Consider the following 288,358-nt stretch of genomic DNA (forward strand, 5'->3'; position numbering starts at 1 on the left):
GAAAGCAGAAAAGGTGTTCTTTAGGTTACAGACCACCAATTGCATCATCAACTTTGGAACGTACGCAAAAAAAGTCCTACGCAAACAAAAAAATAGTCCCTTTGTCATGCTATTATACAAAATCTAGGAATCATTTTTACATAAATGGAACTTCTGCTGAAAGATAAATTCATTTTGATCATTTTGAGCCCAAATTTGCCTACTTTTGATAGATATAAGTTATTTTTTTGAAATGTAAACAAAGAGTGGCTAAATAAAGAAAATTGAGAATTCCAGTTACTATTTTTAGGGGTGGGTGAGTTCCGAATGACAGTGCTTCACTGCAAGTCTGCTAACCCCTTGTTTCCTCTTGACTGAGATACCCTGATACATGTAGGTTTCAGGTGATATATGGTTATGAGCAGGTTAAAGTTAAGGTAAATATTTGAGAAGCCTTTGAAAATGGTCAATTTAACATAGGGAGCAATGGGAAACTGAATTAGTGGTTTTTAGCCTTAACTGGGAAATTGCACGTGCAGCCTTGACATTAAAAATAACTTGTACCTTCTGAATTAGATTTTTCTTGAAATATCTTATGAAAATGGATCAAGACAAGTGGATTGAAGCTCAAAAAGAAAGACTTTTGGCCAATTCTGAGGCTCAAGGGGCTAAAGGATGCATTTTGTGTAAATTAGGGGGAGGGGGCAGAAGATATTCCACACTAACTGTAACTTTTCCCTGGAAAAGAGATAAAAAGACAATATATACTCATAGATTTGCATTTATGTTGTTTACCAAGAATTTTGAACTACCTAAAAGCATGCAAGTATCACATAGATGTCATAATAGGAGGTGCATTAATGTGGAACATTTGTCCCTTGAGCCGGAGCAGGTCAACAAGGACCGTGAACACTGTCGCGGCCTTGTACCCACTCACTGTGCAAAACATTCTCCATATTATGATTGCATTTTATAGGGTAAAGGTAACATATCACACATTATTTCTGTACAACAAGTCTAAACATGTACTAATTATTTACACTATTTACATCACAGTAAGGGAGGTAACTACATCAGTTAACCACACAGGCATTGTACACTAAGTACTGGGCTTTGCCTTTGGCACTTTTGGGTCAGAAATACCCTTTCTATAATGAACCTGGTAGTTTTTTGTCGCATGTAAGTTATATTTCCTTTGACGTGTTCTAGACCTTAGACATTTTGTGCTCTTTAGCTTTTTATATTGTCTACCATATACTTCAGCTTTCTGATTTTGTTTCAGATGTTTGATAACAGATGACCCATGTGTAAGCTCAACACCAAGTATCTTTGTACGAAGTAAGGTTGAATTACCAAACTTGTGATTACTTAAGTGTACCGCAGTATGTACACGACCTGGGAAGTTTCTACTATGAGTGACTGTTTTAGGATTACACCTCTGCAGACTGCGATTAAACGCTTCACATTTTTGGGTCGAGGTAAGAAAACGTACTAAGTCAAGACTTTTAGGCCCTAAAAGTACATTAATACAATTCTCTACCATGACTTCATCCTCATCATTCATATTTATAACCTCATTGTCAGGCAGAAAAACCTTTTTCCACTTATTAGAGGATAGACCAGCACACACATAAGAATGAATTTGGCATGCCGTACCGCATTCTCCATTATAACATTTTATAATTGCTTTGATAGCGGTTGGCATATGGTGTTTTATTTCAAAAAGTTCACCCTTGTGTGTTTCAAAAGCTTTGTTTAGTTCTGCAACGCAGCGAGTTTTTAAATCCATACTAAAACGGTGCTTAAGGTTTCTCTTATTAGGACCAGTAAACATGGATGGGCTGAATGTATACTTTTGCACAGCTCTTTTGATACCAATTGATAGATGTCTAACATCTTTAAGTACATGTACACTTGTTCTTTGAGCTTTTTCTACACCAGTAGCAGATTTGCTATCACCATCAGTAGTAATATGCCTAACTTGCAATGCATCATTCAACTGAATAGTGCATTTTCTAACATATACAGCCTCATTACCTATTGCATCATCTTCAGCCAAGTTAGCTGAACAGTACCCAGCATGGTCAGGACATGATACTTCAATACCCTTGTTTCGTAACCGAGATGCAACTCTGCATAGCTTATTACCAGTGAACACGCTAATAATTCTCTTAAGCGAGGAATTATTTTCAACTATAGTTTGGACAACTTGCGTACCACCTTGAAATGCAGTCACGTCACTATTATAAATGCGATTATTGAAGCGACCATCTGATTCAACATTCACATAAGTAGGGTTTGAGTGACCAACCATCTCATTTTCAGCTACAATATCTTCCCTTATTTCTTTCATATCACCTTCATTGTACCTAACAATTACAGTTCCAACCCTATTTGCAAGTTTTTGCATGCCAGATAGATTAGGAGGGATAATGTTACAAGTTATGCTTATATCCCTATAGCTCTTGCTTGATATGGGAGTTGTTTGTAACCCTGCCTGTAAAGCCATATTTAGAGTTGCTGCCTTTCTACCTGGCTTAGTAGTATTTACTTCATAATACAGTTTGTAGAACTGGCCTCTAAAACCACATTTGTTACATTTTAATCTCTCTTTCCATGCATAACCCCACTTTTTGGCTGCATTAGAGTCAAAATCTAAGTCACCGTCACAACCATTACTTTCAACTATATGCTCTTTTATTGTAGTATTCCACAGTATGCTTACAAGAGAGGGAATGTAATGTTTATATGTGTGGTTGTCTGGATCAGAGACATTTGGCTCAAGATATTCATCAAGTAACTCAGGACTTTTTGGCCGTGGCCGCAGCAGCATGGGAGTGCAAAGGGACTGGTCAGTGTCATGGATTTCCAGAACATTGTCACTACCTTGACTTACTCTAGATTCATAAACAGTATGAGGTAATCTCATAAGAGGCTCAGGGTCATTTTTGGGCTCATATTTAAGTTTCTTACCCTTATGAATAGGAGTATTTCCTTCCTGATATCCAAATTTTTTACCAATAAGTTTCCGCTTGCGGCTCATTTCCTGCCTTCACTCTTACTAAAACTGCTTTTAAATGAAATTTTTTGGCATGAAATACAAGAACAACTACTCTGTGTATTAAATAACTGCTAATTAAACAGGAAATTTATAATTATTTCAAATTGCAGACCACACCTGGCATCCCCCCCTGTGAAAGCCATAAAATGCCATTTATATGGGTATCTGATTAGAAATCTCTTGGGGGCATGTTATAAGGAATATATTATCTACCTGTGTTTTAAATTATTTAAAAGATAATGAAATTTCATATTTTATCCTTATTTTCAATATTTTTTATCCAAAAAGCATTTAATTTATGCCAAAAACTTAAAATTTTGGAAAAAAATTAGTTAATTTTCAAATTTTAATTAAATTTTACAGAATTTAAATTTTGCTATGGTCAAAAACAAGATGTTAATTACAACTTTAATATATACTGAACAGTCTAAATTGCAAAAAAAGTGAGTAAAAAGCCATTTTCAGTTCAAAAATGGGATGTAATGAACCCTACCACATATGACTATTTTCACTGTAAAATTACTGTTCAGGCCAATATAAGGTACCTTCATATTTTGAGCCATTTTTCGAAAAATCCTTAACGAAAATTTTTAAAACTTGAAATTTCATATCGCAAGTTCCGTACTATGTGGTAGATGCAATAAAAACAAGTTTGAAAGCAGAAAAGGTGTTCTTTAGGTTACAGACCACCAATTGCATCATCAACTTTGGAACGTACGCAAAAAAAGTCCTACGCAAACAAAAAAATAGTCCCTTTGTCATGCTATTATACAAAATCTAGGAATCATTTTTACATAAATGGAACTTCTGCTGAAAGATAAATTCATTTTGATCATTTTGAGCCCAAATTTGCCTACTTTTGATAGATATAAGTTATTTTTTTGAAATGTAAACAAAGAGTGGCTAAATAAAGAAAATTGAGAATTCCAGTTACTATTTTTAGGGGTGGGTGAGTTCCGAATGACAGTGCTTCACTGCAAGTCTGCTAACCCCTTGTTTCCTCTTGACTGAGATACCCTGATACATGTAGGTTTCAGGTGATATATGGTTATGAGCAGGTTAAAGTTAAGGTAAATATTTGAGAAGCCTTTGAAAATGGTCAATTTAACATAGGGAGCAATGGGAAACTGAATTAGTGGTTTTTAGCCTTAACTGGGAAATTGCACGTGCAGCCTTGACATTAAAAATAACTTGTACCTTCTGAATTAGATTTTTCTTGAAATATCTTATGAAAATGGATCAAGACAAGTGGATTGAAGCTCAAAAAGAAAGACTTTTGGCCAATTCTGAGGCTCAAGGGGCTAAAGGATGCATTTTGTGTAAATTAGGGGGAGGGGGCAGAAGATATTCCACACTAACTGTAACTTTTCCCTGGAAAAGAGATAAAAAGACAATATATACTCATAGATTTGCATTTATGTTGTTTACCAAGAATTTTGAACTACCTAAAAGCATGCAAGTATCACATAGATGTCATAATAGGAGGTGCATTAATGTGGAACATTTGTCCCTTGAGCCGGAGCAGGTCAACAAGGACCGTGAACACTGTCGCGGCCTTGTACCCACTCACTGTGCAAAACATTCTCCATATTATGATTGCATTTTATAGGGTAAAGGTAACATATCACACATTATTTCTGTACAACAAGTCTAAACATGTACTAATTATTTACACTATTTACATCACAGTAAGGGAGGTAACTACATCAGTTAACCACACAGGCATTGTACACTAAGTACTGGGCTTTGCCTTTGGCACTTTTGGGTCAGAAATACCCTTTCTATAATGAACCTGGTAGTTTTTTGTCGCATGTAAGTTATATTTCCTTTGACGTGTTCTAGACCTTAGACATTTTGTGCTCTTTAGCTTTTTATATTGTCTACCATATACTTCAGCTTTCTGATTTTGTTTCAGATGTTTGATAACAGATGACCCATGTGTAAGCTCAACACCAAGTATCTTTGTACGAAGTAAGGTTGAATTACCAAACTTGTGATTACTTAAGTGTACCGCAGTATGTACACGACCTGGGAAGTTTCTACTATGAGTGACTGTTTTAGGATTACACCTCTGCAGACTGCGATTAAACGCTTCACATTTTTGGGTCGAGGTAAGAAAACGTACTAAGTCAAGACTTTTAGGCCCTAAAAGTACATTAATACAATTCTCTACCATGACTTCATCCTCATCATTCATATTTATAACCTCATTGTCAGGCAGAAAAACCTTTTTCCACTTATTAGAGGATAGACCAGCACACACATAAGAATGAATTTGGCATGCCGTACCGCATTCTCCATTATAACATTTTATAATTGCTTTGATAGCGGTTGGCATATGGTGTTTTATTTCAAAAAGTTCACCCTTGTGTGTTTCAAAAGCTTTGTTTAGTTCTGCAACGCAGCGAGTTTTTAAATCCATACTAAAACGGTGCTTAAGGTTTCTCTTATTAGGACCAGTAAACATGGATGGGCTGAATGTATACTTTTGCACAGCTCTTTTGATACCAATTGATAGATGTCTAACATCTTTAAGTACATGTACACTTGTTCTTTGAGCTTTTTCTACACCAGTAGCAGATTTGCTATCACCATCAGTAGTAATATGCCTAACTTGCAATGCATCATTCAACTGAATAGTGCATTTTCTAACATATACAGCCTCATTACCTATTGCATCATCTTCAGCCAAGTTAGCTGAACAGTACCCAGCATGGTCAGGACATGATACTTCAATACCCTTGTTTCGTAACCGAGATGCAACTCTGCATAGCTTATTACCAGTGAACACGCTAATAATTCTCTTAAGCGAGGAATTATTTTCAACTATAGTTTGGACAACTTGCGTACCACCTTGAAATGCAGTCACGTCACTATTATAAATGCGATTATTGAAGCGACCATCTGATTCAACATTCACATAAGTAGGGTTTGAGTGACCAACCATCTCATTTTCAGCTACAATATCTTCCCTTATTTCTTTCATATCACCTTCATTGTACCTAACAATTACAGTTCCAACCCTATTTGCAAGTTTTTGCATGCCAGATAGATTAGGAGGGATAATGTTACAAGTTATGCTTATATCCCTATAGCTCTTGCTTGATATGGGAGTTGTTTGTAACCCTGCCTGTAAAGCCATATTTAGAGTTGCTGCCTTTCTACCTGGCTTAGTAGTATTTACTTCATAATACAGTTTGTAGAACTGGCCTCTAAAACCACATTTGTTACATTTTAATCTCTCTTTCCATGCATAACCCCACTTTTTGGCTGCATTAGAGTCAAAATCTAAGTCACCGTCACAACCATTACTTTCAACTATATGCTCTTTTATTGTAGTATTCCACAGTATGCTTACAAGAGAGGGAATGTAATGTTTATATGTGTGGTTGTCTGGATCAGAGACATTTGGCTCAAGATATTCATCAAGTAACTCAGGACTTTTTGGCCGTGGCCGCAGCAGCATGGGAGTGCAAAGGGACTGGTCAGTGTCATGGATTTCCAGAACATTGTCACTACCTTGACTTACTCTAGATTCATAAACAGTATGAGGTAATCTCATAAGAGGCTCAGGGTCATTTTTGGGCTCATATTTAAGTTTCTTACCCTTATGAATAGGAGTATTTCCTTCCTGATATCCAAATTTTTTACCAATAAGTTTCCGCTTGCGGCTCATTTCCTGCCTTCACTCTTACTAAAACTGCTTTTAAATGAAATTTTTTGGCATGAAATACAAGAACAACTACTCTGTGTATTAAATAACTGCTAATTAAACAGGAAATTTATAATTATTTCAAATTGCAGACCACACCTGGCATCCCCCCCTGTGAAAGCCATAAAATGCCATTTATATGGGTATCTGATTAGAAATCTCTTGGGGGCATGTTATAAGGAATATATTATCTACCTGTGTTTTAAATTATTTAAAAGATAATGAAATTTCATATTTTATCCTTATTTTCAATATTTTTTATCCAAAAAGCATTTAATTTATGCCAAAAACTTAAAATTTTGGAAAAAAATTAGTTAATTTTCAAATTTTAATTAAATTTTACAGAATTTAAATTTTGCTATGGTCAAAAACAAGATGTTAATTACAACTTTAATATATACTGAACAGTCTAAATTGCAAAAAAAGTGAGTAAAAAGCCATTTTCAGTTCAAAAATGGGATGTAATGAACCCTACCACATATGACTATTTTCACTGTAAAATTACTGTTCAGGCCAATATAAGGTACCTTCATATTTTGAGCCATTTTTCGAAAAATCCTTAACGAAAATTTTTAAAACTTGAAATTTCATATCGCAAGTTCCGTACTATGTGGTAGATGCAATAAAAACAAGTTTGAAAGCAGAAAAGGTGTTCTTTAGGTTACAGACCACCAATTGCATCATCAACTTTGGAACGTACGCAAAAAAAGTCCTACGCAAACAAAAAAATAGTCCCTTTGTCATGCTATTATACAAAATCTAGGAATCATTTTTACATAAATGGAACTTCTGCTGAAAGATAAATTCATTTTGATCATTTTGAGCCCAAATTTGCCTACTTTTGATAGATATAAGTTATTTTTTTGAAATGTAAACAAAGAGTGGCTAAATAAAGAAAATTGAGAATTCCAGTTACTATTTTTAGGGGTGGGTGAGTTCCGAATGACAGTGCTTCACTGCAAGTCTGCTAACCCCTTGTTTCCTCTTGACTGAGATACCCTGATACATGTAGGTTTCAGGTGATATATGGTTATGAGCAGGTTAAAGTTAAGGTAAATATTTGAGAAGCCTTTGAAAATGGTCAATTTAACATAGGGAGCAATGGGAAACTGAATTAGTGGTTTTTAGCCTTAACTGGGAAATTGCACGTGCAGCCTTGACATTAAAAATAACTTGTACCTTCTGAATTAGATTTTTCTTGAAATATCTTATGAAAATGGATCAAGACAAGTGGATTGAAGCTCAAAAAGAAAGACTTTTGGCCAATTCTGAGGCTCAAGGGGCTAAAGGATGCATTTTGTGTAAATTAGGGGGAGGGGGCAGAAGATATTCCACACTAACTGTAACTTTTCCCTGGAAAAGAGATAAAAAGACAATATATACTCATAGATTTGCATTTATGTTGTTTACCAAGAATTTTGAACTACCTAAAAGCATGCAAGTATCACATAGATGTCATAATAGGAGGTGCATTAATGTGGAACATTTGTCCCTTGAGCCGGAGCAGGTCAACAAGGACCGTGAACACTGTCGCGGCCTTGTACCCACTCACTGTGCAAAACATTCTCCATATTATGATTGCATTTTATAGGGTAAAGGTAACATATCACACATTATTTCTGTACAACAAGTCTAAACATGTACTAATTATTTACACTATTTACATCACAGTAAGGGAGGTAACTACATCAGTTAACCACACAGGCATTGTACACTAAGTACTGGGCTTTGCCTTTGGCACTTTTGGGTCAGAAATACCCTTTCTATAATGAACCTGGTAGTTTTTTGTCGCATGTAAGTTATATTTCCTTTGACGTGTTCTAGACCTTAGACATTTTGTGCTCTTTAGCTTTTTATATTGTCTACCATATACTTCAGCTTTCTGATTTTGTTTCAGATGTTTGATAACAGATGACCCATGTGTAAGCTCAACACCAAGTATCTTTGTACGAAGTAAGGTTGAATTACCAAACTTGTGATTACTTAAGTGTACCGCAGTATGTACACGACCTGGGAAGTTTCTACTATGAGTGACTGTTTTAGGATTACACCTCTGCAGACTGCGATTAAACGCTTCACATTTTTGGGTCGAGGTAAGAAAACGTACTAAGTCAAGACTTTTAGGCCCTAAAAGTACATTAATACAATTCTCTACCATGACTTCATCCTCATCATTCATATTTATAACCTCATTGTCAGGCAGAAAAACCTTTTTCCACTTATTAGAGGATAGACCAGCACACACATAAGAATGAATTTGGCATGCCGTACCGCATTCTCCATTATAACATTTTATAATTGCTTTGATAGCGGTTGGCATATGGTGTTTTATTTCAAAAAGTTCACCCTTGTGTGTTTCAAAAGCTTTGTTTAGTTCTGCAACGCAGCGAGTTTTTAAATCCATACTAAAACGGTGCTTAAGGTTTCTCTTATTAGGACCAGTAAACATGGATGGGCTGAATGTATACTTTTGCACAGCTCTTTTGATACCAATTGATAGATGTCTAACATCTTTAAGTACATGTACACTTGTTCTTTGAGCTTTTTCTACACCAGTAGCAGATTTGCTATCACCATCAGTAGTAATATGCCTAACTTGCAATGCATCATTCAACTGAATAGTGCATTTTCTAACATATACAGCCTCATTACCTATTGCATCATCTTCAGCCAAGTTAGCTGAACAGTACCCAGCATGGTCAGGACATGATACTTCAATACCCTTGTTTCGTAACCGAGATGCAACTCTGCATAGCTTATTACCAGTGAACACGCTAATAATTCTCTTAAGCGAGGAATTATTTTCAACTATAGTTTGGACAACTTGCGTACCACCTTGAAATGCAGTCACGTCACTATTATAAATGCGATTATTGAAGCGACCATCTGATTCAACATTCACATAAGTAGGGTTTGAGTGACCAACCATCTCATTTTCAGCTACAATATCTTCCCTTATTTCTTTCATATCACCTTCATTGTACCTAACAATTACAGTTCCAACCCTATTTGCAAGTTTTTGCATGCCAGATAGATTAGGAGGGATAATGTTACAAGTTATGCTTATATCCCTATAGCTCTTGCTTGATATGGGAGTTGTTTGTAACCCTGCCTGTAAAGCCATATTTAGAGTTGCTGCCTTTCTACCTGGCTTAGTAGTATTTACTTCATAATACAGTTTGTAGAACTGGCCTCTAAAACCACATTTGTTACATTTTAATCTCTCTTTCCATGCATAACCCCACTTTTTGGCTGCATTAGAGTCAAAATCTAAGTCACCGTCACAACCATTACTTTCAACTATATGCTCTTTTATTGTAGTATTCCACAGTATGCTTACAAGAGAGGGAATGTAATGTTTATATGTGTGGTTGTCTGGATCAGAGACATTTGGCTCAAGATATTCATCAAGTAACTCAGGACTTTTTGGCCGTGGCCGCAGCAGCATGGGAGTGCAAAGGGACTGGTCAGTGTCATGGATTTCCAGAACATTGTCACTACCTTGACTTACTCTAGATTCATAAACAGTATGAGGTAATCTCATAAGAGGCTCAGGGTCATTTTTGGGCTCATATTTAAGTTTCTTACCCTTATGAATAGGAGTATTTCCTTCCTGATATCCAAATTTTTTACCAATAAGTTTCCGCTTGCGGCTCATTTCCTGCCTTCACTCTTACTAAAACTGCTTTTAAATGAAATTTTTTGGCATGAAATACAAGAACAACTACTCTGTGTATTAAATAACTGCTAATTAAACAGGAAATTTATAATTATTTCAAATTGCAGACCACACCTGGCATCCCCCCCTGTGAAAGCCATAAAATGCCATTTATATGGGTATCTGATTAGAAATCTCTTGGGGGCATGTTATAAGGAATATATTATCTACCTGTGTTTTAAATTATTTAAAAGATAATGAAATTTCATATTTTATCCTTATTTTCAATATTTTTTATCCAAAAAGCATTTAATTTATGCCAAAAACTTAAAATTTTGGAAAAAAATTAGTTAATTTTCAAATTTTAATTAAATTTTACAGAATTTAAATTTTGCTATGGTCAAAAACAAGATGTTAATTACAACTTTAATATATACTGAACAGTCTAAATTGCAAAAAAAGTGAGTAAAAAGCCATTTTCAGTTCAAAAATGGGATGTAATGAACCCTACCACATATGACTATTTTCACTGTAAAATTACTGTTCAGGCCAATATAAGGTACCTTCATATTTTGAGCCATTTTTCGAAAAATCCTTAACGAAAATTTTTAAAACTTGAAATTTCATATCGCAAGTTCCGTACTATGTGGTAGATGCAATAAAAACAAGTTTGAAAGCAGAAAAGGTGTTCTTTAGGTTACAGACCACCAATTGCATCATCAACTTTGGAACGTACGCAAAAAAAGTCCTACGCAAACAAAAAAATAGTCCCTTTGTCATGCTATTATACAAAATCTAGGAATCATTTTTACATAAATGGAACTTCTGCTGAAAGATAAATTCATTTTGATCATTTTGAGCCCAAATTTGCCTACTTTTGATAGATATAAGTTATTTTTTTGAAATGTAAACAAAGAGTGGCTAAATAAAGAAAATTGAGAATTCCAGTTACTATTTTTAGGGGTGGGTGAGTTCCGAATGACAGTGCTTCACTGCAAGTCTGCTAACCCCTTGTTTCCTCTTGACTGAGATACCCTGATACATGTAGGTTTCAGGTGATATATGGTTATGAGCAGGTTAAAGTTAAGGTAAATATTTGAGAAGCCTTTGAAAATGGTCAATTTAACATAGGGAGCAATGGGAAACTGAATTAGTGGTTTTTAGCCTTAACTGGGAAATTGCACGTGCAGCCTTGACATTAAAAATAACTTGTACCTTCTGAATTAGATTTTTCTTGAAATATCTTATGAAAATGGATCAAGACAAGTGGATTGAAGCTCAAAAAGAAAGACTTTTGGCCAATTCTGAGGCTCAAGGGGCTAAAGGATGCATTTTGTGTAAATTAGGGGGAGGGGGCAGAAGATATTCCACACTAACTGTAACTTTTCCCTGGAAAAGAGATAAAAAGACAATATATACTCATAGATTTGCATTTATGTTGTTTACCAAGAATTTTGAACTACCTAAAAGCATGCAAGTATCACATAGATGTCATAATAGGAGGTGCATTAATGTGGAACATTTGTCCCTTGAGCCGGAGCAGGTCAACAAGGACCGTGAACACTGTCGCGGCCTTGTACCCACTCACTGTGCAAAACATTCTCCATATTATGATTGCATTTTATAGGGTAAAGGTAACATATCACACATTATTTCTGTACAACAAGTCTAAACATGTACTAATTATTTACACTATTTACATCACAGTAAGGGAGGTAACTACATCAGTTAACCACACAGGCATTGTACACTAAGTACTGGGCTTTGCCTTTGGCACTTTTGGGTCAGAAATACCCTTTCTATAATGAACCTGGTAGTTTTTTGTCGCATGTAAGTTATATTTCCTTTGACGTGTTCTAGACCTTAGACATTTTGTGCTCTTTAGCTTTTTATATTGTCTACCATATACTTCAGCTTTCTGATTTTGTTTCAGATGTTTGATAACAGATGACCCATGTGTAAGCTCAACACCAAGTATCTTTGTACGAAGTAAGGTTGAATTACCAAACTTGTGATTACTTAAGTGTACCGCAGTATGTACACGACCTGGGAAGTTTCTACTATGAGTGACTGTTTTAGGATTACACCTCTGCAGACTGCGATTAAACGCTTCACATTTTTGGGTCGAGGTAAGAAAACGTACTAAGTCAAGACTTTTAGGCCCTAAAAGTACATTAATACAATTCTCTACCATGACTTCATCCTCATCATTCATATTTATAACCTCATTGTCAGGCAGAAAAACCTTTTTCCACTTATTAGAGGATAGACCAGCACACACATAAGAATGAATTTGGCATGCCGTACCGCATTCTCCATTATAACATTTTATAATTGCTTTGATAGCGGTTGGCATATGGTGTTTTATTTCAAAAAGTTCACCCTTGTGTGTTTCAAAAGCTTTGTTTAGTTCTGCAACGCAGCGAGTTTTTAAATCCATACTAAAACGGTGCTTAAGGTTTCTCTTATTAGGACCAGTAAACATGGATGGGCTGAATGTATACTTTTGCACAGCTCTTTTGATACCAATTGATAGATGTCTAACATCTTTAAGTACATGTACACTTGTTCTTTGAGCTTTTTCTACACCAGTAGCAGATTTGCTATCACCATCAGTAGTAATATGCCTAACTTGCAATGCATCATTCAACTGAATAGTGCATTTTCTAACATATACAGCCTCATTACCTATTGCATCATCTTCAGCCAAGTTAGCTGAACAGTACCCAGCATGGTCAGGACATGATACTTCAATACCCTTGTTTCGTAACCGAGATGCAACTCTGCATAGCTTATTACCAGTGAACACGCTAATAATTCTCTTAAGCGAGGAATTATTTTCAACTATAGTTTGGACAACTTGCGTACCACCTTGAAATGCAGTCACGTCACTATTATAAATGCGATTATTGAAGCGACCATCTAATTCAACATTCACATAAGTAGGGTTTGAGTGACCAACCATCTCATTTTCAGCTACAATATCTTCCCTTATTTCTTTCATATCACCTTCATTGTACCTAACAATTACAGTTCCAACCCTATTTGCAAGTTTTTGCATGCCAGATAGATTAGGAGGGATAATGTTACAAGTTATGCTTATATCCCTATAGCTCTTGCTTGATATGGGAGTTGTTTGTAACCCTGCCTGTAAAGCCATATTTAGAGTTGCTGCCTTTCTACCTGGCTTAGTAGTATTTACTTCATAATACAGTTTGTAGAACTGGCCTCTAAAACCACATTTGTTACATTTTAATCTCTCTTTCCATGCATAACCCCACTTTTTGGCTGCATTAGAGTCAAAATCTAAGTCACCGTCACAACCATTACTTTCAACTATATGCTCTTTTATTGTAGTATTCCACAGTATGCTTACAAGAGAGGGAATGTAATGTTTATATGTGTGGTTGTCTGGATCAGAGACATTTGGCTCAAGATATTCATCAAGTAACTCAGGACTTTTTGGCCGTGGCCGCAGCAGCATGGGAGTGCAAAGGGACTGGTCAGTGTCATGGATTTCCAGAACATTGTCACTACCTTGACTTACTCTAGATTCATAAACAGTATGAGGTAATCTCATAAGAGGCTCAGGGTCATTTTTGGGCTCATATTTAAGTTTCTTACCCTTATGAATAGGAGTATTTCCTTCCTGATATCCAAATTTTTTACCAATAAGTTTCCGCTTGCGGCTCATTTCCTGCCTTCACTCTTACTAAAACTGCTTTTAAATGAAATTTTTTGGCATGAAATACAAGAACAACTACTCTGTGTATTAAATAACTGCTAATTAAACAGGAAATTTATAATTATTTCAAATTGCAGACCACACCTGGCATCCCCCCCTGTGAAAGCCATAAAATGCCATTTATATGGGTATCTGATTAGAAATCTCTTGGGGGCATGTTATAAGGAATATATTATCTACCTGTGTTTTAAATTATTTAAAAGATAATGAAATTTCATATTTTATCCTTATTTTCAATATTTTTTATCCAAAAAGCATTTAATTTATGCCAAAAACTTAAAATTTTGGAAAAAAATTAGTTAATTTTCAAATTTTAATTAAATTTTACAGAATTTAAATTTTGCTATGGTCAAAAACAAGATGTTAATTACAACTTTAATATATACTGAACAGTCTAAATTGCAAAAAAAGTGAGTAAAAAGCCATTTTCAGTTCAAAAATGGGATGTAATGAACCCTACCACATATGACTATTTTCACTGTAAAATTACTGTTCAGGCCAATATAAGGTACCTTCATATTTTGAGCCATTTTTCGAAAAATCCTTAACGAAAATTTTTAAAACTTGAAATTTCATATCGCAAGTTCCGTACTATGTGGTAGATGCAATAAAAACAAGTTTGAAAGCAGAAAAGGTGTTCTTTAGGTTACAGACCACCAATTGCATCATCAACTTTGGAACGTACGCAAAAAAAGTCCTACGCAAACAAAAAAATAGTCCCTTTGTCATGCTATTATACAAAATCTAGGAATCATTTTTACATAAATGGAACTTCTGCTGAAAGATAAATTCATTTTGATCATTTTGAGCCCAAATTTGCCTACTTTTGATAGATATAAGTTATTTTTTTGAAATGTAAACAAAGAGTGGCTAAATAAAGAAAATTGAGAATTCCAGTTACTATTTTTAGGGGTGGGTGAGTTCCGAATGACAGTGCTTCACTGCAAGTCTGCTAACCCCTTGTTTCCTCTTGACTGAGATACCCTGATACATGTAGGTTTCAGGTGATATATGGTTATGAGCAGGTTAAAGTTAAGGTAAATATTTGAGAAGCCTTTGAAAATGGTCAATTTAACATAGGGAGCAATGGGAAACTGAATTAGTGGTTTTTAGCCTTAACTGGGAAATTGCACGTGCAGCCTTGACATTAAAAATAACTTGTACCTTCTGAATTAGATTTTTCTTGAAATATCTTATGAAAATGGATCAAGACAAGTGGATTGAAGCTCAAAAAGAAAGACTTTTGGCCAATTCTGAGGCTCAAGGGGCTAAAGGATGCATTTTGTGTAAATTAGGGGGAGGGGGCAGAAGATATTCCACACTAACTGTAACTTTTCCCTGGAAAAGAGATAAAAAGACAATATATACTCATAGATTTGCATTTATGTTGTTTACCAAGAATTTTGAACTACCTAAAAGCATGCAAGTATCACATAGATGTCATAATAGGAGGTGCATTAATGTGGAACATTTGTCCCTTGAGCCGGAGCAGGTCAACAAGGACCGTGAACACTGTCGCGGCCTTGTACCCACTCACTGTGCAAAACATTCTCCATATTATGATTGCATTTTATAGGGTAAAGGTAACATATCACACATTATTTCTGTACAACAAGTCTAAACATGTACTAATTATTTACACTATTTACATCACAGTAAGGGAGGTAACTACATCAGTTAACCACACAGGCATTGTACACTAAGTACTGGGCTTTGCCTTTGGCACTTTTGGGTCAGAAATACCCTTTCTATAATGAACCTGGTAGTTTTTTGTCGCATGTAAGTTATATTTCCTTTGACGTGTTCTAGACCTTAGACATTTTGTGCTCTTTAGCTTTTTATATTGTCTACCATATACTTCAGCTTTCTGATTTTGTTTCAGATGTTTGATAACAGATGACCCATGTGTAAGCTCAACACCAAGTATCTTTGTACGAAGTAAGGTTGAATTACCAAACTTGTGATTACTTAAGTGTACCGCAGTATGTACACGACCTGGGAAGTTTCTACTATGAGTGACTGTTTTAGGATTACACCTCTGCAGACTGCGATTAAACGCTTCACATTTTTGGGTCGAGGTAAGAAAACGTACTAAGTCAAGACTTTTAGGCCCTAAAAGTACATTAATACAATTCTCTACCATGACTTCATCCTCATCATTCATATTTATAACCTCATTGTCAGGCAGAAAAACCTTTTTCCACTTATTAGAGGATAGACCAGCACACACATAAGAATGAATTTGGCATGCCGTACCGCATTCTCCATTATAACATTTTATAATTGCTTTGATAGCGGTTGGCATATGGTGTTTTATTTCAAAAAGTTCACCCTTGTGTGTTTCAAAAGCTTTGTTTAGTTCTGCAACGCAGCGAGTTTTTAAATCCATACTAAAACGGTGCTTAAGGTTTCTCTTATTAGGACCAGTAAACATGGATGGGCTGAATGTATACTTTTGCACAGTTCTTTTGATACCAATTGATAGATGTCTAACATCTTTAAGTACATGTACACTTGTTCTTTGAGCTTTTTCTACACCAGTAGCAGATTTGCTATCACCATCAGTAGTAATATGCCTAACTTGCAATGCATCATTCAACTGAATAGTGCATTTTCTAACATATACAGCCTCATTACCTATTGCATCATCTTCAGCCAAGTTAGCTGAACAGTACCCAGCATGGTCAGGACATGATACTTCAATACCCTTGTTTCGTAACCGAGATGCAACTCTGCATAGCTTATTACCAGTGAACACGCTAATAATTCTCTTAAGCGAGGAATTATTTTCAACTATAGTTTGGACAACTTGCGTACCACCTTGAAATGCAGTCACGTCACTATTATAAATGCGATTATTGAAGCGACCATCTGATTCAACATTCACATAAGTAGGGTTTGAGTGACCAACCATCTCATTTTCAGCTACAATATCTTCCCTTATTTCTTTCATATCACCTTCATTGTACCTAACAATTACAGTTCCAACCCTATTTGCAAGTTTTAGCATGCCAGATAGATTAGGAGGGATAATGTTACAAGTTATGCTTATATCCCTATAGCTCTTGCTTGATATGGGAGTTGTTTGTAACCCTGCCTGTAAAGCCATATTTAGAGTTGCTGCCTTTCTACCTGGCTTAGTAGTATTTACTTCATAATACAGTTTGTAGAACTGGCCTCTAAAACCACATTTGTTACATTTTAATCTCTCTTTCCATGCATAACCCCACTTTTTGGCTGCATTAGAGTCAAAATCTAAGTCACCGTCACAACCATTACTTTCAACTATATGCTCTTTTATTGTAGTATTCCACAGTATGCTTACAAGAGAGGGAATGTAATGTTTATATGTGTGGTTGTCTGGATCAGAGACATTTGGCTCAAGATATTCATCAAGTAACTCAGGACTTTTTGGCCGTGGCCGCAGCAGCATGGGAGTGCAAAGGGACTGGTCAGTGTCATGGATTTCCAGAACATTGTCACTACCTTGACTTACTCTAGATTCATAAACAGTATGAGGTAATCTCATAAGAGGCTCAGGGTCATTTTTGGGCTCATATTTAAGTTTCTTACCCTTATGAATAGGAGTATTTCCTTCCTGATATCCAAATTTTTTACCAATAAGTTTCCGCTTGCGGCTCATTTCCTGCCTTCACTCTTACTAAAACTGCTTTTAAATGAAATTTTTTGGCATGAAATACAAGAACAACTACTCTGTGTATTAAATAACTGCTAATTAAACAGGAAATTTATAATTATTTCAAATTGCAGACCACACCTGGCATCCCCCCCTGTGAAAGCCATAAAATGCCATTTATATGGGTATCTGATTAGAAATCTCTTGGGGGCATGTTATAAGGAATATATTATCTACCTGTGTTTTAAATTATTTAAAAGATAATGAAATTTCATATTTTATCCTTATTTTCAATATTTTTTATCCAAAAAGCATTTAATTTATGCCAAAAACTTAAAATTTTGGAAAAAAATTAGTTAATTTTCAAATTTTAATTAAATTTTACAGAATTTAAATTTTGCTATGGTCAAAAACAAGATGTTAATTACAACTTTAATATATACTGAACAGTCTAAATTGCAAAAAAAGTGAGTAAAAAGCCATTTTCAGTTCAAAAATGGGATGTAATGAACCCTACCACATATGACTATTTTCACTGTAAAATTACTGTTCAGGCCAATATAAGGTACCTTCATATTTTGAGCCATTTTTCGAAAAATCCTTAACGAAAATTTTTAAAACTTGAAATTTCATATCGCAAGTTCCGTACTATGTGGTAGATGCAATAAAAACAAGTTTGAAAGCAGAAAAGGTGTTCTTTAGGTTACAGACCACCAATTGCATCATCAACTTTGGAACGTACGCAAAAAAAGTCCTACGCAAACAAAAAAATAGTCCCTTTGTCATGCTATTATACAAAATCTAGGAATCATTTTTACATAAATGGAACTTCTGCTGAAAGATAAATTCATTTTGATCATTTTGAGCCCAAATTTGCCTACTTTTGATAGATATAAGTTATTTTTTTGAAATGTAAACAAAGAGTGGCTAAATAAAGAAAATTGAGAATTCCAGTTACTATTTTTAGGGGTGGGTGAGTTCCGAATGACAGTGCTTCACTGCAAGTCTGCTAACCCCTTGTTTCCTCTTGACTGAGATACCCTGATACATGTAGGTTTCAGGTGATATATGGTTATGAGCAGGTTAAAGTTAAGGTAAATATTTGAGAAGCCTTTGAAAATGGTCAATTTAACATAGGGAGCAATGGGAAACTGAATTAGTGGTTTTTAGCCTTAACTGGGAAATTGCACGTGCAGCCTTGACATTAAAAATAACTTGTACCTTCTGAATTAGATTTTTCTTGAAATATCTTATGAAAATGGATCAAGACAAGTGGATTGAAGCTCAAAAAGAAAGACTTTTGGCCAATTCTGAGGCTCAAGGGGCTAAAGGATGCATTTTGTGTAAATTAGGGGGAGGGGGCAGAAGATATTCCACACTAACTGTAACTTTTCCCTGGAAAAGAGATAAAAAGACAATATATACTCATAGATTTGCATTTATGTTGTTTACCAAGAATTTTGAACTACCTAAAAGCATGCAAGTATCACATAGATGTCATAATAGGAGGTGCATTAATGTGGAACATTTGTCCCTTGAGCCGGAGCAGGTCAACAAGGACCGTGAACACTGTCGCGGCCTTGTACCCACTCACTGTGCAAAACATTCTCCATATTATGATTGCATTTTATAGGGTAAAGGTAACATATCACACATTATTTCTGTACAACAAGTCTAAACATGTACTAATTATTTACACTATTTACATCACAGTAAGGGAGGTAACTACATCAGTTAACCACACAGGCATTGTACACTAAGTACTGGGCTTTGCCTTTGGCACTTTTGGGTCAGAAATACCCTTTCTATAATGAACCTGGTAGTTTTTTGTCGCATGTAAGTTATATTTCCTTTGACGTGTTCTAGACCTTAGACATTTTGTGCTCTTTAGCTTTTTATATTGTCTACCATATACTTCAGCTTTCTGATTTTGTTTCAGATGTTTGATAACAGATGACCCATGTGTAAGCTCAACACCAAGTATCTTTGTACGAAGTAAGGTTGAATTACCAAACTTGTGATTACTTAAGTGTACCGCAGTATGTACACGACCTGGGAAGTTTCTACTATGAGTGACTGTTTTAGGATTACACCTCTGCAGACTGCGATTAAACGCTTCACATTTTTGGGTCGAGGTAAGAAAACGTACTAAGTCAAGACTTTTAGGCCCTAAAAGTACATTAATACAATTCTCTACCATGACTTCATCCTCATCATTCATATTTATAACCTCATTGTCAGGCAGAAAAACCTTTTTCCACTTATTAGAGGATAGACCAGCACACACATAAGAATGAATTTGGCATGCCGTACCGCATTCTCCATTATAACATTTTATAATTGCTTTGATAGCGGTTGGCATATGGTGTTTTATTTCAAAAAGTTCACCCTTGTGTGTTTCAAAAGCTTTGTTTAGTTCTGCAACGCAGCGAGTTTTTAAATCCATACTAAAACGGTGCTTAAGGTTTCTCTTATTAGGACCAGTAAACATGGATGGGCTGAATGTATACTTTTGCACAGCTCTTTTGATACCAATTGATAGATGTCTAACATCTTTAAGTACATGTACACTTGTTCTTTGAGCTTTTTCTACACCAGTAGCAGATTTGCTATCACCATCAGTAGTAATATGCCTAACTTGCAATGCATCATTCAACTGAATAGTGCATTTTCTAACATATACAGCCTCATTACCTATTGCATCATCTTCAGCCAAGTTAGCTGAACAGTACCCAGCATGGTCAGGACATGATACTTCAATACCCTTGTTTCGTAACCGAGATGCAACTCTGCATAGCTTATTACCAGTGAACACGCTAATAATTCTCTTAAGCGAGGAATTATTTTCAACTATAGTTTGGACAACTTGCGTACCACCTTGAAATGCAGTCACGTCACTATTATAAATGCGATTATTGAAGCGACCATCTGATTCAACATTCACATAAGTAGGGTTTGAGTGACCAACCATCTCATTTTCAGCTACAATATCTTCCCTTATTTCTTTCATATCACCTTCATTGTACCTAACAATTACAGTTCCAACCCTATTTGCAAGTTTTTGCATGCCAGATAGATTAGGAGGGATAATGTTACAAGTTATGCTTATATCCCTATAGCTCTTGCTTGATATGGGAGTTGTTTGTAACCCTGCCTGTAAAGCCATATTTAGAGTTGCTGCCTTTCTACCTGGCTTAGTAGTATTTACTTCATAATACAGTTTGTAGAACTGGCCTCTAAAACCACATTTGTTACATTTTAATCTCTCTTTCCATGCATAACCCCACTTTTTGGCTGCATTAGAGTCAAAATCTAAGTCACCGTCACAACCATTACTTTCAACTATATGCTCTTTTATTGTAGTATTCCACAGTATGCTTACAAGAGAGGGAATGTAATGTTTATATGTGTGGTTGTCTGGATCAGAGACATTTGGCTCAAGATATTCATCAAGTAACTCAGGACTTTTTGGCCGTGGCCGCAGCAGCATGGGAGTGCAAAGGGACTGGTCAGTGTCATGGATTTCCAGAACATTGTCACTACCTTGACTTACTCTAGATTCATAAACAGTATGAGGTAATCTCATAAGAGGCTCAGGGTCATTTTTGGGCTCATATTTAAGTTTCTTACCCTTATGAATAGGAGTATTTCCTTCCTGATATCCAAATTTTTTACCAATAAGTTTCCGCTTGCGGCTCATTTCCTGCCTTCACTCTTACTAAAACTGCTTTTAAATGAAATTTTTTGGCATGAAATACAAGAACAACTACTCTGTGTATTAAATAACTGCTAATTAAACAGGAAATTTATAATTATTTCAAATTGCAGACCACACCTGGCATCCCCCCTGTGAAAGCCATAAAATGCCATTTATATGGGTATCTGATTAGAAATCTCTTGGGGGCATGTTATAAGGAATATATTATCTACCTGTGTTTTAAATTATTTAAAAGATAATGAAATTTCATATTTTATCCTTATTTTCAATATTTTTTATCCAAAAAGCATTTAATTTATGCCAAAAACTTAAAATTTTGGAAAAAAATTAGTTAATTTTCAAATTTTAATTAAATTTTACAGAATTTAAATTTTGCTATGGTCAAAAACAAGATGTTAATTACAACTTTAATATATACTGAACAGTCTAAATTGCAAAAAAAGTGAGTAAAAAGCCATTTTCAGTTCAAAAATGGGATGTAATGAACCCTACCACATATGACTATTTTCACTGTAAAATTACTGTTCAGGCCAATATAAGGTACCTTCATATTTTGAGCCATTTTTCGAAAAATCCTTAACGAAAATTTTTAAAACTTGAAATTTCATATCGCAAGTTCCGTACTATGTGGTAGATGCAATAAAAACAAGTTTGAAAGCAGAAAAGGTGTTCTTTAGGTTACAGACCACCAATTGCATCATCAACTTTGGAACGTACGCAAAAAAAGTCCTACGCAAACAAAAAAATAGTCCCTTTGTCATGCTATTATACAAAATCTAGGAATCATTTTTACATAAATGGAACTTCTGCTGAAAGATAAATTCATTTTGATCATTTTGAGCCCAAATTTGCCTACTTTTGATAGATATAAGTTATTTTTTTGAAATGTAAACAAAGAGTGGCTAAATAAAGAAAATTGAGAATTCCAGTTACTATTTTTAGGGGTGGGTGAGTTCCGAATGACAGTGCTTCACTGCAAGTCTGCTAACCCCTTGTTTCCTCTTGACTGAGATACCCTGATACATGTAGGTTTCAGGTGATATATGGTTATGAGCAGGTTAAAGTTAAGGTAAATATTTGAGAAGCCTTTGAAAATGGTCAATTTAACATAGGGAGCAATGGGAAACTGAATTAGTGGTTTTTAGCCTCTACACGGGGTATTCTTTAACTTTTCCGCAACTGATACATCCATTTCCAAGTTCGAATTGGAATCATCATCGGAGGAATCAGTCTCACTTGTCGAATTCTCTACATTTACATTTTCAGCAACGTTGTTCTTTGTCGCAATAAAGTCATCGTATCGTCTCTTATCACGCCTCCGCGTGGCACTAGATTTGTTTCGCTTTGCCTCGTTGTTTCTCCAAATTAAGCTTATTCTCATTTTGCCATTCTGCTCAATGGACGTCCAAGAAAAATCACTATATTGTTCATTTGCAACGTTCAACAAAGCTAGCAAAGTTTTTGGGAGATTATCCATTTCTAATTAACGAAGAAAGTGTATCTCCCATACAGACCCTCAACGGGAATTAAGAGTACAACAAAATTAGTCTAAAAACGCAAATAACACATCAAATTGTCAATCTGACTTACATTCTGTGAAATAAAGTCCTATTGTTACAAAGTTCGGCTGGAAATTCCAATCCAAAAACACAATAACGAGTTATATCCACAATTTATATCAGAAAAGACAAAAAGGCGTCCGACATGATTGGCGTACTCGACTGGTTCCAGGCAGGCGAGCATTCTACCACTGAACCACCGATGCTTGTACTTAGTTAATGGTAAATACGTACTAATAAGCCGGACATGTGGTTACTAGAGGTCTTGAAAATGGTCAAAAATTATTTCTCAAAGGATCCCATGTGTATGAAATATGCACATATTTATCGAAAAATGTTGCAACAAGTTAAGTACACGTTGCCAATGTTCACTGTATGGTTTAGTAACACGAATGTCGAGTGTGACGGTTCATGGCCCGAGGGTGTATTTCAAATCTCGAAACGATAAATGCCTACTACATCTGTTAAAAGCAAATATAATCTAAGCAGGTACGTAAACTGTGGATGTTACGTACATTAAATACATCTAAATACGGACGTTTCATTCATTATGAATTGATTTGATAATGACTTCTATCCAGCTATCAATCGACGTAAAGTCATGTTGGTTAGCTTTAAATACTCTAACTTCAGACGTTACTAGTAAGTCCGATGTGGTCTAGTGGTTAGGATTTCTGGTTTTCACCCAGACGGCCCGGGTTCGATTCCCGGCATCGGAGCTTCAATTTTTGTCGATTTCTATAGCAATCGTCAAAATATCCCTATAGATAACATAGTTGATCTCACTATAAAAAAAAAAACCTAAAAACAAAAGCAATACACGTAATTGTAAGTCTATCAGTGGTATTAATCGCACTATCCACCCGAAATCAGTGTGGAATGAACTCATCTCATTCATCGGATTGTTATAACAGTACAAAGTTAAATCATTGGCGTATAGACCGTTGCTAACTATTTTCAAATTCTTCCGAAATATAACAAGACTGTAGACTTGTATCTTGAAGAAACCTGGTATAAAAATGTCGATCTCTTTAAGAAACCTGACCATGAAAAATATGCGTGTAGAATATATTAACACGTGCAGTTAATCTGACACTGGTAAACGATCTATCTTATTGTTAGAGAACCGCACATGTCTTTCTTTATTCTAATTCTATATGTGTGTTTGTGTGAATACTGCAGGATTAAAAGAAATAGTGCAGTTCATATTATCTTTTTATAGAGACCAACCGTATATACCAAATGATATAAAACAAAATAACACAGAGCGGGTAGTTCAATTTCAATGTTGGATAATAACATCATGAACAATCTGAAGATAACTCAATGTGCCACTACACGTATTGCAAACTAGTAGTAAAAAAGAAATGCATCGGCCGGGAATCGAACCCGGGCCGCCCGCGTGGCAGGCGAGCATTCTACCACTGAACCACCGATGCTTGTACTTAGTTAATGGTAAATACGTACTAATAAGCCGGACATGTGGTTACTAGAGGTCTTGAAAATGGTCAAAAATTATTTCTCAAAGGATCCCATGTGTATGAAATATGCACATACTTATCGAAAAATGTTGCAACAAGTTAAGTACACGTTGCCAATGTTCACTGTATGGTTTAGTAACACGAATGTCGAGTGTGACGGTTCATGGCCCGAGGGTGTATTTCAAATCTCGAAACGATAAATGCCCACTACATCTGTTAAAAGCAAATATAATCTAAGCAGGTACGTAAACTGCGGATGTTACGTACATTAAATACATCTAAATACGGACGTTTCATTCATTATGAATTGATTTGATAATGACTTCTATCCAGCTATCAATCGACGTAAAGTCATGTTGGTTAGCTTTAAATACTCTAACTTCAGACGTTATTAGTAAGTCCGATGTGGTCTAGTGGTTAGGATTTCTGGTTTTCACCCAGACGGCCCGGGTTCGATTCCCGGCATCGGAGCTTCAATTTTTGTCGATTTCTATAGCAATCGTCAAAATATCCCTATAGATAACATATAAAAAAAAAACCTAAAAACAAAAGCAATACACGTAATTGTAAGTCTATCAGTGGTATTAATCGCACTATCCACCCGAAATCAGTGTGGAATGAACTCATCTCATTCATCGGATTGTTATAACAGTACAAAGTTAAATCATTGGCGTATAGACCGTTGCTAACTATTTTCAAATTCTTCCGAAATATAACAAGACTGTAGACTTGTATCTTGAAGAAACCTGGTATAAAAATGTCGATCTCTTTAAGAAACCTGACCATGAAAAATATGCGTGTAGAATATATTAACACGTGCAGTTAATCTGACACTGGTAAACGATCTATCTTATTGTTAGAGAACCGCAGATGTCTTTCTTTGTTTATTCTAATTCTATATGTGTGTTTGTGTGAATACTGCAGGATTAAAAGAAATAGTGCAGTTCATATTATCTTTTTATAGAGACGAACCGTATATACCAAATGATATAAAACAAAATAACACAGAGCGGGTAGTTCAATTTCAATGTTGGATAATAACATCATGAACAATCTGAAGATAACTCAATGTGCCACTACACGTATTGCAAACTAGTAGTAAAAAAGAAATGCATCGGCCGGGAATCGAACCCGGGCCGCCCGCGTGGCAGGCGAGCATTCTACCACTGAACCACCGATGCTTGTACTTAGTTAATGGTAAATACGTACTAATAAGCCGGACATGTGGTTACTAGAGGTCTTGAAAATGGTCAAAAATTATTTCTCAAAGGATCCCATGTGTATGAAATATGCACATACTTATCGAAAAATGTTGCAACAAGTTAAGTACACGTTGCCAATGTTCACTGTATGGTTTAGTAACACGAATGTCGAGTGTGACGGTTCATGGCCCGAGGGTGTATTTCAAATCTCGAAACGATAAATGCCCACTACATCTGTTAAAAGCAAATATAATCTAAGCAGGTACGTAAACTGCGGATGTTACGTACATTAAATACATCTAAATACGGACGTTTCATTCATTATGAATTGATTTGATAATGACTTCTATCCAGCTATCAATCGACGTAAAGTCATGTTGGTTAGCTTTAAATACTCTAACTTCAGACGTTACTAGTAAGTCCGATGTGGTCTAGTGGTTAGGATTTCTGGTTTTCACCCAGACGGCCCGGGTTCGATTCCCGGCATCGGAGCTTCAATTTTTGTCGATTTCTATAGCAATCGTCAAAATATCCCTATAGATAACATATAAAAAAAAAACCTAAAAACAAAAGCAATACACGTAATTGTAAGTCTATCAGTGGTATTAATCGCACTATCCACCCGAAATCAGTGTGGAATGAACTCATCTCATTCATCGGATTGTTATAACAGTACAAAGTTAAATCATTGGCGTATAGACCGTTGCTAACTATTTTCAAATTCTTCCGAAATATAACAAGACTGTAGACTTGTATCTTGAAGAAACCTGGTATAAAAATGTCGATCTCTTTAAGAAACCTGACCATGAAAAATATGCGTGTAGAATATATTAACACGTGCAGTTAATCTGACACTGGTAAACGATCTATCTTATTGTTAGAGAACCGCAGATGTCTTTCTTTGTTTATTCTAATTCTATATGTGTGTTTGTGTGAATACTGCAGGATTAAAAGAAATAGTGCAGTTCATATTATCTTTTTATAGAGACGAACCGTATATACCAAATGATATAAAACAAAATAACACAGAGCGGGTAGTTCAATTTCAATGTTGGATAATAACATCATGAACAATCTGAAGATAACTCAATGTGCCACTACACGTATTGCAAACTAGTAGTAAAAAAGAAATGCATCGGCCGGGAATCGAACCCGGGCCGCCCGCGTGGCAGGCGAGCATTCTACCACTGAACCACCGATGCTTGTACTTAGTTAATGGTAAATACGTACTAATAAGCCGGACATGTGGTTACTAGAGGTCTTGAAAATGGTCAAAAATTATTTCTCAAAGGATCCCATGTGTATGAAATATGCACATACTTATCGAAAAATGTTGCAACAAGTTAAGTACACGTTGCCAATGTTCACTGTATGGTTTAGTAACACGAATGTCGAGTGTGACGGTTCATGGCCCGAGGGTGTATTTCAAATCTCGAAACGATAAATGCCCACTACATCTGTTAAAAGCAAATATAATCTAAGCAGGTACGTAAACTGCGGATGTTACGTACATTAAATACATCTAAATACGGACGTTTCATTCATTATGAATTGATTTGATAATGACTTCTATCCAGCTATCAATCGACGTAAAGTCATGTTGGTTAGCTTTAAATACTCTAACTTCAGACGTTATTAGTAAGTCCGATGTGGTCTAGTGGTTAGGATTTCTGGTTTTCACCCAGACGGCCCGGGTTCGATTCCCGGCATCGGAGCTTCAATTTTTGTCGATTTCTATAGCAATCGTCAAAATATCCCTATAGATAACATATAAAAAAAAAACCTAAAAACAAAAGCAATACACGTAATTGTAAGTCTATCAGTGGTATTAATCGCACTATCCACCCGAAATCAGTGTGGAATGAACTCATCTCATTCATCGGATTGTTATAACAGTACAAAGTTAAATCATTGGCGTATAGACCGTTGCTAACTATTTTCAAATTCTTCCGAAATATAACAAGACTGTAGACTTGTATCTTGAAGAAACCTGGTATAAAAATGTCGATCTCTTTAAGAAACCTGACCATGAAAAATATGCGTGTAGAATATATTAACACGTGCAGTTAATCTGACACTGGTAAACGATCTATCTTATTGTTAGAGAACCGCAGATGTCTTTCTTTGTTTATTCTAATTCTATATGTGTGTTTGTGTGAATACTGCAGGATTAAAAGAAATAGTGCAGTTCATATTATCTTTTTATAGAGACGAACCGTATATACCAAATGATATAAAACAAAATAACACAGAGCGGGTAGTTCAATTTCAATGTTGGATAATAACATCATGAACAATCTGAAGATAACTCAATGTGCCACTACACGTATTGCAAACTAGTAGTAAAAAAGAAATGCATCGGCCGGGAATCGAACCCGGGCCGCCCGCGTGGCAGGCGAGCATTCTACCACTGAACCACCGATGCTTGTACTTAGTTAATGGTAAATACGTACTAATAAGCCGGACATGTGGTTACTAGAGGTCTTGAAAATGGTCAAAAATTATTTCTCAAAGGATCCCATGTGTATGAAATATGCACATACTTATCGAAAAATGTTGCAACAAGTTAAGTACACGTTGCCAATGTTCACTGTATGGTTTAGTAACACGAATGTCGAGTGTGACGGTTCATGGCCCGAGGGTGTATTTCAAATCTCGAAACGATAAATGCCCACTACATCTGTTAAAAGCAAATATAATCTAAGCAGGTACGTAAACTGCGGATGTTACGTACATTAAATACATCTAAATACGGACGTTTCATTCATTATGAATTGATTTGATAATGACTTCTATCCAGCTATCAATCGACGTAAAGTCATGTTGGTTAGCTTTAAATACTCTAACTTCAGACGTTACTAGTAAGTCCGATGTGGTCTAGTGGTTAGGATTTCTGGTTTTCACCCAGACGGCCCGGGTTCGATTCCCGGCATCGGAGCTTCAATTTTTGTCGATTTCTATAGCAATCGTCAAAATATCCCTATAGATAACATAGTTGATCTCACTATAAAAAAAAAAAACCTAAAAACAAAAGCAATACACGTAATTGTAAGTCTATCAGTGGTATTAATCGCACTATCCACCCGAAATCAGTGTGGAATGAACTCATCTCATTCATCGGATTGTTATAACAGTACAAAGTTAAATCATTGGCGTATAGACCGTTGCTAACTATTTTCAAATTCTTCCGAAATATAACAAGACTGTAGACTTGTATCTTGAAGAAACCTGGTATAAAAATGTCGATCTCTTTAAGAAACCTGACCATGAAAAATATGCGTGTAGAATATATTAACACGTGCAGTTAATCTGACACTGGTAAACGATCTATCTTATTGTTAGAGAACCGCAGATGTCTTTCTTTGTTTATTCTAATTCTATATGTGTGTTTGTGTGAATACTGCAGGATTAAAAGAAATAGTGCAGTTCATATTATCTTTTTATAGAGACGAACCGTATATACCAAATGATATAAAACAAAATAACACAGAGCGGGTAGTTCAATTTCAATGTTGGATAATAACATCATGAACAATCTGAAGATAACTCAATGTGCCACTACACGTATTGCAAACTAGTAGTAAAAAAGAAATGCATCGGCCGGGAATCGAACCCGGGCCGCCCGCGTGGCAGGCGAGCATTTTTTTTTTTTTTTTTTTTTTTCATTGTAAAAATAATTTTATTCATTAATATTTACAAGGTTGTGTTGGACCGGACAATACCCGGTTTTACAAATTCAACGAATATATATATATATATGTCTTTTAGATATACTTAATTTTGAATTTAGCCAAAGTTAGCCAATACATGTTAGAAGAAAGGAAGAAATAAAAATAGATAACAATGCTTTCTGCATACAAACACAGTTGTACATGTATCAAGTTGTATTTATATAAACAATATCTACAAGTAATCACAATAATTAGGCAAGAACATTTTCCTTTCATCAATGTTAAAAATCAAAAATGAAACACAAGTGAATCCATTTCTAGTCTTAAGAGTGGATTTCTATTAAGATAATATTTATAAAACTGGTTCATTTTGTTTTTCACTCTATATAAAGCAAAAGCATATTCAATGTATCTCTGAATTGTATATTTGAAAAAACGGACTGTTTCGATATTTTTGTTTTCAAACACTTTCAAATTACGTGATTTATAAATGACAAGTCTAGCTACACAAATCATGTAGTTCAAAAAGTATGTATTTATAAGCTTTGAAGTATTCAAATAACCTAGTAGGATAAGTTGTTCGTAGTCTATAGAGTTCACAATATCTGCAGAACAATTCCTAAACATGTCAAATAATAAATCCTTTAAATAGTTGTGAAGTGGTTTCTGAAATGAACAAGTGACCCACAGATGAGACAAGTCTTCTGTTGATTGATTACAGCACTTACATATCTCATTATCTACAGTACCTATTTTATTTAATTTTTCAAGGGTAAATATAGAGCGATGTATCATGCGATAGTACAAACATCGGCAATCAGGCGTTAACGTTTCTTGATTGACAAGCGAGTATAAGCGTTTAAATTCTAGTTCAGGATAAAACTCCGCCCACTTCTTCTCGGCCGTAGGCTGTTCCCACGATAAAGATAAAATGACTGAATAGAAATTCTTAGTTGTACATGTATTGAAGAAAATTTCTTTGTCATTTTCGTCGATAATTTTGAGTATCGGGGTTTTGTCACCTTGGGGATTATTTACAGTTTTTACGTGTTTGTGCCATTCTAAAGGAATAGAAACGAGAATCTTTTGTAAGGATAACGCTATGTGTTCGGCATTCTCATCTGGATTATGCGATTGGATTATTTCGATTATTGCATTCGGATTTAGAAAACCTGGTACCACTTCATAGGATATGTGCTTTACTAGAAACAAGCCTGCATCTATGAAATTTTGAAAGAGGAGCATTTTATTGTTATACTTAATCTCTGGATTACAAAAAATTGGGATATTATAAATCTGGTCTGGTTCCATTTTGAAGCTGATTTTATGTTTGATTCTGTAGAATGATTCCATCATTTCTTGATAAAATACCGGAAGTTGCTTAAGCTGGCTGTTATTTAAAACCAAATACACAATATTTTCGGCAACATCAAGATTATTGATATTTGTTATGAAATAGCTAAATGCACTTTTCCAAAGAGCAGTGCAATTAGGGTCTAAATATTTATTAAGAAATTTTAATCTAAATGCTTGCATTTTTAAGTAAATATCTGGTATGTTTAAGCCACCATTAGCCTTTGCACCTATAATTGACTGGTATTTAATTAAAGGTGGTTTCCCTTTCCATAAAAAATTTAAAACTGCTGACCGGAGTTCAACTTTAATAATTTCAGGTAGGGGACAAACTGTTAGCGTATAATATAAACGCGACATGATCAAAGTAGAGACGACAGTTGCGCGACCATGGAGGGTTAGCTGACGCTTGTTCCAAAGGGAGAGAATGGACTTAATTGTTTGAATTTTGTCTCTCCAATTAAGATATTCACAAGAAACTTTATCTTTACCAACGTAAATACCTAAAACTTTTGTAACATTTTCACTTCGTTTAAGTTTTAGATTATACAATTCTTGATCCGATAATTTACCGGCTCCGAGACACATAATTTCTGATTTATCTTTATTAATTTTAGCACCTGAAGCCTGACAGTATAAGTCAAGGACCTCAAACACTTCACCTATAGACTCTTTGTCGGAAGTAAATATATTAGTATCATCGGCATGTTGAAAAACTTTACCCTCTTTCTCTGAATTGTGAATTTTAACACCTATAATATTTTTGTTTTTAAATATAGCCTGTCCGAGAGGTTCAGCGGCCAAGACGTACAGGAGAGCAGAAACGGGACAACCCTGCTTAATTGAGTTTCTAATTTTTACGTATTTAGTTTGGAATCCGTTGCATTTAATACTGCCGCTTACGTCATTATAAAAAATTTTTATCCAACGAATAAAATTTGGCCCGAATCCGAATTTTTCCAAAGCAAGATAGAGATATTCGTGATCGACTCGATCGAATGCTTTTTCTTGATCAACCTTAATCAAATACGCTTCTAAGTTGTCCTTCTCAATGACTTCTATAATGTCTCGTATGCTGGATGTTGTATCCGCGATATCGCGACCGGTTACACAACATGTCTGTGTTTCGGAGATGATACTAGGCAGAACGATTTTTAGGCGATTCGACATAACTCTTGCCAGAATTTTGTAATCGACGCAAAGTAATGAAATTGGACGAAAGTTTTTAAGATTATTTTTATCTCCTTTATTTTTGTAAACAAGATTTATCACACCATGGCGCATAGATCTAGAAAGGATTTGTTCATTTTCTATAACTTTGAAAATCTTCATAAAAATTTCACCAAATAAATCGAAAAATTTGCAAAAGAACTCAACTGTTAAACCGCAGGGACCAGGTGACTTATTTTTAGCCATCCCGAATAAGGCCGAACGAATCTCGTCTAGAGTTACCTCAGATTCCAATATTTGCATGTTTTCTTCTGTAATTTTTTCGGAAATATAGTCAAGTATCTCCGCTGCCTTATCCTTATTAATTTCAGTACAAGAGTACAAGTTTTTATAAAATCTGTGGATTTCGTTCAAAATGTCGTCGGTATTTGTGAGTAAGTTACCGTCGGGAGTTTTGAGTTCTTTTATACAGTTATTGTTTTGCCTAAACTTTTCTAATTCAAGAAAATACTTAGAGTTTCGATCGCTTTCGATCGCCCAATGGGCTTTGGACCTGAGAATGGCACCTCTACATATATCATGTTCATACTCTTTAAGTTTCATTTTGGTTTCTTCAAACTTAGTAACATTAAAATTTATATTACTTGCCGCTTGGAGGGACATTTTTTCATATTCACGCTGTAGTTTAAAATATTCTGACTTTTCTGCCTTTCTTTTATTCGTAGCAAAAAGCTTTGAAATTTGCTTAATTTTGAATTTTAAATTATCATACCACACCAGCGGTTCACTATTATATAAGTGACATTTCTTTTCATTTTCGATTAAAGTACGAATTTTTTCAGTGAACATAACGTCTTCTAATAACATGTTGTTGAAAATCCAAAGGCCGGGGCCACGCTCTACATCTACAAAGTCGACACGCATCACGACGGCGGAGTGGTCGCTAAACGTATTGTGTTTGTAATAAACATTTTTGACAAATTGTGACAAAACCCTAGAAATAAAAATGAAATCTATACGGCTTTGGCATAATTTATCACTAATAACTCTGCGCCACGAGTAACAACGGACTGAATGGTTTCTAGCTCTCCAAATATCATAAATATCACGGGTCTCGCATAATTGCACTAAACATTTAAAAGCATTATCTTCTATGTGAACTGACCTTTCTGGGCGGTCGAGTTTAGATAATGAGTTGTTAAAATCTCCGAGTAAAATGGTATTTTCTGACATGGGGATATTTTTTGATATTTTCTCAAAAAAGGCAACCTTTTCTTTCGCGACATTTGGAGCATAACAAGTTATTATATCCAATTCTCTATCGTCAACTTTTAACTTAATATGTAGATACCTGCCGTCAAAACTTTTTACATAAGAAACATTATCTTTTAATCTATTTGAAATTAAAAATCCAACACCTTGCCTATGGGTTTCAGTACATTCGGCATATATTTTGCCATTCCATAATTTACTTAAATTATTTTGAACGGACTCGTCCCAAAAAGTTTCTTGAATAGCAATAATATCAAACTTATTCTCTTCACAATATGTACTAAACAGTTCAAGCATTCTACCACTGAACCACCGATGCTTGTACTTAGTTAATGGTAAATACGTACTAATAAGCCGGACATGTGGTTACTAGAGGTCTTGAAAATGGTCAAAAATTATTTCTCAAAGGATCCCATGTGTATGAAATATGCACATACTTATCGAAAAATGTTGCAACAAGTTAAGTACACGTTGCCAATGTTCACTGTATGGTTTAGTAACACGAATGTCGAGTGTGACGGTTCATGGCCCGAGGGTGTATTTCAAATCTCGAAACGATAAATGCCCACTACATCTGTTAAAAGCAAATATAATCTAAGCAGGTACGTAAACTGCGGATGTTACGTACATTAAATACATCTAAATACGGACGTTTCATTCATTATGAATTGATTTGATAATGACTTCTATCCAGCTATCAATCGACGTAAAGTCATGTTGGTTAGCTTTAAATACTCTAACTTCAGACGTTACTAGTAAGTCCGATGTGGTCTAGTGGTTAGGATTTCTGGTTTTCACCCAGACGGCCCGGGTTCGATTCCCGGCATCGGAGCTTCAATTTTTGTCGATTTCTATAGCAATCGTCAAAAATATCCCTATAGATAACATAGTTGATCTCACTATAAAAAAAAAACCTAAAAACAAAAGCAATACACGTAATTGTAAGTCTATCAGTGGTATTAATCGCACTATCCACCCGAAATCAGTGTGGAATGAACTCATCTCATTCATCGGATTGTTATAACAGTACAAAGTTAAATCATTGGCGTATAGACCGTTGCTAACTATTTTCAAATTCTTCCGAAATATAACAAGACTGTAGACTTGTATCTTGAAGAAACCTGGTATAAAAATGTCGATCTCTTTAAGAAACCTGACCATGAAAAATATGCGTGTAGAATATATTAACACGTGCAGTTAATCTGACACTGGTAAACGATCTATCTTATTGTTAGAGAACCGCAGATGTCTTTCTTTGTTTATTCTAATTCTATATGTGTGTTTGTGTGAATACTGCAGGATTAAAAGAAATAGTGCAGTTCATATTATCTTTTTATAGAGACGAACCGTATATACCAAATGATATAAAACAAAATAACACAGAGCGGGTAGTTCAATTTCAATGTTGGATAATAACATCATGAACAATCTGAAGATAACTCAATGTGCCACTACACGTATTGCAAACTAGTAGTAAAAAAGAAATGCATCGGCCGGGAATCGAACCCGGGCCGCCCGCGTGGCAGGCGAGCATTCTACCACTGAACCACCGATGCTTGTACTTAGTTAATGGTAAATACGTACTAATAAGCCGGACATGTGGTTACTAGAGGTCTTGAAAATGGTCAAAAATTATTTCTCAAAGGATCCCATGTGTATGAAATATGCACATACTTATCGAAAAATGTTGCAACAAGTTAAGTACACGTTGCCAATGTTCACTGTATGGTTTAGTAACACGAATGTCGAGTGTGACGGTTCATGGCCCGAGGGTGTATTTCAAATCTCGAAACGATAAATGCCCACTACATCTGTTAAAAGCAAATATAATCTAAGCAGGTACGTAAACTGCGGATGTTACGTACATTAAATACATCTAAATACGGACGTTTCATTCATTATGAATTGATTTGATAATGACTTCTATCCAGCTATCAATCGACGTAAAGTCATGTTGGTTAGCTTTAAATACTCTAACTTCAGACGTTACTAGTAAGTCCGATGTGGTCTAGTGGTTAGGATTTCTGGTTTTCACCCAGACGGCCCGGGTTCGATTCCCGGCATCGGAGCTTCAATTTTTGTCGATTTCTATAGCAATCGTCAAAATATCCCTATAGATAACATAGTTGATCTCACTATAAAAAAAAAAACCTAAAAACAAAAGCAATACACGTAATTGTAAGTCTATCAGTGGTATTAATCGCACTATCCACCCGAAATCAGTGTGGAATGAACTCATCTCATTCATCGGATTGTTATAACAGTACAAAGTTAAATCATTGGCGTATAGACCGTTGCTAACTATTTTCAAATTCTTCCGAAATATAACAAGACTGTAGACTTGTATCTTGAAGAAACCTGGTATAAAAATGTCGATCTCTTTAAGAAACCTGACCATGAAAAATATGCGTGTAGAATATATTAACACGTGCAGTTAATCTGACACTGGTAAACGATCTATCTTATTGTTAGAGAACCGCACATGTCTTTCTTTGTTTATTCTAATTCTATATGTGTGTTTGTGTGAATACTGCAGGATTAAAAGAAATAGTGCAGTTCATATTATCTTTTTATAGAGACCAACCGTATATACCAAATGATATAAAACAAAATAACACAGAGCGGGTAGTTCAATTTCAATGTTGGATAATAACATCATGAACAATCTGAAGATAACTCAATGTGCCACTACACGTATTGCAAACTAGTAGTAAAAAAGAAATGCATCGGCCGGGAATCGAACCCGGGCCGCCCGCGTGGCAGGCGAGCATTCTACCACTGAACCACCGATGCTTGTACTTAGTTAATGGTAAATACGTACTAATAAGCCGGACATGTGGTTACTAGAGGTCTTGAAAATGGTCAATAATTATTTCTCAAAGGATCCCATGTGTATGAAATATGCACATACTTATCGAAAAATGTTGCAACAAGTTAAGTACACGTTGCCAATGTTCACTGTATGGTTTAGTAACACGAATGTCGAGTGTGACGGTTCATGGCCCGAGGGTGTATTTCAAATCTCGAAACGATAAATGCCCACTACATCTGTTAAAAGCAAATATAATCTAAGCAGGTACGTAAACTGCGGATGTTACGTACATTAAATACATCTAAATACGGACGTTTCATTCATTATGAATTGATTTGATAATGACTTCTATCCAGCTATCAATCGACGTAAAGTCATGTTGGTTAGCTTTAAATACTCTAACTTCAGACGTTACTAGTAAGTCCGATGTGGTCTAGTGGTTAGGATTTCTGGTTTTCACCCAGACGGCCCGGGTTCGATTCCCGGCATCGGAGCTTCAATTTTTGTCGATTTCTATAGCAATCGTCAAAATATCCCTATAGATAACATAGTTGATCTCACTATAAAAAAAAAAACCTAAAAACAAAAGCAATACACGTAATTGTAAGTCTATCAGTGGTATTAATCGCACTATCCACCCGAAATCAGTGTGGAATGAACTCATCTCATTCATCGGATTGTTATAACAGTACAAAGTTAAATCATTGGCGTATAGACCGTTGCTAACTATTTTCAAATTCTTCCGAAATATAACAAGACTGTAGACTTGTATCTTGAAGAAACCTGGTATAAAAATGTCGATCTCTTTAAGAAACCTGACCATGAAAAATATGCGTGTAGAATATATTAACACGTGCAGTTAATCTGACACTGGTAAACGATCTATCTTATTGTTAGAGAACCGCAGATGTCTTTCTTTGTTTATTCTAATTCTATATGTGTGTTTGTGTGAATACTGCAGGATTAAAAGAAATAGTGCAGTTCATATTATCTTTTTATAGAGACGAACCGTATATACCAAATGATATAAAACAAAATAACACAGAGCGGGTAGTTCAATTTCAATGTTGGATAATAACATCATGAACAATCTGAAGATAACTCAATGTGCCACTACACGTATTGCAAACTAGTAGTAAAAAAGAAATGCATCGGCCGGGAATCGAACCCGGGCCGCCCGCGTGGCAGGCGAGCATTTTTTTTTTCATTGTAAAAATATTTTATTTATTAATATTTACAAGGTTGTGTTTAACCGGACAATACCCGGTTTTACAAGTTCAACGAATATATGTATATGTATATATTTAAGCATGACGATATATATGAACGTGTACATAAGTTCATGTCTTTTTGATATACTTAATTTTGTATTTAGCCAAAGTTAGCCAATACATGTTAGAAGAAATGAAGAAATAAAAATAGATAACAATGCTTTCTGCATACAAACACAGTTGTACATGTATCAAGTTGTATTTATATAAACAATGTCTACAACTAATCACAATAATTAGGCAAGAACATTTTCCTTTCACTCATATGTTAAAAATCAAAAATGAAACACAAGTGAATCCATTTCTAGTCGTAAGAGTGGATTTCTATTAAGAAAATATTTATAAAACTGGTTCATTTTGTTTTTCACTCTATATAAAGCAAAAGCATATTCAATGTATCTCTGAATTGTATATTTGAAAAAACGGACTGTTTCGATATTTTTGTTTTCAAACACTTTCAGATTACGTGATTTATAAATGACAAGTCTAGCTACACAAATCATGTAGTTCAAAAAGTATGTATTTATAAGCTTTGAAGTATTCAAATAACCTAGTAGGATAAGTTGTTCGTAGTCTATAGAGTTCACAATATCTGCAGAACAATTCCTAAACATGTCAAATAATAAATCCTTTAAATAGTTGTGAAGTGGTTTCTGAAATGAACAAGTGACCCACAGATGAGACAAGTCTTCTGTTGATTGATTACAGCACTTACATATCTCATTATCTACAGTACCTATTTTATTTAATTTTTCAAAGGTAAATATAGAGCGATGTATCATGCGATAGTACAAACATCGGCAATCAGGCGTTAACGTTTCTTGATTGACAAGCGAGTATAAGCGTGTAAATTCTAGTTCAGGATAAAACTCCGCCCACTTCTTCTCGGCCGTAGGCTGTTCCCACGATAAAGATAAAATGACTGAATAGAAATTCTTAGTTGTACATGTATTGAAGAAAATTTCTTTGTCATTTTCGTCGATAATTTTGAGTATCGGGGTTTTGTCACCTTGGGGATTATTTACAGTTTTTACGTGTTTGTGCCATTCTAAAGGAATCGAAACGAGAATCTTTTGTAAGGATAACGCTATGTGTTCGGCATTCTCATCTGGATTATGCGATTGGATTATTTCGATTATTGCATTCGGATTTAGAAAACCTGGTACCACTTCATAGGATATGTGCTTTACTAGAAACAAGCCTGCATCTATGAAATTTTGAAAGAGGAGCATTTTATTGTTATACTTAATCTCTGGATTACAAAAAATTGGGATATTATAAATCTGGTGTGGTTCTATTTTGAAGCTGATTTTATGTTTGATTCTGTAGAATGATTCCATCATTTCTTGATAAAATACCGGAAGTTGCTTAAGCTGGCTGTTATTTAAAACCAAATGGACAATATTTTCGGCAACATCAAGATTATTGATATTTGTAATGAAATAGCTAAATGCACTCTTCCAAAGAGCAGTGCAATTAGGGTCTAAATATTTTTTAAGAAATTTTAATCTAAATGCTTGCATTTTTAAGTAAATATCTGGTATGTTTAAGCCACCATTAGCCTTTGCACCTACAATTGACTGGTATTTAATTAAAGGTGGTTTCCCTTTCCATAAAAAATTTAAAACTGCTGACCGGAGTTCAACTTTAATAATTTCAGGCAGGGGACAAACTGTTAGCGTATAATATAAACGCGACATGATCAAAGTAGAGACGACAGTTGCGCGACCGTGGAGGGTTAGCTGACGCTTGTTCCAAAGGGAGAGAATGGACTTAATTGTTTGAATTTTGTCTCTCCAATTAAGATATTCACAAGAAACTTTATCTTTACCAACGTAAATACCTAAAACTTTTGTAACATTTTCACTTCGTTTAAGTTTTAGATTATACAATTCTTGATCCGATAATTTACCGGCTCCGAGACACATAATTTCTGATATATCTTTATTAATTTTAGCACCTGAAGCCTGACAGTATAAGTCAAGGACCTCAAACACTTCACCTATAGACTCTTTGTCGGAAGTAAATATATTAGTATCATCGGCATGTTGAAAAACTTTACCCTCTTTCTCTGAATTGTGAATTTTAACACCTACAATATTTTTGTTTTTAAATATAGCCTGTCCGAGAGGTTCAGCGGCCAAGACGTACAGGAGAGCAGAAACGGGACAACCCTGCTTAATTGAGTTTCTAATTTTTACGTATTTAGTTTGGAATCCGTTGCATTTAATACTGCCGCTTACGTCATTATAAAAAATTTTTATCCAACGAATAAAATTTGGCCCGAATCCAAATTTTTCCAAAGCAAGATAGAGATATTCGTGATCGACTCGATCGAATGCTTTTTCTTGATCAACCTTAATCAAATACGCTTCTAAGTTGTCCTTCTCAATGACTTCTATAATGTCTCGTATGCTGGACGTTGTATCCGCGATATCGCGACCGGTTACACAACATGTCTGTGTTTCGGAGATGATACTAGGCAGAACGATTTTTAGGCGATTCGACATAACTCTTGCCAGAATTTTGTAATCGACGCAAAGTAATGAAATTGGACGAAAGTTTTTAAGATTATTTTTATCTCCTTTATTTTTGTAAACAAGATTTATCACACCATGGCGCATAGATCTAGAAAGGATTTGTTCATTTTCTATAACTTTGAAAATCTTCATAAAAATTTCACCAAACAAATCGAAAAATTTGCAAAAGAACTCAACTGTTAAACCGCAGGGACCAGGTGACTTATTTTTAGCCATCCCGAATAAGGCCGAACGAATCTCGTCTAGAGTTACCTCAGATTCCAATATTTGCATGTTTTCTTCTGTAATTTTTTCGGAAATATAGTCAAGTATCTCCGCTGCCTTATCCTTATTAATTTCAGTACAAGAGTACAAGTTTTTATAAAATCTGTGGATTTCGTTCAAAATGTCGTCGGTATTTGTGAGTAAGTTACCGTCGGGAGTTTTGAGTTCTTTTATACAGTTATTGTTTTGCCTAAACTTTTCTAATTCAAGAAAATACTTAGAGTTTCGATCGCTTTCGATCGCCCAATGGGCTTTGGACCTGAGAATGGCACCTCTACATATATCATGTTCATACTCTTTAAGTTTCATTTTGGTTTCTTCAAACTTAGTAACATTAAAATTTATATTACTTGCCGCTTGGAGGGACATTTTTTCATATTCACGCTGTAGTTTAAAATATTCTGACTTTTCTGCCTTTCTTTTATTCGTAGCAAAAAGCTTTGAAATTTGCTTAATTTTGAATTTTAAATTATCATACCACACCAGCGGTTCACTATTATATAAGTGACATTTCTTTTCATTTTCGATTAAAGTACGAATTTTTTCAGTGAACATAACGTCTTCTAATAACATGTTGTTGAAAATCCAAAAGCCGGGGCCACGCTCTACATCTACAAAGTCGACACGCATCACGACGGCGGAGTGGTCGCTAAACGTATTGTGTTTGTAATAAACATTTTTGACAAATTGTGACAAAACCCTAGAAATAAAAATGAAATCTATACGGCTTTGGCATAATTTATCACTAATAACTCTGCGCCACGAGTAACAACGGACTGAATGGTTTCTAGCTCTCCAAATATCATAAATATCACGGGTCTCGCATAATTGTACTAAACATTTAAAAGCATTATCTTCTATGTGAACTGACCTTTCTGGGCGGTCGAGTTTAGATAATGAGTTGTTAAAATCTCCGAGTAAAATGGTATTTTCTGACATGGGGATATTTTTTGATATTTTCTCAAAAAAGGCAACCTTTTCTTTCACGACATTTGGAGCATAACAAGTTATTATATCCAATTCTCTATCGTCAACTTTTAACTTAATATGTAGATACCTGCCGTCAAAACTTTTTACATAAGAAACATTATCTTTTAATCTATTTGAAATTAAAAATCCAACACCTTGCCTATGGGTTTCAGTACATTCGGCATATATTTTGCCATTCCATAATTTACTTAAATTATTTTGAACGGACTCGTCCCAAAAAGTTTCTTGAATAGCAATAATATCAAACTTATTCTCTTCACAATATGTACTAAACAGTTCAAATTTATGCAAATCTCTAAGACCATTGACATTAATTGATACAATATTAACCATCGTAATAAGGAGGAGGGCTACTAAAGGGTTTAGGACGATGAAGGTGGAGTCTTAACAGGAAAGTTTGTGTCTAGGATTTTGTTTCAACTTCTTAATGTCCTCAGCAGTAAGTGAAGGACCTGTTACCATCTTTCTTCTTCGAATATGACCTGACCCCATTTTACAAATTTTCTTAGGGTTTTCACAATCTTCATCAGACTTATCTTTCTCAAGTTCTAGGACAGACTCGGAGTCATTTTGGTCTTTATCATCAGACTTACATGCAAAATCTGTAGTAAAAAGAGGAATACCAGAATCCGAGGCTGTCCCTTGATGCCCGAGAAACCCAGACCCCCCAAATTTATTACAAGTATCAATATTACCAACACTGTCAGTGTCCATATTTGAAACTGGTTCTTTCATAATGTTCTTTAGATTCACACAATTGTCTGTTTCAATATCTGAAATGTCCTCAATGTCAAGTGTATCATCGTCGTCCTGCACATCACCGCTACCAGTGTCGACTGTATCATCATTAGCTGTCATCAATGTTGCCTCCTCTGTATTATCATCCGAGGTAGTATCTCCGCCTTTCGTCTGCCATAGCTCTGCCTCATCAATCTCGGCTTCTGGCCGTGAATGTTCCCCCCAAGGGGTACAGTTACACTTGTGGGGTATTTGTTGCAGGTTTTACACGGTGGCGTGTTACACATCTTTGCTAGGTGACCAGTTCTATAACACTTAAAGCATCGGTTTTCTGGACAGTTGGCGTAGACGTGACCACTTTCATAACACTTCGTGCATACCTTTTTCTGGTTGTCATGTACAACTCGGATATTTTCGAAAGAGTTTATGCCAGTTGAGAACTTCATTGAATATGGTAAGCTCTGTATTTCACCAGGGAATTTGACTACTGCGAAACGTGTACCATCCGCCACCGAGGTGCCAGGGTACATCCTGCGTTTCAGAGAAGTAACAAGTTCTAAGCCTGCATCTGTTAGCTTTTTAGTAATTTCTTCATCAGTTACATAATATGAAACATTCAAAAAACTTACCAGCTTCTCTTTTGAGAAAATGGCATTTGGTTTAAACGTATTGTTCTTGATTTTAAATCCAGTGTCACAGATAAGTTCCAAAGCATCGTAATCCAACAAAGTAATTTCATATCCGTTTCCACTTTTGGGTACACACGCAGCAACTGTTCCTTCTCCGACTGCTTCTTCAACACTTTTAATAACAGCACCGGCTGATACAGATTTATTGTCTCCAACATCAACAAACACAGTAAGTTCTTTCAGGGTTTTTCGACCTCCCCTCCCACCCGACATGGTGGAGGGAGGAAACACAGTTCAGGTTGATAAAAAGCACAAATACTTATTTAATATTACAGCTAAGGTTAATAATCCAATAAAAGAATATCCACATGTGCGGATGACTCGTAAAAACGAGAAAAACTTTTCGATTTTTCACCCAGCTCAGAAAACGTGGCCGTCGTCTCAAACCGGAAACCGGAAGCCTCTCCAATTTTTGTCGATTTCTATAGCAATCGTCAAAATATCCCTATAGATAACATAGTTGATCTCACTATAAAAAAAAAAAAACCTAAAAACAAAAGCAATACACGTAATTGTAAGTCTATCAGTGGTATTAATCGCACTATCCACCCGAAATCAGTGTGGAATGAACTCATCTCATTCATCGGATTGTTATAACAGTACAAAGTTAAATCATTGGCGTATAGACCGTTGCTAACTATTTTCAAATTCTTCCGAAATATAACAAGACTGTAGACTTGTATCTTGAAGAAACCTGGTATAAAAATGTCGATCTCTTTAAGAAACCTGACCATGAAAAATATGCGTGTAGAATATATTAACACGTGCAGTTAATCTGACACTGGTAAACGATCTATCTTATTGTTAGAGAACCGCAGATGTCTTTCTTTGTTTATTCTAATTCTATATGTGTGTTTGTGTGAATACTGCAGGATTAAAAGAAATAGTGCAGTTCATATTATCTTTTTATAGAGACGAACCGTATATACCAAATGATATAAAACAAAATAACACAGAGCGGGTAGTTCAATTTCAATGTTGGATAATAACATCATGAACAATCTGAAGATAACTCAATGTGCCACTACACGTATTGCAAACTAGTAGTAAAAAAGAAATGCATCGGCCGGGAATCGAACCCGGGCCGCCCGCGTGGCAGGCGAGCATTCTACCACTGAACCACCGATGCTTGTACTTAGTTAATGGTAAATACGTACTAATAAGCCGGACATGTGGTTACTAGAGGTCTTGAAAATGGTCAAAAATTATTTCTCAAAGGATCCCATGTGTATGAAATATGCACATACTTATCGAAAAATGTTGCAACAAGTTAAGTACACGTTGCCAATGTTCACTGTATGGTTTAGTAACACGAATGTCGAGTGTGACGGTTCATGGCCCGAGGGTGTATTTCAAATCTCGAAACGATAAATGCCCACTACATCTGTTAAAAGCAAATATAATCTAAGCAGGTACGTAAACTGTGGATGTTACGTACATTAAATACATCTAAATACGGACGTTTCATTCATTATGAATTGATTTGATAATGACTTCTATCCAGCTATCAATCGACGTAAAGTCATGTTGGTTAGCTTTAAATACTCTAACTTCAGACGTTACTAGTAAGTCCGATGTGGTCTAGTGGTTAGGATTTCTGGTTTTCACCCAGACGGCCCGGGTTCGATTCCCGGCATCGGAGCTTCAATTTTTGTCGATTTCTATAGCAATCGTCAAAATATCCCTATAGATAACATAGTTGATCTCACTATAAAAAAAAACCTAAAAACAAAAGCAATACACGTAATTGTAAGTCTATCAGTGGTATTAATCGCACTATCCACCCGAAATCAGTGTGGAATGAACTCATCTCATTCATCGGATTGTTATAACAGTACAAAGTTAAATCATTGGCGTATAGACCGTTGCTAACTATTTTCAAATTCTTCCGAAATATAACAAGACTGTAGACTTGTATCTTGAAGAAACCTGGTATAAAAATGTCGATCTCTTTAAGAAACCTGACCATGAAAAATATGCGTGTAGAATATATTAACACGTGCAGTTAATCTGACACTGGTAAACGATCTATCTTATTGTTAGAGAACCGCAGATGTCTTTCTTTGTTTATTCTAATTCTATATGTGTGTTTGTGTGAATACTGCAGGATTAAAAGAAATAGTGCAGTTCATATTATCTTTTTATAGAGACGAACCGTATATACCAAATGATATAAAACAAAATAACACAGAGCGGGTAGTTCAATTTCAATGTTGGATAATAACATCATGAACAATCTGAAGATAACTCAATGTGCCACTACACGTATTGCAAACTAGTAGTAAAAAAGAAATGCATCGGCCGGGAATCGAACCCGGGCCGCCCGCGTGGCAGGCGAGCATTCTACCACTGAACCACCGATGCTTGTACTTAGTTAATGGTAAATACGTACTAATAAGCCGGACATGTGGTTACTAGAGGTCTTGAAAATGGTCAAAAATTATTTCTCAAAGGATCCCATGTGTATGAAATATGCACATACTTATCGAAAAATGTTGCAACAAGTTAAGTACACGTTGCCAATGTTCACTGTATGGTTTAGTAACACGAATGTCGAGTGTGACGGTTCATGGCCCGAGGGTGTATTTCAAATCTCGAAACGATAAATGCCCACTACATCTGTTAAAAGCAAATATAATCTAAGCAGGTACGTAAACTGTGGATGTTACGTACATTAAATACATCTAAATACGGACGTTTCATTCATTATGAATTGATTTGATAATGACTTCTATCCAGCTATCAATCGACGTAAAGTCATGTTGGTTAGCTTTAAATACTCTAACATCAGACGTTACTAGTAAGTCCGATGTGGTCTAGTGGTTAGGATTTCTGGTTTTCACCCAGACGGCCCGGGTTCGATTCCCGGCATCGGAGCTTCAATTTTTGTCGATTTCTATAGCAATCGTCAAAATATCCCTATAGATAACATAGTTGATCTCACTATAAAAAAAAAAAACCTAAAAACAAAAGCAATACACAATGTGCCACTACACGTATTGCAAACTAGTAGTAAAAAAGAAATGCATCGGCCGGGAATCGAACCCGGGCCGCCCGCGTGGCAGGCGAGCATTTTTTTTTTTCTTTATAAAAGTTTATTCACAGAAATATATTTACATGTAAAAGAATTATTGGGCTAATCTCCCACTAATTCACATATCACAGATAACAATTAATAATATCATGTATGTTAAGTCAATCTTCCATATTATATAATGGCTTGCATACTAAAAGTCAATGACAACATTTTCGTCACAGATACGTAAAACAGGATTTCTTTTCAAGTAGTATTTTTCAAACAATGAAAAGTTCTTCTTTTTATAATACATATAAGCATAATTTACATGTCGCTGAAGTACGGACTTAAAATAATTTTGAATATCTAGTACTTTCTCATCTTTCACAGCTACATTTCTCCTTTTCACAACACAAAATTTTCTAAATGCTAAGACAGTATTAACAAAATAATAGTTACTGTTTTTATCTTTCTCAGTTAATCCAAAATAACATAGAAAATTAAAATCAAGCATATTGACATATCTTGTAGAGCTATTGCACAAAATATTATGTAGGAAATCCTTCAAAAAGTTGTTGAATTTAGTTAAACATCTACATGAAATTATAAGATGTTCCAAATCTTCATGTACATCATAACATACTGGACATAAAGAATCAATAGTAATATGACATCTGAATAATCTCTCCTTCGTAAATAAAACTCTATGGAAAATTTTAAACGATGTTTCAATACAGTCACTAGGTAAAAATGGAAAATTCAAAATATTTTGAACCCTTTGGACATTAAAATCACTAAATACTTCATACCAGTAGCTGACAGCATTTGGCATTATTGTGCTAGTTTCTAAGAGCATACCATAACAAATTTTTGCCGTTCTAGGTAATGTATATTTTTTACCATTATCATTATATACTACATTCAGAACAGGTTTATTATAGTTATATGCATTTTCTCTAACTAAACGTTTTACCTGTTCTGGAATACACTGCTTAATACTCTGAACTACATCAACAATTCTATCAGCAACTAACTCAGGAAACCTTTGAGAGACTATATCCTGTACATATTTGTTCTTCAAAAAACCTTTTTTACATTCAAATGCCAAGTCTTTAATTTTAACTATTCCTGCATCTACAAAGGGTTTAATATACAACATTTTCCCATCATTTACTATCATTGGATTATAAAACAATGGAATATCAAATACATTATTCACATTTATATCAATTTCCATATGAGTACGAATCTTTCCCCAAGCATATAACATACACTTATAAAAATCAGGTAAAATACCTAATTGTCTATTATTAAGATCACAAAATAGAATTTCCATACCAAGATTCATATCTAGAACTTTTGATAAAAAATAAGTGCAAGTATGTTTCCACGCTGCATTATAATCATTATCTAACAATCGACTTAAAAATTTAAGTCTAAAAGCATACATTTTGTGAAATATATCTGGAAAATTTAAACCACCATTCAAAACTCTATTTATTATAACATCATATGCAACCAATGATGGCTTATTATTCCACAAAAAATCTACACACATCTTTTTAATTTCTAAATAGTATTTCTCAGGTATATTGACCACCATTAGAGTATACCATAATTTACTCATCAACAAGGTATTTATAACCGTTACTCTACCCTGTATTGATAAATGTCTCATTTTCCAAAAATTCAATAATTTTGAAATAGATTGCGCTTTGCAATCCCAATTTAAATTATCACAAACAGTTTTGTCTTTGCCAATCCATATACCTAAAAGCTGAAGAACCCCATCACACTCTTTAATATTCCAAGCATCTATTTCTTGTTTCGATATCTTTCCGGTACCCAATGCCAAAATTTCAGATTTATCTTTATTCAATTTTGCCCCAGATGCTTGTTCATACAAATTTAAAACTCCAAAGGCCTCATTTACTGAATTTTTGTCAGACAATATCAATGTTGTATCATCTGCATGTGAAAATATTTTCTCCTCACCAGATGCATTGGGAATTTGTATACCATGAATTCTATCATTCCTTTTAATCATAATACTCAAGGGTTCAGCAACTAACACATATAACAAAGCTGATATAGGACACCCTTGTTTTACAGAGTTCTTTAATTGAAAATACTTGGACAAAAAACCATTGAATTTGACAGTGCTGAAAATGTCAGTATAAAATATCTTTATCCATGAAATGAATTTCTCCCCAAATCCAAATTTCTGCAATACAGAAAATAAGTAGTCATGTCCAACTCTGTCAAATGCCTTTTCCTGATCAAGTTTCAGCAAATAACATTCCAAATCATCCATTTCTACTAATTCTATAATATCTCTGATACTTACTGTAGTATCAGAAATATCTTTACCAATAATACAACAACTCTGATTTGGTGATATAATCTTTGGTAATACAAATTTAAATCTGTTGGCCATTACTCTGGCTAAAATTTTATAATCAACATTTAACAAAGTTATAGGTCTGAAGTTTTTCAGGTCAGACTTGTCACCTCTATTCTTATAAATCAGGTTAATCATTCCATATCTCATAGATCTTGACAAAATTTTATTTTCTCCAATACAGTCATAAATATATTTCAATACCGGTTTCAACTCACTAAAAAAGTATAAATAAAATTCTACAGTAAGCCCATCAGGGCCAGGTGTTTTACCCTTTTTCATGCCTTTTATAGAGGTTTCAATTTCATCACTAGTAATTTCACAATCACAGTTTTCAATATCACAATTTTCAACACTAACGTTAACACAGTCTAACATTTCCTCTATTGCCTCATGATCAGTTTGAACACAAGAAAAGAGTTTCTCATAAAAATTGTGTACAACATCTAACATTTCAGCAGAATCATTGACAACAACACCATCACAATTTTTTAAACTACATATCATATTTCTGTTTTGTCTATGTTTCTCTAAACTTAAGAAATAAGCTGTATTCTTATCACTTTCAATTGAATACTGACATTTTGATCTAATAATAGCACCATTACATTTGTGTTTTTCTAAACTTTCTAATTCATCTTTCAATTCTAAATATTTGACATGATCAATTGATATACCACAAGCTGACTTCACAGACATTTCTTGCAGCTTATTTTGTAACCTAAAATACTCTCTATTTAATTCTTTTTGTTTCTCTTTTCCATATATTTGGCTGACTTTCTTTACTCTATATTTCAAATTATCCCACCAAATAAGTGGATTTGACAAATAAAAATCAGAACCAATTTCATCAAATAAAATTTGTCTAATCTTTTCAACATAAACATCATCATTTAATAAGGTTTCATTAAAAAGCCAAACACCAGGTCCTTTTTCAACTTCAGAGAAATCAAGTTTCATATTTACAATGCTATGATCACTAAAGCATGTGTCGCTATAAAAAATATTTCTTATACATGATTTTAAATTACTAGATACCAAAATATAATCAATCCTACTTTGTGTTAAAAAACCTTGAACTACCTGTTTTCTAGAAAACATTTTGACATTCATATTTCTATTTCTCCATACATCAAATAAACATTTATCATTCATCAAATTAGTTAAACATTTTACAGATTTATCTGCATAAAACGTAGTTTTTCCACTTCTATCTAAAGGACAGAACGCAGTATTGAAATCTCCTACAACTATAATATAATCATCTCCATATATTTTGTCTTTACAATCATTAAAAAAAGTACATTTATCACTGATACTATTAGGAGCATACACATTGATTATATCAACATTTTTACCTTCAACTTTACCTTGAATATGCAATAATCTTCCACATATACTATCACAAACTTTAAAAACATTTCTCAATCTTTTACTTAAAAGAATAGCCACACCTTTTCTATTACAATTACTATTACTAGCAAAAATATCACCACCCCATACACTATTGTCATTCTGTATAATTTTATATAAATCATCATTCCAGAATGTTTCTTGTAAACATACAACATCATATTTCTTTTCATTACACAGTGCAAAAATACACTCTCTTTTATTTTTGTCACAAAGACCATTACAATTAAGGCTTATAAAATTAAAAGAAGCCATCGCAAAACAAAAATGTAAAATAGCAAACATATAACACTCCATTGTTCCTTATTTCAATTTTTTATGTATATTCGATAACCTTGCTGCTTTCAGATTAGGCTTTATATTAATCTTACTACGCCTCTTGACACCCAAGGCATTTTTTTTCTTAGCTACAAGAGTAAAATCATTTTCACTTGCCCCTTGACTACTATCAGTCATCAGGAAAGTATCCATTTCAAAGTCGTCTAAAGTGTCACATGAACTCTGACTGACTTCCCCCTGACTGTTAATTTGTTCTAGAGGGGAGACAGAAGCTTCTATATTCAAAATAGAACCTATTTTACAATCATTTTCTGAAACATTTTCTTTTGGCATAACACATTTACTTTTAGATTTAACATAATCAACATTGTTAACATTAAGTTCAATATCAACATTACTTTCTTCTTTATCTGTCTTGTTTCTTTCTTGGTCACCATAAACCATACTATCATCTTGTCCAACTTCCCCAGACACTTCATCATCACCATCTACCATCTCAGCTTCATCATCATTGACCAAAACGGCACCATTCACATCACCATTACCATCACCCTCATCACTGCAATGGCTAGCAACGACACTTGAAATAACATCTAAATCAATATTCTCATCATCTTCAGTGATATGACTAGCAACGCCATTATCACTACAAGCCGAAGACTGACCACCACGCTCAACAGTGTAATGATTCGCAACATCATTCTTTCCGCTATCACTGACATCATTTACATCATCAAGATGAGCATTAACAGTTATATTACTCTCACCATTGGTATGGTCATCATCCATTATTCTGCTACATGGCCATACATCGTCATCTCGTGTAAATGTTCCTTGGAATTCAGCAAAAGAATTGTCTACGTGTGTTTTCTTTAGAGTACTACACTTACAGCTAACCTTCTTATGCAAACACTTAGAGCACTTATTCTTAAAGCATTTCTTCCTGACATGACCTTGCTCTCCACATTCAAAACATTTGAATTCAGGACAGTCCTTATACATGTGGTCAGGACTAAAGCAACCATTACAGACTTTTACCTGGTGATTATGAATCACGCGGTAATATGCAGTCTCTTTCTCATTGACTGAAAACTTCATTGAATATGGGATTGACTTCATATTCGGGGGAAGTTTGGCTTTGAAAATTCTTGTTCCATCATAAATATTGTTCTTTGATTTCATCTTATGCTTCTTAATAACAGAAACAATTTCAACACCAATTTTATTAAATCTATCCACAATTTCCTCATCAGTCACATACATACTCAAATTAAGTATCGAAACTAATCTAAAGCTAGATTGCAATTCACTCACTTTGCATCTTTTTCCATCCACAGTCAGATCACCGAGTACTGGTTCCATCATCTGCCTTTCTCGAAACACAATTTCATAGCCGTAACCAGTTTTTGGCACACATGCAATTACACTTCCTATACCACATTTCGATTCAATGTCATCTATCAACAAATCAGGCTCTAGTTTTCCAAAACCCTCCAGAGCACAAGCAATTAACACAGTTTTCTCCTTAGAAAATTTGCTATCATAATTAGCCGACTTTCCATTGGACCTGTCTGGTCCACTTCCGTCAAAGTTAGCCATTGGTTTTTAGTAAGATCTCCAAATAGTAATCAAACACACCCTTCCTCCCCCTTTTTCCTGCACCGAAATTGCAGGAAAAGGGGCAAACAAACAATTGTTTCTAAGCAAACTGTGGTCACATTCAATCAATAATTAATTAGCAATCTTCAGAAAATGTTTATGAACACAGATAAGGCGATGAACTCACCAAACAATGAAAAATCTCCGGACGACACAATGTTTACATTTCACATATGGTACATCCAAAAACCAGTCTCAAACCAGTCTAGACCGTTGCTAACTATTTTCAAATTCTTCCGAAATATAACAAGACTGTAGACTTGTATCTTGAAGAAACCTGGTATAAAAATGTCGATCTCTTTAAGAAACCTGACCATGAAAAATATGCGTGTAGAATATATTAACACGTGCAGTTAATCTGACACTGGTAAACGATCTATCTTATTGTTAGAGAACCGCAGATGTCTTTCTTTGTTTATTCTAATTCTATATGTGTGTTTGTGTGAATACTGCAGGATTAAAAGAAATAGTGCAGTTCATATTATCTTTTTATAGAGACGAACCGTATATACCAAATGATATAAAACAAAATAACACAGAGCGGGTAGTTCAATTTCAATGTTGGATAATAACATCATGAACAATCTGAAGATAACTCAATGTGCCACTACACGTATTGCAAACTAGTAGTAAAAAAGAAATGCATCGGCCGGGAATCGAACCCGGGCCGCCCGCGTGGCAGGCGAGCATTCTACCACTGAACCACCGATGCTTGTACTTAGTTAATGGTAAATACGTACTAATAAGCCGGACATGTGGTTACTAGAGGTCTTGAAAATGGTCAAAAATTATTTCTCAAAGGATCCCATGTGTATGAAATATGCACATACTTATCGAAAAATGTTGCAACAAGTTAAGTACACGTTGCCAATGTTCACTGTATGGTTTAGTAACACGAATGTCGAGTGTGACGGTTCATGGCCCGAGGGTGTATTTCAAATCTCGAAACGATAAATGCCCACTACATCTGTTAAAAGCAAATATAATCTAAGCAGGTACGTAAACTGTGGATGTTACGTACATTAAATACATCTAAATACGGACGTTTCATTCATTATGAATTGATTTGATAATGACTTCTATCCAGCTATCAATCGACGTAAAGTCATGTTGGTTAGCTTTAAATACTCTAACTTCAGACGTTATTAGTAAGTCCGATGTGGTCTAGTGGTTAGGATTTCTGGTTTTCACCCAGACGGCCCGGGTTCGATTCCCGGCATCGGAGCTTCAATTTTTGTCGATTTCTATAGCAATCGTCAAAAATATCCCTATAGATAACATAGTTGATCTCACTATAAAAAAAAAACCTAAAAACAAAAGCAATACACGTAATTGTAAGTCTATCAGTGGTATTAATCGCACTATCCACCCGAAATCAGTGTGGAATGAACTCATCTCATTCATCGGATTGTTATAACAGTACAAAGTTAAATCATTGGCGTATAGACCGTTGCTAACTATTTTCAAATTCTTCCGAAATATAACAAGACTGTAGACTTGTATCTTGAAGAAACCTGGTATAAAAATGTCGATCTCTTTAAGAAACCTGACCATGAAAAATATGCGTGTAGAATATATTAACACGTGCAGTTAATCTGACACTGGTAAACGATCTATCTTATTGTTAGAGAACCGCAGATGTCTTTCTTTGTTTATTCTAATTCTATATGTGTGTTTGTGTGAATACTGCAGGATTAAAAGAAATAGTGCAGTTCATATTATCTTTTTATAGAGACGAACCGTATATACCAAATGATATAAAACAAAATAACACAGAGCGGGTAGTTCAATTTCAATGTTGGATAATAACATCATGAACAATCTGAAGATAACTCAATGTGCCACTACACGTATTGCAAACTAGTAGTAAAAAAGAAATGCATCGGCCGGGAATCGAACCCGGGCCGCCCGCGTGGCAGGCGAGCATTCTACCACTGAACCACCGATGCTTGTACTTAGTTAATGGTAAATACGTACTAATAAGCCGGACATGTGGTTACTAGAGGTCTTGAAAATGGTCAAAAATTATTTCTCAAAGGATCCCATGTGTATGAAATATGCACATACTTATCGAAAAATGTTGCAACAAGTTAAGTACACGTTGCCAATGTTCACTGTATGGTTTAGTAACACGAATGTCGAGTGTGACGGTTCATGGCCCGAGGGTGTATTTCAAATCTCGAAACGATAAATGCCCACTACATCTGTTAAAAGCAAATATAATCTAAGCAGGTACGTAAACTGCGGATGTTACGTACATTAAATACATCTAAATACGGACGTTTCATTCATTATGAATTGATTTGATAATGACTTCTATCCAGCTATCAATCGACGTAAAGTCATGTTGGTTAGCTTTAAATACTCTAACTTCAGACGTTATTAGTAAGTCCGATGTGGTCTAGTGGTTAGGATTTCTGGTTTTCACCCAGACGGCCCGGGTTCGATTCCCGGCATCGGAGCTTCAATTTTTGTCGATTTCTATAGCAATCGTCAAAATATCCCTATAGATAACATAGTTGATCTCACTATAAAAAAAAACCTAAAAACAAAAGCAATACACGTAATTGTAAGTCTATCAGTGGTATTAATCGCACTATCCACCCGAAATCAGTGTGGAATGAACTCATCTCATTCATCGGATTGTTATAACAGTACAAAGTTAAATCATTGGCGTATAGACCGTTGCTAACTATTTTCAAATTCTTCCGAAATATAACAAGACTGTAGACTTGTATCTTGAAGAAACCTGGTATAAAAATGTCGATCTCTTTAAGAAACCTGACCATGAAAAATATGCGTGTAGAATATATTAACACGTGCAGTTAATCTGACACTGGTAAACGATCTATCTTATTGTTAGAGAACCGCAGATGTCTTTCTTTGTTTATTCTAATTCTATATGTGTGTTTGTGTGAATACTGCAGGATTAAAAGAAATAGTGCAGTTCATATTATCTTTTTATAGAGACGAACCGTATATACCAAATGATATAAAACAAAATAACACAGAGCGGGTAGTTCAATTTCAATGTTGGATAATAACATCATGAACAATCTGAAGATAACTCAATGTGCCACTACACGTATTGCAAACTAGTAGTAAAAAAGAAATGCATCGGCCGGGAATCGAACCCGGGCCGCCCGCGTGGCAGGCGAGCATTTTTTTTTCTTGATAAAAGTTTATTCACAGAAATATATTTACATGTAAAAGAATTATTGGGCTAATCTCCCACTAATTCACATATCACAGATAACAATTAATAATATCATGTATGTTAAGTCAATCTTCCATATTATATAGTGGCTTGCATACTAAAAGTCAATGACAACATTTTCGTCACAGATACGTAAAACAGGATTTCTTTTCAAGTAGTATTTTTCAAACAATGAAAAGTTCTTCTTTTTATAATACATATAAGCATAATTTACATGTCGCTGAAGTACGGACTTAAAATAATTTTGAATATCTAGTACTTTCTCATCTTTCACAGCTACATTTCTCCTTTTCACAACACAAAATTTTCTAAATGCTAAGACAGTATTAACAAAATAATAGTTACTGTTTTTATCTTTCTCAGTTAATCCAAAATAACATAGAAAATTAAAATCAAGCATATTGACATATCTTGTAGAGCTATTGCACAAAATATTATGTAGGAAATCCTTCAAAAAGTTGTTGAATTTAGTTAAACATCTACATGAAATTATAAGATGTTCCAAATCTTCATGTACATCATAACATACTGGACATAAAGAATCAATAGTAATATGACATCTGAATAATCTCTCCTTCGTAAATAAAACTCTATGGAAAATTTTAAACGATGTTTCAATACAGTCACTAGGTAAAAATTGAAAATTCAAAACATTTTGAACCCTTTGTACATTAAAATCACTAAATACTTCATACCAGTAGCTGACAGCATTTGGCATTATTGTGCTAGTTTCTAAGAGCATACCATAACAAAATTTTGCCGTTCTAGGTAATGTATATTTTTTACCATTATCATTATACACTACATTCAGAACAGGTTTATTATAGTTATATGCATTTTCTCTAACTAAACGTTTTACCTGTTCTGGAATACACTGCTTAATACACTGAACTACATCAACAATTCTATCAGCAACTAACTCAGGAAACCTTTGAGAGACTATATCCTGTACATATTTGTTCTTCAAAAAACCTTTCTACCACTGAACCACCGATGCTTGTACTTAGTTAATGGTAAATACGTACTAATAAGCCGGACATGTGGTTACTAGAGGTCTTGAAAATGGTCAAAAATTATTTCTCAAAGGATCCCATGTGTATGAAATATGCACATACTTATCGAAAAATGTTGCAACAAGTTAAGTACACGTTGCCAATGTTCACTGTATGGTTTAGTAACACGAATGTCGAGTGTGACGGTTCATGGCCCGAGGGTGTATTTCAAATCTCGAAACGATAAATGCCCACTACATCTGTTAAAAGCAAATATAATCTAAGCAGGTACGTAAACTGTGGATGTTACGTACATTAAATACATCTAAATACGGACGTTTCATTCATTATGAATTGATTTGATAATGACTTCTATCCAGCTATCAATCGACGTAAAGTCATGTTGGTTAGCTTTAAATACTCTAACTTCAGACGTTATTAGTAAGTCCGATGTGGTCTAGTGGTTAGGATTTCTGGTTTTCACCCAGACGGCCCGGGTTCGATTCCCGGCATCGGAGCTTCAATTTTTGTCGATTTCTATAGCAATCGTCAAAATATCCCTATAGATAACATAGTTGATCTCACTATAAAAAAAAACCTAAAAACAAAAGCAATACACGTAATTGTAAGTCTATCAGTGGTATTAATCGCACTATCCACCCGAAATCAGTGTGGAATGAACTCATCTCATTCATCGGATTGTTATAACAGTACAAAGTTAAATCATTGGCGTATAGACCGTTGCTAACTATTTTCAAATTCTTCCGAAATATAACAAGACTGTAGACTTGTATCTTGAAGAAACCTGGTATAAAAATGTCGATCTCTTTAAGAAACCTGACCATGAAAAATATGCGTGTAGAATATATTAACACGTGCAGTTAATCTGACACTGGTAAACGATCTATCTTATTGTTAGAGAACCGCAGATGTCTTTCTTTGTTTATTCTAATTCTATATGTGTGTTTGTGTGAATACTGCAGGATTAAAAGAAATAGTGCAGTTCATATTATCTTTTTATAGAGACGAACCGTATATACCAAATGATATAAAACAAAATAACACAGAGCGGGTAGTTCAATTTCAATGTTGGATAATAACATCATGAACAATCTGAAGATAACTCAATGTGCCACTACACGTATTGGAAACTAGTAGTAAAAAAGAAATGCATCGGCCGGGGATCGAACCCGGGCCGCCCGCGTGGCAGGCGAGCATTCTACCACTGAACCACCGATGCTTGTACTTAGTTAATGGTAAATACGTACTAATAAGCCGGACATGTGGTTACTAGAGGTCTTGAAAATGGTCAAAAATTATTTCTCAAAGGATCCCATGTGTATGAAATATGCACATACTTATCGAAAAATGTTGCAACAAGTTAAGTACACGTTGCCAATGTTCACTGTATGGTTTAGTAACACGAATGTCGAGTGTGACGGTTCATGGCCCGAGGGTGTATTTCAAATCTCGAAACGATAAATGCCCACTACATCTGTTAAAAGCAAATATAATCTAAGCAGGTACGTAAACTGTGGATGTTACGTACATTAAATACATCTAAATACGGACGTTTCATTCATTATGAATTGATTTGATAATGACTTCTATCCAGCTATCAATCGACGTAAAGTCATGTTGGTTAGCTTTAAATACTCTAACTTCAGACGTTACTAGTAAGTCCGATGTGGTCTAGTGGTTAGGATTTCTGGTTTTCACCCAGACGGCCCGGGTTCGATTCCCGGCATCGGAGCTTCAATTTTTGTCGATTTCTATAGCAATCGTCAAAATATCCCTATAGATAACATAGTTGATCTCACTATAAAAAAAAAAAAAACCTAAAAACAAAAGCAATACACGTAATTGTAAGTCTATCAGTGGTATTAATCGCACTATCCACCCGAAATCAGTGTGGAATGAACTCATCTCATTCATCGGATTGTTATAACAGTACAAAGTTAAATCATTGGCGTATAGACCGTTGCTAACTATTTTCAAATTCTTCCGAAATATAACAAGACTGTAGACTTGTATCTTGAAGAAACCTGGTATAAAAATGTCGATCTCTTTAAGAAACCTGACCATGAAAAATATGCGTGTAGAATATATTAACACGTGCAGTTAATCTGACACTGGTAAACGATCTATCTTATTGTTAGAGAACCGCAGATGTCTTTCTTTGTTTATTCTAATTCTATATGTGTGTTTGTGTGAATACTGCAGGATTAAAAGAAATAGTGCAGTTCATATTATCTTTTTATAGAGACGAACCGTATATACCAAATGATATAAAACAAAATAACACAGAGCGGGTAGTTCAATTTCAATGTTGGATAATAACATCATGAACAATCTGAAGATAACTCAATGTGCCACTACACGTATTGCAAACTAGTAGTAAAAAAGAAATGCATCGGCCGGGAATCGAACCCGGGCCGCCCGCGTGGCAGGCGAGCATTCTACCACTGAACCACCGATGCTTGTACTTAGTTAATGGTAAATACGTACTAATAAGCCGGACATGTGGTTACTAGAGGTCTTGAAAATGGTCAAAAATTATTTCTCAAAGGATCCCATGTGTATGAAATATGCACATACTTATCGAAAAATGTTGCAACAAGTTAAGTACACGTTGCCAATGTTCACTGTATGGTTTAGTAACACGAATGTCGAGTGTGACGGTTCATGGCCCGAGGGTGTATTTCAAATCTCGAAACGATAAATGCCCACTACATCTGTTAAAAGCAAATATAATCTAAGCAGGTACGTACACTGTGGATGTTACGTACATTAAATACATCTAAATACGGACGTTTCATTCATTATGAATTGATTTGATAATGACTTCTATCCAGCTATCAATCGACGTAAAGTCATGTTGGTTAGCTTTAAATACTCTAACTTCAGACGTTACTAGTAAGTCCGATGTGGTCTAGTGGTTAGGATTTCTGGTTTTCACCCAGACGGCCCGGGTTCGATTCCCGGCATCGGAGCTTCAATTTTTGTCGATTTCTATAGCAATCGTCAAAATATCCCTATAGATAACATAGTTGATCTCACTATAAAAAAAAAAAACTAAAAACAAAAGCAATACACGTAAGTCTATCAGTGGTATTAATCGCACTATCCACCCGAAATCAGTGTGGAATGAACTCATCTCATTCATCGGATTGTTATAACAGTACAAAGTTAAATCATTGGCGTATAGACCGTTGCTAACTATTTTCAAATTCTTCCGAAATATAACAAGACTGTAGACTTGTATCTTGAAGAAACCTGGTATAAAAATGTCGATCTCTTTAAGAAACCTGACCATGAAAAATATGCGTGTAGAATATATTAACACGTGCAGTTAATCTGACACTGGTAAACGATCTATCTTATTGTTAGAGAACCGCAGATGTCTTTCTTTGTTTATTCTAATTCTATATGTGTGTTTGTGTGAATACTGCAGGATTAAAAGAAATAGTGCAGTTCATATTATCTTTTTATAGAGACGAACCGTATATACCAAATGATATAAAACAAAATAACACAGAGCGGGTAGTTCAATTTCAATGTTGGATAATAACATCATGAACAATCTGAAGATAACTCAATGTGCCACTACACGTATTGCAAACTAGTAGTAAAAAAGAAATGCATCGGCCGGGAATCGAACCCGGGCCGCCCGCGTGGCAGGCGAGCATTCTACCACTGAACCACCGATGCTTGTACTTAGTTAATGGTAAATACGTACTAATAAGCCGGACATGTGGTTACTAGAGGTCTTGAAAATGGTCAAAAATTATTTCTCAAAGGATCCCATGTGTATGAAATATGCACATACTTATCGAAAAATGTTGCAACAAGTTAAGTACACGTTGCCAATGTTCACTGTATGGTTTAGTAACACGAATGTCGAGTGTGACGGTTCATGGCCCGAGGGTGTATTTCAAATCTCGAAACGATAAATGCCCACTACATCTGTTAAAAGCAAATATAATCTAAGCAGGTACGTAAACTGTGGATGTTACGTACATTAAATACATCTAAATACGGACGTTTCATTCATTATGAATTGATTTGATAATGACTTCTATCCAGCTATCAATCGACGTAAAGTCATGTTGGTTAGCTTTAAATACTCTAACTTCAGACGTTACTAGTAAGTCCGATGTGGTCTAGTGGTTAGGATTTCTGGTTTTCACCCAGACGGCCCGGGTTCGATTCCCGGCATCGGAGCTTCAATTTTTGTCGATTTCTATAGCAATCGTCAAAATATCCCTATAGATAACATAGTTGATCTCACTATAAAAAAAAAACAAACTAAAAACAAAAGCAATACACGTAAGTCTATCAGTGGTATTAATCGCACTATCCACCCGAAATCAGTGTGGAATGAACTCATCTCATTCATCGGATTGTTATAACAGTACAAAGTTAAATCATTGGCGTATAGACCGTTGCTAACTCTTTTCAAATTCTTCCGAAATATAACAAGACTGTAGACTTGTATCTTGAAGAAACCTGGTATAAAAATGTCGATCTCTTTAAGAAACCTGACCATGAAAAATATGCGTGTAGAATATATTAACACGTGCAGTTAATCTGACACTGGTAAACGATCTATCTTATTGTTAGAGAACCGCAGATGTCTTTCTTTGTTTATTCTAATTCTATATGTGTGTTTGTGTGAATACTGCAGGATTAAAAGAAATAGTGCAGTTCATATTATCTTTTTATAGAGACGAACCGTATATACCAAATGATATAAAACAAAATAACACAGAGCGGGTAGTTCAATTTCAATGTTGGATAATAACATCATGAACAATCTGAAGATAACTCAATGTGCCACTACACGTATTGCAAACTAGTAGTAAAAAAGAAATGCATCGGCCGGGAATCGAACCCGGGCCGCCCGCGTGGCAGGCGAGCATTCTACCACTGAACCACCGATGCTTGTACTTAGTTAATGGTAAATACGTACTAATAAGCCGGACATGTGGTTACTAGAGGTCTTGAAAATGGTCAAAAATTATTTCTCAAAGGATCCCATGTGTATGAAATATGCACATACTTATCGAAAAATGTTGCAACAAGTTAAGTACACGTTGCCAATGTTCACTGTATGGTTTAGTAACACGAATGTCGAGTGTGACGGTTCATGGCCCGAGGGTGTATTTCAAATCTCGAAACGATAAATGCCCACTACATCTGTTAAAAGCAAATATAATCTAAGCAGGTACGTACACTGTGGATGTTACGTACATTAAATACATCTAAATACGGACGTTTCATTCATTATGAATTGATTTGATAATGACTTCTATCCAGCTATCAATCGACGTAAAGTCATGTTGGTTAGCTTTAAATACTCTAACTTCAGACGTTACTAGTAAGTCCGATGTGGTCTAGTGGTTAGGATTTCTGGTTTTCACCCAGACGGCCCGGGTTCGATTCCCGGCATCGGAGCTTCAATTTTTGTCGATTTCTATAGCAATCGTCAAAATATCCCTATAGATAACATAGTTGATCTCACTATAAAAAAAAAAAACTAAAAACAAAAGCAATACACGTAAGTCTATCAGTGGTATTAATCGCACTATCCACCCGAAATCAGTGTGGAATGAACTCATCTCATTCATCGGATTGTTATAACAGTACAAAGTTAAATCATTGGCGTATAGACCGTTGCTAACTATTTTCAAATTCTTCCGAAATATAACAAGACTGTAGACTTGTATCTTGAAGAAACCTGGTATAAAAATGTCGATCTCTTTAAGAAACCTGACCATGAAAAATATGCGTGTAGAATATATTAACACGTGCAGTTAATCTGACACTGGTAAACGATCTATCTTATTGTTAGAGAACCGCAGATGTCTTTCTTTGTTTATTCTAATTCTATATGTGTGTTTGTGTGAATACTGCAGGATTAAAAGAAATAGTGCAGTTCATATTATCTTTTTATAGAGACGAACCGTATATACCAAATGATATAAAACAAAATAACACAGAGCGGGTAGTTCAATTTCAATGTTGGATAATAACATCATGAACAATCTGAAGATAACTCAATGTGCCACTACACGTATTGCAAACTAGTAGTAAAAAAGAAATGCATCGGCCGGGAATCGAACCCGGGCCGCCCGCGTGGCAGGCGAGCATTCTACCACTGAACCACCGATGCTTGTACTTAGTTAATGGTAAATACGTACTAATAAGCCGGACATGTGGTTACTAGAGGTCTTGAAAATGGTCAAAAATTATTTCTCAAAGGATCCCATGTGTATGAAATATGCACATACTTATCGAAAAATGTTGCAACAAGTTAAGTACACGTTGCCAATGTTCACTGTATGGTTTAGTAACACGAATGTCGAGTGTGACGGTTCATGGCCCGAGGGTGTATTTCAAATCTCGAAACGATAAATGCCCACTACATCTGTTAAAAGCAAATATAATCTAAGCAGGTACGTACACTGTGGATGTTACGTACATTAAATACATCTAAATACGGACGTTTCATTCATTATGAATTGATTTGATAATGACTTCTATCCAGCTATCAATCGACGTAAAGTCATGTTGGTTAGCTTTAAATACTCTAACTTCAGACGTTACTAGTAAGTCCGATGTGGTCTAGTGGTTAGGATTTCTGGTTTTCACCCAGACGGCCCGGGTTCGATTCCCGGCATCGGAGCTTCAATTTTTGTCGATTTCTATAGCAATCGTCAAAATATCCCTATAGATAACATAGTTGATCTCACTATAAAAAAAAAAACTAAAAACAAAAGCAATACACGTAAGTCTATCAGTGGTATTAATCGCACTATCCACCCGAAATCAGTGTGGAATGAACTCATCTCATTCATCGGATTGTTATAACAGTACAAAGTTAAATCATTGGCGTATAGACCGTTGCTAACTATTTTCAAATTCTTCCGAAATATAACAAGACTGTAGACTTGTATCTTGAAGAAACCTGATATAAAAATGTCGATCTCTTTAAGAAACCTGACCATGAAAAATATGCGTGTAGAATATATTAACACGTGCAGTTAATCTGACACTGGTAAACGATCTATCTTATTGTTAGAGAACCGCAGATGTCTTTCTTTGTTTATTCTAATTCTATATGTGTGTTTGTGTGAATACTGCAGGATTAAAAGAAATAGTGCAGTTCATATTATCTTTTTATAGAGACGAACCGTATATACCAAATGATATAAAACAAAATAACACAGAGCGGGTAGTTCAATTTCAATGTTGGATAATAACATCATGAACAATCTGAAGATAACTCAATGTGCCACTACACGTATTGCAAACTAGTAGTAAAAAAGAAATGCATCGGCCGGGAATCGAACCCGGGCCGCCCGCGTGGCAGGCGAGCATTCTACCACTGAACCACCGATGCTTGTACTTAGTTAATGGTAAATACGTACTAATAAGCCGGACATGTGGTTACTAGAGGTCTTGAAAATGGTCAAAAATTATTTCTCAAAGGATCCCATGTGTATGAAATATGCACATACTTATCGAAAAATGTTGCAACAAGTTAAGTACACGTTGCCAATGTTCACTGTATGGTTTAGTAACACGAATGTCGAGTGTGACGGTTCATGGCCCGAGGGTGTATTTCAAATCTCGAAACGATAAATGCCCACTACATCTGTTAAAAGCAAATATAATCTAAGCAGGTACGTAAACTGTGGATGTTACGTACATTAAATACATCTAAATACGGACGTTTCATTCATTATGAATTGATTTGATAATGACTTCTATCCAGCTATCAATCGACGTAAAGTCATGTTGGTTAGCTTTAAATACTCTAACTTCAGACGTTATTAGTAAGTCCGATGTGGTCTAGTGGTTAGGATTTCTGGTTTTCACCCAGACGGCCCGGGTTCGATTCCCGGCATCGGAGCTTCAATTTTTGTCGATTTCTATAGCAATCGTCAAAATATCCCTATAGATAACATAGTTGATCTCACTATAAAAAAAAAAAAAACTAAAAACAAAAGCAATACACGTAAGTCTATCAGTGGTATTAATCGCACTATCCACCCGAAATCAGTGTGGAATGAACTCATCTCATTCATCGGATTGTTATAACAGTACAAAGTTAAATCATTGGCGTATAGTCCGTTGCTAACTATTTTCAAATTCTTCCGAAATATAACAAGACTGTAGACTTGTATCTTGAAGAAACCTGGTATAAAAATGTCGATCTCTTTAAGAAACCTGACCATGAAAAATATGCGTGTAGAATATATTAACACGTGCAGTTAATCTGACACTGGTAAACGATCTATCTTATTGTTAGAGAACCGCAGATGTCTTTCTTTGTTTATTCTAATTCTATATGTGTGTTTGTGTGAATACTGCAGGATTAAAAGAAATAGTGCAGTTCATATTATCTTTTTATAGAGACGAACCGTATATACCAAATGATATAAAACAAAATAACACAGAGCGGGTAGTTCAATTTCAATGTTGGATAATAACATCATGAACAATCTGAAGATAACTCAATGTGCCACTACACGTATTGCAAACTAGTAGTAAAAAAGAAATGCATCGGCCGGGAATCGAACCCGGGCCGCCCGCGTGGCAGGCGAGCATTCTACCACTGAACCACCGATGCTTGTACTTAGTTAATGGTAAATACGTACTAATAAGCCGGACATGTGGTTACTAGAGGTCTTGAAAATGGTCAAAAATTATTTCTCAAAGGATCCCATGTGTATGAAATATGCACATACTTATCGAAAAATGTTGCAACAAGTTAAGTACACGTTGCCAATGTTCACTGTATGGTTTAGTAACACGAATGTCGAGTGTGACGGTTCATGGCCCGAGGGTGTATTTCAAATCTCGAAACGATAAATGCCCACTACATCTGTTAAAAGCAAATATAATCTAAGCAGGTACGTACACTGTGGATGTTACGTACATTAAATACATCTAAATACGGACGTTTCATTCATTATGAATTGATTTGATAATGACTTCTATCCAGCTATCAATCGACGTAAAGTCATGTTGGTTAGCTTTAAATACTCTAACTTCAGACGTTACTAGTAAGTCCGATGTGGTCTAGTGGTTAGGATTTCTGGTTTTCACCCAGACGGCCCGGGTTCGATTCCCGGCATCGGAGCTTCAATTTTTGTCGATTTCTATAGCAATCGTCAAAATATCCCTATAGATAACATAGTTGATCTCACTATAAAAAAAAAAAACTAAAAACAAAAGCAATACACGTAAGTCTATCAGTGGTATTAATCGCACTATCCACCCGAAATCAGTGTGGAATGAACTCATCTCATTCATCGGATTGTTATAACAGTACAAAGTTAAATGATTGGCGTATAGACCGTTGCTAACTATTTTCAAATTCTTCCGAAATATAACAAGACTGTAGACTTGTATCTTGAAGAAACCTGGTATAAAAATGTCGATCTCTTTAAGAAACCTGACCATGAAAAATATGCGTGTAGAATATATTAACACGTGCAGTTAATCTGACACTGGTAAACGATCTATCTTATTGTTAGAGAACCGCACATGTCTTTCTTTGTTTATTCTAATTCTATATGTGTGTTTGTGTGAATACTGCAGGATTAAAAGAAATAGTGCAGTTCATATTATCTTTTTATAGAGACCAACCGTATATACCAAATGATATAAAACAAAATAACACAGAGCGGGTAGTTCAATTTCAATGTTGGATAATAACATCATGAACAATCTGAAGATAACTCAATGTGCCACTACACGTATTGCAAACTAGTAGTAAAAAAGAAATGCATCGGCCGGGAATCGAACCCGGGCCGCCCGCGTGGCAGGCGAGCATTCTACCACTGAACCACCGATGCTTGTACTTAGTTAATGGTAAATACGTACTAATAAGCCGGACATGTGGTTACTAGAGGTCTTGAAAATGGTCAAAAATTATTTCTCAAAGGATCCCATGTGTATGAAATATGCACATACTTATCGAAAAATGTTGCAACAAGTTAAGTACACGTTGCCAATGTTCACTGTATGGTTTAGTAACACGAATGTCGAGTGTGACGGTTCATGGCCCGAGGGTGTATTTCAAATCTCGAAACGATAAATGCCCACTACATCTGTTAAAAGCAAATATAATCTAAGCAGGTACGTAAACTGTGGATGTTACGTACATTAAATACATCTAAATACGGACGTTTCATTCATTATGAATTGATTTGATAATGACTTCTATCCAGCTATCAATCGACGTAAAGTCATGTTGGTTAGCTTTAAATACTCTAACTTCAGACGTTTCTAGTAAGTCCGATGTGGTCTAGTGGTTAGGATTTCTGGTTTTCACCCAGACGGCCCGGGTTCGATTCCCGGCATCGGAGCTTCAATTTTTGTCGATTTCTATAGCAATCGTCAAAATATCCCTATAGATAACATAGTTGATCTCACTATAAAAAAAAAACAAACTAAAAACAAAAGCAATACACGTAAGTCTATCAGTGGTATTAATCGCACTATCCACCCGAAATCAGTGTGGAATGAACTCATCTCATTCATCGGATTGTTATAACAGTACAAAGTTAAATGATTGGCGTATAGACCGTTGCTAACTCTTTTCAAATTCTTCCGAAATATAACAAGACTGTAGACTTGTATCTTGAAGAAACCTGATATAAAAATGTCGATCTCTTTAAGAAACCTGACCATGAAAAATATGCGTGTAGAATATATTAACACGTGCAGTTAATCTGACACTGGTAAACGATCTATCTTATTGTTAGAGAACCGCAGATGTCTTTCTTTGTTTATTCTAATTCTATATGTGTGTTTGTGTGAATACTGCAGGATTAAAAGAAATAGTGCAGTTCATATTATCTTTTTATAGAGACGAACCGTATATACCAAATGATATAAAACAAAATAACACAGAGCGGGTAGTTCAATTTCAATGTTGGATAATAACATCATGAACAATCTGAAGATAACTCAATGTGCCACTACACGTATTGCAAACTAGTAGTAAAAAAGAAATGCATCGGCCGGGAATCGAACCCGGGCCGCCCGCGTGGCAGGCGAGCATTCTACCACTGAACCACCGATGCTTGTACTTAGTTAATGGTAAATACGTACTAATAAGCCGGACATGTGGTTACTAGAGGTCTTGAAAATGGTCAAAAATTATTTCTCAAAGGATCCCATGTGTATGAAATATGCACATACTTATCGAAAAATGTTGCAACAAGTTAAGTACACGTTGCCAATGTTCACTGTATGGTTTAGTAACACGAATGTCGAGTGTGACGGTTCATGGCCCGAGGGTGTATTTCAAATCTCGAAACGATAAATGCCCACTACATCTGTTAAAAGCAAATATAATCTAAGCAGGTACGTAAACTGTGGATGTTACGTACATTAAATACATCTAAATACGGACGTTTCATTCATTATGAATTGATTTGATAATGACTTCTATCCAGCCATCAATCGACGTAAAGTCATGTTGGTTAGCTTTAAATACTCTAACTTCAGACGTTTCTAGTAAGTCCGATGTGGTCTAGTGGTTAGGATTTCTGGTTTTCACCCAGACGGCCCGGGTTCGATTCCCGGCATCGGAGCTTCAATTTTTGTCGATTTCTATAGCAATCGTCAAAATATCCCTATAGATAACATAGTTGATCTCACTATAAAAAAAAAAACTAAAAACAAAAGCAATACACGTAAGTCTATCAGTGGTATTAATCGCACTATCCACCCGAAATCAGTGTGGAATGAACTCATCTCATTCATCGGATTGTTATAACAGTACAAAGTTAAATGATTGGCGTATAGACCGTTGCTAACTATTTTCAAATTCTTCCGAAATATAACAAGACTGTAGACTTGTATCTTGAAGAAACCTGGTATAAAAATGTCGATCTCTTTAAGAAACCTGACCATGAAAAATATGCGTGTAGAATATATTAACACGTGCAGTTAATCTGACACTGGTAAACGATCTATCTTATTGTTAGAGAACCGCAGATGTCTTTCTTTGTTTATTCTAATTCTATATGTGTGTTTGTGTGAATACTGCAGGATTAAAAGAAATAGTGCAGTTCATATTATCTTTTTATAGAGACGAACCGTATATACCAAATGATATAAAACAAAATAACACAGAGCGGGTAGTTCAATTTCAATGTTGGATAATAACATCATGAACAATCTGAAGATAACTCAATGTGCCACTACACGTATTGCAAACTAGTAGTAAAAAAGAAATGCATCGGCCGGGAATCGAACCCGGGCCGCCCGCGTGGCAGGCGAGCATTCTACCACTGAACCACCGATGCTTGTACTTAGTTAATGGTAAATACGTACTAATAAGCCGGACATGTGGTTACTAGAGGTCTTGAAAATGGTCAAAAATTATTTCTCAAAGGATCCCATGTGTATGAAATATGCACATACTTATCGAAAAATGTTGCAACAAGTTAAGTACACGTTGCCAATGTTCACTGTATGGTTTAGTAACACGAATGTCGAGTGTGACGGTTCATGGCCCGAGGGTGTATTTCAAATCTCGAAACGATAAATGCCCACTACATCTGTTAAAAGCAAATATAATCTAAGCAGGTACGTAAACTGTGGATGTTACGTACATTAAATACATCTAAATACGGACGTTTCATTCATTATGAATTGATTTGATAATGACTTCTATCCAGCTATCAATCGACGTAAAGTCATGTTGGTTAGCTTTAAATACTCTAACTTCAGACGTTTCTAGTAAGTCCGATGTGGTCTAGTGGTTAGGATTTCTGGTTTTCACCCAGACGGCCCGGGTTCGATTCCCGGCATCGGAGCTTCAATTTTTGTCGATTTCTATAGCAATCGTCAAAATATCCCTATAGATAACATAGTTGATCTCACTATAAAAAAAAAAACAAACTAAAAACAAAAGCAATACACGTAAGTCTATCAGTGGTATTAATCGCACTATCCACCCGAAATCAGTGTGGAATGAACTCATCTCATTCATCGGATTGTTATAACAGTACAAAGTTAAATGATTGGCGTATAGACCGTTGCTAACTCTTTTCAAATTCTTCCGAAATATAACAAGACTGTAGACTTGTATCTTGAAGAAACCTGATATAAAAATGTCGATCTCTTTAAGAAACCTGACCATGAAAAATATGCGTGTAGAATATATTAACACGTGCAGTTAATCTGACACTGGTAAACGATCTATCTTATTGTTAGAGAACCGCAGATGTCTTTCTTTGTTTATTCTAATTCTATATGTGTGTTTGTGTGAATACTGCAGGATTAAAAGAAATAGTGCAGTTCATATTATCTTTTTATAGAGACGAACCGTATATACCAAATGATATAAAACAAAATAACACAGAGCGGGTAGTTCAATTTCAATGTTGGATAATAACATCATGAACAATCTGAAGATAACTCAATGTGCCACTACACGTATTGCAAACTAGTAGTAAAAAAGAAATGCATCGGCCGGGAATCGAACCCGGGCCGCCCGCGTGGCAGGCGAGCATTCTACCACTGAACCACCGATGCTTGTACTTAGTTAATGGTAAATACGTACTAATAAGCCGGACATGTGGTTACTAGAGGTCTTGAAAATGGTCAAAAATTATTTCTCAAAGGATCCCATGTGTATGAAATATGCACATACTTATCGAAAAATGTTGCAACAAGTTAAGTACACGTTGCCAATGTTCACTGTATGGTTTAGTAACACGAATGTCGAGTGTGACGGTTCATGGCCCGAGGGTGTATTTCAAATCTCGAAACGATAAATGCCCACTACATCTGTTAAAAGCAAATATAATCTAAGCAGGTACGTAAACTGTGGATGTTACGTACATTAAATACATCTAAATACGGACGTTTCATTCATTATGAATTGATTTGATAATGACTTCTATCCAGCTATCAATCGACGTAAAGTCATGTTGGTTAGCTTTAAATACTCTAACTTCAGACGTTTCTAGTAAGTCCGATGTGGTCTAGTGGTTAGGATTTCTGGTTTTCACCCAGACGGCCCGGGTTCGATTCCCGGCATCGGAGCTTCAATTTTTGTCGATTTCTATAGCAATCGTCAAAATATCCCTATAGATAACATAGTTGATCTCACTATAAAAAAAAAACAAACTAAAAACAAAAGCAATACACGTAAGTCTATCAGTGGTATTAATCGCACTATCCACCCGAAATCAGTGTGGAATGAACTCATCTCATTCATCGGATTGTTATAACAGTACAAAGTTAAATGATTGGCGTATAGACCGTTGCTAACTCTTTTCAAATTCTTCCGAAATATAACAAGACTGTAGACTTGTATCTTGAAGAAACCTGATATAAAAATGTCGATCTCTTTAAGAAACCTGACCATGAAAAATATGCGTGTAGAATATATTAACACGTGCAGTTAATCTGACACTGGTAAACGATCTATCTTATTGTTAGAGAACCGCAGATGTCTTTCTTTGTTTATTCTAATTCTATATGTGTGTTTGTGTGAATACTGCAGGATTAAAAGAAATAGTGCAGTTCATATTATCTTTTTATAGAGACGAACCGTATATACCAAATGATATAAAACAAAATAACACAGAGCGGGTAGTTCAATTTCAATGTTGGATAATAACATCATGAACAATCTGAAGATAACTCAATGTGCCACTACACGTATTGCAAACTAGTAGTAAAAAAGAAATGCATCGGCCGGGAATCGAACCCGGGCCGCCCGCGTGGCAGGCGAGCATTCTTTTTTTTTTATCATTTATTAAAATTATAATACATACAATACAATAAAAACGGAATCGGACAATCCCCGAAATCCGCTATCACAGTGCTAAATATTAAATACTATAATGTGGAGCTTATCTTGTACATCTGTGAGGGATTCCATCATTGATGTAATTAATCCAATGTCTTTATTTACTTGTATAGTATTGAGTGTTGGGTGCAGAAGTTATCAGTGCCGTCTATTGGTTTCTTTGTATATAAAAAATAATCCGGAACCAATAGAAGACCCTGTCCATATGCATGCACTATCCAGGGGAGATCACAACTGTGGTCTCATTAAAGTCATAATTACTTAAGTTATTCTTCTTTGTATACTGAACCATAGCAGCGGGCAATTTTGACTTGTACTGTCACCCTGATTCTAAGAAGTTTTGGGGTGTTATCATTAGTCACCTTTTTTAATATGTATATATGACTAAAACCCTTTAGAATTCTTTCAGGTGTTATTATTAGTCACCCTCATAAAGTTACATATGTACCGTTACATTTTACTCGTAAATTTAATGTGTATACACGGCTAACTTAAATACTCTTTAATATATTTAAGGGTGTTATCATTAGTCACCCTGGTGCAAATGTAAATAATAGATGGAAAACCTCATTTGTACTGTGTTTAAAATATTACAACACACCATTGAAAATATTTCATATGTTCTAAATAACATCGAAATTAATAGTTTTGAAGCCCACTCTTAATATGTATTAACCACAAAGGAGGTACACAACACTGCAAGCCAAACCAACAAAAGTCATTTTCACATGTTATAGCCCGAAATAAACTACAGATAGAATTTTCGATGTTTTCACAGCCTTATGTAATCATTCGTGACCACATTTGCATAAGTATCATTGCATTCATTCAATTGGTTAGAGGGAAAATAGATATAATCTACAGTCCCAGAGTAACTATTAACGTCATTTCTATGTGTTCATACTATTCATGTACGTGTATGTGTAAATTGTAAAGTTATCCATTTTGTTTACTGTACACTGTGTAGATAAAAGACAACGACTACCAATCAACTAAATGCAACAAAGTATATCACCATCGGCCCGCACCAGACTTAGTCGAACCTAACGATAGGTGGCAAGCGTCTCTCTACCGACCAGTAAATAAGCAAATTCCGTGCAGGGCAATGACTAATGTACCAACTAAAATTTAAATAATTAGAACCCAAAAACTGCCAGACTGAAGTCTACCTCCCCAGTAGCTACAGAAATAAAACTACCTTATCATTCTGTATTTTCAATAGTGTGTTGTTTCGTAAAAAATATTTTTCAAAAAACCACATTTGATTTTTCATCTTATAAAATGAATATGCGTACTCTACATACTTCTGCATTGTGTACTTAAATAAACGTAAAGTATCCAAGTTTTTACCTTTAAAAACGAGAATATTCCTAACTTTAAAAATGCACAATCTAGCAATACTTAATAAAAAGTTCAAAAAATGAACATTTACTATGTTGGAAGACCTCAAATAGCCAAAATATATCAGTTCGTCATAGTTGATCATGTTTACAATATCAGGTGGGACATTAATAAATATGTTATGTAATAAATCTTTCAGGTAATCATGTACTGATTTTAATTTCGTACAAAAAATAAACAGGTGTGCTAAATCCTCAGTACAATACCCGCACGCTTTACATGTATTGGTATCTACCTGACTAAATTTAGACAGTTTATCAAGTGTGAAAATTGCTCTATTAACCAGCCTATAATTCAAACAATGAAGATCTGGACAAAGTCCCACCTGATTGGCTACTGAGTACACTTGTCTAAAATTGATCGATGGAAATTTCTCCGCCCACTTTAACTCAGAGGTCGGTTTTTCAAAGAAAGTAGACATGAAGAGTTTGTATATTTGTTTTGTTACAGCCGTTAATAATGGAATTTCTGCATTATTTTCAAAGCAAAGCATTATTTGTGGGACGCAATTAGCATTGACCGGATTGTTATGTCGGAGCAATATTTTCCATTCGTCAGGAATACAACGCAATATCTTGTTAAAAGCGGATTCGATTGTGTATGGTTTTTCGTCCGGAAATCTACGATGAATAATTTCTACTATCGCATCAGAAGTGAAAAATCCAGGAATGAATTCATAACACACATCCTTAATTTGAATCAAACCGGCTTGTGCAAAGTCGTCAAAAAGAAGCATCTTACCGTTGTGTGTTATTTTCGGGTTACAAAATATCGGATTACTGTAGGCATGTTGAACTTCAATTTGAAATTTCAACTTGGATTTTATTCTGTAAAAAGCTGCAAACATCTCCTGATAATAAAGAGGCAACCTTTTCAGCTGAGCAGAATTCAAAAATGTGTACACAATATTCTGCTTAAGATTCATGTGATCAATTTTGAAAATAAAATAATCTAGTGTTACTTTCCAAATGGATGTACAATCAGGATCTAAATATTTCCGGAGAAATTTTATCCGGAATGCTTGCATCTTTATAAAAATATCAGGAATATTTAACCCACCGGAAAGTTTTTCACCAACTATAGTTTGATATTTCACTAAATGCGCTTTGTTTTGCCACAGAAACTTCATGACGGCTACTCGAAGTTCATTTTTTACATATTCCGGTAGCGGACAAACTGTGAGAGTATAGTAAAACCGTGATATAATTAACGATGTCAAAACCGTGGCTCGACCGGGTAATGTTAAATCTCGTTTTAGCCAAAAAAATAAAATAGTTTTTATTTTCTTAAGCTTGTCTCTCCAGTTGAGGTCGTCACACGCATTTCGGTTTTTACCAACGTAAATGCCTAGCACTTTTGTAACATCTTCACATCTTTGTATTTCTAATTTATTTAGCTCGTTATCAGATAATGTTCCGGACCCGAGACACATAATTTCTGATTTTTGCTTGTTGATTTTCGCACCGGACGCATCACTATAAAGTTTCAAAACATTGAAAACTTCATCTATCGAGTTTTTGTCACTTGTGAAAATATTCGTGTCATCTGCGTGTTGAAATATTCGCGCTTCTCTTTCAGATTTCGGAATTGTTACTCCTCGTATAGTTTGATTTTTTGCTATGGCTTGTCCTAGTGGTTCTGCGGCGATAACGTACAATAACGCGGAAAGCGGACATCCTTGTTTTATAGAATTTTTAAGCTTAACATACTTAGTCAAGAAGCCATTGCATTTGACACTACTGTTAACATTTTTGTAAAATATTTTAATCCACTCTATAAATTTTGGACCAAAGCCAAATTTCTGTAAAACAAGAAAAAGGTAATCATGATCAACTTTATCAAAGGCTTTCTCTTGGTCTACTTTGATCAGATATGCTTCTAAATTATCGTTTTCAATTATTTCTATCAGATCTCGAATACTCGAAGTCGTATCAGCAATATCACGACCTAAAATACAACACGTTTGGCTATTCGATATTAATTTAGGCAGAACGAATTTTAGTCGGTTCGACATGATGCGAGCCATTATTTTGTAATCAACGCATAATAAAGAAATCGGTCTGAAATTCTTTAATGAATTTTTATCACCTCTGTTTTTATAGATTAAGGTTATAACCCCATGTCTCATTGATCTAGTCATAATCTGCTCTTCTTGAATAATACTAAATATTTTCATAAAAATATTTTCAAACAAATGATAAAACCTGCAAAAAAATTCCGCAGTTAAACCATCCGGACCCGGCGATTTATTTTTTGTCATACTAAATAGTGCCGTTTTAATTTCGTCGCAAGTAAAATCAGCTTCTAAATTTTCCATATCATTTTCCGGAACTTTTTTGGTAATAAAATCTAAAATCTCATGTGCGCTATTCTTGTTAATGTGCGTACAGGAATACAACTCCTCATAAAAGGACCTCACTTCTTCTAAAATTTGTTCAGTTGTATTTACAATGATACCTTCTTTTGTTTTCAACTCTTTGATAGCATTACTTTTTTGCTTATATTTTTCAAGCTCTAAAAAATACTTAGAATTTTTATCACCTTCAATAGCCCAGTGAGCTTTAGAGCGTAATATAGCTCCTTTGCAGATTATGTCCTCGTAACTTTTAAGTTTTAATTTAATTTCTTCAAATTTATTTATATCAACCTCTTCATCATTTGCCACAGCAAGAGAGAACTTTTCGAATTCTCTTTGAATTTTAAAATATTCCGATCTTTCGGCACGCTTTTTATCTTTTGAAACTACTTTAGATAGTTGTTTAATCTTAAATTTTAAATTATCATACCAAATCAGTGGCTCGTCATCATATAGTCTACACTGTTTTTCAGTTTCTATTAATTTCTCAATTTTTAAAACAAACTCTTCATCATTTAACAGTGTGTTATTAAACACCCATAATCCTGGACCTCTCTCAACTTCACAAAATTCTATACTTAAAACTACTAAAGAATGATCACTGAAAGTGCTGTGCTTATGATAAATATTTTTGACAAAAACAGAAAAAGATTTTGGAATAAAGATGAAGTCAATCCTACTCTGAATGAGAATATTTTGAACCACTCGGCGCCAAGAGTACACTCGAGCATTTGGATTCCTTGAGCGCCATACATCATAAAGGTTGAAATTGTCACAAAATTTACTAATAGATTTATAAGCTTTGTCTTCAGTGTGTTGTGATCTGCCACACCTATCAAGTGTTGACATAGATGTATTCAAATCCCCCAACAGAATGACATTTTCGGGGTCAGATAACTTATCTAATATGCTGTCAAAAAACTTGCTCCTCTCAAGGACTAAATTAGGAGCATAACAATTAACAATATCAAAAACTTTGTCATTCTGGTGAAGCTGTATTTGAATACACCTACCATCGAAACCCTGTATATATTTTACTTCATTTTCTATTTTTTTGCTTATTAAAAAGGCCACACCTTGTCTGTGAATATCACTACATGAATGAAATATTTGACCACTCCAGAACTTAGACAAATTCTCAATTAAATCTTCTGACCAAAAAGTTTCTTGTAACCCTACAACATCATAATAATTTTCAGAACAGTAAGTACATAACTGCTGAAATTTTGACAGGTCTCGAAGACCATTTACATTGAAAGAAACAATACTTATCATCTGAAAGATAATAATAAATTGAAAAAGATTTACTTGGATGAATTTGATTCTGTTAATTTGTTTCTGGGATCCATTCTTATCTTTTTCAATTCATCTTTCGAAAACTTTGGACCATTCACCAATCTTTTGCGGCGAATTTTCACCATATTCACAGCCAACTCCTCATCAGTCATCTCAGTGTCACTATTTATACCAGAGGGGGCAGAATTAGTGTGATGAGGAGGGGATTGTGAAGTAGAGGGGGGAGGGCTAGTTGATTTTTCATTACTTTTTTTAACAGGTAAATCAACAAAAGAGTTATTGTCTAATTGTTCCGTCTGATTTCCACCAGAGGCCATCAGGTTTAGTTCCTCGTCAGATTGTCCATTATCATCACCATTTTCTCCAGATTTATGTGTATCATCATGATTGTTATCATTTATGCTCTCATCATGTTCATTTGTAACAGGATCATCATCTTTTTCTCTACCATTAGCAACATCAACATCATCATCTTTGATATCATCATACTCATCATCACTGCCTATCTCATCTTTTTCGACATTCTCATCAGTGTCGATCTCCTCATTATCATCATTGTTTTGGGACTCATGTGTGTCATCGGGCCAACTGGGGCACTTACATCTCGTCACATGCAGATTACACTTACTACATGGAGGAGTGTTACAAAATCGGGCTAAGTGCCCAAGCCTTAAACACTTGAAACATCTGTTTTCTGGACATTTCGAAAACACATGATCGGTTTCAAAGCATTTGGTACAAACTTTCCTCTGATTATCGTGTGTCACACGAATATACTCAAACGAGTTAACACCTGTTGGTAATTTCATCGTGTAAGGGAGGCTTTTAATTTCATTGTTAAATTTCACCACAACATACCTCGTGCCATTTTCCACTTGAGTGCCTGGGTGAACGTTTCGTCTCATCGATGACTTCAATTCAAGGCCAAGATTAACTAATTTATCTGTTATTTCCGAGTCTGCAACGTAGTGCGAAACATTGAAGAAACTAACAACTTTTTGCTCGGAAAAAATCTGTTTGGGTTTAAAAGATTTACTTTCAACCTTAAAACCAGTATCAACCAAAAGTTCCACAGCATCAGTTTGTTTGAGTGTTATTTCAAAGAAATTACCGCTTTTTGGTACACACGCTTCCACCATTCCCTCCCCAACTTCCTTTTCAATACTTGCAATGACATCAGCTGCCTTTATACGTTTATTATCACCAACATCAACTGACACTGTGTGTTCCTTCAGTTTTCGGGTTTTGGAACGGGGCTCCCCCCTTTCACCCGACATGGTGAGGGGAGGGCTAAACTGTCACAAAATGTCAAAATATGGACAAATAAAGGTTCTATACTTCACCAATAATGACACTAAATCAATACATGGACCAACCATCAACTGATGGCTGGTTTTAAACAGCAAAAACTTCGGATTTTCTCTCAGCTAAATCAGGTACGTCCGCTCACCTTGAAAGCTTAACCGGAAGTTGAAATGCATCGGCCGGGAATCGAACCCGGGCCGCCCGCGTGGCAGGCGAGCATTCTACCACTGAACCACCGATGCTTGTACTTAGTTAATGGTAAATACGTACTAATAAGCCGGACATGTGGTTACTAGAGGTCTTGAAAATGGTCAAAAATTATTTCTCAAAGGATCCCATGTGTATGAAATATGCACATACTTATCGAAAAATGTTGCAACAAGTTAAGTACACGTTGCCAATGTTCACTGTATGGTTTAGTAACACGAATGTCGAGTGTGACGGTTCATGGCCCGAGGGTGTATTTCAAATCTCGAAACGATAAATGCCCACTACATCTGTTAAAAGCAAATATAATCTAAGCAGGTACGTAAACTGTGGATGTTACGTACATTAAATACATCTAAATACGGACGTTTCATTCATTATGAATTGATTTGATAATGACTTCTATCCAGCTATCAATCGACGTAAAGTCATGTTGGTTAGCTTTAAATACTCTAACTTCAGACGTTTCTAGTAAGTCCGATGTGGTCTAGTGGTTAGGATTTCTGGTTTTCACCCAGACGGCCCGGGTTCGATTCCCGGCATCGGAGCTTCAATTTTTGTCGATTTCTATAGCAATCGTCAAAATATCCCTATAGATAACATAGTTGATCTCACTATAAAAAAAAAAAAAAACCTAAAAACAAAAGCAATACACGTAAGTCTATCAGTGGTATTAATCGCACTATCCACCCGAAATCAGTGTGGAATGAACTCATCTCATTCATCGGATTGTTATAACAGTACAAAGTTAAATGATTGGCGTATAGACCGTTGCTAACTCTTTTCAAATTCTTCCGAAATATAACAAGACTGTAGACTTGTATCTTGAAGAAACCTGGTATAAAAATGTCGATCTCTTTAAGAAACCTGACCATGAAAAATATGCGTGTAGAATATATTAACACGTGCAGTTAATCTGACACTGGTAAACGATCTATCTTATTGTTAGAGAACCGCACATGTCTTTCTTTGTTTATTCTAATTCTATATGTGTGTTTGTGTGAATACTGCAGGATTAAAAGAAATAGTGCAGTTCATATTATCTTTTTATAGAGACGAACCGTATATACCAAATGATATAAAACAAAAAATAACACAGAGCGGGTAGTTCAATTTCAATGTTGGATAATAACATCATGAACAATCTGAAGATAACTCAATGTGCCACTACACGTATTGCAAACTAGTAGTAAAAAAGAAATGCATCGGCCGGGAATCGAACCCGGGCCGCCCGCGTGGCAGGCGAGCATTCTACCACTGAACCACCGATGCTTGTACTTAGTTAATGGTAAATACGTACTAATAAGCCGGACATGTGGTTACTAGAGGTCTTGAAAATGGTCAAAAATTATTTCTCAAAGGATCCCATGTGTATGAAATATGCACATACTTATCGAAAAATGTTGCAACAAGTTAAGTACACGTTGCCAATGTTCACTGTATGGTTTAGTAACACGAATGTCGAGTGTGACGGTTCATGGCCCGAGGGTGTATTTCAAATCTCGAAACGATAAATGCCCACTACATCTGTTAAAAGCAAATATAATCTAAGCAGGTACGTAAACTGTGGATGTTACGTACATTAAATACATCTAAATACGGACGTTTCATTCATTATGAATTGATTTGATAATGACTTCTATCCAGCTATCAATCGACGTAAAGTCATGTTGGTTAGCTTTAAATACTCTAACTTCAGACGTTACTAGTAAGTCCGATGTGGTCTAGTGGTTAGGATTTCTGGTTTTCACCCAGACGGCCCGGGTTCGATTCCCGGCATCGGAGCTTCAATTTTTGTCGATTTCTATAGCAATCGTCAAAAATATCCCTATAGATAACATAGTTGATCTCACTATAAAAAAAAAAACCTAAAAACAAAAGCAATACACGTAATTGTAAGTCTATCATTGGTATTAATCGCATTATCCACCCGAAATCAGTGTGGACTGAACTCATCTCATTCATCGGATTGTTATAACAGTACAAGGTTTAATCTGGAGGTGAAGGCGTACAGTTTTCAGTGAAAGATTACACAAAGTATGTATCTCTGATAAGCATGGACTACGAACGGAAGAATGGACTATGTCAAGCGTTTTCAGGACCTTCTTTCTCCTTTGGTTACGAAGAGAAAGTCAAAGTACTCGGATACTGAATCAATTCATATAGATTTTTTGCATTTTTACGCGACGATTTCCTCAAATTGCAAAACTAGTGATAGGATAAAGGTAAGAACGTGGAGCGATTTTTAAAGTATCTGAGCACAAGATTCAAGATTATTGTTGTAAATTCGAAATATTGAGATTTGGTTTAAATACACCATTATGATTACGGATGGACTTCAAATCATCTTTTTTTTAAATTCCACCAAAATTTACGTGCCCCTGTTTCCGTAATATTCTAGTTTGTTGACAGTTTACATGGAACACCTAGCTGAATGAACATTTTACTCTCCGACATACTGCGTAATTGAACTACAAACTACTTGTTCGTCATTTGCAGTTTCAAACTGTCTGTCAAATCGTTCAAACTAAAGACACAATTATTGAAATAAATCATGTTCGGAGGATTATGTAGCCCTCAACTAGCTGTAGTTCAAGTCCTACAAATTGTCGGACAAACACATAATTATGTGTCCTGTAAAAGCGCTTAGTTTCTGGCAATATTCATAATTGCAGTTTCAGAGACATCACATGGCCAATTAGCCAAATAGAATGATATTACAAAAAGCAGTATCGCCAGAACACAGACTGATACTATGTACCGTTCGAAGGAAAATTGCTTTAAAAAATCCTTTACTATCTAGGCATCTTTTTATCTTATTTGTCATCCGGGCTTCCGAGGCGGTCACCGTACGATTAAGATCAGAACACAATTTGTTTTCAACCTAGCTGCCAGTTTTTAGTTTGTTTATTGTGCGGTTATCGTTTTATTATTTTTTTCTCCGTTCCGAGGGATATATTATACTTGATTAGAATTCGAATAAGTTCTTGTTACACCTCGTACATTTATAAATGTACTTTAATATAAACGTTCAAGTCTTTTTAATCACTTTTTTTTATTATTATTCTTTTCCCGAAATAAAAGCGGAAAACCACACCAAATATACTACATACTAGACTACGGATGGCAGGTCTGGTAGTGTTCTTAAGTAGTTATTTGACCTCCTACTTTTGCGGAAATGTTTATGCATTACCTGTGCAAAAATCTACCCACTGCAGCTGAGGCCCCATTTGAGCAGTCTGGATCAGTTGCTTCTACGTTGTACCCACTCTAGAAGAATATTTCTTAACCTCATTTTTTTGCCTGCGCCCCAACTAATCCTGGATCCGCCCCTGAACACTCAACTGTCCTATGAAAATCCGGATATATTCACACAATTTTTTGTTTTGTTTTTTTTTATGACCAAACGGTTCGTATATGATGTCTGTTGTGACACAGATAAAGACATGGTCTGGCCTGTACATACTCAAAATAGAATAATTTTGGAATAATGTAAATGACCAAATTATGTAATGTGACTGTGATGTCATCAACCTATTTTTGCTGCTTTATTTCTTAAATTTGATACTAAAATTTGATTAAAAGGAATAGCTGCTACATTTTTTGACCTATTTGAAATAACTCCAATGCCTGTGGTGCACCCTTGAAAATAACCTTCTACACATATTATTTATAGTGTGCAACAGGGGCACTGAGGTTATTTCACTCACAGACCGAAACAATATCACAATCATTCCTTAAATAACTGATTTCTTTTTAGATCGGCTCTAGCTGCAAGTGACACAGTTACCTGTCGTTTATAATGATGACATTTGATATTATTACTACAACGTAAGAGGTTGGAATTCCGTTCCTCCATACCCCAACCTCTTAGTTCCGAGCGCCATATTGCATACGGCTCGTTCCGACATTCTTTGAAATAAGCAGAATTATTGTAAAATATTTACCATTTAAAACATTTTATACAATTTCTTTCCCATAACACGGGAGAAGGTGAAGAAACTGAAGAGAAACAAATGACCCACCTGATTAGAAAATCCAGCAATCCTAGAAATCCTTTGTAAAAGCAGTTTGCACTTCATATTTGGTTTTTAGCTTTTTGAATATGTAACTCCTGTTGGTAAAATTACGGATTTTAAAATTTGTAAAACGAACATATCAAATTAACCAACGAATTGCCTTTACCAACTTTTAGTTCGTTTTGTAAAAAATATATTGTATTCCTTACAATTAGTGACCTAATTCAAAATGGCTGGTCGTTTTGATAACTGTCTTCAATACAAATGTTTTCTAGGTATTTAACAAAACAAAATAGGATTTTTATCGCTTGATTTCCGATAGATTCAACTTCTTTTATAGAAATAAAAGACTTAAAATATTTTAAAACACATGTTTAGCTAATTCACATTTGCGGCGGTTTCAACATGACAGATGCTAGAGGTTAGGGTCAGAAAATAGCTTGCCAACCAACCTGTAGCTCTGCTGGAGTAGAGATGCATTTTGTTTTGAAATGTTTTAGAAATGAGGATTTTCATGGAAAACATTTATATTATAATCTATATAGATATTTAGCTCTGGTAAGACGAAAGATCTTTGTAACATCAGTTTGGTAAATCCATACATTGCTATTGTGAGTGTCGTATGATCTGCTGTTACACTCTGGTGTGAATGTATTTTTCCTGAGATTGTTCAGTTTGTTTACAGCAGTCAGTATAATAATTTCGGTGTCATATAAAAGAAGGACATCTCAGTCGTTAAACCAACAGTTACTGTAACTTATATGAAATAATGAGTTATACAAAGTGGGAATACGGGTGGTTATACCCCCCAAATATTTTATTCGTGCCAAGTCCAACTTATTTTTAACATCAGGGCAAGATTATTTATTTCCATTTTACTGTATGATGTATGTGAACAAGGGTTAAAAAAAATTCTTTATTTCTAGGAGGTATGTAGGCCAGAATATTTATTTTCACCTTCCCCTACATTTCACAAAAAGGGGTCTTCATGCAGAACTCATGAAAAATATAATATCAGTAAGTTACAGTGACCATTTTATGTAAAAATGAAGGAAATATAATTCACTGCAAAACACAAGCTCATTCGTGTAGATTTGATGTGCATTTTTTTCACAGCAACATAACACAAGTCCACTAAAACTAGTGTAGGACTATTTTCGCCGTGAACCACGCCTCATAAATTGGTATTAAAACTTTAAAATTCTCATGGATGCCGTGGAGGACTATCCAAGAAATTGGATATAACGAGAACAAGGCGACATTGACTCACTGTCAGAGTGGGTAAATGCTGTGAGTTCTTTACTTTTTAAACGTATGAAAGTTTTAATTAGGTCAGAGTGTATCAACACGACATCAGTTTTAAAAGACCCTGATGTAGCAAAAACATTGTCTACATGACATATATGTTGTCGTATCCGTAGACAAAGCCTATAACAACGTCGTTTTTTTCTGCAAAAAAAATATTACATCCAATATTTATACTTTGTAAAAATGTCCAGTCGGATGGCTTTTTTCAACATACGACCGGCAATCCAATCGGAACAAATTGTGCTCCAATACTCGCCGACCTACTCCTTCACTCTTATGAGGCTGACTTTATAGCTGAGCTAATCCAAAGGAAGGAACATCATTTAACAAGATCCTTTGATCTCAGTTTCCGCTATATAGATGATGTATTATCGTTAAAAAAATCCTAGTTTCGGGGATTTTATACATCGAATCTACCCAAATGAACTTGAGATAAAGGATACTGCAGTCACTGTAAAGTCAGCCTCATATCTTGACCTACAATTGGAGATCGATGGAAAAGGAAAATATTGACTAAACTATATGACAAACGCGATGACTTTTCATTCTGTATTGTCAACTTTCCTTTAAGCTATGGCAACATCCATTCGGCACCTACGAACTTTATGGTCGTCATCATTAACTCGTGGATCGTTTTACGGTGTATCCATGTGCACCATGAGAACCGATTTATTCAACGTCTCAAAGTTTTCCTTTCCTCTTGCGTCCACCCCAGACTTGACTTTTTTATTAGCAGCTCGGCTGGTGTTTCTAGAAAAACAGATGACACTCATCCTACCGGGGTATCCAGTCCATTCTCCTAGTTTTCATCGGAGTCAGAGTTGCTCGTTTACTTTTTTTGCTTTGTATGTATTATTTTGGTTATTTTATGTTCTTTGTTGTCTGTTTTTCCTGTTTGATCTTTGTCCCCGATTTACATTCTTTTGAATTAAAAGTTAAATCTGAGGCAAAGTTTCATTAGCTATGTGTAAAATAATCAATATTTGAAACCTAAATTTCCATCATGCGTCAGATGTACTATGTCATTATATAACGTTATTTTTCAAAAAAAGGAAAATGAAAAGTAAACAAATTGTACCATAAATTTCAATTACCAGAGTATATATTTTATTTTTTCATAACATTGCATAATGCTCAATTATTCAGTATTTTCTGGCATATGAAGAAAATAGAAAATTGGCTTCGGCAGCATGGGAGGTTAACAAGTATATATGTAAGTACGTGTATATACTAGTATAGTCATATTTAAGTAATAAAGAAACAAATTTAAAATATACGTGTTTTACTTTTTAAAGAAAATTATTAATATTTTAGTTGGTTCACGTCGCCCCTGCCTAGTATGTACTAAGCAGACTCCAGGGAAAAGATCAAGAGTCCGCACATTTTGCCTTGATTGCGATGTAGGACTTTGCCTAGGATATTGTTTTCGGATATACCATAAGTGTCAGAACTATTCCACACACAGAAGAGGAAATCCAGAGGAATAGAACAAATAAATTACATAATCTATAAAACTTTCCAATTTTCATTTACCATGTTGGTGTGTACTATGTTCTTTATTACCAACATGTATTATACATTGTGTATACAGAAATATTTGAACAAGTTTCTCTTTTTTGAAGTATTTCGTATTCAGTCAGTGAAAAAAAGGTACGTGATTTTCTAGGCATTTGTTTTGTGACGTCGGAAGTAGGACAATGAAAAATAAACATACCAGAGCATATACTTTATTTATTTCACAAAATATCTAACATAATGCCGAATTATTCAGTATGTTCTGGCATAGGAAGTACATAGAAAATTGGCTTTGGCAGTAAGATGATTACTGTTCTTTGTTGTGTATGCCTTCTTCCATTGTCTGGTCTTTGTTTTAGTATATAAATTGTTGTTAAAGTTGTATCATAAGTTTTAATGATTTAAGAAAAAAAAATCGATTTTTTGTTCTGCAGACACAAGTCGACTTACAAACAGTGAAGTAAGAATGTCCTCCACCATGTCCGAGTTGGAACATACATACGAGCTTTTGGACATGAAATATCTAATTCAACATCGCCTGAGTAAAGACAGCGAATTCTGGACCTCCCTGATCATGGCTGATGTCAGAAAGCTAGACCATTATAACAAAGTCTGGCAGGAAGGGACAGAGTTAGAAAGAGTTAAAGAGATCAGAAATCTGGGTCGTCACGTTGGTATGTATACGTAGGTCCTTGGTATTGAGTGAAGAAATCTTGATTTTAAGAAAACTGTATGCTATATTATGCATTTGTAAAAAATAAAAAAAAATAAAATTAATTATTATAGGAAGTAAACGAACAAGGATTTGTTCAACATGTTTTGGAAAAGTTTTGACTCTTATATACTAACACCGAGAACAGCAGCCTGAGTAGCAATGATGAGTCTAAATTGAACAATTGTCAAGGTGATAACGGAGATGCAAAGTTGAGCTGGGCCGAGCGAGTCGAGCTTGCAGAGCAAGTAAAGATAGAGATGGGAAAAGAAGTCACTCTTGGGGAAGGTGTTGCTTACTCTGTTGGTATCAGCTGGGTAGACCAAGTTGAGGCCGTTTATCAACTAGAGATACATATGATCAATTAAATGAGCAGCTGAACAGGTGGAGAAAGCAGAGAAACTTGAAGCTGAACAGGTGGAGAAAGCAGAGAAACTTGAAGCTAAACAGGTGGAGAAAGCAGAGAAACTTGAAGCTAAACAGGTGGAGAAAGCAGAGAAACTTGAAGCTGAACAGGTGGAGAAAGCAGAGAAAATTGAAGCTGAACAGGTGGAGAAAGCAGAGAAACTTGAAGCTAAACAGGTGGAGAAAGCAGAGAAAATTGAAGCTGAACAGGCGGAGAAAGCAGAGAAAGCCAATTATAAATGAAAAGTTAATCATTTATATCTGTGGCTCTTGATAGTTCAATAAGTCATGACCATACACATTTTGCCATCCTATTTCAATTCCTTTCAAATTATAATTTATATTTTTTCTTTTTCTTAATGATTTTTACGATGTGTTGTTCTTATTCAAGCTGAAGTATTTTCCCACAGTTGTAGCTACTAAAAATTTCATAAATTTTCCCGTTCCTTCGAATTCCATATTTTCTGATGTCTTTTGACTACATGTAATTTGATTTATTATGAATTACCTTTACTTTTATTTATTTGCTATTATAGTTACTGCAGTCGTATTTTCTTTGTTATTGAGTATTGTATATTATGACCTTTCAGTATAAAAAGTACCTCTATTATTTAATTGCTAAGTGGTTGTTACATACAAAAACGGACCCGGACTCTCTTGTCTTTGATAAATGTCATTTGTGATTTGTTATTTAGGACGTGCTGAAAATAGAGGATAGTCCTATACAAATGAAATTGGTGATTTATACATGCGAATAAAGAATCTCAAACTGAGGCTTTCATCAAATCCTAGAGTTTGTCTTCAAATCTTCAATTTCAAGTGATTTGATTGGTCGGTATCTGAGCATCCTCCCAAGTCAGGGTTTTGAGTTCATCTTCGCTCCCTCAAAGCGAAGGTAAACTCAAAACCCTGACTTGGGAGGATGGTATACTACTTGATTATTGTTCATCTAAATTTAACAAGTGTAAATGTAAACCTAAAATCTACACGTGAGTATGAAGCCAAACAAGCAAAGTAGAAATGAATATTAAGTCAAAGTTGTAAAATAAAATATACTTTGAAGACAGAGGAATGAAATAATAAAACCACAGGCTTTGCATGAGTCTAGTTATAAACCGGATTTATTTTAGAATAACGCATGCGACATTATACTACACGCGTTTGGAGCTATCAGCGCGGTAGGGAGATTTCAGAAGCATATATTTTACATACTAAAAATAAAGAAATAAAAGAAAAATAAATTAAGAAATAAGTATGAAACAAAATGAATAAAAAGTATATTTTATTCATTGCGGTACCCCATATTAGGTGATTACTTATTTTCAATCATTTATATATCATTAAACTTTTATCGAAAATGAATATAAGAGAGCACTGCACGGTCAAATACTGGCTCAATTAGCTGGCTTTCTATTTTTAGTAACACTTATCAGTGTCCATATCGACGAAAGAAGTCGAAGCTTACCGAAGACATCTTAATCATCTAAACGTTTAACATGCACCTACAGGTCGTTTTGAAATGACAGGTGAAAAAGCTTCCACGTAACACGGATATTGTGATAATATTCGGTGGGTGGAAAGAGGCCCCGGAGGTCATCCTTCTGCAGTTATCAACAAATGAAAAGACTAATCATTCAGTATTTATAGAAGTGGAAGTCATTCTTTTTCTCTTTCAACCCGGGAACTACAAGAATGACTGCCAACGAACTCTATGTCAAGGTAAAAATTTCCAGAATTGCGAGGAAATCGGAGGACAGGATGTTGTTTACACTTGTCACTACTGTCTGTTGTCTATCTCTTTTGACAGATTCCCTGAAAAAAGACTAAGCTATTATCTTTATGATCACACGTGGAGTCTCCAAACCGGTCAAGATTAAGTGATTTGCCCACGGTACAGTCTTTAACAAGTGATAATAAATCCTGCCCCTGGACAAACTGATAAGTATCTGATCTGTACATGTAGGCTTGTAGCTACTTTACAGTGCAGCTCTGGTGATGTATTCCTTGCTGTAACTGAGTTCCTGTTCTGGCTGTGAGATGTATAAAACATTTTTAAAAGTCCAAAGCCTATAGAAAACGGAGGTTATTTAACACAGAATTTTTTCCCATAATATTAGTGTGCAACTTACTGACATACTTTTCAAGGAGTAGTTCTCATCAACAAATTTTTTGTCCTCCCTTGTGAAACAATTTCAGAAATTTAAGAAAAAATGTTTTACAGATTGCTGATTTTTCTCTCAGAAATTGGCTATCTGACAAGGATTTTCATTGAGGAATAAAATTTTAGCAGATTAGTGAGAGTTTCTTTTTACTTGAATATTGCGAGATCTACCCTTTGACCATAAAGTTCCTTGTATGCTCTAGGCAGAACTAGATATAGTAGCCTGCCCGCCAGCCCAAGACTGGCCATTTTTAGCAAAATATAAATAGCCATATAGTAAATATGCACAAGATTTTGCCCCTTTGTAGCAAATTTAGGGGCAATTTTTGAAAGATGGGGTCATAAAAATATGTATGAGTAGATTCCATCTTGTATTAAACTTCTAAGCGTGTTTTGATTATTGTTGTTCTTTTTGCAGGTACTTGTTCTGAAGTTATTTAGCTTTATTGCAAGTATTCAAGTAAAACTTTTGATGTGCCACTTATATATGGTGCAATGTTTAAGCGCTGTTAGATGGTAAATTTGCGTCAGTGGCGCAGCCTGGAATGAACACTGCATGTGTAAAGATAATTTATCTTACATAAATAGCATTAGGGTTTTCTGGGAAACAGAAATTAATAGCTGGCAGCCTGCTCATACGGTATTTGATTTCATTGATCACAGAGCCACAAAGTAGTTAAATGTAACACACAAAACAACTACAAATGTACATGTACTTGTATTTGACATTACAGTACATTCATGTATAATCATGTATTTACTACAATGTCTAGTCTTGGTGTTAGGGAGATTTGATTCATGTATGTGGATAGTAAGAAAAGGATGTATTTAAGATACTGATATTCACCCAGACGCCTATTTATAAATACATGTACATGTGCATGCACTACCTGCCCTCATATTCAAAACCAAGATAAAACTAAAGACTTACATGTACATTTACTACTGCACTGTTGCATTTTGCTGTGCTTCATTGCCGACTGAAGACTACATGTACCATGTCACTGTGTGTGAAATTAATAACTTAATATGGATAGTTAAAGAGAAATCATATTTTGGTAATTACCACTAATTTGGATGAATACCATGACATTTCCTTAATGTGTAAGTTCATGTTTTGTTGTAAAATTTTATGTTAAGAGAAAATGGCAGACTTTACAAAGTATCGTCAGAAGGATTGTGACGGTATTTATGGAAGATTTAATTTTCAAGGTTTCTATGGGAACAGAGATGTTGAACAATTATATGTAAAGGTTTGTTGCTTGATTGATTGAATAGATTTTAACTTTCCAATAAGGATGTTTTGTTTTTGATACCAAACTTAATGTTATCATACTTAATGTTTGAATGGTTAAACCATGAGACCTGTAGTTGCTCAATGTACAAACATTATACATCACTAGGTGGCTAGGGATGGATCTAGATATTTTGAAAAGGGTTGGGTAGAGAGGTTTTGGGATTTTTCTTGCTCAGTATTGCCCAAATTTTGCATTAAATTGACATTTTTCTTTTTTTTTTATTAAAAGGACCATCCCCCCTGTCCAACCTGCAACCCCCTGGGTCTGCCACTATATATTGTCACCATTAAGATTTTGTTCTCTATACAAAATTTACTTGTAACACATACATAGTGTAGTTCTAACCTGATAGTCTGGTCTGTGCATGTTATTGTTTGAGCTTCCCTGCAGGGATAAAAGTTGGCAGTCCCGCTGTAGCCCGTGACTACTAGATTTTGAGCTGGGCTACCAAACTTTTGAATAAAATTTAGTTGAACATTGAAAATACTAAACAAAAGTATGGTCTTGGCTTGTATTTCCTAATTTTTACCCCTGGCCTTCCGTCTTCTATTTCTTGTTTTTGGGGGAGCAAAATAGAAAAAATTTAAGTAAAAAAATACTGCTCTGCAACTTTCCTTCAAGAGAGGTCAGTATCCAGAAGCTATTTTACAATACTAAACAAGGAAAGGATTTTTGAATTCTTGAGTAGAAGAAAATTCAAAGTATTCATTCATACAGTAACATGGAAATGTTTCTCCAAACCTAGGAAAACATATTAGACACCTCAGTGTCTCATTCTTAAATTCTTAGAAACATTTAGATTCAAATCTCTTTTTTGTTTACTTCCATTGTAAATTTTCTGATCCTACTAAATTTCACCATAATGTAATTTGTAAATGAAAGCTTTTTCCTGATTGGAAGCTAAGACCAAAAAAAAATAATGTCTTTGTCCTACTACCCTACCTACCCTATTTTGTTAAGATTACCCTAATTATTTTATGATAATTTTAGCTCAAGCACTTGGCATAATCTAGAGGGAGAAATGAGCAAAACCTTCTTCTTGTTTGTGCTCACTTCTCCCATTTTTCATTGGCAGGGAGAAGTTTTTGTAGTAGATTACATAGAAATGTCAATAGTGTTATTTTTCTAACAGAATTTACTTAACTTCTCTTGTCATTGATGTCTAGATTTTGCCATGAAGTACTCTTAAAGTATTCATTGTTTTCACATTAACTCAGTGTAAAATGTTTTTGAAAATATAATAATTTCCAACCTACCTATGCAATTTTTTTTGCTGGTAGCAGGGAACAAGATTATTATATTTATGGCTTAATACATGTACCTCTATTATGATAACAAGAATCATCCAATTAGGGTATAAGTGTTCATATTTATTACTTTTGGTGAATAATTGTATTCAAACATTTTGCTTTTATTACAATCTTGATTTTCAATGTCACTGGTCAAGTTCACAGGATTAATTTTCCTTTATAGCGGATATTATTGTCCTTGTTGTCTTTGTTTGTTCTTCATTTAAAATTTGTATATTTAACGTAGCATTTTGAAATTTGGCAGGAAAATGGGTTGCCATGACAACATCGACTTTTGCATCATCCTGAAACCATAAAATTTTTACTTGAAATGTCAAACTCTTCTTAAATACCAAGTTTCAATCAAATCAGAGCACTGAGAAATTTTGGCGGGAAAATCATAGAAATTGCAAGACTGATTTGTTTTTAGATTTAAAGTGCTTAAAGAGATATTTTTTTCTTTAATTTCCCAATGTAATGGCTGATTCAGTTCAGATTCACTATGAATTATTTTTTGAAACATTTAAAGTGCACTACTTCATCTTAATAACTTTACATTAGATAAGTGTGATCAATCATGTATGTGTACATAATGTAGTTACACAATCATGATACTGAAATGAAATATTCATACTGACTTATATTTATTTCAATCTAAGGATGACTGTTAACTACTGTAATTCTATCATACACCAATTACACACTGGCTCAGACCTTCTATCAGAGGAGTTACATATTGTTATTGGTTTTCACAAATATGTCACATAGTTACAAAAATTATTTTGTCTACAAACTGAGTTCAGCGTGTAACATTAAATACTGTCAAGTAAATAGTTACATGTAAATGATACCTGCCCAAGGGGCAACTAAATTTTACTTTGGGCAAGTGAAATTTTCTTCACCCTGTCCAATATGACAAGGCTCTCAAAACGTGAACGGTAGACCCTGGTATATACATGTACATGTACTGATGTAGTTTTTCCTCATTCCATGATCATACTTGTGCTTTGTTTCTAAAAGTTTGTAGACATTACATTGATGGTATCATTATGGTTTGTTGTTCAAGTTTGTTTTTTGATTAGCTCCATTGAGTTTTAAACAAATTACAGGTCTTGAAAATTCTATTTTCATATTTACAGTGTGTCAGAAACCATAACTGTTTCTATTACTGGATACTCAAATCATGGTCCTAAATAAGAGCTCTTTTCATTTGAAATAAAAATAATGTAAATATAAGAAATTGACTATGAAGACTACTGGTGTATTTCTTACATTGAACTTCTCATTTCACTATAAAAATCTAATATCATTACACTTGAATAAACACACTTGTCTGGACAATTTCTGTTATTACCATGGACGCTTTTGTACTTTGTGGAACATAAGTTTTGGCCATTAAAATATCCAGTAAACACCAGTCTGTAAACCTTTGATTGCAGTTGTTTTCTTTTTGTCCAAAGTACATTATGTATATCCAGTTTAGGCAATTATTTATAAAAACATTGTAAAACTTGTTTATTTCCTGTATTGAACAATGTCCACGGTAGCTATATTTTTCCTTGAGTTCACTCACCAGAAAGTTTGAATTGCATTTGTAGTTTGCTAGGACATTCATATATTAAGTTTAGGGTTGTAGATTCTTGCAAAGTAGATGATACAAAGAAATCTCCATGTCCCTTGATTGGTCTGTCTTTCTAAGGACATGTGCATACCACATATTCTCCCTTAACTATGCTTTGGATTTTGTCAAAACTTTGCACCAGTACATCCAATAATATCAGAAGGCCAATAAAGCTCGATACAACACTGTCCCAATTGAACTTAGAATTAGCGGAGCTGTGCTGTACAATTAAACACTGTAATATTTCAGATTTATGTGGAGAACTCTGAGTTTATGAGATAAAAATTAGGGCATAATCTTGGAAAAAAAGGTACTTTAACCCATTAAATCAAAATGACCTCTGATTGCTTTGATTTTTTTTCAGGGAGCTCGGGTGTGGATTCCTGATGTAGATGCAATATGGAGAGGTGCAGAATTATTGGAGGATTATACAGGGCAGAAAACAGTGAAAATTCAGTATGAAGAAGGGGAGGTAATTAAATTTTTTTAATTAGCAAATTTTATTTAGGGGAGGTAATCTCTAGTTCTAGTTATCAGATGAAGTAGTGAATGTAGTGTTGATACAGTATTTTTTATTTTGGTTTATATCAAGACATACAGAGTAAATGTTTACTATACATGTAGTTTAAACAGTTATTGATTTGTAGAATAAATAAGAATTCTTTTTTTCTTTTGATTATTTGATGGTACCAAAAGTATCCACATTGTAGAATAGACTTGATGATCCTATTGTTGAAAAAAAAATATACAATATGCAACTGCCTGTGGGTTCATATTTCTGTAAGGTAATTGATAAATGAATTTTATAAGGGGAGAAAAGGTTATCAGAAAACTTTATGTTACAATTTACAAAAGAATAAGAAAATTTGTATTGAAAGATCAATACTGCATGACCTTTGATATCAGTGTTGGTCACATAATATTGTTGTTAATACATGTATCCAAGAAAACTCAGTAGTTTTTAGTATTTTGATATCTTGTTATCTATAAGTAGCAGTCTTTATAAAAATCAGACAGGAGGGGATTCATGCATGTCAAAAACCCACCAAATTCATTTTATTTCTTGTTCAGAACCAGCTATGTACCACATAACTAGTCTTAGTTTGTCCTTTGGTTGTTGTGTTTTTGAGATAAAGTTTATACAGATTGTACTTGAAATTAGCACTTTGCAAGTTATTGTTCTTGATTTGGTTTCATTTGGTCTGTTTTAGTGGGAGGTTAAAGAGGAGTTTTCTCAAAAGTGCAGATCTAAATACAGAAAAGACTATTGTCACATAAAAATATAGCATACACATGTATGTAAACCATTGTTTGTTGGTTGGGTTTTTCTAAAGCATAAATATACTTTATATACCTTTTTTTTAGACAACAATTGATCCATGTACATAACTGTGTTTACCATACATGAATGGTTTTGAGATGATGACTCTATTTGTTCTATAGAACCTCAGGATATAAAACAATTACATATACATGTATGGACATGTTTATTGAGATGATTACTTTCATATCATTGTAATAATTGACCATAAATAATATTGAGGTACATGTGGGATATTTACAATGTAAATATGTAGGGTTATTTATTCTTGGTGATGGAATATTCTCATTGACCCCTGTTGTCTGTTTTTGTCTTATTGATTTGACCTTACATTAGATAGGGTCATTCTAGTCAAGCTATTGACAAAAATAGTCCTGTAATTTTCTAAGTTTTAGACAAAGAAAAAAAAATGCATTGCTCAACTCTACATGCAGTAATCAATGACCTAATTGTAAGCTTGTATTATTTTGCTTAACAGTATGGACAAGTCAATAAACCATTACATACTAAATATAAATAGATTAAGTCGTCAATAGGTATCAATTTAATACAGTTGAACATACAATAAAATTATTCAATGAAACATTCAGGACATAAAATTTGTTGACAATCTGTAATAAAGGACTTATCATGTCACATAACATTAAAGGATATTTAAGGATATTTAGTGATCTAGCTAGCAAATTGGTATAGATTGAAACAGTTAAGGGAGAAATAGGAAAAAAATGCTTATCCAAAGTTAAAAGTTTAAGATAATGACTTGAACCTTTAGCTTTAACTATTTTTTGCTTCATGGAATGAATCCTGCTAACTCTTAAGAGAAGAAGGAAGCATGAGGCACACTCGATTTTGTTTTGGAGAGTTTAGAAAGAGGGGGCAGTCAGTTCCAGAAAATATGGGATTCCCAGGCTAGTATTTGCTCAGATTTGCCCAGATTTTGCACAAAGTGAACAAAATTTTCAAACAGAATGGAGGGGGTTCCAACTCTAGGTACCCCCTGGGTCCACCATTATATTTATTTTATATCCTAACTCATGATAATTCTATCAATTAATACATTCAAGTTTGCTTCCTACCATTAGGTTTCTACAAAAATTTCCAACAAAAAAGGGGGGCTATGGACTTATTCTACATAAAATTCAACTCCTGATAACAACAGACAGTGGTGAATACATCAGTAGCAATTAATTCATTAATCATAGATTATTACACAAAAATGTAGTGTTTTATGTAACCTTCACATGTATGTAGCTTTTTTATCCAAAATAGCATAATTTGTGATAATTTGTGATGGTTATGAAAAAATGGAACAATAGGAAGTTATTTAACATCAGTATTTACATAAGAAATATAGCTTTGTTCAGACTGGTGTCTAATCTTTACCTAATGGCATTTAATTGTTGTTTTGGTGGGTCAACAAATATGTAATAATAAGACCATAATTATTATAAATAAAAATAAATCAATGGAATTCAATACCTCAAACATATTCAGTAATGTTCGTGAATACCCTAATCCATGAAAGTCAGACAGGACCTGTGGTGAAGGCGATTTTAAAGGTGCAGAAAAATCCACCCAACAAACAATGTTTATTTTGTCTTCATTTTCTACATTTTTTGTAACCATAGTCAGTGTGTTGTAGGAAAGTTCTGTAAAATCATCTCACATTAAATCTGTCAATTGTTACAGAGTATCAATATCATGGATCTGGTCCCAGCGCCACAAAACTTGAAAAATTGCTGAAGTCTGAAAAATTTCTGAACAGTTTTTGATGTCATCAACTTTGAATACATTGATTTTAGTTTCCATGGAAGTCAAGAAAATTCTCAGACTAAAGTATTTTTTAATTTTTGCTGCACCAGGGCCCGTATAATCTCAGGATTGCAACAATCAAATGACAAACAATGACTTGTTTCGTGGCCTGCTACTGAATTAGAAATAAAAGTCAGATTTGTGTGGGGTTTTTTTGACATGATACATGAATCACCTCTGGTCTTATTTTTACAAAAAAAATGCTTCTTAATGACATCAAGAAAGAACAATCATTCATCAGACATTAAGATGTATTCTGCTTTATTTTGATAAACACCAGCTACATTAAAATCTAAATTGAAATATTACTGCAAGGTCCCAGTTAGGATGTTGGATACATTCTTTGTGCGAGTCATAGTTTACAGTTTCAAGCATGACTGGATTGTAATGATTTTTCCTGTTAAATAAATTCGCTTCTGGGCATCCAAGTTGTTGTGTTGGTATTTTCATTTTCCGTTTTGCAGTCTGAGTAGGGGGCAATGTATTGCCATACCATTTGTTCTCAGTAGGTCTTTCCAAAGTTATGAATTAGTTCTGTAAGTGCTTTTATGGTTAGCTGTTTAAAAACAGTTCTCCTCTGGGGTTCTAAATTTAGTGATGGAAATTAGCAATTATCAGTTTTAGCCTGTAGGGGACATAATATTTCCATGCTCAATGCTCTCAGTAGTTCTTACACAAAGTTGTGAATTTATAAGTGACTTGAGGTGACCATGAAAGAAGTCTGTAATACATGTTTTGTAATTAGATAAACAAGGAATTTTATTTTGACATGTAACATGTTTGTGGATGACATGCTTATTACTGTCTAGGTAAACTTAAATGATTTATGAATGGACAAACTACATTCTTTTTAAAGGAGGAAAGAGGTAGGCCTTATGGTAAGGGACACAACTCTTACAAATCTTTGAAACGTTTGTATTCAGCATTTTTCATCAATCTCCTGTAAGCATCAAAGTAACTTGGATTGATTTCATTCTTTTTCAAATGAAAGCTTGATAGGCTTTGGTGAAATTGAATTTGATACAAACATATCATTTGTTTCAAGAGTTATGTCCCTTATCCTAGATCTTCCTCCTTCAATTGACATTTCTCTACATATTTGAATTTGGTTGTTTTGGGAGATTCATAACAACAAGATTTGTTTTGGGAAATGCAAGGCCCAATACATTCCATCATTTGTGCAGATGTGTTATATAGCATACTTGATTTTAACTTGATAAACATTTTGGTTAAGGCTTGAAAACTTATCTTTTTTTAACATTTTTAACTCTGAATATAAAAATAGGAGATGTGGTATGATTGCCAGTGAAACAGTCATTCACCAAAAGCCAAGCAATGAATGATTAAAATTCTATAGGTCACCACACAGTCTTCTATGATTGGTAAAACCCATACCATGAAGCAAGCTGTAAAAGGCCTCTAAAGAAAAGAAGTGTGAAACTATTCATAAAGGAAAAAAGTCGACCTAATCAATAAAAAAAAATGTTAAATAAGTATCAATGAACATGAATAAATGACGACAAACATTTGACTACAGGTTCCTGGCTTTGGACAGGCACATGAAGTTTGTGGTGGGGTTGAAGACAAGTTCAATCCCTGTTATGATAAAGCTTTTTCATGATCCTTATCATGTTGTTAAAAATTATTTCTTTGTCTTTTGTTTTGATGGTCAGTATAAATATTCTGTTTTTTGTTTCGCAGGAATCAGAAATACAAGTTAAAGATAAGACCAAACTGCCACATCTACGAAATCCTGACATTCTGATCGGAGAAAATGATCTCACATCTCTCAGTTATCTTAATGAACCCGAAGGTAAACAAACAGAAATTCTGATTTATACCTAACAAATGATTTCCCGCTTTTTTGTCTGTCATTTTTTTTCTTCGGACTTCAATGGGCTCAGTTGGCCTTATGGTGCTCCCTCCTTAAAAAACAATAACAAATACAAAAGCAAGGATATTTAGGACTTGCCAGGGTTTGAGTGCTTCCAATTGTATACATGTGTGGGTATCATGCAGTGGTGAAATTTTGAAGTTGAATTGAAATAAAGAATTTTTTTTTTTTTTTCACTTGATCATATTAATGTCGTTTCATGTATATTAGAGTTACTCTCCTGTATATATATATATATATATATATATCTGAAATGTTAAGATAACAGTTTTAACTTTAGAATGAAATCAACTTGAAAAAAAAACAAAAAATTGAGCACCAATACAAAAAGTTTGATATGCACCACATTCAGAATTGATTTTTTTTCATCTTTTTCAAATGTGCATTTTAGTGCTATGATTCGTTTTTCATTGTTTATTTACTTCTGATTTTTCAAATTTCTGTTGTTTTTTTTGTTGTTTTTTTTGTTTACCTCCAAAAATGTAGATATGTTTGTTTTTCTTTTCAGTTCTGTACAATCTGCAGGTCAGGTTTATGGAACAGAACATTATATACACATATTGTGGTATGTATACATACAAACTAATTCAGGAAACAGTTTTTTGAGGAGATTTATTTTTGTTTAATTTGCTTAAGTGAGAAAAGCTATCAACCAATAATCAGATATAAAAATAAAAGGAATCTTTGACAAAAAGGTGATAATACTGATTTGATGGCTTTGCAGGGCCCAGCAGTTATGTTTATCAAAAAAAAAAATGTTGGGTCCTAACTGTTTACACAGAAAGTTTTATGTTTTGCAAAAAATTCTCTATTTGAAGTTTTGCTACTGAAGAGTAAATTCTAAGCTCCTTCCTACACTGTATAAGATGGCTTCAAAATGAAATAAAAAAAGTATTAAAAGAAACTTTAGACCTTGACCAAACAGAAGACAAGAAGTGTTAAATCACTGGCCATATAAAAAAAAATGTGTATATTCTTTTTTTTTTTTGGATCAGAAGCAAGTTTTCTTTTTTATTTCGAGAAATTTCATCAAATTAAACAATTCTGTAAATGTACAGGAAGTTGAGAAGTTAAAATAAATACTCCATGGCATTAAAAATTTTCTGGAATATTAGATGTGCCAAGAAATAAGAGCCATCGCCATGAGACATTCTTTCGTTTTTAATGATGAATGTTAAATAACAGCCTCATTCATTCACATCATATTTTTTACCTTTTTGTCAAGCGTGCAGACGAATCTGTTAATTAATGAAAATTTGACACTGGACTGGATATGAAAATTTCCACAATGGATATGAAACAGATTTTACTGTAATAAAAATTGCAGATGCAGGAGGATTTTTAGGGATGCAGCGGGGCCTGAGAACCTAGCACATTTTCTTTTTAGCCTATGACAGAACTTATCTGTGACAATGTTTATAATTTCTACTTTTAGGTATTGTATTAGTGGCTATAAACCCCTACGCTGATCTACCTATCTACGGAAATGAAATTATACAAGCCTACAGTGGCCAAGATATGGGAGCCATGGATCCACATATATTTGCTGTGGCAGAGGAGGCTTACAAGAAAATGGCTAGGTCTTTAATCTTATGCTAATACAAGTATTAAACTGATCATATATAGTGTGAAAGTACTATTGTTTGAGGGTACCACTTTTCGTGGATTTCGTGGATAAGAATTCAAGAATCCACAAACTTGTGCTTTTCCCCTAAACCATGATAATTGATACCCACCAATATAAGTACTTTCACAGTACCTCTTTACTGTTCATGCTGTTGTGGAATAGTTCAAAGAAAGAAAACTAATCTTGTTATATTTGTTATGGTGTTAGAATTCAGATTTTTAATACTGTAAAAGTACTTCAATTCATGGATACCAGTTTTCATGGATAAGGGAAGAAACACAAGTTTGTGGGTTCTTGAAATTCATGGTTTTGAGGTTTTCAGTATACACATCAATGAAAATCTCTTTTTTGTTGGGAATCAAATTTCTTTGTTTGGCTTAACGATGAAAACCATGAAAATTGGTACAATAGACCTTCAACCGTGTGCTAATACTTTTGAAGCCAACTTTTGAGAAATAATTTAAATCCAGTTGAAATAGTAAGTTGTAATAATTTATAACTACTCAGTGATTAAAAAATATTACATTCATGTATAAATCATGAATTAGAGATAAGACAAAAAACAATGTTTCCTTCCTGAAGCTAATTTGGCAGCATTTCCTTCTCTAAAATGTTTCTTAATGTCTCTGTGTTGTAATTATATTGTGAGTAAACTACTTTATTTTGTAGATTTGAACAGAACCAGAGTATTATTGTGAGTGGTGAGTCAGGAGCAGGGAAAACTGTATCAGCCAAGTATGCTATGAGATACTTTGCTATGGTTGGTGGGTCTCAGGCAGAAACTCAGGTGGAGAAGAAAGTCCTAGCTTCTAACCCCATAATGGAGGTAAATTGGCTATGAACCGTATGGTTCTGGAGACATACAAATTTAAAATTGAAACTTTGTTCTTTTATGAAGATAAAGCACTATAGATCTAAGCTTTCCTTTTTTCAATCCATCTGTCCATGTTGTGTACAGATTGGTAGATTTGAATGAATTTTTACAGATGGAAGCATAACATATTGATTTGAGTTTAGCTTAGTCAAAGGTCAAGGATGGTGTTTCTATAAATAGATAATTGAAAGGCGAGAAGGACATTATGACTGCTCTTTTTAGGAAGTAGACCTAGGATAAGGGACATTACTCTTGAAATCAGTGTTATGTTTGTATCATATTCAGTTTCACTAAAGAATGTCAAGCTTTCATTTGAAACAGAATAAAATCAATCCAAGTTACTTTGATGCTTACATGTAAAATGCTGAATGCAAATATTCCAATGATTTCTAAAGAGTTGTGTCCCTTACCATAAGGTCTACCTCTATTCTCCTTTATACAGAATGTAGTTTGTCCATTTATAAATCATTAATGATGTTACAGATAAAAAAAAATCAAGTTAATTAGCTTTTGATTTGAGAGTATGAAATAATTTTGCTGATGGACAGACATACAATTTTCTTTCATTTTTGAGACAAGGATTCATTTTCTGACCAATGGTTCAAATAAAAGAAGTCACTTTTTAAGTCACAATAAAATATTTTATGACTTCTTTTCAATAAAATTGAATTTCAGCAAGCAGGGCATTTTGTATTGCTACACTAAGTACAAAATTGATTTTTAAAAATAATCAAACATCACCAGAAAATGCAAGACTAGGAAATCTCAGATGTCTCAACTGCTGAAATTTTATCTTGATAGTCATTGTTTTATTTTTTTTTGTTTATTATTTCATGTTATTTTTTATCATATTACAGGCGATTGGTAATGCTAAAACCACTAGAAATGACAACAGCAGTAGATTTGGAAAATACATCGAACTTTCATTCAACAAGAAAAATGAAATTATTGGTGCTCATATGAGAACTTATCTATTGGAGAAGTCCAGGTTTGTTCATGTTAATTATTGGTGCTCACATGAGAACTTATGTATTGAAATACAAGAAAGTATATACTGATATTATTCTGGCACAGTCACCATTTCAATTATCTACACAAATTAGCCTAAAAATATACAATGTACATAGTATGGGATTTAATTCGCAAATATAGTTACAATCATTTTATATTTGCAAGAGGATAAATATATCTACCAAGTCGAATGGTTTCCATTCTATACAATTAAATAACCTCCAGTAGACTGCACAAAAATATACCAAATATAACAGCCTTTATTGCAACGTTACTGCTGATGGCCTTGTTCAGTGTTATAATATTCAATGGAAACATTTAATGAAATAAAAATTAGAAAAAATAGGGGGAAATAGCAAAATAAATAACGTAACTTGTATGTTTCTGGTTTAGAAACTTCAGAGTTGTGTATCAGGCAATAGAAGAGAGAAACTATCAAATTTTTACTCTCTATATTTCAGAGTTGTTTATCAGGCAACAGAAGAGAGAAACTTTCATATATTTTACTCTCTATATTTCAGAGTTGTGTATCAGGCAACAGAAGAAAGAAACTATCATATATTTTACCAGTTATGTGCATCCAGTGATCTACCTGAACTAAAGAAATTCCAACTGTGTAAGTGTTCTGAAATATATAGTGAAGAATGCTTTTAAAAAGATGCAGTTAGATTGAGTGGACTAATTGTTTGTTTTTTTATACCGCCACTCATTGAGTGAGTGGTATATCAGAATCACCTTTTCCTACTAAAGAGACAAGGATATTCCATTTTTAGCCATGTGAGATTTCCTTATCTCGCCAACAGGTGATATAAAACATAGAATGTTTATGACATCACAATAAAAGGTCTTATGACATCTTGTAAATTAAGTTAAGGATTTTGGCAAAGCAGGTCATTCTGAATTGGTGTACTTATCACACAATTAATTTTTAAGATGAGGATAAGAATCTAACACGGCTAGAAATTGTAAGACTAGAGTAATGAGAAGAGAACTTGAAATCTTTCCCTTTGGAGTCTTAAGATTTCTCTGTCTGGTACTCTCAGGGGTCCTTAATGTCCATCTGAATTTCATCATTATTATCTCGACTTCCAATAGATAGATTGATTATAAATTTGGTATGAAACTTTGTATCAATAGGCCAAATGTTGTAAGTGAATTTGCATTCATTTTGTTATAAGTTTCCAAACATAAATATAATAGCTTCTTACACAAGTCAGTGAAAATCTGTAATTTCTTCCACAATTTCAAAAACCCCATAGTTTTAATAGGGATAAGTGAAAAATACTTCACATTTTAAATGCAAGGAAAATACTGAAATCATATCACACAGCTTTCATGGTAACATTACCAAAGCATTGATCACCTGTTAGTTGTCAATGATTTGTTAACATTGCCTATGACATACATGTACTGTTTTCAGTATAATATGAACTATAACCTCTTAAATACTATTGGAAGATGAGATCATGTGCCAAATACATGTAAATTCAGTCCATGTTCATCACTCTGCCATGGGTTATCTTTTTATTGGGACTTCCCCTTTCCAAAAAAGATCATTTGAAATTAAAAAATGGGGTAAGGTGACCTCTGATATTTAGTCAGGGCAGCTTCAACATAAACCCCTTAATGGACCTTATTAAGTTAATAAGATATAGATGAGTGTGCTTTATATATTGACAATATGTGGCATTAAGTATATTAGATATAGATGTACCTGTATTAGATATTGTTTCCTTAATAACAATATTTTGCCCTGTAAGTGTGCTTAAAGTAGTTCTTTTTTACATTTTAGTGACAGCTGAAGAATTTTATTTCACTGCCCATGGTGGTGAACCAATCATTAATGGTGTGGATGATGCTGAAGATTTTGGTGAAACTAGAGACGCACTTACACTGCTGGGTAAGTTCGAATAGATTGTGCAATAGTAGATACAGGAGTGTATTGCCATACATCCTCAGTGTTCATTCCAGGCTGCACCATTGTGCCATTGATGCAAATTTACCATCTAACGGCACTTAAACCTTGTACCATATGCGCCCAAGTAGTACCTGGAAAGTTTTAATTGAATATGTGCAATAAAGCTAAAAGGTAACATTCACATAGTAGTTCAATACAAGATGTAATCTACTTATACAAATTTTTATGACCCCCTGTTTTTTTTTTTTTTAATTACCCCTAAATTTGCTACCAAATGGGTCCTTGACCCCCCCCCCCACCAACTGTTAAACTTTAGAATGAACACTCCATCCTAATGCATGAAGTTGATGGTCCTAATGTCTCTCTTGTACCAATGTTCTTTCACAACTTTAACATAAAAGAAAATTTTATCTTTACATGGCGATATTGGAAGCAAACCTAATTTTTTTTCCTAAAATATCCTAAAACACTGCCTATTGCTGCATGACTGTACACAGGTTTTTTAGAATGTACTTTTATTCACAACCTAGAAAATATTCAGTGTACAAGGGATAAAGGGCACATCTCATCTGTAAATGCTTTGCAGATTACTTCAGTTACTGGTAAAGTACAGGGTCACTTGTAACAACCTTGGCTCTGTTTAGAAAAATTAACACTTGTGACAATTTATTTTTTTCAAAGAGGGGAGGGTTGGGATAAACTTTTTTTGTTCCCTGCAGCTTTTGAAAAGGACAGGCAATCCAGGTAAAAAAGGACAATCTATCACATTAGAGGCAAATTTGAAGGCACATTTTGGAAGCATCATTTTGAGAAAAATGACAGAAAAGGGCAGGGGCATAGTGTCTGTACCCTACCTGTCTGTAAGGAACACTAACTTGACAGCTGACATTATATACATTACAGGGATTAACAGTAAAGACCAGATGATGGTGTTTCAGATCATGGCAGCCATTCTACACTTTGGTAATGTCAGAATCAAAGATGCAGAAGGAGAAACATCAGAAATACCTGTAAGTTACATGTTGATATAAATGCAGTTGGACAGAGCCAGGTTTTTTTTATAAATGATTAAGTTATGAAGTTAAATTAGCTGACATTGGTGATCAATAATAATGATATAAATGTTTGCTGTTAATTATCGACATGTTAACCCATCGTTGCTTTTCCATTATTCTTTCTGACTAATGTTTCGTATTTCATGCTGTTGCTGTCAGCAATTTCCAATTATATCGTTACGACAAATGACCTTGATATTCCCTGTTAACTGAAAAATACCAGTTTTGAAATCTCAAAAGACCATCACATCTGCCTGTATTGGTCTCACTGTGATATTTTATGTTATTACTTCAAAACTGTTCTTATCCTGTATATAATAATAAAAAAGGTTGAGATTAGGTTTTTTAAAATAACTTTTGTCTCCTCATTTAGTTTTGAAAGGAAATATTGTGGTTAAGCTTAAGGAGGTAGACCTTACGTAAGGGACACAATTCTTACAAATCATTGAAACGTTGGAGTCCAGGCTCTTTATCTCAATCATTTGTAAGCATCAAAGTGACTTGGACTGATTTCATTCCGTTTGAAGCTTGATAGGCTTTGGTAAAAGGGCAGAGGTCATTGTCATCTTTACAGAAAATAGATTTAGGCAGGTAGGTGACCATGAGCATTGCTGTTTTTGTAGTTGAACAGATCATAAGTTATTTGTATCTTATTTATTACAGGCTAAAGACAAACATTTAAGTTTGATGTGTCAGTTACTAGGGATAGAGGAATCTCAGATGAGAATGTGGCTTTGTAATAGAAAATACACTACTGTTGGTGAAGTAATCACAAAACCACTTACTGCTGAACAGGTAAATACAATACTGTTGGTGAAGTAACCACAAAACTACTTACAGCTGAACAAGTAAAATACACTACTGTTGGTGAAGTAATCACAAAACCACTTACTGCTGAACAAGTAGAAACACTACTGTGGGTGGTGAAGTAATCACAAAACTACTTTCTACTGAACAGATAAATACACTACTGTGGTGAAGTAATTACAAAACCACTTATTGCTGAACAGGTAAATACAATACTGTTGGTGAAGTAATCACAAATCCACTTACTGCTGAACAGGTTAAAAACACTACAGTTGGTGAAGTAATCACAAATGCACTTACTGCTGAACAGGTAAATACACTACTGTGGGTGGTGAAGTAATTATAAAACATATCCCTGCTGAACAGGTAAATACACTACTGTTGGTTAAGTAATCACTTAACATATCACTGCTGAACAGGTAAATACACTACTGTTGGTGAAGTAATCACTAAACATATCACTGCTGAACAGGTTAATACACTACTGTTGGTGAAGTAATCACAAAACCACTTACTGCTGAACAGGTAAATACACTACTGTTGGTGAAGTAATCACAAAACTACTTTCTGCTGAACAGATAAATACACTACTGTGGTGAAGTAATTACAAAACCACTTACTGCTGAACAGGTAAGTACACTTCTGTTGGTGAAATAATCACAAAACTACTTTCTGCTGAACAGGTAAATACACTACTGTTGGTGAAGTAATCACTAAACATATCACTGCTGAACAGGTTTACCCATATGACTACAAAATTTTCATTACTTTTTTCTTTTCTACTATTATACACAGGTTTTGCTGAAAGGTACTATGCTTCCTATAAGTGGGATGTATTTTTTATATTTATGTGAAATCTTCTTCCTGTTTACCAGCAAAAACATGAATTTTCCTTATATCATGACGAAAGACGGGATGTGTCGAGATTTCTTGTTTTACCCTGCTCCTTTCATAAGCTGCAAAGAATACTTTCTGAACCTTTGTACCAAAAGTTATATATGCATCTTACATAACATGATCATTGTTTTTAACTTAAGTTTATGTTATTACAGGCCAGTAATGCCCAGGATGCCTTGGCTAAGCACATTTATGCCAAGATGTTTGAATGGATTGTAGAGAAAGTCAACCTCTCATTACACAGTACAATAAAACAACATAGGTTTATTGGAGTACTGGATATCTATGGGTAAGTAGTAGGTTTATTGGAGTACTGGATATCTATGGGTAGGTAGTGCAAAAAAGTGATCAACTTTCCTCCTATGTCTAGTTAAGGCAGAAGATAAATACACACTATCACATGATAAAACTCCTTTCAGAAGAAGTCCAGTGTGAAACTCCAGAATGAACAGTTAAGTAGTAGTCTTGGTAAGAATCGTGCAAATTCTGTATTATGTGATGCACCCAAAAAAGATTACACATTTTTATTTTTTTTAATTAAGTTGCATTTTAGGTCTATGTGATGAATGTATGATTATTCATTCCAAAATGTCTGCTCTTAGGAGATAAATGACAATAAAATCCAATGGTATTGTATTTTATTGTCATTTATCTCCCTTAATTTTGAATTCTACAGTACATTCTATATAATTTGCGTTATCTCCCAAGAACAAGGATTATATATAAGCCACATGTTATTTCTGTTTACTATAACATTGTAAACAAAATATTCAAAATAAAAATATGTTGGCTTTCCAACTATAAATCACATTTTGCATGACTTTTATCTCGAGTGCTTCTTTAACTACTAACTCAGTACTACTAGCATATACATCTATTCAGTAAATTATTGTGTAGATTTATTTTGAAATGAGTTCAGAATACCATAAATCCAAGATTTTCACAAATTAAGACAACACATTGGTACAGCATATTACTTGTACATGTATAGTAATTCTATTTCCGTTGCTCTTCTTAAATGAATATCCTATTTTTGGTCAATGATAAAAATTACATTAGCAAAAATTTCTGTGATTTTTTTGTAAAGCTATGTTTACCAACAGATTACATGTATTTCCATGTATTACATGTTTTTTTATTTTATTTCAGGTTTGAAACATTTGAAGTGAACAGCTTTGAGCAGTTTTGTATCAACTATGCAAATGAAAAACTACAGCAAATTTTTAACATGGTAAGTATTATAATAACTACAAAGTAGTGCATGAAATATCTGCTTATAAACATAAAACAACATACAATAAAGAGGTGTCCATGCAAAAAAATCCAGGAGTGGATGTCATATGACAAATTTTGTTTTAAAAAAATTGAATCCATTTCATATCACAAATGGCTCCATTCTCAAGTTGAATGTTGGGTTTTGTTTAAATGCAACGATTTTAGAGATATGAATTACATAGAAAGCTTTGAAATTCATTGAAAAAGGGAGATAACTCTTTATTTTGGTGAAAAATTTGGTTGCTTTGTTAGGGAACTTTTTGAGCCATCCAATGTAGATTTAAAAAAAACTTATCTATTGTATAATATAACATTATATTTGAACCCAAAATTCAGAGGGAAAATTATGTTGTGTCTCCCATATCATTTGATTTGCCTCATTTTTTACATGGACAATGAAACTTTTAAATAAAGTCATAAAGCTGAAAGGTCTCATCAAGTACCAATCAAGTATTTTCAGTTTTAATTTGTCAACTACAGCTTAAAAAAAATTTCAATTTGTAACTAAAATCCAATTTCACTGTGACAATTTCTCATTTAAATCTCCCTTGAATGATGAAACACAATGTTTCCCTATATTACAATGATAATAGGTGTCTTTTTCATAGGTTTGAGATGTATTTGTTCTAACAAGAATTGAGTTAATCTGTTAAGGTATTCAGTGATACATTCAAATAAAACAGTAGAAATTTATGAGTGTGGCAAAATCTCCTGCTCCAGAAGGTTAGCTGCAGATTGCTAAATATTTTATTAAATATTAGAAGGCTGCCGCCAAAAACAAGAGACTTTAGTCCTTGTAAACACCTGTCAGGAGGGGATAATGAAGTGATATCTGTGTAAATTATGCATTTTGTAAGTTTGATACAGGCAGATGAAGGCAGGGAGACATCAGTGAAAGATTCTGTTTGTCATCTGCCTATTAAATCACTCCCTATGAAAAATAATAATAATTATGTAACTCGTGAAAGCGTAAGATTTAGGTACATCCAAGGCTTGTTTGTATTTTCAGCATGTATTTAAACTTGAACAAGAAGAATATGTGAAGGAAGCAATTGAGTGGTCATTTATTGATTTCTATGACAACCAACCATGTATTGATCTGATTGAGAGTAAACTTGGTATACTGGATTTATTGGATGAGGAATGTAAGGTAAGGTCACAATGACCTGTGCTGCTATCCTGATTCAAGGGCACACAGTAACCTGTGCTGCTATCATGATTCAAGGTCGCATAATGACCTGTGTTGTAATGTCACAGCAGCAGATGTGTTTACCCCTATAGATTCTCTGTTGTTTTTAGGAATTTTTGCTACAAATTACACTTTATGAATTGTACATAGTGCCAATGTTATAAATCACAAACTCCAGGATTTTACTGATCATATTCATAAAATGTGAATTATTATAAAGTAACAAAAAGTAGAAATGATGACCATCTTTGGTTTTAAAATTAGTAAAATCCACTCTGAGGTCTTTTCAGTGTTTGCCAGAAATGAAATTTACACTACCCAAATGAACCTTATGGATTTCAATCACTTTATACAGACAAGGTTTTTTTCTCCTTTTTAGCGGATTTCCTCTAATTCGAATCTGGATTTTACCATTAAGATTCTTTTTTTACTGTATATTTACTTCTGATTTTGCCTATTTCCCCTTTGTTTGTGGACTTGTGGACCTCATAAAATCATGTCTGTTTATAAAGCAAAAATGTTTGCCCCTAAAAAAAATCTACAGCAGATCCCAGCCTAACTACTTTTTTATGACTTTGGGTTGGCAGCTCTGCAGATACAAAATCTACTGCACCACACTTATAAGTAATTAATATCATATTATTGTGTTTTTACAGTTACCCAAGGGATCAGACAAGAATTGGTGTCAAAAGTTATATGATAAACATTATAATAAAGCCAAACATTTTGATAAGCCAAGGATGTCCAATATGGCCTTTATTATTCATCATTTTGCTGACAAAGTAACATACCAAGCCGATGGATTCTTGGAGAAAAACCGTGACACAGTATTGGATGATCATATTAACATACTCAGGGCCAGTGAGGTAAAGTACTTTGATATTGTCGTGTTGGAAATGAGTTCAAAAGTGATTGATGTAAAACTTGCTTACAGTATAGAATTGTAAGTGAGAAAGCTATATTTCTATCGGCAATTCATTGCAAAAGTTTAAAGTTGAACCTTCCACCAACAAGAATTGGACCCAAGACCCAATCATTGACAGCCCACTAACAAACCAATTCTGCTAAAAATCCTTTTGCAAATTTAATTTACATGGTATTTAAATCCACTTCTTACCATAACACTGATAGATTATGCTGCAACAGAAGCAGCAAATTATTGGTCTCCATGAAATGTATCTTTAAATTTGACACAAAGAATGACAATGTATGAATTGGTAACAGAGCGGTTTGTTGTATATTTGTAGTATGAATTGGTAACAAAGCTGTTTGTTATATCTTTGTAGTATGAGTTGGTAGCAGAGCTGTTCGAAGAAAAACCAGATCCTAACGAGAAGAAACAGAGAGCAGGGTCCCATCCTACACAACCACTGAGATCTAATCCTAAAGGGGGTAAAAATATGAAGAAAACTGTTGGATCACAGGTAAAAAAAAAAGAGGATCACATATATCATAAAGGGAGGGTCTTTAATATGGGATTAAGGATTAGTTAGACACATGGATGAGTGTTGTGTGTTTAGTATAGGTTGGATGGGTTGTGTTAACAATGTACAATGTTCGTCTGTTGTTTAGATTTGTGGTTAAATATCCTAAGTTTTAAAATACTCGGCAGTTACATGTAAATGTTATCAATGTTAGATTTCATTTTATCACATTTTAGAAAAAAGAGTGTTTTTGATTTTTTCATATTACTAAACAATTGACGATTATTATTGTAATGAATGCATTTTTGTCATGTATTTTTGATGGAGGTTCTTTTCTTTTTATTGTGGCTTAAATGGTTTGTTTTGGGGTTAAGGTATTGTTCTTCAATTTATTTATATTGTAAACTTGTGTTGATATTTTGGTTGCTATAGCAAGGAGCCAAGGCAACAGTAGGAGATCAGGTAACCATAGTAACAAAGCTTTGAGTGGTGTAGAGGGTTTTATAACTAATTATTTATATCTTCTGTCATTTTCAGGGAGAAAACGGTATTTTACTTCCTCATTTCAGAACTGTTTTGTTTTTAGTTAAAACTGTAGAAATTTTTTTTGATTTATTCAGAAGTTCTTTTCAGTCTGCATGATTCCAATATTTTACTAATGACAACTTTAATTCTACATGAATTATAAATTTCTATTATTAGAAAGAATAGCGAGAATGTTTTGGAGCTAACTTAAAATATCTGAATACCTAATTTTCACTTTGTCATCATATTTAATTTTTTTAGTAGATTGAATTACACCCTAAATCTTTGAAATGTTGAAAAATGTAGAAGTACACTTATTATGGAGAATAGTTTTCATGGTTCTGTCTAGACAATGGTTCAGATTAGTGGTAGTCGAGGTCAGACTCAATTTGTGACTTACGACCTTTGTTATTTTATTTGACACTTTATTGTGGGGTTTTGACCCCTTTAAGTGTACCTTTGATTTATAATTTGGAACAGTCTGTCCTGGGATACATTAATCTCAAATTGAGGAGTTCTCAAATCCTTCCTCATCTTAAGATTTAACCAATCGGCTAGCTTGAAATTAGGAAAATTCAAGGAATTGAGAAAAATTTCAATTTGAGATATTTTATGAAACTGGATTCAAGACATTCTTATCTTGAAAGTTGATTTAAACCCTGGAATGAAATTTGAAGTAACTTTACTTCAACGACTTTGTAACAAACAAAGAAACAGAGACATGAAAACTATTACTGTAAATGTAGCAATTTTCGCGGGTTCTATACAGTGAACATATTCACAGGTATCAATTTGCATGGTTTAGAAAATGGAAAGTGTTACATATTGTTAAAAGTCAATTTCATGGATACTATTTTTTCGATCCTTTTAGTCCACATTGAAAATAGCAAAAATTAGAGCACTGCGAAAATTACTGCGTTGACAGTACTTCATTACTACTAAAGTTAACAGTATGACAGAAGAAAAGCTTTATCTAATAATATATTGTTTTCTGTTAACAAAATATAACTGCATGGTTGTGTTGTGTGAACAAAAAAGAACAAAACCAAACTTTTCTTTTTCTTCCTTACAATTTGTTTTCCTCTATCTGTGCTCCTGGCAATTTTGTAATTACTATTTAGGCTACAGGAGCAATTATTGTTTAAGTGAAGTTGTGCTTTGAATGAAATTCTCATTAACTTCATTAATGAAGTTAACTTGATTTTCATGTGAAATTCCCTTTAACATGAACTTCCTAAGAAATTCTTGTAAAGGCCAGGCATGATTTTTTCCCCATTTTTAGTGGAATTTTGCAATTTCAAATCCAGATTATACTGTTATGATTCTTTTTTTTTTTACTGTATATTTACTATCAATTTTGCCATTTTTTCCACTTTGTTGACAGTGTAAAATCATCATGAATTTTAAAATGAACTCTTACAAATCCTACTATTGATCAAGATTTGTAACTTTTTTTTTTCTTTGTAGTATTTTGTCAAAATTCTGTATATTATTGAATTCTTTTATTCCATTTTGATCAATTACTCTGAAAGTACTTTTATTTGTGGATATCAATTTTCATGGATTAGAGAAGAAACACAAGTTTGATGACTCTTGTATTCGTGGTATTGAGGTTTCCAGTATGTACATCAATGGAAATTTTGTTTTCGTTGGGAACCAAATTTTGTGATTAAGCCTACCAACAAAAACCACGAAAATTGGTACTCTACAAACTATAGTACTTTCAAAGTAGTGGGTATAAAAAAATGACAATTTTTACAAGAATCCTAAACAATGTGTTAGAAATATAAAAATTAAGAAAGGCTTCCTTTTTATTTGCCTCAACCAGTTTGAGCTTACTGCATTTGTAATATTAAATCTGTCCAAAGCTTCATGTTTGCTACTTGTATGGCTTTAAAGGCTTGATCTTTTTTGTACCAAGGAGATTACACATGTGTTTTACAGTGTGACTTAGAATTGAAGATTACACATGTGTTTTACAGTGAGACTTACAAGTGAAGGTTATATGTGTTTTACAGTGTGATTTAGAATTAAAGGTTACATGTGTTTTAAAGTGACTTAGAAATAAAGATTACATATGTGCTTTACAGTGTGACTTAGAATAAAGGTTTCACATGTGTTTTACAGTGTGTCTTAAAAGTAAAGTTTGGTTTTATTTGTTGGTACTTGATGTTATTTTTTGTGTTGCTAGCAATCAGGTTAATCCTTAATTAGACATATTGATACACATGTAAACATCTACACAGCCAAAAGTGTCATACATGATTATCATGTGTTGCTCAAATCATACACAGGCAAATATTTTTCACATGAAATTCAAGTGAAATTCACATGAAATCAACATGATTTTCATGTGAAATTCACTAAACATGAATTTCATGTGAACATTTCGTGTGAATTTCACATGAAGGCTCCATTCACCCGAATTTCGCGTGAACTCTGTCACTTAGTCTATTTGCTCAATTCAGCTGGAAATCATGTAAAATTTGTGTGAAAATCACGTGAAATAATTTTGCCTGTGTATCATAATTAACATATGATAATCATATGATTCTCATTTGTAAATATTGACTTGCTAATACAGTTAATGTCTGTTAATCGCATAACCTATTTGTCTGAAAAAAAATATGCAATTAACAGGAAAATACCTGATAACACTTTGTTCATATGATAACTACGTTGCATGTGTTTCTCATGTTTGACACATTTGTCTATGTACACTATATATCATAGGAGTATATGTGTGATAAAATATTACCAGGATCTCTTTTTACAGGCATTTGTGAGATTTGTTTTTTTTTTTTTTATGGCAAAAATAATGTGAACCTTCTTTTTTCATATATCGATAAATAAAATAATCACTTGGCACATTTCAGTGTACATTTGATCTTGAAATCGATATTATGTTCAATTTTGATTCATCAAAATATGTTTGGAATGAATAAAATTCAAATTACCTATTAAGAGGGAAAAGGTACTCATGTAAAGAAAATGATATGTATCTTATGCAAAAACTTATTTTGATAAACAAATAAATCATTTATGACTTGTTTTCACTTTTTACCAAGTCATGTGATATAACAAATTTTAGGGCAGTTTATCCTTTATGAAAACAAGCATAAATTGTCCACAACTTTGTTATGCTATCATATCTTTGTCAGAATTTTAAGCAACCCAGTGTTTTAATTTCTGGTCAGTTTTAATGCAAATTAGAACTGATCCTTAGTTGAGAACCAACCAACAGTAAATAAAGAACATTACAAAAATGTAATAGTTTGTTTTATACAAAATAAACTTCATTGCCCAAATAGCATCAACCAATCAGAAGGCTTATTACAAATCAAACTTCATTATATACATATTAGATTTAAATTCTTAATCATTGATACTAGTCCCAAAATCATTTGTTAAGAGAGATAAAGTTTCATTTCTGTTTATTTATAGTTCAGAGATTCACTGTTCAAATTGATGGATACACTGAATGCCACAACACCTCACTACATCAGATGTATCAAGCCTAACGATGTTAAAGAGGCTTTTGAGTAAGATATTAGAATCATAAACTTGAACTTATGAAAAACACTGTCAAAAGACACTCACATATACAAATGTGCAATTCATAGCTTGGGGGAGTTGCTCTCTTTCCATCTGTTCATAACTTCCTCAGTTGTCTCTGGATATTTAAGGGGGTTAGAGTGACAACTTGTTGCCTTGGAGTCAGATAGTGTATCCCAGTTGTGTGCATTTCTACTTGTGGGTTGTTATTGCTTTTGTGAGCTAACACAGTAAAGAACCAGTTAAGCCTGTCAATCTTCTACAAAGCAGGATCTGTTTGATCAGTCAATGTTAAACCACAATCAGTTAGCTCCTCAGTTATGTTTTGCCAGATTTGTTTGACTTAAATCTCCTATATGATCACGGGAATACCCACTTGTCAACTCATCCTCATCTACTTCTCTCTCTTTCTCTCCACACAGTAACATTTTTATTTGAAAGTTTTCTGAATTTATGTCAGCTATTGCATTGTATTTCTTGCAGATTTGATCCCAAGAGAGCAGTTGAGCAGTTACGTGCCTGTGGAGTTCTGGAGACCATCAGGATTAGTGCTGCGGGATACCCTTCACGGTCAGTCTACTAAAGTCTAGTCATGCCTTAAAGTCTCAAACATACTATAATTTGTAAATTATTAGTGCTTGAGATCTTTATTACTCCACTGAGTATATAGTGTAACACACAATCTGATATTGACTAGATATATGGTATAAAGTGATATACTTACGACAATTTCCTGAGAACAATTTCACAAAACAGTTGTGTGAAATAAGTTATAATTTATTATGTCATTGCTCATAGCAAATATTTACACTTACGATTTTTTGTGAAATTGACCTCTGTAGTAATTAGTGGCCCACAAAACAAGAAGATTAAAATATATAACATTTTGAACATAACAAGCAACACACAAAAACAAAATAAAAACACTTAAAAAGCTGAAGGTGAATAGTTTGAATACAAAAGTACCTGTCATATCAGTATTGCAAATTTCCATATGCTGTACACATATTTCATGGAGTAATCTCTCATCAGCTGCATTAGAATCCAATGCAGAGGAAGATATAATTTGTGAGAAGAACTGAAAATCAATAGTATAGAAATAGAAAACCAAAGCCATCACCAAGAGGTTTTACCATATACAGTACAAGGAAAGAAGCATAGTGTTTTATGTATTTTTAAATTTGTAATACTGCAAACTTTGACAAAATGTCTGACTACTGGGTTGGTGAATACCTTTGGTGACCTTTAGTCTTCCAGCAGTGGCATTAATCCAGTAGGTGCTAGAGCATCAAACATTGTTAGTAGTCGATGCTTATATTAGAAGCTACTTTAAGGATGTAGACCTAGGGTAAGGGAAATAACTCTTGAAATCACTGATGTGTTTGTTTTGTATTAAATTTCACTGAAGTCTATCAAGCTTTCATTTGAAACAGAATGAAATCAGTCCAAGTTACTTCGATGCTTACATGAGATTGATGCAAAATTCCGAATACAAACGTTCCAATGATTTGTGTCCTTTACTCTTGGTCTACCTCCTGAATGACTAATATACCATTATATTAAATTAATTACATTTTTAAAATTTATTTACAGGTGGACATACAGTGAGTTTTTCCAGAGATATCGTGTTTTAGCCAGATCTAAAGACATTATAAAAACAAACCCCAGGAAGACATGTGAAAATATTCTAATAACTCTCATACAGGTAATAACTTGACCAATTGTACAATATTGATTCATTAATATTCCATTCTTGGCCCTTGTACCACAAAACATGAAAAAATACTGAAAGTCTGAGATTATTTAAACTGTTAGTTAAGTCATAAAGATTTAGAAGATGTCTCTGCAAAAACCAGGCAGTGGGTGGCACGTAACAATTTTTGTTTTCAAAAACTTTTCATCCATTTCATATCACAAATGCATCCTTCCTCAAAGTTGAATGTTGGTTTTGGATTAAATGTAATAATAATAGAGAAATAAATTACATTGAAAGCATTGAAATGCATTAAAAAAAAAGGGAGATAACTTTTTAATTTGAGCAGAATTTGGTTGCTTTGTTAGAGAACTTTAAAATCATTTTCTGAGCCATTCAATTCATTGTCAATTCAAAACAAATTTCATACTTTTTGACCTACATATGGTAAATACATTTTATTGGAACAAATAATTCAATGGGATAAAAATTACCCTGTGCCACTCATATCATAGGATCTGCCTGATTTTTATATGGACAGTCTCTTACACTGTGATAGAAGTTTCCATGGAAGTTCTCAGACTTAAGAATAAAATGGAAATAACATAAGAGGTCGAGATCACCTGAAATAGTAACCTCATATTAAAAAAAAATATTCATGGTGATGATCTAAAAATATTAAACAGAAAGTTATGTAGAATTTGTTTGCAAGTTATGATAGAATAAGGGATTTTCTCAAATTGTTAGGAAATCAGATTCATTTGTCTTACTGACTGAGAACAATTTACTTCTGTTGTTGATTGTTGACATACCTGTCAACCCTCACAAATTGTGTGGGGGGGGGGATCTGACAAAATCAATGAAAAATATAGAATCTCCCAATGTAAGATTTGTGGGAGGTTTTTGGTTTAAATTTCTATATTTTCTGTGAAAATACTTTATAATAGAATTTTACACCAAAACTTTACTTTTCATAATAATCTCCTACATGAGATTGTGTCATGGGGAGAACTTCCCACATGAACTGTCCCAAAGGTTGACAGGTATGTTGTTGAATAAAGTTACATTGTTTTTTTTTCTGTGGCATATTTCAGGGATGAATTTCAGATTTTTTTCCACCAGCTAAATTTAGCAAGTACTGAAAATTTACACATTTAAGTTTTTTGGGTTATTTCTGGACTTTACCCATATGACATAGAGAATTCCACACTAGCAAATTTTAGCAGGTGGAAATAATTTCTACTAGGAAAATTTAATTTTAAATTTGATCACTGATATTTATGTAATAAATCACTGACTTTGAAGGCTGGATAAGAAATCATTGGTCTAATTCAATCTGAATGATAATCTCCCTTCCCAGACATTAATGAAGGAGAGTATACTACACCATACAGTTATAATATAACACTAGTTATGATATGATATAATACTAGTATAAAAACATAGTATGCTGTGTTCAATAGGACTCATCACCTACAAAACATCGTAAAAACAAGCAGCCTATAGAGGTATTCATGTCAGGGTCATTTCTTTTGTTAAGTGCATGTTTACAAAAAGCAGGCCTGATTAACATAAATGTGTTGTATTGTTTATTTCACATGTTATACACTGTTGGAGTACTGTTTATATCATGTTATACTTTGAAATTCTTTGTAAAGCATACTTAAAAAAGAAAATTATCAGATAACATGACAAAATCTAGTCCTGTCTGGCTGCATTTTAAGTGCTTCTCCGTCTAAGAATCGGGCAAAATGTGTATAAGGTTGTGGCACATGACGGGGAAAAAATGCAAAGATTTTATTGCATTCACATTCAAATACACTCTTGAAATTTCCGGCACATTTTCCTTATATAAGCAGTCAAAAATATCTACATTACAAATGCTTCGGGATAAATTTAAATAGCTTTTCAGTTGTTTTCTAGATGTATTGAATATATTTGAGGCAAAAAAAGACCAAATAAAGAATTATGATGTGTCACTGCCTGATTCTTACACAGAATGGTACTTAATATTAGAGAGACTATTTTGCAAAAGTTATCCAGTATCGTTAGTCCTATTTTTTCTTCTGTATCATTCTCTCAGTATAAGAAACATAACTTAAAAATATAAATTTTCATCCAATGTTGATCAGCCTACTTTCCTAGTATTTGTTAAGAAAATATGAAATGACTCCTGTCTTGTTTATATTTGTTTTATGAATGAGAAAAATAGTGGATTGTTAGAAAGTCATCTTTTTTTGGTGAACTTATGATGAAAACTTTCTTTGTATTTAAATTTTTGGTTGACTTATAAGCCCTAAAATGGCTTTTCTTTACATATACTGTAAAAGTATTAATTTTCGCAAATTTTGCAGCAAACAAGAAACCGCGAAAAATAGTACACACAATGATTTTTAACTCTATGTAAGGCTTATCATTTTGGAATCCGTGAAAAGTGATACTCGCAGATATGTTCACAGAATCTGCAAAAATTAGTATCCACGAAAATTCATATGTTTACAGTAACCTGTTTGTAAATATCCATTTTGAATGAATTTCCTAAGCTTAGCCTTGGCTGAGTTCATTAAGAGGAATCCACTGTTTTTCCAACTAACATGTTACATTGTATATTATTGATTTGAAGTCCGTGCATGGAGTCGTTCACAGACATCATCAGATAGAAATATATGTAAAAATTTCTTATAATACTTTTCAATTCAAAATAGCAATCAAAACAATTCTACCATGTTTCTTAAGTTTGGTGGATCTTAAACTGAAAAGAAAACTAGTTTTTTACTAAATGGAATCCTTCACTTTTCCTGTCTTTTTTTTTGTTCTGGTGAATCTCAGCAATAATCAGCCAGGAAACCAGACTTAAAGTAAAGTTGTTTTACTTGTAGTTCAGCAGAGCTTGCTGTCCATGTCTCCCATGCATGTATCTTCTATATATAAGATATCTTGTAGACCACATGTAGGTTATATGTAACCAAGTTCACTGTTTCTCGGCATGTATTTACTTACTAATATTTAATCATATGTCTAACTGTAAAAATCAATGATACAAATTGTACAAGGATCTTATTATTGGTGGATTGTGGGGGGTCCAGGGTTTTTACTCTTTCCCCTCTTTGTTGGAACAGTTGGTTAATTTTGTGAATTTAACTCTACTTGGTACAAAAATGGCTAATTATAGCCTTGATCCCCTTTTCAAAATCAATGAATCTCTGCCTTTTAATGGTTTCTTTTTTAATCAGGAAGTTATTATATGTTTTGAAATTGAATTTAAGAGAACCATTCTCTCGGTAGTTTGAGTCCCTTTTTAGAAAGGAAATACTGTTGTAAATGAAGTTCAGAAGTTCGTTACTATTCCTCTTCCAGTTAAGCATACCATGGCCATATCCAGAAGGAAGAGTCCCAGCCCAGGTTCCTCAGAAAAAGTGGGGTGCTAGGACATTATTTGCCATATTTTGTCAACCCCCTGCACACACCCCCTCTTGATCTGCCACTGTTTAAAAAAAAAATAGCATTATTTTAAAAGTCACAAACAATATTTGAAATGAATACAAGATAATAAGTAAAAAGTCGGCTCTTTCAAAAGTTATGATAATGGGCATAGTCAGCTATGATTTATTTCATTTAATTTATTGTCCTTCTACAGGTAATTGATATGGACTTTATACCTATGATTCAAGATCATACTTAGACCCAAAGGTTTAGAGTTCAATTAATCTACAAAAAGAAAAATATTCTCAAACAATGAAGTAATCACCTACATGAGTACTTGACTTTCTCTGTACTGTGTAGATCTTGATCAATGCTACAACCTTCTGTTACCAAAGATTTATATCTCTTTGAATCTTACACAGTTTATATATTAGACTCCTTATATTTACTATTTATAATTAGCTTGAAATCTTATCTTGAAAGATGATGCATCTTGTATTTGTCTGAATGGAAGAATTATTTATCATATTTTTGTTCCTTTATTGTTTCTTGGTTGCAAGTTATTTATAAAATTTTCATTTCTGTGAAAATTTCTAATTATAGAAAAGACATTCTTTTCTACTATGGGTACATAATAAGTTTTCTGAAAGCATCAATATTTCCATACAATCCTAAGCTGTTATGTTGCAGTTTCTTTCTTTGTAATGAATCTATAACAAATATTTTACAGTGACTTGAGTTTCTTCTTGTGATAGAGAACTACCCTATGCAATCAGAAGTTGCATTAATTTTGTTTTTCTATTGACCAATATGTAGTAGTTTGCCAGGGGTTCAGACTTCAGATTTATTGATTTTGGATTTTTCTTTTTTTAGAGCTTTTTGTGATTTTCTTCATGATAAAATTAAAAAATGTTCTAATAAAATGACAAAATAATAAAAATCATAAGTATTTGTTCTTCTATTCAGTCCTTTTCTTGTAGTAGGAAGTTGTGCGATGTCTATTTATATCTTAAGCTTGATTGGAATAGAAGACACAATTGTTGGCTTACTGTACCTCTTCCTTTTACTGTATGTGATTGTTGTAGGACCCAGACAAGTACAGGTTTGGTAAGACCAAGATTTTCTTCCGTGCTGGACAAGTGGCATACTTGGAGAAACTACGGTCGGACAAACTTCGCTATTGTGGTATTATGATACAAAAACATGTTAAAGGCTGGCTACAGAGGAAGCGATACAGGAAAATTACTAAGTCTATCACACTTATACAGAAATATGGACGTGGACTCCTGGCCAGAAGGTACGGCATTATTTGCTTAATACAGAGGGCTTGATCTTACCTACTACAAGTAGTTTCTATGAAATTTTACTGCTAATTTCACTCTTTAAAATGTTAATCTTTGCATAGTAGCAGTGATAGAAATTACAAAATTCTGGATTTTACAGATTGTAATTTTGCATAAAATACAACAAAAAATCTGGATTGTCATAAGAAAAAATTAAAAAGGTCTATGGGGTGGGGTATCACTTAATGTTCCATTTATGGCTTTTTTTTCAATGGTTTCTTTGAAAATATGATAGTGAACCTTATAGAGAGTAAACAGTCATCGCACGCACAATACGTTAGGTTGTATCATTGTTTATAGATATGCCAAATTTCTACGGGAGACTTGGGCAGCCAAAACTATACAGAAGAGGTGGAAAGGTTACCAAGCCAGGAAAAAGTTTTTCAGTGTCAGGAAAGCTGTTGTTATATTACAGGTAAGTGTCATTCTAAATCTACATGTATATTTCTACAACTTTTTGGGATTTGAGGTAAATGTAAGAGGTGTGAAATTTATCAATTTTTCAAAAATTCAGTACTAAATTTCCGGTTGTATTGTATTTATGTGGTTGTTTAGATTTTTCGGTAGAAAAGTTTTTTTAAGGTAAGTAAATTTAGACTTAATTTGACAAGTTTTATGTATCTTCCAACAGGCAAGCATTAGAGGATTGTTTGGGAGACGAGCATTCCAGAAAGCTTTACACACACACAGGGCTACACTTATTCAGAGATTTGTACGTGGATGGCTCGCCAGGGTTCGTTACCGACGTGTTATCAGAGGTATTGTTAAGTTACAGAGTCATTACAGACGAAGGAAGGCTAAGACACAACTCAGGATACTCAAGGTTTGTACTCTCAAAATTGTATTTTATATAATTATAAATGAGGGTCATATGGCAGCATATGGACCGGTATGTCTCCATGAAGAAATAAGAAATAAAATAGGCAAAATACCAGTCCATATATTATAGTGAACCTTCTCTTTTAGGGATGACAGTGTCATATATGTATTTTTTTGGTTTCTATAAAAACATTTTGCAACACGTACAAATACAATTCAAGATCAATTGTAATAAAAAATGAGGACAATTAACATATTGACAAAGGTTTGTTTCTTATCTTACAGATTGAGGCCAAATCTGTTGATCACATTAAGAATGTAAACAAAGGTCTGGAAAATAAGATAATACAGCTACAACAGCAACTGGACGTCAAGGTATGACATTATTACTTATGTATGGGTCTGGCTGAAAATCAGGCAGGGGGTGATCTCAAGATAGTCGATGAAACTGTTTAAATACATTTGTTATGGCCTAAAAACAACTCTTCCTGCCTTTATTTCCTTGGACCTGCTATATATATTGTGAAATAATTTTTGTATGGTCACAGTGTAAAAATTCTGGCAAGAAATTTTCCTGTTAATCTCTGTAATAGAAAAATGTAAGTGGTCAATGTTTTTGTCAAGTCGGTAAGCTGCTTTTGTCTTTATACTGCAATACAAATTTTTAAGAAAAATAATGTTTTAAGCTTGGAAAACAGCATTATTTATTCATAGTAAGAGACATACTATGAAAGTACTTTAATTCATGGATACCAATTTTCGTGGATTAGTTTGTTTGTCTGTTGAGGTTTAACGTCCGAGCAGCAATATTTCAGCTATATTCAGACGAATGGATTCTTGCATTTGTGGTTTTGAGGTTTTTAGTATACATATCAATAGATCCCCCCTTTTGTTAGTAATCAAATTTCATGGTTTGGCTTAACCATGAAAAGCATGAAAATTTGTACCCCATGAACAATAGTTCTTTCACAGCACTGGCAACTTCAAAACAATGCATGCCATTGATGTCACAACAAAAAGTTATATAAAGGCTATACATCATATGGAAATATATGGTCAGTGCATTTTGACTATCGTATAGAAAGGTTGCAGTATAGATTAAGTTGTCCTAACCAGTCTGATGTTCATTATTCATATCTCTGTAGAACAAGGAGATTATAACAGTAAAACAGCAGGAAGGAGAGGTAGAGAGGATGAAGGTCGAGCTAGAGAGACTGAGAGGATCCTCTGGAGAGGCTGAGAAATACTCCAATAAAGTTACAGATCTACTGGAGGAGATCAAGGCACTTAAACTGGAGCTAGAGAGGGAACAGATAGAAAAACAAGATCTGATTGCAGAGAAAGAATTACTCAAGAAAGATAGGGCTGATGTAAGTCAGGGAATTTCTGTATTAAAAATATTTGCTTCCCCACATGTCAAAGTGGAGATTTAGGAGCACACAGTTTGTGCAATGCTGTAATTTTGTATATTCTAACCATTTGATCGTCAAACTGTCAGAGAATGTTAGTGTTCCACATAATTTCATGGAACTTTGTAGGTAGTTAGGTTACTGTATGTAGTTTTGCATAATACCAGGAAATTTTGATCCCACGAACCTTTTGGATGTTTTACCCATTTCCTGAAGAAGGTAGACCTAGGGTAAGGACATAACTCTTGAAATCAGTGATATTTTTGTATCATATTCAGTTTTACCAAAAATCTTGTTTTTTTTGTTAGTTGGGGTTTAACGTCCGAGCAGCAATATTTCAGCTATATTCAGACAATACCAAAAATCTATCAAGCTTTCATTTGAAATAGAATGAAATCAGTCCTTTGTTACTTTGATGCTTACATAAGATTAATGTAGAGTGCTGAATACAAATGTTGCAATGATTTGTAAGAGTTATGTCCCTTAGTGTTGGTTCTTAAATACAGTTATACTACTGAAGTAGCACAACTGAAACGACTGAACAGAATTTCATAAAACTTGGTTTGACATTATTTGATACATAACTACTTAGAAGAAACCCGTTGAATTATAAGATTTTCTATTCTTTTTAGTTATATGTATCCTATGTATTCCTGATAGGGCAAATTGAGTTTACCTTATTACACCTAATCCTGAAAGATTGAAAAGTAGAAAATCCCAAGACTGTTTTTTTTTTTCTGAATACAAAATTTGTTTTTTGAAGTTAAAATCATTATCATTTACATTTATGATTAACAGATTTGAAAAGTAACCTTTTTTATTTGATAATTTTTTTAATTAAATAACCGAAATGTTTTTTTTTTTGCTTTCAACCAAACAAAGGAGAATTTTTTATTGGTATATTATTTTATTTTAGATCGCAAACAAATTAACAGAAGAGAACAACAAACTGAACTCAGCTTTGGAAGAGGCTAAAGGTCAACTGGAGGCACAAGAGAAAGATTTAGGAGGTAAGAATTTCTTGTTTGACTTTTTCTGTACCAGTTAGTTGACATGATATGCTTAGTTGTATCTGCTTAGTTGTATCTGCTTAGTTGTATCTGCTTAGTAGTATCTGCTTAGTGGTATCTGCTTAGTGGTATCTGCTTAGTGGTATCTGCTTAGTGGTATCTGCTTAGTAGTATCTGCTTAGTAGTATCTGCTTAGTTGTATCTGCTTAGTAGTATCTGCTTAGTTGTATCTGCTTAGTAGTATCTGCTTAGTTGTATCTGCTTAGTTGTATCTGCTTAGTAGTATCTGCTTAGTTGTATCTGCTTAGTTGTATCTGCTTAGTAGTATCTGCTTAGTGGTATCTGCTTAGTGGTATCTGCTTAGTGGTATCTGCTTAGTAGTATCTGCTTAGTAGTATCTGCTTAGTGGTATCTGCTTAGTAGTATCTGCTTAGTAGTATCTGCTTAGTAGTATCTGCTTAGTAGTATCTGCTTAGTAGTATCTGCTTAGTAGTATCTGCTTAGTAGTATCTGCTTAGTGGTATCTGCTTAGTGGTATCTGCTTAGTAGTATCTGCTTAGTAGTATCTGCTTAGTAGTATCTGCTTAGTGGTATCTGCTTAGTGGTATCTGCTTAGTGGTATCTGCTTAGTGGTATCTGCTTAGTGGTATCTGCTTAGTGGTATCTGCTTAGTAGTATCTGCTTAGTGGTATCTGCTTAGTGGTATCTGCTTAGTGGTATCTGCTTAGTAGTATCTGCTTAGTAGTATCTGCTATGTTGTCCCACCTGTTTGTTAGGTGCACCTAGAGGGGAGTAGCCATCAACTGGTTCATCACAATCATTTTGGTTACATTTTTGAAATCAATACAGGCTGTTTTTATGATTCTGTTCTGACTCCTCACTTAACTGGAAGTCAAAACCAAAGTAATGAACGCTTACAGGTTTTGTTTCTCAATCACCGATTTATCTGCTGTTTTAAACACTTTAGATTTGCTTAAAGTGTAATATATAAAGGCTAGTCAAAACCTACAGACATGATTACGTGTCATTTTCTTTTTTGTAATTTGTTAAAATGTAAATGAAAAAACACAAACAAGACATGTCTAAAAAAATTATGATACAAATCAAGGTCAGCTAAGAATCATGATACAGAGTAGAAAACTTACACTCCTCAGTGCACCTAATACAAATATGGCAGAAATTAAGTAGAATTAAGGATGTCCACTAAATTACTGAAAGTACTCAGTGGTCCTGTTTGTCTGTCTGTTAGTCTTCTTTTTGTGATTTAATTTTGCATTGCTGAACAAATGCCTTAGACATTTTTTATGCAAGAAACTTACAAAATTACTGGGGTAACAAAGTTTTGTCTACGTTTGAGCTCATAGAGGTGTATGTTAAAAATGTACTTCATTGCAATTTTTGTCACTTATTTATAAACAAGAGAATCTTATTTGTGGAACGTTTGTGATGTGGATTACCCATATATTATATACTGAATATTACATGTCAAAATCTGTATCACATGCTTTGTCAACCATGACTCTTACATCACCCAAAGGGTCAACGGCCCACGGGGTGATATAGTTTGAGGGTTGATACAGCATGTAATTCAGATTTTAAAATGTCATGTTCATTATATCATATAGTTTAACTTCAAGTATGATCTGTGAAGGGGTGATATATAAGGCTTGCAATATAGGTCTAGGGGTGTAATATAGGGTATGCAATATAGGTATAAAGGAGTAAAATAGGATAGACACTATAGAGTTTAAACAAACACTTATAATGCCTATACAAAGTTATATTTTAATCTAAATATTTGATATAACTTGATATTGATAAATGTCATTTTGGACCTTGATTCTTTAAATGAGATGCTGTTTTCTTTAAATGAGGTGCTATGTTCTTTCCATAGAAATAATAAAAGTTAAAGTAGAAACAGCAACCAAGCAGTTACAGTCAGAGTTTGACTCTGAGAGAAGCCATCATCAGAGGTTGGTGAAGGAGCATGCCAGGTTACAACAGAGGCTTGAGAACCTTCAGGGAGAGGTGGAGTACCTCACCAGTCCTGGAGGACATAAACGTACTCCCTCCGACATCAGCGCCATCAGTTTGGAGTCTTACACCAGCTCTGTGTCACCTGACGAGAAGAAAGAGGAAGTAGATGATGAACATGAGAAAGAGGTTAGTCACATGATCTAGTACAAATTTGTACTGAATATTGAGACGAAGATTATTGTTCAGTCAGATTCAACTAGTTGCCAGCAAAATAAAAATGTTATTGTTCGAGGGGTACCAATTTTGGTGGTTTTTGTTGGAAGGCAAAACCATGAAATTTGGTTCCCAAGGAAAAGAAGATTTCCATTGATGTATATACTGAAAATCTCAATACCTTGAATTAAAAAATCCACAAACTTGTGTTTCTTCCCTAATCCACCAAATTTGGTATTCACGAATTAAAGTACTTTCACAATATTTTTTTCACTGTTCTTCAAGGTAGATGAGTAAATTTGTATAAAAGTGAGAAATCAGATTTTTTTACCATTTAGCAGGAAATATTTATGGCGTTCTAATTTTTGCTATACTAACAGTGATAAGTCGGGGGAAAATAGGAACTTGTCAAATTTAAGTTCAGATATTTCAGTTAACTCTTGTAGACTGCATCTACTGACACAAAAATATAGACGGCAAAAAATTAAATACCCTATTCATAGAGCTAATCAGGTACTTTGGCACCCACAAAAATTACCCACTGTCAGTATCTTAGAGGATGAAACTGCAAAAATTAGCACATCATCAGTTTAAGCCACGGGTAATGTTAAAGCTATCTCAAAGAAGACTTCAATCCATAAGTCTTAGAAGATCACCTTTGTACATCGTTACTTAGAAATTATTTGTTGGGTGTCAGTTAGTTCATCAACAGTTTATGAAGTACAGTTAGAATAATTACTGTCGTGATTTACAGGATCAGGGTTATGGTACAGAGAAATCTAAGAGGAAGAAGAAAGCACCAGCTCCACCAGTCCCTGCTGTCAATGGAGAGAAGGTAGGATTTCCTGTATTAAATAACATACATTTGTTTCATTCAGCCTATTGTATTTGTAAGGAGTAACAGTGTCACATTACATACCTTGTTAGGATGGAGGGTCAGTAATCTCCTATACTGGTATATGTTAGTCTCGTCACATGACTCCACTGTTTCATGAGATTGTGTCCTAGTCTATCATTCAAATGCATGGAGATTGGCCATTTACAGAGCATTCAGTTCAGTCTTTTTGTGTAAAAATACCAATTAAAAATAACAAATCTCTAGTTTTACATCATGAAAATGTTAACAAAAGCATAAAATAGAAGATTTTGCATTGTAATGTAGTATTTTGAGATCCCTGAAGTAAACAATAAGATGGAGATCAGTCTTCAGGTTAACATATGTACTACATTGTAAAGGAAATTGAAACTAGAAGGACACTTACAAACCCTATATGTACTTCTATTATATAGACATCAGTGATTTACTGAATGTTCCCTGTGTAGACATTTTCAATAATTCACACTGTGAAAAATATTTGGTAATTTCACTCTTGGACTTTCTCCAACATCCAAAATTTGTATTTTATGTTGAAAATAGCAACAAATAAGAAAATCTGTATAATAAATAGGATGATCAATTGATTTTCATGAATAACCAATATATTATTACTAGTGCAAAGAATGCATTAAGATTTAACACATGGGCACAGAACAAGTTCTGCACACTCGTCAAATCTGTTCAGTGCAGTCACAGATTAGACTGACTCTTTGTTGTGGCGGTGTGCACTATAAAATCATATTATGAATAAAATATGGATAAAAATATTAAAACAAGTTTGAAATATGATGAAATTTGTTAAAATACATTGACAAGTTGTAGATATTTGGTTTAACCTTGGTAAATGGAAATTTTTATTTTACATGAGATAGTTGTTGATGTAACCATGGTAACCCTAATTTTTTATTTTACACGAGATAGATGTTGATGTTACCGTGGTAACCTTAGATTTTGATTTTACATGAGATAGATGTTGATATAACCATGGTAACCCTTGTTTTACTTTAACAGGAGATAGATGTTGGTTTGTTACTGAAGTTACAGAACCGAGTGAAGGATCTTGAGAAGGAGAAAGAAGAAATGAGAAGACAAATGGATGAGGAGAAACCAGTGGATGAAGAGAAACCATCACAGACAGGAGAGGGAGAAGTTATCACAGACTCTGCATTCAATGCATTAAAGGTAGGAAAATATAAAGTATATAGCATTGCCATTGTAAGACTTCATGGAAGAATTAAACAATACATGTATTACTTTTGAAGTGTGTAGGTTCAGTAAATTGTAATTGTTATTATTTCAGAGATCTCTTTCAGTTGTCTATGTATTGCAAATAGGTTTTCTGCCAAGTAAATTTCAATGGATTTGAGTTAAATTTGCGCTGATTGAAACTTGCTTGACAAAGGAACCCCCATTGATTTCAAGGTCAGTGATCAAGGTCAGCATTGCTTGAAGTAAATTTTGTGTTGGCCTTGAGCAGTAATCTTGTTGAGATGAGGATGTAGAACATACTAAACACTTAAATACCTTTATTAGAAATGTTGTGTAAAAACATCAAAAATATAAAAATATGATTTAATTAAAACAGCAAAAATTAGTGAATGCTGATGATGTACAGCTTGTTATAAAGTTACAAAAGAGGGTAAAAGATCTGGAATTAACAAAAACAAGGCTACGTAGTGAGTTAGAGGATCGAGAAGATGATGAAGAATCAAATAAATTCAACATCACAACACCTGAATTTGCCTATAACAATCTGAAGGTATTACTGTTGTGGGTGTAGGCTACTCTGGTGTGCCACTAATGCTACTTCCAGTTTCTCTTGGTGTGTGATTACCTCTCTATCTTAACTGTCAATTTTTCTCTGGTTTTTGATCTATGTAAACTATTTTTAGCTTGCTGAATAAAGTACACTAAAGCTAAACTATGATTAGTTACAACATTAGACACTTATCTATTAACTATCTAGTGACTGAATGTTAGCCATTATTACATAGTTTCAGCTTCTTATACTTGACTTACTTACTTTGACACTTCTTCACGGTGGTTGACTTTACTCCTCTAACAGCATGTATATTTAGTGTTTTATTTTCAGCTCACTTCTGAAATTTCCTGCTTCTTTATGCTTGTTTTATTATGACAGTGTTGTTAATTTCCAACACTTGCTAAATATGTTTTTTTTTCTTCATTTTTAATATTTGTATACTATTTCTAAGAAGATCAAATTTTAGTGTGATTCATTGACTGACAAAGACATATAATGTTAATATGATTAAACTTCACCTTTAAAATGAATAAAACAGAAATTACGATTGACATACAAGCATTTTCAGTAAATACAGTGGATTCCACTAATACCTGTTAACTGTTCATGAAACTTGCATAGGAATTAAAGAACCTAAAACATTTCCCATCCTTTCCGTGTTGAAAAATCCTTGCATAAAACAAAGCCAAAAATTTAGAAAATTTTCTTGCATTTCAACAGAAATGGATTAACAACAGTAGATCACTAGTGAAATACTTCATTCTTGAGTCTTAAATCTCAACAATAATTATTCTTTCCTGTCACTAAAAGAAAAGAAGATATTTTATCTAAATACAGTTAAACATTGTAAATATTTGATATTTTCCCATAAGGAGGTAGACCTAAGGTAAGGGACATAACTCATAAAATCAATGATATTTATGTATTATTTTCAATTTCACCTAAGTCTGTCAAGCATTCATTTGAAACAGAGTGAAATGAATCCAAGTTATTTTGATGCTTTCATGAGATTCAAGTATTGTCAAACCTGCTCTACCGGTCACCTCAAATCACCGGTCACCTTCACTTAGCGGTCATTTCAAAACCCGCCCAACTGTTTTCTCTATTTATTTTAACTCAAATCAGCGATCACCTCCCTAACGCGGCCAATGGTCACCTATTTTTCAGCGAAATTGTCTTTCTGACTTCTTATACCGGCCATTTTGTAAACATTCGATTTATCGCTTGACTAGATAACAGTACCGTTTCACATGATTTAATTATATTTAGAACATGTAAATATAGATAATTAGGTTGTCCAAGGGATTAAATCGGTATTGCAATAAAACAAAACTAAAGATTCTATAGTTATGGTGTGAAATTTACTCACTGGTCGTAAAAACTTCATTTTTCAGTTTAATTATAAAAGTTTGAGTTGCGACGAAATGTCTCAGGAATGGAAAATGGAAAGAAATGAGGCAATCAAAAAATTAAATAGTGGAAAAAGTGCTCATGCCATTGTAAAGGAAATTAATGTTGAAAAAACACAAACAGGTGAAAACTAGAAATTATAGAGAACATTGAAAATAACGTAGACAGTGAAAACAACATAAAACGTGAAATGAGGAAACTATTTTTTTTGTTGTTGTCATATATTTTTATCTGAATGATATTTTGAATGAAAATATTTTTAGATACATGGATCTACCTCTGAAAATGAAAAATAAATACATGTAATATTATGACAATCAGAGGTAGTACATTCTTATGGAATATGGGATTATGTGCTGACATCAAAGTCTTTCTACATCACAATTTGTAACGTCATTTCAAAGGTCACCTCTCTATAAAGGTCACTTTTGAGTATTCCCCAGAGGTGACTGCTTAATACAGGTTTGACAGTAAAATGGTTGAAATAATTAGTGATTTCTAAGAGTTATGCCCCAAGGTCTACCTCCTTAAAGTAATGATTTTTGTTAATTGCTTTTTTTTTTTTTTTTGACGAATAGGCTACTGCAGACATATTAATTTTCACAGTTGGTAATTTTCATGGATATTGTCAAGTGAACATAATTGCAGGTATCAATTGGGGATTTCAAAAAATGATAACTGTTATGTATTGTTAAAAAATCAGTTTCATGGATTTCCTGTCCACAGCAAGCATAATGAAAATTAATATGTTTACAGTATATGAACAACAGGAATCCACTGTTTTAATCCTTACTTTAATTATTCATGGGCTATCTATTGTTTATGATGTATTTTCAGCCAGGGAAAGGCTTCTACAAGTGGACATTTGTTGTCAGTTCTATCATTTTCCTGTCGGTGTTGTATTACAAATATCAAAGATGAAATTTATTTACTATTTGATAGTCCATATATCTGACTCTGAAGAACATTAACATAACTTCACTTCATTATCTGAAATAAAAAAAACTGCTTCACTTAACCATAGAAATCCAGTGTTAGGTGTTCATGTTTGTATATTGAGCTATGCAATAGGCCCATTGCTTGGGCGATTTGGGGTTAACAAAAAATAACCCTCTTTGAAAACAAAAATGCATTTTAAACTGTTGTAAATGGGCTTTGATTTGGCTTAGCACTATTGTGCATGTGGTTGAGTAAATTTTCAAATAATCCCCATCTATATGAACCCTTAAAACAGTTTTTTGCTATGGGCCTGTGCAAGTCATGAAATACTCTTCACATTTTTTTTTCATACATGAATCATATTCCTTTCTATATATTGATGTACATTTGTAAAAAAAAATATCTTGTATAAATTCATATTTATTTATTTTTCTGTCTTCAACTGTATTTGTATTTGTAAAATAAAAACCAATGTGTTTATTTCACTCGGACCAGTTTTCTTTATTTGTTTTATTTGTTTTTTTGTTTTTTTTTTGTTGTTGTATTTTTGTTTTTTTTGTGTTTTTTTTTTTTTTTGGTAGTAAAAGTAAGACTCTATAAAATAAGGACTTCAAGGACCAGTCATATTTTATGCTCTTCATCTAGCCCATCTTCCTTTCTAAAAATTTTATATTAAAAAAACATTTTCTTGAGACTGATATTAAATTTATTTTAATTCCCTTCATAAAGCAAGTTTAAGTTTTCTTGTAATTGATGAAGTTTAAGGTCATGTTTCTAAATTTCTTAGGACTGCTAATTTTCTAAGAAAGTAACGATTTTGTTCATTTGAAAATTATAATTGCCTAAGCTTTGAAAAACTTTTACAATTGATAAAAATGCTTTATGAATACATGTTATTTTTATCCCTTTATGAAATTTAACCTTTGAGTTTCAACTTGTTCTTTAGCTTATATTTATGAACTAACAAAACTAATTACTGTGCATATAATGATGATACTCAGGGAATAAAGTTGGTCTTCCCTTGATTATATAACAATATCTTGTTGAACCTCTGTAGGAACCTGACTGGAAAATTGAAAAGGCAATTTCGACTTTATATCAATATCTATTGAATTTCCTGATAGAAGTTTTAATTTCCTTCTTTATGTCCAGGTATATAATTAAGTAAACACCAACTCTTCATGAACATTATCATTGTTTGTGCTGTAAGAAGTGTTTATTTATAGTAGTGTAAGTATAGTTTCTATGAAATGTGGATACATAGTTGAAAGATTGTAGTAGATTAGTTGTAAACAATAATAATCATACCATGTTTACTTTTGATAGAAAAATATAAATACTAGAGTGCATAGATCAATGGTATCATACGTAATGTTAAAAAGAAAGATCAGATTTGTATTTCACTGATTGGCTTCAATTTAATTTTATCTGAACAATAACAAAATTTAATCATTCATTGTGTTATGAAACATCTTGTTCTGTATTTTTATTACATTATTTTGATATTTCTTTATAGATGCAAGAATTAGAAAATGAGAATGATAAGTTAAAGAGAGAGGTAGCTAAGTTAATGAAGGCTATATCGGATAGTACAGACTTTGACCAAGGAAAAGAGTTATCTCCTGCTGGTAAAGAATTTATGGGTAGGTATTTTATATTGATTTGTTCTTTTAAAAACTAAGAAATTCAACGTTTTGTTCCTTTTTATACTAAAAAAATTATTTGGTGAGCTTATAGTAAATTCAAAATATGATGACATCAACAATTTTGAATACTAGTAGGATTTTTTTTTTTTCAAGTTATCTCCCTTTGACCCTTTAATTTATAATGTAACAAGTAAGTAGAAGATTCCTGATTAGTTTTAGGATGATTTGTTCCAATCAGACAGCTTCTTTTAATTTCATGTGAAAATAGTTGATTTTAGAGCATTAATCAAAACAAAAACAAACAAAAAAGCTGGAACAACAAACAACAACTGAAAATGAATGACAATAATCTACAACGGAGCAGATATTCCATTGACAAACAGACTTCTGTTTTATGTTTCTTTTCCTGACTGGTTTGTTTACTATTCTGGTCTGGTTTCCATGGTAATACTAACATATTCTACCTACCTTGGTTAGACCTTGGTAAAGATAGTGGAAGGTCTGTTAGAATTTTACTGGGTAAGATGAAGTTATCTCCCCTGCCAGTTATCCAGGCTTTCCCATGTCAGCACTGCATCATGTACATACAGAGTTACTGACATGTTAACAGATTTTGTTGTGTTGCTCATATGGTTCAATACTTAGTAAAATTCATGTTTATAGCAATTAATTTTATATGTTGCAAAAATCTGAAAACCAGTCTTTCAGGGATTTATTCCCTATTTCTTTAATCCCATTTGCAGGAATTGATTTTTATTAGGGCTTGTATTTTAGACATAAATGAACAAAATTACCTTTTCTTCAAAAATTTGATGACAAGAAGATGGCTGTATTCACTGAATAATCTGTGCAATTTGCACAGCAACAAAATAAATCATTTTTTTCTCAGGACTGTAAAGTGCATGTTGAATTTCCTTGTGCAAAAAGGAAATTTTTTCATACATGTCCTTTCAACATGCTGGCTACAATGAAAGATAACTCTTCCCATGAGGGACAACTCCTGTAAACAAAGTATGATTTTAGTTTGGAATTATTTGGATTTAAAAAAAAAAAATTCATAAAACTGACCCCCTCTAAGGGTCCCGCAATCATGACTAATGGGGGTTAGTAAGTTTTCCTTGCCTTAACCAACTAACCTTATCCCTTAACCATGACATCATGACTAACCCATCTTAGCAAGGGTTTGTTTTACAAATTATTTTTTTTGTGATTTTCTAAATTCCAAAATAATTCCAAGTTGATATTTATACCTTGTGTGTAGTAGATAATGGAAGGATAACCATGAATCCTTTTGTATCACATGGTTTTCATTGTCATTCAAAGTTATTAATCAAGTTTTGTTGCTTGTTTTAAATTAATATTATCTCAAAGTGTTTTGTGTGGTGTTTTAAAAAGAATTTCTTGCATGTGGATGTATAACATGTTTGATGTTGTAGCTTTAAGATTGTTGTCATTTCATGGGAAATACTATACATGTAAATTTTTTTGTGATTTGACTAAAAGGCCTTCTCGTATAATTTTACACAATATTTCTTTAGTGGTAGCTAAGATAGGTAAAGAATGTATTAGCATATTAAGTGTATTATAAGAACATTTGAAAACTATATGTATATAATATGACTTTCCATACACATTATATCACTTGCATTAAAATTTCCCCATACACAATGCAGCCAAGGACTTGACATCTACACAATACAGATGATTTCCTCTACATCCACATCTGCACAACCTAAAACCTCCTCCTTATCCTCTGCTTGAAAAGGAGGAGGTATATAGTGATCATGGTTGTCCATCCATTTGTCTGTTCATTCCCCAGTTCTAATCTGCAAATCCTCTAAAACCGTGAAATGGACTTTGATGAAACTTTTACAGATTCTTTAATACATGATACCATTGTGCACCTTCTACTTTTTTGTTTTTTTTATTTGAATGCCTTATATCACTTATGGGGAGGGAAGTGGGGTATGACCAAGTGAGCTTTTTTCACAGTTTTTGTCTCTCTCTTTTTCTTTTTCTTTTTTTTTTTTATATAATATTTGAGGGCTAAAATCAGGATAGAATGCCAGGTTTCAATAAACATATTAAGTTGAGGATTTTTTCTTAATTTCTTATCATCACCCAGACTGCTAGAAATGAAACCCTGAGGTAGTACTCCTGAATAAGAGGAAGTTCTCAATTTTTGATGTTTTATGATGTTCTTAGTATTTATAACATTTCTTTCTAAATACACTATACTTCAAACACATATATATCTCTTGTTTTTTAATGTCACCTTTAATTTCAAGTAATATCAGTTCTTGACAATACAAACGTATTCTATGTATATCTTTCTAGCACAAATGTTACCTTTAATTGATGCATTGAAATCTGTCTAAACCAAACCATGAGAAATCCCAGAATCTGTCTAACCCGAACTATGAAAAATCTCAAAACCTGTCTAAACTGAACCCTGAAAATCCCAAACCTGTCTAAACCAGACACTTTTCAAATTCCCTTCGTATCAGTTTAAATGCATTTTAAACCTTGGAAAATTGAACACTTGTCTGAACTGGGTAGATTTTAAAAAGTTTTGGTTTAGAGAGGTTTCTCTGTTAAAATTTTCCAATCTTCAGAATTAAACAGTCATCTCTTACCTTCTCTATGTATGCATGTGCTTTGTTATGACCAAAAGAGAATTTCCCAAAGAACATGTGCTGGAGAATATTGATTATAGAAATCCTGTCTAATGCAGCTTCGATTTTAAGTCCTTTTCTGTACTAATACAGCTTTGAATTTATCAATGTTTTAGTCCTTTTCTGTACTAATACATCTACCTTGTTTTTTGGGGTTTTTTTTAACAGTCACTCTGTTTTGTACTTACATACTATACAGTGGTTCCGTATGATTTGCTATTAAATTTTAAGCATTTTTGTGATATTGAGAAGTTCAAACTTTTTTGAGAAATTTCACTGTGGAAAAATATAGGAATGAAGTCAATAGATTTAAATTTGAAATCAATATTTGTCCCACTTCAGACCAGTTTGAAGCAATGAATGATGAATTAGAGAGAAGACGTGAGGAATGTCTGCAGCTCAGGGCAATGATGGCGGAGAAGAGTATTACAACTCATGCTATAGCCAAGGAATCCTATGGTGGTAATGATAATATTGTGAACGAAGACAATGAATTGGCCATGGCATACAGAACTCAGAAGGAACTTAACAGGTAGGATAGTATTATACATTGTCTGTAGGAACTATGTTAATCATTTAAGAGTAAAGTTGTCATAGCCAATTGTACCACATATGAAAGTCATATGGTGCTTGATTCATTTGATAATCATATGATATTTAAAATATGATAGTCATATGATTATCATATGATTCTCATATATTAATTTAGGCTTGAAAACATATGATTATCATATGGCGCTGGATACATATGATAAACATATGATGCAAACCATGTGATTCTTGTGTGTGGCACAGCTGGTGAGATGGGGTAATATTGCAATCACATTGTCCATCCTACCATTCATATGTCTAAAAAAACAGTTTTGGTCCAGCTTTCTAAGCTTCTACAGGTCAGTAAGATTTTTTGTAAATTTTTGGGAAATGTCATCGTTTTTTTTTTTTTTTTTTTTTTTTTATAACTTTTTTTGCATACTGACCCATTTAAAAACATTGATGTCTGGTTTATTTAATTCAATAATTCCTTCTGTCAAAATGTAGATACTCCAAAATTGTATGATTTGAACTAATGTCAAAGCAGAACATGAGACATAGTACTATATACATGTACTGAGTCTGGTTGAGGAAGGCTAGATGTTGATAAGATTTAAAACAAGTCAGGTTATCCTTAGAAATGCCTTGCATAAAACCTCTTGTTTGTATTTATCTATAATTGTATTTGATCAGCTGCTGAGTTAACACTGTAATCATATACATTTTCACAGCTGCTAATTTTTCGCAGATTCTGTCTAGTGAACATATTGCATGGGTAAAAATTAGGAAATACAAGCTGGTAGCCCAGACCATATTTTTGTTTAGTATTTTCTCTGTGTTCAACTAAATTTTATCCAAAAGTTTGGTAGCCTAGCTCAAAATCTATCAGTGGTGGGCTACTTTGCGTCTGCTAATTTTTATCCCTGATATTGGCAGGTGTAAATTTTCACGAATTCAAAAAGATAGTTAGCATTATAATGTTTTAAAAACCAACTTTGCAGGTACTATTTTCGCTGTAATATGTCTGTTATAAAAAAAGGCCAAAATAGTCTACCACAAAAAGTGATGTGTTTACAGTGTAGTTTTTCCCTTGATTTCAATATTGGTTTTATATTTATAGATTATGAATTGTTTGTTATGCCATATAGAGATATGCTGCTTCCCCTGTTTTAGTTTTAATATTAACTGTTCATGTATTCAGTTTTAGCCTTCATGATTCAAACTTTTATCTTAGTCAGAATTATCATTTAATAAGACATACACATTGATCTGCTTTAATAAATGACTTTTTGAAAATTTTATCTTGGGACATCAAATTAATTTATTTTAAAGGTTTTGAACTTGTTTTATTACAATATGAATAAAAACAAGTGTTTCTTCTACATCTATTCAGATCATCAGAGATCACTTTTGGAATAGAATTATCTTTATAGAGTTGTATTAATTGTATATACATGTATCAGAAAAATGGGGTCAAAAGCATTTAGCTGACCATTCAGAGTATATTGAAATGGAAAAAATGGCCTATGAAATTTTCTTTATAGACCTTCTTTTGCTTGATCCAAGAGAGAAACTATCTAAAAAATGGCCTATGAAATTTTCTGTATAGACCATCTTTTGCATAGTTCAAGAGAGAAACATCTCACTCTGTCTTCTGTCCAGAAAGTTCTTCATTCTGGAGTCACAAATATAAAATGTTCTGGCCAGACATGCAGACTTCTGTGTTTAAATAATCAACAGAAATATTAACATCTGTGCTAAATATACGGGATGAAAATTAAACAACAACAACTGAATTTAATGCTAGGTTTTTCTGTTTTAATAGTTGACATATGTTGTCCAAACACGACACACACACACACACACACATATATATATGCTGCAGTACAACAATGTGGTTCTGTGTTATTTACGTTTCCCAACAATTAACAGTGGTAGTCATGGTGATGTAGGGTAACAGGTATGGAGGACACAACTGCGAATCCTGTTTTTACCCTACCGCAAAATTTCTTATAAGGTCTTGGTATACTCTACTGACATACAGAATGTTTGTGAGAAGAAGAGAATGGAACAGAAGAGGATCAATAAGGTAAGATATGGCTATAAATTTACTGTCAGACCTGGAATCTATCAGTATGTGATTAAGTATATTTGTTTTTTTTTTTTATAAGTTGAAAATTTCATGCTTTTTGTTGTAAAAATGACGTCTTTTAGCAATAAAATGAAAATCTCCATGACAATAGCTCCATATCGTATTTGAATTACATTCCATGTCTTTTTTTGCCTTTTGGAATTATTTTTTAATTTAATTCAATTTCTGCAAAACTGGTACATGGATGAATGATGAATTTGGCATTCAGTTTCTATAAAAATGTCGAGCTTTGATATAGTGTGCTTATATCAATATCAACTTATGATTTAGAATAGGCTTAATAGTGTTGGATTACCTGTAACATAAAAATCTTACGTTTCCTTTGAAACACATGTATAAGTAATTGATGCAATATGATGAGATTTTAAAATAAAAGTAGTCCATATTCTGTAGTTTCATATGCTATCTGTATTTTGTCTCGTTATTATGATAATTAAGTACTTATCAATACAAATTTCTGGTACTGGCTAAGGTAGCTAATGTGGAAAACCTTCAGAAGGCGGGGGGAGTGGGGGGGGACACTTCCTGTATATAAGGTGATATGATGTGCCACTGGAACAAGTTCCATTTTCAGCCTGCAAATATGTGAATAGGTGGGGAAAAAAATTATGTGTTAAGTCAAGAAAGTTTACATTACGAATTATATGGTCAAAAACATCCTTGTACTATTATCTGTTGTAATTATTTTTGTATTTGTAGAATAAATGCATAGTGAATATTGTTATATGTCTTAGTGTATAAAAAAATATGAAATGTCTACATTTTCTCAGAGGTAAATACATTTTGTATATGAAAAGGTTGGGGTTGCAGAATCCCAGTGGCACCTGCTATCATAGAAGTCTTTGAGTCCCCCCCCCCCACTCAAGAAAAAACCTGCAGATAAAATGATGCTTTTCAGTCTACATATACTATATATTTACATATTGATAGTACTTTGAAAATCAAACATTCATTTCCGACAGAAATCAACCGAATCAAGAATGATAACTCTTATAAAGTTTTTATCTCAAAAGTTCAAAAACCAAATGGCAAACCAAAACTGGTTTTGTGGTCTGTTTCTGAATCAGATGCCCAATGTATAAGTGACTTAGTGGGTTTTTGACATGAAATGCTTCTAAACGTTTTATAAAGACTTCTTTAAATAAAATTAGTCCAAATTTCGTAGTTCCATGTGCTATTGTTACCTTTTTGTGATTATCACAGTCTATAGTTAAATACAGGTGAATATGATACCAGCGTTTACAGGTGACTTTAAAATATGACAACGATGAAGGACTGAATTTTAGTCTGTCAGTTCTACCTGAATGATTTCTGTAAAATTAAATTACAATAAGAATGTTGAAAATTAAATGTGGTAGACGCTTGGTTTTATCTGGGTTATCATTTTTTGTTTGTACCCAATCAAAACTGAAGATTAAAATCACACAAAATTTGTCAATTTTCAAAATCTTTGACATTTTTAATAAGGGTTGGGCCTATTTAAATGTCCCTTATTTTTATTTTCCATATTCTGGATGGATATATGCACTCTAGCTATGACACACAGTTATGACATTCACTGATTGTGTAGTTAAATTGAGAAGGAACTGAGTGGGAAAGTGTTTCTACAGTTATGATTAGGAAACTTATTATAGAAGAGGATCTAAACTCTCGTCTGTTTTGGTAGGTCCATAAAATGTTTATTTAGTACAAACAACAAAAAGAAGCATAGCATTGTCATTTTAGTGTGTACTACTTGTTATCTGCTACCTATAATAACTGGCCCATACAAAAGGCATGGTGTTTAGAACAGACCACCAACAGTCTAAAATAGCACGCTCATTACACTTGTTATCAGCTAGCAGCTACATAAAAGTACTGGCCCATACAAAAGGCATGGTGTTTAGAACAGACCACCAACAGTCAAAAATAGCATGCTCATTACACTTGTTATCAGCTAGCAGCTACATAAAAGTACTGGTCCATACAAAAGGCATGGTGTTTAGAACAGACCACCAACAGTCTAAAATAGCACGCTCATTACACTTGTTATCAGCTAGCAGCTACATAAAAGTACTGGTCCATACAAAAGGCATGGTGTTTAGAACAGACAACCAACAGTCTAAAATAGCACGCTCATTACACTTGTTATCAGCTAGCTGCTACATAAAAGTACTGGCCCATACAAAGATCGAGGGAATCAAACCGCTGTAAAAAAAGTTCTGCTCTTTCATAGTTGTTTTATCTTGGTCTGAAAATTTAGAGTTGCTGACAAATGCACTGCCTTAGAATAATCCTGATGCATAGTATTAAGTTTAAAATGTAATAACTGTCAAGAATCCTATGAAATGTTTTTTTTTTTTTGTGTGTGTTACACTTGTTACATTCTGCAACAGGCCTGTATAAAGGGTGATAAAGTCTAACACCAACTCCTTTGTAAAGAAAGTTTCATGGATATCCTAATTATTATTTAAAATTGGAGTTTTTAGTTTGTTGATGTCAGGCACACTAACATGATTTTTGAGAACTGTTTAAGTCATTTTTTTAGACCAAACTGTTGTTAATTATTAGCCCTAATACTTATTTGGGACCATAAACTTAAACATAGCAACACAGTGAGGACTTTTAAATAATACAGTGACTGAAAACTAAAACCACTTTCACAGTGGTTCAGTCAATATTTTTGTATTGAAAGCTGCAGGCTAGATGTACTCACATGGTGTGTTTTTTTCCCTAATTAAATCTCATGGGTATTATCTCAGTATCTACTCTCTCCATTGTAAGAATGTCCTTTTTTACCAATAGAGAAAGCTTAGAGATTGATTAATTGATTGCAGGCTTAAAAATTGGTTCTGGGGTATAAATAGCAGCCAATTGAAAGAAATATGGAGAATTCAACTTTCTTTGCATCGTTCAAATTGCAGCATTATTTTCACTTATATCTCTGTTCAGATAAATTTGAAAACTGTTGTCCATCTATGTAATGTTAAATTAAAACTATATCTCTTCACAATACATTTAATTTGTTAGTAAAATGATTGAAATCAGCATTAATTGGTGACATACAAAGTCATGTGGATTATCCCAGTAGATTATCCACAGCTGTTGAATGGGATTAACTGACTTTCTAATCTGTGTCAAGAGAGGACTATAATCTCAGTGAAGGTTGGATTTATTTATCACATATTACAGCTTAACTTAAGAAAACAGTTTTTCTATATAATACAATATTTGTTACATTCAAATCTGCAAAAGAATTTCTTGTTTGGATAAGATATGTGACTCTAGCTGTCTATTGAATACTTTTGTGATACAATACCTGAATGGGATGGTTGACATAAAAACTGGAGTTATCTCCTGACCCAAGGGGTGTCAGATTTCCTTGCGTGAATACTATCTTCTTTTGTCTGTATTAACTTCAGTGAAAAAAAAAGGTGTATTGTAAAACAAAGGTGTTATAGTAATAGAAAAAAAACTACTTTTTCCAGTTTTATCATGCTTTCAGAAATCATTCTGATCTATTTAACATTCTTTAAGTGAGCATGTCTAATTAAATGTTTGTAGACATGTAAAAGTGGGCCTGCTGTGGAATAAATAATATCGCTTTATATGACCGATCACATCCTAATTATAGGAGACTGTTAAATTCTCTGTTGTTACTGGATTACTAGGGAACAGTTTCTTCATTTCTACTTAACCACAAGTTATATTACCAGGCGTAAGTTAGCAAAGTTCAACCTTGGGAGGATGTTATTTTTCCTTCAAAGTCATAAGTCATGGAGGATTAATCTTTTAAACAAACTTGCATATAATTAGGAGATAAATTCATATGTAAATAAATTCCTCATTTGGCTTACTGCAGTGGAATGTGGCTAAGTGTTGGTATTTTTAGATAACATTTTTGGAGGTTTTTTTATTCATCATCGATATTATGAGGAATTAATACCACTAGGACTAATGTCAACGTGTACTTGTTGTTTCCTTCAGAAGTTCTTCTCGTCAGGTAATGCTGCATCATATCTTCATAAACTCTTGGCAGGGGCAGATTTACGATTTCGGGTGAGGGGTGTAAATAGACAGTGCTTGCCTTTAGCCACTAGCCCGAGGCTAGTAAAAATTAATTTGGACTAGTGAAATGATATGTACATTTCTTGTTTCGGGCTAGTTGAATCTTATACAGCCATCTATTATTCAGGCTAGTCGTTGAGAATTTTGAAGGAAAGGACTGAATAGAATTAAAGGCTAAGCAATATTTCTAGTTATTGTTTATAATGATGAATTATTGTCACTATGTCAATCTGTTGTTTCCTTTATTTGTGTTCAAATTTTTAATGTTATTCAGAATCATTTTTTTGTCATATACCATGTATCTGAGTTGAATATTTAAGGGGATGGGGCATGTTCTTTCTGATATTTTTAATTAACAAGCTTAGAAACTGACTAAATACCATTTACAATAGTACCTTGGTATAAAATAAAAACTTGTTTGTTGTGTCATTATTAGTCTCTGTGACTCTTATAAAGGTGTTAGAAATGCTCTGCTACATTGTCATAGGTAACAAGAAACATGCTGAATGTTTTTTGTGTCACCTCGAAAATTAAATTTGAAGAGTAAGTTTGTGTAAGAATCAGGCAAAATAGGAAAAAATCAGAAACATGCAAAACCCAAATGATCAGAAACATGCATGTCAAAACCCCACCGATCAGAAACATGCATGTCAAAATCCAAATGATCTGAATATGTAATTTCACTTAAGGATACGTTCTCTATTTGAAAAGACTATTATTTGATTTCTGCATTACTAAATTTGCTCAGAAATTTCTCAATAGAATGTTAGAAAAATGATATTTTTGACAGTTATCTGCCCTTGAAATGTTCATTTTCAATACACTCAATTTGCCAAAATGAAATGGAAAATCTTGTCTATTTTCCTCGATTCTGATGGAGCAAAAAGTCAAATTAAACTTTCAGAATGGTGGTTTTTCTTATACTATGTTTCACTGCCTGATTCTTACAGAGACTGACACTTACATTCATTTTGCCTGAACAGATATATAAATTGTTGGTGTTTAGATATCATAGCATTCTCTTTCCAATTAAAGTTGTCAGGATGTTCAAATTTCCAATCAATTGCCTTGGTAGGTGTCTTAATAGTTTAGTAGTTAATACAAGATTTGTAGATGTAATATAGGTTCACTAAGAATTAGTCACAAATCAAACTTTCAGAGATAAGAGTTTTATACAAGTTTTAAATCTCAAAGTTTTTTGTCAAAACATACAGTTAGATGTTTGATCACTTAAGAACAACTTTCTATCAAAGGAGGGTTTAGCTAAAGACCTATTATGGTGACACTTTGACAATGTCTTACATAAGTGATCTTGATAATTAACCTGTAAAGTTTAATTCATGAAGTTTTTCACCTGAGGGGATGTTCTCACCTTGACTTGGTTAATTAGGTGATAGGAATGGACTTAAAAATTACTCAAATCTCAGGTAAACTATTTACATTTGTATTGAGTGGAGGGATGCATTGTTTTTGTGTGGACTTGAAATTCGTATTGATTTCAGAATTTGTTGTTGACAGTTAGTATGAATTATTTTTTTAAGGAAAGAAGGGTCTTAGTAATATCACAATAGATTTGCTGCTGAGCTTACTCATATTTCTGTTCTCTATGTGGAATAATTAGTTTTTGCTCATATTGATGTAGCTGAGAAATAATTTATTTAATCCCCCTCCTGATACAAGGGAAACTCTTTTTTTTGTGGTAAATTGTATTGCTAATGTTCAAATTTAATATGATTTTATAATTGAAATAAAGGTATTCAGTTCCTAAGATCTCCATGATTGAGATCTATCTAGATTTTCCATTATACAATTAAAGCAATGGCCTTTTTGTAAAAACATTACCTCTTAAATTTCTTATTAAATGTGTTAAAAGACACAATTATAATTCACAATAAATCATAAAAGATTTATGCATTTAAATCTTAGTAAGCAGTAAATCTTTTGTAATAATATTTTAAAGAGTTAAACAAACTTCCTTTTTAAATGTTTATGTAGTAAGAATAAAGCCTGTATGTACATTGTATATGGTATAATACTTGCAGTAAAGTCTTTAGTCCTTTTTTATTTATGATTGTAATACATGTAGTAAAGTCCTTGTTTTTATGGACAAAGACTATGAGTGACTTGACAAATAAAATATTCAATAGCTCCTGCACAGCAGACATTTAATTTTCTTATGTTAAAATCATTTCACAATTAGATAGATTAACATGGGGTAATTGTCTTCCTTACATTACAAAAATGTTGTCTTTCTCTCTTTATTAATCCCGGAATTTAATGCTAAACAAACCAAGCAGGTAAAGGCAATAGCAGAGGAATTCTCCATTGTTTCTACGATTTTTTACTGCAAATTACACTCTACTGATTGTGAATCTCTCCATAGTACCTATGTTTTATATGACAAAAAGTTCTGGAAAAAAAAACTTTTTTATAACACATGGATGGTCTTAAAATAGCATAAATAGGTCTGCAATGATAAAACTTTGTGAATACATGTTATTGATACAGTATTTTTTTCAATATCCTGAAAAAAAGAAAAAAAAACTTTGATTTTAGTGTTAAATGACCAATTGATTGCTGATTATGGCTCCCTCTGCAGGATTTTTAGATAAAGTTGTACTTATTTGAACATTTAATTACTACAGTACAGTATTAAAGTGAATTCTGTTTTGTTTGCCAATTTTAAACAGCATGTATCATAGTGAAAAGTTCAATATCAAAATTTTTATTTTTTTTCTTTTAGGAAAGGAAGAAGTTGACCAAGGGGCTTCAGATCAGAGGTCAAAGATGGGGGCAGCAGAATCAGCTCATGGTAACCTATCAGATGATGAAGACAAGGGTCAGATGTTGTATTATTCTGTTAGGAACAGTGCTTCATGGAACAACATTGATAGTCCTCCTCAAACAAATAACATGACTTCAGCCCAGTATCTGGATTTGGTCAACGAGACGAGTGGCTTCTGGACGTTTGATGACTCCGTCAATACCAGGGTGTCACATGTGTTGTCTGAGGAAGAACAACCTGATCTTGGAAACTCTATAGACCATGGTCACAATGGGACTCAACCTGACCTTGACACTTTTATAGGTCAAGGTCATGACCTTTCTAATCAAATGTCATCTGATTCTGGTCTACAGATAGATATATTTAATACAGCCAATGATGAACAAGTAGAGGGTGAATACCAGTTTATGAAACATAGTATGGAAACAGAAGTGACACCTGTTGATCAAACTTTATCTAGTGACAGTATTGAAGCCAGACTGAGTGAAAATCTATCATTAATTAGGAAATCCTCTTCTGCAAGTAGTTTGTTAGGACTTGTAAATATGGCTGCTGATGATATGGACACTGAATCTGAGGAGGGTCTGGAATCTAGGATGGAATCAGAAGAGTGCCCAGAGTCAGATGAGGGTCTTGAAGCTAAGATGGAATCAAAAGAGTGTCCTGATTTTGAAGAGGGTTTTGAAGCTAATATGGAATTAGAAATGTGTCCCAAGTCTGAGGAGGATTTAAATGCTCATTTAGAGTCAGGACAGGCTGAAAGTGGCCCAGAAAATCATACAGTTAGTCATGATACTAATAATATAAATATTGTGAACTGGGAAATTGACAGAGAAAGTGAAAGAAAAGAGGAAAACTTGGATAGAGAGAATCTTGATCATGATGAAGACTTAACAATACTAGTACTAGATAAAATAAATGAACGGAATGATTACAAAATTCCAGATAAATGTGATATTATTGATATTGTTACTAATCGTGTTGAATTATTTGAAAATAGAAATTCAGGGACTCTCGATAATCATGTTTTAGGTTCTGTAGGTGATTTTAATTGTGATGAGGGTGGGACAATGTTTGCTGGACAGGAAGGAGAATTTCACATGGATTTAACTTCAAAATATTATGATGATAATAGAATGGACAATCCTGATATCAAACCAGGGAAGACAAATGATACAGATTTTACTGCAAGTTGTTATGGTAGTCAAAACTTAGAATCAAAAGAAAGTAAAATATTTTTGGATACTATTGTAGAAACTGATTTATGTGATACCAGCAAGTCAGCTAAGACCTCATGTGATCCTAGTGAATCTGATATGAAGTCATGTGATCCTAGTGAATCAGCTATGACATCATGTGATCCTAGTGAATCAGCTATGACACTATGTGATACAAGCAAATCAGCTATGACATCATGTGATCCTAGTGAATCAGCTATGACACTATGTGATACAAACAAATCAGCTATGACATCATGTGATCCTAGTGAATCAGCTGTGACACTATGTGATACAAGCAAATCAGCTATGACATCATGTGATCCTAGTGAATCAGCTATGACACTATGTGATACAAGCAAATCAGCTATGACATGTGATCCTAGTGAATCAGCTATGACACTATGTGATACAAGCAAATCAGCTATGACATCATGTGATCCTAGTGAATCAGCTATGACACTATGTGATACAAGCAAATCAGCTATGACATCATGTGATCCTAGTGAATATGATATGAAGTCATGTGATCCTAGTGAATTAGAGATGAACTCATGTGATCCTTGCACAGGGGACATTGGTGTGTCTAGAAAAAACGTCTCTGACATTTCATGTGGTTCCAATGAGGGAGAAACTAAGTCATGTGGAAAAAGTAGTGAAAATATAAATTTGTGTGAAACTAACTCTGAGTTAGAGCATGCCATTCAGAGTGTACGTATGCCAGTTGCTATGGTAAATGCAGATAACTGTGATTGTATGATTAATCAGAAATCTAATCAGGTTTGTCACAGGAACTGTAGAGTTGTTCAGGCTCTGTTTCCATCTGATGGCAATATTGATCAGTGTTTACAGAGTCTAGAGCAAAATCTTAATCATTTGTGTTCAGATACTGATCATAATCATGATTATAACCACCCATCAAGAGATATCATGCCATTGTCTGATTGTACAACAGAACTTCCTGAGAAAAGAAATTCTGAATCTGGAGGTAAGCTGAATAATAACACTGAGAATATCTCAGAAATCAGCTGTAATGACTGTAATAATGGAAATCAAATGGATGAAAAAGAATCATCTAATGATGAAGGGTGCTACCAATGCAATTTGAACAGAACAAATAATGGGAGAAGTGAACCTAATCATGATTACAGTAAATCACTAAATTGTGTTCACACAAATTCTTCTGAAAATCACTCAGAAATTTCTTGCTCAAAAATACTTGTTTCACCTCCAAATCAAAACTCAGATACTGGACAATCACCTGACTCTTTGCTTCCAATTGATGTCTCTATAGTGACAAGATCAGACTTCAGGGACTCCAATGCTGTAGGTAGCATCTCCCTGGAGAATCCTAATAGTGACATTGAGGAGAATTTGTGGACTTTGTTCATTGAGAAAAAACGAAAACCAATCAGTATTGATTGCAGCTTGTTCAGTTCTCTGGAAGACATTAAAACAAGCAAAGGAGAGAGCATCAGCCATATTGCCAGGGAGGATAAAGGACAATTAAGTGTTATTCCAGAACTCTCAGACACTTCCTCAATAGAGTGTGAAACAAATTTAATTGACTCGGACGGAACTTATTTAACATGTTCTGACAATGACAGTGCTGACAACTCACAACCTGAATCAGGGTTCTGTGGAACTCTGTCTTCTGATTTCTCTAAACACGACCAAGTATTTAGTGATAATCTAAGTTTAGATGGAAGTTTTGATGGTTGTTGCCATGGTGATATGATAGAAGATGGCTCTATCTGTGGCTGTCCAGAGTGTTTTGGACAGTTACGTATAGAAAGGATTATAACGGCCGATAAAAGTACCATGTGTCCCGAGGAACCACCATATGTTCTCATGTGTGAAATTTGTGAGGAGTAAGTCATAGTTTGTTCTCATGTGTGAGATCTGTGGGGAGTAAGTCATAATTCATAGTGACAAGTTAAGTGTTACATTTCTTCCAGTGAGATAACTAGATTTTGTAATTCAAAGCTAGTAGTCACTTTCACAACAAAGTCGGGAGTGAATTGGTTGTATGTAATGACCTACCAATATGACACCAATATTCACATTACATTTCTGTAATAAACTTAACTGTGAAAGTACTGTAATTCATGGATACCAATTTTTGTTGATTAGGGAAGGAAAACAAGGATTATTAAATTTGTGGTTCTACTTACCCACGAAAACCTTGAAAATTGGTTCCCCATGAACAATAGTACTTTCACAGTAGTTTTAGAAATTAATGAAAGCAACCACTAGGTTGAGAAAGTAATAAAGCAATCACTGGGTGGAGAAAGTAATAAATCACTGGATGGAGAAAATAATAAATCACTGGGTGGAGAAAGTAATAAAGCAAGCACTGGGCAGAGAAAGTAATAAATCACTGGGTGGAGAAAGTAATAAAGCAATCATTGGGTGGAGAAAGTAATAAAGCAATCACTGGATGGAGAAAGTAATAAATCACTGGGTGGAGAAAGTAATAAAGCAAGCACTGGATGGAGAAAGTAATAAAGCATGCAATGAAGGCTTTCTTCATGCATTATTTAATCCTTTTTTAAGAAATAAAATCAAATTTAACCCCTTATAGAGTTCTTGAGAAAATCAGAAAACAGAATACTGTGAAAGTACATTAATTTGAGGATACCAATTTTCGTGGATTATGGGAGAAACACAAGTTTGTGCATTAGTGAATTCATGGTTTTGAGGTTTTCATTATACAAACCGATGGGATTCTCCTTTTCATTGGGAACCAAATTTCATAGTTTGGTCTACCCACGTACACCACAAAAATTGGTATCCTACGAAGAATAGCACTTTCACAGTACTGAAAGGGAAGCAGCATTATCACTCAGTTTACTAATGATTGTTATACTGGCTTGAGTTTGGCCTAAAATTAGTTCTGTGTTCACCGGTTTAGACAGGTTTCATGGTATGATCATAAAAATTATGAATATATTGAACAGATTATTAGAAAACCAGCTGCAGAAAACAGAGAAAGATTCAAAGAAAAAAGAACAAGATTTGAAGAAACAGCTGAAGAATCTGAAAGAAGAAAATGATAAACAACAAAAGATTATTCAGGAGGTAAGATAGATAACACTGTCAAGTGTGATGAAAGGGGGTTAACTCAATAATGTAAATGGGGGAGTTAAGACCAGAACCCTTGTTTTGAAGTCTACAAAAAATTTCTGGCTGGAGCACTTAATACATTTCTGATCATAAGCTAATTAGGATTTAATGAAAGTTAATGAGGAACAGTTTTCAAGGGATTTCTTTTTTTGAATTCAAGGAATTTTAGATGTTAAAAATCTTCACTTAAATTCAAAATGGAGATTGGAACTTTTTAAAGTCATGTTTTTCTTAAGTGGAGGAAGGTGTAAGTGTGAAATTTTAAAACAAATTATTTTGAAAGTTTTTTTCCCTTTTTTATTATTTTTTTGTTGTTATTTTTTTTTACAATTGTAAGTACTTTGCCCTTTTCTCCTGTAAATACTTTGTCTTTTCAATGTATAAACTTACTGCTTTTCTATGCAAATATGTGAAGGTAAAGGCTAAGGCTGATGGATTTGGTTAAACAAAATCATGTGGGATATATCTAGGAATCCTTGGGGCCAATTAGAGAGAATATTTTTCATTTTAAAACTTTCCATGGCTTGTAATTTTTTTTTATAATGGCCATTTTGGAAGAATAAAAGCTTTGACAGTTACTGAGCATGTGCGTCACATCACAGGTGAATGGTTATATCTTCAGCTTAAGCTACTTAATGAATTTTATGGTCTCTCTTCGGTAAGGTGAATTCTGAATACAAAGTATCAATCATACATGTAAATATTGCAAATTTCAGTAGCTGTAATCACTCAGCAGCAGTATTAGAACAAAATACATTATTAATTCATTAATTGTACACAAGAACTACTCAAAGCCAAAATTATTGGAAAAGAAAGTTTGATCAGCATGAGTAGTTCTGCCACAGGGAAAGACGTTTTAGGGGTTTTGAATTTGGTGATACTGCAAATTTTGGTAAATAATCTATGGTATAAGTCTTACAACTGGGCTGGAGAAAACCCTCTGGGACGGGTGAATTTAATGGTCATACCTTCAATAAGGTGAAGCTTAAGTGATAATAGCCTGTGGGACGGGTGATGCCTTTAATTGTCATATATTCAGTAAGGTGGAGCCCAAGTGATAATACTCTCTGGGATGGGTGAATTTAATAAACATATCTTCAATGAGGTGGAGCCTAAGTGATAATAGCCTCTGGGATGGGTGATGCCTTTAATTGTCATATATTCAGTAAGGTGGAGCCTAAGTGATAATAGCCTCTGGGATGGGTGAATTTAATGGACATGTCTTCAATAAGGTGGAGTCTAAGTTATAATAGCCTTTGGGACGGGTGATGAATTTCATGGTCATATCTTCAGTAAGGTGGAGCCTTAGTGATAATTCTTTATTTCAGCATAACAGTATTACCCGTGTAGGTATTCAGGCAAAGAGAGGATCTCACAAAAAATTCTTGACAAATGAATCCTTTTTGATGAGATTTTAACTGAACTTGTAAAATAAGTTATTATATTAAGACCATTTTAAAAATTTATTCACATTTCCTCTTTTTTCTGTATAAAAATTAAGTTCACCAAGCCTGTTTTAGTTTATACACATTTAATTTTCTTTTTGATATTTATATTTGAATTTGTGAGTTCTTTTTTCAAAGTTAATTTGACCTGATTTAGTTCAATCAGTAAGTAACCATTTTATTAGAGAAGCAAGTCAAGAATTTTTGACAGATTCCCAAAGTAATTATATTTATACATGGTTTACTAATCTAGAGTTGACTAAGTTTTGGGGTTTTATATGCACATTGTTATGTTTTTTATTGCATGTAAAATCACATCAATTCCTTTTAAGCTTTGTATACCATCCATTATAAAGCTAGATCTGTGATGTATGTTGGTTACATTTCAATATAAACAGATTGCCATTTTGTTGTATATCTTCTTTACTCTCTCTTTCACTCTCTCTGTGAGTTTTTGCTGTTCCTTAAGGGATCAAGTTTACTTCCATGAGTGGAAGATTTATCCAGGTTATTATATAAAAAGATTGCAGTTTTGTTCTAATTTTTCTCTCTCTCTTCTTTTCTTTTTCCTCAACTCATTTGTGAAAGAATAAATTCACCCGGAGTTATTGAGTCACCACAAACCAGAAACTTCTGTTACTATTTGCTTTTCCTGTTTTATTCCATGATAAGGTGTTCATCAAACTACAATATCTAACCTATAAACTTTGATGTAGATATGAAATTTGGTATCACTCAGCAGATCAAGTCAACTTTCAAGCTTGGAAAGTCCTGGACCTTCCCAAGTTTTAAATTAATGGTCAACATGAGGAAAACTAAAAGTCAACAATAAGTGTCTGTGAAAAGACTCAAATATCAAGGCCTTAGGAAATAAAATTTAAACAGTCATAAGTCAGAAATAGAGGGTCCTGGACCTCAGACCACCTCAATTTGAACCCCTGCTCTGTTGCAATATACTTTTTTGTCTGACCACATATCTAACCTATGTACTTTGATGTAGATGTGAACATCTGGTTTCACTCTAGTTGTAGATGTGAACATCTGGTTTCACTCTAGTTGTAGATGTGAACACTCGGCTTCACTCTAGTTGTAGTTACTGAATCTTTGATATACATTGATAAATGCACATCAGTATACATTCTATATGTTTTCTGTGTAAAAATTATATCACGAAGTACCTTCACAGCCAAAAGCTTTAAAATATCTTGTAAAGCCTTAATGCATTTGAAAATAACATCAGATGAAATTATAGTTTTATTAATACAAAATGTCAATGTTTTCCTATCAGTTTCGTGTAATTTCACTTGAGCTTTTACTTTCTTAGTGAAACTGGCATAACTTATTTCAGAATTTTGACTAAAATTATAAACATGAAAGGTTTATTAGGACTTTCATTTCTAGGGTTAACAAGTAAACTTTTTAATTCCCCAAACCTTTTCCATAAATAAGGGTACATATGATGATTTGGTGGTTATAAGTTTCCAGGTGGTCTTTACATGTTGCACTTTAATGGCATACAATGTCTTTAACTGGTCTGAGTTGCACAATATTTTTTTGCTGGTTTCTAAGTTACATTTGAGAGTTATCTTTCTTTGTACAGTGGCTTCTGTTGCATGCACTGTTGGGCTTTTTTTTTCTCTTCCAAATGAATGAGTTGTCTTGATTGGAGCATACCATATTGTCATTAATTAAGCATCTGATACTGTTTGTGCATGGAGTCTTGTCTTTGATGTCTCCATGTAGTTCCCAAAGTATGCCTCTGTTACTTTAGTCCTGTATTTTGTGTGCTAACCAAAGTTCAACTAAACCAAGTTAGATATAACTTTTCTACATGTCACAACTTCTGTTCTGAACTATGTCAGTATTTTTGCACAACATTTGTTTACTTAATTCACTTCATAAAGTCTTTATTGACAATCAAAAATAATATTTGGAAATTTCTGATAAAAATAGATTAACTAACTATAGGTCTCTGGGTATGATATGATCTGAAACAATCTGTTCACTCACTGAACTGATATTGACTTTTATTACAGAATCTTCAGCTTGGACCTGAGGCTAAGATTGAGGCTACTATGCAGCATGAAATTACCAGACTGACATCTGAAAATCTGGTATGTGCTAAAAATCTGATGGCCTTAGAAGTTCAGATACTTATATTTAACCAATTGTTTGACATTGAAAGATTTTCTTTGATGAATATTTGTGAGGAAACTCTACAGACAAATCTGACAAAATTGAACCATAATTTGTTTGTGTATAACTTGCTATGTTAGAAACAACTTACATAAAATGTGACTGCACATCATCATTTTGACTGAAGGATTAAGGGACACAGCTCTTACAAATCATTGGAATGTTTGTATTCAGCAGTTTACATCAATCTCATTTAAGCATCAAAGTTACTTTGACTGATTTCAATCTATTTCAAATGAAAGTTTGATGGGCTTTGGTGATATTGAATATGATACAAACATATCACTGATTTCAAGAATTAAATCCCTTACCCTAGATCTACCTCCCTAACCTTTCAGAAGATTTTGATTACACGTCAATGAATTCTATAGTTATTTTTAAGTTTCAGGATATTAATTGAATTTTACTACTTTTTTCTGCACGTAACACTACAATTTTTATGTATTCAATATTAAAGGGACTCATTCATGATGATTTATTTTCATGATATTTTCTTGCTTAAAAAAATTAATTTGCTAACAGTATCCAAGTACTTCACATAAGAGATCAAATTGTTTCTTGGTAGGTATATATATAGGCAGTTCCAATAGAGTAGACCATCCAGCAAGCTGATGATACTTATACTTAATAATTAATAACATTCCTCTGTTTTTTACAGGACTTGAGAGAATCTCTTGACAAAAACCAAGATCAGATACGTAAACTGAAAAAGATGCTGAAAACATACGCTAAACGTCTCAAAGATGGGGAAGGTACTATATTACTTACTACTTTGGATTGTTGGTTTTTAAAGTAAATTTATGTTATCATGCACAGGCAGTTCCCAGTCCCAATCCACTCAATTTAGCTCAAACAATGGGTTGATTATATAGAAAAAACTAGTAGTCACTGGAGTGCCCCTCGCCTTTCAGAGTTTCTGCCACCTAGTAGTCACTGGAGTGCCCCTCGCCTTTCAGAGTTTCTGCCACATAGTAGTCACTGGAGTGCCCCTCGTCTTTCAGAGTTTCTGCCACCTAGTAGTCACTGGAGTGCCCCTGGCCTTTCAGAGTTTCTGCCACCTAGTAGTCACTGGAGTGCCCCTCGTCTTTCAGAGTTTCTGCCACATAGTAGTCACTGGAGTGCCCCTTGTCTTTCAGAGTTTCTGCCACCTAGTAGTCACTGGAGTGCCCCTGGCCTTTCAGAGTTTCTGCCACCTAGTAGTCACTGGAGTGCCCCTCGTCTTTCAGAGTTTCTGCCACCTAGTAGTCACTGGAGTGCCCCTGGCCTTTCAGAGTTTCTGCCACCTAGTAGTCACTGGAGTGCCCCTGGCCTTTCAGAGCCACTGTCATGTTTGTTGTCTTTCTTTAATATCTACTCCTTAGAAATTACTGCTTAGATTTTATACAAACTTGGCAGGAATGACATATGGAAGGAAATGTGAACTTAGATTGTTTGTGAAGACTTTGGTTAGTGTAAAAAGAATGACTTCCATCATTTTGAACATTAGACAGGGATAATTTTCTTCTGTTTTTTAGCGGATTTCTGCTATTTCAAATCTGGATTTTACCATTACGATTCTTTTTTTTACTGTATATTTACTTCCGATTTTGCCAATTTCCACTTTGTTTGTTGACTTTGTAAAATCATCTCTGATCAGATATCTAAGAGTAGAACTCTTTTTACTGTAAACTTTCAAGCAGTTTTTAATTCGCAATTGGACCTCAGATTATGTTAAAATGTTCTTCATAAAATATTTGGGACGGTTTGATTTTCCTGTTACAGGTCTTAGCCTGAAAATAGGGAAAAATAAAACGGCCTTAAAAATATTATGGTTTACAGTATTGAGTGAAAAAAATTATACCCTTACTGTGTATCTAATGTATATATGTGTGATTATAGCTGCTGAGATTGCTGCTGAGATCGACAAGGATGAAAGTCAGAGTGTTGGTAATGTAGCCAGTGTTAAACATACCAGAGAAAGGAACTATATGGGAATGCTAGAATACAGAAAGGAAGATGAACAAGCTCTCATAAAAAATCTGATCATGGGTGAGTTTACATTTGTAGTCAAAAATCTGAACATGGGTGAGTTTACATCTGTAATCAAAAATCTGAACATGGGTGAGTTTACATCTGTAGTCAAAAACCTGATCATTGGTGAGTTTATATCTGTGGTCAAAAACCTGGTCATGGGTCAGTTTACATCTGTAGTAAAAAATCTGATCACTGTTGAGTTTATGTCTGTAGTCAATAACCTGATCATGGGTGAGTTTACATTTGTAGTCAAAAACCTGGTCATGGGTGAGTTTACATCTGTAGTAAAAAAAAACTGATCATGGGTCAGTTTGCATCTGTAGTAAAAAATCTAATCATGAGTGAGTTTACATCTGTAGTCAAAAGTCTGATCATGGGTCAATATACTTCTGTAAGTTTTGGTTTATGGCTGCACTTTTTCAAGATAAATGAATTTTATTGCTCAGTATATTGTAAGCATTCATTCAAATTAATTACTCTCTTCTAAAGAAGTACAATGTTCTTTCAGTCATAAGATCAAGCCACATAATATACAATGGATACTATATTGGAAAACTCCTCTGACAAAACAATGTACATATCTGATTCAACAGTTATTTAAGTGTGCTATTAATAAGTTATGAATTTACATTTGTATTAAGCAATTTAGAGCAGATGTGACGAATGTTAAAACTTTGAACCTTGGTCAAATGCTGTACAGATTTGAAGAACTGAATAGCTCCTTGGTTACCTCCCTTATAATGTCAGTTTGTAAAAACTTTTTTTTTTTAGATTTAAAGCTCCATATAATCATAGGAATACTGCCGGGTTTACCTCCCTTTGTAAAAACTTTTTGTCAGATTTTAGCCCTATTACTACCCAGGTTACCCTCCTATGTCAGTTTGTACAGTTAGTTTATATTTGACATATTTGAAGGTCTGTCTACTGTAGGATTACTGCCTGGGTTACTTCCTTTATTATAGGATTTATGTTTAGGTTACCTACCTTTGTCAGTTTGTTTGTTTTTTTTTACAGATTTGAAGCCCCGTGTAGCTGTAGGATTACTACCTGGGTTACCAGCCTATGTCCTGTTCATGTGTGTCAGACATACTGATTATGTCAATGATGATGAAAAAGTCAGAAGTTTACTCACCAACACAATCAATGGTATTAAAAAATGTGTCAAGGTAAAGATCTGTAATGTTTTCTTCGACCCATGTGCCTATCAATAAGTTGATTTGAAACTTAATATGCAAGTAATGTATTCTCAGAAAGTTTAATGCCTTCATCAATTGATATCTAACTTTTTAGGTTAAATCTGACAGAGAATGGAGAATAGTGGAAAGTGTAAGCTTGTATCTGGTTTATATTTAACAAAGAGAACAATCTGAGAGATAATTATGCTTTTATAAAACATTTTCTGAATTATGATTCACAGTACAATCTTAAGTTCTCCATTTCATTGCTATTTAAATGAAAAATACAGTGTTTGATGTTTGTTTTTCAGTTGCCTGTGAAACACTAGAAGTGTAAATGTGTGACTAGTCCATAGTATTACATATACAGGCAAATATTTTTCACGTGAAATTCATGTTAATCGAGCTTCACATGAAATTCATTTTACATTAATTTCATGTGAATGTTTCACATGAATTTCATGTGAAGGCTTGATTCACCTGAATTTCACATGAACTCTGTCTTAAAGTTTATTTGCTCAATTCAGGTGAAAATCATGTAAAATTCATGTGAAAATCATTTGAAATAATTTTGCCTGTATATAGTTTCTAGGCAATAATCTTCGGTGACTAATGTAGTTTTGCTATCTTATCTTATAACTTTGTTTTCTAGAAACACCATGGTGACTTGGAGAGAGTAACATTATGGCTTGCCAACACTTGCCGTCTGCTTCACACACTCAAACAGTATAGTGGAGAGAAAGTAAGTTTTTATTGCACTCGGTCTTATTCCATGTATGTATGTTGGTTTTATTATTATTATACCCCAACTCATTAGAGTGGGGTGATATTGCAGTCACCTTGTCCATCTGTCTGTTACACTTTTTTTGTCACAGATTTCTCAGCTTCTACTGAAGGGTATGCTTAGATATTTGGCAAATTACTTCTACATGATGATAATTGTACCATGTCTCCCTTTCCCATCTTTTCGACTGAAATGGTTGAGTGTAGTATTCTTAGCTCAATGTAGCGTGCAACATCTTGTTTGTTTATGAGCATGAAATGTTCAAATTCGATTCTACCCATTTAAATTCAACCAATAACACTATAACTTTGTAATGTTTGAAAGAGCATGTAATTTATGTAATCTTTTGTGTCATATTCTTTCCTTTTATCTCAGATCTCCATAGGGTTGATTTGATTAATCCTTAAGTACCAATATATCATGAACCAAAATGCTTTCCAGATTCTTAAAAAAGGGAGATAATTCAATTTAAGGTTAAAAATGTTTAATATTGCAAACGAAATATCACTCACAAGCATCGCCTTAAGGAGGTAGACCTAGGGTAAGGGACATAACTCTTGAAATCAGTGATATGTTTGTATCATATTCAATTTCACCAAAGCTTATCAAGCTTTCATTTGAAACAGAATGAAATCAATCAAGTTACTTTGATGCTCTCATGAGATTGATACAAAATGCTGAATACAGACATTCCAATGATGTGTGTAAGTTGTGTTCTTTACCTTCTACTTCCTTAAGTTTAAACTTGTATTTGTGACATGTCTTCTTTTCTGTTTACAGGCTTTCCAGTCTGATAATACTCCCCGTCAGAATGAACACTGCCTACGTAATTTTGACCTCTCTGAGTACCGTCAGGTGTTCAGTGACCTGGCTGTCTGGGTTTACCAAACTCTTATTAAACAGATGCAGGAAGCTGTACAACAGACAATAGGTAAGTCACATGACAGAAAGTTGACCTATGACCTCAGGGTCTGAGTATTGTCTGGTGTTTATTGACCTGACCACTCTGGCTGTCTGGCCTTATCAAACTCTAGAAGTACTCACATGACAGAATGTCGACCTATGACCTGTTTAGAATATCTTTGTAACAATTATTTACAATATAAATTCATTTATAATTGTATAGCAATAACACATGGTTCTTCCAAATTTATGAAAATCTACCAGCAATTTTTATAAGATATTGTATGATATTACAGTTCCAGCAGTTTTAGAGCATGAAGCTATAGCAGGTCTAACAGCCTCTAAACCATCTGGTATGAGGGGAAGATCATCCAGTACTGCTGGAGAACTAGAGGACAAAGAACTGTCTCTTGATTCTTTGATGAAATCTGTAAGTATCAATTACAAAGTGATACCATTGGTAAACATTTAACGTCATAATATTTTTATTGTAGTTATGTAGAAATCAGTGTGTTATGATATCATATTAATGTGATCATCTTACACAGCCATTTTGATTTGACAAAATTTAAGAAGAGTTAGACTTGGACAGCTTTAATGTTCACCAGCCGTTGCTCTTACATTCCATTGCAAAACAATCTTGTAACTACATTTAGAAGTTCATTGTCAGATTACCTACCAGTACATACTTTTCATTCAGCATCTGTTATTATATTAAGTCCAGTTAAGCAGTTTGCCTGAACATATCATTATTTATTCCTTTTTAGATGAACAAATATAGTCAGATTTTAACCCAGCATGCTGTGGATCCTGAATTAATCAAACAAATTTTTCGTCAGCTCTACTACTTTGTAGCAGCAGGTGCTCTCAATAATCTACTTCTACGTAAAGATATGTGCAATTGGTCTAAAGGCATGCAGATCAGGTAATAACTGATTGGTAGTCTAGTTTATACTATGAAGGAAAGGATTGAATTATGGTCAACATTCATGTTTCTCATACCTGTATTTATAAAATAAAGATACATGGAGTTTCTTCACTTAAAATACTGTCTAAATAAATACAAAATTTTAATTCTAAAGAGCAAAAACACTTGGCCCAATTACACTTTATATATAATGTAGTTGCTTGAGCTGTTGGTCTATGTGTTTGTTATGTGTGTCTGGTCATATATTGTAAAACTTGAACTGTGTAGTTTTGTATATTAGTATAACTTAATTTGTGCGTTTTTAGGTATAACTTGAGTCACTTAGAACAATGGTTACGTGACAACAAATTACAAGAATCTGGTGCACTGACAGCATTAGAACCCATTACTCAAGCCTCTCAGTTATTACAGGCTAGGAAAACAGAAGCAGATGTTGATAGTATATGTGAAATGTGTTCTAAACTAACCACTCCACAGGTATGGGACTTAGTCATGTATTCACTAATATGAAATTTATTCCAAACTAACCACAAGAAACCTGGGCACATAGAAAACAAAATGCAATTGGGACTCCATCAAAAAGGTGGAAATGTGTCCCCTCTTCCGCTTTTCTGGAAACATCTGTTGCTTAAGTGTGTCAAACATTTGTATGTTACAGGCCACTATTCTTCTGTATGTTTTTAGCTTAGTATTGAAAAATAAATTATATTCTATCCTTTGAATTTTCAAACTTTGACCTTCATTTTTTCCTGAATGAAAAAGGAAATTAAGATTCTTTAAGAAGTTAAATTACACAAAGCATATATAGAATTTGACATGCAATGTGAATATCAATGTATACTGTGTTAAATTTTGAGGCAAAGAAGCTATACCAAAAATGTTTATGTTGCACATAGTACTTAGGCTCTAGGTAGATATTTCACAGAATATAGTTAAGGGGTTTTACACAGACTGCAAAAAATGTGCTGGAATTAACACCCCACAAAAATTATCAAATATACTGGATTTATTTAGGGTTTCTTGTTAAAAAAAACTATTGTTTGTGTTGTAGATTGTGAAAATATTAAACCTATACACACCTGTTGATGAGTTTGAGGAACGAGTACCAATCAGTTTTATACGTAAGATTCAGAAGAGATTACAAGATCGACAAGGATCAGACAATACACTGTTAATGGACACAAAATATTCATTCCCCGTAACGTTCCCATTCAATCCTTCCAGTATAGCCATGGAGAGTATAGATGTTCCTGAACAACTACATTTAGGATTTCTCAATAGACATTAAACTTCCTTTTCAAACAAACATCAATATTTGGCAGTATTTTAAAGCTAGGTTAAATAATGGTGACAGTTAGTTTCTGCAGGCCAGCAATTCACAGAAATTTCCAAACAATTTATTTCCTTAAAGACTGCAACTCTGGATTAAAACCATGGATACAGTACACGTCGCCTGTGTGGTCTATTAGAGTCCCCCATTAGACTTATGTATTAAATTATCTATGAAAACAAGTTTTAGGGCTACACTACATTAGTAAAATATCAATCAAATGGAATAAATTCATTTATTCATTATTAATTAAGCTATTTTTTGTCATTCTTACTCATTATTAACATATACATACACTGCTTAATATATCTGATACGTTCTTTAGAGCAGTATTTCCATGAAGCCAAATTTTCCAGTTTTAGGGTAGGTTATATTTCTGGAATAATGCTGAAATTAGATTTTTTAATATTGCAAGTGCAGCAACAAAACCATTGTATTTATACCCAGATTAACTATGATATGGTACACATATTCCTATGATGTGAAACCCAGATTACTATTATATGGTACACATATTCCTATGATGTGAAACCCAGATTACTATTATATGGTACACATATTCCTATGATGTAGTACCCAGGTTGATTGAATGTACTAAGATTGATGTTAATTTATTATATACATATCATGTTACAGTATGTTGTTTTTGTTGGACATAATGTTTTGTTTTATTTATTATGTACATTGACGGTAGTAGAGTCTATACTAGTTTTATGTGTATAAAATTGGTAATGTTCTGTGATATATGTTCAAACACACCTTCGTATTCTAGAAGATATTCCAGAATACCTTTATGTCCTGTATGTATAGCATGGTATGTTCTAGGAGATGTTCTAAGACGAAGTTTAGTATGATTTGTTCTAGTTATTGTTCTAGCATAGTATGTTTAAGACTGTGTCTTAGGAGATGCTCCAGTATTTTCATGCTTTAGGAGATTTTCTATCGCCTTAATGTTCTAGGATATATTCTTGCATACCTTTGTTGTTCTAGGAAATATTCTAGCATAACTTGATGTTCTAGGAGATATTCTAGCATACCTTGATGTTCTAGGAGGTTCATTCTATTTTAGTTCATATTTGTTTCACTTCGGTTACTTAAAATCTTTCCTGTAAAGAGGCCATGTTCTACTTACTGACCTTTTGTCTGCTGTGTGTCCAGCTACAAATCAGTTTGTCTTATTATTCTGTTATTTTCAACATGAAGTGTTTAAGAAAAAAGAAATGCTTTTAAATTTATGAGTAGAATTTTAGTCTTCATTCATGTCTATTTCCATTTGAAACTGCCAGTCAAAATGTCAATGAATTACAGATTTATTAGAGCATTATAAATCTTGATGTGATGATATTCCAAGTCTAGTTTCCTTGTCTCTATCATTCCACAATAAAAAAAATCTCTACATTTCAAAGTAACAAAACTATTTATTGTCTTGTAATAAAGCTCTACGCATAATTTTAAAATCTAAATTTTATCCAATAATGACAAAATCTTAAAGGCATAATTATTTTTGTCTCATAATACCTGTCTCAAAGCATTAATGCATGAATTCCACACAAAAGGACAGAAAATATTGCTGCATTTTTTTTCATAATATCAATTTATACTGACAAAAAAATTAAGAGATTGAAATAGATCAATTGTTTTCATACTTCCTTGTGTCTACAGTTTCTTTTTGTAGCTATTTTTATCATTAGATGAATATGACCAGTTCTCAATGACAGTAAAATATTTTACCTGTAATTATTTTGTACTGTTTTATATTTTGTATATTTGTAGAGCTATTACTACATGTTTTGCGTAGGGATACACACAATAATAAGTTAAATGCATTGAAGATTTTTAAGTAAAAACAATGGTTGTAATGAACCTTATTGCATTTGTTCTAGAATTCTGAAGTTGGTTATTTCCATCATTTTGTACAATTAATATTTTGATCATTTATAATTTCAGGATTTGGTTTCATAAAGAATCTCAATTTAAGATTTTCCTCAAATCATTCCTCAAATTCCAACCAATCAAATCACTTGAAATTAAAGATTTTAGGGAAATCTCAATTTGAGATTTTTTATGCAACTCAGGCCAGAACTCTTAATTTTTTTTGTTCAATTTTTGAGGATTTAAGTATCAGTCTGTATAAAAATCAGACCGGTGGTGATTCATTCATGTCATACCCACCAAACTCACTAATATTTCTTGTTCAGAAACAGTTACTGATCACATGACTAGTCTTAATTTTTCATTTGGTCATTGCACTTTTAACATAAAAGTTATATAGATTGTATATGAAATTTGCAAGAGTTATCGTTCTTGATTTTGTGGGAGATGAATGCATGATTTTCTCAAAAGTACAGATCTGAATATGGAAAGGACAATTGTTACGTATAAATATAGCATATGTAAATTGAAAATGTATCATTTGTTCGGTGGGTTTTCCTTTGCCATGAATCACTTTAATATTGACAGTGTCTGAATTTTATATGGACTGTTACTTAAAGCAAAACAAAGATGCATTTAAATATTCAGAAGAAACAGTCAAGCTCTAGATATGGTCTTAATTTCTTCTAAATCAAATATGATGGTTGATTTCTTCCTGATCCAATCAATGATGCTATTCCCACCGCATATTTTTGTAGAAAAATTATTTTTACTTGTATTTTATTTTTGTTCTAAATTGAACAGTGGTTACTGTTATCACAAGAAATTTATCTATGCACATCAGATTGTCCAAGTTCCATGAATTGTGTGACTTCAGTAATTACTTGATAATCTCAAAATGTCATTATAGAAAGGCTTAAAATTTAACATTCCAATCTACTATAACTATTTTTTTGTTTTTTTGTTTTTTTTCTTTTTTTATAAAGTTTTCATGATTTTAAAATATTTTCTCTGATCATGTTAGTTGTATCTTGTAGTGCATGCAATATAGATACAACAATTTATTCTCTGCTAGTTTAACATGTTAAAATTCAAGTTTTCCAAAAGTTAAAATGAGGCAATTCATTACACGAATTTACATAATCATTATTTTTCCCAGATACTTAAATTGCTTAGTATTCTGAAGTCCTTGATAGAGTAACCAGTTTGTAAACCAGGCGCTGATTTCACAAAAAGTCGTAAGATGACATTGATCTTAAGTAAGGATGTCACAATGCTTTTTTAGGTTGTGATGTCATTACTTACAATCAACTTTGTACTTAAGATTTTTTGTGAAATCTACACCAGGTCACCACTTTTCATATTTTATTTAAAATTGGAAAGTTTTCCTATTAAAACAACTACCTCTGTAGCAAGTATGAAATGTATAATTGAACTTGAGGAGACCATATTACAGAGAAGTTTATGAGGTCTTAAATTAGTAATCTATATTGGAATCATGATTGACATCAATGTATAACTATTTTTTTTTATATTTTTAGCTTCAGCTTGAGAATTTCTGTTTGAATGTTATGAAGAATGCATTATGGGTAATACAATTTATAACATAATGTTCAGCTTGGCAGTTTTATATCTGATATTGAAACATACATTAAAGCAGATTAATTGTGTTATACCAAATGTACAGGACATTCCACTGTTTCTGCTTGATAGCTGTGATAATAAACTATACCACCAGGTGTCTCCTCTTTTCTTTTTATAGATACAGTATGTTAAAATAGTTGAAATGGCTGTTGTTCATCAAATCCAAAGATATAGGAATGGTACCAGGCATGGATGATAGGGGACAGATCCATCCCTTTATACCATGCATTATATGGGCTCCTAGGAGCCAGGACCAAGATATAATGATAAAGTAACTGCAGAAAACAATAGCAACAGCATTTAATATGAGTGAAAAATAAATGAGCAAGTGTAGCGGAGATGCAAGATAAGCAGTTATATTGGAAATAATTTCGACCCTGAATTGGCCATAAGAAGACGCTTGCCCTGCTGGTGCACCTGGTCCATGCTCCCTGATTTTAGTAGAATCTAGGTTGCTCATTTACTATAAACCTGTTATTTTGGTTATTTCTTGTGTGTGTATGTGTGTTTGTCCAATCTTTGTCCTTGGAATATTTCCCTTTGATTTCCATTTGAATCTTCGTTCCCTTCATTAACGTTTAGTACCACAACCGGAAGCAAAAAAAGAGAACAAGACTTAAGGAGGTAGATGAAGGGTAAGGGACATAACTCTTGAAATCAGTAATATGTTTGTATCATATTCAATTTCACCAAAGCCTATCAAGCTTTCATTTGAAACAGAATGAAATTAATCCAAGTTACTTTGATGCTTACATGAGATTGATGTAAACTGCTGAATACAAACGTTCCAATGATTTGTAAGAATTGTTTCCCTTACCTTAGGTTTACCTCCTTAACCATTTATTTAAACATTTGAAAGGTGTGTTCATACATTGGAACTACTGTAATAATGGAGGACACATACAATGAGCTTGTAGAACTACACAGAAATTTTCCTTCACAAATTCTGAACAAGTGAACCTGTTGTTAGCATAGAATCCTATTATTTTAATTTGTTTACACAAAATGGTATCTGTAACTAACTGAATTGATATATTTTCAAGCTCTGTATGAAGACCCCCTTTAAGGGGAATTCCCAGTTCATTTTTAGCTCACTGACTTTTAGAAGCCTAAGTGGCACAGTTCCAGCAATACTAGAGATTATCTGGCAAGCTATTTTCTGACTTGGTGCCATCTAACGGAATTCCAACCTCTTACGTTATATGAGTAATGTGGCACGGCAGGGAAGTAGACCTAGGATATACAGAGCTGTTAGTGTAAACATGCAGCATTTATGGGTTGTATAAGGTTAAAATTAAGGTTGAAGCTCCATATAACACATTGAACTTAATGAAATTAGCATGGGAGCCCATTGAAAGTGAAAGTCTGTAGCTAAGATAGACAGAGGAAGACTATTAAATTATACGACAAAATGACTTCTCGCTTTTCCCCTTTTATATGGTAAGATTCCTTAGGCCCTGTTTATACTTGAGTTTTTTTTTATTATATATATTCATCATGCAAATACAAATACATTAAAACAATGATATCATGGGCAGGGGCGTGGCTGCCTATACGCAAATACGCAGTTGCGTACTTTCGGAAAAAGTAACAAAAATAAAAACACACATTTTAAAGATGAAATAAAGGTTATTTATCACATATGCATACCATGAATGTAGTATAGGCTCTGAAAAACTGGCTCCAAAATCGTTAAAATTCAGGAGTTCCCCTCGCCGTAATTTTGCGTACAACTAAAACGGGCCTAGCTACGCCCCTGATGGGTTTTCATATAAGTATACAAAATGACACCAATTACTTTTTCATAGACCTGAAATTTATTTTTGTGTTGAAAAATAATCTTCTAAATTGGATTTTTGAAAAGACGATAGCCTATTACAATATTTGACGCTGCAGATAAATTATTCCATAGACTGGTGCCAGACACCGCGAACGTTGATAATATTCAGTACGAGATCTTGGAGTAAGTAAATTATTAATTACACTCTGTCTAGTTCTAGTGAACTAATTTCATGTACATATTTAAATACATTCATATATGTATGTGTTATGTGAAGTACTTTAAAAATAAAATAACCTTTCTGAATACAAAGTACAGAAAATAAGTTTTGTGATAAAGTCATTATTTGTGACATTTTAAGTATAAACGCGAGCAGCCGCCTTCTGTAACTTAGAATTGACGTCAATATTACATTTATTTTTTTGTACTACACCATACGGTAAAACATTAGCTGAAATGGGGAAATATAATACTGTTATAAACTTTAGCTAAAGCTTCATTTGACACAAATGGCCTCTGTATGTCTTGTTCCGCTTTCAACTTTAGCTTATTTTTTTATGTTACTTGAGTATATATAGGCAACTCTGTCGCTTTACCTGGGTATAAGGATGTTTTGGGACCATGTTTTTTGCAGCCTGCCCTGTGGTATGAGAGCATGCCAAGACAAACGGCTCCAGAATCCAACTTCAGACAAATACATTAATGACCACATCTGTACTATCGCAATACCTAAGATAATTAGTGTCTGTAGACCAGAAATGTTTAGGGGTATTTCTTGGCATGATTCCTTGTTGCATGTTCTTTGAAGGCCAATGGGCGATCTTGGACTGATATTTTCACCCCGGTTCTTTGATATAATTATGCACAAAACCTATTCTATTCTATTTATACACATACATACAACCTATAGAAATTGAGGTTGCATTTAACATATGAACGATATATCACATACTGCATAAGTATACAAATAAATGTTTTAGTGAATATGCCATATATGTCCGTATATGAGCATATTCTCAAATTAATGAAAGGTGCTCAATGTCAAACTGTAATAATGTAGCTCGTGAAAATAGTTTTTCTTACGTAGGCCTAAATATATTCACGAGTGAAATAAGATCCCCCCCACTCATTTTAACTCAGAGCTTCGATCGGCGGCCCGGACCGACTTCTGGACATAAGGCCACGTTTGAGAATTTGTAAGACATAATACTATTTAGATGAAATCAAATCCCGTAGAAATTATTTCACATTATTTTTTTTCAGGAGGATATTATTTCCACACCTATCAAATTGTTTCCACTGCTTGTACAATGAATATTTAGTATAATTTATTATGAAAAAGCTGGAGGTATTCCTAATTGTACACCGGATATTATTTCATACTATTAAATAATATCCTGAATATAATTCACATAGAGTGAACAAAATTCATACTCTTGATAAAATTTATAAAAGTTGTCAATTAAATAATATCCTGGATGAAAAACTATGTGTAAAACATCCCATGAAATAGCTTCCAGAAAACCTTTTAATATATGAAAACACACTGGATGAATATTATCAAAAAGCATCCTGGATAACATGTCATATCAAAAACTATCCGAGTTGTTAATACCAAGCACTGTGAACTCTTTTACCCCACAAACAAACAAGCCCCACTTTTTTACAGTGCCCCTAAAACCCTTTCAGACACATACATGCTTAATTATTATATGGTTGGGTATAGAAACAAATTAATAGCAATGGAAAGCATTTAACTATTACAAAATACCCCCGGATTAAATCTGATATTTTTTTTCGGTGGAAAGTATTTCACACAGGATACTATTGGATGTTACAAATTAACCCCTGCTAGAAAAAGTGGGTTGAGTGGATCGAGGAAAAATTTAGACCTAAATGACACGGAAGCAGCCAAATATGTGCACCACAACAGAAACTATATAAGTTGTTTCTTATTTACATTTTCTGCATGTCCGGCTCCGTACATGACATATAGACTCAGTTTTGAACAACTTATTCAGATAAAATTTTGGTTCTCCTGTGTGGTGCCCCAATGGTTATAATACACTATTTATTTGCAAGTGCGGGTATCTAGACATTATTTAGATTGTTTGTCATAATCTAAAACTCCCTGCCTCGTTAAATAACTAGTAAGAAATATCAGAGAATGAAAACAGAAGGAGAAAAAAAGACGTATTTATTAGGTAATATCTACAAAACGGAAAGAATTTATGAACACCCAATCAAAACACAGAAGCCTTCTTATATGCTAATTATAATGCAGCGCCACCTATTCGTAGTTTCATGTTGACCAGCAGTTACATGTCTACAGCCAAAATTGGTATTTAGAGGAACATTTATGATAATATCAGACATATGCTCATAATGTAAGTAGCAAGTTATATTTCTGCATAAACGTAAATATAATTTCCTGTCCAATTTCTTTCAATCACGCCTCTGGGTGCTGAAATCAAAAGTGAAACAAGACATGGCGTCAAGCCACTGTGTTCTGCCTGGAATGCTGTTTGCTTTGTCTGTAGTATCATGCACGAAAACGAATAGCAGATACGCGAACTAAAATAATATTTCAATGTATTCAACGTACTGTTTTGTTTCATATAACAAAGGCGAAAGTAGATATTTGTACTTTCGAAATCTACTTTCTTTTGTAAACTCAACATGGCGACGGTCACTTTCGAATTGACTGGCAGGCCAACTCTGCATATTCGAAGAGAGGGTTGCTGAATATATTCGGAAGTCATACGCTACGACGAAATGATATAAAATGATGTATTGATCAAAACAAAAGGTCAAAATGGTGCTAAGTAGCAATGTGTTTTTATAATTGAAAGTAGGACAAATTCAAAACGAGACTAGAGGTTCTCCACGGGTTGTAAAAAATCAAATTGCATAATTTTTTTTCAAATAAAAGCTATTGGTAAAATTCACCCATATGATAAACACCATCAGAATTTCCTTTTATAGTTTATATCTGATCTAAATAAGCTCCGCCTACTTTCTATTACGGTTCAAAATATCTACAAAACAGGGTCTCTCATGGAAAATTATCGAAACTTCAATAATAAATGTAATTTTTGTAGCAAATTCAGTATCAGCATACAGGAAAATAATTCCGCAATCAAACTAGGTAGGTGTGACATGCACAATTTCAACTTAAAAGTCGTTACAAGTGGTTGAGGGGCGATACTCCATGGTACCGCTAAATTTACAACTTTTTGTTATGGCACATCGTTCTGACCCAAACCCGACAAATCAATATCCAAATAAAAAAGAGGAGGGTTGCAGGGTCAGAGTAAATTCGGACTACAGTATAACATGACTAACTTATCTTTGGCATTGAATTTGAAAACAAATGGGCATTACTGAAAGCAAGTAAGAATGGAGAATATTATTTATTTACAATTAACTTACCACTTTTCTGCCAACTATGATCATAGCCCTACCAATGTTTAGCATGTGGCTTATTTAAGTACTGGTAGATCTTCAATGCAAGATGTCTGATTGGAGGCAACATTTATTATCTTTACAAATTAAACAGTTTTTTTTTTTTAAAATAGGGGACTTGTGAAAACAGGTGGCAAGACCATAATAGAGTGATATTTTCAGGCTTCATTGAGTAACATCTTCTGAGCCTGAGTCATAACTTGATATTTTCAGGCTTCATTGAGCAACATCTTCTGAGCCAGAGTCATAACTTGATATTTTCAGGCTTCATTGAGCAATGTCATCTGAGCCTGAGTCATGTAATGAACCAGAGCTAGAAGTTATAGAAGAAGAAATCATCTGTGAAACAGTGTATGAAAAATCTGATGGTGCTGAAGATGACTACTCACCCCACAGCCCAATTTTGGAGGGACAGCGACCTGTTCGACCAGTTGAGCGACAGAAGATGCGTCCATGGCTGATAGAACTTCTAGATGCTAACACACTACCGGGTCTGAGCTGGCAAAATAAAAAAGAGAATATTTTTAGGATTTCTTGGAAACACGCTGCACACAATTGTTTTAATCGTAATAAAGACTCAGATTTATTTGAACGTTGGGCATATCATACAGGTATGTTATAATCAGTATCATTTCAGGAAAATTCCTTTAATCTCTAATGTATTTTTTTTTTAACTTTTAACATTTTTACAAATCTCTTGAACACATATATGGTTTCTCATAACTTGATGTCCCTGTTTTTGTTTAAATACATGTACAACTGAAAACTTATCAAATCTAAGCTATATTTGCAGCTTAGCAGTAAATAATTATTTTTGAAGTTTCATGGATTTTTTCAATCATATTTTGCATAATTTTGGTATGCTTCAGGTCGTCATCATGAAGGAAATCATAAACGATGGAAAGCTAATTTCCGATGTGCCCTAAACAGCCTCCCTGATGTTATGGAATTGAAAGACCTTGGTGTCCGGAAGGGAGATAACGCATTTAAAGTATACAAGTTTCTAGATTCACCGGAACCGACCATGAAAGAGAAAATGGAAATAAAACGTAAATACAGTCTGATGGCTGGTATAAAGCCAGAAGGTCAGTGGATTCTTATTAGTCCATGTAGTCTGGGTCAAGATATAAGTGCATTTTTTGTTTATGTTGTGTGGCCAAGCCAAAGTCATATATCATTATGGTAATATTTCTTATGATTTATTCAAAGATTGTTTTTTCATTTTTGGCCAGGTTGTGATAAATAACTTTGGGGCTGATTACGCTTCATGAACAAGTCTAAACTGTCCCAAAGTTGGTTATGCCAGTATAACTTGGTCGAAGAATAAAACCAATCCTTATAATTGTACTTTTAATCAATTTAAGTCAGAATTTAACTTGTCCGACCATTTTTTTCTCTTGTATCGTACAATCAGAGAAACTTGTTGTTGAACACTGGGTTGTTTAATTATATTACCAGGTATATTGACATTGTTATATTGCAGAATCACAGTCTGGATCATCTACACCTACAAACTCTACAGCTCCAAGCTCTCCTGATAAGGAGGGACAAACAGGTGCTGATGGTGGAATCCTAACATTGTTGAAAGCCATAGAACTCAAATCTCTCCAGCAAAAGGTATATCACTGAACTGAGTATCCTTCAAAACATTTGGTCACATAGTCTAAAAGTTTTGTTTGTCTTTCAATTTTTAAAGAAAAAAGACATATTGATTTTAATTTTGTGGTTGATTTTTCAAAAAGAATGAATCATATTGCAAGTTCTGTTATGTCACCATATGACGTATTCATTTAATTGGATTTAATTAGGTTTAACATGTAATTATTAACAGGATACTAAAACACCTCAGAAGAGAGGTGCTGGTGGTGGTGGAGGAGGTCCTGGCAGAGGTAAAAGAGCTAGGAAGGAGAATAAGGGAAAAGAAACTACCGATAGTATTGATCCTGAAATGTTGGAAAGTGTCATAATTGGTAGTGGTAGACCATCTCCAGCTTCTACACCTGGCAGTGATACAGGTAATGACTACTTCCCCAGATAGTGGTAGTCCATTTTCCTTTTATAGTTAGCAGTGATACAAGTTATGACTTCCTCAGGTACAGGTAATGACTCCTTCCTCAGATACTGGTAGTGGCTCCTTCCTCAGGTACAGGTAATAATCCCTTCCTCAGATACAGGTAGTGGCTCCTTCCTCAAGTACAGGTACTGACTCCTTCCCAAGGTACAGGTAATGACTCCACCTCAGGTAGTATTAACCTTGAAATATTGGATAGTGTCATTATTGGTAGTTGAAGACCATCTCCAGCCTCAGCATTTGGCAGTGATACAGATAATGACACCTTCCTCAGCTAGTGTTAGACCATCTTCTGCCTCAACATCTGGTTGTAATACTGGTAACGACTCCTTCCTCGGACAGTGGTAGATCATTTCCTACTTCTATACTTTGCAGTATATATTTATACATCGTGTACATTATACACATCTGTGCATCTATGCTTCTTTTGTGTATAAAATCAATGATAAATTAATTATTTTGCAGGTACAACTAAACTTCCTATAATAGACCCCAAGACAGGAAAGATGACAATAGTAGAACTGAGGAAAGCTGAAAGTCCTTTAGTAGTGACAGAGACCAGTAGTGCTGATATGACCAAACTGTTCACAGTCAATCCTAATGTATTACAGACAATACAGACAGAGAGCCCAGCTCCAGTAGTAACTCCTCCTATACAGATAACTACACCTCCACCAGAATCATTGACAGAGAAAAGTATAGCTATACCATTACATCTGTTACAAAACGAGCTTCAGAAACAGACAGGCATTCTCAACTTATCTGCTTTGTTAAGTGGTAACACATTGACACAACTAACCAAACAGATAGAGTCTGGTCAGGTTGTACCACTTACTGTACTGGACCAAATCAACCAAGCTAGATTAGCACAACAGAAGAAACAGGATTTATCCACAACTACAGCTACTGAAACACTGTCTTCTGTTCCACAGCCACAGGTAACTCACAGCTTACAACAGTTAAGTCTTTGAAATTGACACCAGCCAGCCAGCCAGCCATGGCTGATAAAAATGCTTCAAACATAACTGTTAACTATATCTATTGTTTTCTGTTCTTGTTTTCAAGCATCTAATAAAATTTCCTTGCATGTTAAAGAACCCTGGTGTTGACAGAAGTTGGAGCCTTGGCTTCCCTACAGGAGTCAAAATTGCCAGACCCTACCCATCTCTTCCTACATGTATTTCCAGTGGTAATCGGAATTTGTCAATCCTACTGTCCTTGTGTCCCATCCAATTTTTCATTTCAGTATCATTTCATGTTCGTTTTATCATCCATTTCATGTTCATCACCTGAATATAGCTGAAAAATTGCTACTTGTGTGTTAAACTCCAATGGATCATGTTCAGACATCTTATGAAAATTCAGTACTGGTACAAGTGGTAAAATATTTGATACACACTGGTTTCAGCTATTGTCCTTGAATGGGCCCTTTCAATTTTATGGGAAAATGTATTGAGATATTTATTTGACTGGGCCCTTTGATAAGGCACCAAAATAAACCTTTTTTTTCCCTTGTGACAGTATTAAGAGATATCTGGCCCATTGAAATCTTGCAAGGGCCCATCTTTTTTTTCAAATACCCCATTGAAATCCTGATTATTTCCATGGGCTCCTATATGAAATGGTCTAAAGCCAGAAAACCCCCATTGCTAGTCAGAAGACACGACTACTACTGTTTCTAATGTACAACATAGAATTACAATGTACTTATTATACCCAACAGTGTTGGAAATTTACAGTCTTTTCTGTTTAAATTTCAGACATCAAGCCCCTACCCTTAATCTGAAAAGAATTTTATGTTGGATGCAAAATTTCTGCAAGCCTGCCACTACTTTTACTAGCATTGGCTGTTGGGCTGATCCCAATTTCAAAGACTGAATTTATTTCTCAGTGGTTTGAGAAGTGTTTTGTTGTATGAGGAATTTAAAGTTTATTTATAAAATTGTGTTTGATAACTTTTTGACAGGAAATATTTGTTTCTGTCTTATTTGTCAAAACATAACTATGCAGACATACTGCATACGTTATTTAATAACTATTGATAACTTGACATTACAGGTGAACAGAAACATCACTAGTATAGCTGCTGCCCTGAGAATGTCATCACCAGGAACTGTCTCTCCAACAGTATCATCACATCCTGTTACCACATTCTCAGTTGCACAAGATCCTCAGGGTATCCGCAGTAAGTTAGTCTCACGTCTGATGGTAAGTGGCTCCACCATGACCAATCAGAATACGAATATCAGGATGCCAGTACAGTCTCCAACATCAACACCACGACCACGACTGGACCAGATCCTAGTTAAACCAAACCCCATCCTGACTCTTCCGAAAACACAGCTGCAGCCTGTCAGGACTACAGATGTTGTCTTGGCTACAGCCAGTAGTTCTCACATGGATGTTCTGAGTGGATCTGCTTCTATCCCAAAACTAATTCCTGGTATGTTAAGTCAGAGCCTGATAAAATGTTATTGGAAATCCATATAAATATCTGGCACTATATAAAAGATTTATGGTTATTTTGAGATAGTGCTCCATTGTTACAGTAAACATGCCATTGCCTATATAGAAAAGTGAAATATGGCATGGTGAAGTCATTTCTTTTTGTTTAAAATGCCTTTAGGTATATTTATGACCTGAATGCTGGATTTTAAATGCTAGATTTCAAAGTTTGTTTTTAATTTGGGAGCATGTGTGCCCCCCCCAAAAAAAAACAAACAAAAACAAAACAAATAGAGCATGGGTGCCCCCCCCCCCCACCCCCCACCCCCCCCCAAAAAAAAAAAAACAACAAAAAAACAAAAACAAAAACAAAAAACAAAAAGCCAAAAAAAAAAAGAAGTCAATTCTGTTTGCTATTTTGGCTATTAAAGTATTTTTTTCACTAACCAAAGGGATTTTAAAACATAACAGACTACATTTTGAAAGCATCCATTTTAGTTTTGAAAAAATCTCATGATAGACATGTTGCATAGAAAAAATGCTAATGAAAGTTACTAACATAGCTGTTACTTTGGAAACAGGAATAGCTTGTTCCTAATACTTAATGACCATTAAATGATTGTAAATATCTATAAGAAATGTGCTATAAATAAATGTATAGTAACCATAAACTGATTGTTTGTTAGAAAGATATATTTTTTTACAAAAGGAAGTGAGCGAACATTAGGCTTAAACAGTTTGAAGGGGCAGCTCATTTTACCGTCATCAACCATAACTAAAGGTAATTATTGCCATAGTGCTGGAAGATTTTTTTTTTCAATGATTACAAATGCAACCAATTTGGTGTCATACTCTCTACCCATGTTATTTTGTCTGTCTATCTGTTTTGATTTAAGTTGGCTTTGGTAAAGATATGTGTTGAAACTTTCAGAAAATCTGATGTATGCTAAAGGCTGAAGGGTATATTCTTTTACTGGTAGTATGATTTTAAGAATAAGATTTTACCAGGCTTAGTGTTTTTCCTAGTATCGTTAAGTTTTTGTACTATAGTTTATCTGGTTATGTATGTCAAAGTATTGTTATGTACAGATTATCTGGTTATGTTTTTCAGAACCAGAGATAGGATCATCTCCTTCACCTGTCTGTAAGTATTGCTCTTGTAATTCGTCAAATTAATGGCAAAATTTGTATAAATAATGCCTTAAATATTAACAAATGGAAATAAACCTGGTTGTTTTAGTAATGAGGTGTTTACATATATGGATTTTCCATATTTTCGATGAAATTTGACATCATATTATGCTTTATGGTTTGTCAGTATATCCATTGTACCTATGCTAAAATTTCACAAAGTTCAGGATTTTACTGATAATTTTTTTAAAATATGGTTAAAAATATGGATTGTCATCAAGTAGTATAATCAGCTCTGTGTCTTTTATGGCAAAAAAATTTACAAGTTGTAGTCTGTAAAACAATGCATTAACTTCTTCTGTGTTCCTTAGTATAACACTGGGACAAAAACTAAATTTCACAACTCATTACACACTATTAGCAGTACTATAGTATTATTATGTAAGGTTTTCTATATTGGCTTAGTCATTGGTCCAAGGTTAGCCATATTGGACTATTGGACTGAGGCATAGCCAAAGTTCATTATGGCTAGCGTAGTTCAAATAACTTACGCAATGATACCTTTATTGACTAACTAGTCCAATATGTCATATTTGCCTAGGCCAATGTGGATTTCATCCAGGCCAATGTCATATTGGCCTAGGCCAATGTGGATTTCATCCAGGCCAATATGACATATTGGCCTAGGCCAATGTGGATTTCATCCAGGCCAATATGTCATATTGGCCTATAGTCCAAGTCACCTCAGATTGTTTGCGGTTTTTTGCGTTTATTTTTGTAATTACTCGACGGTTCCTTTCAAAAACTTGCCATTTTATTAATGTCGTTCTGTACTACGATTCCCTTACAATTATTTTTCGTTCTTACCTCCGAGATTGAAAAAATTCAAAATTTATTTTTCCTACGAGAATTTTGCATTGAATGTATTGTTTATCCGCCATCTTGTTTCTATGGATATTTTGAAATGTTCCCTATTATCTCACAATTGAAGAGGTGAAATAACATGATTTCCGGCCATATTTCTGGTTCCCTGCTAATTTATTACTTTATGTGGTAAGACTCTTATTAAGTACCAGTTGTAACATTTTCATTCGGAACTTCTGGTTTTGTCTTTTACTAAAGGTAAAGAGCAGAAATATGGCGGGAAATCATGGTATTTCAGCTCTTCAATTGTGAGATAATAGGGAACATTTCAAAATATCCATAGAAACAAGATGGCGGATAAACAATACATTCAATGCAAAATTCTCGTAGGAAAAATAAATTTTGAATTTTTTCAATCTCGGAGGTAAGAACGAAAAATAATTGTAAGGAAATCGTAGTACAGAACGACATGAATAAAATGGCAGGTTTTTGAAAGGAACCGTCGAGTAATTACAAAAATAAACGCAAAAAACCGCAAACAATCTGAGGTGACTTGGACTATAGGCCAATGTGGATTTCATCCAGGCCAATATGACATATTGGCCTAGGCCAATGTGGATTTCATCCAGGCCAATATGTCATATTGGACAGGTAAAAGTGGTATGGCATGGCAAAGCCCATATTGGTACACTTTCATATTTTCTATTGTAATGACAGTTTTTAGGCTGATATTTGAATATTAGTCAATAAATTGGATTCTTCTAAATACTTTTGTGGAACATAATGCAACATCAGAATTGAATTTATTCTTAACAAACTTGACAAAGATTTCACCAGTATTCTTTATAGTATAAAAAGGTACACCAGAACTTAGATACCTGACATCAATATCTCCTGTATTGTTTATATTCCAGGTATGATAGAATTTTGGCCTGACATCAATTTCACCTGTATTGTTTTTATTCCAGGTATACATGAACTGCAGACTGACATCAATGCCATTTGTATTGTTTATATTTTAAGTATGACATACTTTGGCCTGACATCAATGTCACCTGTATTGTTTATATTCCAGGTACACCTGAACTTCGACCTGACATTCTAGACAAACAAGTCACTATAGAGTTATCTAAAATGGAAGTTCATAAACCACCAGAGGAAACACAACACTGTAAGTAATATAATAGTCATATGTAAGGTAAAAATCATCCTTGTTTTCACTGATTATAAGGGGGAAGTCCTATTTAAACTCACCTAGTTTTCACAGTTTATTAGGGGGTGTTGTATAAATCATCCTAGTTTACACTGATTATATGGCGGGAGGTGTGGTATAAATCATCCTAGTTAACACTGATTACATGGCGGGAGATGTATAAATCATCCTAGTTAACACTGATTACATGATGGGAGGTGTTATATACATCATCCTAGTTAACACTAATTATATGACAGGAGGTGTTGTATACATCATCCTAGTTAACACTGATTACATGGCAGAAGGTGTTGTATAAATCATCCTAGTTAACAATGATTACATGACGGGAGGTGTTGTATAAATCATCCTAGTTAACACTGATTATATGACGGGAGGTGTTGTACAGTCGACTCCACTTAATCGCATATCGCTTTATTGCATATTTCGGTTATTAGCATAATTTTCTCCTGCAAAAACCATTTCCTATTATTCTATTAGGGAAAAAATCACTTATTTGCATAGGCCTTGCAGATGCATTTCGGTTTATTGCATAGAGAATTTTGCCTCATCCAGATAAAGACAGGTTTTCCCAAATTCTAATTTAAGCCTTCGGGTCATAAATATATCAATCATATTTATTGTTGTAAAAACTAGATAATCATCAATCAGGAGGTGTTAATAATGGATTAAAAACGTAATGGACATCAAAGACAATTTAAATGATTTCTAATTACATTAAAATAAACAAGCACCTAGGTGAACAATGACTTCTGACGACATGCCAAACATCACCTTATGATGCGGCTTGGGGTATTTTTTTGTCCCTATTTAAATTCTTCCGACGACAAATGATTATCAATGTAAATTTAATTTTCTTTAATGAGCTGAACATTTTTTAGTGAGCTTGGGCTACTAGGCATAAATATCAACCGAAAAATAAAAGTCATCATTCATTCAGTACAATGTCTAATGAAATTCAACTACCCTAAGGTGCCCCATACTATCCACACTTCATAGGAATATATCGAGGTCAATGACACATAAAATACACAACTATCAGTCTACAATGGTGATTGAACAGAGGAATAAAACGCACAGGCCATTTCAAAAGCCCAAAAACTTCAAACATTGATGAATATTACACTGAATCCTGGCTGAAATATGAAATATGGGATTTTCTTTCATAGAAAGGTCAGGAAATTACTTGACTATTTATAGATTAGAAACACGTGGTTTTACTTATAAATACACACAACGTAAAGAAGGTCAATAAACAAGACAAACACAATATATATTATTATTTATTGATAAAAGAACAATACAATGAGAAGGTCTATAACAATTAAATACCTGATCAGAAATGTTGAACAGTGATATCCATGGTTGATCCACAGTATCATTGTCTTACCTGAACTCACACTTCCGGTAAAATCTTAATTTCGGTTATAAGAATAGCCCAGTTATTTGCATAATTTTTACTGGCAAATAGGCTATGCAATTAAGCGGAATCCACTGTATTAATCCTAGTGTTACTGTAAAAATGGAACATTATTGTTTGGTCTGTAATAAAATGTTGAGATCTCTCAACATAAAAGTTATATCAATAACTTGATCAATGAACTATGTACATGTAGTACGTGTTTGATCCTGGTTATAGCACTATCCTACCTTGATTTTTTCATTTGAATTTAAAGTTAAAATCTTTAACTTTGTATACTATGAGTATTTAATTATCACTTTGCTGCAAGTTTACAATGCACTCAGGTCTGTGTGGTATACATGAAGAATAACACTTATATTTATGTTTGATGTGTTCAGTCTTCATTGTTTAGATATAGTATGCATGTAATTTTTGGTTATGTCGTGATATTTTTACGCTGTAATAGTCGAGCCTACATGTGCTACTGCGTTTGGCTATTTTCCAGTATCTGAAAATTACAGCAGACGTACAGTGCAAACTCAATGCAACATGTTTTTATGGAATTATCTGAATGGAAAACTGGAAGAATCTGGAAAGTCTGACCTGTTCTCCTTACCTGTTCCCATGCCTCCGTCACGGAAAACAGTCTGGACACAATGTTCAATCTATAATCCTGCTGCTCTTGAAGATGAGAACCAAACACAGGAAGGAAAGTGCGTTTTAAAATCAGGGGAGATAACAAAAAAGAAGAAGATAATTCAGGAAGCCATTAGAGTGTTAAAGTTGCCTCAGTATCACATGCTGAGTTACAAGGTAATTTACCATAATTACTCAAATTTGTGAAATAATAATGGAATAGTAAGATCAAGATTTTGAATAATTTGTTGATATTAAAACTTTAGTAATTTGATTCAGTGAACCCTGAAAATTAACAACATGTCACAAAATCTGTAACATATACATGAGCTTTTATTATCTTTTAAAAGTAGTGTTTTGTATTTTTTTCATTTTTGAAAACATAATAAAAACATGATAATAATTATGATTTCAATCCAACGAATATTTTGTTACTTAGGCTCATATCTGTATGCCATGCATATCTTCGTTTTTTTCTTTCATTTGATTTCATAAAGTAAACTAAAAAATGCCAAAAAGCAAATATAGCAAAAAAAACATTTTTAAACAAAGGTTCAGGTATGGAGACTTTTCAATACATAAACATGTATATTATTTAATCATGAAATGTTCAGTGAGGTATAAACAAATGATACCTGATTGTCTAACTGTGAAAAAGAACTATGAAATTTAATGTACAGGATAATTTTAAAAACAATCAACCTTAAACATGTAAGATTTTAACAGCTGTCAGATTTTGCAACCTTTGTCTACTTTATTGCATCAGTACAGGACCCATTTCAGATAAAGTTCAAATCTTTGTTACATTGCAGTAATACATACTGAAAGCTCTCAGAGCATTTCATTTTGTTAGATCTTAGACTGACAGTAAAGGAAATATCTTTGCAAACTCTGAGCTGTGGAACCTTACAGTGTCTAGTTTCACAATGACATTAAAATGACCTACATGTAAGTTGTAGGTCCTGTTATGATGTTTGTGCTCTTGGTTTATTGTAGGTCATACCAGCTAGGAATATGAAGAAAAAAAGCATATTAATTACCAACAAAGAGTGCCATGGTGTGTTAGGTCATGGGGTCAATCCTTTGACCACAACATTAATGTCTAATGGAAAGGTCACTTTAAATATTATTTTTAGATCTATTGAAAAGTTTTCTGTGAAGTATAAAAATGAAGGCATTAATATTAAAAACCTAATAGAGATTTTGGATAGAATTACAACATATTCTTTTTGTATTGGAATCAAGAGGAATATGTGGAAAAGACTGAGGAAAAATACTGGTGTACAATACCTGAAATATCCATTCAGACGGTACCAGTCTGTGAATTGTCCTGTTTGGTTCAAGTCGACAACAGTCACACATCAGTGTCAGCATTGTAGAGATATCTGTCAGAAGATAGAAAAACCCAAGGAATCTGTTCCCATACAGAAAAACAAACAGCCTAAAAGCAAAGAGAGCAAGGCAAGGATTACTGTAAAGGGGGTTATTCCTAAAAATAAATTGTCAATAAAAGATGTACAGAGAGTAGTCGTCGAGCCAGTGGAATGTGTAGATACCGTGCTACAGTGTGTGTTACCTCCGTAGGACAAACGTACATCACCTTGTCTGTAAATGTTAATAACCAATAAACAGTTTATATTAGTCCTCATATGTCTGTATATTGTGTAGATATATTGTGTCCAGCAGTGAAAGAGATTGAACTTATTTTTAATCAGAATCTGAGGTTCAAATTAGTGGTGGTCCAACATCAAGGACCCTTACTTTCTGAAATTTTATTTTTCTGCAATGACTTAGGTCCAGGCCTTTCAACTGTGTTCATTGATGCTCTGTTGAGAACTTTTAGTTTTCCTCAAGTGGACCTTTGGTATAAAACTTAATCTCTTGAACTTCCACTCTTGAAAGTTGTTTGGAACCACTGTCAAATCTTGTCAAAAGTACTGTAAACATAGAAGTTTATACACTGTAAAAAATATTTACATGTTTTGGTAGGCATTATTCACTACTTTTAATTTTTTTTTAAATACTTCAGAAACTGCATAGTTAACATAGGTTTTCATGCTTCGCTTAAATGACAAAGAAAAATATATTATTAGTGCACCTTTCAGTCAGAGTATGTATTAATTTCTAAGGTATATAATTTGTCATTTTAGTCTGATTTCAATAATGTACTTGGTTGTTTTGTACTGAGTAAAATTTCATTTCAGTAAATATAAAAAACTAATGTGATGTAGTGTATTGGCATTGCCCAATTTCTGGTCCTGCTATGTAGTGAAAATAGAAACTTTTAAATAACCACTGAGAACACTTCTTAGAGGACTGAACTAAGACTTGAAAGACAAATATTTGTGTTGGTTTTTTTTTATTTGGAGATTTAGTACACATGCTTTGATAAATTGTTTTATAATTATTTCTCCTGATGTAAAAGGCTTTCATGGATAAATATTTTTTATGTTGTCAAAGCATGTAGTTAATTATTCCATCACAGAAACAATTAGTTGTCTTCGGTTTATGTGGTTGAATTTTCACATTTCATTTTTTTCTTCGGTTTCTGTGTTTTGTGTACAAGGGCTGAAATACAGTTTTTGTATGCAGTCCTAGGCACACTTTTCACTTAAGTGACAAGTTAAAACAATATCCATATTGGTTTGACAAAGTTAGTTTTCAAGGCTTAATCAAATATAATTTAACTTATACAATCTGATCATGATTCTTTTGAGCAGTGGGATATTTTATGAAAAATTAAATTCAAGGCTAAATTAAATATAAACTTAACTTATCCCATCTGATAATGATTTTTTTTATGAGCAGTGGCATATTTTATGAAAAATAAATTAAATGGCTGATTCACAGTATTGAAATTTTAGTAATATTTTTTTCTTAATTTAAAAAAAAAACTAAATGTTGAAACTGAAGTGCATATTATTACTAAGGCACTTTGATGTACTTTACTGGTACATGTATTAGTAACAATGCACCGACCAACTCATGTATTTAGGGGGAATTAATGTTTAACATTTCTCCTACATTATATAAATTAATGCTTAAACTAAAAAATAAAAACTCTTGTAATTACTCAGGGGTTCAAGATTACTTTCAAAAGTGGAGGGTCTTTGACTATTGCAAGTTTCGAAGGTCCACTTGAGGAAAAGCAAAAGTCCACTTTTAAGTGGCAATTACAGTGCTTGAAGGTCCAGGACTCATGTTCATGTACAAGGTCAGAAATTAAGGTTGCTGAACTCTGACCTTCACTAATTTGAACTCATTATTTGCTAAACCCATTTCAAAATGCATTATTAATTCATAGCACATTGCTATTACATATTTTCCGGAGCAGTGTAGCACAAGACTAGCAAGAACAATATTATTTTAGGGATGTTGTATGAATTTTCTAAATGTTAAGCTATGAATGCCTGTTAACCCTCCTGCATTAAGTGGGAGACTTCCATAACATCCATGAAAAGATTAGAATCTCCCACATATAAATGTAAAATTAGTGTTAGATTTTTGGGTAAAATTACTACATGTGTATTTTCTAAGAAAATACTAAATAATTGAACTTGCATAAAAAAAGTGCATTTATGTAAAAATCTCCTGCTTCTGAATGGGAGTGAATCATCCACGTGTTTCAAAGGTTAACACATGACATAGACATTCTAGTTAAGAGCTGTACGCAACTTATTGGTTTGACCATTTGCAAGTGTTAAGAACCACATTTAAATATGAACTATGACCCTAAAATATTATGGCAGATTTTAGTATGTTGGAAATACATCATTTTTTTCATGATTTGTACCTTCGGCTTTGTATTCCTTGTAACTTCCCAAATTGTGACTTTCATGTACATATAGATTCTCTTTCAGTATGAACGGTAAAAATTATTTCTCCATTTGAGATGGTAAAAAGAAGATTTTCAATATTTTAGCTTTTACCATACAGAGTGGAGAAATCGTTTAAATCAAGAATAGACTAAAAGAGAATCTGTTTCTTCCATGACATCGGATGAAAAAATGGAGAATGAAAAAAATGGTGGGAAACCTCTTGAAGAAATTTAATCACTGCCGGTTATTTAAAAGTCACTTGCATTTTTAATCACAGCTTAGAATAGGAGAAATATTTCTCTGGAAGTGATTTTAATTACTGGTAATATTTAATAATGAATAATTTATAAAAAGAATGATATGTACTAGCAATGTAAATTTGATTTTTTGATATTATGGGTCAAAATAACAAAACTAAAAAAATCATTTTTATATTACTACAAATTTTGCTAGGTGAATTGTCAAATAATAGTTCTGTTTATATTTAAAGACTTTTGACATTAACAATGGTAATATGCCATAGGAGTACATTAACAATGGTAATATGCCATAGGAGTACATTGTAATGAATCAGTGTTCATCAATTGGTTGTTTAATGTTAGTTTTACATTTTGTTTGTGGTATGAAAAATCACCCAAAAATCACAAAAATTTGTACCTTTAAAGTATGTAGTACATGTAGTGTAAACTTGTACTATATACTTTAACATACTTTATCCAGCATTAACACATTGGGATTTTATTATCTGATGGGATGCCTTTCTCTGATCTTTATTTTGATATACGGGTTAGACTTGGGAAAATTACAGACTAACTTGTCTTAGCGGCCACCTGTATCCAGCAACAACCTGTCATAAAGGACTTTGGATGAGTTAACGGAATGTAATATGTTCCATGTTTAACATGCAATTAGGGACTTCTGATGGCAAGTCACATGACAGGTTTTACTGTAGTTTTTCCCCATAGTTGGAGCTACAAGGGAAACTAATACAATAATACAGTTGATGAAAAAACATATGAGAGATTGTAAATTTTATGTAAAAAATATGTTACTTTATAAAGTATTGTGAAAGTTCCTTTAATTCCTGGATACCAATTTTTGTGGAATAGGGAAGAAACGCAAGTTTGTGGATTCTTGAATTTGGGGTTTCAGTATACATGTCAATGGAAATTTTCTTTTCATTGGGAACAAATTTTGTAGTTTAGTCTACCCATGAAAACAAAAGAAATTGGTGCTCCATGAGCAATAGTATTTTCACATGAATAAATATGTTTCCATGTTGCTTGGTATGTACATAATCCACTGTCAACACTGTACACTTAAGATAAGGGACATAACTCTAACAACTCATTGGAATGTTTGTATTCAGTATTTACCTCTTTCTCATGTAAGCATCAAAGTAACTCGGACTGATTTTATTCTGCTTCAAATGAAAGCTTGACAGGTTTGGTGAAATTAAATATGATACAAACATATCACTTACTTCAAAGTTATGTCCCTTACCCTAGGTCTACCTCCTTGATATCAGTTAAAATATACTTTGAACCTTGGTAAACTGTACACCTGTCTAAACCGATCAAGTTTTGAAAGGGTTCAGTTCTGACAGGTTTCATTGTGTTATCTAAATTGTAGATCCTCTTGCATTATTGTGGCTTTTTGTTGAACTTCATACAAGTTGGACTATTTGATAGATTTGTTTTCTGTAATTAACACTCTTCCAGATCAGTTAATATGTAGAATTCTGTTTCAGTTTTCTGTGAAATTTATTCTGGTTATTGCAGTTATTGTAAATAATTAAATTTCATGTAATAAATGTTTTAATCATTAAGTTGGTATTGTTCATGTAGAACTGAGATGCTTTCACTAAATGTTTATCTCCACTGACCTCCCAGCAATATACTACATTGTATTGACACATCTGTTAACAAATGTATAATTCAAGACCAGGTCTTTCTTTTAAGGAGGTAGACCTAAGGTAAGGGGCACAACACTTTCAAATCATTGGATTGTTTGTATTCAGCTTTTTACATCAATCTCATGTTAGCATGAAAGCAACTTGGATTAATTTCATTCTGTCAAATGAAAGCTTGATAGGCTTTGGTGAAATTGAATATGATACAAACATATCACTGATTTCAAGAGTTATGTCCCTTACCCTAGGTTTACATCCTTCAACAAGGTAAGGGGTTAGTCTCAAGCTGCACTGAGAAATTTAGAATAACAGCAGTTTGAAGGTAGATATGTCTGTTTATTGGCAATGTATTTGATGTTACATTGTCATTGGAAATAGCCGATATTTTATAGTACCACAACAGTATCCTGGAATAGGAAATATCAGACAGTCAGAACAATGGAAAAATGATAAAAGTTTCATATAAAAATAAATTCTGCTTCAGTAATGAATGGTTTTAATTTTTTTGTTCTCTCTCGAGATGGTAAAATTAAGATTTTTAACATGAAAGCTTTAGTGATCATGTTAAAGTCTTAATTTTACCATAGAGATTGGAGAAATAATTTAAATTAAGATTAGACTGAAAAAGAATCTGTTTCTCTTGTGAAATCTGTAGAAAACTTGGAAGATATAATAGGGCGTGATCTCATGCATGCATAAATTCACCTCCTGGTGGTTAACAAATCTTGTGCATTTTTCAACACTGGATTAGAGTTTCTGTTGTAATGATAGTTTGTATATCTTAAATATGTATACACATACATGTTCACTAGGTAAGGAATCTGATATAAATTGAATTTTCTCCCATTCTAAGCAAGTTATTAAAAATGCACAAGACTTTTTAACCACTGGGCGGTGGAAATTTCTGTGAGAGTTTTCTAGAGATTTCATCTGAGAATCAGATTCTCCTCCAATGGAGACTGAAGGAAAATCAATATTTATTACCTGGCCTGTTTACTTTTACTGATTCACCCACTTACCATGAATTTTTACACCAAATTGCATGCTAGGGATTGGGAATTTCTCCTTTGTACTCATGTTAAAAATCAAGAAATTTAGGTTTATATGGATCATTCTCAAAATGTGTTCCACATTATGGATTGTCTTACAGAAGCATAAACAGGTCAGCCTTTCTAACTAAATTTATCTTGCTTCATGTTCATGTTAGGTCTTTGGATATCAAAATTGATTTTCAAAGCCAAAAATCAAGGACACTTAGGTGGTATGTACACAAAGAAATAATCTTTTACAATTTGGTATCATGATGATGTCGTCAATAGATATTTGGTGTCCGAACTTACATTGTGTAAGTATAAGAGGAAGATCTTTTTGAAATTATACCACAAGGTACCATACCAAAAAATAAAGGTTGGGATTAATTTGGTGGTTACTTGGACTTAGGAACCTAAAAAGTGCTTCCGATACAAGCATTTTACTGATGATCAGATGATAAAATTGAGTAAAATAAAATGGATCTGTTTGAAATTGTTCCATTCCAGAAATAAGGCTTGGATTGGGGTTGTAATTTACTGTGAAAGTACTTAAATTCGTGGATATTAATTTTCGTGGATGAGGGAAGAAACCCAAGTTAGCGGATTCTTGAATTTTTGGTTTTAATGGTTTTAGTATACACATCAATGGGAATCTCTTATTTGATTGGGAACTTAATTTCGTGGTTTGGTCTACTCTCGAAAATTGGTACCCCACTAACACTAGTACTTTCACAGTAAATAATTTTGAAATTAGGTACCAATAACAAGTATTTTTGGATGTTGGAATAATAACTTAGTAGAATGGAATGAACCTTTTTGAAGTAGTACCACAAGATGCCATACTACCAAAAGAAGGCAGGGATTAATTTTTGGTTTGTGACTTGAACTTTAAGAATAAGGTGCCACTTAGAATCTGGTCTTATCCTGTTAAAATATTTAAACACAATCCAAATAAGGACCTTTTCAAGTTTAAATGGTGTGCTCATACTTGCACATCTGTTCAAGGTTTGACCATTGGGGGTATATCAAGCCTCACTTTGGGAAGCATTTTATCAGGAGTTGTTACCCTTCTTTGAAATTGTTGATCAATATCTTTTTGTCTTCAGCTTCTAAATACCAAAATTAATAAATAAAGAATTTTAAGTCTCAAAGTGTTAATGGCATTTACTTGATCTGTATCAGAATATATAACCTCAATCCAACTAAAGAGAGGTGTAGTATCTACAGACTATTCAAGGGTTGACATATATAGATTCTTCTTCAGTCTCAAGGGGATTATAAGATTTCTGCACTCATGGGTTGAATCCAAAATTTAACTATTGAGAGTGAAGAAATCTTGTAATCCCAAGCATTGGAGAAGAATCTGTTTCTCCCATGAGATATGAAGAATACTTGAAAATGTAAAATGGTGTGAAAACTCACAGAAATTAAATCACTGCATGGTGGTTAAAAAGTCATGCATTTTTAATCACTGTCTCAAAATTGGAGACACATTGTTACATCAAGCTCACAGAACACAGTAGAAGACTTCATAAAAATCTTTGCATCAACCCACTTATAGCATAAACTACATAGGTTATATGTCTTACTTTCAGTTTTGTATAATCCCTTAAGTTTCCCGTAGATCATTGACTTCTGATCATAGGTGGATCCAATCCTCCCCTTTAGCTTGAAAAGTTTTGCTGATTAAACAGAAACCTGGAAACTTGATATCATTTGAGGTGGCCTTCCTCCTCTTTAAACCCCTCCTTTTCAGAATTTCTTGATTTGTCACTGATGTTTGACAATATTGATTGTCCTTAGCTTTTGTTTGTTTGTTGGGGTTTAACGTCCAAGCAGCAATATTTCAGCTATATTCAGACGAGATTGTCCTTAGCCAAACATTGGTAAAGTCTTGTTTAGTCCTAGAACAAAGTCTGAAGACACAACCATCTACTGTGAAAGTACTTATATTTGTGGATACCAATTTTCATGGATTGGGAAACTAACACAAGTTCGTGGATTCTTGAATTCATGGTTTTGAGGTTTTCAGTATAAAAATCAATGGAAATCTCCTTTTCGTTGGTAACCAAATTTCATTGTTTGACCTACCCACAAAAACCACAAAATTAGTACCCCATGAACAATAGTACTTTCACAGTATATTTTATGAAAACAAAGAAGTTCCAAAGGTTAAAAAAAAAAAAACACAAAAGGTATGTATACATTGGTTTTAAACCTTTGAACACAGATACTAAATCCTCTAAATCAGTTATGTTACCTGATACATTTTTACATTTTGTATTTGAAATTTTTAATTTGAATGGGAAAAAGAATGAATATTGTTGGGATTTAGGCTGTACACTGGTGCATTTGTTATTATGAGTGCATAGATTTTTCTCTGATAATATATGTAATATCCTGTCAACTATAATTATCAAGCCCATGGCTAGTAAACATTGGTTCTGGTCAGTAAACCAGTGAAGTTTGGTTCAGGTTCTTATCATTTGAAAAAAAAAAAAAAAAAATCTTAAATTTGTGTTTATATTTCAGATCGGTGTTTATGGTGCCAGATAAACTTTGAGAAGAAATCAGATCTACTTCATCACTTCCTTCAGCTACATCAGGATATGTTGGTTGTTCCAGGTGAAGGTCAGTCCCAGAATCCTTCACAGGAAGTAGTATCAGATATAAGTACTTCAGCCCCTATTACTGTACCTGATGTTTCATCAACCTCCTCTGACCTGGTGACAACAATACCCGAGGCAAACATTGAGGAAGATGAGGATGATGAACCACCAGTTATTATTGATGTAATGATTAACACGTCACAGGGGGAACAACTCCAGCCAACTTCCTCTACAACCACCGTTGACCAGAATCTGTCATCAATACCTCATGACGAACTTTCAAATACATCAACAATAAGTGCTACAGAAAGTCTGGACTCTACTTCTAAACCAAAATGTACATTAAATGATCTAATTAAAGCTTTAAGTGACAGTTTAGAACAGGACCAGGAGAAAAACTCCCAAATGTCAGTCATGATGTCTCCTGCTCTACAGTACTTTAACTTAGCACAAGCTACTGCCCTGCAGACAGATCCGGGTTTGTCGGGGATACCCAGTACTGTTACCTCAGGGACAGTCTCATCTCCACGGGGGAGAGGACGTGGTAGGGGGCGAGGAAATGGTAGAGGGCGTGGCAGGAGAAAAACTGCTGATGTGTCACCAGAGATGCCAGAGTTAACACCTGAGGCTCACCAGAAGTCTGATATTTGTTATGATAATTTACCTGACTCTACTGACTCGGAAAATGAAGGTCCTCCTAGAATTACAAAAATTTTACCGAAAAGGTCACCGAAAGATAAATCACGAGCAGCTCAAACTAAACATTCTCCTGCCCCACCAACACCACTGTTACCTACAAGGGATGAACCATTCATCCCTAGTCATTTAACTCCTCAGACCAAAGTAGGGAAGGCTGAGGGAGAAGAGGAGGAGGTTGATGATGCCTCAAATCAAGCCATTCATGTTACTGTCAAAATGTATGAATACAATGGTAAAACTATGTACAAATGTACTGAGTGTGGCAAGAGTTTCACTAAGACATGTACATTTGCTCGCCATGCCATGTTACATTCAAAGATGTACCCATATCAATGTGGTATATGTGATATGAAGTGTGGTGACATGAGAATTCTGTTACGCCATTTAGACCAGCATGCTGAGGATGCTGATTGTCCTTGTCAAAAGTGTGAAAGAATGAACAAAGACTTCCATATAGAAACTCATAAGAAAGTCAGTACAACTTTTCATTTTAAATGTAATCTCTGTGGTAAGAAGTTCTTTAGTGACTATGCTTGTAAAATTCATGTTAATGCTCATAAAAGAAAACTAACATTAACATGTGAGCAATGTAAGTTAGAGTTTCGTTGTAATAGGATATTATCACGACATCGTAAGGCTGTCCATGATGTACAATACTGCCCTGTCTGTCTAGAGACTTGTTCTAATCTGATATCACACATGCAGCAGCATATAGGGTTCACTTTGTACAGATGTGGTCTGTGTGGGGATGGATTCAACAGCAGGCCACATCTACATGATCACCTTAAAATACACACTCAGCTTGGGACCACAACCTCATCCTCAGGGGTAGGGAGGACGACCCCATTGTCTGGGTCTAGTACTCCACGACTTTGCCCTTCTCCAATACCGGAGACAAGTAGTGGACAGGGTAAGGTAAAGACTATTTTAATGGAACAATTATCATCTAGAGAGGATAAAGAGGCTTCAGACACACTAGTGGCTCTCAGTTGTGGAGTAGGCAGTATACCAAGTACTATTAGTGGTGATGTTCCTTTAACTGAGATGGGCAAAGAACAATTAACTACTGTGACTCCAGACTTAGAAAGTAATCGTGAACAAAGCCCAAACTTGTTTATTGTACGTACTGGTGAATATGAAGATGAGGCTGGGGAGATCGACGTACATGTGATTCCCAGGACTCGTCGTGAACGCTTTCAATCTAAGTCAAAGGATGACAAAGATATATCTATAGAACCAGCAACACCATCTGCTCCAAAACGACAAATTTCACGGAGATGTCGTTGGCATGGTAACGATTCTTTGTGTGAAAGATGTGATGATAACTTAGTAAAGAAAGTATCATCCAATAGAAAGAGACGAGGATCTGCAACAAGAGGGAGAAGGGGAAGTAAATCTCCCAGGAGTGATTATAGTGACACACAATCTCTCAGACTAAACTCGGATTCTCTTGACTCGCTTAAAAATCTTGAGGTATCATTACCGCTGGCTAACTATATATTGAAGGGAGGAGATGATACTATCATTGAACTGTCTGATTAATGACAGATAACAGTAAGTCAGTGCCAGCAGGGAATGATACTGTCTTGTGACTGCAATATTACCTGTTCAATACATGTCATTGATGGATGTTTGTTTGGTGGCTGCAAGACAGATAAACTCTTTTGACTCAATCACTTCTTTAACATTGAATTGGAGAGTAATCAAATGAGTGAAACACAATTTGTGCTCATTGTAGTGCCGGTTTAGTAGCTGTTGACACTTTTTGGATTGTTTTTAATAATTAGGAGATATTGAGACAAAGTGAGTGCTTGGTAGTGCCTACCTAAAACTGATGTTATATGTTAATGGTATTATAATTAATGATACATGTGATATTTGTTTTTGGCCTGGTGTACTACTTACATGTACATATATTAGCATTTCTATTGTTATGATATTGTTTTGGTTTTTTTTTTTGGTTTGTTTATCTTAATTGTGTTTTTATGTTCTGTTATTCCAGGGTTCAAATTAGTGATGGTTCAAGGACCTTTTTATTATTTTTTACCTAGGACCTTTAACCCCTTTTCGTTGACACTTTATTTAGGACTTTTGGTTGACATATTTGTCTAGTAGGCTTGAATTTTATTGTGCTAGAGATCAACCATAATTAATCAGTTAAATTGGATTTTACCTTAACCAAACATTAGTGTAGAAGACTTTAAGCGGCTAGGGTATAGACATTTTTTTACCCCAGATATTGTTCCAAAGGTCAGAGTTTGTTACCCTTTCAGATTTTACATTTTCAAGTTATGGGCATATCCTGTACAAATGGTGAAAATATCTAAAATACTATGCTACAAAACTATTGGATTGGTTTTGAAAAGGAGGGTTAAGAAAAATAGGAAGTTTCCTGGCTATTGTTTGTTTATTTTTGCCAAAAATGTTCCTACTATAAGTGAGGGTTTCACCTGCTCTCCCTCTCATCCGAATCCACAGCTGGTACTGGACTTGTGTGATACATAATCAGATAATAACAGATGCATACTTCTACAAATGAAGTTAAAAGATGCTTTAGTTAATCCATCAACTGGCCTTAGATTTTTATAAAACTTCTTATATATGTTTAATCATGTAAAGTATTGAAGCTACTTGTAACTCATGTCTTCTTAATCAGGAAATTGGATATTTTAAGTGTAAGTATTTGTAAGAATTAGGCAAAACAAGAAAAATCATAAACACCAATCTGACAATGTAATTTCACGTACAAGTTCTCTAAATAAAAAGGCCGCTGTTTGATCCCTGCATCACTGGATTTGTTCAGAATTTGTTCAATAGAATGGTAGAAAAATGAAGTTTTTGACAGAGTTATCTGTCCTTGAAATGTTTATTTTCAGTGCATTTCAATGAAATCATAACTCAATTTACCAAAATGATATGGAAAATCTTGTCTTTTTTCCTTGATTCTGATTCTTGATTCTTGATGCAAATTAAACTTTCAAAATGGTGGGTTTTTTCATACCATGTTTCACTCTCCGCCTGATTCTTACAGAGACTGATACTTTAATTAATCATTACGATGCATTGATTACATTATGTTTGAGACTTGTACATGTACTTGTATGATTATTAAGGAGCCATTTTCCATTGATTGTTATCACTCATTATTAGAACAGTTGTTTTGTTAATAATTATAATAATAATGATAATAAACTTTATTTTGGTCACAAAAAAAAAGTTACCTTCTTTCTTCTAAATGTTTTTTTTATATTGTTGTTCATTCTACATCACTCCTTTCATAGCTTTCCTGTTGAATCATTTGGTTGTGACAAAAGCATTCAATATTTATGTATGGATATAATGTTTTAAAATTGTACTGTATTTTTTGCTTCACCGTTTTGATAAAACTACAAATGACAAACATCAATGTATAATGTAATGTAAAAAGCCATATTCATATTTTTACAAATGCTCATTAGATACCTTCAGAATCTTCAATGTGAATTTTGATATTTGAGTACATTATTTCTCAGTGATACGACATTTATAGAGAAAAAATGCAACTTCTGTATATGTTTAGGACTGATATGGAGATATATGTTTTTGTGTAGGAACAAATGCTTTTTCAAGATTATACATTAAGTCCTGTGGAAGACATATATCTACCATATGACTTTTTATTACTTTTTTTTCATGAATTAAATTTTAATAGTCCTAAACACACATTTTCCTATGAAAAACATGTTTTTTTCAGGTATTTTCAAAAGATATGTTGCAATTTTTCTTATGTAATATGGAAAATTTCAGCTGGGCATTGACTTTTATAAAAACACCGGTTTTGGTCACTGATGCCAGTATAGTGTTTTATTTATTTTATTTTTCATGGTAGCTCATACTAATGTCTCATTATTTTCCCATCAAATGTATGTTATAAGAAAAACTGTAACTTCCAGGAGCATGGTAGTTTTGTAAGTTTTATCAAGAAGACTTCAGTTTTTCTTATCACTAGAATTGGTTATTGTTTTATATGTTTCTATGTGTAGTGTCAGCATCATGTACAGTGAATACCTCAGTATATTTATTTAACTCACGGTAAAACATGAAAAAGTCTACCTTAAGTAATAGTAGTATTTTATAGTTATCATAGTAAAACATAACATAGGAACCATGCTCGAAGGCCGAGAAAAAAAATATGTCTGTTTAAGGGTACATTGGATGAAAAAATAGGGTAGGTAAAATCATTTTATTTTTTTTAATTATTTTATATAGACACTTACGCAAGAATTCCTTGGCATTGATAGTACTCAACTAAAATATGTTAGATCATTGACAATTTAAAAAAAAAAACAATAAAATGTGCTACGGTAGGAAAAAAAAACACCAACAAAATGTGCTAGGGTAGGGAAAAAAATAGGTAAACTGTGAACAGATATATTTATTGTCTTGGCCTAATTTTGTTGGTACATTGTATTTTTTTAAGACTACATACATGTATTTTTATTCTGATATAAATGTAAGCCCTCCTTTTTTCAGTTCTTTTCCTAGATTTATCTCCTTTCAGCCAGACAGACATAAACGTATAAGTAAGGATTGAAAATACATTCAACCATGAATTCATTGAGGATCTTCTACTATTTTTTTATGAATTATATAAATTTGCTCAAATCTTTTAAACCATTTGATTTCTTAAGGTTGTAATAATTAATGTCTCCATGATTTTCCATTTTCTTTATTTTGATTGAACATGTTTAAGTTGACATAAATTTTGAAGTTAACAGAATTTTTTTGGACATATTTTGTAAGTTTTATTGGCTGTTGTCGTATCATTTGTCAAAAGTTTCAGTTGAGATATCTTTTTGCTGGTTTGTGAGAGAAGTAAAATTTTGTAAGTAATTGTTGGATTTATTTGATGTCTTTGTTCAGAACATATTTAAATGTTTTGCTTGACAACGACATATTAATTTTAATCTTATAAAATGCCAAAATTTTTGTTGTTGTTGGAAGCTGAGAGTTTGATATAGCACCTATAGTAGTGGAGTCCTATTCAGGCCATTTTGTTTGACATTGATTGGAATAGACAGTTCCAAGCCCCATTTATCTTACAATAGCTTAAAATATTCCTATTACAGCAAGTAAAACAGTTAACTTCACAGGATAGATGGTCCTCACTTGATAGAATGTTCAACTGATTGTCCAGTTTTTTTGTTAAATTTCAAAATATTGTGCAATATTGAGTCCATAATGAACTGTGAGTCCCTATCTTAAGTGTGTTAAAAACTAATATTTTGTCAACAGTTGCCTCAAGTGAACTGAATTCAACTGGCTGTGGTCATATTATGCTGCATATGATGAAGCTTTTAATTATGTTAAATGACTGGACAAGATTTGAACTTTCTATCAGACATAGATCAAATATAACTAGTGAAATCAGTGATATGTTTTTATCATAATCAATTTCACCAAAGCCTATCAAAATCAATCCAAGTTACTTTGATGCTTACATGAGATTGATGAATACAAACATTCCAATAATTTGGAAGTTGTGTCACTTACCTTAGGTCTACCTCCTTAAATCCCTTCTCAATTGACTAGTTAACTATGTACGGCAGTTCCTCAGGTAATGCTATTCAATCAAAAGATGACCATCTCTATCCTCTGAAGTTAACTATTTTAGTAGCTGTAAAATCTATAATTTTTATGAAGAGTAATATTTTAATGAATAATCCTTGGAAATTCAGAATGTCATATAAATGAATGGTTCATTCTGTAGTATTGATCTCCATATATTTCCTAAAGGTTCACAGAATAAAATTCGACCTAAATCAGACATGGAAAATTTCAATATTAAAATTTCTTTGAAATGTTCAATATTTACGAAATTATTTTATAGAATCAGTACTGTGTTTTATTACACCCTCACTCATTAGATTGGAGGCATTATTGCACTACCCTGTCCATCTGTCTGTTACACTTTTCCATAAAAAATTCACAGCTTCCATTGGAAGGAATGCTTATATAATTGGTATATTACTGTGTATGAAGACTTGCATCTTTCGAGGTTAACAGAAATGGTTGAATAGTGGCGTAGCATGCAAATTGTTTTGTATGAAAGAATTGTATATATGAATTTGAAAGATAATGATAATGAATTTTGTAATTTATTTCATTGGGCATTTAAAAATGTTTTGTTGGGTCTAACAATGTATTTCATGTCAGTATAAAGAGAGGTATTGTTTTGGCATAGAGGGAGCTAGTTGTAGAAGTTAGATTATTTTCTGGCATCCTTGTATGTTATTGTGTGTTATTGTGTACAGTTTTACAGCTAGTAAAATAGAGTTGGTCTTCCCTAGATTGAGTGAGAGGTCATGTTGTGGAAGGTCTTAGGTAGTTAAATGGACAGTGAACCAGGAAATTTAAAGTTTCTTCATTTCATTGATATTTAAATCTAGAATTTGATAGAAAGTTTAAAACTCTTGGTTAATTGTCCAGTTAAGTACCTAAGGAATTTTGTTAAGGAGATTGCCATTTAATCAAGGGAAGACTAGCTAACTATATTCCCATAAGTTACCATCAATGTATAAATTGCTGTAATAAGATAAAAATTGTGCTTCAAAGTTCTTAAAAAAAGGCCAGAAGTAGCTAAAAGCTAAACCAAGACATTTTTCATAGAGAACTGTATTAAGGGGAGATAATTGGCAACTATAGAAAACTTCTGTTTTGGAAAAAAAACAATTATGTGATTACTATTTTTACTATATTTTTATCAGTTTTTGTGATAATGAATCTGTCATAACTGAATAATTTACTATATTTAGAATGATTACCTTTTAAAATGAAATATTAATGTGCTTGAAAAGTATGTTTCAACAGAGCATTTTTATCTTGTGTTCAGTATAAAAATTATGTATATATATATATAGAATAATAATCAACATGCATCAGTATTTTCTGTATTCGCTTCTTAGATATCTATTAAATGAGTGAACACTGTATTGTTTTGATTAAACTCTGGTTGGCACTGGGGAAGAACTCTGGTTGGTATAGGTACTGTGGAAGAACCAATGTTTGTTTTTAAGGGTCAGTCAACTCACGAACTCAGTGAAAGGTAAAATTTCCATCCAAAACTGCTATGACTTTATGAAATTAACCCACCAAATTTAAGCAAACAGCAAACTCATAAAATTTTCTCCTGATTTTAGTTGAGTCCTTGTTGCTCATTTACTTTTGCTTCTATGTGCGTGTTTCTGGTGATCATTTCATGATTTTGTTGTGTGTGTCTTTTTTCTTTGTCCAGTCTTTTTTAATTAACATTCGAATCATGGTTCCTTTTGTTTCCATTGGAATAGGCGAAGGTGTCAATAAGTAACGGATATAAGGAAAGTTCTATCATTTTCAACTTCATTGTTATAGTGTTATTTAAATGACAATTAAACCTGCAAAAATTAAACAACAAAAAGTATACAGTAAGTTGTTTTAAAAATTTGAGTATTTTTACATTAGTTGTGGTTAAATTAGGACATGTTGACTTACAAAAGGCACCTTTGGCTTGTAATGAACGTAGGTAAATCAGAATAATTAATGTCCTTACCGATTAAAAAATTGGAGAATTTGTCAAACTTGAATTGGTCATCTTAATTTTGAGGGAGAGAGGTGTGTGCTTGACATGACCAAGAACAGGCGATCCACATACACAAATGTAGACAGATTAAATACAGTTGCGTATAAAAACTGAAGATAAGAGGTAAAAAGCAAAACATCCCACGAAAAAAAAAACCTAAAGCACTTGCAGTATGAACTCTCATGAAAAAAACCGGGAGTTGCTTCTGGTACTCCGGAATGACGAGCTTGTTCTGTTCAGCCAGCGGCACCAGTCACATTGAAAATGAGTAGAATCAAGTAAGCGTCAAGTTACGTAGGTTGTTAATCGGTATGGCGTGAAATCTTAATATAGATATCATGTCTCGATCATGCATCTGTAAGATAAAAACTTCATAACTTCTGTAATGGTGATATATCGACAAAGGCTGAAAATATCCCCAACTTAAAAGTTTATTAAGTACCTTTCCGTCTAAGAATCGGGCAAAATGTGTATAAGGTGTGGCACGTAAAGGAAAAACGAAAATATTTATTGTATGCATTTACCAAGTATTTATACATCATAATCTCCAGAAGTAATCATCAAAGTGTTTGTAAAATTTGCCCTTTTAAGCTATTGATAGTTCAAATTTACTTGAAATGCATCACGGAAAAAATGGCGGAAAATTTTTCTGCACTATTCTTCATATAAGCAGTCAAATTGCATCTACGACACAGATACTTCAGGACAAATTTAAATAGCTTTTCAGTTGTTTTGTATATATGTTGAATATATTTGAGGCAAAAAAGATCAAATTGAGAATTTTGATGTGCCACCCATTGCCTGATACTTACACAGAATGGTATTTTAAAATTAAAAGTAATTAACAGTTCCACGTGCAGGGTACAAATTATATCCACGACAATAACGGATCAACTGTGAAATTACACTGCATGGGACGTAGTTGTTGGTATATTACAAATCACATCCACGACAGTAACGGATTAACTGTGAAATGTATACTGCATGGGATGTAGTTACTACTAACAAAGGGGAAGCTGACAAATTGAAGAGCTAAAACCTGGCATTTGTCATTTCAAATGTGTCATTAATGAGGTCTTGGTATGAAGTAGATGAATGCGTATCAGCTTATTATTTAATTTCAAGTTAATTTTGGTAGATTTAATGTAATCAGTGCAGTTAGGACTGATCACTTATATAACGGGAACTGATGACGAAACATCTTTTTGTCTGTAGTAGACCTGGCAAAACCTTATAGTTTAATGGATTGAACAAGAGAGGCCAAAGTTACTTTCAATCGTCTGATGGAACAGCCAGGCGCGTAGCTGCCGTTAGGCAAAAAAGCTTTTGCCTGCACTTAATTTTGCCAATTTTTTTTTGAGATAAAATACATCCAGGAGAGGCATAAATGATGCTCTAAAACGCTATCTCCGCGGAGCTTCGGGGGGGGGGGGCTTGTCCCCCTGGACCTGTTGGGGGGCTTAAGCGGCCCCCAGACCCCCTGCCGCAATTTTGCCTACACTTCAATTTGGCCTCAGCTACGCGCCTGACAGCAACATTAGTCTCAGTTTCAGTAAAGAAGCCTTTTCTCTACCTCATACTAGAAAAGTTACCTTACCAAATGAAAGGCTTCATTATTGGCATGATTTCGGGTCCAAATTTAGTTGGTGTGCGTTTTGTCACCGGTGACACGGTGACATGGAATAGTTTTTGCTCTACATTGCATTTAAAAAATGTTTTTCATATTGTCGTGTGGTTCCAATCTAATTAATTGGAAGAGAGGAATTTGTAAAAGTGTTCGACACTTGTTTTCCAATCCCATTCAGTTCTTTATATATTCATCTGTACTTATCATATAATATTTCTGAATAAATACTGTTTACACTAAGTCGGAAGATTATTTAGAAATTTTGAAAACACAAGATGCAATCAAAATTTGTAAATTCAGAATTACGAACGTTGAACGAATGTTGATAGAGATACAGAACTTGTAATTTCTGTAATACGAGGAACATTGGTGATGAATACCATTTTATTATTGAATGCCCAACATTTCTTGAGCAAAGAAAGAAATTTATACCAAAGTATCATTATCAAATATGCAGCACACTTAAATTCTCAGTTAATGTCGTGTACTAAGCAAACACTGTTGAGGAAACTCTGTAAATTTATATCAAGTTTAGATAAAAATATTGTTATCCCAGGCTGAAGGACTGTGTGGCCATGAGTTCAGGACATGCATGGACTTTATATGTACCTTAGCTTACTCCAGTGTGTATATATTATACATATAATTCACTGTCTTGAATTTATCAATTTATTTATCTTTTTTGTCTTCTTTGTACCAATGATCATTGGATGTATGAGAAATAAACTTATAATATTGTATACTAGTATTGTATAGTTCCAGGTCTAATTGTTTCAATAAATGAAAAATTTTCACCCCGCAAAAATTTTATCCAGTCAAAATTATATTTGTTTCAAAAGATATTTAAATACAATCTTTAGTTGCCCATTTGCACGTCTCTTTGGCTTTTGCTACAATTTATTTCAGATAATTTCATCAAAAGGGCAGTGGTTTTCCTGGCATTAGACCATTATGAATCCATTTTATATAGGAGTTCATGGAAATATTCAGGATTTCAATGGGCATTTGAAAAAAAAAAGATGGACCCTTGCAAATTTTCAATGGACCGGAAATCTCTCAATACTGTCATGATGGACGGTTAAATATTCAATTTAAATTTTACCATCTTCTGGTGATGTTAAACATATTTAGACGTTTATTTTACTGATTGTTATGTTTCGCATCGTTTTTAACGATCCATCACCCCGTAAGAGTGATTGTTGACTATTATTTAGACGATTATATATATGTGTGGAAAGGCAGTTTTGTTCTCCATGATAATCTTATCTCTATTATGTCTCTGATTCTACTTGATCAAAAATAGCAAGTTCAAAAATACGCACGTATAAAAAAATACACACAATGCTTTCATAGCAGAAGGTACGTATAAAAAATACACACAATGCTTTCACAGCAGAAGGTACGTATAAAAAATACACACAATGCTTTCATAGCAGAAGGTACGTATACATTGCACTCTTTTTATGATTTTTGTTATAGATGCTCTGTCTGTCCCCTCTCCAATGTTAAGATTCTATATAGATTCTGTTTGTCATCGCGTAACCGCTATATTTTGTTAAATTTTCTAAATGCTCCGTTTGTAACCGTTCTTGGTTACGCTCAACCCTTTATTGCAATACATGTCACCGGTGACAAAATGCATACCAACTAAATTCACACCCGAAATCAGGACATAACTAGAAGGCTTCGAAGATTCAGTTTGTCAAAAATCAGGATGTTCCAATTCCCCATTGTCTGAAGATCGCACACGGCATCGATCTTTCTGAGTCTTAGTCTCCTTGTCTCGTGACTTCATTTCACTTAACATGCAATTCCTCCAGATGCAAATTCATGTATTGACCCAGAGACCTATTATTGGGTACAGGTCCACATAAAATTCAGACAATGCCGACTGTAAAGTGATTCAATGCTTTTTCAGCCTACATATGCTATACATTGACATAACGATAATCATTTCAGCATTTAAATCTGCACTTTTGAGAGAATTCATTTATTCATCTCCAACTAAAATCGACCAAACGTAACCAACATCAAGAACGGTAACTCTTGCTAAATGCCAATTTCATTTACAAACTATGATTTTTATCTCAAAAGCGCAACAACCAAATGAAAAACCAAGACTGGTTATCTGATCAATAACAGTTTCTGGATAAGTAATAAAACTGAATTCGGTGGGGTTTTTACATGCATGAATGTAGAAAGTCTGTTACTTAAAGAGATAAGAAACTATTGATTAATTACCCAGTTCATTGATAAAATTTTAACGCGGCGGAGATCGAGCGAGATTCCCTGACCTTCCGACATTATTTATTAAAACACCTTTCCCCTTTTTGATGAATTGTAGCAGACGCTCGGCTCAGAAGACTTTAAAATGCGAAAGTGAATATTTTATTCAATTATATATATATATATATATATATATATATATATATATATATATATATATATATATATATATATATATATATATATATATATATATATATATATAAACAAACAAAAAAAACCAAACAAACAAACAAACAACAAAAGAAGGTGTGATAGGTTAATGTGAAAATTGGGAATTTACTTATGAATTATTTTCATTTCCGTACATCGTTGGGTAGATATTATAAATTTGTTTTCAATACTGCTTTTTTGTTTGTTTTGGTAGAAAGAACATGAAGCTAAGATATCGTCAAATGGGAAACTGGAGGTTTTATTTCATTATTCGAAATAGTTTTTAGATATGATCAATTAAGTTCAAGCTGTCATAGTCGATTAAGTATAAGTACGAGATCTCGTTTTCCGCCGCGTGTTAATGCGACATTTCATTCAGTTGCAAATCTATGTAATTACAGGCATGATATATAAAACCTGGTGGAACAGGGTCAAAGTTCATACAAATTGCCTTATTCGTCACGGAAATGGGATTACCTAAAGCTAAAGGTGCACATAGGTTTTATTAACTTAATATTAAAGACCGAATTTAGTATGAAACGAGAACACATCCCTTTATTTTTTCATTCCGAAAAAAAAAATATTCACATTCAAAACAACAACTTAGATCAGAGTTCCTGTTCGGAAAAAAAATGATTACAAAACCCTATGGCAAGAATTTTTATATTAAACTATAAAGGTCCTTGCCTGTAGTAGTCCATGCCTGTAGTAGTCCATTTTATGCGGAAAATGTTGCTAAAATTTACACTCAAGCACAACTCCACTTCCGGTTATAATGCTACTATTGCAAGTTGACGACTACGATCGGACGAAGAAATTATCTGAATACCAAACATTTTAAACGAATATAAAAAAGTAAACGTACAAAACATGAGCTTGCACAAAAATAGCACAAGTATGTTGTATGACGAAAAAAGGTATGGTAAATATGTCATGCAAAGAGACAACAATCCCAACCGGATGAAAATATCAGCCCAGGGCCGCCCATTTATCAAAAAAAAAAATGACAAGGAAACCCTCACATTACAGTGTAGGCTGCAACTGGTCCCAAAAACATTATTATATCCAGGTACTGCGAAAGACTTGCCCCTGTATACTCGTGTAACATAAACTAAAAGTGAAATAGAAACAAGTTATACAGAGGCCAGAAATTCCCGACTTTGGACAGGGTAAAAAAATGCGTCGGGGTTAAAGGACTTAAAGCGTGATCACAACTCGAGTTAGATTCAGATAAGGATCATTCTCTGGGCATTGGAATTGTTAGATACAGAAAAGAATACCCAGGAAGCATAGGCAAGTGCTGGATAATGAATCTCATTCCTTAATTTTTATTACTCAATTCCGAAATGAGAATTGATACATTTTCTTGACTTTATCGATAACCATTCTCCATCTTTTAAAACTTCCGAAAAAAGTTTTTTTTTCATTCTTAGCCATACTTTAAACTTGTAATTTATGTTGAAATCTTCTTTCAAAAAAGTTATTAGAGTTATGGACATCGGACCCAAGTCGAACAAATTCATTATCGTGATATCGATTTTTTCAATTTCTGTATTTTGTTGAATTTAGTTCATATGTAGTTGCATTGCTCCCTTTCTGTATTGCACATGTATATTGTATATCATTTGGCCCTTAAGGGTGAAATTTTGTACTATTCAGTTTTATACTTTGAAAGAGTAATCAAGGGAACCAATGTTATAGCGGTAATCAAAAGATTGCAATCCAGGGACAACGACCAGACATGGAAGACAGACATACACAACAAAGAACATAAAGTAACTAAAATCATACATACAACGTAACAAAAGCAAATGAGCAACTCGGACTCCACTAAAAACTTGGAGCATGGACCAGGTGCATCGGTAGGGTAAGCGTCCTCTGCTTAAAACTATCTTATATTGGCTGGTATGCCATCCATTTCAATTACCTTTTTGATATTTATCTTAATAATATTTTAAGACAGATTGAGTGTTTTTTTTTAATATGAATTCTACATCAGATTTTTATATTTAAATATAGAAAATACATTTTGAAATTAGGGTTCAAATATTGTTGTTTCCTGTGTTTTTCACCCTTTTTTTTATTTGCGATGTTCAATAAATTGTTCCGTAAATTGTGTGTACAGCGTGTGTTCTTTTTATAAAGCAATTCTCACCACTTTTTGTACATGGTATATGGTTTTGCATGCCGTTATTTTTTCTTCTTGTTTTAATAGGTGCATATCGGTCCAGTATATATTTATAAATTGTTTTCAGAGTTAGAATTTATATTACACGTGTCTCATGTTTAGATTGTATTTACTAGTAGTTGTATTAATCATTACCTCAGTTTGTATTCAAGCGAAGTAGACTAGTCAAGGACTATTTTATGAAATCCCCAGATAATTATATTGTAAGACCACTATTATAAGATTATATCTTATCTTGTACGTTTTGCGATTATTGTTGAACACCTTTCGATGCCCAAGTTAAATATTTCAAGGATATGTATGGTCTGCTGTAACGGTTCTTAAATATATTTTGCTAAAAAAAAATCTTCGGACGCCTTTTCACTCACATTTTCGCTACTAGGCACTCTTAGGCGCTTTTTAGTAGGACCGTTTTAGAGGACGCCGTAGTCGATAACGGAAGCAGACGGATTTCTTTATAGTGCTGATGTAAGGGTTTGTGTTTTTGCTACCACTCAGAAAGAAATTTAGGCACATAACTCGTATAATGGCTTAAGGTGATACCGTGGTCACTTATTTTTAATTTTAGGGAAAAAGTGTGACTCTGAGCAACTGGCATGTCGTTGAAGACGTTAAACCAGAGCCTGGCAGAGGCAGAGCTGCTCAATGTAACAATGCTAGAAGTAGTCTGGTAATCTGTTTACTGACTTGGTACCATCCTACTGAGGAACAGATGGTTACAGAGCTACTCGAGCAATGCTGCATTTTGTCTGACATTAACCCACCCTAACATCTTGCTGAATCTATGCATACTTTTTGTTCCATGCTAGAATTCTTACAATTAAGCTTCTGGAACTTGATTCAAATGTCACAATCTGTTTTGGATTAGATTATTTTGGTGCAAAATCACACACAAAGTTTTCACTTCAAAAGTTTAATGGCTGTCATGAACTTGTGTCCATGGTTATAATATAGGAGAGTTTGCAATCTCATTAGTGATGTCATATTCACTAATTTGCATATCGTCAAGTGTTAAATTGGTTGGCAAATAAACAACTAAATAAACAATTTACAATTTCATTATTAGAATCCCAATTTCAAAACTTAGTAACTTCGTTATTTTATATCCAATTTTGGTTCTGTAAAATGTTTCATTTAGATAAAATAATTCATATTATGTATGTGAATTTATAACTGTTTTACTTGAAAAAATAAATTTGTTGTGATATTTACATGTATATGTAAACCTCTATTTTTGTATGAAATTATATTTAAAATCTTATGTACATATTGTCTAATTACTGAATATTTATTTAAAAATTCCATGGATAAAAAGAATTTTATTTGCAATGTTGGGAACCAAAAGAATTTTTCAATTATCTTTAAAAGTGAAAAAAGTTATGATGATTTAAAGCTGATATCCTATGCCACTCAATGGATTTTTTGCCAACCAAAACCAAATCACGGGTAAGTAATGACATCACGAAGAATTCTCCTATAGTGTATGAAAATGTTGTCAGTGATGGTCCTTGAATGTGGTTTCGGTCAGCATATGAAATTAATTTTCAACTATGCAAAAAACCATGCATGTACAATTCCTGTTGATTAACTTCTGCTAATTTACATAAGTTTGAAATCACCTTATTTAAGAAGAATTAGTTGTGTCCATATACTACAGAAAAACTTAGGGGATGAACATTTGATACTGAAAGGACTAGCAAATTTTGTTGGGTCAGAATATTTATTTTTGAAGTTTTTTCAGGTCTGTAAATTTATTTTCAATCATATCAGGGCTAGATAATAGATTATTTATTTCCATTTCACTGTATGAAGTATCTTCACTAAGGTCAAAATATTCATTTATTTTTAGGAGGTGTAGGCCAGAATTTAAGGGACTAAATAATTGGATACAGGTCAATTTGTCCCAATTCCAATTTTTCCCAGACCAGTTTGTTCCAGTTCTCTATTATTCAGGCTAGTCATTCACAATTTTGTACATGTAGGAAAGGATTGATTCCATTTTCAGGACTGGCTAGAATTTGACTGAGTTTCCTATCCTGTATTCTGGGATAGCTATGTTCATGACATTCCCCATTGATCAAAATGTATTTAACGGGTACGCTGCCACAACACAATGTTGTTTACTAAGACAGAAGTTGAATTTCTGAATTGGTCCATTAAATAGGTAAAGTACTGAAATTTAGTCTCTCTCAAGTGTTTTACATCAATTTACTCCTTTTTAGCTCACTTGGCCAAAGGCCATGTGAGCTTTTGCCATCACTTGGCGTCCGTCGTCCGTCCGTAAACTTTTACATTTCAATCTTCTTCTCTGAAACCACAGGGCCAAATAAAACCAAACTTGACACAAATGTTCACTGGTATGAGGGGATGAAAGTTTGTGATTTTGGTGCCGATCGGAAATTCAAAATGGCCGCCACCGAGGATCTTAGTTTAACATTGGACCCTATGGGAAAAACATGTAAACATCTTCTTCTCGGAAACCACTTGACCAAATTAAACAAAACTTGACACTATTAAATGTTCACTGATATGAGGGGATGAAAGTTTGTGATTTTGGTGGCGATCAGAAATTCAAGATGGCCGCCACCGAGGATCTTAGTTTAACATTGGACCCTATGGGAAAAACATGTAAAAATCTTCTTCTCGGAAACCGCTTGACCAAATTAAACAAAACTTGACACAAATGTTCACTTTTATGAAGGGATGTAAGTTTGTGATTTTGGTGCCAATCGGAAATTCAAAATGGCCGCCACCGAGGATCTTACTTTAACATTGGACCCTATGAGAAAAACATGTAAAAATCTTTTTCTCGGAAACCGCTTGACCAAATGAAACAAAACTGGAAACAAATGATCGTTGGCATGAGGAGATGAAAGCTTGTGATTCTTTTGCCATTTCAAAATGGCTGCCACTGTGGATCTTAACTTAACCAAAGTTTCCGCTCGAGAAAATATACATCTAGAGGTCGCCACATGATCTTCAACAAGTGGGAAATTTCCTCCATGTAGCAAGCTCTAAATTGCCCCAATAAAAACAAAGTGGATAAATCAGTGAACACAATACTGAGGGGGGGCTGGAGGGGGTCTGATCCCGGAATCCCGACTTTATTTTTACTAAATCCCGAACAACAAAGGAACTTAAAAACTGCTAAAATCCCGATTCCTGGTGGATTTATTTCCCGAAATCCCGGGCTTAATTCTCAGAAATCCCGAAATCCTGAGCTTAAAAACCTCTGATCCCAGCATCCCGAAAAAGGTCCGGCCCTTCCTCAATACTATATCAGTTTATCATTTATGGTAAGAAACTAAAATGTTTTAAAAAAAGACAACTACATGCCAGTGACTATATTTCCTGCCTTGGGACAGGCGCAAACAATATGCAGCGGGGTTAAACTAGTTTTGTTGGATCCAAACCCTCCCCCTCTATACGGTCAAAGGCTAAAATAAATACAAAGTTAGACACACAGTAAAAATCAACCTGAAATACATCCAGTCCAAGTACCTCAACAATTATTAACAATAACATAGAAGACAAACAAATGAGGTATAAACAATGAATGCTCGCAGTTACTGAAAGCAAGCTCAGGACACAAATAAGGATGACAAATCTTCAAGCCTCCCAACACAAAAAATATCAGTTACAAAACTTCCAAAGGATTTAGAACTGCAACATCATAGACTATGTTGGTCTAGCAAGAAGTTGTGCAATGACTAAAATGCTAAAATATGAATGATTAAGTTATAATGTAATGATCTAATAAGAGTATCAATATTTTTTCCTACAAAGACAAGATTTAATGATCTGACAACAATGTCGAATTTATATCCTTTATGAATCAGTCTATTTAAATAATTCTTAAGATTTGATGGACATTGTTTGCATTTATGTGCCTTGTAAACTATATTTCCATACAAAACTGGATGTGAAATGCCTAGTTTAATAAGACTAGTTTTTTAGCAAAGTAATCATGTTGGAGGCTAAGAAACGCTGTGTTTTGCAGAAATTTCATGGATTCCGCAAAACAATGGCAATTTCTGCATTTTTAAAGGCCTGGTTCCGGATTTTAGTATGTTGGGGTTGCAAACTATGCATTATGTCCCCTTTCCAACCTGTCCCATGCAATAATTCCTGTTTACCAATGCTTTAAATTGCAAGAAAATCTTCATCTAAGGAAAATTCCTTGTAAATTTACGCAAAATTATATGAAATATTTAGCAAGTAATTAAACCAGGTGAGCGATACAGGCTCACGTGAGCCTCTGGTCTATTGTAGCACCTACATGTCTTTGACTTATTGTTTTCAATCTCTGAAAATTGTTCATCTAGAATAGGTACAGAACTTGATGAGAAGATTTAGAAAAAAATCTATTTATAGTATAAATTAATTGAAGGACATCTTATAGATGTATTGATATTGATTAGATGTACATTTAGTAATCAAGAATGTTTGATTGCAAATTCATTGAAATTTGAATTGAACTGATCGTCAAATTCATAATGCTAAAATTAGCATAAAACATAAAAGACTTGAAACAATTGGCCCCAAACAGAAAAAAATAAGTTACATGTTTAATAAAATAATATTATAACTGCTGTTAGGTTATCAAAAACCCATACAACCACGATATGGTGTATCCATCTCTGCCATGAGTCATATCAGTTTTCCTTTTCTCTTTTGCCTACCTCATATATGTTATGAGCAACTCAGCAGGTGTTTCCAGGAAAGCTGAAGACGCTTACTCTACTTGTGCACCTGGTCCATGCTTCTAGTTTTTAGTGGATTTCAGGTGTCCATGCCTGTTAACCCTCCAATATTTTGTGGGAGACTCCTCCATTTGAGCCCAGTCTTCTAAAAAGGATGCATGAAAAAAGTTTGTCAAGCAAAATCTCCCACATACAAAATGTACATGTACATGCAAAATGGTTGAAATGAGGAAGATCACCCACTTACCCACTCTCTGAGGTAATCTGGGTTCCTAATGTACTTTTGTTTCTTTGTATGTGTTATTTTGGTTATTTCATGTCATTTCATGTCTATTTTCCCTGTTAAGTCTTTTATCCTTATTCTTTTGATAATTGCTTGAATCATGGTTCCCTTGAGTACTCTTGGCATTATAGTCCATTTCTATATTAATAATTAATTATTTTTCTTATTACTACCAACTTATTAACTCATTTATAAGTAATTAACCGTCAGATGAGTAAGATTTGACCTGAAATTTCTTTGACAGAAAATTTAAAAATCAACATTTTTTTTTCTCCGTTTTATGACATTTAAACAAAGAAGTGTGAACTTCTGGTGGTGAGAGAGTGTGAATTAATGATTTACTAAAGCAAAACTTATTTTTATAAAATTCAGTCAAATTTGCCATTTTAAATCAGATCTAAATGTTGGTCGGTATGCATTTATCCTTGGACTTTTATACACTGATTTTCTAAATATAAAGATAAATCCTACAGATGTATACAACTGGTACATAATGAAATGTAAAACCATTCCTTTTGTTTCAATTTGAATACATTGACTACATTAATTATATCAGTATTTCTCTTTTGATTAGGTTTAGGATTCAGTGTCAGGACTTAGTTTTTGATAATCAATATTGGCTTTTATTATACCCCATGCCACGACTTTGGAGAATATATAATGTTTTTGACTTGTCTGTTCGTCCGTCTGTCAGTCTGTCCGTCAATCCATCTGTAGTTTAGTCCATCATATGTTTTCCAGTTTTATTTTTTTCAAAATGCTTGCAGTTATTGAGCTAATTTTTGGTATGTGAATCTACCATGATGAGTTTCAGATTTAGTTTATGTATCATTCTGCTCTGCTGATATTTATTGAAGTAATGGACGTAGGACTTGGCAGATTTGATGAAAATTACTGTTTTCCAGATTTTTTTCTAAACACTTGTAGATATTAAGCTGATTTTTGGTATGTGGTTATTTTTATCTGATATTTGGGGTGCTAGGATATTATTTGCCATTTCTGGTCAATTTTACACATGCAAATGACAAATTTTCCAATAAAAAGGTGGGATGGGGGGTGCCAACCTCCTTTGGATTAGCCACTGTACTCTGTAGTCTGTACCTACCTTTAAAGTGTAATAATCTTTTTATGTGAGAAAGATGCCTGTATTAAATGTTGGTAAGTAGATTCCTTAATTTGACTAAGTTATGCACTGAAATGATCCAGAATTAGATAAATCTATTGACTGACTTAGGATAAATATGTATTACTTTGGATGTGCCAGCTTAATTATTTGTATCAATTTGCGGTTCAGCAGTTTCTTTCAGGTAAAGTTTATTTTAATCAGTTTTAGGCCCAAAGTGAACATCTCTTGTAGTCGTTTAACCACAAAAATAGCAACAGAGATAGACTTGTCTGACCTGATTGATGTCATAGATTATTCATCGAAATTTATAGTTTTAGGAAATTGATAAGCCTTAGAACACTGATGCTCCATTTCTTGTATTGCATTTGGCAGAGCTGCTAGATTTGACTACATTTGTCTATATTTGTTGTTTAAAGTACTTTCTACATACATTTTATTTTTTTTATTTAGGTATTTTGGTGTTTTTGTTTCAAATGCTGCATATGACGGGTTATAATTTGATGGGGATGTGATCCAGCATTGTTACATACAATGTATGATCTGGTACCATCCAAACTGCCATAGACTACTAACTTTACTAAAACTAGCTTCTTGAGGCTGGTACCTTACTGCTTTATTTTGGGGATGAGAAATTTGTAAAAAAGAATTTGTTACTTGGACTTGCAAAACAATAACACTATTGCTATCTTTTTCAAAACAATTTTATTTTGTGAAGAGGCATAAGTCAGAACTAAACTAAAGGTTCTTCAGCAACTTATTTTAAAACCTAGGTGAATATTAATGGTAATTGCTAATAATAAATTTGTATCTCAATGCAAATTTTAAAACATTTTTCATAACTTATAAATGTATTTGTGAATTATTTGCCTTTGACAGTGTTAAGGAAGTAGTAGTAGTGGGATAATTCAAGTGCATGTACATCACATACATAATGGTGGGAAGGAACTTGTATTTCATGTTGAGGTACAAAAATGTAGATGTATCATGCTGCATGCTGCAGAACATTTTTTACTGTCTGGTTGTTAAATATTGATTGATTGTTGGGGTTTAACGCTGGAGCAGCAGTTAAATATTGACATGAATATAAAGTGCCCCTGTTATTTAGATGGATGTTTATAAAAATGTCATTGACTGGATTAATACATATAGTAGGATTGTAAGGTTGGTAAGTACTTATTTCTAGCTCTCTTCATGGAGGGGACTCGGGGAGGGAATTAAGGGGAATCCTGTTGAAAATCTGTTTGTCTAGGGATTTTGCAATTCACATTGAAATCCATTTTTATTTTGAAGTCTATACATAATGACATTGGACAAATCCTACTAACACCACTAGAGAGTGTTGTATAATGCTTACCCTACCATTGCACCTCATCTATACTCCCATTTTTTTTAATGGAGTACAAGTTGCTCATTTACTTTTGTTACTTTGGTTATTTTTATAATTTTTGTTGTACATGTGTGTGTTTGTTTTCCATGTCTGGTCTTTGTCCCTGTATTACATTCTTTTAATTTTCATTAGAATCTAGGTTCCCTTGATTACTCCTTCAACACTTTAATGTGGGAGTTTTAGGAGGGGATTAACAAAATCAATGTACATTGCCACTGTTAAAAGGAGTATTTACTGTTAGTACATGTATGTAGTTAATTTGACATTTCAATATTAAGTCCTTTAATATGGTTAAACTAGTGTACATGTACATGTATTTTCTAACGTAAAACAATGGACATATTCATGTGACAGTGATGATTGATTGTTATGGTTTAACACCTGAGCAGCAATATTTCAGCTATATTCAGGCGATCATGTGACAAATAGCGTGTAAATACATGTACTTTTTTATAGGGTCTGATGCCTGGCAGAGCAGAACATGCTTACCCTACCAGAGCACTTGATGTCTCCCCTGTTTATTTTGGAAGGGGGAGTTCATTTTGCATGTGCTTTTGGTTTTTTTTTGCGATGTCTTGTTTTCTTTACTTTCTGTTTGTTTATATATGTTTTGTAGTTCATTCTGTTGTCTGTAGAATATTTCTGCCCCTTATTTTCATGTTTTGGCCATATATGTTCTCTAGATTTTGATGTATGTGATTTGTCCTTCTATTTTGATACACCAGTATCTAAATGTATTATTGGTAATCTGTTCCCATACCTGGGAATATCTATATCCCTTTTAGGTAACTCGAAATCTGAATTTGATGAGAACCAAATCAAGTATTTATTATTAAAATAATTTAATAAATTGTTGGATATACATGATATAGGCTGTATATATGTATCTCAATAGTTATTATGGTCTTGAGACAGATGAAATTTTAAAGTGTAATACAATATTATGACTACAGTTCTGGTGTCAAATACTGAGAAAGTACCACTTTTCATGGGGTGCCAATTTTTGTGGTTATTTTGGGTAGGCCTAACTATGAAGTCTGGTTTCCATGGAATAATAGATTCCCATTAATATGTATACTGAAAACTCCACAACCATGAATTCAACTTCAATGTGAACCATGAAAATTGGTGTCCACAAATTGAAGTACTTTCACAATAGTAAATATATTTTAAATTTATTTACATGTTTAAGCCAGAGGCAGGCCTACCCACGCCATCATCACTCACATTTATTGTTTATTGAACTGGAGTACAAAGTCACTTTCAATAGTGAAAGGTCTTGACCTTTTGAATTTGAAGTTTCAAACCTATGGTTCATTTGAAGAAAACCAAGAGTCAAAAATAAAGTGTCAATGAAAATGGTTATAGGTGTAGGACCATTTTGAAGGTTCTGTGTCCAAAAATTAGAGTCCCTGTCCTTTACTACTTATGGCCTTAATTGAAAGTTTTATTTTGTGCTAATTCTGGATTACTTAATCAAAATTATGATAGCCTCCTATAAAAATTGTTCTGGATCAGAATCCCTCCTTTTTTACAAAAGTTCTGGATCGTTAAGATATGTTTCCCTTTCATGTCCTACAGAAAATGTTTTCAATAACAGATGTACAAAGATGTTAGATGTGTTCATTATTTTATCAGTTAGCAACCATGTAATTTTGAAATATGTAAATGACCTTGGTAAAATGTTATGACATACTGACTTCAATTTTATAGGTTTACCTATGATAGTTTAGCAAGTTACATCAGACATGGATAAAAGCTTTTCTGCTGCAGATTGGTGCGTTTTTATTGGTGTTCTCCTTGTATCAGCATGCATTGGGATTTATCATGCATTGACTGGTGGAAGGCAGAAAACAACCAAGGAGTTCCTAATGGGGAACCATCAGATGAGTTGTCTCCCTGTAGCTGTTTCAATTCTTGTGTCTTTCCAGTCTGCTATATTAGTATTAGGTAAGGAGGTACATGTAGACCTAGGGTAAGGGATGCAACTCCTACAAATCATTGGAACGTTTGTATTCAGCAGTTTACATCAATCTCATTAAGCATCAAACTAACTTAGATTGATTTCATTCTTTTTCAAAAGAAAGCTTGATAGGCTTTGGTGAAATTGAATATGATACAAACATATCACTGATTTCAAGAGTTATGTCCCTTACCCTAGGTCTACCTTCTTAATCCAAGTTTGAATATAAAGTGAATTGTGTATTGAAGCATTTCCCCAGAAAATATAAACTTTCTCTTCCTTTCTTATGTCCTGTATGTATTGTGTGCAGTTCTCTTTAAAATCATTTGCTATATAGACAGACAAGCAAGGTTTGATCTACAAAAAATGTTCATGCATATTCATGTACCTTGTTTGTGGGGAGGTAAAAATAATTAAAACAAAAAAAGATTACTTGTAGAAAAGATTGAAAGTTTTCTCTCCTTGATTATATGTCAATGTCTGTAAAAGTCAGGCAGTCAAGGGGTAAAACATGGTATAAAAACCCACCATTTTGAATGTTTTATTGCACTTTCAGAATCAAGGAAAAAACACAAAATTTTCCATATAATTTTGTTAAATTGAGTTATAATTTCATTATAATACACTGAAAATGAACATTCAATGGGCAGATACATTGTCACTCTCTCAAAAACCTCATTTTTGGGTTTTTGATCTTTCAGGATCAAAATACCTTATGTGACCGTTCTGTCACTGGAACTTTCCTACTATTTCTGAATACTACACAAAAAAATAGTCCAAATGTAGTTCCTTTAATTATCATTCATTATCTCTTTTATAACCAGTGGATATGCTTCAGTTAATTGTTCAGCTCAACAAGATTTTATTATTTCTGTAAAATAAAATTAAGACTTGGTATAAGTCAACTGAAGATTTGAGGAATCCCTTTTTGGGTCTCACTAATCACTTCTAACGTTTCCATTACTTTACATGTTAAAAAAGTAATTTTCAAAGTCTCACTATGAATTCCCGGGACAAATGACATCTTAAAGCTGCATTCCGTTGCGAAGCTTGGAAAATAAGGCTTCCAAAATCATTATGCTAATGGTACGATGATAGTAGAAATTCTTCACAAAATTTACTCGAATAAATAATACTGAAAATCCACATTTTTACCTGTTCTGCTAACTGATAGCATGGAGGCAAATTACTCACACATGTAAACAATATTCATACACTTTTGTAGTTAATTACATATATGATTTTAAAGTACACATTTTCAGCTTTATTTTGACTACTTTTATTCAAAATACACACAAATAATGCACTTACAATGCATATGTCTAGGTTCAGTGTGTTTTTGGTACTACATAGGGGGTGGCCATTTGACCCGGAAGTAGTTAGTGAGACCTTAAAAACATTTTATGAGTTTTTATGTTTTTTCTTTTTTTACATTTTATGAAAGCTTGTGGTATTGTGAGTCTAATAAGACCAAAACTATCAAAATCAGACATAGGACTACAAAGAAATGGTCATTTTTATATCATGCCCCTCAGTGGTATTTTCCCTAAATTCTAAAAAATTACAATTTTAACTAACTTGTCACACCAAATTGATACCTATGATAATTCAAGAAGTTGTAATAGTAAATATCATTTATCATTATGAAAAAAGAACAGATTTCAACAATTTACATCATACCTATTTCATTACTGTGTGATTCTAAGTCTGTGCTGTGTGACTATTTGAGTACTTTTAATATCCCAAGCAGTGACATTGTGTATTTCATGGATGACGTCAAGTTATGAGTCACTGTTACTGATAAAAATCTTGTTGCTATGTTGTTTTTTAAAATACCTTGCACAATGCACCTCTTAAAAGATAGCCAGATTACCAATGTCACTATACTGATTTTATAGGAAAATGGAAACAATGACCAGGAAAGGCAATTTTCCTCAAATTATGCATTTCTCTGAAATATGCCATAATTTAATTTATGGTCTCACTAACCACTTCTAACGTTTCCATTACTTTACATGTTAAAAAAGTAATTTTCAAAGTCTCACTGTGAATTCCCGGGACAAATGACATCTTAAAGCTGCATTCCGTTGCGAAGCTTGGAAAATAAGGCTTCCAAAATCATTATGCTAATGGTACGATGATAGTAGAAATTCTTCACAAAATTTACTTGAATAAATAATACTGAAAATCCACATTTTTACCTGTTATGCTAACTGACAGCATGGAGGCAAATTACTCACACATGTAAACAATATTCATACACTTTTGTAGTTAATTACATATATGATTTTAAAGTACACATTCTCAGCTTTATTTTGACTACTTTTAATCATAATACACACAAATAATGCACTTACAATGCATATGTCTAGGTTCAGTGTGTTTTTGGTACTACATAGGGGGTGGCCATTTGACCCTGAAGTGGTTAGTGAGACCTTGGTCTTCAACATTGAATGTGTTAAGCATGTTCTATTTAACATATAAGTCAAAATCCTCATCCTGTCATTATGTATAATGTAATGTGACAAAAATGCAGTTTATTTATTACAAATCATTTGCAGATTATTAAAATGCTCAAATTTATAATAAGATGTCCATTTGTTTGGTTTATAGTTGGAAAGATCAGTGGAAATCATCACTTTACAGTTGCCGTTGTTTAATAAACGCTTTCTCAGTTTCTGGGTGCTTTTTGGCTGTGTAGAAATGTATTAAGCTTTCCAAGAAGAAAGTCTCACAAATTCTCATCGAATGAGACTTCCCCATAGCAACATGCAGTGGGTAGAAATAAAGATAAAAATAAACCAGAAATTCAAAATAGGAGAAATGCATGTTTTAATGTCTTTTTTCTTCTGTCTTTATTTCTACACACCTTGCACTGTAAAACAAAGAATGAGCTCCATCTATCATAGGCATAGCCTAAAATCATATTATGAATAATTAACAGGAAGTGAAGAGGAATCATTTTAATTTATTTAAATTGGTGGGAAAATTCAAATTTATAAAGTGTCTAGATTTCAACACTTGGAAAATCTTATTTTAGTTAAGTGAATTATTTACCTAAGCTGAAATTGGTTTATTTGAGTAATAATTACAGTAAAGGATGAATGCAGTTTTTTTAAAGTTAATGCAGGCCGACTTTTGGACAGATTTAAAAATAGGGGGTAAAGGTCAAATGGAACAAAATATGAAGTTCAATACGCTTTAACTATTGATTACAGTTTATACTTCAGAAATCAGTAGGAATGATTAACATTCAGTTTCTGCATACTGGGGAAAAACAGTTATTAATGATATTGGAAGCACAAATGTATTGTAACAGTTTTATTTTACTTTATTTTATTTTTGAAAGCTTGTTCCTGCTTCAATTTTTACTGGAATAAAAAACCACCAGTGCTAACAGCACTTTGATTTAAGAATGAGAATTGCTTTAAATAAAGGAGTTTTCTCAGTGTAGGAAAAATTCAAACTGAATGACCCTTTCCAATGCTATAATTGTGACAATGTTATGTTTTACTCAGGAGCCCCAGCTGAGATGTACACTAAAGGAACACAGTATTACCTCTACACTTTTGGACAGATGTCTGCTGTATTTCTGGCCACCATTTTGTTTGTTCCTCTGTTCTATCCCTTGAAGATGACCAGTATGTATGAGGTAAAAATTGACTAATTGTACTTTATGTAAATGTTTGTATGATAACAAAAATTTTTAATTTGGTGTTTTTGTATCATTGAAAACCAAGCAAAGTCTAAGATGGGTTTTTTTTTAGTGTTTCCGCCATCGATTTTTTCTAGAATCGCCTTGCTCTCCGATGTGGAAGTGAAAAATTCATAAAAAAAATGAAACAACATGGAAGTGGCTATGACAAGTTCAGTATTCAGGGGGGTCATAATAGAGGCACCAAAACTTGTATAATTTATCTAAGTACAATTGTAAATTCTTCTTAGTTTCATGTCTAAAACAGAACAGCTTGGCACATTTCTGCCTAAACAAAATTCAAACTGCCTAGAATCCTACATATTTAAAAAAGAAAAGAATCCTTTTGGCATACAAGTTTACTTTCTACCAAATGAGATATAAACTTTTGTCTCATGGGATTTCACTTTCTGCCAAACCCAAGGATATGTAAACTTTTGTCACATGGGATTTCACTTTCTGCCAAACCAAAGGAGATATAAACTTTTGTCACATGGGATTTCACTTTCTGCCAAACCAAAGGAGATATAAACTTTTGTCTCATGGGATTCACTTTCTGCCAAATCCAAGGAGATATAAACTTTTGTCTCATGGGATTTCACTTTCTGCCAAACCCAAGGAGATATAAACATTTGTCTCATGCGATTCCACTTTCTACCAAACCCATTGAGATATAAACTTTACTCTTACAAGATCTTTTAATGTTTTATTTCAGTACTTAGAGAAAAGATACAAATCACGGGCCACAAGACTGACAGGAACTATCATCAGTAATCTTTCTACAGTGAGTGTTGTCATTGAAACAGTGAACCTGTTTTATAGTGTCACAGTCTTTTAAAACAAAATGATACATGTAAACATATTTATTTTTACAATTTTCACAGTGGACAGAAAACCACAAAATATAGTACATGCGAAATTGATTTTTAACAGTAAACACCACTAATCATTATTTTGAAGCTGTGAAAATTGATGCACTTGACAGAATTCATGAAAATTAGCAACCGTGAAATATAATACGTTTACAGTACTGTTTTTTTTCCTCTTTATTCAAGTACATATAAATAGCTAAAATGTCATATTCTTTAGTTCTAGTGCAGTTGATGAGAGATTACTTCTTGTGTGTACAGAATATGGTCAGATTTTTGTATAGGAATCATTTCTTTTAGACATCAATACATTATATCTGTTAATGTTTCCTTCTCATGTTCAGCCATTTATCCCAGATTTTTTTTTACTTCTCTGGTTTTATCCATTTCATGGAATTAATAATTTTCTTTTCATTATTTCATTAAACACCTCTTATAATTTTATTTGAGAAGTTTTTATAAAATCTTGTTATTTCTTCAGGGTTTTTAATAGACAAAACCTTCTAACACAAACCTATGTATAACCTTTCCCCGCCAAAATTTCAAATGCTTATATCTCAAAAACTAGCACACTGACCTATCTATTTTTTATATTATATTGTTGTATCAACACTCAAAAATCTTTCAGAATTTTTCAAAATCTTTGTTATTCTTAAACATAGCAATGAACATCCATAAGGTTTCATTGAAACATTGACATGTTTATTTTCAGTTAGTCTACACTGGTATAGCTTGCTTTGCTCCTTCTACCGCTTTACAAGCAGGTAAGGACTTGTATGCCTCCAAAGCTGACAAATTTTGTGAGGGTCTCAAATTTTGTATACCCGGTTCAGCTGAAAAACATTTTACCCGTCATATGATTTTATATATGAAAATCACTGTTATGCTCATTGGTCACATGACCAAAAAATGGATATAAGGCAGATTTCATATAGGACACAATACAACCACTACCCATAATAGGACTTTATCATTAAAAAAATCCTTGTGCCACAAATTATAAAAAATTACTTGTCTGAGAACACTCCTTACTATTTGTTACATGTGTATGTCAAAAATCTCAAATTTTTATTGTTATTATAAAATGGAAGATTTCATATAGGGCACAACATAACTACTACCCATGATGGGACCTCATCATAAAGTAAAAAAAAATTCTTGCCCCTAATTACCTGTAAAAAATAGAAAAAAATTTCTTCATCAAAAAGCTGAAACTTTTATTGTTATTACCATGTTAGTGTTGAAAGAATAATCAAGGGAACCAAGATTCCAGCGGAAATCAAAAGATTGTAATCCATGGATAAAGACCAGACATTGAAAACAGACAAACACAACAAATAGCATAATGGAACTAAAACCATACATACAAAGTTACAAAAGCAAATGAGCAACTCGGACTCCGCTAAAAACTGGGAGCATGGACTAGTTGCACTGGTAGGGTAAGTGTCCTCTGTTTTTCTGGAAACACCTGCCGACTTGCTCATAAAAAGTCAAGTCCAGGGTAGAAAAACGAGGAAAGGGAAACTATGACACATTGAATAAATCGGTTTTCATGGTGCAGATGAATATTCTTACACTGAAATATTTTACTCAGTTTTGTTGCACCTAGACTAGTATATATACAGGATATAAATATAGTTACCATTGTAATTTTCTCAACACATTATTTATGTCATATATGAAGAATTGAACCTAAAATTTGTTTTTGTAGTCCATAGTTCTAATTGTATCAACAGTCAGTGATTTTTCTCGTGTTAATTTCAAGCTCATTGAGACATGATAATGATAATTAGGAGGAACCAGAAATTATGGATTCAGTAAAATCATGAATCTCTAATGACTACTTTTGATTATATTATTTTAGTGAGTGGATTTCCTCAATGGGCCTCCTTCATACTGATTGGTACAATATGTACTTTCTACACATTTCTGGTGAGTTTTGTTGTATGTAAGGGACATAACAAAGGAAAAAAAAAAACTTAAAAATCTCCCATTCCATATGCCAATTATTAAACCTGCATGTTACTTCTTAATCACCAGGCAGTGATTAAATTTCTGCAAGAGGTTTCACGCCATTTTACACTACCCAAGTTTTCTACAGATTTCATTTGGAGAAACAAATTCTCCTTTAGCATATCCTTGATTTAAAATTGTTTTCCACTCTATATGGTAAAATTAATATTTTTACATGCTGGTTGAAGATCACATGTTGAAAATCTTAATTTTACCATCTCAAGTGGAATAATAATTAATACCATTCACCAATGAAGGATAATCTGTATGTAAAAACTTATCATAAAGATTCAAATGCTCAATCAACAATACATTGTTATGGTTGCTATATATTTATTAAATTCATGTTTTTAAGATAATTGTTCAATACTCTAATAAGATATAGTTTAAAAGTAAACAGAATTACAGCGAGTAACATAGTCAACTTCATGTAATAGTGCTGGTCTTCCCTATATTGAATTACCATTGTATGATGAATTGCCACAGGTAGTTAATTGGACAGTTTCTATGAGACATAGATATAAATACCTATGATATGATAGAAAGTCCGGTAGTTCACTACCTACAATATTTTAACAGGTCATTCAATTAAGGGAAGACCAAGTCTGTTCCTTGAAGTTAACTATATTACTCACTGTAACTCAATGTAAAATTTATTTTATAATATAGATATGAATGCAGTGTCTTTATTTTGTAAGGTATGGAACATTTTTGTGTTTTTTTTGTAACCGTTGAAGAAAATGGTTCTAAATACAATATTTACATATAAAAGTTTGTCCTATAGTTCTTTCTCCAAAATAATTCAGTGGGTTGATTTGTGTTTAAGGAAAGATTTGTAATGGAATTATGTAAGGAATTATAGTAGTGTTACAGTCTGTCCATCTGTAACTTTTAGAAAACAACTTCTGTTAATTTTGACTCACTGCTGAGTTCTAATGAATATCTACAAAAATGATTTAGAACACTTAATTTTTGAAAATTATAGGTTAAAGGTCAAGTACAAATGTATATATACATGTATGCACAGCATTTGGATGCCAGGCTTTACATTGCCAAGGTGGATAAAGAAATAGAATATAGTGAGAAATTATAAAGAAATACTGTTGATAATTTTGTTTCTTCATTGAATTTTCTTGTTTGTTGCTTTGTTTTTCAGTTGAAGATGTGGAGGGAATACTTGTTTCACCCTGTCTGTCCGTCTGTCCGTCCGTCCGTCCGTCCATCTGTCCAAATTTTTTTCTTAGCAGCTTGCAACATTGTCATGAAACTTAAGGGATGTCATATAACCACATGGAGATGTGCATACTGTCAGGAATTTATGTTTGGACAAAAATTGTAGAAATGATGGCTGTATAACTCAAAGGTTTTTCAGCAAAAGTTGGTCTTACATGTTGTCCCCAACTCCTACTCATTGACTTGCAGGATTGTTATGAAACTTAATAGGGTGTTAAATTACCATATTTGGATGTGTATATTAGTCCTGTTAGGAGCAATGTCTAGTTTACATTGTTAAACAACAATGAAGTGCTTAATGAATATTCTAATATGACATATATTAATGTCAAATGATATATTACCCAATTTACAATTTACAGTTTGCAATTCAGATGTAGAAATAGTCTTTTTTGTCATATTATTACTGAAATTATTCATGTTAGTTACTGTACTCATTTACTGACAACATTGATAATGCTCAGTATAATTGAATATAAAGACCATGTGTTAATGAGTTTAACACCATACCCTGAATAATTTCTTAATTACTGTATACGTATTAATTTTTGCTGTTGCTAAATTTCATGGATTCTATGAAGTGAACACATTTGCGGGTTTTACTTTTTGTGGTTTCAAAAAATGATTAGTGTCATAAAGTGTTAACAATTAATATTTTTGGAACTATTTTCTGTTCACCTTAAAAATAAAGACAATTAGATTACCGCGAAAATTAGTATGTAATAATATTGTCTTACAGCTATTTATTATAACAATAAACAAACACAACATTTTAGGACTTATCAACAAACATGACTACAATTTCAAACATTCATGGAAGCATTAATTACGGTATATCTGATTAATCGTTTTTTTTTAATGTAAAAGTTAAAAAAGTAATTTGATTTGTTCAAGATGTAAAAATTAATTTGGAAATAAAAATTAGTTACTTAGAAAACTTTTGTAATAAATAGGATAATTAATTGGTTATGATGACTAACCAAAACATGTAATTACTTTTGCTGAGACAACTTGAAGATTTAACTTATGCACTGAACAAGTACTTGTTAAGTCTTGGTGTTCTTAAGATGTATTTCAAGCTGTCATTATGAATTCTTGGTATTCTTACAGGGTGGTTTGAAGGCAGTTATCTGGGTAGACGTATTTCAAGCTGTTATTATGATAGTTGGTATATTGGCTATTGTAGTAAGGGTAGGTATTCATTGCAAATGACAAAGGTTGAGGTACATTTACAGGGGAAATTGGCCCCCTTATTTTCCTGAAAATTGATGTTTGAGTCAGATCAAAATTTTACTTGCTGAAAAGAAATGTTAATTTTAAAGTTTAATTGTCTCTATTTATAACTTGTACTGTATATTTAAGTCATATTCATTGATCAATATATTTTCAGTCTATATTTGTTGGTATGACACATATCAGTATAATGTCAAAGAGATCCATACACTTCTCAAATTAAGAGGGCATCCATGCAAAACCAGGAAGTGGGTGGCACATGACAAATTTTGTTTTCAAAAAATGTTCACCTGTTTCATATCAGAAATGGGTCTAATTGGCACATACACTTGTATTTCCACTGAAAATAATTAAAGGGTTTGTAACTTGAATTTTTTAGGAAGTAAGGTCAAAACAACATTTAATCGCATTCCAAATTCAGAGGTGTATCAAGCATAAAAGATGTGCAAATATTTTGAAGGTTCAACCACTGTTGTCCAGAAAAGTTCTGTCACAGTATGAATAACAAACAAAATTGCAGGGTACTTATAAGATTTGTAACCAAAAATAAATCTTACAAAACAATTCCTCCGGAGCAGTTGGTACGGCAATGGTTCTGACTATTACCAGTACAGGCATTTCCAACGAAATAGTTGGTTAAATATAGGTTTTAGAGTACACCAAACATCACTTTTGCCCTGTAGTGTGAATATACTAGTGTTGATTGAACAGCATTTGCATGCTACTGTCATAATCAGTAAATCAGCGATCACATCAGCACAAAGAACGATTTACAAAAAAAACAATCATTACTCATTAGTTTAGAAGAAAGTTAAAAGCACACAATATATAAGTATGTCATAAGGGACACTGCATCAAACCTGATGTACCAGAATGCATTCTTGTTATCAGTTATTCTTGGTTGGCAGAGTATTGACTGTATGGTAAGGAGTGTTTTGCCTGGGCAGTACTTCCTGGTAATACTGGCTAGTGGTGCCTGGGCTGGGCAGTACTTCCTGGTAATACTGGCTAGTGGTGCCTGGGCAGTACTTCCTGGTAATACTGGCTAGTGGTGCCTGGGCTGGGCAGTACTTCCTGGGTAATACTGGCTAGTGGTGCCTGGGCTGGGCAGTACTTCCTGGGTAATACTGGCTAGTGGTGCCTGGGCTGGGCAGTACTTCCTGGTAATACTGGGTAGTGGTGCCTGGGCTGGGCAGTACTTCCTGGGTAATACTGGCTAGTGGTGCCTGGGCTGGGCAGTACTTCCTGGGTAATACTGGCTAGTGGTGCCTGGGCTGGGCAGTACTTCCTGGTAATACTGGCTGATATTTGGTATTATGTTTTTAAGCTTATATTAAGACATTCTATGAAGAATTTTTTAATTTTAGTTAGGAGGTTTTGACTGTATTTTATAATTTCAGGCGACATTGAGCGTGGGAGGTTTTGACAGAGTTTGGGAAATTAATGACCAGTGGGGCAGGATAGACTTCTGGAAGTGAGTATAAGTTTAAGAAGGTAGACTTGAGATAAGGGGCACAATTCTTACAAATCACTGGAACGTTTGTATTCAGCATTTTATATCAATCTCGTATAAGTATCAAAGTAACTGGGGTTGATTTCATTCTGTTTCAAATCAAAACCTGATAGGCTTTGGTGAAATTGAATATGATACAAACATCACTGATTTAAAGAGTTATGTCTTTTACCCTAGGTCTACCTCCTTAAACATAGTCTGAGACTTTTAATTTTGACACATCTGCTACTCTAATTTACTGTTTGATTAAGTATTTGCAATGCTATAGATGCATTTCTCATATTTTGGTCACTCATGAACACAGACCTGCTATGATTTAACCCTACCATTACAGCATAGGTTCTACAGACATTGACTACAAATTATGCTCTACGAATTGTGAATCTCTTCATAATACCTATGTTAAAATGGTAGAATATTCAAGATTTTATGACTCATGTTCATAAAATACAACCAAAACTACTCTTGGTCTTAAAGTAGCAGAAGCAGGTCTGTGAACAGAATGAATATTGAAATTTGCCATATTTATGTTTGTGTTTTTGTATTACTTAAGCTGATTTATATCAAATAAATATTTTCTTTAACTTTAAGCATTCAAAAGTTATTTTTTGATAATGTATTAAGAACTAGAAAGTTTCATTACTATTTTAGTGATATGCCAGTCATTTTAAGTAGTACTCCAGCTAAGAATAATGCAAAATGTGATTCATGGATGAAAAGCTACATATTTTTATTTTTGATATTTGAAATGCCATAATGCCATATTAAACAAAAAATAACATTTGGTTTTTCATATAACCTGTGCTCTTAGGAGATAACAATTATATAGAATGCACTGTAGATTTCAAAATTAAGGGAGATAACTCTGTAAATGACACTCAAATACAATAGAATCTATTAGATTTTCATTGTAGATTATTTCCTAAGAGCAGATTTGAATAAATAATTATGCATTTCATAATATAGACCTATAAATCAACTTTATATCCAAAATAAAAACATGTAGCCTTTTTTTGGGGTGTATGATATTTATCAGATTTTGCATGATTCTTACAAAGGTTACTACTTAAATGTTTTTCAGTTTTGACCCCGACCCTACTGTACGACACACATTCTGGGGGTTAGTGATTGGTGGAATGATCAACTGGACAGGAACTTATGGAGCTAGTCAGGCCAGTATACAGAGATTTTCAGCTCTACCCTCACTCAGGGAGGCTAGAAAGTAAGTCAAGCCAGTATACAGAGGTTTAAGCTCTACCCTCACCCAGGGAGGCTAGAAATTTAGTCAGGCCAGTATACAGAGGTTTACATCTCTACCCTCACTCAGGGAGGCTAGAAAGTAAGTCTGTTTAGGATGCAGAGGTTTGCACCTCAACCCTCACTCAATGAGGCTATTAAGTGAGTCAGTGATGCGGAGGTTTGCATCTTTAAAATAAATATGAAATTTTAGAAAGTTTAAATCTCCTTGTAAATTTCCTGTTACTGGCAACTACCGAAGGCCATTCTGTCAAGGGAAGAGGTTGTATATCTGAAATTAACTTGCTGTAAGGTTGAACCATCTGACATCTAATAGGTGATAGTTCATATATGTCAACACCTTAAAATACATCGTAAAATGTACTTAAATGGAAACTGGAGAATAAGATATACACAAACAATACAAAATTTCCTTAGAAACTCAGCATTTTATTAAATATTGAAATGTATCCGGTGCTTTAGTGATTTATCAATATGTTTTTAGAGCTATGATGATAAGTTATGCAGGAGTATTTGTGATTGGTCTACTCGTTCCTCGCACGTTAAAGAACCCTGCTGTGGTATTTGATAGGAGTAGGAACCTTTGCACTCCACCACAGGAGGCTAAATTGCCCGACCTTACCCATTCCTCCTTTCTTTCTAGTGGCAATTAAAATTTGTTGACCCCATTATCCTTGTGTCCCCTCCCTTTTTTTCATTTCATCATCATCGTTTCATGTTCATTTTATCACCCATTTCATGTTCATCGCCTGATTATAGCTGAAATATTGCTGCTCGGGCATTAAACCCCAACAATCAATCAATCAATCATGTGATTTATCTACTAATAGGTTGTTTTTAGAGCTGTAATGATAAGTTGTGCTGGGGTATTTGTGATTTATCTGCTAATATGTTGTTTTTAGAGCTGTGATGATAAGTTGTGCTAGGGTATTTGTGATTTATCTGCTATTATGTTGTTTTTAGAGCTGTGATGATAAGTTGTGCTAGGGTATTTGTGATTTATCTGCTATTATGTTGTTTTTAGAGCTGTAATGATAAGTTGTGCTGGGGTATTCGTGATGATAACATCAGCCTGTGTTGCTGGGATCTCAGTTTTTGCCTTCTACGCTGATAAAGGTTGTGATCCTTTACAAAACAAGGACATTAAAAATCCAAATCAGGTATGTTAGTTAGTGGCTTCTGTTTTAAACACAACTCTAACAAATCATTGGAACGTTTGTATTCAGTCTCTTTATATCAATCTCATGTAAGCATCAAAGTGACTTGGATTGATTTCTTGATAGCTTGAAAGCATTGGTGAAATTGAATATGATTTAAACATATCACCGATTTCAAGAGTTATGTCCCTTACCCTAGGTCTACCTCCTTAAATCACCTGAGCTTTATAGGGTGGCAAATGTATTTCATTTGGGATATTAAATCTTCAGTCTACAGGTCTATCCTAACTCTAGAATAGATGTGAAGTTTACGCACATCACATAATTACTTTATCTGTAAGTGATATTGCTGAGTTCTAGGGTTAAAATTTCTTGTCAGTTTAGGCAAGCGCAATTCTGATGTTTGAAAGTTGACAAGGAGAAAACTTAAATTTTCTGAAAGGATCTGCAGACTAATAGTTGTGGGGAAGTTGATCTCTTTTTGGAGTTTTCTTGGGAAACCTAGATTTTTGGAAAACCCTAGATCACTGGTTTGGAACTATAACCAAAATAATGAGACACATCTATATTTATATCACAAAAATACTTAGAAATTTTTCTAAAGTGTAAATTTGTTAGTCATTTTATTTAGAAACATTTAAAAATCTGCCATCTCTTTATATAACTTCATGAAGTATTTTGATTGTAGATCATTCCATATTTTGTATCAGACATGCTTGATTTTCCTGGAGTACCTGGATTATTTATTGCCTGTCTATTTTGTGGTGCTCTCAGGTAAGTCATTATATCACTTGCCTGTTATTGTTAGAGGTTTACAGCCTTACCCTCACTCAGGTAAGCAAGTCAATCCTGGATGGCAGAGTTCATAAAAACTTCTTTTCTTCTGTCAGACATAGGATTGACAAAGGCAAATGTTTGTTCAGTCCCACTGAAAATTTGCTGGTCCCATCCCATGTAATCAGACTTCACAAAATCATTTTAACTGCTGTCAGTCATGGGACCAGCACAAGAGGTTGAAATGCTTGTCCTACCCAAATTTTACCTGTCAGGACCGGCAGGACCTGTGATTTTTGTGAACTCGGAGATGTTTGATTGCTGTCCAATATCATCTTCATGTTTAGTTGAACTTTTTCACTTTATGAAAAGATAGAGAAAATTCTCATCACAAAAATCTCAGCTGTAATTTAACAAATTGATTTAAAAAGTGGTAATTATGAACTATATTATAGTTTTCACCTATTTGTATCAATAATAAAAATGATATTTTTTGTTCACAGTTCACTTTCATCTAACTTAAGTTCCATGGTTGCTGTAACATATGAAGATATTATAAAACCAATAATAGAAAAACATGGAAGGTCCAAACCAGAATCTACCAAGGCTTTGATCACAAGGATTTTAGGTCAGTAGGTTACAGCATTTTTATTTTAGTGGCTAAAATGAATGAAACATTGTTTTAATTAAGTTCTTTGACTTGAGTGTTGGAGGTGTAGGTTCATTCCCTGGTTGAGTCACACCAAAGACTGAACTTTGCCCCCAAGTACACAGTTATGCAGTCTGAGTGTGGTGGCATTTCTCGCTCTGGGCTGTTGCTTTTGTAAGCTAGCAAAGTAAAAATCCAATTCAGTGTCTCCCTCCCATTAAAAACTATTTGTTAGTTAACAAAAAAGCAATATATACTGTTTCTAAGGGAAATAACTGAAATACTCTTGGATATTTTATCAAGTCAGTTCTATGCTACTATACATTTTTATTATGCCCCTGCTCCGAAAGGGAGGAGGTATACTGTTTTACTCTTGTCCATGTTTCTGTTTTTCTGTTACAGTTTTTTCAGCAACTACTCATCACAGTGGTTTGACATTTTAACACATTCTTCCTGGTGGAAAAAAAATGACAACAACTACCTTATTAATGCAGACTGTTATTTTTTCCTCTGTAGTTTCAAACTTTTTGTCAGCTACAACTCACCACAGTGGCTTGCAATTTGAATACATTCTTACTGTATGTATGCTATATGGTGGGATTCATTTTGGGAAAATTTGACAACAATTTCCTGTTTAATGGAGACTGTTTATTTTTTTATTTTACATTTTTGCACATTCTTCCTTTAGGTATGCCATATAGTGGGATTTATTTTTTAATCCAAAATCTGACAACAACTTCCTGTTTACTAAGGACTTTGTTTTTTTTTATATCGTGATTGAAAGCGGGTGTATCACTAGTGAGCCATTGCATGTTTATTGATGTTATAGAGATAATGTTTTACATTTTAATTTTATTTTTACTTTATACATGAATTGAAATGCACCATTTTAATCATAACTGATAAATTATGTCAACTTTATGCAATTGTTAGTGTATTTCTGTCAGATGCCAGTGTTTCTGAATGTTATATTTCAGTGTAAAGTGTATTTAAATACTCGGTGTTACTGAATGGTATATTTCAGTGTAAAGTGTATTTAAATACTCTGTGTTAGGGAATGGTATATTTCAGTGTAAAGTGTATTTATATACTCAGTGTAAAGTGTATTTTATAATTTCAGTTTTAGTGTATGGTGTATTAGGAATTATTGCCACATTTTTATTCAGAAATTTAAAAGGAACAGTACTACAGGTAAATATTTGTATAGATTAACAATGAATTAAATTTGTTTCCTGTTTGTACTTAGATTTTGAAGTCACTGAATAGACTGCCTTCATATTCCCAAGTTTGACTTCGTTTTTTCTTAATTTTGAACAATGGGACATAACCTTCCAACCGAAAGACTGGTTTACTGTCCAATTGGAGCAATTGAGAGCAGTAGACTTTAAATTCAAATATCGACTTCTTGTAGCTGTGGTTACTTTTGAATAATTAACTTCAAACCATTTACATGTAGCTACTTCCAAAGTGTAAATAGTTAAAGTTTCAAAGAAAATGATTACTGTTCTGCCTTTCCCCAATATGACCGCCATCCATGTTGTCAATAATGGTGGGTTATGTCCCTTTGAAAAACTTGCTAAAATGGCTTGCATTCCGTAAATATAAAAAACAACTATTCTAACATGTTTAAGATAATAATTGTATAGCTGACAATATCTACCTTCAAGATTCATTCTTTATTTAAAGAGGTAGACCTGAGGAAAGGGACACAGTCCTTACAAATCACTGGAACGTTTGTATTCACCATTTTAAATCAGTCTCATGTAAGCATCAAAGTAACTTGGACTGATTTCATTCTGTTTCAAATGAAAGCTTGATAGGCTTTGGTGAAATTGAGTATGATACAAACATATATCTGATTTTGATACATTGTAGGCATCATTAAGTTTCATGGGTGCAGCTGGTGGGGCATTGAATGGTCTCATCATGCTGGGAGCTTTCTTTCCTTGTGCAAACTGGCAGGTATGTATTTTACTTTTATTGGTATTTTATCATGTAAGATCTTTTTTTTACGTTAATGAGGGTTTGCTTAAATTGTCAATTTTAATTCTGTGAATATTCCAATATAAATAGAATCTGAATTTTCAAAACTGCTACAAGAAAAAAACATTCTGAACATATAGAATCTACAACGATAGCAAGTTTATTATGGAAAAAAAAACATTCTAAAAACAAAAACATTCTGAAAAAAACACTCTGAACATATAGAATCTACAACGATAGCAAGCTGATTATGGAAATTTCTATGGATGTGAGAAATTTCATAATCGATGAATTAAAGATGTAGATTTTGTTTCATTTAATTTTCAAAATGAAAACATAGGTGTCATTCCACATCTGTGTCATGGCTGAAAATTCTAGCTTTCTGTCTATGATGTCAATAGTTGTTTTAGGAAAATGTTAGAAACGTCACAACGTCCATTTGACCAGTGAGACTTTATATACAATGCTGTACAATCGCACAACAACCAATGGCTTATATTGCCTGACTAGTGAGAATTGTAATCTCTTAAGAGATGAGAATTATTTTTCTCATACCGGTGAGAAGGTGTGAAAATATATTAAAAATTAATATGTTCACCTCTTTGTCAGCAGAGTATGGTCAATAGTAACTCTTTCATTGAAATAATTGAGTATTAACTGTAGAATACTTAATCTGAAATTTAGGATGTTCTTTTTCAAAAAAGTTTGCAATAGAATGAATATTGAAATGTAAGCATTTAAAGATGTACTCAGTGTTACTGAATGTTATATTTATTTACTCAGTGTATAAAGAAGCCATTGAATATTGATTACTGTGAATGTACTATTGTTCGTGGGGTACCAATTTTTGTGGTTTTTGTGTGTAGGCAAAACCACAAAATTTGGTCTCCAACGAATAGGAGATTCCCATTAATCTATATAATGAAAACTTCAAACCACAAATTCAAGAATCCACAAACATGTGTATATTCCCTGATCCACGAAAATTGATATCCATTAATTTAAGTACTTTTACAGTAATTAACATTAAAGCCATGAAATGCTTTTAATGGTTATAAATCTTTGATGATGTTGTTTTCAGGGAGCCATATCAGGAACAGTTATAGCCTATGGAACAACAATGTGGATCGGTATAGGGAAATATACAGTGATTGGAGTGAAGGATTATCTCCCTTCACCAGTTTCTTCCTGTAACCTAACTTCAGTTGTCAGTAGTTATAATACCAGTGTTATGGTGACCAATTCAAGTTTTATCATCTCATCATCACCAGCTTCACATACCAAACAAACAGATATGTAAGTGTCACCTGCTTCACATACCATCCATACAGAAATGTAAGTGTCACCTGCTTAACATAACATCCATACAGAAATGTAAGTCTCACCAGCCTAACATCCCATCCATACAGAAATGTAAGTGTCACCAGCCTAACATCCCATCCATACAGAAATGTACAGAAATGTAAGTGTCATCAGTTTCACATGCCATCCATACAGAAATGTAAGTGTCACCAGCCTAACATCCCATCCATACAGCACTGTAAGTGTCACCAGCTTCACATGCCATCCATACAGAAATGTTAGTGTCACCAGCTTCACATACCATCCTTACCGAAATGTAAGTGTCACCAGCCTAACATCCCGTCCATACAGAAATGTAAGTGTCACCAGCTTCACATGCCATCCTTACAGAAATGTAAGTGTCACCAGCCTAACATCCCATCCATACAGAAATGTAAGTGTCACCAGCTTCACATGCCATTCATACAGAAATGTTAGTGTCACCAGCTTCACATACCATCCATACAGAAATGTTAGTGTCACCAGCTTCACATACCATCCATACAGAAATGTAAGTGTCACCAGCCTAACATCCCATCCATACAGAAATGTAAGTGTCACCAGCTTCACATGCCATCCATACAGTAATGAAATGTAATGATTGCTTCTTCACCAGCTTCACACATATATACATAGTCATTTGCTTAATATTTACTTATCCTTAACTGAATTTTGTAAGCATTGTATATTAAATGAAACTCCTGGAGAATTAAAGCTATCATATGAGGAGATTTAATCTCAAAATGATTGTGTCATGCTTGGGTACTTGGTCAATTTTAAAATATAATATGACATCAAAATAATTTGGCAGATACAGCATGCTAAGATGTTACTGTAGGCTGGAACTATTTTTACAGTTTTACTTATGACTTTCCTTCAAGCAGTCTCAGTTTCATGTTTGTTGGTTACATAATAAAAAACTAGCATTCATGAAATATTTACAACAATGTGATTTACATATTACATGTCTTAGTTTAAAAAAAAGTGGAAACAAAACAGTATTCAACATTCATTTTACTTAAAGATCAACTTATTGTTACCATAGTGATATCCTAATCTAATTGTTATTTAATAAAAAGAAACCAGTTTTGTTTAATAGAAAGAGTAAACAAGGGAACCAAGATCCTAGTTGAAATGAAGAGAATGTAATCTATGTACAAAGACCAGACATGGAAAACAGACAACAAGGATCATAAAATAACCATAGACCAGAAGCACTGGTAGGATAAGCATTCTCTAAGGAAGTATTATGCATATTATGCCATATTATTTTGAAATATGCCTGGTGAACCTCTTGTTTGTCATGTGATATTGAAACATTTTAATTTGATTAGTCCATCATACGTCTTGATACAGAAAGAAAAATTTTCAGTAGCACTAAATTTTACATCCTAACCAAATTTGCAAGCTTTGTTGACATATAACAAGCTAGGTGGCAGTCTACTTCCTACGAACACATTTCTTTCTGTTTTTCTGGAATTCCATTGAAAAAATTGCCACTAGATAAAAAATAGCTATGTAAATCAATATTTTGTAGGTCAGGATTGGACCAGTTTTACAATCTTTCCTATCTATGGTACTCAGCGTTTGGTATGCTGATAACATTTGTTGTAGGACTCATTGTCAGCTTTATCACAGGTAAGTCTTCCCAGCCTGATAAAGGAGATGTTTTATTGGTCAGCCATCAACATTACCCAGCCTGATAAAGGAGGTGTTTTATCGGTTAGCCATCAACATTTCCCAGTCTGACAAAGGAGGTATTGTATAGGTCAGCAAAATTGTTTCCCAGTCTGATAAAGGAGATGTTTTATTGGTCAGCCATCAATGATTCCCAATCTGACAAAGGAGGTGTTTTATTGGTCAGCCATCAACATTTCCCAGTCTGACAAAGGAGGTATTGTATAGGTCAGCAAAATTGTTTCCCAGTCTGATAAAGAAGGTGTTTTATGGTTCAGCTTCGATGTTTCCCACTCTGATAAAGGAGGTGTTTTGTGGGTCAGCCATCAACATTTCCCAGTCTGACAAAGGGTGTGTTTTATTGGTCAGCCATCAACATTTCCCAATCTGACAAAGGAGGTGTTTTATTGGTCAGCCATCAACATTTCCCAGTCTGACAAAGGAGGTATTGTATAGGTCATCAAAATTGTTTCCCAGTCTGATAAAGGAGGTGTTTTATGGTTCAGCTTCGATGTTTCCCACTCTGATAAAGGAGGTGTTTATGGGTCAGCCATCAACATTTCCCAATCTGACAAAGGGTGTGTTTTATTGACCAGCCATCAATGATTCCCAGTCTGATAAAAGAGGTGTTTTATAGTCCAGTCCTCAGTGTTTCCCGGTCTGATAAAGGAGGTGTTTTATTGGTCAGCCATCAACATTTCCCAGTCTAAAAAAGGGTGTGTTGTATTGGTCAGCCATCAATGATTCCCAGTCTGATAAAAGAGGTGTTTTATAGTCCAGTCCTCAGTGTTTCCCGGTCTGATAAAGGAGGTTTTTATTGGTCAGCCATCAACATTTCCCAGTCTGAAAAAGGGTGTGTTTTATTGGCCAGTCATCAATGATTCCCAGTCTGATAATGGAGGTATTTTATAGTCCAGTCCTCAGTGTTTCCCGGTCTGATAAAGGAGGTATTTTATTGGTCAGCCATCAATGATTCCCAGTCTGACAAAGGGTGTGTTTTATTGACCAGCCATCAATGATTCCCAGTCTGATAAAAGAGGTGTTTTATAGTCCAGTCCTCAGTGTTTCCTGGTCTGATAAAGGAGGTGTTTTATTGGTCATCCATCAATGATTCCCAGTCTGATAAAAGAGGTGCTTTATAGTCCAGTCCTCAGTGTTTCCCGGTCTGATAAAGGAGGTTTTTATTGGTCAGCCATCAATGATTCCCAGTCTGAAAAAGGGTGTGTTTTATTGGCCAGCCATCAATGATTCCCAGTCTGATAAAAGAGGTATTTTATAGTCCAGTCCTCAGTGTTTCCCGGTCTGATAAAGGAGGTGTTTTATTGGTCAGCCATCAACATTTCCCAGTCTAAAAAAGGGTGTGTTTTATTGGTCAGCCATCAATGATTCCCAGTCTTATAAAAGAGGTGTTTTATAGTCCAGTCCTCAGTGTTTTCCGGTCTGATAAAGGAGGTGTTTTATGGGTCAGCCATCAACATTTCCCAGTCTGAAAAAGGGTGTGTTTTATTGGCCAGCCATCAATTATTCCCAGTCTGTTAATAGAGGTGTTTTATAGTCCAGTCCTTAGTGTTTCCCAGTCTGATAAAGGGTGTGTTTTATTGGTCAGCCATCAATGATTCCCAGTCTGATAATAGAGGTGTTTTATAGTCCAGTCCTCAGTGTTTCCCGGTCTGATAAAGGAGGTGTTTTATTGGTCAGCCATCACCTTTTCCCAGTCTGACAAAGGGTGTGTTTTATTGACCAGCCATCAACATTTCCCAGTCTAAAAAAGGGTGTGTTTTATTGGCCAGCCATCAATGATTCCCAGTCTGATAAAAGAGGTGTTTTATAGTCCAGTCCTCCGTGTTTCCCGGTCTGATAATAGAGGTGTTTTATAGTCTAGTCCCCAGTGTTTCCCGGTCTGATAAAGGAGGTGTTTTATGGGTCAGTCATCAACATTTCCCAGTCTGAAAAAGGGTGTGTTTTATTGGCCAGCCATCCTCTGTGTTTCCCGGTCTGATAATAGAGGTGTTTTATAGTCCAGTTCTCTGTGTTTCTGAGGTGTTTAATTTCCTTCATTATCAGATTAGTAATGAGCAGTAATAGGTCATTACCTGTCAAGTGAATTTATACTGGTACATTTCTGGGATTTTGATTGGCTAGGGTCATGTCAATACAAACTTGATATACCCAGCATTTGTTTAGACCATATGCCCCAGGTGTGACTTTGTTTAGACCATATGCCCAGGTGTGACTTTGTTTAGACCATATGCCCCAGGTGTGACTTTGTTTAGGCCATATGCCCAGGTGTGACTGTTTAGACCATATGCCCCAGGTGTGACTTTGTTTAGACCATATGGCCAGGTGTGACTTCGTTTAGATCATATGCCCAGTTGTGATTTCTGTTTAGACCATATGCCCAGTTGTGATTTCTGTTTAGACCATATTCCCAGGTGTAACTTTGTTTATATCATAAGCTGAATGCTTAGATATTTGGTATATTGCTTTTGCATGATGACATGTGCCATGTCTTTCCTTTTCCAGTTTCCTCACTTTAATATTTACTTTCTATTCACTGTATGACTTAATTTGGCAGAAATGGTAAAGTTGAGTAATTAGCAATATATAGCATATAGAATTTTTGTTTGTATGTTCTCATAATACTTAAAACTGATATCATGAACTGACATCATGGCCCTGAGCAGAACATGTTGAGACTCATTATTAATAAAAACTTAGTAAGATTTACATTTCAGGTCCAGCAAAGCCAGAAGACAGCAGTCTGTTGATACCTGTATTTACATTTCAGGTCCAACAAAGACAGAGGATGTAGACAGCAGTCTGTTGTTACCTGTACTTACATTTCAGGTCCAACAAAGACAGAGGATGTGGACAGCAGTCTGTTGTTACCTGTACTTACATTTCAGGTCCAACAAAGACAGAGGATGTAGACAGCAGTCTGTTGATACCTGTATTTACATTTCAGGTCCAACAAAGACAGAGGATGTGGACAGCAGTCTGTTGATACCTGTATTTACATTTCAGGTCCAACAAAGCCAGAAGATGTAGACAGCAGTCTGTTGATACCTGTATTTACATTTCAGGTCCAACAAAGACAGAGGATGTAGACAGCAGTCTGTTGATACCTGTATTTGATAGACTATGTTGCTGTTTGCCACACAGTTTACGTAGATATTTACAGTGTGGTGTTGAGTATAATAAAAAGGTATGTGTTATTGGTTTATCGCTTACAATGTTCCTGGTAGATCCATTTTAAACAAAGTGCTTGTTCCATCAGCTGCTTTATTTGATTCCACGAATGTTTCGAGTGTGTTAAACGTTTAATAAACAAGGTTATTATTTTTAAGTTCTACCACTCCAATGGTACCAATTTTGTTTACCAACTATTTCTCTTGTCTTAGACAGTCTTGTATTGATTTCATTAACTCTGTGGTTATTTTTATAAATCAGATGACACATCTAAATTATGTCTTGGTTCCTCATTTATTTTTGTTACTTTATATCATTTTTCCTATGTCATACATTGGTATCTTTTGTGTTGCTATGTCGGCATTTCTGTGTCATGTACTGTTATGTCATGGTTTTTGTGGTATACCAAGTGCTGCTTAAGAAATATTGGGTACTGCTTGTTCAGTGACTAATATACAACCTGAATTTTCAAGAATTTCCATTTATTACATGAATAAAATAAGGAAAACCTGACACTTTTCAATCTTGGCACAACAAAACCTCACCCACATTAAAATTTTCTTTAAAGTAAGGGCCATTCTCACATTATCACAATGTTTCCAGTTTCTCCAATATTCAATTTAATTAAAATTAGATCTACTCTCTGTTAAGATGACCTTTTCAGAATCCTGTTTTTTTTCCCTTTGAATAATGCTTTCAAAATCATGACAGATGAAATTTGATTGGCTGATCAGAAAGGTCATCAGAACAGAGTGTTGTTATATCCTACATATCCTATATGCAGTGACTGATGGAACAATTTATAGGTCTAATTTTGATTAGATCGCTCCGATATGTAATAAGATGTGTATTTTTTACTTTACAGGAGACATATGTTGAGACGTATCATCCTGTTGGTGATAAGCCAGAACATTATAGTCAAGTAGATAATACAGAACATTGTAATGTGATAGACAAGTCTGTGACAGATAATACTTCATTATAGTAACATTCGAAAATGTCCATCATTCATGCCCCAGTCAGAAGATGTTGATCATTAATATATCTCTATATTGTTATTACTTTTTAGTTTGATCTTGAAGAAGTGTCACTGTTTTGTTACTGTGGATTTTATTACTTTTTTTGTCAGGCCTTTCTGAGCTTACTTTAAGGTGTGTTTACACTTGTTGAAGACATTTGGTGATCTCAAAAAGTATTTACGATTTTGTATTTAGACTATACACTGGTGCATTTGTTGCATTTCACCATATCCGTTCTTTTTCTTTATATGAGTTTCAAATGAATGCATTCTTTTTGGGATTTTCTAAGAATCCATCACCAAACATGTCTTGTGCAGATTTTTTACACTTGAAATAGTCACCAGTATCCAGTAACTTGTACTTTTTGGTGATCTATTTTGTATTTAAGTTTCATATATGCTGATGCATTTTTTGCATTTCTTTGTTCTTTTTTACACTTGAAATACTGTGGAAGTATTATTGTTCTTCGGGTATGAATTTTTGTGGTTTTGTGGGTTTGGTAAACCACGAAAATTGGTTTCCAATGAATAGGAAATTTCCCATTCATTTGTAGGATAGAGTTTTAAAACCCACGAATTCAAGATCTATGAACTGACAATTTTCCCTAAGCCACGAAAATTGGTACCCATGAATAAAAGTACTATCACAGTAGTCATCAGCATTCAAGAAAACCATTATAGGGAACTTCAAATACATCAGTGTTCATTTCTGGCTTCTTATTACAAAACAAACCTATTGCACTACTTCTGTTTGATATTGCTGTTTGAAAACTGAAATATTTTAGCAGTAATGGGGAATATCCCCAACAAATATTGACATGTGGCAGGTATATCTTCTTGTTGATTCTAGTACAAGATTATAAAATAGGACATCACAATTATCTCAACAGAAGAAGATCATATTCATTTTCTTTATTTGTGTTGTAACAAGGGACTCAGATTTTTTTAAATTGATTTTTAGATGTGTTTAATTGTTTAATACTTTTTCAACAGTGGCCAGATTTGAAATGGGGGAGGGTGGTTATTATGCCAAAGTACTTTAACCCTTCCACATTTTTTGTGCCGTCCCAAGTCAGGAATTTCTGGCCTCTGTATGTCTTGTTTCATTTTCACCATTAGTTTATTTTTTGTTACTTGAGTATATAGGGGCAACTCTTTCATTGTACCTGTCTTTAATGATGTTTTGGGGTCAGCTGCAGCCTGGCCTGTAGTATGAGGATTTCCTCGTCATTCATTGAAGACCAATAGGTTGTTTTGGGCTGACATTTTCATTCTGCTGGGGTTGTTGTCTCTTTGTCAAATACTCCTTACCAATTCTCATTATATTTACATGTATTAAGATTATATTTTGTGTCCTTATTTAATATCATCTTAAGAGATTCAATGGGTACACTACAAGGTTTCAAAACTAGAATTCTGAGGAGTGATGTAGGCCCAAACTAGAATTCTGAGGAGTGATGTAGGCCCAAATTAGAATTCTGAGGAGTGATGTAGGCCCAAACTAGAATTCTGAGGATTGATGTAGGTCCAAACAAACGCGGACCGAACGATGGATCCACCACATCATGTTCAGTGAGCCATTATACAACCTACTTGAGAATTTTTTAAATGGAGTGGAAACTTCAAAGATAATTATAATTACTTGAAGATTAAGGTGATTTTACATGTATATAATTTTGGCTTGTTATAAACTGGGTATTTACCTTTATAAAGTGTTTCTCCATGAAGAATTATTATACTTTTTATGTGAAGTGTTTCATGATCTTTGACTTTTTTGTGTTTCTGTTTATTTTGTTAACTTCACTTTTAAGAATGATTTGCTGTGTGTATTCACTCATAACTTTATACGCTGTACTCGCTAAAATTCCATTCATTTATGAAAAAGTACATGTGAATCCTGTCTCAACAGAACTCCTTTTGTACCTCAAAGTTGGTTTGGTATAGACAAGTATTTGGTTTAGTATAGACAAGTATTTGGTTTACCTAGATTCAGAATATATTTAAACTGATGGGAAGGGACTATGATAAGTGTCTGGTTTAGACAGGTTTAAAGATTATTCAGGTTTCAGTTTAGACATGTTTAAAGATTATTCAGGGTTCAGTTTAGACAGGTTTCATTGTAGTAAACCATCCTTTTCATTTCAGATATTGATGTAGAGGTATTTTTATCTACTTAATCAGAAGTCCACCTGGTTGTGTTCCGAGGTATTGATGGAGTCTGTTTTACTTTTAAGGACATTATTATATGAAGCATTATTTGTAACCCCTTAACCCCCTGGTAAAAAAAGGTACAGAAAAATCGCCCACATGAGACAGCGTCAATTGGTGGGGAATCTCGCACATGAACTGTTCCAAAGTATGCAGTTGACTGGAACACCAAATTGATTTTAATAAAATTTTCTTGGAGGGTTAGGCATCATATGTAGATGTGCAAGAAAATGGAAAGGATGATTATTGTCCTGTTCCTGCAAAGGGAGATAACTGTTAATAAAAATCCTGAATACAATCTATTAAATCAATCAATGGATTTTCATAAAAATTGTATAGGCAGCTTAGACATGTAATGATAATAGAATGTCAAGTCACAGCGAGGTAGGATCTAACGTGAGGGTTTAACATTTTTTTAGGAGGTAGACCTAGGTTAAAGGCCATAACTCTTGAAATCATTGATATGTTTGTATCATATTCAATTTCACCAGTCCATCAAGCTTTCATTTGAAACAGAATAAAATCAATCCAAGTTATTTTGATGCTTACATGAGATTGATGTCAGATGCTGAATACTAATGTTCCAATGATTTGTAAGAGTTGTGTCCCTTACCTTAGATCTACCTCCTTAAGTCCATTTGAACCCATTTCTATGAACTTTGGATCCATCTTTCTCACAGTCTTTCATAAAACTGTTATATTTTCTTGTAGAAATGCCTGTTTTTTTTTTATTTCATTATGTGCTTAATTTAAGGCATTGCTTTTGATACTAATTGGTTTTATGTCAAGTAATAAGGTACATGTCAACCTTGAGAATGATTCACTGCCTCTATATTGTATGATTATCTGGTGTCTAATGGTATATCAAGTGATAGTATCACTGTTTTGGCAAATTTTTTCTGATCTGACAATCAGTGTCATTAATGGAGAAAGATTCTGTTTTTGTGTTTTCTACGATATTTTACATAGATGATCATTGTATTGTGTTTTTTTAAGTGCTAAAATTTGTAAGAATCAGGCAAAATTACAAAAAAAAATAACCATGCTCAGAAAAACACAGGAATTTGACAATGTGGGCACATACTGATAGTTCTTTCGTTTAATAAGTGTCAAAGGATGAAAAGAGAAATGAATTTTCTTCTATTTCTGAAATGAAATCAGATAACATTTTGAATTAGATTTCATGGACTTGTTTTTTTTTTTTTCATCACGATTCACTCACTGCCTGATTCATACCGAGAATAGCACTAGGTTTCGTGAATTCAATATAACTCTTTTGTCTCGGTGTTTATAGTTATGATAGATGAAGATACTTATCAGCATTTTGTTTTTTACTGTCATACTAAAATTGTATACTTGGGTTTTACAAAAATAAACACACATTGAAAGAACTATTTTTTGATTGTTTGTCTACGAACTATGGTAATTATTCTCGCCATCATTATTTAATGGGGAGACATATTGGTTTTGCCATGTCTATCTATCTGTCACACTTTTGTAAGTACATCTCCTTGGAAACTACTTGACCAAACTTTAATTTGTAGAAAGTTGGGACATAATACATAATTGTGCACTTTACCAGGAATTTATTACCCATTGAATTTTATGAGTTACACCCTTTGAACTTTGGAATGGGAGACATACATTATAGTAAGCTAAAGCAAACTTTAACATTTGGTGTTTTTACAGCAGAAAACCTTGTGTGTAAGATACAGGTCTGACAGATGTAGGTTGGTGACCACCTTGACTAGCCTATTAAAGTCCTTACATGGATGCATTGGGAAAAGTCCAATTTGTGATTTGTCGCTGATTGGATGGGTCGTAGGCTGTCGGAGTTGGTAGATTGTCGCTGGTTGGATGGGTCGAAGGTTGTCAGAGTTGATAGATAGTTGGGTAGGTCGAAGGTTGTCGGAGTTGGTAGATTGTCGCTGGTCGAGAACGTCTTTGCAAGAAAGTTCCTTTCATACATGCAAGAATGACCGAAAATAGCTGTTTAATCCTATAATAACTTTCAGAACAATAAGCGTATTTATACACAATTAATCAGTATATAGTCTTCTTCTGGTGATAGACATGTCACTACTGTTATTGCTTTCTTTGAAAGAGTAAATCAAGAGGAGCAAGATTCTAGCCAAATTCATAAGAATGCAATCCAGGCACAAAGACCAGACAAGGAAAACAGACACACACTACAAAGAATATAAAATCAAAATAATTTTATTTGAGAAAAAAAGAAAGATTTTGGAAGGCATTAAAAAGTGAAAACGCTCCTTTTACAATTTTCGCTCCGTATAAAAAAGTATATATGTTTGTAAATATTAAAAAGGTCTATTCCCGAGGTAGACTTTATTTGCATATTAAACTCTTCAAATGTAGCAATATATGAACTTTCACAAAAACATAGTACTTTCAAACCAAGATTTCGAACAACTTTTTACAATAAGTCTTGGGCATATTTTGAAGTTTTTTTAAAACAAAAATATGGCAAGATTTCAATACAATTCATCAAATTCAAAATATCTTTTCTTATAAGCCAGATGATGAAAATTTTGCAATAATACTTCAAAAGGACACCAAGGTATTTGCAAACATTCTCAGGTTTATAAGCTTATTATTTTGAAATGTTGAAAGACTACCAGTATTTTCTGTAAACATTTCTGTAAACATCTGCCATTTTGGTGGGGCAGATTTTCTGACCTCTTCAGGCTGGGATTCTTCTTACTGGAGGCATTTAAACGTAGACATAAAAAGTACATAAATCTTCAATAAAGTGTTAAAATGATTGATATGATAAATAAACAACTGACATACTTCTGAGTGCAAAAATAAGGTATTTAATATATTATCCCATTGTAAAAATATTAGTCGATCACAAGTGTTCACTTCTTTCCTAAAGACGGACCCTAGTGATGTCATGCATAGAAACTGTATTATTACCTCTACGATAAACAATTTTTTTTGGTCTTTTATGGGTTTCAGCACAGGTATCACGAAATACAATTTTTTCTTATAAGAATTGCACAGTTACAGAATGAAATTATAATACAAGAAAATCAAAAGATAAAACTGAATCATCTACAAAGTAGTTTATTACATTTATAACAAATACGTAAGTGTATAAATTGACTAACAATCAAAATTCAAATATATATATTTAAATATATCACAGTCTTTCAGTTTGACCACTTATCTGTGATCAAAATATGAAACGAAACAATTATAATTAAAAATATTTGCTACTTTGAATGTATTGAATGTTTATAGAACTCATATAATTGGCTTTCCATTTACCACATTACTATCATTATAAAGGGTCATAACTACTTCCATACCAGTCATATATGTGCATTACAATGAAATGAAGAAAAAGGAGGTCATAGAGGTCATGGAGAGTCTGCATCGCAAACCTGTAACAATCATCAAAAGCTGGTGGCTCTAACATGGAATTAAGAGGAACCAAAAAATAAAAATGTAGATCGCTCCTGCTATCATTTCTGCATTCTAAGCACTGGTTAAGTATAAGAGAAATACATATGATGTATCCATCTGTGAAACCACCTAGGCCACAAGAAAAAAAGGGACTGAGGTCAAACAACTTGTCAAGTTTCAAAACATGTCTCCTGTCAATTCAGAGAGGTCAATGTTTAAAAAATGGGCAAATCACTCGCCTGGAAAACTGAGTTCAACAAACTATATCAAAACAGCATTATATGCAAAGGCTCTGTCAAACATCATTCCTAAAAAGTTTTTGAGTTATCAATGAAGGGGTTTTTACCTTGTTAAGCAAAATAAGAAAGGTTTTAGTGCAAAAGACACAGAGCATACAATGAAAAATGACAAGAAGTCAATACACAAAGACACAAAGGCATCAGCTTATCCTGACCTTTGTTCTTGGTGAGATTGAATTATATATATATTATGCTTTACAAAGAATATATCATAAATAAATTAACAAAGATATTAAGTGTTTCAACCATAGATAAGAACAGGTCTATAAAAAAATAGCACACATGTAAATGCAGTACCATTTGCACCAAAATAACAACAATACCAGTCCATTATGGATTTCACAAACTCTAGTTAATTACTGCTGAGTTGTCTGAAGATGCAGTCATGACAAAATTTGTACTGTTCCTGTAAAAGTATTTTATTAATGTTAACAATAAATATTACAAGGTAACAATACAAAAAAAACCCAAACAAACAAAAACAGCAAATTTTTATTTCTTCTAATTTTGACCTCATAACTTCCGTATTTGACCAGTTATCGAAATAAGGGTCTAACACTATTCCCTATAAAATATATGCGATTTCCTACATGAGCTATAAGAGGTTTTTGATTTTTACAGTGTATTAAGTGGTTGACTATCTTGGGTGTAGAAATAAAATAACTGATTGTCTGGTAGGATCCTGTACAAATATTACCCATGCACAAGTTCAAGTGAGTACCTTAAATGTTTACATGCCTTTATCCAACTGATTCCCTAATTTACCTACTGGTGCACCTGGTCCATGCTACCAGTTCTTAGTGGAGTCTTGAGTTGCTCATTTATTTTTGTTACTTTGTGTGTATTGTTTTGGCTATTTTATTTTTTTGTTGTGTGTCTGTTTCCCATGTCTATTCTTTGTCCACGGGAACCCGTGCAGGTCTGGGTGTCAAAACAATAGGCCTGCAGCAGCGCTAAGCTTGTCGTAAAAGGCGACTAAATAGTGCTCAGAACCCTAGCCGGGGGCTAGGGTGCTCTACCTACAGAGCAACTGGGATGTGTGCCCCAGGTGGTGAAATGGGGTACCCCTGGCGTGTTACTTGCTGGGGTTGTCAGGCTATAATACGGAAAACCTGACCACAAACCATAGTGGTGCACCGTGTTGGGAAAGACGCCACATTCCTCGCACGTTTAAGAACCCTGCTGTGGTATTCGATAGGAGTAGGAACCTTTGCGCTCTGCCACAGGAGGCTAAATTGCCCGACCTTACCCATGCCCCTTTTTCCAGTGGCAATCAAAATTTGTCGTCCCTATTATCCTTGTGACCCATCCTTTTTTTTTCATTTCATGTTCATTGTCTGAATATAGCTGAAATATTGCTGCTCGGACGTTAAACCCCAACAAACAACAAACAAACAAACGAGGAAAGTCGCATCTTTCCCAATACGTTTCATCAGTATAGTTTGTGGTCAGGTTTTCGTATCATGGCCTGACGACCGTTCCACCTCCTAGCGCACACAACCCAGTTGCTATGTTTAGAGAGCGCCCTAGCCCCCGGCCAGGGTTCTGGGCACGGCTTGGTTGTCCTTTACGACAAGCTTAGCGCTGCTTCATCCTCATTCTTTTGACACCTGGACACGGGGCGAAAGGATAATTAGAAACCAGCTTGCCTTGGAAGGATAACTGATGGAGATACCATGTCTGCTAATATTACTTGATGACAATCCGTATTTTTTTGTAGTGTTCTATGGAAATGATCCGTAAAATCCTGAACCTCCTATAATTTTAATGAATGATTCCAGTGGCAATCAAAATATGTCAACCCCATTATCCTTGTGTCCCATCCCTTTTTCATTTCATCATCATTTCCTGTTCATCGTCTGAATATAGCTGAAATATTGCTGCTCGGACGTTAAACCCCAACAAACAAACAAACAAAACTTTGTCCACGGATTATATTCTTTTGATTCCAGCTAGAATCTTGGTTCCCTTGATTACTATTGTACTTCAAAATCCATATTATAAATGACTTATTATGAAAAACAAGATTATTTCAAATCGCAGATTGCAAATTGAATTATGTCTAGCAGAGATTAAATTTCAGTAACACTTACAAAATTTGGTAAAAGCTGAGGTCTTCTGACCCGGAAATGATGAAGTGTATGGATTAAACTGACATCACCATCAGACTGTAATCGGTCTAAACATGCTCGTACCATACAAAACAATCCTACTTTTGTTGATCCGTCCCTTTTAAAAAATCAGAATCATCACTTTATCATAATTGTTTGGTAGTTGTACTGCATGGTGATTTATTTGGTAGTTGTACTGCATGGCAATTTATTTGGAAGTTGTACTGCATGGTGATTCATTTAGTAGTTGTACTGCATGGTAATTCATTTGGTAGTTGCACTGCATGGTGATTTGTTTGGAAGTTGTATTGCATGGTGAATTATTTGGTAGTTGTACTGTATGGTAATTTATTTGGTAGTTGTACTGCATGGTGATTTATTTGGAAGTTGTACTGCATGGTGATTTAGTTGGTAGTTGTACTGCATGGTATTCATTTGGTAGTTGTAGTGCATGGTATTTCATTTGGAAGTTGTACTGCATGGTAATTTATTTGGTAGTTGAATTGCATGGTAATTCATTTTGGATTCTGTTGAACTCACAAAATATGTACAAACAAGTGATTTAATTCAAGGAAGAAGGTTATGACTTATTGGTCTGATTGAAATGACGCAAAATAGAACATATTTCATAAATTGGTTTATTTCTAGCAAACAAATTTACCTTAAAACTGGAATACAAATGTAATTAATATTTGGTGTTAGTTTATTTGCACAAATAATCCCTGGTGGAATCACTATTTCACTCAGTAATAGTCTTCATACAGTTAACACAGAATTGATACTTACATGCAGTGTGTGATGATCGGGTGTTTGATAGAGTCAGACTGCCATTCAGTAACAGCCTTCACAAAGCTAAGGAATGAGTCAACAGACTTTGGTGTTACTTTCCCTTCTGACCAACACTTGTACTGGAACTGGTTCACTTTGTATGTTCCTTTCTGGTCCTAAAACAGTAGAAAATACATAACAGTACATCCAGTACATACTTAACCACACAAGTGCTTAGTAGATACCCCTATATACTATTCCAGTGTATCAATATTTCATGATTTATCGACACTTAATTGGTTAATGGCATTTATTAATGCACCAAAAATGAAATGAATAATAATGTGGTTTGAAAAACCAAGAAATCCACAAAATTACAGTTTAATGAGATTTGTTTACTGGCAGAAAAAAAAAACAACAATGATTATGTGTAAAAAAAAGAAGGACAACAGCTCATAAACTATACAGAATTATCTGTGACAATATCACGAATGACTCATATAACATATAAAATTTCAAAACTACATCTTATTTTCTTTTAAAGTCCATTATTCCTTATACATATAAAACTCCATTATCTTTCCTTGGTCATGAATATTTAAAGTCTAATTTGCATATTTCCTGAAAATGTTCGATGTTACAATGATCCCAGATAGCCTGAATGACCTGTCAGATTTACTCACATCTATTAAAAATGTCAAGTGCACAAAATATATATTTAATTTGTGAAAAAAGAAAAGCAATTGTGCTTCACTCATATATAACAGTTGTGACTATAAAAACAAAAAAGCAAATCAGTTACTGCGCAGTGTCTACCACAACAATCAAACATTTTGTATTAGTTTTGTGGTGTTTGTTTAGATTGCTTAAACCTAAGGGACAATAATAATAGGATAATTGATTGGAAAGAGTAAATAACCAATATATTATCATGAGTGCCGAAGAACGCCTAGATTTAATGAGTTAAAAATCTTCAAGCATTCTTGGCACGAGTGATCATATTTTGGTTATTTGGACAGCCAATTAATTATCCTATTTATTATATTGATTTTCTTCATAATTTATTGATATTGTCAACATGAATTTTAAAATTCTGTGATTGGCAGATTGATATCAAAGTTGTGACGTTTTGGCAGTAGAAAGTCAAATAGTGAGATTATTGAATTTATTTTACAGTGTGAATTATCAAAATTTATCATACTGGAAATATTCGATAAAACACTGCTATCTATATAATAAAACAATTATATACATCTAGGTTTAATTACAAATGAAAAATGTTCTAAAAGCCATATTCAAATATGTGTAACTCGCACAATCTGTAATTATTTTGGTTACATTTCATATTAAAGGTGAGTATTCTACTTGACAAGTCTCAAACTTTTTTATTTAAAGGTACAATGTACAACAACGTGATTTCTGTTTCTGTTTCTATTGAAAACAATGAGACTGTGATAATCTAATATTGTTTGTTTTCTTCAAAAGTAATTTTACATAAGTTTGTGGTTTGTCACGTGAGGTAAAACTACAATCAACTTTATTTAGACATTGAATGCTATAAACATTTAGATGATTTTGCAGTGTTGAAATGCTTTGCTCTTCCATAGTACAAAGGTAAGTATGAAAAAGCTTCAGGATTCAAAATCTTAAAAAAAAAAATAAGTACTAAAGAATTATCCTATTTATTATATAGATTTTCTTCATAATTTACTGATATTGTCAACATGAATTTTAAATTCTGTGATTGGCGGATTGATATCAAAAATGTGACATTTTGGTGGGAGAAAGACCAAAGAATATATTCAATAGACAGAATCCACGATAATTAGCTAATAGCGAATTAAAGATGTTCACAGTACAAAATGTAACAATTTTGGAAATATAAAATAGTATATAAAGTTTATTGTAGTCAGCTGTGAAGTGTTAGTAGATCACCAAGTTTACTTACAAGTACATTTAACATTTCTGATTTACTCTCAGGCTGTAAACCATGATATAATGATAGCTTGATTTAAACACGATATAATGATAGCTTGATTTAAACACGATATAACGATAGCTTGATTTAAACACATAATGATAGCTTGATTTAAACACAATATAAGGATAGCTTGATTTAAACACGATATAATGATAGCTTGATTTAAACAAGATATAATGGCAGCTTGATTTAAACACATGATAACTTGATTGAAACACGATATAATGATAGCTTGATTGAAACATGATATAACGATAACTTAATTTAAACACTATATAATGATAGTTTGATTAAACACGATATAAAGATAACTTGATTTAAACACCTAATGATAGCTTGATTTAAACACAATATAACGATAGCTTGATTTAAACACATAATGATAGCTTGATTTAAACACAATATAAGGATAGCTTGATTTAAACACGATATAATGATAGCTTGATTTAAACAAGATATAATGACAGCTTGATTTAAACACATGATAACTTGATTGAAACACGATATAATGATAGCTTGATTGAAACATGATATAACGATAACTTAATTTAAACACTATATAATGATAGTTTGATTAAACATGATATAAAGATATCTTGATTTAAACACCTAATGATAGCTTGATTTAAACACGATATAACGATAGCTTGATTTAAACACAATATAAGGATAGCTTGATTTAAACACGATATAATGATAGCTTGATTTAAACAAGATATAATGACAGCTTGATTTAAACACATGATAACTTGATTGAAACACGATATAATGATAGCTTGATTGAAACATGATATAACGATAACTTAATTTAAACACTATATAATGATAGTTTGATTAAACACGATATAAAGATAACTTGATTTAAACACCTAATGATAGCTTGATTTAAACACGATATAATGATAGCTTGATTTAAACACATAATGATAGCTTGATCTAAACACGATATAATGACAGTTTTGTTAGCACGATTTAACCACGAAAAAGTAATAGCATGATTTCACCATGATATAATGATAGCAACATTTAATTATGTTTTAATGATGATATGATTTCACTATAATTAAATAATATATTAACATGGTTTCTTAAATATAATGATAAAATGGTTTAACTTTAATACAGTGATAGCATATTTTAACCTTGACATAATGATAGAAAACTTTTAACCACGACATAAAGATAGAACGATTTAACCATGACACACTGATAGCATAATTTAACCATGAAATAATGTTAGAATAATATAATGATAGCTAGCATATTCTGGCCATGTTATAATGATATAATAGTTTAATCATGAAATAATGGTACCACAATATAATGATAATGGTAAGCGTCCATCCGTCCGAAAGTTCTTATAGATACAATTCCTTTGAAACCACATACAGATTCTTTTGATATTTTGTGGGGCATAATGGTATGAAATGTAGATATACATCACCAACATTTTGATTCAGTAGTCAAACTGTCAGCATTGGTCAGGATTTTAAGCATATTTCAACAATACAAAGCCCTTCGGACGAAACTCCTTTGGTTTGATATATATTATTATAAAGTGAAGATGCGCATACCATACTGTCATTTAGTTTAGGGCAATTTTGTTGGATGAAGATGACACATTCCTGAAACTTACACTGACGTGTCTGAATTTCAACCATTTATCCGTAAGTTCGGAGCATTTTACCCTTTCCACTTTACCCCTACGTCTTTACTCTAGATATTTTCATTAACATTTTGTGTCACAACCAGGGACATATAGCTATGCATACTATCTTGTTTTTTTAAAATAAAGCCCAGGTCTATATTTCACTATGTCATTCCTTACGTTATAATAAACAGCTTTCTCACTGATTTACACAAGGCTGTGTATTTCATGGAATAACATTTTCAGATGATAAAATTAGAGACCTTCAAATATTTTTGTTATCAGCTGAGACTCATGCAATAATGTAATTGTACCAATTTTCACTGAGTACCAGTATACCAGTTACAGACTGGGAATCAAGTAGAATTCTGTGTTGTCAATACGTGAACACATGTAAAGTCTGGATAGGATTAGTCAGTTAGTCTTCACTTCAGAATCCAACTATAACCATCAATTCAATCCTCGAGGAAATATATAATCCTTCAGGGACAATTAATTCAATACTGTCTTTAAAGTGAGGCTTTCGGAATTAAACATTGTCTACACAAGAAAAATTTCAACATGTTTCTACATACTTTTAAAAATTATACGACATTCACACATTTTTATACATTAAGTCCTATGGAAGACAAATAATAACCATTTGCTTTTTATTTACCTTTTTTTCATGAGTTATTTGTTTGTCATAAACATATGTCTTTTATGGTGGTATGTAACATATAAAAATCATATGTTTTTTCGGGTTTTTTTCAAAACATATGAAAAACAAATGTTGCATTTTTCATGTCTACCCTTCCAGTAAAAACTGTAGGTACACATAAAAATCAGTACAATTACACTGAGGAGGTAGACCTAGTGTAAAGCTTGATAGGCTTTGTAGAAATTGAATATGATACAAACATATCACTAATTGCAAGAGTTATTTCGCTTACCCAAGGTCTACCCCCTTAAATAGCCACCCTTCTTTAGTGTATACTAATGGTTAGAAGTGCAGTCACTATTATCACATGCAGATTCATGCAGACATGATTTATATGCATCAAAAACAGCTATTAGATCTTCTTGCTTTATTGTGTGAATTGTTTCCATCTGTTAGATGTCAGTCCCTGTAAGAATCAGGCAGTAGGTGAAACATTGTATGATAAGAACCATCATTTTGATAGTGTAATTTTACTATTTGCAACATCAGAATAAAGAAACAGACAAGATTTTCCATATCATTTCATTGAAAAGCACTGAAAATGAACATTTCAAGGGCAGATAACACTGTCAAAAACCCTCATTTTTCTAAGGTCTCACTAACCACTTCTGGGTCAAATGGCCACCCCGCTATGTAGTACCAAAAACACACTGAACCTAGACATATGCATTGTAAGAGCATTATTTGTGTGTATTATGATTAAAAGTAGTCAAAATAAAGCTGGGAATGTGTACTTTAAAATCATATACGTAATTAATTACAAAAGTGTATGAATATTGTTTACATGTGTGGGTAATTTGCCTCCATGCTGTCAGTTAGCAGAACAGGTAAAAATGTCGATTTTCAGTATTATTTATTCAAGTAAAGTTTGTGAAGAATTTCTACAATCATCGTACCATTAGCATAATGATTTTGGAAGCTTTATTTTCCAAGCTTTGCAATGGTATGCAACTTTAAGATGTCATTTGTCCAGGGAATTCACAGTGAAACTTTGAAAATTACTTTTTTAACATGTTAGGTAATGGAAACATTAGAAGTGGTTGGTGAGACCTAAGATTCTATTGAAATTTCTGAGAAAGGCCAAGAGATGCAGAGATCAAAAAATGGTCTTTCAAATAGATAAAGTATCCTTGAGTGATAATGTATTGTAAGATCGGTGGGGTTACGATGTGCATATTTCTGATTTTTCCCATTTTGCCTGATTCTTGCAAAGACTTACACTTAAGTATCAGCTTTAGGTATATCTTTTAATCCTTTACTTCATATCATTGTGGAAGTAAAAATACACCATGAACTACACACAATGATACTCACATCAACACAGAACTTAAAGTTTAAACTTCTGATGATGAAATCATCAGTATTCTGCTCCTCAATTATCTGTATGCTGAATGGTCCACACTCCATTGTCTGACCTGGGTTGGGCCAATAATGTTCTGTGGGCTGTCAAAACATATCATATAGATCTTTAAAATTTTATATTTACACTAAAAGCAAAAAAAGAAACAAACACATTGGATTTTTATCTGGAAGCAGGATCAAATTTCACTTCAGCAATTATCTAAGTCATTCTAAATACCATAGATATATGATTTGTCCAGTTATACACAAATTCAGTCAATTTTCATCCACAACTCCTTTTAAAGTCATTTCATGTAACTCCTTGTTTTTTATCATGATCTCTTTGCTTTTACATGAAAGGATTCTTTTTGCAGATCTCTATTTAATCCAGTAATACGTTGTCTCGTTGTCTAACAAAATAACTGTCATAATCTACTAACATAAATAACAACCAACTCGATGTCTAGCATAAAGAACTGACTTTACTTTTTTACATTAAAGCCACCCATTTCATTGTGTAACAAAACAGCTGTCCCTACTTACTTACGATAATACCAGACGTCTTGTTGTGTAACAAAACAGCTGTCCCAACTTCCTTACATTAGTACCAGACGTCTTGTTGTCTAACATAACAACTGTACCAACTAACATTGATACCAGACGTCTCGTTGTCTAACATAACAACTGTCCTAACTAACATTGATACCAGACATCTCGTTGTCTAACATAACAACTGTCCAAACTTACATTGATACCAGACGTCTCGTTGTCTAACATAACAACTGTCCTAACTTCTTCCTGGAAGATCATTCTACAAAAATCTATGATTGTGGCACACTGTGGCATCTCTGTTGCAATGAAACAATATTTGTTTCTGTAAGACTGAAATATAATGGTATAAAATATTATTGATAATGGCGTATGATTTATGGTGTTTTTTTTATTAACAATTTCGGATATTTTCCCTCAATTTCCAAGTTATTTACTATTTACCATCACAATACTTAGTTGAAATGAATGATTCTGCTCGGAGAGTATTTGACACGTGTCGTGGAGCTGCACTAATTTATTACTGTTGCTAGTGATTATTATCGGATTGTACTCACTTTTAATATGACGGGTGCAGCTGGTGAAGCAGGACATGCTCACCCTTCATGAGCACCTGATGCCACCATTTTTTTGTGGGAGTTCACATTGCTAGTAGTTTAGTTTTTACGTGTGACGTCTTGTTTCCATTATACTCAGCTTTTATGTGTAATCTATTTTATTCGGTTCACTACATTCTGTATGTAGATCATTTTTATTTTCTGTTTACATGTTTAGGCCATATTTTGGGACATCAGGCCACTGCTGACGCTTCGGTATTTTTTTTTTGCCTATATCTATTAAATGGCCGACTGTGATATATCTGTGAATCATATTTGGATGTCTCTGAGATAACAGCAGGCATTCGAGTTGGTATATGGAGAACGTGAAAAAAAACTCTCATCTATTCTGTGCTTAAAACTAGTCTCACATATAACAGTTATTTCCATCAACTACATGATTTCATTTACTCATTGTAAGTGACTATATAACTAAAAATATAATGTGAACTTCCTCTCAAGACACAAATTTTAATGTGGAAAACTTTAATTATCACATTTTTGCATGAAAGTCAAAAATTTTTAACTTGCACTTTCTAAATGAGAAACAAAATTTTGATTTGCTTAATAAAACAATGCTATAATTATAACTTACAGGCAAGTAAATGGCATTGATATAGTCAGTACATCCTTTTATTCTGGACCACAAAAACACCCGACATTCATCAGCTGTTTAATAAATAAAGAGTCATATATGGATAAACAATGAAGAGTAAATAAACGACGACTTGGCATATTTCTTCACCCCCTTTATGCTAGAATACTTTGCTTGATTACAGTTAACCATTGGAAATCATTGGAGCGGTCCACTTTTCGGGGCAGTAATTCCCCCCTCCAGCTTTTCAAAATTTCTGCGTCTGCCACTGCATACAGATGAAGCTTTCAACCCACAAAAATGTGAAACTTTGCCAGGTATTTCAATGGTTTAAGGTAAATTTATATGTAAAGTAAACATCTATCATTTTGACTTGAAGCAGGCAGCTTTCTGTTTATTATTCAATAATTCAATTTCTGAACAAACACCGTTTCTGATTGGATAAAAAGAAATTGTCTATCGTCTCATAGACTCAATTTTTTAATGACTGCAACCTCATCAAACATTTTAATGATTTACTTGTTGAATTTTGATACTTAAATTAAATTATAAGGAATGACTGTTACATTTTTTTTGGTTAATTTGAAATAACATCAATGCCCATGGTGCACACCTGAAAATAACCTTCGTGGCATTTGTTACGTCAGTCTAGTTGAGGATAACATAAGAACTATTTAAATACTTGTCTTGCCGTAAGAATAGCCAATATGTCTGTAATAATATATTTAGTGTCATACAATATATAACTTACATGCTAGTACTGTACTGTTTCTATTTCTGTGTTTATTTTCGTCTGATGTGGCTGCCTCAAAACGACTCTCTACCCGAGGTGATTGAACTTCCTTCAAACATATTTTAAACAAATATGTATAGGGCATTAGTGATAAAAAAAGTTATTTAAAGAAAGCGTATATTTTTACAATACTCACTTAAACGATTCGATCTGTATAAAGCTTCACCTTATTATGTAAAACATCAAATATTTAATATTAAAATTTGTACAGTAATTTATTTCATACAAAATTGGTGAAAAAAATCCAGAAAATTGTTTTAAAATACCGAATGACTGACTGGGGGATACACTAATAGAGATAAAGAGGTAAAACTATAGTCCCTGTTTCATTGCAATTAGCCTAAGCTGCAAACAATTTGTGTCTGGACTTACATCAAACTCTGTATGAAGTTTAGACAGTCCTGATTCAGAGTCTCGGATCAGCATTTGATTGTAGTAGTTTTCAAATTCATCTTCATCAACAGGTGACTCTGAAGTCTGTAAAGCCTCAGCCAAGGCTTGGTGAAGGTAACAATACTGATCCTACAACAATGATTATCATCGTTTAATATAATAAAATATGACTACTTAAAGATTATCATATTGCAAGAGTAATCAAGAGAACAAAGATTCTAGCGGAAATCAAAAGAATGTACTCCAGAGACAAAGACCAGACATGGAAAACAGACAAACACAACAAAGGACATAAAGTAAATAAAATACATACAAAGTAACACAAATAAATGAACAACTCGGACTCCACTACAAAATTGGAGCATGGACCAGGTGCAATGGTAAGGTAAGCGTCCTCTGCTTTTCAAGAAACAACCACTGAGATTCTCATAAAAAGTCAAGTCCGGGTTAGACGAAAGAGGAGAGGAAAACTATGACACGTTGAACAAATCAGTTTTCATTGTGCAGATAGATGCACCATTGCAATCAACGAGTTCATGATGACGACCATAAAACTTCTGTAGTGATGACTTCAGTCTTGTAGCAACACAATCCTGTTCAAGAAGCCTGATTACAAGAAGTCTAGCTCGTTTTTGTTTTTGTTAAAGAATACTTATCTGTCATGCTTCAATATTTGTAGATGAAATCAGAATTCATTTGACTATATCTTTCTGAACTGATTCATCCAATAAAATAATTACAGTAATAGTGTTTGTACCATATTTGGTCAGTAGTCACTGAAGTTTGTACCATATTCCGTGAGTATTTACTGATGTTTATACCATATTTTGTGAGTACCTACAGTAACTGCTGTTTGTACCATATTCGGTCAGTACTTACTGGTGTATATACCAAACCTGGTCAGTTCTTTCTGGTGTATGTACCGTATTTGGTCATGTTTGTAACATACTTGGTCAGTACTTACTGGTGGTTATACCAAACTTGGTCAGTTCTTTCTGGTGTTTGTACCATATTTGGTCATTTTTGTACCATAACTGGTCAGTACTTACTGGTATTTGTACCATACTTGGTCTGTAATAACTGTGTTTGTACTATATCTGGTTAGTACTTACTGGTGTTTGTACCATATTTGGTCATTTTTGTACCATAACTGGTCAGTACTTACTGGTATTTGTACCATACTTGGTCTGTAGTAACTGTGTTTGTACTATATCTGGTTAGTACTTACTGGTGTTTGTACCATATTTGGTCGTGCTGCTCTCATTGTTTCTACACATTTGTAGAGATTGATAAATCCCAAGCTATCAGCTTGATCCATTAGATAATCCAGTCCAATAAAGGTACCAGATCTTCCAACACCAGCACTACAATACATAATACACGATATCAAACAGCCCAAAACGAAGTATTTATGAGGTTCATAAACTATGTAAATAAAATCTTGATTTGACCTCAAAATAAACAAATAATGTGTAACTTCTCACTTATGTTTTCACCCTTACAAATTTAATTAATCTTAAGGAGGTAGACCTAGGATAGGGGACACAACTCTTACAAATCACTGGAACATTTGTATTTACAATTTTACAACCATCTCATGTAAGCATCAAAGTAATTTGGACTGATTTCATCCTGTTTCAAGGGAAAGCTTGAAAGGCTTTGGTGAAATTGAATATTGTACAATTATATCACTGATTTAAAGAGTTATATCCCTTACCCTAGGTCTACCTCCTTAAACAAGTGACATGAATGTAAACATAGACATAACTGTAACAGAAGGTTATATAAACCCATCCTTTCTATTGTATCTCACTGAAGGGGTTCAGATATCCTGAATTTACAGACCTTTCAAATTAATGTACAGTGGTCTAACCTGCAATGAACCAGTAAAGGTCCATCACGATGTAGACTTTTAACTTTACAGTAAAACTCCACCAATGGTGTAACATATCTAGGTACCCCTCTATCTGGCCAGGATGTAAACTGTAGATGTTTTACTTGAAGTCTGGCCTCATCCTGTAATCAATATGAAAAAAAAGACTCCTTTAAATTTTAACCTTGATATATAATCTTAATACCTAACAAAAAAGATAAATGATTTGATAGAAACTCAGAATACACCAATTTTGTTGAAAAATAATTCAAGGCAGAAGTGTCCTAAGTGTAGTAGATGTATTACATTTTTACGAAGTTTGATGCACGATACAGAAATCGACAAAATCTATTTGTACACATTCATTTAGTTCTATCAAGTCAGCTCCGTGACCTGATTGGCTAACAGTCATCCTTTATCAGTTATAAATGTTAGAAACAGCATGGCAGTTGTCCTACAAAAGCAGTGTCAACCGTCAGATACGCACCTGAGGCAACACCCATTTTTGATGTTTATGCATTTTTTGTGTATACTTGTTTAGTTCTTTTGTATTGTCTGTTACTGTTTGTCCAAACTGTCTGTTTAGTGTTTCCTTAATTGTTTTTTGTGCAAAGATTCCTACTCTTTGAATGTGCAGTACTTTTACCCATCCTCAGTAGTTTCAAGAAAGGCATAAAACATGTTTAACTTTTTTTGGTGAAGGGATAGTTACCAAGAAATTAGACACAACAAAAAATTTGTTAAAATGTTTCTATGCATGTATATAGATTTTTAATACTCAGCAGACGGTCAATTAGAACACTATTAGTAGAAGAAACTGATTAGATTTAAATCATGTAAAGTACTAAAGCTATATACTAAATATAATAGAATTGAAGTCCTTGTATGCACTACCAAGCACTATATAGATTATGTCTACATGTACTGCATGCTGCAAATTTAAAACAAAAGTTATTGGTTTTCATGTTCTATGGAACTGGTTAACACTTTATTTGCAAACGACTCATTATTTCCTTAAACATAAAAATTCATAAATGTAAATTACTTCAAGCCACAATCATCTACTTTTTTCCCATTTGGATTAATGTGTGACTAACTTAACTATCGATATTTATGTGAAAACTACAAAAGATCTTATTATAGATATTTTCCTCATATATGTTCTATAAAAACACTAAATAGTTTCGTTTGTATGTTCCCATAATCAATTCAACTGAGTGGCATTATTTAGTCATCTTACTTCGTATTTTATAGGAACATAGTTTGGTGTCTCATTCTAAATAAATATATATATCATTACTTCAACAAAAGATATTAGTAATTACATGATTCATTACAATTACAAAGAAAAATGATGCACTTTTAGATTCACAATTATGAAATTCATGCATAGTATTTCCCAGGTCCATAATTCATTACAACTTGTGAATAGTGTTCATAATTGTACTGTACAAATGACTTGACACCTTAATTTTGGTTCCATATAGACAAATATACAAACAACAAAAACTCATGTAAAATCACAACAAGCTTCAACAAAATGAAATTCAAACGCTGTTTTGATCTAATTATCAGCAAAACATTAATCTTTAATGAAACAAAATAGAATAATCATGGGTAAATTATTTTGAAAGAGTAATCAAGGGAACCAAGGTTATAGCGGTAATCAAAAGAATGTAATCCAGGGACAAAGACCAGACATGGAAAACAGACATACACAACAAAGAACATAAAGTAACTAAAATCATACATACAAAGTAACAAAAGCAAATGAGCAAGGTAACACCACAAGTTTCTCAGAATACAAAACTTTTACAAGTATGTTGAACTTGTTCTGAGCATAATTTAAATCTGCAAACAGCACCAGAATGACCATTAATCATGATTCTAATCATTAGATAGATATAATCAGTAGTTTGTTGTCATTCTCAATTAATTTCATTTTTATATATAAAATGGAGACAAGCATTCTAGAATGTCAGTGAAGTTGCAAAATCCCGAACAAAATAGCAGACTTACAATGTTGGGGATGAATAAGTTTCCAGAGTGAGAAAAAAAAACAACAAAATTATTACACTGATAATATACATCACTAACTACATAAAGCTATGTAAAAATATCTGAATTAGAGATAAATGAACTTAAAGTTTCTACAGTTCATCAAATAGTTGCTTTACATTCATATTAAGGAGGTAGACCTAGGGTAAGGGACACAGCTCTAACAAATCATTGGAATGTTTCTAGTCAGCAATTTACATCAATTTCATGTAAGCATCAAAGTAATTTGGACTGATTTCATTCTGTTTCATATGAAAGCTTGGTGAAATTGAATATGATACAAACATATCACTGATTACAAGAGTTATGTCCCTTACCCTAGGTCTACCTCCTTAAATGAGCATGAAGCATTCATTCCCAAAAAGCTTTAAATTCAAAGCATGCGTTAAAAGAATTGAAAATTAGATCATTAACAATTTCGAAATACAGGATGGGGTTCAATTACTAAAAAATCCAGTCAAAGATGTCAAATATACACAACTGATCCTCATATAATGGAATTAATACAGTACTCGGATCGTGTAAACTTCCTACCTATACGGTATACGATGCATGGTATATAATGTATGATCCTCATTCACGATTTATGATAGCCCTATTATAAGTAAAGATTAAAACATTTGAATATTCCTTTTTACTATTGTGTATTTATAAAGTATGCATATTTAACTATTTAATTTGACCATATAATATAAAATTTCATGTTTTATATTCACCCAAGATCTTAATTAAATACAAATTATCTCGAAATTTGAATGAGTGCATTCTAAACTAGTTTAATCTATAACTATCAAAGATTTTAAACAATTACTCCACTAATATTGCGATTTATGCAAATATTTCCCGTAAAGCAATACTATATATCAAACTATATGTAACTGCAACCCATCCATTTAAATTAATTTCAAGAAAAACTGCACAAAACATTACATGAAACACTATTCACAAGTTAATATAAAGCTAAACTGCAGTATTACTTCTCCGTCCTCACTGTGCTTGTCCTCCTCAATATTCTCCTGACATAAGAATTACATCATTAAATCTAATGTACAGATTGCAAATATGATTTTACATGACGTATTTGCATGGAATTTTGAGAAAATAAAATGGAAAATCAAGACATATCAACATTTTTCATGTAAAATCACATGAGTGTCATATTTATAATGTGGTAATCAAAAGAACTGTAAATTCAACAGAGTTGTCCTGCATGACATAAATCAGAGGTAAAGTATGTTATCTTGAAAGGTAAATATTAAACACAGGCGTTGGTTTCACAAAAAGTCGTAAGTGTAAATCATGACGTCACAATGCTATTTTAGTTTATGACGTCATTACTTATGATCACTTTACACTTACGATTTTTTGTTAAATCGAGACCAGGACCATGAGAATTTACAGTTTGCTACATGATGTAACTAAAGGTTATTATACAGGTTCTAGCAGCAACAGGACAAAGAAGTAGAAGATAATTAATGGTGTCATGTTTCTTTGTGAACATTGTAATTATAATATGTTTTCAGTAAGGATTAACAGAAGAAAAATAATAGTCAGGTATTTGTATTGACAGATATTAGTGTAGTCAGGTACTTGCATTTACAATTATAAGTGTAGTCGAACACTTTTATTTACATTTTTTAGTGTATTCAGGTACTTCAGTCTACAGAAATGAATATAGTCAGTTACTTGTGTTGACAGATATTAGTGTACTCTGGTACTTGAGTTGACAAAAATTAATGTATTCTGTTACCTGTACTGAAAGAAACAAGTGTAGTCAGGTACTTGAATTTACAGTATTTAGTGTAGTCGGGTACTTGCGTTCACAGAAATTGGTGTAGTCAATTACTTGAGTTGACAGGTATTAGTGTTGTCAGGTACTTATGTTGACAGAAATGAATGTATTCAGTAACTTAATTGGCATATAGTCAGTTACTAGTTTTGGTAGAAATTATTATAGTCAAGTACTTGAGTTGACAAAAAAGTGTAGTCAGGTACTCATGTTGACAGATATAAGTGCGGTCAATTATTTGTATTTACAGATACCAGTGTTGTCAGGTACTTGGGAGCTAAGTTGGGTTTACAAAAATTAGTGGAATCAGGTTCTTAACAGTCCCAAGCTTGTGTATTCAGTTCATTTGACAGAAACTAGTGTATTCGGGTCCTTTTTCTGACAGAAATGAGTGTAGTCAGGTACTTGTGTTGACAGATATTAGTGTAGTCAGGTACTTGTATTGACAGATATTAGTGTAGTCAGGTACTTGTGTTGATAGATATTAGTGTATTCAGGTACTTGTTTTGACAGATATTAGTAAATTGACAGTTTCTAGCTTGTTTACAGCTTTTCCACAATACAAAGGCACATGTGGAATTCAAAATATTTATAGTTTTTCATAGTATGACTGATTTAACTGTAAAAGAATGCCCTGTGATAGTTCTTGGATTGATAATTATTGACATGTTATGAGTCATTAAGGCTTTTATAGGAGTAGCAATATTCTACTACAAAGCGGAGAACATAGGAGCTACACTTTATAAAGTACATAGTCATGCAAACTTACATTGAAAATGCTCTAAATAGGAATAAAAAATATATATGCAATTGGGCAAGATGTAATTTTCAGGCTACAAAGAGCATTGTGCGTTGTGTGTAATCTTTTGCAAAATAGAGCAAGAGAGTAAATAGGGACAATACTGCCTGGTAAACAGCTAGGGCTTACCAAAGAGAGTCAATATGAGCAACACTACCTATGGGCTTACAAGGGTACAAGATCAATGATCTGTAGAATCACATTGCCATAGTCAATTGAACCATTGGTCAATATTCAAAGTGACAGCAACTTGACATGTCAGTCAGAAATGGGCTTAAATGGTAAATAAGACATATAATACATTGTACCACATAATGAGGCAATACACCAGGTAAAATCAAAATTCAAAACCATGAAAAGGGTATTGAAATTAAAGCATAACTGAAGAACTCATATTTTATTGTGCTAAAATCAACATTGAATTGTGTATTTATAGTATTAGATATATGTGCAGTCTTTCAAAATCATCTAAAAATTACAGGGGGTAGGGGGAAATGCTTAAAATGCTCAACAAGTGAACTTAATTAAATTCAAACTTTGTTGTGTAATTAGTACTACACAACAGTCCAACATTTGAGGAAAACTCAGTTATCATCTGGGTACCAAGTATATGTATCAGTTAAAACAACATATCTCCCATAATGCCTCATCACTTCCTGTGCATAAAAATAAGTTTGAATACCTATACTCGGTTTGTACACATTTACACAAACTTTATACATCTATACATGTTCTTACCTTGGTAACTACCAAATTTGTGAGGGTAAAATCAGCGAATGTTTCCTGGTAGTCAAACTTCACATACAGATTCCCGTATTTTTCTGTTCTGTTTTCTTCAGGCCAATACTTCTTGCATTTGATTTGCTGTAAAAAAATATGATAACAGAATCCTGCAGTACATGATCGATGGTTTACAGATTTTAAAATGGAATTCTAATATGACATGCTTCAAAGCTTTTTAGACTACAGCCATGGGAAAAAGTGATAAACACATGACCAACATTTTGTGCAACGCATAGGCTGCGTCTATTCAAAAATATGAAGAAACTTTTCCTATGAGAATCAAAATAAATCACTGAATTCCAATCACAATTCATTGACTAACATCTTCATGAATGTTTACAGTAAATTGAAAAAAAAACTTATCTTTTATTCTTCCCTTTTGATCTTCGTTCTTGCGCTTTTTTATGGTTTACTTATATATGACAACTTAGGCCTATTTGACCAACATTCTCGGTGTTTCTAGTACCAGGGATGCTTTCTTTTAAAATTTATGATTGTTTTGGGGAACACTTGCTACATGAATTACGTCCTAAATCAATTGCGGATAGTTCTTTCATTTCAGGACAAAACATGAGTATCTCACTGACCCCTCAGGAGACTTACTAACCAATTCCTGATTTACTATTATTACGCTAGCTTATAAGCTCTGCTAAACATGTGAAATAATCACTGGGTATGCGCAACTATCTATTTCTTTAAACTGGTTACAGTGTGCTATACTCAATTTGCAATAAAGGGACAGGATTTAATTATTATTGAGTGTGACAGGGATGTAAAAGCTATTGGATCATGAATTTACCCTCTGTGCAGGACACTGCATACTAATTTACATAAGGAGTATAAGTTAGATACCGGGTGTGGCAGAGCTGCAAAAGCATTGCAATTGAGCAGGGATTCTGATTACAAGGTAAAGTATGCTGCTAATGCTTTATGGGAAATTTCTGATAACAATGTAAAATATGCTGTTAATGCTTTACGGAAGAATTCTGATTATAATGTAAAGTATGCTACTAATGCTTTATGGAAGATTTCTGATTCTAATGTATGCTATCAGTGTTACACCAGAGATTTCCACCCATTTAATTGTAAGTAAGAAGAAACAGGGTTTAGAAAAAAACATGCAAATTATGTCCAATCTTATGTCAAGTTTGTTTCAGTATTTTAGATGATATTTCTATTGTAAAAGAATGACGAAAAATTATTGAAAAGGTTAAAAGAATTGAAAAACCAAGCCTATACCTAATTGGAGTTTTAAGAAGACTTCAGGAATGTGAATTTCAATAAGTTGAATACTTTGTTATTATTGAAATGAATTAAGCTTAAATAAGACAGAATGATATACATTTGTAGTATATAACATATATGTACAAGTGACAAAGTAAGCAAACTGCACACCTAATCAAGTTTTAGTCCATAATTGTCTCGCATATATATGCACTCAACAATATGTGGATGTGACCCTATCTATATTACCAACAACATATATATTAGATGCTCAAATGGTTTGTATAGACCCTTTTGTGTTAACTGTTGGGTTGTCGATAAGCATGCGTAGAGCATGCTCAATATACACTTCCGCAAGGAAATTCTTTTGTTCTACCCAAGCCTTACCTCGAGGAAATGTATATTGAGCATGCTCAACGACTTACTACAAAAGGACCTCATATGTAATTATCACTGAACAAAATGAACGATATACATGTGCCACCAGCCTACATTCCAGAGTTATATCTACTGACACTTGGTTTAGATGTCAGTCACTCAATTATATTGCAAATCTTACCTCTATGGTTGTACTGCTCTCCTGTATAAAGCATGCAAAACCATTAGTAACTTTATATCTTGAAGAAGAAAGATGTAATGAGATCAACATTTTGACAAATTAAAATCATTGTAAATGTAACTGTTTCATTATTGGTTTTTAAACCAAACAGAACGTGATTGAAACATAAGGCCAATAGTGATATATATTCCATTTGATTTCTAAAGGATTATAACAAAAAAATATATTCATAAATCTGATTTTTGTCAATATTTTTTTTTAAATTGGTAATTTTCAATATCATACAAACTCACGAGTCCGCATTTACCTAAACATTTTATGTAGAAATAAAAACGTTTCTCATTATCCCTTATGTAAAATTTAAATCAAAATGTCCATATACTTTGTAGGAGTGTTCAGGTAAAAATAATAGCCATTTGAATATAAATGAAAACAAAAAGAAACATGTGCTTTTTGCCTATTTTAAGCATGACACGTGATGACCTATTTTAAATATCAAAAGTCCCTTAGCGGACAGAACACATGTCAAGCTAAAAATACACCAAAAGCAAATGTTTTCTATTTTTGATTACATTTACCTGAGCTATTTTTATTTCCTGACTACTCCTACAATACATACGGTTACATTAGGTTAAAGATTTTGCATTAGGGGAAACTCTTTTATTTTATGATTTTTTTCGGTAAATGTTTTCAAGAGTATGTATGATGTTAGAAATGTGTTTGCCAAAATTTTAATAAATTCTTCTGAAAATCAAATGGACTATACACATTATTCTTTTGATTTCTATTGGGAGAAGCCAATAGAAGCCTTATATGTTGTATCATATTAGATAATTACCCCGAGTTCCACTAGGTTTGTCAGCATCACAATATTCTGTATTCTGTACTGCCAAACCATCCTCCAGAAGTCATTAATCGTCTCTTCAGTAGGACCTGGTACATAAATATCAATTATAGTCTCCTCTAATACTCAAATTAAATCCTTCTCATTATTTGACCATACAGGTTAATCTATTCAGATTTTGTCTTTCTATTTGAAAGCTGTGAATTTGATAAACGCCATATCATTATATTGCCTACTCTTATCTTACACAGACCTGAGAAAAATACATATATGAAACTGGGTGACAATGTTTGAAACATGTTATTATTTATGAACTGATAACAAGATCCACATTGAAAACTTTTGGGTCCAACATTAAAAAAAAAGAGTAACAACAAAATTACCGAACACTTATCTGACTTATAATCAAGTCAAGTCTAAAATAAATCTGGTGAAATAGATACTACCCTATAGGAGCAGCTGGTACCGTAATGGTCCTGACTTGGTACAGGCATTTCAAACGAAATGATAGGTTAAATCTAGGTTTTACAGTGCACTAAACATCCCTCTTCCATTGCGGCGTGAATATACCAGTCGTGATTAAAAAGCATTTGCATGCTATTGTCATGATTGGTAAATCAGCGATTCCATCATCACAAAGAACAATTTACAAAAAAAAACAACAATGATCACTCATTGTTTAAGAAGAAACAGAGTATTTTTCAACCAAGGACTGATATCTAAAAATAATTTGGTAAGAGACCTTTTAAGATGCATTTCCTCATACCCCTGATTCAGGAGTCTGTTACGCAGAAATTTATGTTGTTAAAGGAAATCTGGAAAGTTAGTACATGTATTTGCTCTAGCGTAGTGAATCAATTGTGAAATATAAACACCATATGCAGGAGATGAAAGCATATTGTTGCACAGGTAAAGATAATTTATGATATTAAAATTAAAGTCATCTCTTTTATCATAAATCTTAGTGCTGAGAGGACCACTGTTGTCATATTCGGAATGCATGTCTAAAAAAAGGTGCAGAACAAGCTGTAACTGTAGTCTCCTTTGTCTCGAGCTCTGGTGGATATATTGACGGTAACCGTTTACCAAAAGAAGGATTGTTGATGGACAATACATCATCAATATATCTTTTCAATTTTTATTCTTTAGAAGATTTTGAATAGATTCAGTCTCACATGAATATAGAAACAAATCGGCTAGGAGAGCTACAGTTGACTCTAGTTCATATAATAGATATGGAAGATTCTGTAAAAGTTAAAAGTTTTTTTGCCTTTTTTGGTACAAATTATAATTTATTTAAGTGTATACTGGACAAAACATAATTTGCACAAAATAAAAATACAATTTATACAACCTGTACACAACATATATATATGGATATGAAGGGAAGTAACTCTTGTAAACATGAATACGTACCTTGACAAGCTATATAAGATCTTGGGTCATTATATCCCTGAAAAAAAAGGCCATTTAAATATCCATAGCAAACATTTTAACAGGTGTATTGTACATGTGTCATATCAAATGTTTGAACTGAAGGTCAGTGATACAAAGAACAGTTGTCTTCGTTTATTTCATTTCAATTTTATCTAGAACTACATTTGTATCCTTCCTTGAAATTCATAGTAAGAGAATATGATAGAGAGAACATGTTTTAAATACTCTTCTGTCTTAGAAACAGGCAAAATGTATATAACAGGCGCGTAGCTGCCATTAGGCAAAAAAGCTTTTGCCTGCACTTAATTTTTTTTTTTTGAGATAAAATACATCCAGGAGAGGCATAAATGATACTCTAAAACGCTATCTCCACGGAGCTTTGGGGGGGCTTTGCCCCCCTGGTCCCCCGTACCAGGGCTCCACCCTGGACCTCCAAACCCCCTGCCGTAATTTTGCCTACACTTCAATTTGACCTCAGCTATGCGCCTGTACAAGGTGTGGCACATGAAGAAAAAAAACGCAGAGATTTTATTGCATTATCTAAGTATTAATTACTGATAAACTCCAGAAATTATCATCAAAGTTTTTGTAAAGTTTGCTCTTTTAAGATATTAGTAGGTCAAATTTAGATGAAATGCACTATGGAAAAATGACGGGAATTTTTTTTCACTCTTTTTCACTATATAACCAGTAAAAAATGTCTACATCACAGATGCATCAGGAAAAATTTAAACAGCTTTTCGTTTGTTAATTAGATGTACTAAATATATTTGAGGCAAAAAAGACCAAAATTGAGAAAATGATGTTTCACCCACTACTAGATTATTACCCAGAAAGGTACCTAATATTCCAACTGAAATAATGAAGGACAAAGTTATAAAACATTAAAGTAGAATCTAAATAATTTTTCTCAACTATTGTACAACTGTATAACTTACATCAATAAATGAAGCATTGATATAATCTGAGGTATGAACAAGAGGCTGTGATGTCTCTGTTTCTGATGGATCTATCTGTAGTACCACCCTGGAATGGTCATCTACAACACACAAACTATCATTGACACAACTCTTACAAATCATTAAAACGTTTTTATTCAGGCTCTTTATATCAATCTTATATAAGCATCAAAGTAACTTTGACTGATTTCATTCTGTTTCAAATGAAGGCTTGATTGAATTCAGTGGAATTGAATATAATACAAACATATCGCTGATTTCAAGAGGTATGTCCCTTACCCTAGGTCTACCTCTTAAAGTAAACTACCACATACATCAACACACAAATTGTCCATCTTATTATTTTAAAGTTTTATTTCAATTTCTTAAATCTTGAAATTTATCATTTCTATACTTTGTATACATTTAATAACCATAAATGTAGTAACATTTTTTTTTAAACGCTCATGACATTTTCTAGGTTTCCGGTTGTATAAAAGTTTGTTTAATTATGTCTTCATTTTCTGACTTCTCTTCTACTTACCAGTATACATATTATAAATAAATTTCAAAATAAGTTTATAATAAAACCCTTATAATTGGGCCATCCGTGCGAGACTTGTAAGAGTAGTCAAGGACGTTAAAAACGTAAAAAAAAAGTTAGTTAATTACATACCAGTACATGTATACAATAGCAGCTGGAAACAGATACGGTTTGGATATTTTTGTGTTTCGTAACTCAGTTAGCTTCTAGTGGAAACCATTTCAATTTTAGAATCAAGTTGCCATATACCTATAACTTACATGCATATATATTTTTGTATCTGTTCTTGCTTTTATTCCCAGGTTTTATTGCTACTTCGTATGGATGTATAAGTCCTTCTTGTAAGTCCTTAAAAGAATATTTTATTATTTATTATTTAGTAGAACTCATTACACGTTTCATATTAATTATTTCTAAGGATACAAACAAAATGATTTCATAATGTTAGAAATGCATTAGGTTCAGGTAATGTTTAACGTCGGTTTTTATCATCCTTTCTTTATAGATCCACTCCAAGTTTTTTTTAACTTAATCTACTGATTTCAATAATTAGTCGGTTTTTATCATCCTTTCTTTATAGATCCACTCCAAGTTTTTTTTAACTTAATCTACTGATTTCAATAATTATTCGATTCGTATGAAGTTAAATTCGGAAGACGAATTATATCATAGAAGGATGATTCATTTATTTTCAAATTTTATCAAATTTGCATTACGAAGTAAATCAAATATAGATCGAAGAAGAAAACAAACTCTACTACTCAAAAAGAATCCTAGAAACTTCTCTCACTACAAAAGTACATTCAAGACAAGCAAATATATATTTTAAAGACTTGTGTATTGCGGGTACTCATATGACTAATTCTACACTTCCGGTATCAGTTCACACACTTACATCAAATTCGTCCTCAAAAGATTTCTTCCTTTTCATCATATAATCGACATACTGCGGTAACATTTCCACCTGGACTCCATTCTTCCCGTCAAAGTTACAGAAATGTACTGATGGTGGCGGTGGTATATCGTCGTCATATGACGACTCCGATTCCGACGACTCCACTATCTGGTGGTGTATCTCGTACATTGATAATGGTGCCTCAGCCTGCTCCCTCGTTTTTAGGATTCCATTTTGTTTAACTTCAACTAGTGCATTTCGCATGACCCAACCATCTTTCTGTATTTCTTCAAAATTTTGGTAATGTGCATTGTCGATTCCTACAATAATATTGCCCCGGTGAACGTTTGAACATCATTATAATAAATCTGCATAATTCGCGTCTGACTGGCCAAAGTAAATAAAGAAAAGAACTATCAGTGGCCGTTCGTGTCAAAATAGGGATATTTCTATCGGCTTACTTTTAACAAGTACCGGCTTACTTTTCAAAAGTGTCGGCTTACTTGTTAAAAGTATCGGCATACTTATTAAAAGTATCGGCATACTTTTCAAAAGTAAGCCGATACAAAAACTTTATGCATAGTGAAAAAAGTATCGGCTTACTTTTCAGAAGTAACGGCTTACATTTTGTTTTAGATATTAACCAATCCAATGTTCCGTTACATCTGAGCATTGTCTCACCTAAACCACCCGATAGCTTGAACCCCAGGGATCTGCCTATAAACTATGTCTGTCCCATCAGGAGGTCATTAATGATGCTTAGTGAAGACTTTAAAATTAGTAGCGTTTCCTTTTATTAAATAAACAATCTCTCTATATAATGTACATAAAATCGCTTGCCCACTTTGGACATGTGACAGTTAAAAATTCAGCTATAAATAATTAAAAAGATCAAATTAAAGAAGCAATAGCAAACAATAAACAATTAATTGTATAATTATGAATCAGTCAAGTAAGGCTGACATGTAATAATGAACTCATTTTATTAGTAGCAATAAGGGCTATAATAATTGGTGCCTACATGTATGATGTATTGCATTAATTCAATTAACCATAATGGTATAAAATGTTGTCTCCTTTATTTAATCTATTATCCTGTTTATATCCTTATCCAAAAGTCTTACCACAGTCACCGCAAATTTCTTCTTTCTCTGAAAACCAACACAAATGATCTATGTGAGGCTTTCGTTCAAATTCAAGTAGCAGAGATGACGACGATAGGAGTTTAAAGACCTGTATATACCTCAGTGACTCTGTATGGTCGACCCTTTATCCCGCTTTAATATTGTAATTTATAGTTTAAATATATTATATAATTTAGAAGATTGAAATTGATAACCTAACAAAATAAAGAAAGAAAAAAATATGTATACTAATGAAACTATAACGAACTAAGAGATAATACAAAATATACAAAAATCATAAAAAATTTAAAGAAAAATAAATGTTTAACGTACGAGGAAAAGCAAGACCAGGTGCAGTAAACCAAGTGGAAAGAAAAAAAATAAAACCAAAGTATATAACCAGGGGGTTTGTGGAACGAAAAATTAAAAGTCCATAGGTAATGGACTGCTTGTAATTTTAAAGTTTGCTTAATATGTGTATGCAGTTTTAATGACAGAATACTTGATGAAGAAATCTTTCCCTTTCCGATCTAGGTCCAACGTCCGCCATGAGGTTTGTTTAATCTTAACTCTCGCATAGAAGAAAGCGCGCGTTTAATTATGGGTTCACACCTTTGATACGATCGATTTGATTGGCTACACATCTCTGTAAACTCTGTCAAAAGTATCGGCATACTTTTGAAAAGTAAGCCGATACTTTTGAAAAGTATGCCGTTACTTTTTTCACTATGCATAAAGTTTTTGTATCGGCTTACTTTTGAAAAGTATGCCGATACTTTTGATAAGTATGCCGATACTTTTGAAAAGTAAGCCGGTACTTGTTGAAAGTAAGCCGATAGAAATATGTAAGCCGATAGAAATATCCCTATTTTGACATGAACGGCCACTGATAAAGAACAATACTGACAACCTGTTAAAAGGAGAAAGGGAAGAATATCCAACAGTTCAATATAAAAAAAAACATGTTTAATGTCAATAATGTATACAGCAGGTTCTACATAGTTGTAAGCAATGATGGATGTCGAAATCTTAGAAACTGCACAGTGCACCCATTTGCGCTGAATGAGTGAATATTCAGGCCATTTGTTTGACAAAAAAAAAAAACAGTATATATTTTAATCCTTTCAGATGGTGATGTACGTAGTCAAGCCAGACTCGCTGTTTCTGTATCAGCAGTGTTCAGTGAGTATCCTAAATGTATATAATTACCTTCTATGGAGCCAGAAGATTGTGGAGTCAAAATATCAGTACTTTCATTCATTCGTCGTGCTCTGGAAAAGAAAATACATGACAGACTCACAAGATAATAAAATCGTCATCGTTTATTCGATAAAAAGCCATATAGTTTATATACATGGCCGACGATAAGTGGCATATCCGTGAGGACAGATTTATAATTATACTGAAAACCACAACAAAGTTAATCATAGTAAATACATGTCACTCAGTTGGGGGGGGGGGTATTTTAGCCACACTCACTTCATCCTGAGACAATGGCAGCCGACGACGATGATAATGATGAGTAGAACCACTGCTCCGGCAATGACTGCTCCAATTATAACCGCCATATCTACTCCATCTCCATCCTCTGTCGTTGTACCTATGTGAACAGTAACGTACCATATATGAAGTTCTTAAACTATACTTTTCTTCTTTAAAAAAATCGGAAAATTTTTTATAGTCTATATTCTAGTAAAATCAAATAATAAATAAATTTGGAATGAGAGAAAAATAACAATGCATATACAAGCTGCATTACACATTTAGATCAAACATATATTTACAAAATCTAATTGTTTTGGTAAGAAAAACGTAGCGAAATTTTATGTACCAAAAAAAATCATTACTCCTGGTAGCAAAAAGTACATTGATGAGTAAACAATGCCACATTATATAATAGATCACAACCGTAAGTGCAGGGATATAAAGACTAACTACGGGTATATTGATGGGTGTCCCAAGACATGCAATGTACATTTGTAGTGTGGAGAAGAGTACACAGACAAAATTATTTCACACGATTTCGGCTGAATTGAGCAAATAAACTTTGTGACAGAGTTCTCGTAAAATTACGGTGAATCGAGCTACACATGAAATGTTCACATGAAATTCATGTTAAGTGAATTTCACATGAAAACCATGTGAAGTAAAGTTAATTTCATGTGAACCTCGATTAACATGAATTTCACATGAAAAGTAATTGCCTGTGTATGTCGAAATAAAGAAGATTTCTTGGGATTCTACAACAGAAAATATAAATCAGCTTGGTGTCGAATCTAAAAAGAAAACTTTTACTCTTACGTTTTGGAGCCTTTGGAGAAATTTCAAATAAAAGGTCTACATAGCAACCCAATGAAGGATGATTACAACAGAGCGAAATATAAAACAAGGATGCAGTTAGATATTTTTCCTTGGATTACTGATCAATGACTGTTCGGCAAAAAAATGAGAAGTTGGGTCAGGCCAGGGTTTCATAAAAAATCTAAAATTGAGATTTTCCTCAAAGCCTTCCTCAACTCAAATTTTTACCAATCAGATCACTTGAAATTGAAGATTTGAGGAAAAATTCAGGATTTGAGATTTTTTATGAAACCAAGGCCAGAACTTAAAATTTTGAAATTCAGGGAGAAGAATCATTCCTTAAAATCAAGTGGTTGCTCCATTATATGACTACTCTGTTTTATAACCTAATGCAGAGAGAGAAGGAGTGTGATCAATAAATGATGCATATATATCACCAATAGCTATAACTATAAATAACAATGTATACATGTAGGTTCAATCAACATTTAGATTAAAACACTCCTAGACGTACAATTAAAACAATAACTTACACAAAATTGACTATATAGAAGATGACACAAGACTTATATGTAAAAATAACACAGAGCTCCGATATCATTACACCAAAAGCCAAAGATCCGATACCATTATACACCAACAGCAAGAGCTCCGATACGATTTATATACCAATAGCCAGAGCTCCAATATCATTACAAAACAGCAAGAGAAATAGTAAGTAGGATTAATTTTTAAAAATTGTTCACTAAATCGAATATAACTGATTTATCCTCTCAAATTAAACAGGGACTTTGTTATACACTCCCTGAATTAAACCATCTATCAACCCATGTCTTAACCAGAGGCAAAACACTTAATTAAAAGTATCAAGTTTGTTTCTGATGAATCAGTTACATTCTGAGGTTAATATCTACTCTATTACATGGAAGCAGAGTAAATACAAAGATACATGGGGTGATTGTGCAGGAAGTATACCAGTGTTAATTGGTGTTATTTCAAACCTTCACAATCACTTCCGACACAATTGTCACCACAACTTCCGGTCATTTGGTCACAGACATCACACGACACAGGACAGGCGTACTTACACTTTTCTCCGAACTGACCTGGGCGACACCCTTGTGTACACCTGCCTGTATTTCTATCACAGACGTTGTTCAAACAGTTAGTACTACACGAATCGCGACATGAAGATCCGTATAAACCAGTTTTACATCCATCAGTACAGTTATATAAACTTTTTACACACTTTTTATCTTTACATCCGTGATAACAAGCTTGTGAACACGAGGTACCATAAAATCCATCATCGCATCCAAACTTGCATATTCCAGTCATAACGTCACAGTTGCCACTGAACGTACCAGCACAGTTTGTGCATAGACTTTGACAGAATTCCCCATAAGTGTCACCTAAACACCCATTTTTGCATTTTCCTGTATTTATGTCACATTTCCTGCCATTACATGAGGTCGGACACTGGTTGTTACAGGTTTGGCCATACCAACCGTCAGAACATCCACCAACACATACCCCAGTGTCTCGATTACATTCTCTTGAAGAATAAAAACAATGGCTACTGCACTGTTTGGTACATGAATGTCCGTAGTACCCATCTTTACACGTACTGCACGCGCCAGTATTTTTATCACAATCAGTGCATGTGCTGGTACAGGGGGTGGTGCATTGTGGGCCATAAAATCCTAAAGTGCAGTTTTGTGTACAATACCCAGTCTGTCGGTGACACAATCGACCATTACAATTGTCACTACATTTGAGATTGCATGACTCACCGTACCAGCCAGTTACACAGTTCCCGGTACAGTATCCCAACTGACGGTCACAGACTGTCCCTATACAGTGTATATCGTTATTACACGGCATGTTGCATGTAGTTCCATACCAACCATCTTTACACCCGTTTAAACAAGATCCATCTTGTCCATTACAAAAACTTAGACCCGAAGAAGCCAATCCACAATTAGGACTACAGTTTAAATCACAATTTGGTCCATATTTCCCCACCGGGCACCCCTCGCATTTACCAGTAATTTGGTTACAGACAGTGCAGCCTGAACATAGTTCATTGCATGTGGTTCCATATTTACCAGCCACACAGCCTTTAGAACATAGTCCTGTTGTTGAATTACAGGCATTATCCTTACAACTGTCACTACAACGCGTTGCACAGTTGTCCCCCTGATATCCCTCTTTGCAACTGCTGCATTTCCCGCTAATTTTATCACAATGACTAGTCAAGCAACCCATGCTACAAGCCTGTTCACATTTACTACCGTAATAGCCACTAATGCACTTACCTATGCATGCTCCAGTATTTCTACTGCAGCCTAAATTATCACACCTTGAGCATATGTTTTTACAGCTATCACCATAGTAACCAACTTTACATCCGTCGGAGCAGGAACCACTGATACGATCACATTTTGTTCCATTGCAATTACTGTTGCAAGAAAGATCACATCTCGCCCCGTACATTCCAGCCGAACAACCGTCAGTACAAACTCCGTCTGCTTTCTGGCATTTATTATTTAAACATCCAGTTGAACAAGGCATGCTACACTGACTTCCGTAATATCCGGTTGCACACTGAGAAGTACAAGCTCCTCCTATTTTCACACAAATTCGAGGTCTGCAATGAGCCGAACAGTCCAAATCACAGTTTTCCCCGTATTTTCCCGAAACACAATTACCATAACATTCTCCAGTCACCGCATCACACGATTTACTCTCACAGTCCGAGTTACAAGACGTCTGACAAAATTCACCATAGAATCCGGTTTTGCAGCCAGAGGAGCATTTGCCACTAGTTTGGTTACATTTGTTATTAAAGCAGTTAGAATTGCAAGCCTGTGAGCAGTGAGTACCATGGAATCCGGTTAAACAACCCCCCGTGTCACACTCACCGGTAACACGATTACATGACGTCATGCAGTTAGAACACAATGAGTCACATTTCTGACCGTATCGTTTATTATTGCAACCACTCGAACAGACCCCATTCATATCACATTTACCTTGTAAGCAATTATTTGTACAACTGTCAATACATTTGTTACCATACCAACCAGATTTACATCCACCAGTGCATATTCCCGTAGTTTTATCACAACTATTTGAGGTTTGACAGTTGTCACTACATTTAACACACGCTCCCCCAGAAAGGTACCATCCAGTCTGACAAGTAGCACAGACAGACGGTTGATTGGATGCACACGACGCACATCCTGAAACAGAGCAATTGAACGTGTCACATCGAGGTCCGTACCAACCAGAGTTACACCCAAACCTGCAGTTTCCAGAATCCGGGAAACATTTAGCGACAGTAGTACTATCCATCTGACATCTAGAACTACAGGGGAAACACTGTCCTTCCACTCCATCGTAAAAGTATTCGGGTACACATTCTGAACAAACCGTTATTCCAACATTATTCAGCGTTGCACATTTTGTGCATAAGCTGATGTTTGTTATTTCAGCACACGTTTTCTCGCAACTGACACCAAAAAATCCATCTATACACCCAGCTGTACATTTCTGTATTGCTCTGTCACAATTTGGTAATCCCCCAAAACAATTAACACAAAATTTGGGAAAACATTCTGCTGTCGTTTGGTCACAACCATAAGAACAGGATGAGGGGCAAGGCGTACTGCAGTCACTCCCATGAAATCCTCTTTTACAACCTTGAGTACAATCTCCCGATTTTCGTGAACATTCAAAGTTCAAACATTTGTCTGAACATGATCGTTCGCAATATTGTCCATGAAGGGTTTTTGGACAGCTGTTACAGTAACCGAACTGTTTGTCACAGCCACATCCGGAACCAGACTGTATACATTGGTCACTGAGGGAACAGTTCTTGTTACATAGTAACTCACATGTAAGACCATAGTTCTCCTTGATACAGGCAAAGCAATGACTGGTATCATTCTTACAGCCACACTGCCCACCGTTCTGTGTGCAGTTGTTACCGTAGAAACATGTTGTGGAACAATTGTACTGACAGTTTCCGCCCCACTGGCCTAGACTGCATTGCCCTGAACAAAATAAAATATCAACAAATTAAGTGATCATAGATTTACCGTCAAAGACATCTTTAGAAAGCGTTTTACTGATTTGGTTTGTGTTACAGGTTTCTACTGAATTCTTTACTAACTGCGGGTTATATGGTTCTTAATTCACATTTGGGCGTCTGATCGCAGTTGATTGATTGATACGTGAACATTTTTAAGAGAAAATGATTTTAAATGGGTCCTTGTATTACTGTCTGGGTTTTGAAAGCAGTTCTACAGACACGCTATAGGAGCCTGCTAATGTGTGTTTGAATTGATGTTATAAATCTGAATCTGATGTAGTAATGCATTAACCTGCTATACAAATTAAAGAACAACCCCAGTGAGCGCGCTCACATTTCCCCCACGTACCGGACACAGATCTTGTGTATTACAGGTCTCTAAAAATCCAAGGTCTTTTGCCAAAATGAACTGCTGGAAAAAGTCTTAGCCCCATAGCTTCTACAAAATTTGTCGAAATTGTCGTTGCTGGGGTATAATTATTTCTTTTATTGGACTATATGTAGAATTTGAAAGGTCAATATGACATAGGTATTCCAGAACTAATTGTTTCCATGCTTGCTATTCTTACTGTTTTTTTTTAAATCCCAGGGTAAAATGTATCCGAGGAGTCTATTGTTAGAAAAAATAGAACAATTGTATGGACAAAAATCAATATTTTATAATATTAGAAAATGAATTTTTAAAATTACAAAATCATTTTTTTTAATATTAGAAAAGATTTTTTTAATATAAGAAATTCATTTTGTAATATTAAAAATTCATTTTCTAATATTACAAATTCCCGATTTAGTAATATAAAATATCACACATTTTGTAATATTACAAATTGAATTGGTAATATTAGAAAATGAATTTGTAATATTACAAAATGAATTTTTAATATTAAAAAATTAATTTGTAATATTAAAAAAACATTTTTTTAATATTAGAAAATGCTCATTTTTGTCCACTTTGGCTTGCATAACAATTGGATAATATCATAAATATGTTATATCAAATTAAAAGTCGGTTATAAACAAGGCTAGCATTGTCCCAAATGGCCTTCAAGGACTCACTAGGTTTTTGTACATGGTCATTTTTTGATGCTTTAACGCTAGGTTTTTGTACATGGTCATCTTTTGATGCTTTAACGCGAAGATTGAGAGTATAATTACATATATTACAATAAGCATTTTGAGGAGGCAGTAATAGAGGGTTCTATTTATTTGTGTTACATAATCCATTAAATTCTGTGTATATGAATACACATTTTGTTCATTGTAGGATTCTGTTGGAAGCATACAATGTTAAAATTTACCCTTTAATACCAATAAATGGCCTCAGACACAACAAACATTTCACCGAGTTAAAAATAGACCGGGGAATGGCAACAAGAACAAACAAGACATAATAGATCTGTATATTACAGTTACAAAGTACATGATCGATTAGGAAACAGTATACTTTAATTGTACGAACGCGGAAGTATATTGTTTGAATGGGTATTCATTGACAATCGACTATATAAAATCTTTTTTGTTGAAATATTTGAATACAGTTTAATTATTAATTAAGATTAATATCTGATCTGTGATGCTTCATGTCCCCTTTAAGGAAGCATTAAACGAGCATTTAAGTCATTTTAGATACGGGAAATATATTTCAAGCATCAGGATCTGTCAAATAGTTATTAGAAGCTTTAGTAAAGTCCAAACGATTGACCAATAGACGTCAGGTTACATGATTGATAGGTTGATTCACTACTGCGTACTTCTGAGACAGTTTGGTTGAGAAACATACAGAATAGTGTAGTTGATTGCACATGAGTAGTAGTTTGGATGAGCTACATACATCAGGGTACCTAGGTGGTGTTTTAGGACAAGTTGAATTTGATCCATGGTACACAAATATGGTAGTTTGACTGCGATAAATGCGTGGCTACCTGTAGTTGGGCCAATACATTTCAGGAGACATGAGTGCACGGTATAACAAGAATGGATATTATATAAAAGACAAAATACAATCAATGTCACGTGGTTGTGTTATTGTGAATATTCTAAGAAGAGAAATAATTAAGTCCCCCAATCGTTGCCTGGTTGTTTTTTTCCCACAAAATCAAACAAAGACTTGTATGCTCCATTATGTCAAAGAGACAACAACCCAACCGAAATGAAAAATGTCAGTTCTATGTCACCCACGGGTCTTCAATGAATGACGAGGAAATCCTCACACCACAGGGCAGACTGCAGCTGACCCCAAAACAACATTATAAATAGTTGCCTCCATATACTCCATTAACATACAAATAAACTGAAAGTGAAAACAAACAATACAAACAGAGGACACACATTCCTGACTTTGGTTAGGCGCAAAAATGCGGCGGGGTTAAAGTACTTTGGTGTGAGCACAACCCTCCCCCTTTAAATCTTACCACTGCGAAAAAAAGCTACATAAACACAATTAAAAAATCAGTTTGACAATAATATAAGTCCCTTACAAATTAGCCTATTAAACGGTTTAGTTAATTTATTGGGTGAGTATTGAGCTTTCCGTGCTTTATGGAGATTACTGCCATAAAATATATGGTGGAAGACACCCGTATCGCTTACAAACACATCTGTGTTTGAAAATGAGTTCCTTGTATCGGTTGAAAAAAAAAATGTTACGAGCTTGTGACATCGAAAACCTTGATGTAGTGATTTCTCGATTATATAGATTTCTTTTGTTAAAATCTGAAATGAGCAAATCGGACAAGTTGTGATATGTAAACACCATATGATAGTGACAAGGGGACGTCACCACTTCAAAACGGATAGATAACTATTGGAATGAATAATCATCCCTTTTATCGTAAATTTAGAATTAAGTTTGTCCAAGAAACGGACATTCTTTATTATTAATATTTTTTCTCAAAGAAAATTCTGCAGGATAAATATCTTTAGGATAAATATTGAAGTCGTCGTAATTAAAAGCCAAAATATCGTCCAAATATGAGATTCTGTGGAAGAGTATAGTGTATAGGGTATAAAAATCAAAACTTAATACAGATTTGAAAGATTCCACATGGGCATGTAATTTATCAAGAACCTCAAGCAAGTTAATATCACTCCAAAATAGTTCATTCAACTATTTTCATAATTATAAGCTTAGTTACACAAAATTATAATTAGATTTTTATGGTATCGAGCTCACTTGTAAGTAAAAATGTTTCAAGACATTATATGGTATCTAAATGCGAGCCTTGGTTAGGTGGTTATTTACAAGGTTGATCATTATACACAAGTATATCGGTTGTATACAAGTTGCCGTGTAAACAATTATGGGTACGGTAACATAATTGCTCGTTTGGTTAGATCGAATACGCCTCGGTGCTTAAGTTATGATCAGTACACCTCAGGATAATGGAGTGGTATCTGCCTTGGTTGAAGAGCGATAGTTAATAAGAATTTCCTGTGCACAACAGCCATGCAAGACAGTTTCGCGAGAGATAGTATGTTCAGATATATACAGTCCATGGTTTGTGGTTGAAGTTTATTAGAGCTTTACTATTTATGTTTTTTCATTCACAAATGTTTTAACTGCTATTTCTCTTTGGTTGAATTCTTTAAATGTACACACGTTTATAACAGCGCATATATTGTTGGCTGCTGTTTTTTAGGAGTAATTTATTTCAAAAGTTCGTTTCTTCAAGCTTAAGAAATGACGTTCAAGTTGTTGAAGTGTTTTAAAACTTGATGAGCTATTCTAGACTTTTGTAGTATTAGAAACATTTGATCCAAATGACTTGAGATGACGGGTTAATGGCAAGACTTGTGATCAACATTGTTAAAATGTTAAACCATTACATCAAATTTACATATTATAATGTAGTTTGTATCTAGTTTTAAATTCTGTCCAAATCTTTCAATATTAGTCCTCAGTGTGTGGGTTACCACATGATTGTATTTTTTGCAGTGGAAGGGGAAATTTAACGTAGTACAATGAGTTTCGTCAATTGTGGATTGTCAGTGTAGTATAAAACATTTTAAAAAATAGAAGTGTAGTTACTAATGTAAATTGAACATTTATTGGATGTCTGCCAAGACATATTGTACGCCGTCTTAAACATTAGTTTCCGAGCTCTATGTTGCAATGGCTGTACTTGTTCCGGGGTTCTTTTTAAAACATGTATAAAAGACAAAATACAGTCAATGTCACGTGGTGGTGTTATTGTGAGTATACTAAGAAGAGAAACAATTAAGTTCTCTGTCCGTTGTCTGTTTTTTTTTCCACAAAATCCAACGAGGGCATCATATAAAACGTATCAAGTAAAGATAAAATATATAATATTATGTATAAATGTATATATATGCAAATTCTATCTTTACCGATTCTCAACCAGTGTTTAAATCAATCTGTTTAATTTGAATTTAAAATAAAGTGTTAAACATATTCATGAGATAAACATTACCCACATTAAAACGCATTTTAAATATTTGCTTTATTTCTTCAATTCCAATGATATTGCTGATTTATCAATGTAAATATTGTAATGAAAATTGATAACAACAGCCCAATTAAATCTCATTTAAGTACTTAAAATGTATGTCAGCATTTGTATATATACAAATGTGTCATTTGTATAAGTATCTACAAATTGTGACCTACCCGATGGGTGTGATCAAATCTCAAAGTTATACGACTCGGTGGAGGTCATTTTGATACATTAGGACATTGTCAAAATTATCAGCAATTATAGATCTGTTACCTACTTATTGCATTTGTGATTCTCTAGTGATACTCACTTCATAGTATCGAAACTGGTGCCAAAGAGGCATACCAATAGTAATTAAAAAGCCAGAGGCATACCAATAGTAATTAAAAAGCCAAAGAGACATACCAATAGTAATTAAAAAGATCGAATGCTCTATGATTCGGTGGTGGATTCAAAATCTTCGAAAATGGAGACACTAACTGGTCTAAAAAGGGGGGGATCAAGTGATTTTTTAGTCTTTTTTCTATACAATCAACCAAACTAATTGAACTTAAGGCCCTCCTTTTGTTCCGCTTATGTTTTGTTTGTCGTCTGGGATTTTGTTTAACACCTTCTTGTGGAAAATAAATTTATTTTCTACTATATACGTGCATGGTACCATGAATAAATAAATGTTTAGGCTAATTAATTGTTAAAACGATTTCTGGCCCCGTGCAGGTCCGGGTGTTAAAAGAATAGGCCTGCAGCAGCGCTAAGCTTGTCGTAAAAGGCGACTAAATAGTGCTCAGAAACCTAGCCGGGGGTTAGGCGCTCTGCCCACAGAGCAACTGGGATGTGTGCCCCAGGTGGTGGAATGGGGTACCCCTGGCGTGTTACATGCTGGGGTTGTCAGGCTATAATACGGAAAACCTGACCGCAAACCATAGTGGTGCACCGTGTTGGGAAAGATGCTACGGTCCTCGCACGTTAAAGAACCCTGCTGGGGTATTCGATAGGAGTAGGAACCTTTGCGCTCCGCCACAGGAGGCTAAATTGCCCGACCTTACCCATCCCCCTTTTTCCAGTGGCAATCAAAATTTGTCGACCCTATTATCCTTGTGACCCATCCTTTTTTTTTCATTTCATGTTCATTTTATCATCCATTTCATGTTCATTGTCTGAATATAGCTGAAATATTGCTGCTCGGACGTTAAACCCCAACAAACAAACAAACAACAAACATAAAACGATTTCTGTAACTGCCATATCTTCTGCGAGTGCGTTGTAACGTGGATTAAATTCTTGTCAGATTGTAAGCCTCGGTCAATACGGCTTAAAATAAAAATCAAACATACAAATGTAGCGTTAGTTTTTAACGACGATGCTGTCATATTCACAGTGTCTATCCTTTTTAATTTGAAAAAAGGAATTTAAATAATGCTCTAGCTAAGAATCATGCAAAATGCGTTAAATGGCTGGAAAGCCTACAAATTTTTAATTTTGATATTTTGTTTAAAACGTTATAGTAAACAGAAATAAATATGTGGTTTTTCATATAACCTCTGTTCATAAGGAATAAAAATTAGAATTCAAAATAAGGGAGATAACTCTGTAAATGACACTAAAATAGAAACTTTGGGATACTCGATATGAATTATCTCCTAAGAGCAGACAGATTGAAATGAATGATTATATATTTCATCCTGTAGACCAATAAAAAAACTTAATTACAAAATAAAAATGTATAGCCTTTTTTGGGTGTATCACATAATTACGTAATTTGCATGAGTCTTACAATGACTGCTACTTAATGATAGATATCCTTCCAAACTCACAAATATTGGATGGCTGTAGAGAACACATGATATACCGTAATGCGGGTTATTTTGTCAAGTGTAAAAATTAGGCTATTTTTGAGGTAAAAAGCTGTTAACAATTTTGATGGATGCTAAGCGATAAACTTAGTATTTAAACCCAGAGTAAAATTGAGCGGTTTTTAAAGATCGCTTAAATACGCCAAAATTATCCGCTACACGGGATTAGCTTCAAAGGCGAACAAGTCCACAGGTTCGTCCCCATCTCAATAAACACTCCTTAATCTTAATACTTAAAGTGAATACAAGGCAACTTAAAATAAAGCACTAATTGGGGTCGTATATGTCAGGATCGAAACTATCCATTCAATCTGGATGTAGGTTACTGTACAATTGTAGTTCGTTCTTTTTGCTGAAATTGTTTTGTTTTGCTGGACCCATGTACATGTAGGTGTAACTTAGCAAAAATTATTATTATAAATTGAACCATGCATCAACCCCTGAAGTATATGTGTTACAACATATTTCAGTACTCAGTCAGATATTACAAATTCTGTCACAGTGAATTCTGTTATACATTTCAGAAACATTTGTATGGCATGTTGTAATCCGTAATGAAACATCGATCTAGACCATTACCTGCAGTGATGGGAGAGGGCGGAGAATAGACCGGGTCTTAATTGTTTCCGCCAGATAATCAATGATTGCAGTATTAATAAAACACGTGTAACATGGGAAGGTAATTGTTGCAAGCAGGTAGAACACAACTATGAACTACATGTATATGCAGTGGCGGATCCAGAGAGGGGATGTAGAAGGTCGATATCCCCTCTTTTTATTGGAAAATTTGTCATTTTCATGTGTAAAAGTGAAATAAAAGGTAAATAATGTCCTAGCACCCCCTTTTTCTGAGGAGCCGGGGCTGGCACCCCTCCTTTTCAGTGTCTGGATCCGTCACTGATATAGACTAACAGAGGCGCATTTAGGATTTCAAGTTTGGAGCCTAAATTGTACTACAGTGTATATACCAGTCTATCAGGTGTGGATCCAGGATTTCAGGTTAGGAGCGTAATTGAAATATCTATGGACTATATATTCCTAGAGATTTCCCGTACCAAGTCTTAACCACTAACATTCCAGGATAAGCTGTATCTACTTACTTCAGGTTCAGTTGACATTTATTAAAACAATATATCGTAGTTTAATACTTCATTTGATGATCAAGTTTAATAACATATATAAGAAGGCATACGACTTCCGATTATCCCTTTAAATGGATGAGAGAAGATACAGATGTAAACATCAACTTGTACGGACTTGAAGTATATTATAGAACGTATTGATCGCGCACCACCACAATAAAACAATGTGACTTGAATAAAATATTTTAATTCAAAATATTTTTTTAAAATTTCTATAACATCGATGGAAAATAGAATTGTATTGATTTTATGTTGTTTAGGAAAACAGACAAGACTATTAGGACGGATCCACCCTTTAACTATTCCATTATGTTTACTTATAAAATCTTACCGTCAGAGAATTGAATCCCTATAACACAGAGGAGGGATACAAACAGAACAATACATCCCCTCATTGTTTATATTCCCAATCATTCAACCATTTTCATGGAGTCCTCGAATTCGATTAATTCCTGATGGGAATCTCTCTATTACAAAACGGATGATAGATTGTAAAATACCTGTCTCGCATCACTGGTCACCAATAACGCTGTCACAAGTTTTAACGGTTCTAAGTTATGGATCAAATATTGGTATATGTGTTAAAGTTCCAAATAATGAAACAATAATGTTTATTTGTTTCTAGATTAAATCTCAGTAATAGTTCCTAATATACTTAGCTTATTATAAGCAGAGCTGTCGAGCACACACTATGCATTGTTCTGGTGAAAGTTATTCGGCTTTAAAGGTTAAGCCTAGAGAATGTTCATTGATGTTTGAGAGGTGATTTAAATATAATGAATACTTCGTCACAAGACGGATATTAACAACACACCGTGAGCTGAATAGACGGAGTGTTTTAAGTGCTTAAAACCAATGAACCTTTTTACTTTTCTTATATTCAACGAATTTTATAAATAAACCTGAAGTTATGACCCACGCATAAAAAGAAACTCTATGACCCCATAACGCTTAAAACTCAGTGTAACTCCAGTGAGCTTTTTGATATTTGAATAAGTGGTTAATAAATGAGAGTTGCAAAAGATTCATATAACTGTTTTGTCTACAGTATATTTTAAATGATGTAAGCTAATGTTTATCTAAATTATTTTGTTACTTTAGATTTCAATTGCTCATGTTTCATTAAAAACAAATTTTTAAGTACTATCTTTAAAAAAAAAAGATAGCTGTCACAGTAAAACTTTGTTTTTTACCTCTAAGTTTCTACATTTCTTTCAAGAAAATAGCACATGGCAGGCAATTTTTAAAATTTTCAATAGTTTTTTTTTAAACGCAACTTCAAAATTTTTTATATAGATTTTGCGAATGCCACCAAGCTATCAGTATTTGGCCGATCGGGAAAAAGAATCAAGTAACTTGCGTTTCCATTAGAAGAGCATCCTTAAGGTCAAAGGGTTAAAAACCAGATACTAAAAGAACTGCATAGATTTATTAGAAAGTTATGTGTAAGTATCAGCCTTTCTACTCAGTGGCATGTAACAAAAAGGGATGCTGTTTTCCACTGTTATAGCTCTATATTTTTTCCTGATTAATTCTGCACCTTCCAATGGTAACTTCATTACCACATTAATAGTCTCATGATGGTCTCAACCTAAAGCCAGCATCAATATAAGTAAAAGTAAATATTTTTTTAGCAGGCTCTCTCAGTGGCGGATCCAGAGGGGGTTGAATTCCCTTTTTATTGAAAAAATTTGTCATTTTCATGTGTAAAATTGAAAAAAATGGCAAATAATGTCCTAGCACCCCTTTTTCTGAGGAACTTCGGCTGGCATCCCCTTTTAAAAGTGTCTGGATCCGGCCCTGTTTCTCAACTTTGAAGTAAACCTGTTATATTGATAGTATTGTACTGTTTTTCCTTTGCTATTGGAGACACTAGAACTTTATCTGATAAAGACGGAGGTAACAATTTCATCACAGTATCCATGATGTACTTAGAAGAGTATTTATCAGAGAAATGTATCAGTATGATCTTTTCTACAGAGTCAAATAATTGAGCATTATCTACGAGTTCCTGTAGATGAGTGTGTCCACGGTCCCGAGCTTTCTGTATAGATTCTCTATCCTGGTCTATGTAAGTGGCTTCTGTAATTAACAGCTTTACTTTCAATAAGTCTTCTGGTGGTGACTTCAGGAACAAGTCAAATGTTGTGTCTCCTGTCAAATGTAAATACACATTCTTTAGATAATCTCTATAGAAAATGTGAAATCTACCAATCACCTGCCATCTGAAGAATCCAACTGTCATCATTATACTTAGAGAAAGAGAGACTGGAAAAAAGATATCTAAATTCTTTCTTCTTATTTCAAATATGGTGTGATAGACAAGAAGGGAAAAATATGAGTAACAATAACATATGCATGTACAAAAATATCAGAACAAAGTTGCCAGTACAAGGTGATGCAGTTAAAAGAAAAGTAGTAATGAAAATATGACTTATCTCCCTTTTAACTGACTTGGTTATAAAATTGAATTTCACTTGTCTAGCAAATATCCTATAAATTGTAGCTATTCTACAGATGATATTAAACTATTTTCAAAATGTTCCAAACATGGACACATTGTGTTGTATCATTTGGAACAGCATTTAAGTTGATTTCGAATTTTTAATTTTCTTCTCTTTTTTCATTTATGGGGAATATTTATTCATCAATATTGTTATATTCCAGGAGCGGATCCAGACACTTTAAACAATGAGGGTGCAAGTCGAGGTTCCACAGGACAAGGGGGTGTGTTAGAACATTATTTGCCATTTTTTGTCAATTTTAACCAATATAAATCAGCAGTTCTCATTTGAGTTGCTGCAAGGATTTTTTTTAGTTATAGTCCAAAACAAAAAACAAAAAATGACCAGTTTTCTATGAAAATAGTCCCATAACTCAAAAATAAAAAAATCAGAAATTTATAATGAAAATATAAGGAGCTCATGACATGAACTTTTTTGGCCTCTTAATCTAAAATGGTTGGTGTCATAATACAAAAAATCAATACCAACCCTTCTTCTAATGGTTGAAACCTTGTAACACTTTATCAACATCCACAGACTAAAATTCATGTTTCACACAATAAGTATGCTACACAGGGTGCAGCTTGATATGACTACAGAGACCCAACAGGTTGGGGATGCAAGAAATACCATTCAAGCTTAAAATTTTTGTTTTAATTTTGATAGTGTTTCGCACAGGATAAAAATTTGACCAGAATCGTACTGGGTTATTTTTGGCCCCAAATTAACAGTTGAAGTTGCTGTTTAGACCTTTTAGTGCAATTTTATCAAGATCTATGTGTACAAATAATTTTCAAATTATTGCATGAAAACTAGGTTCCTATGGACAAAGACAGAAGACACGAACAACAATGGCATGCCATTACATGACTGCAAATGTTTTGCAGTGGTATAAAAAGTCTGCTAGATGCATTTGGATATAGTTTACTAATTAGTGTATGACATTTGACATTCTAAGTTCACTCTAGTCTCCACAGACAAAAAACTTGCATGCAGAGGTTAGTAAGAGTGACATCAAATGTCTGTTGTGTGGAGCTTTAAATAATACAAGAATGACAAGCCACAACAATAAAATTGAGTCTTGAAAGACAGACAGAAGTGTGAAACTAGAATAAGAACTAGATACATGTAGCTACATTACATGTATATCAATAACTGTCTCATGATAGTAAAATTGTAAATATAATAAAAGATTGGAACACAATATTATGGAAAAGACAATGACCTCCTGACAATGACCTCCTGACAATGACCTCCAGACAATAACTCTTTCAATGTTCAAATGCACTAAAACCAACTAACACCAGAAAATATTATTTACATTACAATAGACTACATTACTGTCAACACAAATTTTAATTTCCTCACTCTCTACAGAGGAAACATTGTGAGTGAGAGTCTCAGTGTTTCCACTCTCAACAGTGGAGATATTGTGAGTGGAGGCACAGTGTTTCCACTCTCCACAGTTGTGATATTGTGAGTGAAGTCTCAGTGTTTCCACTCTCCACAGTGGAGATATTGTGAGTGGAGGCACAGTGTTTCCACTCTCCACAGTTGTGATATTGTGAGTGGAGTCTCAGTGTTTCCACTCTCCACAGTGGAGATATTGTGAGTAGGGTTGATATACAAAATGTATTGTGACTAGAGTCAGTGATTCCAATCTCCACAATAGAAATATTGTGAGTGGAGTCACAGTGTCTCCACTCTCCACAGTGGGGTCCCCATTTAAAAAAAATTGCCTGAAGTTTACTTCTCATGTATCCATACCAAAATACATTAAATGGTTCTGGCTGTATAAGTGTAAAGGCTTCTAAGAATCGGGCAAAATGGGAAAAATCAGAAACATGCATGTCAAAACCCCACTGACCTGTCACTGTGATGTTACTCAAGGATACTTTCTCTATATAAAAAGACCATTATTTGATCTCTGCATCACTGGCTTTGCGCAGAAATTTTTCAATCAAATCTTAGAAAAATGAGGTTTTTTACAGATTTTATCTGCCTATTCATTTTCAGTGCATTTCAATGAAATTATAAGTCAATAGTCCAGCATGATATAGAAAATCTTGTCTGTTTTCCTTAATTCTGATGGTGCAAATAGTCAAAGTACACTATCAAAATGATAAGTTTTTCATACCATGTTTCATCCACTGTCTGATTCTTACAGGGACTGACATTTCAGTAATGGACAGAAAATATATTGAAAAGTAATGATATGGAGAAATTTAATCTCAGTTTTTACTTTGGTAGATTCACAGTGGAGTCACAGTGGGTGACTTGAGTGACACCACTGTGAAGAGTGAAGGTATTAAAATTTTGGTTGACAGTACATCTGATGGAAATGCCATAGAACTTCACTGTGAAGAGTGGACAAATTTTAATTTTAATTGACGGTAGTGAATTTTTGGAGTAAGGTACAGAAGCTATAATAATCAATTACCAGTATAAGCTACCTCTGGAACATCATTGACCTGATTGACCTCTACACCCTCCTTCACCAGACTGGATATTTCCTCTTTTGACTTGCCCTTGATTTCTTCTTTCAGACTCTTATATCGTCTGTAGAGAATATAACCTTGACTTGGAACTCGATGAGTTGTGGCAAATGGTTTAATTATAAAATTACTGGAAATCTGAAAAAAAATTTGTACTGTCATCAAAATACATATAGCAACATTGAATGTACTGTGGTAACATGAACAGATCTACACTTAAAAATTTGTTGCTGAATGAGCTCAACACTGGAATGGTGGAGTTCAGAAAGTGAACACAGGTCTACTACATAGATACATGTATGTCATAACATTGAAATAACTGTCCTCAATTTTATGAAGAAATTATTATCTTATAAAGTACCAGTCCATATTAAATTCAAACACTGTTTAATGTAGAGGTGATTCAAGGTGAAGAAAAACCCACCAAACAAATGATGCTTTTTTGGTCTACATATACTTTACTTTTAAATAACAATAGTCCTTCCCATATTCAGATCTGTAAACCATACAACAAATCAACCAAATCAAATGGAATTAAGAATGGTAAAGTGCCAATTTCAAACCCTATATGATTTTATCTCAAGAACCAAATGGCAAACTTATACTGGTGTTGTAACCGTTACAGAGTTTAAAATAAAAGTGAATTTGGTAGGTTTTTGACATGCATGAATCCCCTCCTGTCTGATTTTTTTAAAGACTGCTATTTAACTAAAGATTCCATACTTAAGTAAGCTTATACAACATTTATTGCCAAATTTAAACACACAGACACACACTCTAAAGAAGAAAAATATCTAACAAACCAAATATTTGTTTTTCATATTTACGGAATGCAAGCCATTTTAGCAAGTTTTTCAAAAGGACGTAACCCACCAACACCCGACATCCTGGTTGGTGGTCTCATTGGAGGAAAGGGAAAACAGTAAACATTTTCTTGGAAACTTTAGGTATTTTCACTTTGGTACATGTACCTGAATGGTTTGAAATAAGTTACTTAAAAGTGTCCCAGTACTTACCGTGTCTCTAATAAATTGAATATTTGAATTTGAAGTCTACTGCTGACCATTGCTCAAATTTGATTGCTCCAATTTGACAGTACACCAGTCTGTCGGTTGACAATTTTGTAGAAATTTCTCCCTTTTGCTTAAAATCTTATAAAATGAGGCAAAAGTCGGAAATACGAAAAAGGACTATTATAGACCCATGAGGGCAAATAAAATTAGGTACAATGCTTTTGGTGATGCGATACATTAATACATGTATAAATATAATATAATAGCATGGAAAATACATTATACACTGAAACCTTTTTATGCAAAACCCCTCAAAAATTTGTTCAGTTTAAACAGATGTTTGTTTCACTAAGGTTCAAAATATTCATAAATTGAAATATAGACTTTAAAAAGTGTCTGGTTTAGACAGGTGTTCGGCTTATTCGGGGTTCATACTTACATGTATAAATTAATCCATGGGAGCAGAAGTCAGATTATAGACTGAAGGTCAACTTACATGTATAAGTTGATCCACAGGATAAGGGGTCAGATTATAGACTGAAGGTCAATTTACATTTGTATATGTGTAAGTTGATCCACAGAAGCAGTGGTGAGATTTTAGACTGAAGGTCAAATTACATTTGTACGTGTGTAAGTTGATCCACAAGAGCAGCAGTGAGATTATAGACTGAAGGTCAAATTACATTTGTACATGTACAAGTTGATCCATGGGAACTTACTTGTATACTTTGATCCATAGGAGCTGGAATCAGATTGATATTCTCAAGTTCTGTGACACCTCCTGCCATTTTGGAATAAAGCTGACAAACTGAATATAAATCATCCATTAGATGTTCTGGTATATAGTAATTTGCTGCCTTCATGCTGTATAATGACTTCTTCATTGCATGTTGTGGAATACCTGATATGTGGTCCATATGTCCATGGCTAAAACAAAAAAAAATTTACTCTGTTAGCTATACAGTTACCAGGAACACCAACATGTACTTCCTCCCTTACTGTAATAAACATAAAATATTGTACATAATACATGTAAGTCAATATTAAGATGATTGCTAAATTTTCATATCTGTTCTTCCTTAAAAATTAGTCACATTTTTTATATTTTCACAAAAATAAGATTTTGTGATTTTTGTGTCAAAATTATTTGTAGTTCGGAATGCAGACTTTTAAATTAACTGAGGGAAAGTTCATTTCCATTTAGAGTATTCAAATGGAAACCTGCATGTACATGTACAAATGTACACTTATGTAGAACTTTGAAAAATCGAAGAACACTGGAAAATATTAAATCACTATCAAAATTTAAGCTGCATAAAGCTTCCAAACTTCAACCTCCGCAGTCATATCAAGCTGCACAGCCGGAAGCATTTAATTAGCATACAGTATTACAGATATACATGTAGTAGCTTTACATGTACATGTACATTACTAGGCTAAGCATGATTAGGGTGAGTAAATTACGGCACCTTCAAATAGATTCGTACAATGAAGGTAATGATGGTGAAAGATCTACAAACCTTAACAAGACAGCTTTGCTGGATATACTCTCCCTACAAGCGTATCCGACATCAAATGAGATGTGGAGACCTTCTGATTTGACAACAACACAAGTCTCAACTCCAGATATTGACCAAGGAAACACAGAGTAACGGCCGACATCCAGCCATCCACTTGACGACATTCTCGTCCGAGACACTATTGTTCGACATAAATATAGCGAGTTTAACGGATTAAAACATGTAAACACCCTGGTTGGTCTGATGAAACATCTTGAAATTTTCAAAAAAGTAACTGCCGAGGGAAGCATAGGGATGGGAACTGTAACGGTGCACATTCAGGCACGTCTTAAATAGATTTCGGATCATATGGAGGATCGGACCACGCCGCCCTATAATTCAGTGGTAATTATATTACCATTATGAAAAGATAAAAACTTGATGGTTTAATTTGGGAACTAGATTTAAATTATTGAGTCCTTTTAATGTAAACTCGTTTGGTCCTACCTGAACATAAACAGTGTCAAAATGATATAATGAATTAGATTTTATAGGAAAATGGTATCGAATTTTGAGCTACAAAAATACTTAACATTTAACGTATACACATATTTACTCTAAAATTTGACCAAACTGAGGCTTAGTGCCCACAGCCTAGCCATTGAAATGGGTAGTTATTGCAAACTCATCATACCAACCAGTGTAAAATTCTGTAAATCATGTATATAAAGTGGATGATGAGTGTAATTTCTTAGTCAATTCAGGGGGTCAGGGACGGGTTCAGGCGGGGGAGCGGCGGGCGTGCCCCCCCCCATGAAATTTGCAAAGCAATGATTGTCAGGGGTAGATTTAGACGGTTTTAGGTTGAAACTTTAATTTCTCGCTAGTTTTACCACAAAAGATATCTACACTGCACCCACTCTAGAAGAATATTTAAAAAATGTAACCTCAAAGAAATTTTAA

At 33.7% G+C, this 288,358-nt stretch overlaps 5 protein-coding genes and 49 non-coding genes across 82 annotated transcripts; 29 read left to right on the plus strand and 25 right to left on the minus strand.

The window, feature by feature from the left end:
• Positions 1-23,716: 23,716 nt before the first annotated feature.
• On the plus strand, positions 23,717-23,788 carry Trnae-uuc (transfer RNA glutamic acid (anticodon UUC)). Its single transcript has one exon. It is a non-coding gene; the product is annotated as a tRNA-Glu (tRNA).
• A 649-nt stretch (positions 23,789-24,437) lies between these two features.
• Trnag-gcc (transfer RNA glycine (anticodon GCC)) lies at positions 24,438-24,508 on the minus strand. Its single transcript has one exon. It is a non-coding gene; the product is annotated as a tRNA-Gly (tRNA).
• A 441-nt stretch (positions 24,509-24,949) lies between these two features.
• On the plus strand, positions 24,950-25,021 carry Trnae-uuc (transfer RNA glutamic acid (anticodon UUC)). The gene has a single exon. It is a non-coding gene; the product is annotated as a tRNA-Glu (tRNA).
• Positions 25,022-25,660: 639 nt separating this feature from the next.
• Trnag-gcc (transfer RNA glycine (anticodon GCC)) lies at positions 25,661-25,731 on the minus strand. Its single transcript has one exon. It is a non-coding gene; the product is annotated as a tRNA-Gly (tRNA).
• A 441-nt stretch (positions 25,732-26,172) lies between these two features.
• On the plus strand, positions 26,173-26,244 carry Trnae-uuc (transfer RNA glutamic acid (anticodon UUC)). The gene has a single exon. It is a non-coding gene; the product is annotated as a tRNA-Glu (tRNA).
• A 639-nt stretch (positions 26,245-26,883) lies between these two features.
• On the minus strand, positions 26,884-26,954 carry Trnag-gcc (transfer RNA glycine (anticodon GCC)). Its single transcript has one exon. It is a non-coding gene; the product is annotated as a tRNA-Gly (tRNA).
• A 441-nt stretch (positions 26,955-27,395) lies between these two features.
• Positions 27,396-27,467, plus strand: Trnae-uuc (transfer RNA glutamic acid (anticodon UUC)). The gene has a single exon. It is a non-coding gene; the product is annotated as a tRNA-Glu (tRNA).
• Positions 27,468-28,106: 639 nt separating this feature from the next.
• Positions 28,107-28,177, minus strand: Trnag-gcc (transfer RNA glycine (anticodon GCC)). The gene has a single exon. It is a non-coding gene; the product is annotated as a tRNA-Gly (tRNA).
• Positions 28,178-28,618: 441 nt separating this feature from the next.
• Trnae-uuc (transfer RNA glutamic acid (anticodon UUC)) lies at positions 28,619-28,690 on the plus strand. The gene has a single exon. It is a non-coding gene; the product is annotated as a tRNA-Glu (tRNA).
• Positions 28,691-33,978: 5,288 nt separating this feature from the next.
• Positions 33,979-34,050, plus strand: Trnae-uuc (transfer RNA glutamic acid (anticodon UUC)). Its single transcript has one exon. It is a non-coding gene; the product is annotated as a tRNA-Glu (tRNA).
• A 653-nt stretch (positions 34,051-34,703) lies between these two features.
• Trnag-gcc (transfer RNA glycine (anticodon GCC)) lies at positions 34,704-34,774 on the minus strand. The gene has a single exon. It is a non-coding gene; the product is annotated as a tRNA-Gly (tRNA).
• Positions 34,775-35,215: 441 nt separating this feature from the next.
• On the plus strand, positions 35,216-35,287 carry Trnae-uuc (transfer RNA glutamic acid (anticodon UUC)). The gene has a single exon. It is a non-coding gene; the product is annotated as a tRNA-Glu (tRNA).
• A 653-nt stretch (positions 35,288-35,940) lies between these two features.
• Trnag-gcc (transfer RNA glycine (anticodon GCC)) lies at positions 35,941-36,011 on the minus strand. Its single transcript has one exon. It is a non-coding gene; the product is annotated as a tRNA-Gly (tRNA).
• A 441-nt stretch (positions 36,012-36,452) lies between these two features.
• Positions 36,453-36,524, plus strand: Trnae-uuc (transfer RNA glutamic acid (anticodon UUC)). The gene has a single exon. It is a non-coding gene; the product is annotated as a tRNA-Glu (tRNA).
• Positions 36,525-43,580: 7,056 nt separating this feature from the next.
• Positions 43,581-43,651, minus strand: Trnag-gcc (transfer RNA glycine (anticodon GCC)). The gene has a single exon. It is a non-coding gene; the product is annotated as a tRNA-Gly (tRNA).
• A 441-nt stretch (positions 43,652-44,092) lies between these two features.
• Trnae-uuc (transfer RNA glutamic acid (anticodon UUC)) lies at positions 44,093-44,164 on the plus strand. Its single transcript has one exon. It is a non-coding gene; the product is annotated as a tRNA-Glu (tRNA).
• Positions 44,165-44,815: 651 nt separating this feature from the next.
• On the minus strand, positions 44,816-44,886 carry Trnag-gcc (transfer RNA glycine (anticodon GCC)). Its single transcript has one exon. It is a non-coding gene; the product is annotated as a tRNA-Gly (tRNA).
• Positions 44,887-45,327: 441 nt separating this feature from the next.
• Positions 45,328-45,399, plus strand: Trnae-uuc (transfer RNA glutamic acid (anticodon UUC)). Its single transcript has one exon. It is a non-coding gene; the product is annotated as a tRNA-Glu (tRNA).
• A 6,532-nt stretch (positions 45,400-51,931) lies between these two features.
• Trnag-gcc (transfer RNA glycine (anticodon GCC)) lies at positions 51,932-52,002 on the minus strand. The gene has a single exon. It is a non-coding gene; the product is annotated as a tRNA-Gly (tRNA).
• Positions 52,003-52,443: 441 nt separating this feature from the next.
• On the plus strand, positions 52,444-52,515 carry Trnae-uuc (transfer RNA glutamic acid (anticodon UUC)). The gene has a single exon. It is a non-coding gene; the product is annotated as a tRNA-Glu (tRNA).
• A 653-nt stretch (positions 52,516-53,168) lies between these two features.
• On the minus strand, positions 53,169-53,239 carry Trnag-gcc (transfer RNA glycine (anticodon GCC)). Its single transcript has one exon. It is a non-coding gene; the product is annotated as a tRNA-Gly (tRNA).
• Positions 53,240-53,680: 441 nt separating this feature from the next.
• Positions 53,681-53,752, plus strand: Trnae-uuc (transfer RNA glutamic acid (anticodon UUC)). Its single transcript has one exon. It is a non-coding gene; the product is annotated as a tRNA-Glu (tRNA).
• Positions 53,753-55,945: 2,193 nt separating this feature from the next.
• Trnae-uuc (transfer RNA glutamic acid (anticodon UUC)) lies at positions 55,946-56,017 on the plus strand. Its single transcript has one exon. It is a non-coding gene; the product is annotated as a tRNA-Glu (tRNA).
• A 651-nt stretch (positions 56,018-56,668) lies between these two features.
• Trnag-gcc (transfer RNA glycine (anticodon GCC)) lies at positions 56,669-56,739 on the minus strand. The gene has a single exon. It is a non-coding gene; the product is annotated as a tRNA-Gly (tRNA).
• Positions 56,740-57,180: 441 nt separating this feature from the next.
• On the plus strand, positions 57,181-57,252 carry Trnae-uuc (transfer RNA glutamic acid (anticodon UUC)). Its single transcript has one exon. It is a non-coding gene; the product is annotated as a tRNA-Glu (tRNA).
• A 656-nt stretch (positions 57,253-57,908) lies between these two features.
• On the minus strand, positions 57,909-57,979 carry Trnag-gcc (transfer RNA glycine (anticodon GCC)). Its single transcript has one exon. It is a non-coding gene; the product is annotated as a tRNA-Gly (tRNA).
• A 441-nt stretch (positions 57,980-58,420) lies between these two features.
• On the plus strand, positions 58,421-58,492 carry Trnae-uuc (transfer RNA glutamic acid (anticodon UUC)). The gene has a single exon. It is a non-coding gene; the product is annotated as a tRNA-Glu (tRNA).
• A 647-nt stretch (positions 58,493-59,139) lies between these two features.
• On the minus strand, positions 59,140-59,210 carry Trnag-gcc (transfer RNA glycine (anticodon GCC)). Its single transcript has one exon. It is a non-coding gene; the product is annotated as a tRNA-Gly (tRNA).
• Positions 59,211-59,651: 441 nt separating this feature from the next.
• Positions 59,652-59,723, plus strand: Trnae-uuc (transfer RNA glutamic acid (anticodon UUC)). The gene has a single exon. It is a non-coding gene; the product is annotated as a tRNA-Glu (tRNA).
• A 649-nt stretch (positions 59,724-60,372) lies between these two features.
• Trnag-gcc (transfer RNA glycine (anticodon GCC)) lies at positions 60,373-60,443 on the minus strand. Its single transcript has one exon. It is a non-coding gene; the product is annotated as a tRNA-Gly (tRNA).
• Positions 60,444-60,884: 441 nt separating this feature from the next.
• Positions 60,885-60,956, plus strand: Trnae-uuc (transfer RNA glutamic acid (anticodon UUC)). Its single transcript has one exon. It is a non-coding gene; the product is annotated as a tRNA-Glu (tRNA).
• Positions 60,957-61,603: 647 nt separating this feature from the next.
• Positions 61,604-61,674, minus strand: Trnag-gcc (transfer RNA glycine (anticodon GCC)). The gene has a single exon. It is a non-coding gene; the product is annotated as a tRNA-Gly (tRNA).
• A 441-nt stretch (positions 61,675-62,115) lies between these two features.
• Trnae-uuc (transfer RNA glutamic acid (anticodon UUC)) lies at positions 62,116-62,187 on the plus strand. The gene has a single exon. It is a non-coding gene; the product is annotated as a tRNA-Glu (tRNA).
• Positions 62,188-62,833: 646 nt separating this feature from the next.
• On the minus strand, positions 62,834-62,904 carry Trnag-gcc (transfer RNA glycine (anticodon GCC)). The gene has a single exon. It is a non-coding gene; the product is annotated as a tRNA-Gly (tRNA).
• A 441-nt stretch (positions 62,905-63,345) lies between these two features.
• On the plus strand, positions 63,346-63,417 carry Trnae-uuc (transfer RNA glutamic acid (anticodon UUC)). Its single transcript has one exon. It is a non-coding gene; the product is annotated as a tRNA-Glu (tRNA).
• Positions 63,418-64,066: 649 nt separating this feature from the next.
• Trnag-gcc (transfer RNA glycine (anticodon GCC)) lies at positions 64,067-64,137 on the minus strand. Its single transcript has one exon. It is a non-coding gene; the product is annotated as a tRNA-Gly (tRNA).
• A 441-nt stretch (positions 64,138-64,578) lies between these two features.
• On the plus strand, positions 64,579-64,650 carry Trnae-uuc (transfer RNA glutamic acid (anticodon UUC)). The gene has a single exon. It is a non-coding gene; the product is annotated as a tRNA-Glu (tRNA).
• A 647-nt stretch (positions 64,651-65,297) lies between these two features.
• Trnag-gcc (transfer RNA glycine (anticodon GCC)) lies at positions 65,298-65,368 on the minus strand. The gene has a single exon. It is a non-coding gene; the product is annotated as a tRNA-Gly (tRNA).
• Positions 65,369-65,809: 441 nt separating this feature from the next.
• Positions 65,810-65,881, plus strand: Trnae-uuc (transfer RNA glutamic acid (anticodon UUC)). Its single transcript has one exon. It is a non-coding gene; the product is annotated as a tRNA-Glu (tRNA).
• A 649-nt stretch (positions 65,882-66,530) lies between these two features.
• Positions 66,531-66,601, minus strand: Trnag-gcc (transfer RNA glycine (anticodon GCC)). The gene has a single exon. It is a non-coding gene; the product is annotated as a tRNA-Gly (tRNA).
• A 441-nt stretch (positions 66,602-67,042) lies between these two features.
• Trnae-uuc (transfer RNA glutamic acid (anticodon UUC)) lies at positions 67,043-67,114 on the plus strand. The gene has a single exon. It is a non-coding gene; the product is annotated as a tRNA-Glu (tRNA).
• Positions 67,115-67,760: 646 nt separating this feature from the next.
• On the minus strand, positions 67,761-67,831 carry Trnag-gcc (transfer RNA glycine (anticodon GCC)). The gene has a single exon. It is a non-coding gene; the product is annotated as a tRNA-Gly (tRNA).
• A 441-nt stretch (positions 67,832-68,272) lies between these two features.
• Positions 68,273-68,344, plus strand: Trnae-uuc (transfer RNA glutamic acid (anticodon UUC)). Its single transcript has one exon. It is a non-coding gene; the product is annotated as a tRNA-Glu (tRNA).
• Positions 68,345-68,994: 650 nt separating this feature from the next.
• On the minus strand, positions 68,995-69,065 carry Trnag-gcc (transfer RNA glycine (anticodon GCC)). Its single transcript has one exon. It is a non-coding gene; the product is annotated as a tRNA-Gly (tRNA).
• A 441-nt stretch (positions 69,066-69,506) lies between these two features.
• Trnae-uuc (transfer RNA glutamic acid (anticodon UUC)) lies at positions 69,507-69,578 on the plus strand. Its single transcript has one exon. It is a non-coding gene; the product is annotated as a tRNA-Glu (tRNA).
• A 7,301-nt stretch (positions 69,579-76,879) lies between these two features.
• Positions 76,880-76,950, minus strand: Trnag-gcc (transfer RNA glycine (anticodon GCC)). The gene has a single exon. It is a non-coding gene; the product is annotated as a tRNA-Gly (tRNA).
• Positions 76,951-77,391: 441 nt separating this feature from the next.
• On the plus strand, positions 77,392-77,463 carry Trnae-uuc (transfer RNA glutamic acid (anticodon UUC)). The gene has a single exon. It is a non-coding gene; the product is annotated as a tRNA-Glu (tRNA).
• A 653-nt stretch (positions 77,464-78,116) lies between these two features.
• Positions 78,117-78,187, minus strand: Trnag-gcc (transfer RNA glycine (anticodon GCC)). Its single transcript has one exon. It is a non-coding gene; the product is annotated as a tRNA-Gly (tRNA).
• Positions 78,188-78,628: 441 nt separating this feature from the next.
• Trnae-uuc (transfer RNA glutamic acid (anticodon UUC)) lies at positions 78,629-78,700 on the plus strand. The gene has a single exon. It is a non-coding gene; the product is annotated as a tRNA-Glu (tRNA).
• Positions 78,701-86,416: 7,716 nt separating this feature from the next.
• On the plus strand, positions 86,417-161,866 carry LOC148596625 (unconventional myosin-Va-like). Of its 15 annotated transcripts, none has more exons than XM_088564009.1 (46): positions 86,417-86,593; positions 91,608-91,715; positions 96,078-96,189; positions 96,779-96,835; positions 97,706-97,850; positions 98,567-98,723; positions 99,629-99,759; positions 100,304-100,398; positions 101,575-101,682; positions 102,604-102,710; positions 103,419-103,550; positions 104,615-104,748; positions 105,609-105,690; positions 106,744-106,884; positions 107,580-107,789; positions 108,210-108,347; positions 108,780-108,809; positions 112,317-112,414; positions 112,911-112,997; positions 114,021-114,132; positions 115,584-115,628; positions 118,629-118,840; positions 119,187-119,301; positions 119,518-119,709; positions 119,991-120,080; positions 120,851-121,075; positions 122,031-122,124; positions 124,019-124,287; positions 125,069-125,149; positions 126,203-126,373; positions 126,777-126,950; positions 130,819-130,945; positions 131,426-131,467; positions 133,966-134,155; positions 147,316-147,436; positions 148,810-148,827; positions 150,963-151,040; positions 151,781-151,874; positions 153,001-153,150; positions 154,150-154,301; positions 154,963-155,052; positions 155,875-156,025; positions 156,294-156,427; positions 156,765-156,922; positions 157,231-157,402; positions 157,977-161,866. In XM_088564009.1, exons 1-46 carry the CDS (start codon positions 86,567-86,569, stop codon positions 158,211-158,213), a joined length of 5,793 nt encoding a protein of 1,930 aa, XP_088420135.1. In that variant the 5' UTR covers positions 86,417-86,566; the 3' UTR covers positions 158,214-161,866. The 15 variants fall into 15 exon arrangements, with proteins under 15 accessions (XP_088420135.1, XP_088420136.1, XP_088420137.1 ...); XM_088564004.1 differs by lacking the exon at positions 86,417-86,593 and adding an exon at positions 88,135-88,288; XM_088564010.1 differs by lacking the exon at positions 131,426-131,467.
• Positions 161,867-165,831: 3,965 nt separating this feature from the next.
• On the plus strand, positions 165,832-190,063 carry LOC148596626 (uncharacterized). 2 transcript variants are annotated; one of them, XM_088564475.1, is made up of 11 exons: positions 165,832-165,938; positions 167,281-167,627; positions 167,886-168,101; positions 168,500-168,633; positions 168,848-169,031; positions 169,553-170,025; positions 171,146-171,530; positions 172,242-172,313; positions 172,644-172,676; positions 174,603-174,698; positions 186,072-190,063. In XM_088564475.1, exons 2-11 carry the CDS (start codon positions 167,294-167,296, stop codon positions 188,387-188,389), a joined length of 4,245 nt encoding a protein of 1,414 aa, XP_088420601.1. In that variant the 5' UTR covers positions 165,832-165,938; positions 167,281-167,293; the 3' UTR covers positions 188,390-190,063. The 2 variants fall into 2 exon arrangements, with proteins under 2 accessions (XP_088420601.1, XP_088420602.1); XM_088564476.1 differs by having other exon boundaries at positions 165,841-165,938; positions 167,230-167,627; positions 186,072-189,558.
• An 11,043-nt stretch (positions 190,064-201,106) lies between these two features.
• Positions 201,107-237,362, plus strand: LOC148596627 (sodium-coupled monocarboxylate transporter 1-like). Of its 6 annotated transcripts, none has more exons than XM_088562916.1 (18): positions 201,107-201,166; positions 209,911-210,147; positions 213,679-213,812; positions 214,570-214,638; positions 215,436-215,487; positions 216,588-216,655; positions 219,080-219,160; positions 220,603-220,676; positions 221,797-221,937; positions 222,997-223,132; positions 223,818-223,903; positions 224,407-224,531; positions 225,673-225,743; positions 226,428-226,514; positions 227,617-227,831; positions 229,414-229,514; positions 232,637-232,758; positions 233,608-237,362. In XM_088562916.1, exons 2-18 carry the CDS (start codon positions 209,946-209,948, stop codon positions 233,725-233,727), a joined length of 1,884 nt encoding a protein of 627 aa, XP_088419042.1. In that variant the 5' UTR covers positions 201,107-201,166; positions 209,911-209,945; the 3' UTR covers positions 233,728-237,362. The 6 variants fall into 6 exon arrangements, with proteins under 6 accessions (XP_088419042.1, XP_088419047.1, XP_088419043.1 ...); XM_088562917.1 differs by having other exon boundaries at positions 201,115-201,172; XM_088562919.1 differs by lacking the exon at positions 201,107-201,166 and adding an exon at positions 201,212-201,234.
• Positions 237,363-239,039: 1,677 nt separating this feature from the next.
• Positions 239,040-280,683, minus strand: LOC148596628 (receptor-type tyrosine-protein phosphatase kappa-like). 9 transcript variants are annotated; one of them, XM_088564145.1, is made up of 23 exons: positions 280,216-280,683; positions 269,428-272,397; positions 267,518-267,638; positions 267,248-267,309; positions 264,915-265,234; positions 264,280-264,367; positions 263,476-263,576; positions 262,517-262,553; positions 261,095-261,189; positions 260,257-260,277; positions 258,429-258,554; positions 256,080-256,118; positions 253,045-253,187; positions 252,400-252,535; positions 251,151-251,300; positions 250,737-250,827; positions 249,986-250,059; positions 248,993-249,127; positions 248,219-248,347; positions 244,524-244,556; positions 242,594-242,751; positions 241,790-241,925; positions 239,040-240,102 (listed from the first exon to the last, which is right to left on the minus strand). In XM_088564145.1, exons 1-23 carry the CDS (start codon positions 280,277-280,279, stop codon positions 240,049-240,051), a joined length of 5,283 nt encoding a protein of 1,760 aa, XP_088420271.1. In that variant the 5' UTR covers positions 280,280-280,683; the 3' UTR covers positions 239,040-240,048. The 9 variants fall into 9 exon arrangements, with proteins under 9 accessions (XP_088420271.1, XP_088420263.1, XP_088420273.1 ...); XM_088564137.1 differs by having other exon boundaries at positions 269,341-272,397; XM_088564147.1 differs by having other exon boundaries at positions 271,375-272,397; positions 280,216-280,653.
• Positions 280,684-281,294: 611 nt separating this feature from the next.
• Positions 281,295-287,730, minus strand: LOC148596629 (uncharacterized). Its single transcript, XM_088564148.1, has 4 exons — positions 287,417-287,730; positions 286,616-286,823; positions 284,829-285,021; positions 281,295-282,038 (listed from the first exon to the last, which is right to left on the minus strand). The coding sequence occupies exons 1-4, from the start codon at positions 287,704-287,706 to the stop codon at positions 281,692-281,694; spliced, it is 1,038 nt and encodes a 345-aa protein (XP_088420274.1). The 5' UTR covers positions 287,707-287,730; the 3' UTR covers positions 281,295-281,691.
• Between the last annotated feature and the right edge of the window lie 628 nt (positions 287,731-288,358).

Source organism: Perna viridis, chromosome 15 (genome assembly GCF_037379345.1).
Source record: "Perna viridis isolate PV_CMFRI_1.1 ecotype Kerala chromosome 15, ASM3737934v1, whole genome shotgun sequence".
Lineage (NCBI taxonomy): Eukaryota > Metazoa > Mollusca > Bivalvia > Mytilida > Mytilidae > Perna > Perna viridis.

What these genes read in the sequence shown, in the direction of transcription:
- LOC148596626 (XM_088564475.1), top strand. Translation starts at nt 167,294, where the DNA reads ATGTCATCTGAGCCTGAGTCATGTAATGAACCAGAGCTAGAAGTTATA. An exon ending in TACACCTGGCAGTGATACAG is followed by an intron (nt 169,032 to 169,552) that starts GTAATGACTACT and finishes ATTATTTTGCAG; the next exon opens with GTACAACTAAACTTCCTATA. An exon ending in CTTCTGTTCCACAGCCACAG is followed by an intron (nt 170,026 to 171,145) that starts GTAACTCACAGC and finishes TTGACATTACAG; the next exon opens with GTGAACAGAAACATCACTAG.
- LOC148596625 (XM_088564004.1), top strand. Translation starts at nt 88,181, where the DNA reads ATGGCAGACTTTACAAAGTATCGTCAGAAGGATTGTGACGGTATTTAT. An exon ending in TTCAGTATGAAGAAGGGGAG is followed by an intron (nt 91,716 to 96,077) that starts GTAATTAAATTT and finishes TTTGTTTCGCAG; the next exon opens with GAATCAGAAATACAAGTTAA. An exon ending in CTGCTGTCAATGGAGAGAAG is followed by an intron (nt 125,150 to 126,202) that starts GTAGGATTTCCT and finishes TTACTTTAACAG; the next exon opens with GAGATAGATGTTGGTTTGTT.
- LOC148596628 (XM_088564137.1), bottom strand. Translation starts at nt 280,279, where the DNA reads ATGAGGGGATGTATTGTTCTGTTTGTATCCCTCCTCTGTGTTATAGGG. An exon ending in TGCCATTGTCTCAGGATGAA is followed by an intron (nt 267,310 to 267,517) that starts GTGAGTGTGGCT and finishes TTTCTTTTCCAG; the next exon opens with AGCACGACGAATGAATGAAA. An exon ending in ACTTTAAGTTCTGTGTTGAT is followed by an intron (nt 244,557 to 248,218) that starts GTGAGTATCATT and finishes CATGGTTTACAG; the next exon opens with CCTGAGAGTAAATCAGAAAT.
- LOC148596629 (XM_088564148.1), bottom strand. Translation starts at nt 287,706, where the DNA reads ATGCTTCCCTCGGCAGTTACTTTTTTGAAAATTTCAAGATGTTTCATC. An exon ending in CTATGGATCAAAGTATACAA is followed by an intron (nt 285,022 to 286,615) that starts GTAAGTTCCCAT and finishes ATTTTTTTTCAG; the next exon opens with ATTTCCAGTAATTTTATAAT. An exon ending in TCCAGAGGTAGCTTATACTG is followed by an intron (nt 282,039 to 284,828) that starts GTAATTGATTAT and finishes TACATTTGACAG; the next exon opens with GAGACACAACATTTGACTTG.
- LOC148596627 (XM_088562916.1), top strand. Translation starts at nt 209,946, where the DNA reads ATGGATAAAAGCTTTTCTGCTGCAGATTGGTGCGTTTTTATTGGTGTT. An exon ending in TCATCAGTAATCTTTCTACA is followed by an intron (nt 214,639 to 215,435) that starts GTGAGTGTTGTC and finishes GTTTATTTTCAG; the next exon opens with TTAGTCTACACTGGTATAGC. An exon ending in CTATTTTGTGGTGCTCTCAG is followed by an intron (nt 223,904 to 224,406) that starts GTAAGTCATTAT and finishes TTTTGTTCACAG; the next exon opens with TTCACTTTCATCTAACTTAA.